The sequence below is a fragment of the Pleurodeles waltl genome, chromosome 4_2 (assembly GCF_031143425.1).
Source record: "Pleurodeles waltl isolate 20211129_DDA chromosome 4_2, aPleWal1.hap1.20221129, whole genome shotgun sequence".
Classification (NCBI taxonomy): Eukaryota; Metazoa; Chordata; class Amphibia; order Caudata; family Salamandridae; genus Pleurodeles; species Pleurodeles waltl.
In genome coordinates, this window is record NC_090443.1 from 292,018,824 (window position 1) to 292,307,181 (window position 288,358).

At 45.0% G+C, this 288,358-nt stretch overlaps 2 protein-coding genes across 10 annotated transcripts; one reads left to right on the forward strand and one right to left on the reverse strand.

The window, feature by feature from the left end:
- Window positions 1–45,104: 45,104 nt before the first annotated feature.
- On the reverse strand, window positions 45,105–214,923 carry TCF20 (transcription factor 20). 8 transcript variants are annotated; one of them, XM_069231214.1, is made up of 6 exons: window positions 212,967–214,923; window positions 121,679–127,512; window positions 117,430–117,523; window positions 117,114–117,163; window positions 80,290–80,376; window positions 45,105–47,029 (listed from the first exon to the last, which is right to left on the reverse strand). In XM_069231214.1, the coding sequence occupies exons 2-5, from the start codon at window positions 127,484–127,486 to the stop codon at window positions 80,329–80,331; spliced, it is 6,000 nt and encodes a 1,999-aa protein (XP_069087315.1). In that variant the 5' UTR covers window positions 127,487–127,512; window positions 212,967–214,923; the 3' UTR covers window positions 45,105–47,029; window positions 80,290–80,328. The 8 variants fall into 8 exon arrangements, with proteins under 8 accessions (XP_069087315.1, XP_069087310.1, XP_069087311.1 ...); XM_069231209.1 differs by having other exon boundaries at window positions 212,520–214,923; XM_069231210.1 differs by lacking the exon at window positions 212,967–214,923 and adding an exon at window positions 133,828–134,047.
- Window positions 134,051–226,559, forward strand: LOC138292544 (BLOC-1-related complex subunit 6-like). 2 transcript variants are annotated; one of them, XM_069231216.1, is made up of 2 exons: window positions 134,051–134,063; window positions 222,333–226,559. In XM_069231216.1, the coding sequence occupies exon 2, from the start codon at window positions 225,248–225,250 to the stop codon at window positions 225,998–226,000; it is 753 nt and encodes a 250-aa protein (XP_069087317.1). In that variant the 5' UTR covers window positions 134,051–134,063; window positions 222,333–225,247; the 3' UTR covers window positions 226,001–226,559. The 2 variants fall into 2 exon arrangements, with proteins under 2 accessions (XP_069087317.1, XP_069087316.1); XM_069231215.1 differs by lacking the exon at window positions 134,051–134,063 and adding an exon at window positions 214,977–217,003.
- Window positions 226,560–288,358: the final 61,799 nt, after the last annotated feature.

The window sequence follows — 288,358 nt, forward strand, 5'->3', positions numbered from 1 at the left end:
GCCATAAAAGTGAATAATTGGACACCATGTCATAATTAAACAACATATCAGTTTGTAAAAAGAAGAATAAACGAAATACCACATTATACGTTTAAAACCCTAAATGAGTTTTAAAATCACATAATTTTAAGACAGTACAATACAAATATTATTATTATTAAAATCTTAAAATCCTATCATATTAAAAAGACTAATGGCTCATTATCTTTTTCCAGTCAAAAAAGAATAACAAGTTATTATATTAAATAACTAAGACCAATATGTTAAAACAAACAATTATAGCAATTCTTTAGTTCTTATAGCCCATGCACTTTGCAGATATCTTGCAACTGGAAAAACTATTTTATCATTTGTATCAGTTATCATTAAGCAAAGTGCTATATTCCATTCCCTTATCCCCAATAATCTGCATAACGGGGCGATCCACTTCTTCCTCGGGCCACATATCTAGGGCAGGAGAACATAAAGTGCGCAAGTGACTCTGTAGCTTTTTTACAAAAATGACAAAATGTTAAATTCCGGTCCTCCGCTCTGCATCTCGCAGTAAATGACTTGAGCGGGAGGATCCCTAACCTGAACTTAATATAGAGTGCTTTGGCATAGGGAGGATTAACATTGTCCATATAGGTCTCAAATTTGGGATTACATTTATGGTCTAGAAACTGGAGGGTCCGACTACCTTTATTATTATACCATGTTTGGACCAAAATATTCTCCCAATAGCACCTATTTATGCGCTCTTTTGATTCCTTGGTCAGATTCTGAGGAGCACTCCACACCTCTTCCATATTAAGAAGTTTACACATGTCTCTAATGTGTCGAAACCAAGGGATCTTTAGTGCACAATCATCTACTAAAAATTCTTCTAATGCTATCTGGAGAGTTGACAAATGCTCAGAAGTCCAAAGCCGAACCCAATACTTGAGTGGTCTTAATGCAATTACGTCATGTATCTCGTTTAGAGCTAAATCAAATCTAAGGGGGATGAAGGGGGTACTCATTGCCAGTTGTAAAAAGTTTCTTAAGTAGCGATTTTCTACTACAGTCAAACACCTTGAATTAGTGTGTCCCCAAAGCTCCGCACCATAGATTGAAGCTGCAACTGCCACTGCTTTATAAACAGTAATAGCAGGTGATATCTCCCCTTCTGAAATATTGGCAATTTTCCTCCCTATCACTGTTGACCTCTGTCTAAGGGCCGTCAAGCTCTTTCCAATCTGCGCCGACCATCCTTGATCATCACTTAGCCTAATCCCCAAATAATAAAATTGACTGACTCTCTCCACTGATTTGCCTGCTATAGTCATTTTCCCCCTAAAAGATTTGTGCGGATTAAAAACCATGAACTTTGACTTGGTTGGATTTATTTCTAGTCCTCTTTTAAAACAGAATTGGTAAAAGGCATCCAATTCATTTTGCAAGCCCATAGGTGTTCTCGAGATTAATAAAGTGTCGTCAGCGAACATTAAAATGGGAACAGGGGATCCAGCTAGCTTTAGGGCATCATGGTTACAGTTTAATAGTTGGTCCGCCGCGCCATTAATGTAGAGGTTAAACAATGTTGGGGCCAGGATGCACCCTTGTCTCACCCCCCTGTTCACAGGTATAGCTTGTGTTAAGTCACCACTTTGGGACCAGCGTACTTTAGCATATGTCCCCTCGTGTAAGTACCTTATCAGACTTAATAGTTCTCCATCAAGTTGATAACTCTCCAGCACATTCCACAATAGGTCCCTTGGGACCATATCAAAAGCAGCTTTTAAGTCGATGAAGGCTACATACAGATGACATTTCTTTATTGACAAGTATTTCCAACAAAGGAGATTGAATCTGAATACCTGATCTATTGTGCTCATACCTTTTCTAAAGCCTGCCTGGAAATCGGAAAGAATATGGGATTCGTCTATCCATACCTGTACTCTATTCAGTACCTGCTTGCTAAATATTTTTTGACTGACATCAAGCAGGCTAATAGGCCTATAGGTAGTAGGTTCATCCCTTAGCCCTTTCTTATAGATAGGGACTATTATTGCTCCTTGCCACGAGGGGGGAAGTCCCCCTCCCCTCAATATCTCGTTGCTAAGCACATTTAGATACAGGGACCAAGTTATAGGTCGGGACAGAAATAAATCTCCAGGGATGCCATCCAGCCCAGGGGCCTTCCCTTTACGGACAGATTGAAGAGCCAGAGTAGTTTCTTTCAGAGTGAAAAGGTCCAGGGCAAATTTAGGATATGGAAGTCCCCCAGAAGAAGATGAATTTAATGATTTAGGGTAAAGATCATTGGGTTTTGATAAAGGTATAGTTGTACTGCTGGTAAGAGGTTTCCTATATACATTTTTAAAATGTGTCACCCAAATTTCTGGCTGAATTCCAGGGTAATTCTCCCTACCGTGAGGGTTACCTTTATCTGCCACTAATTTCCAGAATAGTTTGGAGTCCTTCCCATAAAGTGCCTCTACCAACCTATTCCAGTATTTGGTTTCCCACTCTTTTTTTTGCATTTTTCAGTGCAGCTTTATACGCAGTCCTAAATTCTCTTATCTCTCTGGGCTTCCCTGCCTTCAGTGCTCCCAATAGATGTAATTTGGCCTGGCGACAGGAGTTGGAAAACCAGCTTATCGATCTTGTCCCATTCTGTGTCCGTCTCCTTACTCCCTGAAACTGTGATTTTAACAGGTTGGTCAAGGAACCATGCAAGTTAATCAGGTCCACCAATATAATGTTTGCATGCTTCAGTGGGGACAGTGTTTTTACAACTATTTGGTAAATTGATAATTGGAAATTAACATCACCCTCCACCCATTCCCATTTCACATTTTTTAAATCATTTGTCTTCTCTAGGACATAACCTTCGGCCCATGCTGTCATGGTTTTACAGGTGAATAGAGTAGAAGAAAAGGTGGTACTCAAAGCATAATGATCACTGTCACTGCGAGGGAGAACAACCATATCTATGAGCAATTTCCCAAGAACATCATCTACTAATACATAATCAAGGTGACTAGAGTATGATCCTCTCCTGTATGTGGGCGACGCCGGGGTATCTGATCTGGTGTTCCCATTTACTATTCTTAGCCCCTTTATGGCTATTAGGTCTTCTAATAAGTCTAACGCTCCCCCTTCTTTCTTATTTATAACCTTGACCGGCCCAGATTTATCCCATGCTTCTGCACACTGGATTCCCTTTTGCTGGATATCAACAATACAATTCAAATGCATATTAAAATCTCCCGCAATGATTAAACCCTGCCCACCCGGTAAGGAATTAAGAAAGTCTGTTAGTATATTAATCAATACTGTCTTGGTCCTATGAATGCCCAGTCTGACATAAATGTTTACAATTACTATGCTAAAGGACCCTCTAGCAGTACTAAGTTCAACCTCAACAGCTAGCAAATCCCTAGAGGGGGTTACTAGCTCTCTGACTTTGGGAAACAAATCATGTTTTAACCAAATTATCAGGCCCCCCGCTGCCCTGCCAGGTAATGAAGGAAGCGCGGTCTTCTGGAAGGTCCAATAACCTTCTCTATTAATCACAGATGAAGCCCATGTTTCCTGAAGTAAAATAATATGGTGTTGATCTATAAAACTACACCAGTCAGGGATAATTGTTTTCTGGAGCAGCCCTGCCACATTCCAGGATAAGAACCTAATCGGTGGGTCGAATTCATCCCCCTTAACTATTTGTTTCTCTCCGTTATTATTTGAGCGAGGTGTGGGACCATGCACGATCCCCTCTTCTGGAGCACCACAATATACTTTTGGCTCCCCACTCCAAGGGTACAGTATCTGGTTACTTGCTGTAGTTAAGTCTGGGCGGAGTCTACCCTCTATCCCACCCTTTATCATAAAGGCTTCACGTCAATCTATATCCGAGGTTGAACTACACTTTGAATTCCTTTGAATCCTAGGAGTGTCTGTATGCAGAATTGTTGGGATATTATGTCTCTCTAAAGGGAACTGATTTTCCATTAATTGAGGGATTTTTAGGGTAAGTGACACTTGTGACGAAGCGCCAGGTCTCATCCTTAAATCTAATGCCAGAAGGCCCTTAACTAAGGTGAGGCTCCTCAATTTAAGCCCTATGAGATCTGTTGACGATCCTGCTCTTGAATATCTTTGTGCAGAGACTATGTCGTCCCTTATGATAGATCTACATTTCTTTGTCCCCCTTATCCAATGGATTACTTTGTTTATAAGGGAATCCCCTGGCTCATTATAACCACTGCTTAACTTAGGAACATTTGTCATGTATATATCATGTCCACTATATCTAATCTGAGTTGGGGGAGCATTACTCCAAGGTGCTAATGGCCTTTTATCCAAATGTTGAAGTCTATGTGTCTCACATTTGGCACCTCTATTCCTAGTTATCTCCCAATTATTGAAAGTGTCCACACCAAAAGGAGTGCTTGGGCCCTCAAGAGGATTCTGAATTGCCACTTCGGTCCTTTTCTCCCTTCGCATTTCTTTAATGGATGGTTCGGCTAAGTGAGTTTTCTTCGCCAGAAAGGTAGAGGCAGATTTGGGTATTGATTTCCTTATTTCCCCAACTATAGCAGAGATACCATCCAACTTCTCATATATCATATGGCTAAAGGATGTAAGATATTCTCTGAGACTCAATATTTCAGCTCTTATTTGTACTAGTTGTTGTTCCGCTAGTTGTCCCCTCTGAGTAGATGCAGATGTTAGTGTCTCCTCGTTCTCCTTTAGGCTATTCCTCTCAGAGTCACATGGCGCCAGTGAAGCGAGAGGTGAAAAGCGATTAGTACAATTTAATGGAGGGGATGCAACACCCAACTGAGCAGGCGAACACAGATTAGAATTCTCAGTTAAGTGATTGAAATTTCCTGACCTATTAAGTTCTGAATTAGGTCCCTGTAAGTTAGGTGTCTGTGATGTTCTACCCACGGGGGGGAAGAATGATTTTATATCCTTAGTAGAATCGTTAGGGCCTTTTTTGTGTGATTTTGAAGGCTTGGTAGCTAACAGGCTTTCAACTTCCTCTATAAGATCGTCAATTTGAGATATTGTACAGTTTTCAGCCGAGTGCTGAGGTACTTTCTTTGCCCCCCCCATTCAGTGGGGTTGCCACTAGATTTCCTCTTCCCCATCCTGATTACAGTTAAGAGCTTTCCCAAATCCAATGTCCCAAAAATATGCAGGGACGGAAGGAAAGGTGCAATCACTACGGCAGTATATGGAGATTAGCCTAACCTGATATCAATAATTTAGGAGCTGGTAAATTAAATTCTCAGCTTGGAGTTAGATCCATTAACTAAAGAAGAAAAGATAAAGGTGCCAAACAGTACCTCCAGGCAGTCACACTCCCATATGCTGCCTATCCTGGAATCTTACGGGGGATATTAGGGGGCGGGCCCTGCCCTGCCTCTTCCTGGCAAGGATGGGCCCGCCCTTGGCCCGGGCGCGTCCCGCGAGCGGGAGCGCTGAGGCAAGTTTTAAAGGGCTTCCCAGCCCTGGTGCAGCCCCTCCTCCTTGGGGAAACAAGAGTCCGCTGTTTTCACCTCCACTCGCGTCCCACGAGCGAGCGGGAGCGCTGAGGCAAGTTTTAAAGGGCTTCCCAGCCCTGGTGCAGCCCCTCCTCCTTGGGGAAACAAGAGTCAGCTGTTTTCACCTCCGCTCGCGTGCCCTTTTAGTATTTTGTGGTATTGTGTTCCAAAAATAAAGTACCTTTATTTTTGTACAACTGAGTGTTTTCTTTCATGTGTGTAAGTGCTGTGTGACTACAGTGGTTTTGAATGAGCTTTGCATGTCTCCTAGTTAAGCCTTGACTGCTCATCCACAGCTACCTCTAGAGAGCCTGACTTCTAGACATTGCTTCTAGACATTGTCTACACTCCACTAAGAGGGGACACCTGGACATGGTATAAGGTGTAATTACCTTGGGTAACCACCAAACACCAGGCCAGCTTCCTACATGTGAGATACATTGAGGCACAGCCTAACATGGTGTGCCAGCCTTGCTGGCTGCTCCATCGAATGCCTCAACTGACAGGTACTTCAAGTTCTGGAAGTGTATGTTGTGGGAGGGTATTGGTAGTTTTAGATTAATGTTTTTGATTTTTTATGCCATTATCATGATCACAAGACACAACAAATGACATACATAATAACTAGGACACAACTGCACAGTGCAGATTATGGCTAGTGAGACAGAAACATCTCAACCCTTGAACCTAGGTACTGTCACCTGGAATGTAAATGACCTACTATACCAAATCTGCACACAGGATTTTTTAGAGGATTATGAAGTGTGGTAATATTGATGAGGAAGTCCCCCTCACTTACACAGATCCAAACACAGGCGACCCTAGGGGATGTTATATTGCAGTTTCAGAACCAATACATGGAATGCCTATATGCTTGGAGTTCATTTATACCCCTCCCCCACTGGCCATCTCTTTCCTTTATTATACAGGACAACTAATCACCCACCTTCCCATTGGGAAAGTGATACTAGGGGGTAAACTCAATTGGGTATCAGACGGGTACATGGATAGAACTGGGCAATCACGGGATCAGATGAGCCACAGAAAACGTGCCAAATTCTTAGATATAATAGGAATGTGTGTTATATTCTGGAGGACACAAAATGCTTTTGAAATTAGACTATTTCCTAATGTCTGATACAGACTTAGCTGAAATCAGACTGAGCACATTTTGGCCCCATGGCCTTTCCTAACACTTAATTGTTGAACTTATACTGGACAAGTGGAATGACAGAGGAAGGGCTGGTGCTTAAGTGCATGGAGACTAACTGATCCCTTGTTCATATCTCTCATCATACTGGAAATGGAAGGCTACTTCATATTTAACAGCAACTCAGTGACTTTCTATCCCACTGTCTAAGAAGCCTCTTGGACCTTTTTCCAAGGTAGAGCCATAAGTTACATAGCAGACTTTAATAAGCAGCAGAGGGAGGAAGTGGCACATACATAAATCGTCATACATCTTATAGTTGCCACTAAAGACTCTGAAATACACAGCAATATAGAGCATCACAAAACCAAGCTCACATAGACACTATTAAAGGAGGCAAGAACTGCGTGACTTATGTCCCAGAGTCTCACACAACAATGGGGCAATAAAGCCAGCAAGCTACTATTTATTCATTACAAAATTTAAAGTGCAGCAAATGGCAGGGCCCAGTTATAGAAGAGGGGAGTGAAACCTTCTGGGCCTGGAGACTCTCCAGCCCTCAGTCGAGAGATGACTGAGACCACTTCCTCCACCTGTATGGGTTTATCTAGGGCGAGTGAGTCATCTGGGGGAAGCGTGGCAAAACCACATTTGTGTAGGTAGGGGTCAGTATCGATCGTAGTGTCATCTGCATATAGAGCTTGGTAGAATTTGTGGAACGTAGCCGCCATTTGGGGATCTGTGCATGCTTCTCCGGTAAGGGGGAGCACAACATTTTAATATTATTGGCTTGAGTGTGTGCTCTCAGTTTATGAGCTAGAAGCCTTCCGCAGCGGTTAACCCACGTAGTATTTATGTTTTAATCTGACAATGGCATATTCCGCTCGGTGTAAGTCTAGAAGTCTAGGCGCCTCAATTGAAGGTGGGTCCTCTCTAGCTCTCTCCAAGCTCTGTAGAGGACCAGTACTGTTGAGGAAATCGCGTAGAGCGCATCCGAAAGACATTTTTAGATGAGCGATGTGTTTCCAGTAACAGTCAGATGTGACTCTCAGAGCGCTTAAGTAGGGAGAGGATTGCCAACCTTTTTACGGGGTTGTTGAGGCCTCTGATGTTGAAACTCAGACATTTAGGTGTCAAATGTGTTAAGAGACAGGAGGGGAGAGTGTCGCTTGCATGCTATAGGTAGAGATGCATTGGATGAGGTGCTCAGTATTATACAGGTGTTGGGGGTTCGCCTAACGTGAGGTTCTTTTTATGTGGAGAAAAGAGGTAGAGTAAAGCAAATAATAGTATGGCACAACAGGTGTAAATCCGAACATGACACAAAGGGGGTCATTCTGACCCCGGCCGGCGGCGGAAGCCGCCGGCCTGGCTGGAACCGCCAGAATACCGCTGCGCGGTCAAAAGACCGCCGCGGGTATTCTGGGTTTCCCGCTGGGCTGGCAGGCGACCGCCAGAAGGCCGCCCGCCAGCCCAGCGGGAAACACCCTTCCATGAGGATGCCGGCTCCGAATGGAGCCGGCGGAGTGGAAGGGGTGCGACGGGTGCAGTTGCACCCGTCGCGATTTTCAGTGTCTGCATGGCAGACACTGAAAATCTTGGTGGGGCCCTGTTACGGGGGCCCCTGCAGTGCCCATGCCATTGGCATGGGCACTGCAGGGGCCCCCAGGGGCCCCACGACACCCCATACCGCCATCCTGTGCCTGGCGGCCAAAACCGCCAGGAACAGGATGGCGGTATGGGGGTCGGAATCCCCATGGCGGCGCAGCAAGCTGCGCCGCCATGGAGGATTCCCCAGGGCAGCGGAAAACCGGCGGTACACCGCCGGTTTTCCGTTTCTGACCGCGGCTGTACCGCCGCGGTCAGAATGCCCAAGGGAGCATCGCCAGCCTGTTGGCAGTGCTCCCGCGGTCGTTGGCCTAGGCGGATTTTACCGCCAGGGTCAGAATGACCCCCAAAGTCCCCAATTCGAGGCAATCCATAGTGAGGGGGTCAATTTGGACTCAAGGGCGTCCGGTAGAGTTACTAGAACTGTTCGGGGCCCCACCGGCGCAGGCCCAGTTGTCGCGGCACAGCAGACCAGGATCTAAAAATTCAGGTGCAGGGCATAACCACCATGAAGACCCTTTCTCTCGGTGTCTGTGTTTGGTGCCGGAGGTGATACTATCTAGGACCACTCCTCTCTCCTGTGCTCGCTCCCTGAATGATGGCCTATTATGCTTCCACCTTTGAGCCGCTGGTTTCCATCTAGACCACCCCCCAGGGGGGACTCCCAGCTCTGGGTCCGAGGGGATCCTCTGCCATTTCTGGGGCTCGGCGGGCCTCCCTGAGTGTCTTCACTTAGTGCAGCTGGCCTTCCCAGCGAAATATGAGTCTGAAAGGGTGTCCCCAGCCTTATGAGACATTGTGAGACTGGAGATGGTCTGTAATAGGTTTAAACTCTCTGTTCCTCTGCAGAGTGAGCAGAGATAAATCTTGAAGTATGAGTATGTTGTGGCCTCTGAATAGGATGCGTAGCCGGCTACTTGCCAGCCAGAGAATGTCCTCTTTTAACAGGAAGTTGTAGATGCACGCTAAAATGTCTGGGGGCCTCAATCTAGTACCTCCTGGGCGCCCACCTCTGTGTACACGATCAAGTAGAATCTCTTTGTTGTCCTTGCATCCTAGGATTGAGCGAAACAAGGCTGTGGTGTACTCTCTAATGTCCTCACCTACTACCCCCTTAGGGGCACCTCTGGCTTGGATGTTATGTCGACAAGAGCGGTTTTCAAGATCTTCAGACATTATCTGTAATTGGTCCTGCTGTTCCTGTAGCCGAAAAATCTCCTGCCGTAATTGCTCAATATCCTCATCCCTTGCTATCTCCTTGTCTTCCAGGCCCGAGACCCTTTCCCTGATCGAAGTAAGTATGGAGCGAAGTTCCTGTGAGAGGTCTTTCCACAGATTCTGGAGATCAGTCTTTACAGGGAGGTGAGGAAGCCCCTTGTCACTGGTGCATGTTTACTATCATCCGAGCCCTGCTGTCATTCACCCATGGTGTCTGTGAAGTGCTGTACATAGATTTATTATGTGCAGGTTTGAATCAGGCCAACATCTCACAGACTGACTGTTCCTTTTTGCGTTTCGAGGTAGTCATGATCTAGGAATTGGCCAACACTACCCAGAGTGGGTTGCAGTTCAGGGCGCGTAAGCCCATGGGCCATACTATAGAGGAGAGGAGGTTCCCAAATCTGTCTCTTTCACTCGTGTTCTGGGCTTTGGCAATAGAGCAAGGCGTCCGCTCAAGGAGGTGCATCAGGTCTCCCTCTGGGGGCATCTCACCAGGGTTCAAGCATCACTCTTGCTCTCTCGAAGCACAGGGCAATCTATGGTGGTCTAGGGGAGTTATGTGCTTCTTGCTCCGGTTGCTCTAAGATGATATCTGTAGTATATATGCCCCTGACCCCTCCTACTATCGTGGTTTGGTGAGTCCAGTGCCGCCAGGCTGCCCTCCCGTCCTAAGCCATGCAAGGAGGGTCTGTCAGAGTTCAGAATGCCCTTGGGTAGCCCTGGGGGCGGGTTCAGGGGCTTTCTTCTTCCTCCGTCGCTGGAACAACATCAGCAGAGAGGCCCTCAGGTGCTGCACACGCCGCTGAACCCGGGCCTCCTCCTGTCGAACTCCTATGCTGTCCCGGCTCCTCCCACAGCTCCTCCTTTTACGAGTTCCAGGGCCCGGCCAGCTCCAATCCATGCCACTTCACCGCTAGTCCAGCAGAGGGTGACCTCCAGGGCCCCAGGGCCCCCCCAGCTATGCCCCCGGACTGGGGCAGCCACGTCTTATGCCCGAGCCCTGCTCTGGTCCCAGGCTGCCTCCTTGTCACTGGGGACCGGAGTAGCCCCCCGCAGCAGCAGCTACACGGGAGGGGCAAATTGGCGGGATAGCCCACAAGCCGGACCTGCACCAGCTCCTGCCACATATCAGCCTTCGGGGTGCACCACGGGGCGTGCCCGGCCTGAAGATTCGCCCTCCTGCCTCACCTTTTTCGGCCTAGCTCATGTGGTACTGCCGATCAGACGTCCACCCTGGAGGTCTCCCCAATCACTCACCTCCAGGTGCAGCTGTCTCTCCGTCAGAGGCGTGCCCTTTCCTCCCCCACGGCCCGCTGGACTCCATCGGGGCACACACAGGACCCCCACCAGCAGGCCACCGCTCCCCCTCCTCATGCCCATGTGGCTGCGCGCCCCCCACACTGTGCCCAGTCTGTCATCGGTGTCGCTTCTTCGGCACCGGTCCCGGCGCCCACTATCGGTCATGCCGCGGGAGGGGCACTTGTAGTGGTCTCTAGTGCCGCTGAGTCACACTGTTGTCACCCCTGGGTGGCAGAGAGCCCCAGCAAAACGTCTGCTCACGCTGCCATCTTGGCCAGGCCCCCAATCATCTCTCTTCAAATTAGGCGTTTTTCCAGTCCGAGCCATCAAGTGAATCCTGTAATCGGCGGTCCATTGTACCGCACATAATGAAAATGGGTCATTGTGGAAAGACCGGCTTCCAGGCAAAGGATCTAAAATTAACCACATTTTTAAAACTCCTAATTGAATCTAATCTGATGTTATAGCAGCAGCAGTCTGCTGGTTTATGTATCCTCACAAACTACTCCACAGAAAATGTAAGTCTATAATCCTTCCTGCACTGCTGTTTGTGAAGATAATCTCTTGCCTCAGCTTTTAAGGGTTGCAATAAAATATGTAAGGATATATAGTGCAAGTGTGTGTGTGTCCATGAGTGTGTATCCTTATCTGTATATTACCTTCCCAAAAATAGGTGAAGAGTTACATCAGGCGCACCAGTTCTTCTGCATTCTTAGCCCCTTGCTGATGAACCACAGCTCTGGAACAGACCCCTTTCTCTTCAGCCTTTTCTGCTCTCAAGATTCCCCAGATATACCCTCTTTAACCAATATGAGAGTGTCACAAAAATACAAGAAAAAAATACAAATTGTTAAAATAGTGACATCAGAAAAGCTTCCAATTAGAAAAAGTACGATCCAAAGTCCAGAAGATTGCAGAGAAGTAAAATACCGAAACGATCCAGCATGAGAGATCTGTGAAGAAACACCAAAAGATTTCAACACTGCAGCAATAAAAGCAAGAAACCCAGCTCTCTTCTATTACACAGCCATGCCTGGCATTTGTCTGTCAGAAGAGTTTCTTCAAAAATCAATGTTTCCATCCATTGACTTACTGCTAAGTGATAATTTTAATGCTCATAATAAATATAGAAGACCAGGATTTTGACAGCCTTCGAGAACTATCTTCCAGCTTCTGGTGAAGAGGTCTGATCTTTGGACCAAAACATCCTGGCCAAAAGTTCATCTCTTACTTTCTGCAACAAAACCTAATACTAGTCAATAATGAATAGCTCTCTTAGCTGCTTCATCTTGAGAACACGGATGTGAGTTAAACACTGGTGTCTCAAGGCAAGATGTGGTAGAAAGGTTCATTGAGGAGCAGCATGCTGTTTGAGCTACTTGCTGCGCTTAGAAGAAGATAAGTCAGCCAGGCGAACCTCATGAAATGCAACCAAACAAATCAACACTGAATTCCTCAGTCAAAAAAAAGGTATCCTCATTTTTTTTCCTGGGCCACTAGCTGGAAGACTGTGTTACTGGAGGACCCTGTGGGAGCTTCCCCGATTAATGGCTGCCAGAGACAAGTGGCGGATAAGGCTGAGGTGGAAGGAGATGGAAAACACTGCTCAAACTGCCCCGCCTACAGCGGGTACTGATGAGTCAAACGGTGAGGTATGGAGGGCTGATGGAGGCCCAACTCAGCAGCAAGAAAAAGCAGCTGCTGGGATGACATGCAAAGAGGAGGCTTCAGCAAGCTCCATGGAACAACCATGTAGAACTGATCACCGAGCCTGAGGGAGAAGGTTTGATTTCCATTGCCTACGTTGTTGCTATAAGCAACATCACAAAACAAAATAAAATGATGGACGGAGTGTTGAAACTTTTCAAACACTCACCCCCAGTCCCAGATCTGGGTTTAATCCATTGTTATTTTGCTCGCCACGTCACCCCAGTTTGGACCCAGCCAAATACAAATCAGTCTTGGCCCTGTTCCCCATAGGAACAGTCCAGCCTGAACTGCTAGGCCAGGTCTTCCCTAGACAGGAAACAAGCATCCTGGGACCGGTTTCAGGGTATCACCCTTCATCAGCCAGGCTAGCTTGAATCCAGTGGCGCAGCGAGCAAGGGACCCACGTCTGGGCATATCCCTGCCACTTAGGGGGCAAAAAGCAACATCACAAAACAAAATAAAATGATGGACGGAGTGTTGAAACTTTTCAAACACTCACCCCCAGTCACAGATCTGGGTTTAATCCATCGTTATTTTGCTTGCCACGTCACCCCAGTTTGGACCCAGCCATATACAAATCAGTCTTGACCCTGTTCCCCATAGGAACAGTCCAGCCGGAACTGCTAGGCCAGGGCTTGCCTTGTCAGGAAACAAGCATCCTGGGAACGGTTTAAGGGTATCACCCTTCATCAGCCAGGCTAGCTTGAATCCAGTGGCGCAGCGAGCAAGGGACCCACGTCTGGGCATACCCCTGCCACTTAGGGCGCACAAAGCAACATAAAAAAAAAAAAAATTATGGATGGAGTGTTGAAACAGATCTGGGTTTAATCCATCGTTATTTTGCTCGGCACGTCACCCCAGTTTGGACCCAGCCATATACAAATCAGTCTTGACCCTGTTCCCCATAGGAATAGTCCAGCCCGAACTGCTAGGCCAGGTCTTCCCTGGACAGGAATCAAGCATCCTGGGACTGGTTTCAGGGTATCACCCTTCATCAGCAACTAGGGCAAATCATCCACTTCAGGCTCCAATCGGGGACTCACAGCACAGTTAAAGCCCAGTTTGATTGGGCCCCCCAAACTCATCCTGAAAAATTTACCAATTCAGGAATTACTGATATGCATGAACAAGTTTCTTCTGAGGGTGGCCTGCCTTAATCACTTTGAAAATGGTATAATATAGGCTCAGTAAAAACAGTGAGGCAGAGTTCTCACAGATTAAAAGTAACTCTATTGATGAGTCTCTTACTCAGAATTCATCCTCATACAAGCCACCATATTAGATTCAGGACAAATTGATAGTTGGAGAAAGTAAAGTGGGTGTTAATTCATATTATACTCATCTGCCCCTAAAATTGGTACCCATGTGAATGGCTCAGACTTTAAAAAGGGACCATCAATGGAGCAAGCTCCTATGCTAGAACACCAAGATTCACCCACTGCTTATTCTTGTGCAGGGTGGAGTAATATTTACCGATAAATGTAATAGCGTATTAGTTTTGCCCTGATAAATGGATTTAAGGAGGAAAAGGTTGTTACTTTGAGTGATATTCTCACACCCACTGTCAGTAACATGGTGCGGTTGGATCACCCATCCGCTGAAGTCTTTGAGATCAAGTATTTCCCTATCAGACCTTAGCAAAGAACTAAGGTTATTGACTAGAACGTCTGATCTTGATCAGTAGCACAAGAACAGCTGTGAAAACACCAAGATTTTGTTAAGACACAGTGTATCTCTTTCATGTTCAATTCCACACATTATTGCAGATCCCACAGTAAATATCCTTTGGCATGGTAGGGGGCCGAAAATTCATATCCTCTACACCTCACCCAGAACAAACACAGAGGTAGGCGTATAGTGATCAGTTCACATTAGGGTCGATATCCAATATCCAGAAATAACATCATGAGCATAACTGCGAGGAACCAGGAGTGTTAATGTCAGATTTTGTTGTGTAAGGATGAGGTTCACTATGAGCAGGTCTCTATGAAATGGACCTTATCTTTATTGAGAAATATCTTTCAGGAAGTTAAAAAAAAGCGCAATAGTTCACAGGTCCAACCAATGGAAGGGCCAGAGAGAAATCAGGCAAAACACAATGAATGGGAAAATGTAACACTTTTCAAGCTGCATCTCACCAGTAGATACTAGGTTTAAAAAAAACTGGAATCAGATAAATCAAAGACAAAACTGACGGGGAAAAACTAAAGACTTAGCAAACATATTGCGTAGTTCAATTCTTGGATTTGCTGGGATTCCAGAGGGGACTGAACCTGGGTCAGCCTGGAAAAATGTTTTGTTACATATATGCTCAATGAAACCCTGCCAGCCAGATCTAGATGGTCCAAGGAAAATGTAACCACAGCTCATGCCCATCACATTCCAAACAAGCATTTGCAGTGCATCGGGTCTCGCATTTGCTCGAGTTAGAGCTATTAGCATTGTAAACTCCTAACTAGACTTTTCTTGCCACATGAATTGAAATTTTAAAGTAAAAGTTTCACATAAGCAAGCCGATTCACAGAGCCACGGCCGCCATGAGCGTCAGCGTGAAGAGACACACAAAAGGAAAAAGAACTTTGCTCGCCGTCAAACTTATCAGCAAAAGGGCAATTAGCCATGTAACCGGGCGATGGCCAAGGCAGTAACAAAACCTCCCCAAGGAGGGACAAATGTAAGCCATTTACCAATGTCAAAGGATTTTTGAAGGGCAAGCCCACGAACGAGTTGTAGTGATGGGCGTGATGTGATCGTTGTTAAAAGCCCAGATACATACCAACACATCAGAAAAGCAGTACTTGCGCGCTGCTATGCTCTACCTAAAATGTAAGGATTGGCCAGCCAGTATCATAATTGCTTTCTTCCAAGTCTTTCAGATTAATGAGGATATTTTGGCCTGGGTAATGCAGGCGAGATCAATAAAAGCCCCCATTATGATTATGTTCACATTTCGAGTTTTTGTAGATATAACTTTTGAAACAGTCGAATTGGTGGGGGGGGGGGGTTACCTGAATGAAATGCAAGTGAGGCTCAGGGTCAAACTGTGCAACAATTAAGAATGAAAATTCTATGAAGGGAGACTGCTTAGTTTTGATGAATACCGGAGTATGGACTAATCCAGCAAGTCAAGAAACTTGAATAGCTACCTTTGCTTTGCTCATAGTCTATTCATGTGCATCATCACAATGTTCCAATCACCAGGAAAATGGGAATGTTGCTACAGGAGCATGACCCCAAGTAGGAATCCATACACTAAGCCACCAGAGCTTTCACAGTCTGCCAGGTAGGCAGGGGTGTGGCACCTCCCAATCTGCCCTACCTCAGGGAAGAGCCTGCATGTTTCTTCCCATCTTCGTTTCCCAAGTTTACCCTGAAATGTCCGAGTCTGATTACCAGTGCCTGCTTGTGCTTCTAAATGTCCACATCTGCCAACGTCCTCTCCTAATACTCTAGCTCCCATGTGTAGGTGTCTTCCAGTAACCAGGTCTCCAATACAAGCATTGTGGTATCCAGGTTTCCAGATAAAAGGATTCACCAGGTCAAAGAAAAATGTATCTTGAGGCGGTTAACAGAGCAGCTCTGAACAGTGGCAGCAGACATATTGTTGCTAGACAAAAGTTGTGTTTGGAGTTTTGCCATTTTGTGGCAAAGTCAGTAGGCAGCCTATTTGTTGTCAAATTGTTTTGAAGTAACTTTGTATGCCTTTCATCCATAGTAAGTACCATTGTTTGAAACCAGATAAGGCACTTACAATCTATAAGGTGCAAAGTGTTCACATCCACAACCAGTCCAGAAGAAACTGCATTGGAATGACTTGTATAATGGATGCTGAACTTCATACTGACAAAGGAATTTGCAAAGCAGGAGTGGATGGTTGGTAGGATGCGAGTTGCTGTTTTGCCTAGTAGAAAGGGTTGGGCGCAGTGTATGAGGGGCGGCAACATTCTCCAGTCATAGTCAGGGGCGGCTCCTCCGTTAGGGCGAAGGATCGCTGCCCTCCTCCCTCCAGCAGCAGCAGGAGCTGCAGACCTTTAGAAACAAAACAACAATAAAGGCTGTGTAGTGTTGTATTTCTAAAGGGGTGCGGCCATGGGGATTACGAGCAGTGAGGGGAGTGCATAGCACTCCCCTCAGTGTGCATATAGGTTCGGCCGGCCATCTCGGGCCGGGCAAACACAAGGGCTTTCTCCAACCCGGCACTGTGTAGCCGAGCTAGTGAGAGCCTGCACAGGCACAGAGTCTGCATTGGACCACCCAGCCAGGGCGCTCCAGCCAATCATAACGCTGCTCTGAGCAGCATCATGAATGGCGCAGGGCAGACTGGGAGCCTATGCCTGTAGTGTAGTGGCAGCATTGCGGCAGCAGCGGGTGACTAGGTAAGCGTTATAATGCAAAAAGATCAATGGTTCTTTAGAATCACGCTTTATTTTCATCTCCACTTCTCCTCATCAGCTCTTCACATCTCCTCTTCTCTCAGCTCTCTCTCCCAACATTCTATTGTGAACTCCTGTACCTAACAGTCAGAACATTCCATTCTAAAGGGAAGGTGGGGGGGGAACGTACCACTTATATTTAAATATGTCATAACATCTAATCTAACAAAATCTGCCTATATGTAATTACATGTTGCTACCTTAAAATATTACAACTAAATTACAACACATCTTCCCTTCCACACACAATATATACAAAGTGATCAAAAATATACATTCAATAATAATTTGACATACCTACAATGATGTCTTAAATATATACATTCAATAGATAATTTGACATACACTACATCGATGTTTTAAAAGAAGTTCTATTGGTACTCTCTGTACCGACGTCACGTCTCTGCTGAATCTCCTCACTCTCGCCATTCTCCATGGAATTTCCTTCACTCCTCACGAGGGCTGATGGCTGTTGGACAATCCTGTCCATACTCCAACACTGACCATTTGTTAACGTAACCACATTGTTTTTCACTTTGGCAATATCAAAAGGACCGGAAAATTTAGTGCCTCGCATATTCGGACAAAACAGGATTTTTAACATAAACCTTATCCCCCACTTTCCACTGTTGTTGTTTAGTACCATGTTTAGTATTGTATCTTTTTTTGTAATTGTTTTGATGATTTTCTATTCTAAGTCTGAATTGTGGAGTTATGGCATCACTCTTTCCTCCTCCACCTAACCATGAAGGGAAGAATTTGGTACTTGGTTTCCTGCCCTTTAGAGCAGAAAATGGAGAAATTTTTGTAACTGAATTTGGAGTAGAATGGTACGCCCATAACATGTCTCGAATAGCATTTTCAATGATTATTTGGTTTACACTAGCTAACTGGATGCACTCTTTAATCATGCGGTTGGTCCTTTCGACTAAACCGTTTGCCCTGGGACAATATAGCGCTGTAGTGAGGTGGTGTACGTTTAAAGAGTTAAGAAAATCTTTCATTTTTGATGAAGTTAATTGAACTCCATTGTCAGTGATCAAGGTGGCAGGTATTCCTTCCATAGCAAAAGCATCTTTAAGGAAATTTATAACTGATTCAGTGGTGATTTGGCTTACCATTTTTACATTAATCCAATGCGAGTAATAATCAATCAGTACTAAAGCAAAACGTTTCACAACACCTTTCATGTTGATGGGCCCTATGATGTCTAATGCCAATTTTGTCCAAGGCTTGTCTGGTACAGCCACAGGATATATAGGAGTTTTACGAATAATTTTAGTTTTGTCACTGCACGCACATTTAATGCAATTTTTAACTTCATTTTCTATCATAGAGTCCATATTAGGAAACCAATATCTTTCTCTAACACGAGCTTTTGTGAGGCTCCTGCCTAAATGACCTTCATGAGCCAGATTGATAATTTTGTGTATCAATCCTGCCGGTGGTATTATCTTATCATTTCTTAAAACAAAATTTCCGCTTTCATTTATTTAATGTCTAACCTCCCAATAGTTTTTTACTGTTTCGTCCAGATCCCTCCTAAATTCCGGCCATCCCTCCTTCGCTAATGTTCTCAATAAGGATAGGGATTCATCCTTATGGTCAGCCAACTTCCATTCTTCTTCACTGATAGCCAGAGTACAAACAACCATTACTGGGTATTCCGGGGTCTCATAGTCTTCATTTATAGTCAACGGTACTCTAGATAGAAAATCCGCAGCACAATTATTATTACCCGGTAGGTACTCAATCTTAAAACAAAAGCTCTCCAGGCCTAAAATCCATCTAGCAATTCTAGGTGTGCAGTTGTAGAAACCTTTTGTAGAGAAAACATAAACTAGTGGTTTGTGGTCTGTACGTAAAGTAAATTGTGTACCCCAAAGGAAGAATTTAAAATGTTTTATAGCCCAGAAACAAGCCAGAGCTTCTCTTTCAATTACTGAGTAATTGGATTCTGCCTTATTTAAAGCCCTAGAAGCAAATGCTACAATTCTCTCTTTACCATCAACCACTTGGGATAAAGTGGCTCCCAAACCTTTTTTGCTTGCGTCAGTAGTAAGAATATTCTTCCTTTCATGATTGAAAGTACCCAGGAATGGTGCTGTTACAATGGCTTGTTTAATCCTTTGAAATGCAGATTCATGACATTCTATCCATTTGTAAGGTGTGTGGTTTTTTAGTAACTCTCTTAGGTCATATGATATCTCTGAGAATCCCTTGACATATTTTGTCATATACTCAGCAAGGCCTAGAAAGGATTTTAATTCTTCCTTGTTTTTTGGTGCCTCTGCCTTCTTAACAGCTTCCACTAGTGAAGTTTTAGGTTTGAACCCATCTTTAGAAATAGTGTGCCCTAAATAATCAACTGAATCTACTCTAATTTGACACTTATCCTTTCTCAATGTCAAACCCGCCATTTTTAGTTTACTAAGTACCTTTTTTAAGTTTGTATCATGTTCCTCTACATTTGCTCCATATATTAAAATGTCATCCTGAAAATATAGAGTCTTAGGGGTATCTTCCAAAACACGTTGCATGATTTTTTGAAATACGGCCGCAGCTGATGCAAGCCCGAATGGCATTCTATTGAACATATACGATCCTAGGGGTGTAGTGAAAGCTGTGAGCCATTTGGAATCTGGGTGAAGTTCAACCTGGTGGTATGCGCTGGAGAGATCCAGCACGGAAAAACATGCTGCCTCCCCCATGGTGCTTAATATTTCATGAATAACAGGAAGTGGATGTCTTTCCACCCAAATGTTTCTGTTCAAATCTCTCAAATCAATGCACACCCTAATGTCGTCACAATTATGTTTCTTGGCAATTACGATGGGAGATAACCATTCTGAACTCTCAATTGGTTGAATAATTCCTAGAGATTCTAGTCTCTTAAGTTCCTTTTTAAGAGGGTCTCTAAGTAAGTGTGGAATTTGTCTAGTTTTATGTACTATCGGTTTAGCCTTAGGTTTTAATTTAATTTTATGTTGGAAGCCTGCCAGTAGACCGAACTTTTCAGTAAAAATCTCAGGAAATTCCTGGAAAATCAACTCATTAGAGTTATTTTTGTCCATGAGCAGCACTTGTTCCGGATTATTAGGGTCCAGTTTGATTCCCAACTCCTTCTGATGCTGCCAACCCAGTAAACTGGATCCTTTTTCAACTACATAAACTTTCCCTACAGTGGTACGACCCTTAAATGATATTAAAGCCTTGAACATCCCTTTAAGAGGGATGGGGTCTTTGTTATAACCCTTGGGATTAATGTCTGGTTTTGACAATCTGGAGGACATTTCTTTACCAATACCTTTAAAATCCAGTTCATTTATGATTGTAAAGGGTGAGCAAGAGTCAGCGAAAACTGTTACTGGACTGCCATCAAGGGAAATATTACACTGAGGATATTGAAAAGAATTTTCCTGTTCCTTTTTAACCTGCAGTATTATCTTTTTAACTTCTTGAGAATCATCTACCTTTTTATGCTCATATTGTTTATCAAATTTAGATACCTCTCTACACACTCTGGCAAAATGGCCTTTTTTATTACATTTTCTACATATGGCTGTCCTGGCTTGACAAAAGGTAGAGTTCGCCAAATGAGTGCTGCTCCCACAGCGGTAACATTTTAATCCTGTTGTAGGATTAGTGGTTTTTATAGGTTGTTTACCTCCAGTTTTAATTTTCATAACTTTTTCTTCTTCTGTATTTACCTTAATCTCTGCAACTTGATCAGAAGAAGCAGAAGGAGATCTGATTTCTTGTAAACATAGCTGTGTGTGCTCAATGGATTTTGCTATTTCCACTGCTTCCTGCAGATCAGGTTGTTTTTGTAGTAATTTTTCCTGAATTTTTACATTACTAGTACAACGGACTATTTGGTCTCGAATTAGTGAGTCATTAAGATTCCCAAAGTTACATAATGTACTCAATCCCCTCAGAGCAGCAACGTAATTAGTCACACTCTCTTGTTTGCCTTGGAAACGACAGAAAAATTTATGACGTTCTAAGACCACATTTACTCTGTCTCCAAACTGTTTTTCCAATTTCATATATGTGGTGACATAATCATCCTGTACTTGTCCATTTGGAAAATCAGGTTCAGGTAACGTATCATACATTTTTCTGCCGTGCGTCCCTAAATTGTGTAACAATATGTGTTGTTTCCTGAGTGGGTTGAATTTATCTCCACCAATGGCAATTAAATATGATTCAAAAATTTTGAACCATTCTTTCCATGGGATGTTAGGTTCTCCAGTTTCATTTAAAAATGGAATTGGCTGGGACATGCCCGCTGCAGCCATTTCTAAAGGATAGTGTGATTTAAATAGTTATGTATGTATAAAATATAGCAATTACTATGTACTATCAAGTGTATTCTCAAAGTGCAACTATAAACATTAGAAAGTTAGAAAATAAATATAGCAATCATCACATGTTATTAAATCTAAATAGTAACAGTTGAATGCATATTTATGAAGACATTAAAGAAAATGCACAGTCTAGTGTTGCAGACGATTTAGAGGAAAAGCCCTGAGAACAGTAGGCCAATTTAGAGGAAAAGCCCTGAGAACAGTAGGCTGATTTAGAGGAAAAGCCCTGAGAACAGTAAATTTCCCACAATGCCACAAGCAGGAAAGAGCTGTGCCTGTCAGCGTTACCACCAACAGGCTAATATCATTACCAATGCTTCTTAAACGTTCATGCTGTGCCTGTCAGCGTCACAACAATATGCAGGTCCAATTGCTGGAGTAAGACAATTCAGTGAAACTGCATTTGAAACCGAAGTACAGATGATCCTCAACCGTTTCAAAAACTCCACTAAAGCTGAGGTAATTAGCAAAGTACAACCTCTTGTGGATTAAAAGTTAATGAGATATGCTCTTCAAGTAATTGTGCGCGCTTCCACACAGTTAAATATAATACGAATGTTCTGTTTCAGAGCTGCCTTTCATAAAATGTCTTCAGAAAAAGACCCGTTTATTTTCTTGTGCATTCATTTTGCATTACTGACGATTAACTTGTGTTATTTAAAAATAGATCCTCATAGATGAAATACATGTGTGATAGATTGATTTTCTTGACCTTCCCTCTCAGAATAGGTCGCTGTTCATAACCTGTGCTTGCCTCTCATGAAATAATGCTGGTAAAAGACACGTTTATTTTCCTTTCCTTCCAGGAATATCTGTCATGTGATTGATTGTGTCTTCTTGACCTTTCCTCTCAGAAAAGGTTCATAATGTGTGCTTTATATTTTTTCCTTGTAAAATTATTGTTGAATTGAAAGGCTAACCTTATGAACTCTTCATGCTGGTTTAGCTCTTCTTTCTAAATTAACTTTGCCAATATCAGGTTTCGTTTTGTTTTGTCAACACTATGCTTAATATTTTAAGACTTGAAAAATCAGTAATAGTGCTATCTGCATAGCTGCATTTTGTAGTAAAGTACTTGTTGAATAAACGGGATGATCCTTATGACTCCTAGATTATCCAGTCATTTAATTAAGAATAACAGTACCTTAAGTAAATGGTGGTCACTTTGATGAGGATGCAGCACAAGGGGTAGAGATGAAAGTGCCCCCTTTCGCACTCCAATCGTCGCCAGTGTTATAATGCAAAAAGATCAATGGTTCTTTAGAATCACGCTTTATTTTCATCTCCACTTCTCCTCATCAGCTCTTCACATCTCCTCTTCTCTCAGCTCTCTCTCCCAACATTCTATTGTGAACTCCTGTACCTAACAGTCAGAACATTCCGTTCTAAAGGGAAGGTGGGGGGGGGGAACGTACCACTTATATTTAAATATGTCATAACATCTAATCTAACAAAATCTGCCTATATGTAATTACATGTTGCTACCTTAAAATATTACAACTAAATTACAACAGTAAGTTCAATTTTTTTATATATATATATATATTTTCTTTTTTTGTTTAGCTTGCCCCTGCCCCGCCACTTTGCCGAGTCGAAAGCTGCAACTTGTTATAGTACAGCAAACTGGTAGCTACAGTGAAGCATGAGCTGTTGCAGTAAAGTGTGAGGATATATGCTAAACACAATCAAACATGCAACTATATACCTTTTCCACCCATTTGGGTTTTGAAGCAAAACATTATGGTTATGTTTTAATAAATGACCATGGTGCAGTTCTCGCAATGCGCTAGGTTGACGCACGTGCTGCGAGGTGTGTGACCCTCCTTCTCAGCAAAACCTCCGGAGCACGAGGCAAGGCAGCTCCTCGTGCTATCGGGTTGTCAGGGCGTGATCACAAACCTGCAAGCGGCAATGATACAAGATAGAGGGGGCTCCACAGATGCTGCTCAGGACCTAGCCCTGCCTAACGCTGGGCAAACTGACGTGGGTATACCCAACAAGGCCTGTGGGGTGTGGCAGATGTGTGAAGATATCAGCTGACTTCCTACAAATGACATGGTCATTCCACCAGTTGACGAAGTATTGAAGAACAGTGCTGGTGCTGTTTGTACATGTAGTAGGCTAGGAGGTAGAGGAATCCACTCTCCTATGCCTGCTAGGGGTGGTCTCCAAAAGACAACACCTCAAAAGGCAAATGCCAATGTTGGCATTGGGGAGAATTTGGATGTCTGGGGGGAATGCTAGAGAATGTGCTGGATTCACTGCCTGGAGAGACAGAATGAGATGGGAAGCCGGGCACTGCTATGGCGATGAGTGGAGACGGAGTGAGGCCCATGCTAAAGTGTTTAGGAGCATCCCATCATGTATACTTGTGTTTTTAAGTGATCGTAAGCCTGCTCTCTTTATAATGTGGTATTTGAAAGACTGTATAGTACCAATAAAAACAACTTCCAAAAAAAAAAAAAAACACAGACGACTGTAGCACCTCACCAAGACAAAGTACCTTGTGTGTATACAGATGTAGGAAACTTCCTTTGTTTAGCAAAACGTGTTAAAATAAATACATATATAAAAAATGATCCCCCAGCTGCGACATGTCTCCCACTGGTGAGATGTATTAGAGGCCCTCCTCCCGAGAGTACTCAAGATTAATCGATGGTCTTCTAGTCACCCAAGCACCTGAAAAGGCCACCTCCACCCTCCTGCCACGTAACTTGTAAGTCTTCTCCGCTTGCCCCTTCCAAATCACACAGGCGCTCTTGCTGCAATCACGCACCCAGGACACCCAAGTCACTCAGTGTGCGTGTTAACTGCTGCATTTGAGGCAGGTGTTGCCATCTGCCTCCCCCTCCTCGAGTGGGCTCATATCAGGCAGGTACAGCTAGTCAAATGAGAGAGAAGCAACCTGGAACACAGCACAGTTGGAATGGTGGTAGATGGTAAGAAAAAAATGCTGGAGTTGTGTGTGTTTGAGTGCCCGTACCAAGGGTGTATTGTGATCACTGTCCACTGTAGTGAAATGCCGTCCCTTGCACAATGGTGGGCATCCTTGGCAGCGTACGGGCATCCATGAGCGTAAGCCATTCCCCCCTCTGGTAAAATGTCAGAAGGGCACCTTACTACTAATTCTTGGCAAACTGTGGGCATCCATGGGATGATACCTACCGCAAATCCCTGGCAAAACGCTAGCCACCAAAATGGCGGTGATTCTTGGTAATTTGTGGACATCCCTGAGATGATTAACAAACGCCCAGCCTTGGCAAAATGCCGACTCTTGCATAATGATGTAATTTTGTTATGTTATGTTAAACAGAACCTGGAATAGTGGCAGCATAACAACAGCAGCCATGTAGGACGCATGCATCTTTTCTTCAATAGATCTCATAAACCCACTTTACCTTCCCTGTGTGGCACATTTCACATTTATTGGAAGCTTGTGGGGAAAATGCTGGCCCTTGCATAATGGTGGTATTTCTTGGTAACCATGGCACGATGCCCACTTCTACTAAAAAGCATGCCCTGGCATGACAATTTTAATTCCTGGAACGTTGTGGGAATCCAAAGTATGATGGTGCTTATCCTTGGTATAATGGTGGTCCTCACAAAATGGTAGTTATTCTTGGCACAACTTGTAAATCTACGGCGCAGCAGTACTCATCAAAAGCATAATGGAGGAATATGGCAGTATGGTGGCAGCCACTGCACACTAGCATCCATCAATGGCACGTTCTCCTAGGGTCAATACTGTTAATTTCTGACCTATTTTGGGCATCCTAGGCATAGTGACATTTCTTGCGATATTGTTGGAATCCACTGCACGATGGTGATAAACCCACACATCCTAAATACTGCTCGCCTCTGCATTATAGGGTTAATGACATATTGCCGACATGTATGACACAATGATACCCTCCGTACTATAATGCTGGTCGAGTCCTAATGGTGGTAATTCCTGGTATATCGTAGCCAGCCATGGCATTAAGCTTCCAGGTCATAAATAAGGATTACGACAGGAGCAAAGGACAAGACGAAAATATAATAGGAAGTAAGAAAAAAGAAAGGATACGGAAGCAAGAAACAGGAAAAGGAAGAAAGCAAAAGAAAAAAGTAAGGGATGACCAAAGCAATAGAAGAAAAGGGAAAGAACTCAATAAAGGGAAGGAAGAAAAAGAATAAAGGAAGCAAAAGGAAGCAAAAGGAAATGAAAAATGAAGGCAGGGAGGAGGCTGGATGAAAGGAAGAATGAGAGAGAGAAAGAGAAGGAAAACAAACACAAGGATATAATTAGGAAAGGAATGAAGGGACAGAAGAAGAAATGATTTGGAGAGCAAGGAAGGAAAAGGAAAAACAGATGAAGGGGGATTCAAATTGAAAGGGAAAAACGTATGCTTGCTGGTTGTTTGTCGGTGGTTGGAATTAGCATGTAAAGTAGATTTCTATTCTAATATAGCTAAATTCTCATTCTTAATTTTGATAAATGTTTATATGTCAATCACTGACAAAGCTAAGAAGCAGGACATTTCAACAAAAAGACTTGCATGGTATGAGTTCACATAGCCCTAATGCACTTTTAATTATAGCAGACTTGTTTTACATTTTTTTTTATTACATTGATTGCTTAAAGATAAAAATCAACTAGAGTTGTGACAAAAATTCAGAGTGAGCATTAAGCGTCCCTTTGCCCCCCCCCCACTCAGCCCACGCATACCAGTATGCACTTCACCGAATTCGAATACACAACAGCCACAGATGTAACAGCAAGGGGCCAGTTTAGGTAGGCAAAGCAGATCCAGGGTAGTAGCCATCACGGTAATAGCAATGAGGTTGAGAGGGTGCATCCCTATACACATTCCTCTAGAGTCTAGACAGTGCCACTGTGCGAAGCATCACTGAAGTCCACACTGAGACAGGTATGCAGAGGGAGTCAGATGTCCCTACGCCGTGAAATAGGACAGCGCGCAGGCTGAGTTGCTCATTACAGAGATGAGGTCCGTAATCCTGTCTTTAAACTTAGGCGCCTGTCCCCATCTCTTACCAAGCAGTAGGGTGACCAGACGTCCCGGATTTCCCCAAACAGTCCCGGTTTTTAGAGGACTGTCTCGGTGTCCCGACGCTTCTCTTAATTTTAAATAAATGTCCCGGTTTTTGGGACAAAGGTCAGATTATTAAATGAATGTCCCGGTTTTTGGGACAGAGATCAGATCTTCTACGGAAGCATAAGTTAAAGAGGCCTACAAAGCATGAAATAATTAAAGTATTTTATCTGTTACTGTCAGGCAACACATTCCCCTCTGCTCCCAGCAGAGAGACAAGTGGGGAGCAGGGAGGTGGGTGGGGGCAGGTTGGGGGTGCAGGGTGGGAGGTGAAGCCATTGGGGGGGGGGGGGGGGTATATATATATATATATGTATATATGTGTATATATATATATGTATATATGTGTATATATATACATATATATATATATATATATATATATATATATATATGGAAAATGTCACTTACCCAGTGTACATCTGTTCGTGGCATGAGATGCTGCAGATTCACATGCTGTGCATTATCCTGCCATCTAGTGTTGGGCTCGGAGTTTTCGAGTCACGGGACCGAGTGACTCCTCCCTTTCAGCTCCATTGTGCTTGGGCGTCGACTCCATCTTAGATTGTTTTCCCCGCAGAGGGTGAGGTAGGAGTTGTGAGTATACTAGAGGTGCCCATGCAATGGAGTAGTAATGTATGTATCTAATGTCTATTAAAATATTATTTACATATTTACAATTGTTATGCAACTAAAAACGGCTACCGGGGAGATGGGAGGGCGCATGTGAATCTGCAGCATCTCATGCCACGAACAGATGTACACTGGGTAAGTGACATTTTCCGTTCCATGGCATGTGTAGCTGCAGATACACATGCTGTGCATAGACTACTAAGCAGTTATCTCCCCAAAAAGCAGAGGTTTAGCCCGTAGGAGTTGAAGTTGTCTGAAATAATATTATTAATACAGCCTGTCCTACTGTGGCCTCTTGTGTTGTTAACACATCTACACAGTAATGCTTAGTAAATGTATGTGGCGTAGACCAGGTGGCTGCCTTACAAATTTCTGTCATTGGTATATTCCCAAGAAAAGCCATTGTGGCGCCTTTCTTTGTAGTGGAATGCGCTCTTGGTGTAATAGGTAATTCTCTTCTTGCTTTAATGTGGCAAGTTTGAATACATTTAACAATCCATCTGGCAATGCCTTGTTTGGATATAGGGTTACCTGCATGAGGTTTTTGGAAAGCTACAAACAATGGTTTTGGTTTACGAAATTGTTTTGTTCTGTCAATGTAATACATTAGTGCTCTTTTTATGTCTAATGTATGCAAGGCCCTTTCAGCTACTGAGTCTGGTTGTGGAAAGAAGACTGGGAGTTCCACAGTTTGGTTTAGATGGAATGGTGATATGACCTTTGGTAAGAATTTTGGATTAGTACGGAGAACCACTTTATGTTTATGTATTTGTATAAAGGGTTCTTGAATAGTAAATGCTTGTATTTCACCCACTCTTCTAAGTGATGTGATAGCTATTAGAAAGGCTACTTTCTAAGTCAGATATTGAATTTGACAAGAATGCATGGGTTCAAATGGTGGGCCCATGAGTCGTGTTAATACAATATTAAGGTTCCACCAAGGTACTGGTGGTGTCCTTGGGGGTATGATTCTTTTTAGTCCTTCCATAAATGCTTTAATGACTGGGATTCTAAAAAGTGATGTTGTATGTGTAATATGCAGATAGGCAGATATTGCAGTGAGATGGATCTTAATGGAAGAAAATGCTAGATTAGACTTTTGTAAGTGTAATAAATAGCTTACAATGTCCTTACTGGAGGCATGTAGTGTTTGAATTTGATTAGTATGGCAGTAGCAAACAAATCTCTTCCATTTGTTTGTGTAACAATGTCTTGTTGTAGGTTTTCTGGCTTGTTTAATGACCTCCATACACTCTTGTGTAAGATTTAAATGTCCAAATTCTAAGACTTCAGGAGCCAGATTGCTAGATTGAGCGATGCTGGATTCGGGTGTCTGATCTGTTGTTTCTGTTATGTTAACAGATCTGGTCTGTTTGGTAGTTTGATGTGGGGTACTACTGATAAGTCCAACCGTGTTGTGTACCACAGTTGGCGAGCTCAGGTTGGTGCTATGAGTATTAGTTTGAGTTTGTTTTGAGTTACTTTGTTGACCAGATAAGGAATGAGTGGGAGAGTGGGAAAAGTGTAAGCAAATATCCCTGACCAACTGATCCATAGTGCATTGCCCTTGGACTGAGGGTGTGGGTAACTGGACGCGAAGTTTTGGCATTTTGCGTTTTCTTTTGTTGCGAATAGGTCTATGTTTGGTGTTCCCCAGCGGTGGAAGTGATCCTGTAGGATCTGGGGATGTATTTCCCATTCGTGAGTTTGCTGGTGATCTCGACTGAGATTGTCGGCTAACTGATTCTGAATGCCTGGTATGTATTGTGCTATTAGTGTGAGAATGTAGTTGTGAATTGCCCAATGCCAAATCTTTTGTGCTAAGAAACACAGTTGTGACAAGTGTGTCCCCCCCTTGTTTGTTGAGATAGTACATTGTTGTCATGTTGTCTGACAAGAATGTGTTTGTGGGCTACTAGTGGTTGAAATGCTTTTAATGCTAGAAAAACTGCTAGCAGTTCCAAATGATTTATGTGAAGTTGTTTTTGTTGATTGTCCCATTGACCCTGTATGCTGTGATTGTTGAGGTGTGCTCCCGTGTGCTCACCACCCCACCATGGAAGCATCTGTTGTGATAACAGCTTGAGGCACTGGGTCTTGGAATGGGCGCCCTTTATTTAAATTTATAGGGTTCCACCATTGAAGCGAGGAGTGTGTTTGGCGGTCTATCAACACTAGATCTTGAAGTTGACCCTGTGCTTGTGTCCATTGTTTTGCTAGGCACTGTTGTAAGGGCCGCATGTGTAATCTTGCATTTGGGACAATGGCTATGCATGAGGACATCATGCCTAGAAGTTTCATTACAAACCTTACTGTGTAGTGTTGGTTCGGTTGTATGCTTGATTTTATATTTTGGAACGATTGGACTCTTTGTGGACTTGGACTGGCAATTGTCCTTTGTGTGTTGAGTGTTGCTCCCAAGTATTGTTGTATTTGGGATGGTTGCAGATGTGATTTCTGGTAATTTTTAGAGAGCCCCAGTTTGTGTAGAGTTTCTATGACGTATTGCGTGTGAAGAAGACACTGTTGGTGAGTGTTGGTTTTTATTAGCCAGTCGTCTAAATATGGGAATACGTGCATGTGCTGTCTCCTTATATGATTGGCTACTACTGTTAGGCATTTAGTGAATACCCTTGGGGCTGTTGTTATTCCGAACTGTAGCACTTTGAATTGATAGTGTATGCCGTGCATTACAAACTTGAAGTATTTTCTGTGAGAAGGATGGATGGGTATGTAGAAATACACATCCTTGAGATCCAATGTTGTCATGTATTCCTCCTTTTTTAATAAGGGAACTACATCTTGAAGTGTTACCATGTGGAAGTGGTCTGATTTGATGAAGAGATTCAGTATTCTGAGATCTAAGATAGGTCTTAACGTTTTGTCCTTTTTTGGAATCAGGAAATATAGTGAGTAGACGCCTGTTCCTTTTTGATGATTGGGTACAAGCTCTATTGCTTGTTTTTGTAGTAGTGCTTGGACCTCTATTTGTAATAGGTCTAAGTGTTGTTGGGACAGTCTGTGCGTTTTATGCAATAACCATGTTGGATAATTGATAAGACCTATGCGTCTATGGTAATGTGTGTCCAGTTTTGGTAGTATGTGGTTAGCCTCCCCCCCACTGGTGACAAGTGTTGGGGTGTTGTGACATTGAAGTCACTGCTTGGTCTGGCTTGGTTTGGTTGTTGGGAATTTTCCCCTTCCTCTTGGGAATCGTCCTCTATAGGAACCACAAAACCCTCCCCTTTGGTATTGTGCCTGATAGGTGGGTCTGGTTTGAGAGGTGGAAGGCTCAGATGTTTGTTGACGAAAACCTCCTCTCAATTGTGGTTTTCTAAAGGTGCCCCTGACTTGTGGGGAATAGAGCGCGCCCATGGCTTTGGCCGTGTCCGTGTCTTTTTTCATTTTCTCAATGGCTGTGTCGACTTCTGGCCCAAACAACTGTTGTTGATTAAACGGCATATTTAATACCGCTTGTTGAATCTCTGGCTTGAATCCAGAACTTCTCAGCCATGCATGTCTGCGAATGGTCACAGCTGTGTTGACAGTCCGTGCTGCCATGTCTGCTGAGTCCACTACTTGCTGGGCATGTATTTGGTGTTCTTTGGGCAAGTGTTGTATAATGTCTTGCATCTCGTCCCAGTGTGCCCTGTCGTAGCGTGCAAGTAGGGCTTGTGAATTTGCTATTCGCCATTGATTGGCTGCTTGTGCTGCCACTCGCTTGCCCGCTGCCTCGAATTTTCTACTTTTTGTCCGGTGGTGGAGCGTCTCCTGACGATTGAGAGTTTGCTCTTTTTCTTGCCGCCCCTACAACCACTGAGTCCCGTGTGAGTTGTTGTGTTATGAACACAGGATCTGTTGGGGGAGGCTTGTACTTTTTCTCAACTCTAGGCGTGATAGCTCTTCCCTTTACATGCTCCTGGAAGACCTGTTGCGCGTGCTTGAGCATGCCCGGGAGCATCAGCAGACTCTGATAGGAAGCGTGGGTGGATGCCATAGTGTTTAAAAGGAAATCATCCTCCACTGGCTCTGTGTGCATTGCTACGTTGTGGAACGTAGCTGCCCTGGATAGTACCTGCGTATATGCAGTACTGTCTTTTGGTGGTGACGGCTTTGTTGGATAACATTCTGGACTGTTATCCGATACTGGTGCATAATATAAGTCCCATGCATCAGCATCATCCTGTGTCATACATGTATGTGTGGGTGACTGCATTATAGGTGTTTCCACTGGTGACAGCTGTGGTGAGTGCGGTGGGGACGGTTGGGGTGAGAACATTGGTGGTGGTGATTTGTCTCTAACCATTTTTGCCTTAGGTTGCATTTCTGTCTCCTGAAATGCAAGCTTCCTTTTTTATTTGAGTGGAGGTAAAGTTTGTATTTTTCCAGTCTCTTTTTGGATATGTAACCTCCTTTGTGTAGGGTCAGGTTCTTCCATACCTGACTCTTGCTCGAATCGGTCTTTCCTTGAGTTGGCTGGAAAGTCCTTGCTCTTCTGTTTAAGCGCTTCTTTTTGGCTCCGAGGCCGTTTTTTCGGTACCGAGGTTTCTGTTGTTACAGTCTTTTTCGGTTCTGAGGAGATTTTCTGTGGTTTGGTCAATTTGAACTCTCAGTGTCGAGATCGTTCGGTGCCGGATTCTTGACCGGAGTCGGAAGTCTTCAGCAATTCTTTGGCCTTTTTCGGTGCCGATGTTTGGTCACCTTCCTTTCGGTAGGTTGAGCCATGGCCTGCTGGCGGTGGCGTCCCCATGGCCTTAAATGTTTTGGTGTGACCCTGAGTTTTGGACGGGGCATGTTTACTCACGGTTTGTTGCACCGTCGAGGGTCGTTCACCTTCGGATTCATCCGAGTCCATCTCTTGGATGGAGATGCTTTCCTCCTCTCCGACTTCGAGCTGTTCTTTTGGTTTCGACGCCATTTGTAGTCTTCTTGAGCGTCGATCCCTCAAGGTCTTTTTCGATCGGAACGCTTGGCAAGCTTCGCAAGTATCCTCTTCGTGTTCGGGTGATAAACACAGATTACAGACCCAGTGCTGGTCTGTAGAAGGATACTTTGCGTGACACTTAGGACAGAAACGGAAGGGGGTCCGGTCCATTAGTCTGGGACGACGGGTGTGGTCGGGCCGACCAGGCCTCGGTGAAGAGTGGAAGACCCGAAGGGCCGCCGAAGAGGTCTTGATGTCGATGCCGATACACTAACACTAACCCGGTACCGAGCGATAACAATACTGTCGAATTTTCGATACTTTAGCTAACTTTCCCGGTTTGAAATATGGAGCAGAGAGGAACACGTCTGAACCCGATGGCGGAAAGAAAACAATCTAAGATGGAGTCGACGCCCATGCGCAATGGAGCTGAAAGGGAGGAGTCACTCGGTCCCGTGACTCGAAAAGACTTCTTCGAAGAAAAACAACTTGTAACACTCCGAGCCCAACACTAGATGGCAGGATAACGCACACCATGTGTATCTGCAGCTACACATGCCACCTAACATATATATATATATATATATATACATACACACACACACACACATTCACAAAGCAATGCAAAAAAACAGGCCAGGCCAGATATAAAAGTGACAGTAATGTCTTTAGTCCTTCTTTTATGTTTGACCTGTCCCGGTTTTTGCTCCTCAAAATCTGGTCACCCTAGACTAGCATCACACATCTCCTATATGCTTCGCCCAGGTTTTTGACATGCACATAAAGAGCCAGAGGGGAAGTCAGCGGAAGCTCTTCCTCGGACATTATGGAGAGTGTGGCTCGCACATACTGCCAGTAGGACTGTGCTACAAGACCAGGCCAGATGAAGGAAGTCTGTGTCCACAATCCCGCATCTGGCACAATGATCATCTGGTCTGAGACTAAACTTGTGCAGCTTGACAGGACTGTAGTATGCCCTGTGGATGATCTTATAATGTATAATTCTGAGTCTTCTACTGGATGAAATCTGCACTGTCTGTGTGCAGTATTAATGCCACTGCTTATCAGTGACCACCATGCCTAGTTCCCTATCCCACTGCTGCCACACCTGCCCACGATAGCCTGGAGACTCTGCTTGCGCTGAACGGTACAAGCAAGAGACCACGTGTTTGGTATTGGTGGCTTGAAACATACTGTGGACTGTGAGGAACGTAGGAGCATCAGCTGGAAAGTCTGCTACAGCTGCCTTGGAGTTGCATTTCAAGCGGACACACATGAATCCATCCAGGGGAGGGACTGGCATATCCCCTCCATACTTGGTCTGTGTCATAAAGAGGCCGTCACAATACAGATCCCCCCAATGAATAAAACTACTCCGTTTTGAATTGGAGCCTGCACAGGTTTTCGCGTGTGACCGGTGATATTCCAGTGGTAGCAGAGGAAAGTATAGAAACTTGTTGCCCACTTGGTGGCATTGTCTCTGCCATGCTTCTGAAGCATACTCCACTATGGACAAGGTCGTCGAGGGGTACCCGAAGAGAATGAAGCAGGAGTAATCAGTGCCATGCATCCTCGTTCTACAGCCAGATGAGGGGGGGGGAGACGGTGTGGGGCGATACCACTGAATGGCATGGTGCGCCAGAGCACAGATAGTAAGGCTTTATATCTAGGACTTCAAAACCACCCTGTGGAATGGTAGTGTGAGTCCCACGGTATATAGGGTTGTTTATCCACTTAGGGTAATTGAATCAACTGCGTTGTTAGTCTGTTTTAACGAAAGAGGTATGTTTGGAAAGAAGTACAGTAACTTGGGCAAGAGCACCATCTTCATTAAGGCAAAATGCCCTGCTTGCGACAAAGGAATGGAAATTTAACCGGTAATTTGGTCTAAGTAGAGAGGGCGTTTCCATAATTGGGGAATATTATCTCCCCCCTATCACAGGATATCACTATCATCATGTACTTGAGTTTCAGAGTGGGAAATTCGGAGTGAAAGTGTAGTGGATCCAGGAATTCAGCTTGGCCTTCTGGCTTGCAGGCCTGTGTCCCCGTCACCTAGTGACTTTTACCCTACTTAGCCTGCTCTGTTTAAGCACATTTTAAAAAAACTATTTCTTCTAAGATGGCTGCTATGTTTATAGTTAGGAAGTTCTCTTTTGATTTCACATTATTAGTGCCACTCTGTTAAGGAGTCACTATCAGCGTCAGACAAGTGCTATACATAGGTATTCACATCATGTCCCTTTCCCACTTACGTGTGACAGTAAAATAATGTAGTTTTGGAGGGAATTGTTTATGTAATTGCCGCCCCAAGCATGCCTTCTTATCTATTGTTTGGGAACATGCCTGCGTCAGTGGTGCAACAAGATCTGTATCTCATACAGAGAAGGTTATCAAAGGGATTCCTACCAGATGCCATCAACACTATCTATGCTTCACGTCTCCTTGATGCAGACCCAGGCTTCGTGTCGCCACAGAGTCTGATCCAGAGACCTCATTCCAAGGTAATGAGGGTTGGGGGGCTCTTCTCATGGACATGTTACTTGCAGATAAGGTTTAACACAGCTAGCTCTCTTTAGGTTTGAGATTAGGTTCATCATGCTAGGGTATTAGGGCCCATTTCACATCTCATGTTGTTGCAAGATGGTGGGGATCTTTATATTCAGGACTAGTTTTTACAATTCCGTTTCTTGCACGGTTCATTGTCCTAATCTTGCAGCCCATGAAATTTACAGTAGATTGCAGTCTTGTTATTAAAACCTATTGAAAACTTTACTGCACCTCCTTCATTGCCTGTGTGTGACTGAGACTTGCTGCTCATGTGAGAAAAGGGTAATTTAACCATGACTCCCCTGGGATGTCACATTCTATAGTCCATGCGGAAAGGCTGCCACAAACCTTTTAACTGTTTGGGTTTTTAGTGAGGTACTGCTTGTGAGCTGGGAGGCTTTGGCAGATAGTTGCGACTTGTTGTTGGATTGGCCTAGTCACCTACAAATAAAAGTGCTGTCATCCCTAAACTAGCAGTCTTGCCTGGAGCAAAAGTCCAACTACGACATGATGCCACCAACAGTGTTGTTTTGGCACTAATTTACGGATACTTTGAGTATCACTGTCTCACACACAGCAGGTACCCTAAGTGCCATTACACAGAGACAGCCATGGTCTTTGGGAAGATCCTCCTCAGCTGAACAGGGAATACCTAATTAGGCTGTAAGTTGTTCGAGCTCAAACTCTTAAAAGGACTTTCTCCCATTTGGTGTTCCATCTCCTTACCCATTTCATAATATGGCTAATGCCATAGACATTCCTGAGAATGTCAGACATGCATTAATACCTAACCTAGTAGCACATGGCTTGTCAGATGAGGGAGGGGATGTTACATTCACTGTAGAAGTTAATGAAGCTTAGCAAACATTTTATTCCTGGGTTACCTTTCCTGAGGAAGATAACACTACTTTCACATTCCACACATATAGAACTACAAATGTACCACAGCGGTACCAAACAGACCATTATCTTGAAATACCAATCACTAATCAAGAACATAAGAACTGGTTTAATGGCGCCCTACCACACGTAATACAACATAAAAGATTAAATCCTTTAGGTAAAGACGGACCAACATGGCCAATGTTTGCCACATATATACCTCACCCTGGTGTACAAAATATGCAGGCAGCCGATCTGCGCAAGCTTCACAATGAGCTAGCAACACTACATAGACGACTTGTTCAGTTCATAATGCGAAATTTGAACACAACACCAGCGCATTAAGCACCTGCTGGATAACAATTGGCCACCACTGGGATAAACCCACAAACAGTGCATTCTATCATGGGCAAAGGGCCCACAGAACAAGAGAAAATCCCATTCTGGATAGCCCAGAAAACTAATCAGCTGGTAGCTATGTTTCCCCATACGGGGCCACAGTAAAACATATAATTCTCACAATGTGCTTGCCATTCGGAATGGTCCCCTCAGTGGATGACTGCCTCACATGGGGTACAGTCTTCGCTGCGATTTATACTACCACACATGGTGCCCCGACATTTGACAATTTACAGGAAATGTTAAAACAAATTCAGAATGAACACTGGGCTGCTCCAGCCTTAAATTTGGTGATGAAACTGATGCGTCACTTCAACACAGTCTCATCAATAATACTCAGTAATATTAAAGGGGAAGCAGTTTCATTAGCTATATGCCAACAGCTCTGTGAGATTCCACACTTGGAACAAGAGAAACAGCTACAGAATATTGTTTCTGATACCTATACTAGTATAGGACAGGATTGTTTGGGAGCAAAGCTAAAAAAAAACTTACATACAGAGTACCACCCTTGTGGAAGGTACCAAACAAGCACAGTAGGGTTCTAAAACAAATGCTGGCATAAAGAAAAGCAAACTAAAGACAAAGTCAGAGAGCAGACTCTCCACACTCTGAGAACTCTGAAAGGAGATATAATCTCAGAAATAGAGAAAATATAAAAGCTCCTGACCGATATACTAATTCACGTCACTCTTGTTCCTTTCAGGACGAACCGGATAGATGTAGCGAGAGAGTCGGCCGTCAGAGCAACCTCTTGAATACATGAAACAGAAGAACGACTCACTGCAGTATTCAGGCAAAAAAAAAGACAAGTCCCCAAAACAAAAAAGACAGTTTAAAAAGAAAAAGGTGGCAGCACTTTCAATTAAAAATGGCAGTAACCTTGAGAACATTGCTGAAGAACAAGACTTGTGCTGTGACACTGCTGGACAGTGCAGCAGAAGTCAGGATATGTCGCCAGAGTCTGAAAGATCATCTGGATGTGACAGCAACTAGAGACTTTATAGCAGTCAAGTCTGCGGATGTGTGTGTTCTCCAACCCAACAGGGTTTATGATTTAAATATCCAAATTGAGGAAGACAGAGTGCATTATTAATGTAATATTCTGGGATGAACTTAGTTGTGATCTCCTATTGGCCGAAAGAGACTGGCCACCTGAACATGTCCGTAAGCTTCCACATGGGGAAGATGTCATTTTGCCTTCTTTCTCTGACCTTGTTCCAGAGGCAGTAAAAGCGCAGGCACCTCCGCTATACTGCAACCATCTAGGTTTGGATAAGTAATCTCTTTACCATGTATTACTGATTACAGCCTCAGCCACAGTATCCTGTTAAACACAAAGCTAAAGCTCCGGTGAAGAATATCCTCGCTCAGCTTGAGTAATTGAGCCCTGTGTCTCTGCAATGAATTACCCATTATTCCCTGATGCAAAACCCAACCATTCATACAGAATAGTGTTAGATTACAGACACTTAAACCGTCATACTTGCACATATGCAATACAGAATTCACACAGCACTAATTAACATGATAGTGCATAAGAAATATAAAACAACCTTGGATATCTCCAAGGTTTTTTCTGCCAAACTTAGCACATGAAAGTTGGGACCTGAGTAAATTCCCATTTGGCTCACAAAAACGCTTCTGTTGTTTGTCCCAAGACTACAAGAACAGCCCAGGGCTGTTCTCAGCCCGTGTAACATCGATACTGCATGATATTGATCCTGAGGCGTTGTCCTATGTCGATGACATCTCACAGATGACAACTTCATCATTCATCTTGCCAGGGTTGATCAGATCGTTCTTGGATTTGCAACCGTTGGTTACAAATTTATTTTTAGGAAAACTAAAATAGCCTTTCTCAGTGTACTGCTCCTGGGATATGAGCTATCAAATGAAGGCAAGAGCATGGCCCGCACTTTTTAGAGAAGTGTGCTCAACTCCGGCCACCAAATACTATCAAGAAATTACAGTCTGTACTTGGCTTCTTCAACTATGGCAGGACATATATTCCTATTATGCACAATGCATCAAGCCACCTTATGATTTAAGACACCCAGATTTTTCTACCAGACACTGGACAGTAGAACACACACGCATTCTTAGAGGATTGCAACTGGACATGCTAGAAGCAAAACACTTACACACCTGTGACAACAAAACAAATTTGGTCATCAAAATAATTGCTGGTGCCACTGGGTTCCCTTATGTCACCTTTAGCTAAGGCGACACAGCACCCATAGCATATGTCACATTTATATTCCAATGCAGAACAACGCTTTGCACCTACAGAAACAATTTGGACTGCAGTGCAGATGGCTGTCATCAAGGAGAGGCCACTTGCCCAGGGGAAACGCATTATTAACGTTATCCAGGTGCCAGTCTTAGAGGCCGTCACCAAAGCAAGCGTTCCTAATGCTAAAGCATTACATCCACGCTGGATTCAATCAGCACCCTCCCTGACTGCCACCGATGTTGATTACATCTTTGATCCAAAACTTCAAACACAAGAATTCCTCCAATACAAACAGGAGTACCCCGCACCGCTAGACATCTTGCCGCTTGACAGATACTATACTGTCATTTACACTGATGGTACAGCACAACCAGCTGTAGGTGCTAAACATTAGTATTCAGCCGCTTGCGCAGCCATGAGGATGGTATATTCCAACCTCACAAAACCTACATGCAGACCCTGGGGGACTGGACAGCTCAGCTGGGTGAACTTGAAGCCCCTATCCTAGCGCTAGAACATATGGATCCAGGACAAATTGATTGTCTGTGATTCATGCTACTATGTCCAGTCCTACAATGATTATCTTAATCATTGGTGAATTAATGGGTTCAGAGACTCAAAGGGGAACATCATAAAACACAGAACTCTGTGGGAAGAGAGTAGCTGATCTTAAAGATAAGCTACCTAATGCTCATGTAGTCCATACACTGGGTCACCAGGAGTACACATTAATGGCAACACTTTGGCTGATGAAGTGACCAAATCCACAGTAGCTACGGCTTCTGTGGCTGCAGTGACTCATTCCCAGACAAGAGGGGATAATGAAATTTTGGCTGCTGTGAAAGCTTCGGCTGAAGGCAAGCCTCTCCCAAAAGCATACCCTGCAATATTCATACCACATCAGTGGACAGAATGTTGCCTTTGCAATAATTACTGGGGTTGGTGTTTGAGTGATCCCCAACCAAGACCAGAAATTAGATCTAATCAAAGCAGTGCATGAGTGTTATCTCTGCACATGGTGGTGTTGCGGCCACAATAACACTCTTACAGAAACGCTTCTGGTGGCTGGGTCTATACAAACAGACCAAGTAATATGTTCTTTGCTGTGACATTTGCCAGCAGATAAAGGGCTCAAACATCAAACGTCTACCGTGGACATCCGTCTTAGTGTCCAATAGGCCACTACAATGTGCGTACCTGGACCACTGTGGTCCCCTTTAACCTGATGGTGCATAGAAATACATTTTAGTCGCTGTAGATTCTTGTTCTAGATTCCTGTGGGTGTGACCGCATTGGTCGGCTGACGCTCAAACTGTTATAAAAGACTTTCTGATCTTTATCGGTACATATGGGATTGCAGCATTCCATTAGGACTAGGGCCCTGCCTTTGCCTCTAAGGCATTCAGGGACACCATGCGGACGATGGGTGTTGAACTCCAAAACTCCTCACCCTACTGAGGGTAATTTGGTTGTGGAGAGGAAGAATCCAGATCAAACAGTCCTTTACAGCTAGAGTACTAGGTTCTGGCCGCAGTTGGCTTCATCACCTATATGGGGTCCAGAGAGCACTGAATAATCTGCCAAGATGATCCTTGGGAGGACACACTCCTTATGCAGTTCTCTTTGGGATACCTATGTATGTCCCAAATCCAGATGGCCCTGGCTTGGTGGCAGCAGATACACCCTTTGACATAAATGAACTTCTCACTGTCTTACAGGAGCTTCAGCAATTTCGTGAAGAAAATTCATCTGCCAGTGCTGTCACCTTAGGAACAAGGGATTTGCCAACAACTTCTACAGGATGGGTTCCTAAAGTCGGGGATCTGGTTCGTGAGAAGATTGCCGTGAAGTAGGAATTTGGCCCATCCTACAGAGTACCAGTCGAAGCCCTGGCAATACAAGGTACCAGAACTGTCATCCTACCACCACTGCCTGGTTGCAAAGCAAACAGATTTGTCTCCATTGACATCAAACTACACCATGTGGTCGATCCTGCACAGAAGACCCAGAGGTCCCTTGGGTAGTTCCTGGTTCCCTCTCACTACCCAACAGGACATACCTCTTCAAAGAAAAAACAACACCACTTCTCACTACAACAGCATGTACAACTATGCTACTAATGCCTCCTCAAGCATGGGGAGGGCAGAAAATGAGCTTTTGCTGATTCCTGTTATCACTTCGCCGACAACAACTGACCAAGATGTGGCTGTTTCTTGACCAAATCAACACAGACAACATTGTCTACTATGAGCCTGCACGCAAAGTGGATCCATCCACTAGTAATGCACCCGCTCCTGTGTATGCAGAGACTGCTTCTGGTTATTTCATTGACCTTGATGACTTTTCTTCGACTTCATCTGCACCGGCAAGTGAAACTGTTTCAAAGACATGTAAGATGTGTATAGGGCTTAAAAATAACTATTTAATTTATCCATGGAATTATCTGTGGATATTTCTGACATTACTTGCCTTTCTATTGTGGATTGGTTTTGTGACTGATTTCTTTCTCCTTATAAATTGTCATTTTTCTTCCTGAACACTCTTCTGTTGAGCCTGTGGATGGTTTTTTAACTCCATATCTTTCCTCACATAAGGTCTGAAGAGACTTGTCCCTTGTGAGCAGTACCAACTCCTGTGGGGATCGTGAGGGATTAAAGTTCAATTTGATATATACGGACCTACTGAGGTCATTCAAATTCCATATGTTTTCAAAATTTCAATGACTGATGTAATTACACCTGGTGGTGTTTCTGATGACTGGAATGTTCAAACAGTTGATTCCATGCTTTCTGAAATGAAGGATTATACTGTATTTGAAAGTGAAGATGTGTACACTAACAAATAAATATGGGGCGATGTTCTGTTATAATAACTGGGGACATTACTATCTGCACCGATCAACTAGAAACAGATCAGTATTTAATTACACACAGTGGGAACACTGTTGAACTCGGCCTGTGGGGAGCCCAAATCATTATTCAGTTACATTCACATATTTTTCTGGATATGACATTAAGAATGCAGAATCATACTACTTCAAGTTACTATCTTCTAAAATTAGGAAGATTTTGCTAACAAACATTAAATTGATCTATTCAGATTCCTTTGTTTCCCGACTTGCAGTTGAAGGATATGAATACTGGAAGAACACTATTGATGTAAAAAGTGTATGGGGAACAGAAGATTAGCAAACTGAGGGTAGGAAAGCTCTATTTAAAGTGTGCCTTATTCTGGTCCAAATGATCTTTCTAAACAACACAGTTCAACAGATATCCTGCATAGGGTTAGCAAAAATAAAGGAAATGGACGTGCCCAGTATCCCCACACCGGCTAAATTTAATAATTGGCAGTCCTTCCTGAACGTCACAGAGGAAGGAAAACTGGTTTTGCGACAGCTACGGGAGAGGGGTTCAGGGTTGGATAGGACACTGCCCTTCAGGGCTTGGACGCTGCCAGCTGGATCCTCAGCATCTGCCCTGAAAGGACTAGGAGGCCTGTTGCTGTTAAGAGGCGTATGGATACTGCCTCTGCTATCTCCTGCCAAAACGTCGAAAGGGGCAGTGTTGCTCTGTGGTCTGCTGAACAGGAGGAGCTATGCCCATACATTGAGTAGTGACTTTGCTCTTCAAGTCGTTCCAGAGTGGAGCCCACTTTTGCTCTGAACAGCCTAGAGCCATCAAAGGACATCTATGAGGGTTTGTTGGATGTCTGATGAAGTCTGTGGAGCGAATCTAGACATGGCATCAAAGCACCGTTCTGGTTCTGACTGCCCTAGCTGGGCAGTCACCATGTCCAAGCCATCTGTGATTCAGTGTTGTAGGGTTGGTGGGATGTCCTCTAGGACAGCTGGCAAGATGTCTGACACTCTGTCCGTTAATGAATTTGAATATCTGCCCAGGAGGCAAGATGTGTTGACAGACTTGAGGGCAAGGCTGGTAGAGGAGAACACACGTTTAGCAAACATTTCCATTTGCTTAGATTTAGCATCAGTGGTGGGAAAAGCACTGAAGTTCAGGGAACTGGTGCATGTGTGTCCCACTAGGCTCTCCACTCTGGGGCAGTGTGCTGAAGTTGGAATCCCAAAGAGCTGATCTATGCATCTAGCCACCTGTGGGTTTACTTGGGTGCAAGATCTTGGATTTGTCTAAGTGCCCACCAGCACATCTGTTAGGGCCCTACTGAAGGGCAACAGAGGTTTCCTGTTTGATTTGCCCTAACTTAAGAACCTCAGTGAGGACATTTGTCTTTACTTCTGACGTGGTTAGAGTGAGGTATAAAACCTCTGCTGCCCCTCTAACAACTGTTACATAGGAGGCGGACTTCTCTGTGGCCACGGTTGGCTGTGGTAAGGCAAGACAAATGTCTGAATAAGTGTCCAGACTTCTGGCATCTTCCGTGTTATCAAAAAGATTGGCATCATCATCAGGATCTCTATACATGTTGTCATCTGCATCCTCCTTATCATGGAGAGAAGTGTATATCTCTGAGTTTTAATGAGCATACTAGTGCTGTGTCAGTGGTGGGAAATAGGTTTTAGGGTCCAATAAGATTATGGGCTCCGCTTGCGGCATCTGTGATGCCAGTGCTGGCGTCCGAGCTGGAAGTTTCAATTACAGCACTGTAGACACTGCGCTAGAGCTGGGGGCACCATGGTTGAGGGAGGGATTGGACTCAAATTGAGACAGAGTGGTGCAGTTGTGTTTAAAGCCTGTTTAACTCTCAAAGCTGTTGCACATTGCCAACCATCTGGTAATGTTAGGGAACATTGGGATCAACTTGGTAATAGGCTCTGAAATTAGGAAATTACTACAATCTTGAGGTGCCTAGGGTATCATGTGATTCAGAATGGTAGGAGTGGTGGGACGATAGAGAGCCATGCTTGGACTTCTTGTGCTCTTTTGACCTACCTGAACTCCGAGTTCAGTGACGACTGGTCACGGAAACGGACTTGAGCGTGTCTGCGGCTTCGACTAGGACTGCGTTGTCAACTTCTTGTGGAGTTGGGTGATAGCAAGTTACACAATCTCATATGGTCTTGCAATTTATGTTCGTGCAGCAATCACACAATGCCGAGTCACGTTTGGATCAGAGACACTACAGCTGACACTACAGGTGACAATCTCAACACGGCTTAAACCTTGTAGTGTTAGGGGGAGACATGTCTGCACACTAGAAATTTGAGGGTGGAAATTCTGTCAGAGTGACAGGATTAAAGAAGCTTCTGAAAAAAGCTTTGTTGGAAAAAGTAACTGTCTTTCGCAAACAGAGGCGGAGCACATATGGGGGCCCAACATCACATCTGGGGTGAGACAAATTGGACGCAGAGCCACACAACACCATCTGAAAACCTGCAAATGTGATGCCTTGAATTCCAAGGACAACCAAAGGCAGATGGTAATTTGACATGGCATGGTGCTTTGGGTCCATTTCAAATTCCATAGTCTAGGTGACAAATCCCAGAAACTTCACTGGGTAACAGACACACCTATAAAGACACTCTTCTTTGCACTTTTCTTCTTTTCACATGTTTCTTTTCAATTGTGTAAATATCTTGTTCATAAACAAGCCATTAGTTTAGAAAACTGAGGGCACTCCACAGCCCTAATTCTGCTAGACTTCTCTGCTCCTTTCAACACCATATCCCACTACACATTCATCACAAGACTCCAGAGCGCGCAAGTTTAAGGACCAGCCCTCTAATAGATGCGTTCCTTCCTGACTGGAAGAATGCAATGAGTCAGGCTGTTGCCTTTCACCTCCAAACATAAAGACTTCATCCCCGGAGTCCCACAGGGGTCATCCTTCAGCCCCACCCTCTTCAACATTTACGTGGAGCCCCTTGCGAAGATCACCCGCTCCCACAGACTCAGCGCCATCTTGTAAGCCAATGACACACAAGTCATCATGTCCCTCTCAGAATACACCATCATCACAAAAAATAACTTTAAATGCTGCATGACAGAAGCTGCCACCTAGATGTGCATCAACTGCCTGAAACAATGCCAAGAAAACAGAAGTCCTGATATTAAGACCCCAACAATGATCCCTGTGAAGTCACCTGGTGGCCCACTGAATTGGGACCCATGCCGACACCCAGTCAGTGGTCATAAAATCTGGGCATAATCAAGGACAACGAACTCTCCATGAGACCCCAAATCAACACATCACATCCGTCTGCTTTAACATCCTCCTCGTGCTCAGAAAAAAAGTACATCAGTAAAACCCAGGCTTTGATCATGAACAGGTTAGATTATGGCAACACCCTCTATCACAGAATACCAGCCCACCTCACACAAGCTCAAAACCATCCAAAACATCACTGCAAGACTGGTTCTTAATTTACCCCTCCGCACCCAAAACACATCTCACCGCCGGGAACTCCACTAGCTCCCCGTTCAGAAACGCTGTACTCCCTTGACTACAAAAGTGCTGCATCAGAATGGACCCGCCTATCTCAACTGCCATTTGCACTTTCACAAGTCAACCGCAAACCTCCAATCTGCCTCATTATTACTCACACACATTCCCCGCATTCGCAAAAGCAGGTCAAGAGGCTGCTCATTCACCCATCTAGCAGCAAAGATCAGGAATGTCCTCCTCCAGGACATCAGAACAGCCACCACTCACACAATATTCCTGAATAAACTGAAGACCTAGCTCTCTGACTGATCCTCCTGACCTTTGGCACCTATCTTCACAAGTGATTAGTACGTATTCTACAAATCCTTTTACATTACATATAAATCAAACACAATGCCTCCCCTTTGCATGGCTTTAGATTTTTTAGGAATCATCCTTTTCAGACTACTTTCCTGATAAAGTGTGGTTAGACGAGAATTGTGTGGGTGTCCTATCTAGCAGTGTCTTCTTTGTCTGGAGATTTAAATAATTTTTTTTTTTTTTTAAATAAAATAAAATCACACTGCTACGTTTCACTTGCATGCCCTGGGAGAAAGGACTCTCTCTCTTCATCCCTATCCCATCAACACTAGTCTCAACAATGAATGAACCGTGCTCTCACATGGTTAGAGTAGAAAACAATTCAAAATGGGCAACGCAAATGTAGACATCAGAATAACAGAAGGTTAAAAGGAACTTTATTAGCTTTTTTTATTGATATCTTTTTTTTCTTTCTTTTTTTAGAAAACTGGATTCTCCTGTTTTTGTCTTTATGTGAAAACACCCTCACCTATTTGATTTTGTACATTTTCTTTCAACAGCCGATGTGTTTAACACTTAAGAACGGCGCGCGGTCACCAGAGTACCTCCTCCATCCCTTCACTTCACCTGTTCCCCCAGAACTTCAACTGTACGAATTATTTTCTTAAAAACACATCCAAAACTTTTTTATAGCTTTTTTCTTTTTTAAATAAAACACGTTCTACAAAACGTAAGGGTTGCCCATTAATTTCCATGCTATCATAAATTAAAAAGATGGGCGGGTGAGGGCATGGGGCAACTTACGAGATGTCCTTTTACATTCAAGATAGAAAATCTCTCCAATTTTGGTCCCCACAACTTGAATGACAGGTTAATTGTGGAGCTGCCACATGACAGAAGTCAGACTCTCCATCACAGCCATCAGAAAAAAAGGTTTTGAGGAGGAGAGGTCGGGTGGGTTGTGATGCAGGAGAATGTTACCTGCAACCAGACTATGTGTCCGGCTGCCCCACACAAATCTTCTGTCATGCTTGTAATAAGCCTGCAACTGCAAGTCAGGAAGTGATGTGACCGTGGCAGCAACCTCACCACCTGAGTGGTTCAGAAAGTGGCTACAATTTGCAACAGTAAACGTTGACTAATTCCATGGGGAGGCAAAAATTGCAGGAGGTGCACCAAACCACCTTTAGGGAAAAAAACACACACACACAAACAGTACAGACTGACTGCTAAGGAGGCCCACACAATCCAGATGAAATCGGTTTAAGAAAATGTCAGGACATTGTTCACCCATCCTTAAATCAACTCACGTCAAGGACACCACCTTGACTACAATGCGTGCCAAAGTCTGTCAAATAACATGTGAGAGCACTCAAAAAATAATGATCACGTATGAGCAAAATATATATGCACACATTTGCACATATACACAGAAGTGGTCAGAGAGGAACCAAAGCAGGAGATTTGATTAAAAACATGAGATTTAATCTCTTTCAAGAAACAGCCTCCAGCAATCTGTTACCAAAAGCCTATCGTCTATCTGGCTTTCCCCTGGTCTCCACATCACAGGAACAGCAACATATACAGTCCCTGGGAGCAGTCATATGTTCAGCAACCTTTAGAATGACCATTTAAAATATAATTTCGCCTGAAATTATAGATGTTTTCTTAGAAAGAAAAGAAAAATAAGCCCAAGACAGTGCACCGTTCCACTGAAACAAAATGTCTTGCCAAACTAAAAAATATATATATTTTTTGTCTTTTCATTTGCCCTTTGACAAACCCCCTTGCCGTCCCCATTATACCCCACCCCCACTCTTCCCGCCTTGTGGCTATGAAAAGGAGGCTCCACGGAAACAACCAGTTCTGTGCACCTAAGTCAATTCCATGGGATGCCGGTTGCTTTCTGAGAGAACGCTGTTTATTTCTTGTGACGTCATGGATGGTTAAAGACTGCATCTCTGATTGCACATGCTGCATCATACAGTTCGGCGCATATGCACGCTGGCAGTCCTACTAAATTTGCAAACTTGCTGGTCTTGCCATTTAACGTTGCCAGTCCACTTGCATGATTGCGCCTGGCATTGCAAGCTTTGCGGGCTAGAGCTACTCTTGTGATTGACAGGTCTCCAATAATGTATGTGTGTCTGTGAAGCTGCAGTAGTTGATGTTAATCTTGAATCACGATGCTGCTGGTTCTGCATGTGATGTCGTCAGTCGCGGGTGTGATGCGATGAATGCTGGTATCGGGGCAGGCCCACAGAGTGGGCATGGCTGAGAAGGGGGTAGGGGCAGAGTTTTTCATTGATCCCAGAGGTGCCTCCACTTTAACTCTTTTTCTTGGCCTGAGAAAAACATAGTGTTGCATTAGAAACGTATACACTTAACATATCACCTTTTCACCATCACATCAATGTTCCACAACCCCTTTCTGCCAAAATCTGAATTATTACAAGTCCATGAGATTTTGGGACTTTTTGCAAAAAACAACTTAGTTAGCTTTTATAAGTCAAACATTTTCAGAGCTGATCAGCATAGTAGAGGGCTAAGGAAGTGTACGAAGAGGGTAACACAATATAATTGAAAAAACAAAGATAATGCCAAAATGTCTTTTTTTCCCAAAATGGATTTTGTTTACAATTTTGATGACAAAACACTGCCACATACAATTACGGGGAGGAAATGAGACAGACAGAAGGTTCAAAAAAGGGAGTGTATCAGAATTTGGAAATACTAAATGGTTAGTGCCATTAAGATGGTAGATTTCAGTACTCCAACTTGATGGCATTAACAATCAGTGGGTCTAGAAAGCCACCAAATATAAATCCCCTGATTTTATAGGAAGTCAAGTTATTTTGAGAGAGTTTGCTTCCTTCAACGGTGTGTCCAACTTCAAAAAGACAATTACGTGGTGGACGCAGTCTGGCATCAGGGAGGTCGACTTTCTCTACAGTCGGGCTCCACTCACCAAATGAGCTATAGGAGCAGGCTGAGGTAGTGTGGGTGGACTAACACCATCAGTGCTGTTCCCAGACTAAGGGGGTCATTCTGACCCCGACGGGCGGCGGGAGCCGCCCGCCTGGAGGGAACCGCCAGAAGACCGTACCGCGGTCAAAAGACCGCGGCGGTCATTCTGGGTTTCCCACTGGGCTAGCTGGCGACCGCCAAAAGGCCGCCCGCCAGCCCAGTGGGAAACAGCCATCCATGAGGATGCCGGCTCCGAATGGAGCCGGCGGAGTGGAGGATGTGCGACGGGTGCAGTGGCACCCGTCGCGTATTTCAGTGTCTGCAATGCAGACACTGAAATACAAAGTGGGGCCCTCTTACGGGGGCCCCTGCAGTGCCCATGCCATTGGCATGGGCACTGCAGGGGCCCCCAGGGGCCCCACGACACCCCTCACCGCCATCCTGTTCCTGGCGGGCGGAACCGCCAGGAACAGGATGGCGGTGAGGGGGTCGGAATCCCCCATGGCGGCGCAGCAAGCTGCGCCGCCATGGGGGATTCCCAGGGCAGCGGAAAACCGTCGGGAGACCGGCGGTTTTCCTGTTCTGACCGCGGCCGAACCGCCGCGGTCAGAATGCCCAAGGGAGCACCGCCAGCCTGTTGGCGGTGCTCCCGCGGTCCCCGGCCCTGGCGGTATTTACCGCCAGGGTCGGAATGACCCCCTAAGTTTTTTTGGGTGTGAACTTCATTACTTGAACTCATGACCGGTAAAATATTGCGCAATAGGATTTTTCACACACAAAGCTTATAAATTCAAGCTCCAAAAATGATTTAACATATAAGAATCTATTTCCTTTTACAAAAGGAAGTGAAAACAGATCACGTGATGTGCCCCAAATAGAATGCAGCAGTCTTGCTTAAATTGTCAGGTCTGAGATGAGGTCACTAGTTCTGAACATTCTTCAGCAGTGCTTACCTTAACGTCATTCTTGCTGCGCCTCTGCTCACACAATCGCATATGTGCTCGTTTACCAGAACATTTATAACAAAGCGTTTATAAAAAAGTTGTGTGCAAGCAACAATTAACATTTCCAGACCAGTCTTGGTGAATGGCCTTGTTGATTCTACGGAAAGATACAAGTGTGTTTCGTCTACAGATAGTTATGTTGCGTGAACAAAAACTAACCCTGCTGTGCATTAATTCAACATCTACAGCTTGGGTCTAGAAATGTTCTAAGTAAAAAAAATAAAGTTTTACTCTGGGTGCTGACCATAGAAAAAGGATGTGAATCATGGTGACATTGACTAAGTTTAACAGTAACCCAGTATGTGATCACCAACTTCAGATTTTATTTCGCAGTCTGGTTTGGAGGTGTTAATGAACATAGGTATCTAAAATTATATTTCTGGTGGCACACTTAAGGGTTACCCGTAATCGCCAGGCCACGACAACAATGAAACAAGACTATGCTGAAGGAAATGAACTGCTAGCAGAGGTGAAGCATGTTTCCGAATGCTTTCGACCATACAAGCTTCATGTCTCATATAATGATTGTTTCAGGATAGCAGTTTTTAACCTGTCGTCCACAGGAACTGGGAGTCTGCAATGCCTACTCAAGGTTTGCAACTGTTTAGAAATGTAAATATTAACAGATTAATTGACTAAATACACACATAATAGAGCAAAATTCAAAATGTTCTAACACTTTGTAAATGTACAAGACTTGGAAATCGGGGGGGGTGTCTAAAAATTAAGTTGGTATCCTTCTCCTGGTTTGTGGGAGGAGCACAACTACAGCACATAGAAATCTAGTATGGACGACTGGTGGCCTAATTTGAAGTACTGGTGTGTGCTGACAAGAAGACAATGCAATAGGGGCAAAAACAAATAAAGTGATATGCTAGAGTCTAGAATATCAGTTTACCTTTAAGAAGTGAAAGTAGATTTTGAAGCGCTTCAGAATTCCAATCAAAATTGTGATTTTTGCATACTATTTGTGAATACAAAAATATTCTTATTTGTGTGTTGTAGGAAAGTGGATTATTATGTGGTATGGTTGTGAGACCTCACCATGTAATGTCGCAATCTTTATCAGATCCAGTTAGTAGAACCCTTAGTTCTTTCTTTAATAAAACCCTTAGCTCAGTCCCGGGAGGCTGCAGGTCCAGTCAATAAGAAATACAACATAATAAAAATCCATACGTAAGTGTGTCTTTATCATAAAATACACTCCAATGTAACAAAATCTATCAAGGGAAACAGGAGATATGGCTAATCACAGGGACCTGTCACAGTCGTTTTAGGGCCCTTAGTGTGTTTTTCTCATTTAACGCAGTTCAGTCAAGAAGTAGTCCTCATGCTGGGGCTGCAGAATGGTGAGATGCTGAAGACACAGAAGAGATGAGGTATGTTTTCCAGGGGCCATCCTTGGGTCCACAAATTTTAGGGGTCAATTGCAGCCACAGGACTCAATCTCCCATTATGAACCCAGGGAGTCCACTACAAGTCCAGTTGCCACTGGTCAAGTGGTCACCTGGTTACAGCAGGTCCAGTGGTTGCCTTTAGGTAAGCAGTTCTTTTCTTTCTAGGGGCCAGAATCCACTTCGACATTGGTCCCAAAAACTTGGGGACTCCTCAGGAAGGGCAGGCTATGTGGCCCAGTAGGCATTTTGGCACCCATCAGCAGTCAGGCATTCCTGGGCAGCTGTGCTCTCAGGGAGTGTAGAGTTCTTTAGCTTTTGCCGGTTCTGCAGCTTAACAGGGTCTACCCCACTAGCTCTTGGAGTTGCTTCTTTCATCCTGGCATAAGTGGAGCTCTTTTTTCATGAGTGGGCAAAGCATGCACAATCCTCCGAGTTCCCCTCTGGTTCAGCAAGGTTAGTCTAGTCTTTCATGCCGTCTCTTTGGAGAGTCCAGGGAGCAGCAAGGTAGTTCTTATTCTGTCTTTTTTCCAGTCCAGTAGGGATCTGAGGACTGTGGGTCCAGAGTGCCATTTCTATGCCACCTTCACATTTGTGAGAGTGGAGGACTCTTTAGCCAATGGTAAGAGTTCCATGAGGCAACCCTTCCCACTTTACATCACTTCCTGGAGGTTAACCACCACAAAACATGTATAACCTCCTCTATTCAACTTCTAGATGGGGCAAGTCTTCTTCCCCTGTGAGGAGCCATGAGCACACTGCCAGGATGTACCCAGCATAATGAGCCACTTTCCCTGGCTAACTGGTTCGGCAATGGATTTTCCCGCTCTGGAGGAGATGCCTTCCTATCTGCGTAAAGGAGTGGCCAAGCTAAGGGTTAATCACTGTTTGCTCCACTGGGGTGGTAGCCTCTGAACCTGGGCCATCACCCGGTAGTCATCCTGCTGGAGGAGTTTACACCGCTTCCCTTCAGCAATTGGCTTTGGTCCTGATTCACATTTCTTAGCAGGGGCAGCATTCTGTTGTGGGTGGCAACTCCTGCAGAAAGGCTATCGGAAATTTAGGCAAAAAGCAGTGACTTTCTAAAGTCACCTTTCCATTGAAAGTTACCTTAGATCCTTCGATGAATACTTAGCGCAGTTGCTAGTGAAACTCCTTGTTAGAAAATGGGAACACCCGCTTTCCTACAGTGAAAATGGCAATTTCTTGTTTTCAATATCAAGGCATATTTACCTGTTTAGAGTGTGCGACAACCAATGCCCGTCACATGCACACTCTCCCTGGTGCGAGTCACGACCATTGGCTGTCACCAGGGAGGGCTTTTCAAAATCCTTCGGAGCTTTGCAACGGAGGATTTAAAAAAATAATAATAATAATAATAACAACACCCTGGGGAGACACAGAAGAGCCTCCGTGTCTCTCCCTGTGTCCCCACTCACTCATCTGTGACATCATCGCGCCCCAAGACACGCTGAGGTCACATTTGTTTTCCCCACTGGAGCAGAGACAGCAGGTAATGCCGTTCTCTACTCCGGTGGGGAAAACAGGCCTAAAAGGGCAGCCTTCCCTTTCAAAAGAGGCCTTCCCAACCGTGGATCATGGCCGCACTCCAATCCACGGGCAGGAAACCCCACTAGACGCTGGATGTAAAGTATATGTATAGCAAACAAATCTGTGTGCTGAACAATTTCTGAGGGAGCACGGAGTCACTCTAGGGACCCGTTTTAGGGCAAGCCAGTGAACTCCTACTTTGATGGAAGAATTGAACATATTTGTGGGCTTTATGCACAAAATGCGGTTAGTGCAGAAAACAAATTTGCGCTTCCCCCAAGTCTCTTGAGAAAACCAGTGCTTCACTTGTGTGGGCAGGCCAAGTCCCCACGACAAGGGAGGGACCAAAATCAAGATAGAGGCTGAAAGATCTAAATCATAGCCTTAATATCCTGGCCTTCGCTTTTCAGGAGGATAGGCCCGAAACTGCACTGTGTCCAGAACAGCTCAGATGAAAAGGAGCGTCTGAGAGGGAGTCCGGTGTGACTTTGGCACGTTTATAGTGAACCCAAGCGTGTGCAGCAGGTTCACCGTAGTCTAAGGGTGGGAGCCGACTTTCTGGGGTGAGTCTGCCTTTAACAGCCAGCCGTCGAGGTAGGGGAAGAATGAAAACCCCCCAACCTGCGCAAATGAGCTGCAACCATCGCCATCACTTTTGTGAACACCCCAGGGGCACTGGTAAGGCCGAAGGGGTAAATTGAAAGTGCTTGTGACCTACCACGAATCGTAGGTAACATCTGTGGGCAGGCAGGATGGGAATATGGAAATAAGCATCCTGCAAGTTCAACACTACCATCCAGTGTTCTGGGTCTAAGGCAGACAGGACCTGAGCCAGGATGAGCATTTTGAATTTCTCCTTCTTGCAGGAGATATTGAGGTTCTGAAAGTGTAGGATAGGACATAACCCCTTGTCTTTTTTTGGGCACCAGAAATAACAAACACCACCTACTTCTGGCGCAGGGACCCTCTCTATGGCTCCCTTAGCCAAGAGAGCTGCGACTTACTGGTGGAGAAGTGCCAAATGATCCTGTGGTAAATGGCTGAATGATGGAGGCATGTTTGTGGGGCAGATTTGAAGGGGAGGGAGTAGCCCCTTCGAACGATCTTAAAAACCCACCTGTCCATAGTGATGGATTCCCAGTGGGTAGGGTGATGGCGAATCCTGCTGCCAACTGGACCAGAATGAGGGGACAGACTAGGAGGGTGTGGAGGCTGTAGCAGGGGCAGGCGTGGAATAGGCAGACCTTTCGTTCCCTGTCCCACGACCACGTGGGATTCCGCATCCTGGCCACGCAGCGGCTGAACAGCATGGGTGGCACAGTGGCCGAGAAAGGGACGCAACAGGGAGCCTCTTCCATGGCCACAAAAGGGGCGAAAGGCAGACTGTTGGGGACAAGGGGAAGTGGAAAGGCCGAGGGACTGAGACGTAGTCCGGGAGTCCTTGAACCTCTCCAGTGCTGAGACCGTCTGGTCTCCAAAGAGATAGGAGTCAAAGGGCATGTCCATAAGAGTCTGTTGGACATTCCCTGAGAAACCAGGTGTACGTAACCAGGCGTGGTGCCTCAAGGCCACCATCATCGCAACTGATTTACCTAGAGAGTCAGTCGTGTCCAGCCAACATCTGATAGTGAACTTTGCAGCGTCTCTCCCATCGGTGACGGCTTGGGAGACAATAGCACAGGCCTATCCTCCAGTATCCGCGACAGATCTTGCGCATCCGTATCCCACAGAGAGTGAGCATAACAGCCCAAAAGACATGCAGTGTTCACTGACTGCAGCTCGAGAGTGGAGGAAGAAAACATCTTCTTCCCAAATTGTTCCAGACTATTTGATTCCCTATCCGGAGGTAGGGAAGGGAATGCGACAGAGGATGCCTGGATGACAAGGCTCTCAGGCGTGGGGACAGGCATTTAGGGTCGTCGGGGCGGGCCAATGGCGCGTGCGATAGTCCTATTCACAGGAGCCCCGGTGTTGGGTCCAGACCAAATACCCAAAAGGACATCGGTGAGGGCTTCATTGAATGGAAGAAGAGGCTCAGATGTGGAAGCCCTAGGTTGAAGTACCTCAGTCAGGAGATTAGACCGGACCTGAACAGTAGGCAGCTCCATGCTGAGGACCTCAGCTGCCCTACTGACCACCAGGGAATAAGTTGCTCACTCCACCGTAGCCACGGTAGGAAGAGACAGCACGCTAGTGTCTGGAGGGGTATCCAGACCACTGGCCTCGCTCCTCCTGTGTCACATAAGCCGAGTGACTGGGTGAAGTCAAAGGATGACTGGATTTCTTTGACGACTTCTTACCTTGACCCGAAGCCTTCGAAGAAGACAAGTGGTGGTGGCTCTGCGACCGGTCTTGAGACCTTTACCTCGAGCGAGACCAGCACCTATGCGGAGTCAAGCGCCGGGCTGCCATAAGCTTGAGGGATCGCTCCCTCATGGCCTTCGGGTGCATGGCCCGGCACTCAGAGCATGACTTCGGTTCGTGGTCATGCTCCAGGCACTACAAACAGACCCGATGCCGATCAGTCACTGACATCAAGCGTGACAGTCCTCGCACTCATGCCCTACGGTAACTATAACTCACGTCCCTGCCATACACAGTTTTTTCGTACATTTTTTTACTGAAAGTATCACATTGATATTCTTAAAGATATTAAAGATATCATGAGTGCCGTAATTTGGGGGGTAATTAGCAGTGCATGGCGAGGGCATGAGTTATAGTTACCCTTAGGCACGAGTTATATTTACTTGAGATAACTAATTATAAAAGGTGAATTTCTATGGTTTTGTGTGTTTAAAACGCAAGCCTAAATATAACGTCCTTGTAACCTTTTTTAAAGTGAATTTATGTTTTTTTAAATTCTATTTCTGAACTATAACGCCCCTGTAACCTTTGTTTTTTCAGTGAATTTCTAAGTTTTTTTGTTTTTTTTAAAGTAATTTTCATTACTATACCTTAATACAACCACTGTCTCGCCCTGCCAACCCCTACAACGATCCAACCCCACGATGAGCACGGCCTTGGCCGCAGTACAATATTACAGGTCCACAAAAGAGTGTTGCAACACTTAAGGGAAATTATCAACAAGGACTGGTCATATCCTGTAGCCCACCATTTTTCTGAAAAACATGGCAATGACACAAATCATTTGAAATACTTTGTTATAGATGCAGTGCTATTAACACCCTAGGGGAGGGGCAAGGAACATATTCTAAGACAGAAGGAGAGCATATACATCACCAGACTTGACAGCAAAACACGAATGGGGTGAATATAGAGGAGGAATTGGATATTTTTTTGCGATGCTGAATCAGGGATATTAAGAAAAGTAAACAACACAAGGAAGTTTAACACATTGTAAATCTCTCAGCATGGTTTTTTCAGACAGTTAAATTCTATAACCTCGATATAGAGGCTTGTATGCCTCCTTAACAAGGTAATATTAAGCTACCATGATTACAGGGCAGGATTTTGTGAACTCAAAAAACAGTGTAGAAAGCGGCACGTGCTGAAACAATTCTGGGGAAGGTTGCGGTAAGCCAGCAATAGACAAGGGAATAATTTCAAGGATATTGAAATGTATTAAATTGATCACATACATTTTGTTGAGGGACTGGAATGAATCATACTTGAAAAGTCTAACTAAGTCAAAGGACTATACAAACAAAATAATAGCGTTCTCACTGGTAGAGGTGGTTTTAATGGATCTTGTATACCCAACTTGGGTTCGATAGGTGTTAATATTTTTTAATAATGCATTGAAAACATCTTTGGATATTGTGGCATAATCATGATCCAAACCGTGAGTATGTATGCAACAGTACATGTGTAATTGGACAGCCAGTACAGAAAGTGAAAATTTGGTTGTGTATATTGTTAGCATTATGCCAGATATGGTATTGGTTGATCAATGATGAAAATTGAGGGTTTGGTAAATTTAACCTACTGGGGTTTGAATTTAATCTTAACCCGCAGGTTAGAATCAAATGCAGTATTGCACAGTGTGCTCCCAAAACATGCAATTCAGTATAGAGGCATGTCGCAATTGTTAGATTTTTATGCAAACGAAAATGGGAAATGCATAAAGAATATTATAATGTTACAAATTTTTCAATCATGGATGGAGAAGTAATTTAATGTTAGTACGATGAACTCAATTTCTTTGTTGATCATTTGTATTTGGAAACAGAGACTTATGTTCTTATGATCACATGGTGTGTTAAAAATGAGCGGTCATGCCACTGCGCGCATTATAACAAGGTCATTTGTTTGGCCGAAATGCATAAGGAGGGGAGACCATCAGCACAAATAAAACATTTTAATTAAGCAGTCTGTGCCTGGATATTTGGGGGAGAAGGAGTGTGTGTTTTCCTTCTTTCTTTTGAATATATTCCAGTGTATCTGTAATTTACTTCTCTCACACTAGTGGGTCTGTCCCCATTCCAGTACACTGTTAGTCATCGAGACACCTTTCTAAGATAGAGGCCGAAAGTAGTAGAATCGGGAACATGGCCCTTTTCTATTCCCACCTAAAGGGGGGGTGGCAGGGTCTGCTCACCCGAGCAGGCTTACTCCTGCCTAGCCCTTTTTTCATTACACTGTTCCTTACAGACCTAATAAGAGTCCTCTCTCAGAGACACCATTCACAAGTTAGCATAAGCTGCAGATTCTTCTTGCTTCACAGTATTCCCATGAGGTTTTTCCTCTGAGACCTTGGCTCAAGTGAGACATGGTGTGCATCCTTTTCCTGCCTAGAATTACCCATATGGATTGCTTCTTAACCAGTAGTTGACTATATTTAAGGGCACAGAATAGTCCTAAGCGCAGGTATGAAGTACACAGCCACAACCTTTTAAAAATATCAGCAGCAGTTACATATCTCTTTTGCCTCTCTGGGAAGGGGCACACCCTTATGTTTCACTTTCTCACCACTTCAGGACATGTAACATACACTGTTATTTGATGTGCCGGATGCAGGAAGTTGCCTGGTGAGTGATCACCTACAGTTTTATCACCTTTTACCAGGTATCCTCTATTAGTGAAGTGTAGGCCTTGTCTAGGAAGCCAGAGCTCTCTAAAGATAGCTGTGGATGAGCAGTCAAGATTTATCTAGGAGACATGCAATTCTTATGCAATACCACTATAGTCACACAGCACTTACACACATAAAAGAACCACACACTGTTACAAAAAGAAAGGTACTTTATTATAGTAACACAAATACTAAAATACTCTATAAGCAATCCCCCAACTGGAGGTGAGTAAACACACTATTATATAACCCATTAGCAATCAGTAAGTAGCATAGAAAGCAATATGCATTGGTAAAAGCAATAGCAAATAGTGAGGGCTCTAGGGGAGGGCCAAACCATATACTAAAAAGTGGAATGTGAAAGGCAGTCCCCCACCCAAGGAAGTGGAATCAGTAGCAGGGAGCTGGAGGAACTAGGAACCCCAAGAGGTGAGCACCAGAGACCAGGAGAGCAGAGTTAAGTACTTGGTGTGCCCCAAAACCAACAGGAGGACTTTGAAAAATGACTATGCAAGACCCAACCAAGATAGGATCCTCCTTTGGGTTCTTCCAGACAGAACATGACTTGCAAAGGAAGGAGACCAAGTCCAGTTCGAGTTGGAGTTTTCGGTTGTGGCAGGAGCCACTACCCACCCTCTACCCTTCTGTGGATGCAGGACCTGGCCAACGGTGGATAAAGAAGGTCAGCAGTGCAGCACAGGAGCCCAAGAGGAGTCCCAGGAGTGATGCAAGTGATGTTCCACATCAGCAGTCAAGATGCAGTTGGTCAGTGGTGCTGGAAAACCACCAACAAGCCTTGACAAATGCAAGAGTCGGAGAAGAAGGTTTTACCAGGTTGAAGAGGACCAGCAAGGTCCAGGGGGGAGTCCAGGGTGACCATCAGCAGCTGGAAGAGTCACAAGAAAGGGAGGCAGCCCCTACAGGCAACCCACTGGCAGCAGGCACAAGTGTCGCACTGAGGCCCACTCAGCACACCAGAAGAGGAGTCCCTCGTTGCTGGAGGCTGGGGCTACACTGAGCCTGAAGATCCCTTCGAGGAGAAACAAACAAGCCTTGGTAGATGCAACATTTGTGGTGCACAGGGGTACTGTTCTGCAAGGAGAGGCAAGGGCTTACTGTCTCCCAAGTTGGACAGCTGGTCGAGAGGACCAAGGGGGTCACTTCTGACCGCCACCTGTGAAGCAGAATCCACGCAGTTCTGGAGGAGAGAGGATCCACGCAGTCGGTCGTCGTTGCAGTTGGTGCCCGCGTGTGCAGGGGAGTGACTCCTTCACTCCAAGGGAGATTCCTTCTTACTTCTTGTGCAGGCTGAAGACTCCTCACCCTCACAGCCGGGGAAATGTTGCAGTTGTTAGAAGGAGCTGGAGATACAATGCTGCAGAGCTGAGTCATCGCTGGAGTTGCAGATTGTCGGTTCCTGCAGGGTCCAGATGAAGTCCCATTGGCCAGAAGATGAAGTAAACGATGCAGAGAAGTCCTGCTGGAATCTTGCACATCGAATCTGATGACCCACCCAAGAGGGAGACACTAACTAGGCCCAGTAAGGGGGATTGGTCACCTAGCAGAGTGACCACCTATCAGAAGGGTGACGTCACCTACTTGACTTGGCCACTCAGATGCTTCTAGGGGCCTCTGCCCACCTTGGATTCAAGATGGCAGAATCAAGTGGCCACCTGGAGGAGCTCTGGGCACTAATCCTAGGGTGGTGATGGACAGGGGAGCAGTTACTCTCTTTTCCATTGTACAGTTTCGCACCAGAGCAGGGACCGGTGGTCCCTGGACTGGTGCAAACCAGTTTATGCAATGAGGGCACCAAACGTGCCCTTCAAAGCATACCTGTGGCTTGGGGAGGCTACCCCTCCCAAGCCATGTAACACCTATTTCCAAGGAAGAGGGTTTTACCTCCCTCTCCCCCAGGCAATCTAAGAGGGGTGGCAGTAGCGCAGGCTGCCCTGAAAACCTCAGAAGGCGGTAGGAGCAATGCTGGAGGTCCTCTAAGGAGCCTGCAGAGTGCCTGAAATTATACAAGCAATACTGACGACAGTATTGGGGTATGATTCCGACATGTTTGATACCAAACATGCATAGGTTCGGAGTTACCATTATATAGCCGGACACAGGTAGTGCCATTTGTCCAGTACACAGGTAAAATGGCTTCCTAACACTTACAAAGTCCAGTGTAATGGAGATGGAGTTCGTAGGGGCACCACTGCTCATGCAGGGGTGCCCTCACACACAGGTACCTGCTCCCTGCCCTCTGGTCTAGGAGGACCTACCATAGGGGTGACTTACAGTGACCTGGTGCTGTGACCTAGAGTGAAAGGATGCATGTACCTTTCCACGCAGGCTGCAATAGCAGGCCTGCAGACACATTTTACATGGGCTCCCCATGGGGGCACAATATATGCTGCAGCCCAAGGGGAACCCCTGGTGCCCCAGTGCCCTGGGTACCTAGGTACCATCTAGTAGGAACTTATAAGGAGGCACCAGTATGCCAACTGTGGGGTGTGCAAAGCTGTAAGCAACCAAATTCAGAGGGAACGAGCACAATCACTGCGGTCCTGGTTAGCATGATCCCAGTGAAAACACTCCAAAGACACTGACAGCAAGCAAAAAGTGGGGGTAACCATGCCAAAGAAAGGGTACTTTCCTACAATGGATGCTTCGGGTTCTCAATTAACCTGTTCCCATCAATGTCAGTCTTCTGAGATAAATAATGGTTCCTCTTTACTCTGTCCATTTCTGAGCACAAATGTCTGGTGGCTCTAATATTTATCATTAATTTCAGGTGTGTCCTGCTCATCTTTTTTTCAGGAGTCTACCGGGTTCTCGTCCTACAGTAACTCTAAAGTCTGTACTTCACACTACAGCTGTACTGTATCACCATACTAACTAGGTATATGTTATCTGTTTCTCTCATTCAGTCCATTCTCTGGCTCAATTAAGAGACCTGACCAGGATTCTTATATCCCCTCAAGGGGATGGAAACATCAAGCACTATCATGGACCCTATCTAGGCTGTTTATGAATACGAAACCGGTTGTGTTGTTCCTGTAGTTTAATATGCAGTTGTGATTGCTATTTTTCACGTATTTATCACATGAATAAGGGCCCCAAACATGTTTTTGACTTCACACCTGCTGTGCTGTTACTGATGTTCCCATGCAAACATTTTCCAAATGTAACAAATAAAAGTAAAAATTTGGTTAGTTAATTTAATTTGGATATCACTAGTCCAGGGACAACTGTGTGTTCAGATAAAAGCTTTCCCAAGGTCCCAGATGACTCTTGGGTTCCCTTGTTATTTATAACACTGCAGTTGTGGCACAATTAAGTGCTGCAGTTAACTAGTGACATTTAACTTACTAGCCCTGGGTACATCTTGTACCATGTACTAAGGACTTATTAGTAAGGTAATTTAGCAACTCAGGTATAAGCCAACTAGACACATGTTTTGGTGGTCAGAGCACATGCGTTGGGGACATTAAAGCAGGGCCCGGTGCACTAAAGAGTAAAGAAAAACGAAGAAAAAAAAACAGTAGCATCTTTTCAAAAACCTGGGGGTGGGGCAGAGGGATCCCTCCAAACAGGTCCTTTCCTACATATATCGGTCTGATGTATAATTGTTTAATTTTGTGTGCATTGTTCTGAAATTCAAGTCATAGAAATTGCTCAGGTGGAGATTCGCTACTTCCAGGAGAGATTCAGTGGGGGTCTACCAAAGTCAACATGTTAAGAAACTATGCTTAGGATGTTTCATATTTTTCTTTGTGGTTCTTACTTTTTCCCTGTTTTCAGATATGAACATTAAGTTCCAAACTTTGTGCCATCAGAAGTACCCATGGGTAGATGAGCAGGAGAAAAAAGTGTTTAAAAAATCCAAACTGACACCAAAAAAGAAAAACGGAAAAGCAAAAGACCATGGCACAGATTCAGGTAAAACATGAATTCCCTAAATACATTTAAAGTTTATATTTTATTTTCTGTATTAGTTGGAGACCTTTGGGGTAAAAAAGGTAGACCATTAGATGTACAACTGTTGGCTTAACATAAAAAAACACAAACGTAATTTATTGGGAGTGTCTGCACTATGTGACTCATATTAAAGTGTTGGAAATTACCTTTCATAGGCAATGTGTGAACATCATCATATCTTCTAAATGGCGTAACAGCTAAAAGGAAGGACACTTTTAATGCCAAAACGTTGCCTTAACTTTTGTGCTTATTCATAAATGGTGGGCTTAAATGATGAACCATACTGAAGTTGCAGTCAGGTTCTCAGCTCTACTGGTATGGACTGAGGTTTGGGTCAATAACTCAGGTTCAGGGCCTTTAAGAACAGGTATAGCCCTTGGTAGCTGGCTACAAAGCTACAATCTGATTATTTAAAGTTGTCCTTTACAAGATTTAAATAACCGGATTAAAAACAGATTCCTTAAGCTCAGAGTTCTTGTAAGTAGTGACAGCCGCAGTATAAACTCTTACTGATGCAGATGACCACACTGTGGAAGGTGCAGTAAATAAGTCACAATGCCTAATCTTGCAAATTCAAATGCTTCCGAACTGAGGGCTTGTCTACTTATGAAGCATTAGGGGTTGAGTCTTTGTAGGTTGAAGGCCATCCTGCCCACTCGCACAATCTCCTCCTTTGTCCTAATGCATGTTTTCCTCAGGAGACCTTGACAGGCAAACAAGTTACAGGATGGTGAACCTCATCTAGTGTATCGTCTCAGTGTATTTTAGGTCATTTATTTAATATTTATTCATTATTGCTTATTTTGTTTTTTGTCACCCCAAGTAACTTTCTGTGACCTGTATTCTAAGTTTAGCCAACGGATCTAATAGCACAGGTGAGGGAACAGAATGATGAAGTATTTCCGATAACCAGTTGTGAGATCCTTGACATTATTAAAAATCCGCAAAGCCAATAATTCTGGCGTTGGCGGCCTTTCATGACCAATGACCTCAGCCAGAAAACAGTGAAGATGTTTGGTAGGTATGAGCTGGGATGTCAGCTGAATTTGCCAGTTACTGTGTCACTTGGCAAACAGAAGGCAAAACCTCACCTTCCACAATGCCAGTATGCACCTCCTCGGCTCCTGTTAGCTACTGGTTCTTTACTAGCAAGCTGTAAATGTAGCACTTAGAATCTAGCTTCAAGTGTTGGCTTGGTACAGTGCAAATTGTAAGGCTAATTTTAGCTATCAAGAATTTTCGGTTGGCCCTGCAGTACCCAAATGGATAGATACATTTGGATTCCAGAAATGTCAAATCTGAATGTTGTAGTTAAGCTTCAGCAACCTCTGGGTTTCTGCCTGAACATCAATTGACTCCTACAACTCAATGCTCATTTAAACTTGTGTTTAGTAAGGAAGTTCTCACTTGGATTCTGTGAGTTTCTATTGGTTTAATATTTGGCCCAGTCTCCCTCTAGTATTCAGGCTACTGTGCCCTTAACAGTGGCCTTTCTATGTAATGATACTCAAAGTGGCTGGTTAAGTTAGGCTTCTTTCTTCACTGTTGTGTCATTTTTCTATCCATTTGCTATGCTCTTTTGTAGCTTGTAACTGCTCAGGCTCCACTTCGGCATAGGACATCACTCTAGAACACAACTTTAACAATCCGTTTGTAGTTGTGGTGCTGTAGATTCATCTGTGCGCACTCCTGCACCCAGTATTGAGCTCTGAATTTTACAAGTTATTCTTGTTTCAAAAAGTTTACGTTTGTCAAGGAGATTGAGATATTTCTTCTCTACCTCTAATGCACCGACTCCACCTCAAACTGTTTTGCCCCAGTGGGTAGGTATATGTGTGGAAAAGTAAAACCATATAATATTTGTGTACTAAAACATGCAATTATTAAAATACACATAAATTATTACCAGGATACCTGGGACTGCTTTTGGTGAAATCGGTACGTGCATATGAATCTACAGCACTATAGGTTTGAAACGGATTGTCACAGGTAAATACCATTTCCAAAATGAGCAGCTCCTGATCACAAGCTGTGCAAGGACTAAAGAGCAGTACCCAGATCCCTAGTGCAGAGGCTTGCTGGCAGTAGAAGAAAAGTTTTGAACAATGATTTGAATAGTCTGCCATACAGGCACTTCTTGTGGCGTGTCAAGGTCGACATACTAATACTTAGTAAATGTGTAGATAACTGTCTGCGAATAGTGGCATATTACCAAAGAAAAACCATGTGGCTCCTTTCTTGTCAGTGGAATGTTCTCTGGGTATGTCAGGTGATGTGCAGTTGGCTTGGGCATAGTTTAAACCATCTAAAAGCCCATGTCAATGAATCTTTGAGGTGGAGTTGGCAAAATGCGGCTGTGTGAAATCAGTAAACGCTTGTTTGGTTTTCCTAACAAAATGAGGGCGATCAATACAGTACGCAACAACCTTTCTTACATCTAACGTGTCTAGTGCCTTTTTCTGCTGGTGATTGAGGCTACCGGAAAAAGCAAGGTAATGCTGCAGACTGGTTGACATTAAATGGCGATATACCTTTTGGCAAAAAACAAGGGTGTGATTGTAGTACAATTCTGTGTTGGTGTACATGCATACAGGGTTTCTGAGCTTGAAGTTGAGTAACTCTATGGAGAGAAGTGACATACAGTAGGTAAATTACCTTCCACAAGAGAAAATGTGGTGAGTACTAGTGAACAAGTGGAATGCCTTGAATGATGTACCCCATAAGCCTAGTGAGGGCAATAAAAAGGTCCCAAGAATGAACTGGGGCTAGCCACTGATGGATTATCCTTTTGAAACCTTCCATGAAGGCCTTAATGACAGGAACTTTAAAGATTGAATTATGTTCTCTAGTTGGAAGGTACACAGCTATTGAGAGAGAGAGAGAGAGAGAGAGAGTATACATATGTGGTATGTTCCGCTGCAGATTCACATACTGTGCACTGTACCTGTCATCTAGTGTTGGGCTCAGAGTGTTACAAGTTGTTTTTCTTCGAAGAAGTCTTTTCGAGTCACGGGACCGAGTGACTCCTCCCTTTCGGCTCCATTGCACATGGGCATCGACTCCATTTTAGATTGTTTTCCCGCATAGGGTGAGGTAGGTAGGAGTGGTAGAATGAGAATAGTAAAGATGTCCATGCAATGGAATAGATATGTATGTACATAGTTTGTGCTAAAGTAATGTTTATTTACATATTTACAATTTCTAATTACAAGTTAAACGGCTACAGGCTCCCGGGGAGGTGGAAGGGCGCATGTGAATCTGCAGCGGAACATGCCACGAACAGATGTACACTGGGTAAGTGACATTTTCCGTTCGATGGCATGTGTAGCTGCAGATACACATGCTGTGCATAGACTACAAAGCAGTAATCCTCCCAAAAGCAGTGGTCAGCCCGTAGGAGTTGAAGCTGTTTGAAATAATGTTCTTAGTACAGCCTGTCCTACTGTGGCTTGTTGTGTTGCTAACACATCTACACAGTAGTGTTTAGTAAACGTCTGTGGTGTAGACCAAGTGGCTGCCTTACAAATTTCTGTCATTGGTATGTTACCTAGAAAGGCCATTGTTGCTCCTTTCTTCCTAGTGGAGTGTGCCTTTAGTGTAATGAGTAGCTCTCTTTTAGCTTTTAGGTAACAAGTTTGTATGCATTTGACTATCCATCTGGCTATGCCCTGTTTGGATATAGGGTTACCAGTGTGGGGTTTCTGGAAAGCGACGAACAATTGCTTAGTTTTACGAAATGGTTTTGTTCTGTCTATATAATACATTAGTGCTCTTTTTATGTCTAATGTATGAGGTGCTCTTTCTGCTACGGAGTCTGGCTGTGGGAAGAAGACTGGGAGCTCCACAGTTTGGTTTAAATGAAACGGTGAAATGACTTTTGGCAGAAATGTTGGATTTGTGCGGAGAACCACTTTATGTTTGTGCACTTGTATAAAGGGTTCTTCGATAGTGAACGCCTGTATTTCGCTAACTCTTCGTAGTGAAGTGATGGCTGTTAGAAATGCTACCTTCCAAGTTAAGAATTGGATTTGGCAAGAATGCATGGGTTCAAAAGGTGGACCCATGAGTCGTGTAAGTACAATATTAAGATTCCACGAGGGCACCAGTGGGGTTCTTGGAGGTATGATCCTTTTTAGTCCTTCCATAAATGCTTTAATAACTGGTATTCTAAATAATGATTTTGTGTGTTTAATCTGCAAGTAAGCAGAGATTACAGTGAGATGAATTTTGATGGAAGAAAAAGCGAGATTTGCTTTTTGTAGGTGTAGTAAATAACTCACAATGTCTTGTATGGAGGCATCTATCGGTGGGATTTGGTTTGCTTGGCAGTAGAAAACAAACCTTTTCCATTTATTAGCATAACAATGCCTTGTGGTAGGTTTTCTTGTCTGTTTAATGATTTAGATAGCCAAACTCTAAGACTTCAAGAGCCAGATTGCTAGATTTGAGCGTTGCTGGATTGGGGTGTCTGATCTGTTGTTTGTGTTGTGTTAACAGATCTGGTCTGTTTGGGAGTTTGATGTGAGGTACTACTGAGAGGTCCAACAGTGTGGTGTACCACGGTTGGCGTGCCCACGTTGGCGCTATGAGTATTAGTTTGAGTTTGTTTTGACTCAGTTTGTTGACTAGGAAAGGAATGAGTGGGAGAGGGGGAAAAGCGTAAGCAAATATCCCTGACCAATTGATCCATAGTGCATTGCCCTTGGACTGAGGGTATGGGTACCTGGATGCGAAGTTTTGGCATTTTTCGTTTTATTTTGTTGCGAACAGATCTATGTGTGGTGTCCCCCAGTGGTGAAAGTATTCTTGTAGTATCTGGGGATTCATTTCCCACTCGTGAGTTTGCTGGTGATCTCGATGAGATTGTCGGCTAATTGATTTTGAATGCCTGGAATATATTGCGCTATTAGGTGAATGTTGTTGTGAATTGCCCAATGCCAAATCTTTTGTGCTAGGAGGCATAGTTGTGATGAGTGTGTTCCCCCCTGTTTGATTAGGTAGTACATTGTTGTCATATTGTCTGTTTTGACAAGAACGTGTTTGTGAACGAGAAGAGGTTGAAAAGCTTTTAGTGCTAGGAAGACCGCTATCAGTTCCAAGTGATTTATGTGTAGTTGTCTTTGTTGCTTGTCCCATTGACCTTGTATATTGTGATTGTTGAGGTGTGCTCCCCACCCAATCATTGACGCATCTGTTGTGAGAATGGCGTGAGGCATAGGGTCTTGAAAAGTCCGCCCTTTGTTTAAATTTATAGGGTTCCACCATTGAAGCGAATAGTGTGTTTGGTGGTCTATCAACACTAGATCTTGGAGTTGACCCTGTGCCTGCGTCCATTGTTCTGCAAGGCACTGCTGTAGGGGCTGCATGTGTAGCCGCGTGTTTGGGACAATTGAGATGCATGATGCCATCATGCCTAGGAGTTTCATGAGAAATCTGACTGTGTAGTGCCGATTTGGCTGTATGTTTGATACCATGGTTTGGAATGATTGAACTCTTTGTGGGCTTGGAGTGGCAATTGCTTTTTGAGTGTTGAGTGTTGCTTCCAAGTATTGTTGTAGTTGGGATGGTTGTAGGTGAGATTTTTGGTAATTTATGGAGAACCCTAGTTTGTGTAGGGTATCTATTACGTACTGTGTGTGATTGTGACACCGATGTTGAGTGTTGGCTTTTATTAGCCAATCGTCTAGATATGGGAATACGTGCATGTTATGTCTCCTTAAATGAGCTGCTACTACAGCAAGGCATTTTGTAAATACTCTGGGTGCTGTTGTTATCCCAAAGGGCAATACCTTGAATTGGTAATGTTTGCCCTTTATGACAAATCTGAGGTATTTTATGTGAGATGGATGGATTGGTATCTGGAAATACGCATCTTTTAGATCCAGCGTTGACATGTATTCTCCGTGTTTTAGTACGAGCACTACATCTTGTAGTGTGACCATGTGGAAGTGTTCTGATTTGATGAACAGGTTTAGAGTTCTGAGGTCTAAAATTGGTCTTAGTATTTTGTCCTTTTTGGGAATAAGGAAAAATAGGGAATAAACCCCTGTTCCTTTTTGTTGGTGAGGTACTGGTTCTATGGCTTGTTTTGTTAATAGTGCTTGCACCTCTATTTGTAACATGTCTAGATGTTGCAACAACAGTTTGTGCGCTCTTGGTGGAATATCTGGAGGGAAATGTGTGAATTCTATACAGTAGCCATGTTGGATAATTGATAGGACCCATGTGTCCGTGGTTATGTCTGACCAATGTTTGTGGTAAAATGTAAGTCTCCCCCCCAACCCCCCACCCCCCACTGGCGATGTGTGTTGGGGAAGGTGACAGTCAAGTCACTGTTTGTTACTAGTAGCCTGCTTGGTGGGCTGAAACTTTCCCCTTGATCTTGGGAATTCTCCCCTGAAGGAGCTGCAAACCCCCCCCCCTCCACCCCCTCCCCCCCCATGATATTGGGATTGGTAGGTGGGTTTTGCTTGAGAGGTGGATGCCTCTGAAGGCTGTTGTCTGAAACCTCCCCCGAATTGAGGTTTCCTGAATGCTCCTCTATATTGAGAGGAGTAGAGCACGCCCATGGCTTTGGCCGTGTCAGTGTCTTTCTTCATCTTTTCAATGGCTGTATCAACTTGTGGCCCAAACAGTTGTTAGTGGTTAAATGGCATGTTCAGTACTGCCTGCTGTATCTCAGGTTTGAACCCTGAGGACCTTAGCCAAGCGTGCCGTCTAATTGGGACTGCTGTGTTCACAATTCTTGCGGCAGTATCAGTGGAGTCCAATGCCGAACGGATTTGATTGTTGGATATCGCTTGCCCTTCCTTTACCACCTGTTGAGCTTGTTTTTGAAGTTCCTTGGGGAGATGTTGGATGATATCACTCATCTCATCCCAGTGAGCCCGGTCATAACGTGCGAGGAGGGCTTGTGAATTTGCAATACACCACTGGTTGGCAGCCTGTGACGCCACACTCTTTCCCGCAGCGTCAAATTTGCGACTCTCTTTATCTGGGGGTGGTGCATCTCCTGATGATTGTGAGTTGGCTCTTTTCCTTGCGGCACCAACCACTACAGAGTCCGGTTGGAGCTGTTGCGTGATGAACACTGGGTCCGACGGGGGTGGTTTGTACTTTTTCTCCACCCGCGGTGTGATGGCTCTTCCTTTTACCGGCTCTTGAAAAACTTGTTGAGCATGTTTAAGCATGCCTGGTAACATAAGCAGGCTCTGGTATGAGGCATGCGTGGAGGCCAGGGTATTAAAGAGGAAGTCATCCTCCAATGGCTCAGAATGCATACTAACATTATGGAATACAGCTGCCCTGGCCAAGACTTGGGTGTACGAGGTGCTATCCTCTGGTGGAGAAGGTTTTGAGGGGTAGCACTTAGGGCTATTGTCCGAGACAGGGGGATCGTAGAGGTCCCAGGGGTCTACATCATCTTGCGTTTGCACAGTATGTGTGGGTGACTGTGCAGTGGGCGTACCAATTGGTGACCCTGTCCTTTGTGGCGAAAGCGGGGGAGAAAGTTCTGGCGAAAAATGGCGAGTTGGTGATTTTTCTCTAGCCACTTTAGCTCTTGGCTGATCAGTATCAGTCTCTGATTGTGGTTGGAAAGCCAGCTTTCTCTTGAATTTGAGAGGAGGGGCAGTTTAGATTTTTCCAGTATCCTTATGGATCTGTATCAGTGCCTGCCTTTGGTCAATTTCTTCAATTTGAAGCTCCTCTTCAAATCTGTGCCTCTCCTTTAGCTGTTTAGAGAGCCCATGTTCCTCTGTGTAAAAGGTCTTTTTCGGCTCTGAAGCCGGTTTCCTCGGCACCGAAATGCCCATGGTGATGGATGGCCTCGGCTCCGAAAGGCTCTTTCGAGGCTTAGTCAAATCGACAAGGCGATGTCGAGATTTTTCGACGCCGGGTTCTCGGCTCGAGTCGAAAGACTTCGGCACGATTTTGGCCTTTTTCGGTGCCGAAGGTGTTGCTTGGTCACCGCTTTGTTTTTTCTGGGTCGAGCCATGGCCTTCAGGCAGTGGTGTCCCGAGGCCTTATGTTTCTTTGGTTGACTGTGGGGTTGGGTCGGGCAGGAGTACTCAGTTTTTGGCCTGCTGTAGGCGATCGGTCTCCGTCGGAGTCGTTGGGTCCGATCCCTGGATGGAGATAGCCATCTCCTCCTCTTCGACACCATCTGCATTCACCTCGCCCTCCGATCCCTCAAGGTCTTTTTAGATCGAAAGGACTTGCAGGCCTCGCAAGTATCTTCTCTGTGCTCAGGTGACAGACACAGATTACAGATCCGATGCTGGTCTGTATATGGATACTTAGCGTGACACTTCGGACAGAAACGGAAAGGGGTCCGGTCCATTAGGCTTCGACGACGACTGTGGTCGGGCCGACCAGACCCCGGCTGGGCGCGAAAGCCCCAAAGGGCCACCGAAACGGTTGTCTCGTTGGTGTCGATGGAAGATGTTTTCCAATCGCAAACAATACCGATGCGTTTCGAGGATTTTTATTATTTTCCCCGATTCGAATCACGGAGCGAAGAGGAACACGTCCGAACCCGATGGCAGATAGAAAACAATCTAAGATGGAGTTGATGCTCATGCGCGATGGAGTCGATGCCCATGCGCAATGGAGCCGAAAGGGAGGAGCCACCCATCGAACATATACATATATATGGAAAATGTCACTTACCCAGTGTACATCTGTTCGTGGCATGAGTCGCTGCAGATTCACATGCTGTGCACAGTCCGCCGTCTGGTGTTGGGCTCGGAGTGTTACAAGTTGTTTTTCTTCGAAGAAGTATTTTCGAGTCACGAGACCGAGGGACTCCTCCCCTTTCGGTTCCATTGCGCATGGGCGTCGACTCCATCTTAGATTGTTTTCCCCGCAGAGGGTGAGGTAGGAGTTGTGTATGTTAGTCATAGTGCCCATGCAATGGAATGAATACGTATGTACATAATAAAGGTTAAAGTAATATATTTACAAATGTACAATTGTTCAAGATCTACTTCTAAACGGCTACAGGCTCCCGGGGAGGCGGGTGGGCGCATGTGAATCTGCAGCGACTCATGCCACGAACAGGTGTACACTGGGTAAGTGACATTTTCCGTTCGATGGCATGTGTAGCTGCAGATACACATGCTGTGCATAGACTAGTAAGCAGTTATCTCCCCAAAAGCGGTGGTTCAGCCTGTAGGAGTTGAAGTAGTTTGAAAAAATGTTCTTAGTACAGCCTGACCTACTGTGGCTTGTTGTGCAGTTAACACATCTACAAAGTAGTGCTTGGTAAATGTATGAGGCGTAGACCATGTTGCTGCCTTACATATTTCGTTCATTGGAATATTTCCTAGAAAGGCCATGGTAGCCCCTTTCTTTCTGGTTGAGTGTGCCTTTGGTGTAGTAGGCAGCTCTCTCTTTGCTTTAAGATAGCAGGTTTGAATACACTTAACTATCCACCTGGCAATGCCTTGTTTTGAAATTGGATTTCCTGTATGAGGTTTTTGAAAGGCAATAAATAGTTGTTTTGTTTTTCTAATTAGTTTTATTCTGTCAATGTAGTACATTAGTGCTCTCTTGATGTCTAATGTATGTAGTGCTCTTTCAGCTACAGAATCTGGTTGTGGGAAGAACACTGGTAATTCTACCGTTTGATTTAAGTGGAACGGTGAGACAACTTTTGGTAAAAATCTAGGATTTGTTCTTAGAACCACTTTATTTTTATGTATCTGAATAAATGGTTCTTGTATGGTAAATGCCTGAATCTCACTCACTCTTCTTAGAGATGTGATGGCAATCAAAAATGCAACTTTCCACGTTAAGTATTGCATTTCACAAGAATGCATGGGCTCGAAAGGTGGACCCATGAGTCTTGTTAAGACAATGTTGAGGTTCCATGAAGGAACAGGTGGTGTCCTTGGTGGTATGATCCTTTTTAAGCCTTCCATAAACGCTTTAATGACTGGTATTTTAAATAGTGAAGTTGAATGAGTAATTTGCAGGTAAGCTGATATTGCTGTGAGATGTATCTTTATGGAAGAGAAGGCTAGATTTGATTTTTGCAAATGTAGTAAATATCCTACTATATCTTTTGGAGATGCGTGTAATGGCTGAATTTGATTATTCTGGCAGTAATACACGAATCTTTTCCACTTGTTTGCATAGCAGTGTCTAGTGGTAGGTTTTCTAGCTTGTTTTATGACCTCCATACATTCTTGTGTGAGGTGCAAGTGTCCGAATTCTAGGATTTCAGGAGCCAAATTGCTAGATTCAAGGATGCTGGATTTGGATGTCTGATCTGTTGTTTGTGTTGCGTCAACAGATCTGGTTTGTTGGGTAGTTTGACATGAGGTACTACTGACAGGTCTAGTAGTGTCGTGTACCAAGGTTGCCTTGCCCATGTTGGTGCTATTAGTATGAGTTTGAGTTTGTTTTGACTCAACCTGTTTACTACATATGGAAGGAGAGGGAGAGGGGGAAAAGCGTATGCAAAGATCCCTGACCAGTTCATCCATAGAGCATTCCCTTGGGATTGATCTTGTGGGTACCTGGATGCAAAGTTTTGGCATTTTGAGTTTTCCTTTGTTGCAAATAGATCTATTTGAGGTGTCCCCCAAATCTGAAAGTAATTGTTTATTATTTGGGGGTGAATTTCCCATTCGTGGGTTTGTTGGTGATCTCGAGAGAGATTGTCTGCCAACTGGTTCTGAATCCCTGGAATAAATTGTGCTATTAGGCGAATGTGGTTGTGAATCGCCCAATGCCATATTTTCTGTGTTAGGAGGCACAACTGTGTCGAGTGTGTCCCTCCTTGTTTGTTTAGATAATACATTGTTGTCATGTTGTCTGTTTTGACAAGAATGTATTTTTGGGTTATTATGGGTTGAAATGCTTTCAGCGCTATAAATACTGCTAACATTTCCAAGTGATTTATGTGAAACTGTCTCTGATGTATGTCCCATTGTCCTTGGATGCTGTGTTGATTGAGGTGTGCTCCCCACCCTGTCATGGAAGCATCTGTTGTTATGACGTATTGTGGCACTGGGTCTTGGAAAGGCCGCCCTTGGTTTAAATTTGTACTGTTCCACCATAGAAGCGAGATGTATGTTTGGCGGTCTATCAACACCAGATCTAGAAGTTGACCCTGTGCTTGTGACCATTGTGATGCTAGGCACTGTTGTAAGGGTCGCATGTGTAACCTTGCGTTTGGGACAATGGCTATGCATGAAGACATCATGCCTAGTAGTTTCATTACCATTCTGACTTGTATCTTCTGTGTTGGATACATGGCCTGTATTACTTTGTGAAATGTTTGAACCCGTTGTGGACTTGGAGTGGCAATCCCTTTTGCTGTGTTGATTGTCGCTCCTAAGTATTGCTGCGTTTGACACGGCAGAAGGTGTGACTTCGCGTAGTTGATGGAGAAACCTAGCCTGTGAAGGGTTTGTATGACATATTTTGTGTGCTGTGAACACTGTTTTAGCGTGTTGGTTTTGATTAGCCAGTCGTCTAAGTACGGGAAAACATGTATTTGCTGCCTTCTGATATGCGCAGCTACTACTGCCAGGCATTTTGTAAAAACTCTTGGCGCAGTTGTTATTCCGAATGGTAACACTTTGAATTGGTAATGTATTCCTTGAAATACAAACCTTAGGTATTTCCTGTGTGAAGGATGTATTGGTATATGGAAATACGCATCCTTTAGATCTAATGTTGTCATGTAGTCTTGCTGTTTGAGCAGTGGGATTACGTCTTGTAGCGTGACTATGTGAAAGTGGTCTGATTTTATGTAGGTATTTAGTGTTCTGAGATCTAGTATTGGTCTCAGAGTTTTGTCCTTTTTGGGTATTAGAAAGTACAGTGAGTAACCTCCTGTGTTCTTTTCTTGAATTGGTACTAATTCTATTGCGTCCTTTTGTAGCAGTGCTTGAACTTCTAGTCCTAGAAGATCTATATGTTGTTTTGACATCTTGTGTGTTTTCGGTGGGACGTTTGGAGGGAATTGGTGAAATTCTATGCAATAACCATGCTGGATAATTGCTAGTACCCAAGTATCTGTTGTTATTTCCTCCCAAAGTTTGTAAAACTGGCTTAGTCTTCCCCCCACAGGTGTTATGTGATGGGGGTGTGTGACTTGTGAGTCACTGTTTAGTTTGAGGGGTTTTGGCGCCTTGAAATTTTCCTCTATTTTTTGGGAATTGGCCCCCTCTAAATTGTCCGCGAAAACCTCCTCTCTGATATTGCCCCTGGTGGGTAGGTCTTGTTTGAGAGGTTGTGGCTTCTGTGGGTTGACCTCGAAACCCTCCCCTAAAAGGTGTTTTCCTAAATGTGCCTCTGCTCTGCGGGGAGTAGAGTGCGCCCATGGCTTTGGCTGTATCGGTGTCCTTTTTGAGTTTCTCAATGGCAGTGTCTACCTCCGGCCCAAACATTTGCTGTTCATTAAACGGCATATTGAGCACAGCCTGTTGGATTTCCGGTTTGAACCCAGAAGTGCACAGCCATGCGTGCCTTCTTATTGTAACTGCGTTGTTTATTGTCCTTGCAGCTGTGTCTGCTGCATCCATGGAAGACCGTATCTGATTGTTGGGAGATACTTTGCCCCTCTTCCACCACTTGTTGCGCTCTTTTTTGGAACTCCTTGGGTAAGTGTTCGATGAAATGTTGCATTTCATCCCAATGAGCCCTGTCGTAACTTGCCAAAAGTGCCTGAGAGTTGGCAATACGCCACTGATTTGCTGCTTGTGCTGCAACCCTTTTACCCGCAGCATCAAACTTGCGGCTCTCTTTGTCCGGAGGTGGTGCGTCGCCTGAGGTATGAGAGTTGGCTCTCTTACGAGCTGCCCCCACAACTACTGAGTCCGGTGTCAGTTGTGTTGTAATATATATAGGATCCGTGGGTGGTGGCTTATATTTTTTCTCCACCCTTGGAGTTATGGCCCTGCCTTTAACAGGATCCTGAAATATTTGTTTCGAATGTCTTAGCATTCCTGGGAGCATGGGAAGACTTTGGTACTGGCTATGGGTTGCGGATAGGGTATTAAAGAGAAAGTCATCCTCAATTGGTTCCGAATGTAATGATACATTGTGAAACTCGGCTGCTCTTGCGACCACCTGTGTATAAGATGTACTGTCCTCAGGTGGCGAAGGCTTTGTGGGATAAGAGTCTGGGCTGTTGTCAGACACTGGAGCGTCGTAGAGATCCCATGCATCGGGGTCATCCTGACTCATTGTATGAGCTGGTGAGTGCATTAGTGGTGGAGTGGTTGCTGGTGATGCATGTGTTGATGGTGGTGGAGAAGGTGGTGGGGTTGTTCTCCTTGCCACCTTTGCCTGTGGTTGCTTGTCTCCTTGTTGAAAGGTAAGTTTCCTTTTGATCTTGATTGGGGGGAAGAGTGGTTATCTTCCCTGTATCTTCATGGATATGAAGCCTTCTCTGTGTGTGGTCATGTTCCACAGTTTGAAGGTCCTCTCCAAAGCTATGTAATTGGGTGGTTAGCCCTTGTTCCTCTGTATAGGAACCACTTTTCGTCTCCGAGGCTGTGTGTTTTGGGACCGAAATCTTTTCGGAAGTTCTTTTCGGCTCCGAAGAAATTTTCTTTTGCTTCGGCTCGGTGTCTCTGTGCCGAACCTTTTCGGCGCCGTCTTTGTGCCGAGGTTTTTCGGAGCCGCTGTCTCGGCTCGGAGGTTGCTGTGTGGCGGTATCACGACCGGAGTCGGATGACTTCGACACCAGCATGCCCGTTTTTGGTGCCTTGGCTCGGTCACCTTGTTTTTGGGTTAAGCCATGGCCTGTCGGCGGTGGCGTCCTCTGGGCTTTTATGGACTTTTCGTGAGTCCTAATTTTCGACGTCTTACTCACGGTTGACGTTTCTTCGGCGTCGAGTTCTTCGGAATCCGACTCGTGGATGGAGAAAGTTTCTTCTTCTTCCTCCTCGAACCGATGTGGACCTGTGGGCGTGGACGCCATTTGTAGTCTTCTGGCTCTTCGGTCTCTCAGCGTCTTCCGGGACCGAAACGCTCGACAGGCCTCACACGTATCCTCCTTGTGCTCGGGGGACAAGCACAAGTTACAGACCAAATGCTGATCCGTATACGGATATTTGTTATGGCATTTTGGACAGAATCGGAACGGGGTCCGTTCCATCAGTGTCGAAGTCGCACGCGGTCGGGCCGACCAGGCCCCGACGGGGGATCGAAATTACCCCGAAGGGCCACCGGAGCTCTTCAAAATTCGGTGTCGATTTGTTCTAACTAACCCGATACCAAACGCAACAATACCGACGTTTTTTTCCGAGATTCTAACTAACTTTCCGACACGGAGCGAAAAGGAACACGTCCAAACCCGATGGCGGAAAAAAAAACAATCTAAGATGGAGTCGACGCCCATGCGCAATGGAACCGAAAGGGGAGGAGTCCCTCGGTCTCGTGACTCGAAAAGACTTCTTCAAAGAAAAACAACTTGTAACACTCCGAGCCCAACACCAGACGGCGGACTGTGCACAGCATGTGTATCTGCAGCTACACATGCCATCGAACATATATATATATATATACATACATACACACACATACACAGGCTAGATCTGCTTTCTACTGGCATAGTATAGTAAACAACAAAGTGTTTCCAATTAGCAGAAAAGCATTCACGCGAAGTAGGTTTTCTTGATTTTGATGAGATTTGCATGCATTCTTTTGATTGCTACAGATAACCAAATTCTAAGATCTCAGGTGCCAAATCACAAAATTAAGGGACTCGAGTTTAGGATGCAGTAACGGACTAGATGCATATTCAACAGATTGGTACAAGGGTGCAGGTTTTCATGTGGATGAATGGATATCTTTAAAAGCAGTTGGTACTGTGGTTTTACGGGCCAACGGTATCGGTATGACGATTAGTTTATCAGGTGCCTGGTGCATTTTTCACACTACAAAGGGAATCACTGGCCTAGAGGGAAAGCATAGTCTAATTTACCTGACCAGATCATCCATAGGACATAGCTTCGAGGCCATAGGTGAAGGATACCTGAAGAAGAAGCATTTGTACTTGCATTTGATTGACAAAATCACTGTTAACTCCTGAGGTATGCTCCGCCAGCACGTTTATAGGATGATGTAGCACTCAATCTCAAATTGCTTAGGCTATCTTGGACAATGTGTGCTTTGAATGTGCTTTGTTATTCCGGCATGTAATAAAAAGCGGTCATATGTTCTGGTGAAATCAGGATCACTTTTGAGATTTTCAAATCAGTCTTTGAAATAAAGAACTAGTTGTACTGTAAGTGAAACAGAGGATGTTGCAGCGACCAATGACTCTGAATGATGAGGTCGCCCACATAAGCTTTCCAACCTGTATACGTTGAATGATTTACATAATAGCTGGCCAGGGCCACATTCAATGTCGCTTCCTATACCTTCACCACTATTTTAAAGAAACACAACTGGGTGCAATCTGGAGGCTAACCAACATCTGCCCATCGACAAGTGTTTCTTGTTCCACCACTGTTGTTTGTGCTGAACACAAGGCACCACCAACACTATGGCCCTCATTCCGACTTAGGCGGGCGGCGGAGACCGCCATTTGGCCGCTCCGCGGTCAAAAGACCGCAGAGGCCATTCTGGCTTTCCCGCTGGGCCGGCGGGCGCCCGCCAAAGAAGCGCCCGCCGGCCCAGCGGGAAAGGCCCTGCAACAATGAAGCCGGCTCCGAATGGAGCCGGCGGAGTTGCAGGGGTGCGACGGGTGCAGTTGCACCCGTCGCGATTTTCACTGTCTGCAATGCAGACAGTGAAAATCATTATGGGGCCCTGTTAGGGGGCCCCTGCACTGCCCATGCCAGTGGCATGGACAGTGCAGGGGCCCCCAGGGGCCCCACGACACCCGTTCCCGCCATCCTGTTCCTGGCGGTAAAAACCGCCAGGAACAGGATGGCGGGAAGGGGGTCGGAATCTCCATGCAGCGCCGCCATGGAGATTCAGCCCATGCAGGGGAAATCCGGCGGGAAACCGCCGGATTCCCTTTTCTGACCGCGGCAATGGGCTGGGAAGCACTGCCAGCCTGTTGGCGGTGCTTCTGTGGTCGGGTCAGAATGACCCCCTATATCCTTTCAGTCCCCAGTTAATCTTGACCATTGTATAACAAGACCTAACTGTAAGGACACAAGTGTAACCTGGCATTCAGGAGTACCACAATGCATGAGGACTTAATTCCTACCGGTTTCATTATCATTCTCACAGGATGTGACATCTGGTAAAAGGGAAGCAGCCTCTGAAATGCCATCATTCTCTCGTTGGGGTATGCTTTCCCTGTGACTGCCTCGAGTGTGACTTCCAGAAAAAAAAACCTGCACCGACACTATTTAGGACCTATAATTTGCGGAGTAGTAGTATGACTTGTTGACTGTGTACAAACAATGGGCATGACTGGTATCGTTTACCAGCTAGTCATCCAAATAAGTGCACAACCACTGCAGCCAGATATTTGGTAAAGGCTCTTGAGACTTCCATAACTCCAAATAATAAAACCTTCAATTGGCAATGTGTTCCACTTATTACAAATATCAGATACGGGTGATGGGCCTTGGGTAGGGGTATGTGGAAGTAGGCTTTCCTGAAATCAGGCGCAGTCATGTAGTCAATGGTGAAGTAATGGTGCAAAGGGCCATGGTTCAAACCAGGAATATTTGAGGTTTGACAGTAAATTACAGTCATAATTTGGGTGCACTGGGTCCCTAAAATGTATGGGCCCTAATGTTACTACACTAGTGACAGCTGTGCTCCTGTACATAGTCCTGTGATTTAAGAAGCTGGATGAAATATTGCAGGCTGTCATCTTGAAGTGTTGGATACAATGTATCAGTTGAGTGCTCTGAAATCCAGGACTGGTTGCATGGTTTTGTCCTTTTTAGGGATCAAACAGTACAGTGACTATCCTCCTTATACCATCTGATGCGCGGGCACTACGTCCATTATACATTTTAGAAGGAGCACCTGAACCTCACCAGCAATAGCTTGTGGTGATCCTGGATTATGTGATGTGAGGTGAGGTGAATGATTGAGGGTTGGTGTGAAACTGCAGGCAGTAACTACATGCAATGGTGGATAGCACCCACTGATCTGACGTTATGGCATCCTAATGCGGAAGGTATAACCCCAAACTTTCCCTGATAGGCATTGGGTGGCTGGCAGAATAAGAGAAAGGCGACTGCTTGGTCAGAGAGGTATCTCTACCGTGGGCACCTCTGGCCGTGATGCTGCTGTTACCATCAAAAACTTCTCAGGACTAATGTGCATGCTCGCCTTACTGTTATCCTTTTGGAAATGACCGTTGCTACTGGCAGGGTTGAACTGAATAACAAAGTAAAAGCTTTAACGTTGGACGCATTTGCAGATTTTGAAAACCTGTCTTTTGTTGTTGTTACTGGAGGATTTGCATGGGTTTAGAAATGTCTGTCTTTTTTAATCTCTTCTAGCATCTCATCTATCTGCGGTCCAAAAAGGTACTGACCATCAAAAGGTAGACCTGTGAGGTGTTGCTTAACTTGTGATCAGAAGCCTAAAATCGTAGGCCAAACGTGCTATTGCACAAGATACTTGTGTTGATTTGTCTTGTGGCTGTATGCACCGCATCTAAGCCATACCTTGTGCTGGTGCTGAAGATAACCCTGCCTTCTTCAACCATCTTCTTTGCCCTCTTCATGTACACCTCAGGAAGATGTTGCTTTATGTTCCCATTGATGCCTTTCGTAATGTGCAATAAGGGCCAGGGAAATCACAATGCACCATTAAGTTACTACCATCATTGAAATATTTTCCCAGTGCCATCAATTTTCTTGCTTTCTTTTCTAGTGGGTGGGTGTCCTATATGAGTTATCTTTTACAGGCTTTGTGGACCACTGTGGAGTCCATAGAGACATGAGTGCGCAAGAAGAGATACCAATAGTCACCTTGAAACGGAAACAACTCCTTTGAAAAGAAACAATGATAATGCTTCAAGCTGTACACTAGACAGCAGAAGACAGTAAACATATTCTACTGCCAAACGTGCTGCAAACAGATACTTTAGCATTGCCCCGGCCCCTTTTCCTACATAGGCACACAGGCAGTGAACAGACAGCGACCAGACTAACGGACAGTGAAGAACCATCCTCTAATCTTGAAACATATTCTTCTTGTGTGGCTGGTCAACTTGGAATGAAATAAATCTTTTGTGTTACTTTGGGTGTACTCAACAGCTTTTCTGCCCTTCAATAGGCACTGACAGAAATGCAGACAGCGAGCTTTGGAACAGTGGGCTGCTCTGCCCCTTGCCAGTGAATAAATGGGTGGAAAGGTCTGCTGGGAACTCACAATGAATTTCCTGGCTAAAGTTGACATAAGCACCTCTTTCTCGTGCATGTGGAGAAGCTGGCAACCTCATACTTTGGAGCTCTGGCGATAGCTGAGTCAGCATAATTACCCATATGCGCTTCGTCACTATATATCAGGCAGATAATTGTTCAATGGTAAGATGCTTCAATCAGCCCATTTTGGAGGCCAGACCTGCCACTGGGTGTTAATCTGTAAACACTTAATGTAGGTACAGATCTATTAAACACCTTGTTTCCAATGTGTCTGATGAAGCAAACAAAACCTTGTTTGAAGCCTGCCTGTAGAGTCAATATGTCAATCTGCTTTAAATTCTAGCTGGTGCATCTCATCTGAAATGTGACAAATCTCTAGGATACCAGCCAGCTGGAAGAGAGTGGAAGGAATCCGTGGATTCTACTAGAATGACGTGCATGCTGAAATTTACAGTTATTCCTAATTTCCTTTACTGGGTGAGAAAGAGAGTGAAAAAGTATGCATTTGTGTCTAGTTCTCTGTGGTCACGTGTTGTGTCAAGTTTGTGGCCATCAGTAATCGCCTTTAAAAGATTTTTTACCTAAAATGGCACCAGGTAACAGCTCCAATGCAATGGCTGCTCATAAATGTTTGCATATATGCAGAACTTTTGCAGCTTTAGAGCTTAAAGGGGGCACATGATACGTATTTCTCTTATCAAGTGGTTGGTCTGGACAACTATTAAAATATTTTCAAAAATTAAATTTGTGTTTGTTAACTATTGAATGGGAGTCAATCATCAGATACTCTCTGTGATGTTGGATGGAACTTATAAAATTAATTAGGTCACAACTATACTCAAGACTGTGGAGCCACTGCTTGAAATCAGCTCAACCCTTCTAGTACTTCCCCCCCCCCATCTTGTGAGGTTCCCAGACCGTGCGACCATGTTGACTCATTCTTCCTGCTGATGCCTGCATTTTTGACAGTCTTGTTAAGTCTGGCCTTAGCATTTTTACTCTCATTGCTTGTGCTCTGCTTACAGGAGAACACGCCTCTAGGCTACCTAGTGTAACAAGCCTCCACAGCAGTCATATAGCAGGGTGCTGATAAAAGAGATGTTACCACTATTTTTTCTAGTAAAAAATAAAATAAAACAATGCTAGGTCCAACCACAAAATGGCAGGATAATGTAAAACATGTGAATCTACAGCAGCTGAATATCCTATGATTTGATTAAAATGGTCCTGTTGCACGTCAGATGTGGATCCAACCTGTTAATTCCATTTAACGAAGAAGGACTGGAGCCCAAAAACTCCATAACTCTCTGCGAGCAGACCGCATTTCCACTGGAAAAAAAAAGGTCTGAAAGAACCGCCCATGTCACTCACCTGTGCTCGCATGAAACATCCGTTGACCCGACTCCCCCCTCACCCCTCTTCCGATTGCTCTGCCGCCACACCCATAACTGTCTGGGTCTGCAGGGGAAGAGAAAGGAAAAAAGGAAAGAGAGAGAGAGAGAGAGTAAGGTGAAGTACCAGAAGGGAAAAGACAAGTGAGAAACAGTGGATGTGGGAAAAGCCCGAGACAAGGTGCGCACACACAAACAAAAGGAGTGAGCCAACTGGAGCAACAAAAAAGAAACAAGGTAAGGCAGATCAGGAAAAAAAACAAAAAAAAGGGACAGCTACGAACAGAGAAAGGAGGCATTGGGAGCTATAAGGAAGAAAAAAAGGGCATAAAAGAAATGGAGAAAAGGCACTGGAAGCCAGGTACAGATGAAGACACATACACAAATCAAGGAATGGGATTATACGTCATTGGTAGTTACGTATCACTTTTCATACTACTGATATGCAGAGAGCTAAGAGAAGAGGGAGGAGTAGGAGAAGTCAAGGACCCCCGTGCATGGATGCAGTGATACAAATGGTAGTAAACAAAAAAAAAAAGGCACTGAGTACAGATGTGCAAGGCAATAAAATGCATGAGTAGATGGACAAAGAGGGGCATGCGGAGGCATACATGTGCAGCAAACACATTATAGCCAGTATTTCAGTGGCAAAAGTGGAACCTATTACAAATTAATATTCAAAACCTTCAAGCAACAGCCAAGAAAGAGGGTCTCCCCAGTGCAGATTGCTCAGCCTGAATTATTTTATTAAGTGTTGTAATGAGTGATCAAGCATAAGTAAGATGTTTTAACAGAGTGTAGTGAGGTATATGCCAAAAACAATTCTGGCCCCTTTCAGTCATCCCAAAGGCTCCATTGCTTGCCCTGAAGTTCAAAAAAGCTGGTAAACATATCTACATCAAATCTGTTATATCACAGCTTACGCCCATGGATTATCTTTCTAAAAGAAAGCAAAATTTCCTTCATTATTTTGCAATATTCAGTATAAAGCAATTCTTCACATGAACTATCTGCTTATGGAATGTAAACCACAGGAGTCAACATTAAAGGCTAATGTAGGTTACAATTAAGTAACTATCTTCTGGAAAAGTTTAAAGACCTAGACCTATAGTCTCTTTCCACAAACTTGCATTAATTTTTTCAAAACATTATCAGTGTTGAATGTGGCGCTGGAGTAATATTCAGGTGTTAATAGGCTTTGATAATGCGCTTACCTACAGGCTGAGGTGGCCTATTGAACCCGGGGTGGGATGGAAAAGAGTATGGGTTTGAAGAGTGAAGTCATTTTTGTATGTTAAAAGTCCAATGGCATTACCTTTGGAGATTTATGTAACAATAAAATTTCTCTTTCTAAAGTTTTTGGGAATTCTTACTCTATTTAGTGATAGACCCTTCAGTTCAATTATATGGCAAGCAAAGAGGTGCTGAAAAAGATATCTGATGGGGACACAAATCCAGAATATGTTTTGCTGCAGAACAGAATTTCACCGTTAAAAAACATACATGATCTTGCAGTAAGATCAGAGTGAATGGCCAATTTGACAACATCACACTGTAGTAATTTTAAAGCTGCATGTAAGGACCCGAGAGTCTGCAGGAAGAATGAAATTGTCAGTTTGAGTACTCATCCCCACCTCTGCTCATAAACACACTAATTTTATATACATGACACGAATCCACATATATGTACTAGAAATGTCACATTCACGTTGTAATATATTACAGTCATTTTCTTTGTTAGTGGCGAAGTGAAATGCACAAGTTTGGACATTTATCCAGAGCCAAAATATGAACTGAATATTGCCAAGTTTTTATAGCTGAACACATTGAAGCCTGGGATGCGTTCTGACACGAAAACCAATCATGAATCCTGGGCTGGTAGACAGACCAAACTTTCTCTGATAAATCAAGCACCAAATTTGGAGAGGCATTTGGGCTGATTTAAAAATTGCTAAGAGGAAACAAGCCAAAAACAGAGGCGCAATGAAGTTGATTCAGGTTTGTCTATTCCCAGTTTATAAATTATCCACTACTAGCGTTTCTCATCTCTGATTTGTGTACAGGAGAGTGGGGGGTGGGGTGTGAGGAAAGGAGCTAGGTGGGATGGGCAGGGAAGACTGGTTTACACTAGGAACGATGGATTAAACCCAGATCTATGACTGGGGGTGAGTGTTTGACAATGTTCAGCATTCCGTCCATCACTTGTTGTTTTTGCTTTGTCGCCCTAAGTGGGAAGGGTATGCCCAGACGTGGGTCCCGTGCTTCCCATGCCACTGGATTCAAGCTAGCCTGGCTGATGAGGGGTGAAACCCCGAAACCGGTCCCAGGATGCTTGTTTCCGGTCCAGTGAGGACCTGGCTTGGCAGTTCGGTCTGGACTGTTCCCATGAGGAACAGGGTCAAGACTGATTTGCATATGGCTGGGTCCAAACTGGGGTGGCATGGTGAGCAAAAGAACGATGGATTACACCCAGATCTATGACTGGGGGTGAGTGTTTGACAATGTTCAGCATTCCGTCCATCACTTGTTGTTTTTGCTTTGTCGCCCTAAGTGGGAAGGGTATGCCCAGACGTGGGTCCTGTGCTTCCCATGCCACTGGATTCAAGCTAGCCTGGCTGATGAGGGGTGAAACCCCGAAACCGGTCCCAGGATGCTTGTTTCCGGTCCAGTGAGGACCTGGCTTGGCAGTTCGGTCTGGACTGTTCCCATGAGGAACAGGGTCAAGACTGATTTGCATATGGCTGGGTCCAAACTGGGGTGGCATGGTGAGCAAAAGAACGATGGATTAAACCCAGATCTATGACTGGGGGTGAGTGTTTGACAATGTTCAGCATTCCGTCCATCACTTGTTGTTTTTGCTTACACTAGGAACACCAACACTAGTCCATGAGGGCCTTAACGTATTCCAGAGCTTCCAGATAGCTGCAGCATATATATACACATACAACTAATTTATGTTCAAATGTGTTTATTTGGCAGATACAAGGTGATATGACAGTAAACACAACCAAGCAGCCTGAAGCCCAGAGTAAAAAAGAAAAGTTAATATCACACAAGGTGTAATAGTTCTGAAGTCATGAGTTAATTCTAAAAGACATTACGACTGATGCCACGGATTCTGGAAATGCATTTTCCCCAAACAAGAACAAAGTTAATAACAAAGCAGCTCAAGAGCACCCAGAGAGACGGGCGGGGACAGGGAGTGGAAACAGGAAACAAAAGAGTGCCATTCTCCCCTCACTACTCATTTCAAGAAGATATCTGCACAAGACTGCATCAGCAAAGAGGACTAAAATATGTCAGGCTCTCAGGTCAATATCGGGCAGATACAGAGACATAAGCTTCAATCCCCTTGGATCTCATTCCAGGCTCCACAGAAAGGTTCTGGCTGAGTCAACCTGTGAAAATAAATACCTTTTCCCTCTATGCAACACCCGTAAATGTACCCCCAAAAGCTAGACAACTCTTTTCCAGCACAATGGCTGCTTGATGGTCAAAAGCTTTTTTTTGGGCCAGAGTGGAGGGGATTCAAATCTGGAAAGAACAGAAGACTAGTCTCACCCATCATTTCTTTTTCACCACTGCCACGGGGTTATGACTCCAATCAGCAGAACATACCAAACCATCAGTGTGCCGCCTGATTTTGTTCCAGTTGGCGTTAATCACTGGGAAACATTGTAAGCTTGCAAAATCACCCATGGATCTTCATGTTGGCTGTACAGAATTCCACACATCTATATGATACTCCTCATGAAGTCACACTTTGAGACGCCTGCTGTGAGCCACAAGACTCGAAAATGGGCACTTTCCTCATGATGTTAAACATTTCATACCTATCCTCCAGTGTTACAAAGGCATCCAAAGCATTCTTCTTAAAAGCTTCCGGTACCAGTATGCTACCTGCTGTTTACACTCTGCAACAAAGACCCTACTTCCTCCTGAACTGTGCCCACTTGTGGCACTCAGCTGCTTAGCGCCGCTAGCTTCTGCTCCATTCCAGCAATTGTGTTTCCTCTCATTGCCTTGCCTCTCATGTACATCTGTCATAACTCACGGATGAATTTTAGGAGGGTCCTCCTTCCCATGTTGGGTCCTTCAGAGGCCTTCTGATTGCTCTTTGAAGCCTCCTCCTGTGATGCAAAAAGGTCTTCTCTCGTTTTTTTCCTCCCTTTTATGATGGCAGAGAGACAATTAACTGTTAGTCGAGGTTTGGAAGTGGGTGGCACGGGGGTAATGGGGACAGCGGTGTAATTCTATGGGGCCTCAGTGTCCACTCAAAAATCCATGTAGCAAAGTTAGTATCTATTGAGGCCAGGCCCAATGTTCTAGTAAACTTCAGAGCCTTCTCTGCATGCTCCACTTACCCCTCAGTGCCCTGTGGTTCGTTCATACCAGCTGGAGTCCTAGTTTCCCCACGACTTACAAATGTTGAACATGTCAGCACAAACCTTCAACACAAGTGAAGGCAGATGTATCCGGGGCACTCTTGCATCAGCCTCAGGCTGCCACTAATGGAACCAAGACAGCAACTCTGCGCAACACTACAGATAGGCCAACTGCCACACGGAGTCACTAAACTTGGCAAAAGTCACATTTCAGGTTCCGTCCTAGTGCTCTATACAAGGCATGTCACCCATGCCTGGAAGACAAGGGTAGAGCTAGTGGGGTGGTTTGAGGAGCACATGAAGGGCTCATCTGGAGCAGGCACAGGATGCAACCATCCAGTAGCTTACATGCCGCCCCCTTAATTGAAAATTAAAACCTCTGCAGGGGATCATTGCATCCTCATATCAACTGGACATCTTGGGCACCAAGAATCTGTAATAATCTACCTAATAAGAGAGATTGCTTCCATTAACAGCGATGAAAAGTAGAATATGCAAATATATTAAAGTCTTTGTCGGAGACATACCTGTGCTGTATGATTTATTGCCCCAAATGAACAAATATCAGTGCAGTGGCCAGCCTTATTGTTAGCTGCTGACACCTTTTGCTACGTGCTCAGATAATCTCCACGGCGAGAAATAGTCTTACCCTGTATTGCATCCTTTTTAAGCATGACCTCATCATATGCTCGAGGAGTGTCAGAGTGGGGTGAGTTACGCTGAGAGTGTTCTAACTGCAATGGGGACATAAGGTGGGAAGAGCACATCCAATGGAGAGTGCTGAAGTGATGTTTGTGTATGGATGGGAGTTGGTGGTTTGGTGATTAGCCAGATATCACAAAAGACTTATGGCCTACCAACACCATTTTTTAGGAGAAAAGACTAATAGTTATCTGGACATACTGTCTGATGTGTTTGATGGACGTAGGTGTTTGAGAAGTAGCCAGAGGACAGTACAGTGTCTGTTTACTCAGTGTGATCAGCTACAGAGAACGAGTGCGGCTGTGTTCAGGTTAGCATTGGTTTGTGCATGTGGCTTTGCCTCCTTGCTCAGATGACTCAGATACTCGTTCAGGTACCCATGTCTGCAAGAGGGGGTCCATGAGAAAGGCTGGGAGAGATCCTTAAGTGGGTTTGTTTGTTACTTGACCTCAATGTTAGCGAAAGGGCAGACTGCAGAGCTCCCAGTGCCTTCCTAAGTTTCCACGAAGTACAAAGCTACAATAATGTGCTTTCTCGTCATCTGCTGCTGGTGGCAAAAAGCCCACTCACAGATCAGAAAGGTGCAGATGTGCATTGTGTACTGCAACTGTCCCATAGCCTAAATTGATATTCTATATAGTTGGCTAGCACCATGCAAACAAAAGTATTTGCCACCATGACATACAATGCAACAATATAAACAAAGCGCATTGTACAGAACTTCTAAAACAAACCCAACATGGCACAGAGAAGCCATGAAGTTAGCTACTGTAGTACACAACAGCACTCCCCACTTCAAGCTACCTTTACATCCCTGAACCTAGTCAATACTTCATGAGTGTTATTCCCACTCCAGAGACAGCTTATGGGATTATTCCAACACAAGTTCCGGCCACCCCGGTCTTGGGCATCATAAAAGGATGCCATTCTCCATCATATACGATTTTCCTGTCTCTGCTGAGAGAAGGAATTAGCAAATTAAAGGTCCCCTCGGGGAGGGAATCTTCTGTAGGCGCCCTCCCTGCCGGGCTGGGGTGGTGGTGGTGGGATGGGTGTTTTGAGGAGGAGGATGGGGCAAAAGTACAATGTGGAAGCTCCAGGTAAGGGACAGAATGAAACAGATCCAGGGTTTGGTTTCACCACCACTCAGAGACATGCCTTACTTGTTTGCATTAGCGGCCCAAATACTCTCCTGGTACACAATTTGCCCAACTCATGATGGTAACACCCTTATAACAACTCTCCTTTTCACCAGACAATACTGAAGCAGTTTGGTTACATTTACAGGGTTATTACACAGTGTTGTATGGTACAGATACATGCTTAAGACCACTGCTGGCTCCGTTCTACTGGTGCCGGATGTAATAATACCTTTTTCTCTAACAAGTGGCAAGCATGACAGAAAGAGGCAGCGTACATACTGTTTCACCGATTCATCCAGATCTCCTTCACCTAAAAGGCCTACATATTGTGGCGAAAAGCATGATGAAGAAAGAATTAGGAGATTTGTCATTGAGACTGGTTGCCTTGCATAACATAAGATCAGGATGTTTCCTCAAAGAAACACTCAGCACTTGTTGGAGATGTTTTGGTTTCCAGGCAGGTGGACTCCAGTGATTTTGATGATGGTAAGCATCCTATGATCAAACAGGGAAATACATTGGCACAGATTTATCCCATGCTATTAAGGCTCATGTAAGAGAAAATATGGGGTTCTCAATATAGGCAATGCCGGGGACTTCTGAGGAGATCTTGCTTCACCAGTTCCAAAGATACCTATGTTGGAAGCCCCTATTCATCTGCATGTGCTTGATGTCATCATGAAATGACTAGTAATCTCCTGAGATGATTAACATCTTGAAATGTATTTCCAGCTTGCTGCCACTGAAGGAAATGGAGTTAACATTTCAGGACTCTGTTACAGTCGACTCTTTTGAGGCCCGTTTTGTAAGGAGAACACATTCTTATACGATCAGATGACAGGAAAGTGAATTCAACTATGAAGAAGATTTATCAAGGCTCATATTGGACTTTATGGGCTGGTGTTAAAGGGCAGATACTTCTCGATCTCATCATAGATTTTAAGAGGCTATTCAAGGCAGCTTAAGTGGGAATGTTCAGCCTTACTGGAAGGAACGTAACATCAAGTCAAATTTTTTTCAGGTGTTTCATTTGTCATAAAAAGAACTTCATCCTTGGCTAGTGGAGCCTCTATTGCTGTTCAGTGCAATTTGTTAGTGTAAGGCTTGAAGACTAATGTAGCTCACAATCAAGTACTAAATGTGCTAGTTTTGAAGAAAGGATCATCTTTTCATCAGCTATGGAGAAGGCAACAATCTAGAGAGAACTTTAATAAAGATAGAAGGAAACGCTGTTCTGGCAAACATACTCTAAATCAGAAACAGAGTTCACAAAGAACAAATCCTCACTACTGACTGGCACTAGGTTTCCAGTCGAAGAGTGCATTCAACACTTCTTGAAAGAAGTGGCAAGGTCTACTTGAGATGCATGGATGATGGATGTTAAGGACAGCCCAAAGAAGTTAAATTCTTCTCTTGTGCCAGATTCTGAGATCACACCTAGTCATTGGCCGAAATGTCATATCAAGAACAACACGATTCAACGGGGGCAATCTGCTCTGGTGGAGAAACATGTAATGATTCTGGTTCTTTTTTTCCCCCCCAGAGTGTGTTAGGAGTTTATTTAATTACCTTCTTGGTTACCGAACTGACAGGAGTATTTTGGACTGACATAGATCTGAAGAACGTCGACAAATGGGTAAAGAACATTTGCTTCAAAATAGAGACATTACAGAGGATCATTCCTATGGTCGCGGCATGCCAATTCCTAGCAACAATAGACTTGATGGATGCAACTTTTAATATTATCATTGCATAGCTGCATCTGGAATTCCTACAGTTCTGTGTACAGGGCCATTATTTCCAATTTGGAGTTGTACTATTCGATTTCTGTTCAGCTACAAGAGTATTCACCGCAAGATGTGACAAGGATAGAGGCTCTGTTACAGCAATCAAGAAATGATAAAGAACTGTCTAGCCTAGTGCTTCTCTACCTTTTTAGAAACATGACCCAATTTTAGAATGACGAACTGTCTCGACCCACCTACCCTTTATTGACATTATACGGGCATTTATTTTTTATTTTTTAAATATAACTAAAATATTGTGCAGTAGCGTACTGTCATTTACAGACAGCATATTTTCCACTGAAATGGCTAATACATTTGCAGACATACATTTGTACTAATAAACCTATATAATACATAATGATATTGTGTGAAAATAGGGTTTCTGTGAATATTTATCATTTGAGCGATAAGATAAGGTCTGCAAGAGGTAGGTAGATCCAGATCTCTGTTCAAAGGCTTTGAAATGCATTCAAGTACCCTATTCATTTTAACAACAGAAGCCAGCTTCAAGAGCTGGGGAGCTATTCTAGGGACTAAGACAGTCCAAACTCACTGATCTCTCTTACTGAATCGGAAATCATTGAACTGCAGGGAATTGTCAGTTCTTCAGGTTGTTTGACAGTATCAGTCTCATGTTCGATTCACAGTGTAGCTAAAGTTACTAACATTCAATAACGCTCTTTCTGGTGGATACATAAATGTTCTGACTCACAAAACTGCACAAATCTGTCGCAGAGTCCTATATATATGGTGGCAGGCAGGCTTCAAGGAGGCGTAGGTGAATTCCCCCATCTCAGATGGAAAGCAAAGGGGTTCTAACTGATACTACTTAATCTACATATGCTGCTTAAGAGGTTAAAAAAAAGGGGGGGGGGGGGGGGAACAGGTCAGCTGTGTACAGGAGAGAAAGCTGTGTGCCCCCCCCCCCCAAAAAAAAAAAAAAAAAAAAATCAGTATATTGGATCCTCCTCATCTAGCGTGAGGAGATCAAACAAAGCAGTGTGCAATCCTCCAGCACTCAGTACTTGACAGAAACAGGATAGGCAAAAATGCGCACAATAGATCCTGTGACCAGTCGAACCTGGAGACACCCACATGGATTCTGAGTTAAGTATATGGCGCAAGCTTCCTTTATTGGGCTAGGACAAATAGAAAACCACCTCAATGACTTCTGGGAGTAGATCCTACTTGTGGTCCTCCAGAAAGAAACGACTGAACATCAGCACACTAGATGAGCCACCACTAGGAACAATTTCTGTCGCTGCTCCCACTTTTCGACATAGGGTCCACAACCTCACGTCCATTCTCTTCGTTTTCCTGCAACATTACACTTTATGTAAAGGTCTGCAGTGGAGGTGTCCAACAAAATTGAACATTGCCAACCGAGATGGAAGGAATAAATGCCATCAGGGCAGGGTGGACCACTTGCAACTAGAGCACATTTATGTGCAGGAGTAGTTCCAACCCGAAACAAAGACCCCATAGCAATGAGATGAGAACTCCAGTTCCGTGAGGAGACACTCAGGATTACTGTAGCCTGAGCAGGCAGGGCGAAAGGGCAACCCCTGAGGAAGGTAAATGGATTAATCTACCAGTGCAGGTCTTGTTACATGGACTGGAAGATCTGTCCCCTAACCACAAGGCTTACTCAAGATTATAACCATTGCCTTCTCAGCCTCAAAAGGAAGGACCTTCGTCCACCATCTGGTGTGAGGCATTAACAGGATGAAAGAGGTTATGAGCCTTAACAAGTGCAATTCTCATCCAGGACCAGGATCCACGCTTGACATGGTGTCTGATTCATTGCCCGCATATTCACATCCTCTGGGAGGGAGCTAATGCAATCATATGAATAGTGTTGATCACTGCCCTAATGAAATGTAGGCGGTGAAGTGCAGGGCATGAAGAAGAGTCAATGTCTGCTGGAGATGATTTTTGACCAGTAACGGGGACTCCACCTTCTATGGTTAGTAATCCAAGGATGAAAATACATTGTCTCCCGAACGTTGAAAGGAAGCTGCCACAACAGCCAGCACTTTGGTAAAGATGTGTGAGGCTGTATTTGAGCAGGAAAAGAGGACCATAAACTGTAAGTCAAGGGACGCCATAGTGAACCTCAAGTACCTCAGTGGCGAGTTATGAATGGAGGATGAAAACGGGTGTCCTGGAGACCAATCTCCCAAGTTCAAATCCAAGAGGAAAATGCTCTGAAAACACACAGGAGTGGGAGGTGTTGTGAGAAAAATAGGATGGGGAGGTTTGAAAGGGAAGGGTGCAGCTTTAGCATATCTGCTGGTTGCCCCAACGACCAGCTGTGACTGCTTCCAACTGGTGACAAAATGGGAGACCCTCCAACCAAGAAGATGAGGACGACAGTCAGACATATTTGGACGCTGCTGAGGTTTCTAAACAGGCGGAGGTGGTTGTCAAGGCTGCATAGCTCTAGTGTAACCACAGAACATCCAATATTGTTGGTGGAATTTATGTGCAGTAGAGGCCAGGCCAAATGTGTTGTCCGTTATGCTACTAATATTGTAGGGTCCAAGAAAATAAACTCTTTCCCTCCAAATAGTCATGTTCCATCAAAAGGATGTCCCCCAAAAGCCTGTGAAAGGCATCCAAGAGTGTCGCTGTGGTATGACAGCCACACTGACAGACCAGGTGTTGGGGCGGAAAAGTGCTCTGCATGGTTAAATACATGTACCCCTTGCTCTGAGTGCCTACCTTTACTGTTGTCTATATCCCAGATGATTATCTTTTGTCATAGGCTAACAGGGATTATGCATGTCCACCATGACAGATGCCTGTCTCACGGACTGCAGCCTTGCTGGACTGAGAGGGGTGCCCAAGCGCTACCCTAATAGCGGTGGAAGGATATCGCCTTCACCAAGAGTTAAGCAGCATGAGCACATGGTGGTGGCTGCATATCATGTAGTGATTACTAGTAGTGAATAGGTCCTTTTTACCCTAAGTCACTGGAGTGAGGCTAACAGGCTCACTCACCTTTTTAAAAGTTCTGCTGCTGTGGGCTTAACTCACCTTTGGCCTACACCAGGCAGATGTAGATTGCAGCACGACTGCTCTGCATGTATGTGTGCCTTGCAAGGGTACAGAGCAGCACTGTATGGTATATCTAGGATTAGTTCATGTGCTGAGTGTATGTATGCCTGCCAGGAATACAGGACATGAAAGATGTAGTGCTATGCAGTGCATGCGCAAGGAAAGCATTTGCTAGGTGTACATGTGCTTGTGCACAAAACATGAAGGGTGAAGTGTTGTGCAGCGTGAACATGAGTGTGTGTGTGTGTGTTTGCAAATAGCACACTCTGGTAGAACACAGAAAAGCTTCAGTACTGATCAGTGTGTGCAGGCGGATTGTGTGTGGGTCTGTAATGGCACAATGCATGGAGTTAGCAACGCTGTGCAATACGTGTGCTGTGAATGTACACCAAGTGCAAGCATGCCTGCAATTGTACATTACAAGGAGGACCTTGGATTGCATTTTGGAATGTTCAGGCCTGCCCGATGAAAACATAAGGAGAAGAGGAATCCCCCAGACAGATATGTGTATTGCTGTATTCCAGAGAGCTGGAAGGGACACACTGGAGGAAGGGACACTTTCACACTTCAAAAGGTAGCTCTTTAATTCAGTGACAGAGTGTGAAGAAGGGTCCTGGATACATAGAGTAGGGCTCTAAGCTCAAGTTTAACCTTCTGATGCACATATCACAGTAGCTAACATCCAGGTGTTAACTTGGGTCACTCCCAAATCAGCTTCAGATTCTATCCGGCTGAAGCAGACATCCTTTCAAGGAGAAAAAAATAAGAAAAGCATACACTTCAAAAAAAGCAGAACCCCAACATAAATGTTCAAAGATTCAGTCCTTAAATCACATTTTGGTGTCTGGAAAGGGATTATATGAAGGGGAAGTTACGTGTGTCTATTCATTAACTCTCCATATGCCATGAGGGGGGCACCATGGACTGAGCAGTGAGATAGCGCCATGGGGGGCTTACCAAACATGCACCGCTGCACTGTGTTGACTCGGTATGCCAGAACGGGCCACCAAAAAAGACTACTGTGAGAGCACTGAGACTTGTAATTGCAGTGGTGGAGGCATTTGCACCAGAGGCGTCTGCACGCATGTTGTAAAGTGCCACAGCTATTTGTGCCAGGAGGGGCTGGCAATACCAACCAAGAGGTTTTAGGCCGTAGGCCAAAAAAAAAAAAAACACGGAGGCTATTTTTAGAGGGCAGAGCAGAAGAACTGCCCTGACAGGCCCCCAAGGACAGCAGGGGAAGCCACGGACAACATCGCACCCTCACTGGGCTCCAGTAGGGAGCTGAAGAAAGCCTCTCCCATCAAGGGGTAGGACAATTACAAACAGGCCAACTGAAGAGGTTGTTTACTTTCATGGTATAAAGTAATAATATAGACGGTGTGCATGATCATTTCTAGAATTCTATGCTTCTAAGAGTCATGCTCAGCTTTGTGCCTGCAAACAAGAGAAGAAAGTCTTGCAGGAGTGGATGCTCTTTTGGTAAAATAGCCCAACAACTTACTGAACACGCCCCTGCCATCCCCACAAAGTTCAGGTGAAGGAAGATGAGATTAAGTTGGTTCCATTTTGACCTTAGAAAATGTGATTTACCCTCTTGTTCTTCGTCCTTTAGTCCTTCCTCTATACCACCTCCTCTGCATCCTTCTCTCCCCCAACCCTAAGGAGCTGAGTATCGCTGGCGGTGTGAAGAATGAAGGAAACAACTTGCAGTGCAAAGGTCTCTGTCTCCACTTAGCTTAACGTAAGCAATTCAGTATTTTAGGAGGCTTTCTACACTGAAAGCATGTAATAGGTATTAGGTCTCGCCTAATCCATCTTTTTTTGCCTAAAAGCTTTTCTAATTTTAATAGGTCTCTATCCTGACTGGTCCAGAGCCTTTAGAAAATCAGATAATTTGTCTTTCACTGTTGGATTGTCTCGTCATGGTAAGAAACCACCACCTATGATAAGTAGATGTAATAAATCTACCATTTTGTTTGCGCACCGAGTGCAGATGTAAAGATAATATCCCAATTACTGACCGGTAATCATTACTATGTCCTGCTCAACCCAATCTGTACGCACTACTCTACTTCAAAATCTTGGCCTTCAAAAATCTCTTAGTAGTGAGAAGAGGATGCTGAAAATGCCCTTTTATGGTATGCCTAGGTAATGGTGGGCCAGGCTTGAATTGGAAGCATTTCCCGACGTTTTCCTGCCTTTGGGGGTGGAATACACCTCATAAAACGATGACTGTAGCAAGGATGAACACAACTAAGTGTAATAAAGATTAGCAGTAAGCAATCGGGACAATTCTCACTATAATCACTACACGTCACCTTTTAATGGCGTTTATAATTGCCTTTCTCAAACAGAAAAGGTTACAGAGAAAATCCCTGTGCCCTCATACAAACACTGCACCAAAGCCATATATCTGGCAAGTAACCAGATACAGCTGAACCATCAAGTTCATATTGCAAGTTGGAAACTGAAACAAGCAGCTGTGCCAATGTATTTTTCATACAGATTTAGGAGTATGCTAACTATGTGATATTTACTGGAGGTCAATTAATTCACCCTGGTCTACACAGAAATGGTAATGCATTCAAGCATACACAAGAGTATTTAATTTTATCCCTAACCTACAGCAGAAATCATCAGTGGCCAAGATTATTTCTAGAAATCCATTAATCACCCATTTGCTCTTCTATTGCAATATTCAGCCACAGAGGACGTCCACAACCATCTCATAATTTGGGTAGGGCTCACTACAAAAATCTCTCGCCTAGTGCCCTGCATGACCTCAGACTTATTGCTGATGCGGACAACAGTTTTTCTCCTTAGGTCTTGTGTCTGTCAGTGATCAAGTGCACATTGGGGAGATTAAAAATGGACAGAACTCCGCCCTCTTCTACAGTAGAAAGCAAGAGGGCACTCAATGCCCACAAATTAGCTGAGCAGTTGTAGAAACGATGGAGTGGATCATCACTCATGGCATGCTTCTTCTAGCCTGATGTTTTTGCGATGTACCACAATGCCAGTCTCAAGCTGTTATGACTTCTGGATGGGCAGGGATACCAGGTCCTGGGGAACGTTATATAAACAATTTATTCAGACCTTTTGATTCCAAGAATACACCATACAATCATTGATGCATCATTGTTCTGTTGGCCTCACCAAGTATGGTTACAGGCTCTCCTACGCTTTCAGATGGAGCATATTTTTCAACCCCAGAGGAGGGCACTCTGACCCACATATGGAGTAACAAGTCTAAGTACCGTCAAACTTTGCTCAACCAAACTGCCAGGTTCTGAGAAGCCAACCAGACACTGACACTGGGACATAAACTAACTTAGTAGGATAACCTGTGTCTCCAGGAGACATGGACTTGGTCCAATACTTAGATACCAGGAGATATTCACCCCAACAACAAAGAACGTTATTTTTGGCAGAGCATATAGTGGGCTTTCAATATACGTCTCAGATTTCAAATAAAAGTCCTCATACAGTTATGTGGTTAAATACTGACCATCACACGGGAACAAAAACAAGTTGTCAATTATTCTAAAAGTTCATATTAATATTTATAATGGCGGCCATTAGCAAAGATTCTTAGTAATAATCGCAGGTGATTTCAATCTGTTAAATTGGTTCTGTATCGAAGCATTTACATAGCGTTTACTAACCCTACTTTGGGCGCTGAAGCTCTTGCCTACATGGGTAGCACTCTACAGCACGTAGGGTGTGTGGTTGGAAGGGTGTTGCTTGTGTTGTCATCCTATGTGCGAAGTGTTTCCATGTCATGTAGCTGTTCACTTACTCAGAAATGAGCAGACACTAGAATAAAGAAAAACCTCCAAAGTAAAATGTCATGTTTTATGCCTGAACAAAAAACATTAAAAGTCAGGCGTGAAAAAAGGAAATTTAATGAAGATCAGTGGCAGCAAATTTACAATCTGTCTAGAGAAAAGAACTATGCGAAATTTTGGCAGTTTGTATAGATTAGACTACAATCAAATCAATAGCATGAGAAATTAAGTAGGTCTAGTACACAGATTAGGAGACATACAGAACCTTTACTGTACACATCACAAGTCAACTGACTAGGATCACTAACTACCAGCCTATTGCTTTTAACCAAGGCCACTGGAATTATGCAGCAGAGGAGGGGCAAATTATGCAGCAGGGAAGACTAAATTATGCGTCAAGAAAGGGAAATTATGCAGCATAATGCAGCAAATTGTACTAAAGTATTCCTTTATTATTTTATGATTTTTACACTTGTTAATGTCTTGTTAATGTCTGTGTCTTGCCATTTTAGTAACTTTTTAACTGTGTGAGCAAGGAACAAAATCCTCTTTTGTTACAATCTGCATATTAAGCAGCAGATGATGGATTATGTGTCAATGCAGCAACTCCATAATTATGCGAAAAATGCTGCAGCAACACAATAATTGCATAATTTCAGTGACCCTGCTTATAACCCAATATCAAGTCAAAGTAAACACATTGTAATTAAGTCAATCAGAATGAATGGAGCACCATGTGCAAATGGTATGAAGTACATAGATCCCTTTTCTATGGTGAGAGTGATTATCAGCGTGAATGACTATCTGATATACTATTGGGACATAACCATGGAGTAGAATGTTATGTTACCATGGTTAAGTAATGTTATTATTATCTTTGGGCTGCCACTGCCATGGAATGGACAATTTGGCCAAATCAACTTTTGGAAGATAACGTTTCGTGCATTTAAGTATGACCGCTGCATGGAATAGATGACAGTTTTGGAATTCAAGTTGCAATCTCAGATTGTATTTGCTATTAAAAGCAAGAATAAGAAGCGAAGGAAAAAAGATGAGGTGGAAACATTGTTTAACAAGCCTAACAAAAATCAAAAAGCATACAAAAAACAACCACAAACATTTAGAGTGTTACAGTTTGTAGAAGCACATCTCACTTAGGAAATGCTAGTTTATGTCCAGCCTTAGATTGTTCATGTGCCAAATGGATGAAAAAGTGGCATTCTGCAAGAGTATGCAGGTCGATACATGTAACACAATCTAGCAAAATACACAGGGTTGAGCCTGGTAAAGTGAGTGAAAATTATCTCACCTCTAGTGATGAAGTTGAGTGTCAAAGAAGCAATGTTTGATTAACATAATCAGAACAAAGATAAACATGAAGTGTGTGGGGTAGCTTCAAGATTAATTAAGACATCCTTGTGTACATTAATGATAAATGGGGTGAAAGTGAAAGTGATGGAAGATTCTGGATCTCAATTCACTTTGTTGAGGGAAAGGAATTGGAAAAAAGCTTTTAGTGAATGTGGAATTCAATTGACGAAGTCAGTTATCCGGCCTGAGGGATATGGCAGCAAACCCATTGTAGTAGTGGGGGAGTTTAATGCTGAACTTCATTTAAAAACTACAAGGCATGTGGCATTGTTTATGTGGCTAAAGACGATTCTTGTGTATCGGGATGGCACAATCAAAATAATTTGTGGATAGTGCTAGATCCCAACAATCCTGCTCAAGTAATACTTCGGAAGGATTATGTTCAACTTCTAGCAATAAAGAAAAAAAGTTGGACGACTATTATCCAGAGGTTTTCCAAGAAAATCTAGGTTTATTTAAGGGCTTCATACATAAAGTAAGAATAATGGACAGAACACATCCAGTGGTACATAAAGTACAGAGGGTATCTTTAGCTGTACGACCAGAATTGAGGAGAGAATTAAATTAAGTAGTCAGGGTGTCATAGAGCCCATAGAAAGGTCTGACTGGGTAGTTCCAATTGTTTCAGCTTAAAAGGCCAATGGATTCATGTGTAGGTGTGTGGATGTGCGAAAGTTAAATGACCGGATTTGGATTGACCGTCACCCTCTTCCAAACATAACCGAGATACTATCCACACTTAAGGTTGGTAAGGTGTTCAGTTTGCTTGACATAGCTTTGGCATACCAACAAATCAATCTGCATCCTAAATCACAACATTATATTGCCTTTATAACCCCAGAAGATTTAGACCAAATTCAAGTGCATGCCCTTTGGGTTAGCATCAGCATCATCTGCATTTCAAAGGGTCGTAGAGAGCTTGTTTAAGGATATGGAAGGTGTAATTGCGTTCCAAGACAATGTGTCAGTCTTCGGAAAGGACAAAGTGCAACATCATGAAAGAGTACAAGTACTATCTATTTGAAAATTCAGAGGGGTGACACTCAGTGGACAAAATTGTAAATTCAACACACCAGTCATTGACTACTTGGGTTATCAGTTAACGGTCAAAGGGGTCTACCAAAAGCAAGTTTAGTTAAGGCTATTAAGCATTTAAATCCACCAGAAAATAAAGATCAAATGTGATCTCTCATGGGGCTAGTTGAACTTTATACAAGATTTATTCCCAAATGTGCAGAAAAGACATAATGTGAGTAGTCTTTTAAAGAAGAATGTCAAGTTTGAATGGGGTGTGGAGTGTGATCAGGAGTTCAAATTGGTTAAGAGTGAAGTAGTGCATGCTATTCCATTAAAACCTTTTGATACGCAAGATGAAAGTATATTAATGACAGATGCCAGTCAAAAGGGATTGGGAGCAGTTCTTATGCAATGCAGAGGAGGCACAGACAAAGTTTGAGAGAAGCAGAATTATCATATCCAGAAAAAGAAAGAGGAGTGCTACCATGCTGGTGGGGTATCACACATATCAAACATTACCAATGGGGTATGCACCTCACAGGATGAGTTGATCATAAACTGCTGGTACAACTGTTTACAACAAAAAGAGGGGAGAAAGCTACCCAGAAAATTGCAAACAGCAGTACAGGCTTCACAAATACAATTATTATGTGGAATATTGTCCAGGAGCCAAAAATGCTTTGGCTGATTATCTTTCCTGGATGCGAATTAGTAAGCAAAATATGATGGAAGAAGAATTGTGGGATGATGAAGGGGACATAGTGCATGGAGTTGGAAAACACATGGTGGGTGCCATGGCATAGGAGGAATAGATGGAAGTGTATGATGCAGAGAATGGCACAATAATCATAAATTATTATAGCCATTGGCCGGAAGCGCAATTTGTGATGGTACCCAAAACTCAAAAAGTTATAGAATGTTTAGAATCTATTTTTGTAAAGGAGGGGATTCCAGACAAAATCCAATTTACCTCTGGACAATTTAGAGAGTTTTTAGAGTTCTTAGGAGTTCATCCCACTAAAACTTCCTTTTAACATACCAGGAGTAATGGTCTTGTTGAGAGATTTAATCAAGTTAATAAATACCGTGGGCAGGGTGAACTAATCCAAATGCAGATACTAATGTGTCACCATTTGTGTTACTAAGAGAAAGAGTGCCTGCATCTAAGATGTTAAGCTCATGGATGGGAGAATTTCCTGTATCCAAAAATAAGGTAGAAGAAGTAGGAAGGAAAAGGTTGAAGACACAAAATAAATATGTGAACAAATGTAAGAGAAGCGTAAAAGTGTAAGTGGGAGATTATATGAGAATTAATATTTCCAGAATAATACCGAAGGGAGATGCTAAATTGTCTGTGCCTAAAAAAGTGGTAGATGCAAGGGAAAGTGTGGTGAATTTGGAAGGTGTATAATAGTTGAATAAGGACAAAATAGTAATAGACCAGATGCAGGGTTAAGAAGGATTTGCCCTTCAGTAAAAATAAAAAAACAAAGAAGAGGAGAAGTGGTGTACAATGGTAAGGATGACACGGGTTACATTCCGAGGTTTAAGAAATATGAAGGGAACAAAAACAAAAAATAAATGATAAGGAGCACTAACGATGGTTAAGAGTGAGAAAAATGCCATACCATTTTCAGGATTGCATTCTTAAATAAGATTAGTTGAAATACAGTAAAGTTTGTTCTCATTTGTAAATATGTGGAACTCTGTATGAAAGGTATTTCTGTATATGTAGCCTCGTTCCATGTTAATTTCTTTAGTTTTTATTTAACAGCATTTTAATAAGGGTGATGACTTTTAAATAACATGTATCTAAGTTATAATTTATATTACACATCATATCTTTTTGTTCTATATTTTAAGGAGAAGGATGTGTTGTTGAGACATGCCCATGGTGTGAATATTATGTTACCATGGTTAAGAAATGTTATTATGTAGTAAGGGAACATAGACTGTGAAGGGCAATTGGACTGGGAGGTGGAGGTGGCGACAAGAATCAACAGGTTCTGCTGTAAATTATTGCGAATCTTAGTAGAGTCTTACTTGCATATGACGACTTTCTATATATAATGCCACTTTTCAACAGACTCAAGTCATAAAGCTTTGGAAGGGGTCTAATTTGCACCCGTATTTTTAAGAAGGGGAACAGAAGTGACCCCTTACCTCTTACTGCCTAGTAGCATTAATGGTTGCACAAGCAAAAGTGTATAATAAAATCTTAGTCTGAGAATTAGAGAACTGGGCAGAAGAAAAATACTTACTCCCCTTCTACTGCACAAGCTTAAGGTCTAACTGCAGCACCACATATAACATCCTAGCTCTGTCATACTTAGCACAGGAATCTACTCTCTCCCATACCTGACCCTTGTATGCCTGCTTTACAGATTATAGAGCAGTGCTTGACTGACATTTTGCGGGCCAAACTTACTAAGTGGGACACTCACTCATTACTGCTGAAAGCCATAATCTCTTTACATTCTGAAAAATGAGTAGGAATCAAGGGTTGGAATGTTTATAAGATATCCAAACATATCCACATAAGCACAAACCTAAAATAGGGATATGCACTTACACCACTACATTTAACCTGTGCATATTGGACAAACCATGTTTGTTTCCAGCTCTTTCCAACCACAGGATAGGTACTAATAAAATCCACTTCCTACAATATGTTGATGACCTGGTCCTTCTCAACCAAACAACTGTTGGTTTAGAACATGCACTAAACACCCTAAATATTTACAATAAGGTCAATAACTTGATCATCAATAAGAGTAAAACCAAGGTCATGAACTTAGGAACGGAAAAAAAAAACAAAGCCAAGGGAATTGGATTTTAGGTCTGCATAAAATAGGCTATACAAACATTTATATCTATGTAGGGGTTTGGTTTAATGAAAGACTTTCTTCAAACCCCCAGTTACTAAAAATGAAAGCCAAAGCTGCATCACTTATCCCTGGAATTTCCAGAATAAATGCCAAGCTAATGAGCTACTCTGCAAAAGGAATTTTAAACAAAAAAGTACAACATATGTTCCAGCCTTGTTTTACAGGCAATTTGCATACCTCGTAAGACTAACTCACCAATTAATTAATTGCAGAACAAAGCTTATTGGAGAATTCTCCAACTTTCTCAATATAATTAGTGCTCACATCTAGCTGGACTCTGGCCTTTTGAATCAGGACCTAGTTTATAAGGCATTTTTTGTTATGATATTAGTTGTGCAAAAAAGAGCGGATTAAAAAATATAGTGCAACACAGTAGAAGAAAAAGGTTCTGCAATTAATCCATGACCTCAATATCTCAGAACTTCATTAGCGCATTTAGACATGTTGCTTTGTATCCTCTCAAAACTTGCACTGAAACACATCATAAGAGCACAATTGAATTCACAAGGAAGAGTTTTAACTGCAATCCCCAAACTGAGGTACACTAATTGGTGATTCCTGTAACACCCTATTAGTGCAACTCTATTTAAAATTGCCATGAAATAAGGAATGTGGACATCAAACAATGAGACTGTGCCTTCTGATTTTCCCCAGCAATAGCATCTAAAGCAAAAAGACCTAAATACCGGAACTAGCCTCAACAATGCAGAATTTGTTAATACCACCAAGAAACTAATGAGCAAATTGTGTGCTACTGCCTAAGACTGAAGGATTGACAACCATTGTTAAAGTCAATATTACTGGTATAAACATTGCACAGATGCTGTAAAATTGTGTTTAACTATGATGAATGTTTCCCAACTTGCATGTTCCATAATAATATTAAATAATACTTTTAAAAAAATTGACAAAGCTCTTTAAAGAGGAAATAATATGTAACATTGGTGTATTTAGGCACTGCAAAAATGTTACTTTTCTTTCTTTTTTTTTTATCCGACAAATGTCCTTTTGACCGATGTAATGTGCAGTTTTAGCTGATGTGATGTAGCCTGCTTGGGAACTGGTCTGCAGCCCCATTCTTTTTTGCATTTGGAACTATTTTAATCACTACAATACATTTATGATAATCACTTGAGCGCAGTACAGAAGTAACAGTTTTGGGTTTTCTAACTGGGACTTGTTATAGACCAAGTATCTGCTTACTGGATCAACAGACCTGTATTTTGACAAATCCATTGTGCAAGTGGACACCATCAAGTTTTACCTACCACCCGCTTGGACCTATAGATCACTGGCAAGGTAATTCTTCTGCAACACCACCAAGGTTGTGAAATACTATCCAATGTTCCTGATGAACTGTGCTGTGTGATAAGGCAGCTCATCATCTCCTGAGATTAGAACCCGGTCGGGCCAACCTGATGCACAAATAATCTGAGTTTATGGTCTTCAATGTAACCCTTCCTTTTCAGATGCCCTAACTTTGATCATGCGTCTTAAGTAGCTTTAATAGCTATGTACCTATAAATCGTGTTCCTTAGGGGCTGTGATGCCAAGGACTCATCCCAACTATTTTTCAAAAGGTGTTGACAAATTTGTACAAATACAAGCAGATTTTTCTTAAATGTTTTCCTTGGCCCTTCTCCTTGGCTACAGATGTGCTGCGAAGGTCTCAGAGTGAGTCATGCGTTTAGTTATTACCTAGAAACAGCCAGGTTGAGTGCTAAGGACCAGGCTTATGTGTTACACAGGGTATAGGTGGTCTTTGGAGGCCGCAATGCCACCACAACCCCAACGAAGGTCACAGCTGCCAGGTGCATATCTTCCTGCATCTCCCATTGTCTTATGTGACAGACTGAACTTCCATTCTGTGTGAGGGCATACTCCATTAGAGCTCTCTAGACATGCAGATGTCAGGTAAGTATGTAGGCAGGCTATGTGAGGTACAGTACAGTTGATACACAGTCTCAATGCCTTTACGTCTTCCGCCTGAAGCAAAGCACAATTTGGAGAGTAAGTTCTAAGTAACCCGCTAGCTAGACCTCAGCTGTCTGAAGCTGCTCTCCCGTATTCTCTACACCATAAAATTTACATACAATCAGAATAGGAAGAAACCCACAAGATAGAAGTAAACACGCTTTTATCGATCCCTGAGCAACTGCATAAAGCAAAAACAAAGAATGGTTCATGGGGATGGCTGGTGAAGGTGTGCAAACCCGAAGAGAAAGGGTCCAAGCCATTACGTAACTTACACCAACATGTATAGCACATAGTGCACAGTTATAATAAACAGCTATTGAAACTGTTTCCAGTCAACCCACTAGGTGGCGCCGGTAGCCAGCGTTTCACGTCAGGAGACAGGCTGCATTCTGTGAGCCTCAGAACGTGTTGTAATTGTATTTATATTGCGCTTACTACCCCTAATGAGGCGTCAAAGCACTTTTCGGCAAGTAACGCGCTACTCCGGAACCCAAAAGGATTAGTTTTGGATTAGTATAGGGAAATATGAGATCATTTGACCGATTTACATGTGAGCCTGATAGCTGAATTGAATAGAACAATGGAGGGATAGAAGAGGGAAGAATTCATAAAGTGTTAATTGGGAGATCATAGTATGAGGAGGCTTGGGATGATGCTGGTAAATGCTGCAAATTTAATTTATGCGTCCGTTAAAATCCAAACTAATTTGTCAAATGTGCTAAACACTCCCCCAATCACTAACTTTTTCAAAATATTAGATACCCACCTGGGGCTTTAAGTCCTTTCAGCAGGTTTTGTTTTTTCTCACCTATACATTTCGGCGTTTGCTCAGCCGAAATGTATCTAGGGGATGCAATTTTTATCGTAACAACAGACTTCACACCTATATACGCTATGCCCACATAAAATACTCAGAGGAACATTATATGCTTCAAGGTCGAGTAAGGGGCCTGAGCTAAGATGGAAAATGTTACTTACCCAGTAAGCATCTGCTTGTGATATGTAGCGTTGTGGATCCAAGTGCTTTATGTACTTTTACCATCTAGTGTTGGGTCCAGAGGGTTGCAAGGTTAGTGCTTGGAGCTCACTTACATGTCTAAGGAAAGTGACTGCAGCTAAAAAGCCACTTTCCATGATAGAGTTGGTTCAAAAGGTGGGCCCATAAATCTAGTAAGCACCACATCAAGGTTCCAAAAAGGCACTCCTGGCGGTATCACTATTTTAAGCCCTTCCACAAAAGCTTTAATGACAGGGATTTTCAAAAGAGTAGAATGCTGTCTTTAAGGGTAGCAGCTATAGCTGCTAGGTGTAACTTTATGGAAGTGTATGCTAAGTTTGAATTTTGCAAATTATGGAGGTACAAAATGATATTTTGTACTGACACTTTGAAGGGGTCCCAGTTTTTAGAAATGCAATAGTGGACAAAGCGCTTCTTCTTTGCTGCATAACATGCTGTAGTAGTTGGTTTACGTGCCTCCTTAAGAATACCCAGACATTCTTGCGGTAAGTTTAAGTATCCAAACTCTGACTTCAGGAGCCAAATTGCAAGATTCAACTCCTTAGGATATGGGTGCCTGATCGGACCATGGTTCTGAGTGAGAAGGTCCGGGTGGAGGGGGAAGCTTCTTGTGAGGAACCACCAACAGTTCTAACAGAGTGGTGAACCATGGTTGTTTGGCCCATGTGGGTGCCACTAGAATCAACGTGAGAGGCGTTTGGCTGAGTTTCCGGACTAGATACAGAAGGGGGAGGTGGAAAAGCATAAGCAGATATCCCTGACCAATTCATCCATAGAGCACTGCCTTTGGACTAAGGGTGTGGAAACCTGGAGGCAAAGTGTGGGTATTTTGTGTTTTCTTCTGTTGCAAGTAGGTCTATATTTGGGAACCCCAACTTTTGAAAGTAGCATAGTAGGACTCAAGGGCAGAGTTCCCACTCGTGGGCTTGTTACAGCATCCTGCCGGTGAAAAATTAGACAACTGTAGAGAATGTGTCCCCGCCATTTATGCACATAATACAAAGTTGTCATGTTGTCTGTGCATATGAGAACTACTTTGCTGATCAGATGAATTACAAATGCTTTGAGTGCTAGTTGAACAGCCAGTAACTCTAGACAGCTGATGTGTAAGTTTCGATGTGTGTGATCCCAAAGACCCTGGATTGTGAGGTTCTGGAGAGGAGCACCGCACCTATCTGGGAGGTGTTTGTTGTCAGTAAGATCTGTGGAACAAGGTCCAGAAAAGGCAGCCCCTACAGAAGATTGTTTTTGTTCCACCACTGCAGAAAGCAATAGGTGCAACTGTCTACCAACGCTAGATCCTCTAGACGACCCTGGGCCTGAGACTATTGGTGCGAAAGACATTTCTGGAACGGGTACATGTGAAGACAGGAATGTGGTAAAATGGCAATGCAGGAAGCCATCATTCCAAGAAGTCTCATGACAGATTTACTGTGACTGGGTGACTGGGATGCAAATAAGAGTAGCGCCTGAAAATATTGTATTCTTGTTGCATTAGGGTAGGCTATTCCTGACTGTGTGTTGAGAATGGCTCCTAGATGTCGTTGTATTATAAGTGGATTTAGATGTGACTTTTGGAGACTGATTGTGAAACCTAGTTGATGAATCAAGTCTATTGTGACTTGAGTATGATGCAAGCATTGATTGAGGGTACTGGCTTTGTTGAGTCAGTCGTCTCGTTATGGTAAAACATGAATTTTCTGCCTGTGCAACTGAGCAGCAACGACTGCAAGGTATTTTGTGAACACCCTTGGTACTGTTGTGACCCCGAACAGGAGCACTTTGAATTGATAGTGTTGTCCTGCTGTCACAAATCTGAGGTATTTGCGATTTCCTGAGTGTATACAGGTGTGAAGGTAGGTGTCCTTTAAATCCAGTGTTGATAAAAACTCACTTTGATGAAGCAGTGGGATCACATCTTTAAGTGAGACCATGTGAAAATGTTCTGATATGATGGAATGATTTAAAGGTCTGAGATCTAAGCTAGGTCTTGGGTAGCTTTCCTTTTTTGGGTATGAGAACATTATAGTGAATATATAACTGTTCCTTGGTGGTGTAGGGGAACAGCTCCATCAACTCCTTTGCCTAGTAAAGCCTGCACTTCCTGTTTGAGTGTGATATGTTCCTGTGAAGGTCTGTGAGTGTGAGGGGGAATGTTTGGATGTGTGGAATTGAGCTCCAGACAGCAGCCCTGTTGGATAACATCAACACCCATTGGTCTGTTTTGATATTTTGCTAGTGTTTGAGAAAGAGTTGAAGTCATCCTAATACAGGTGGTTCATAATCTGAAGGAAGGTAAAGTGAGTCGCTGCTTGGGGGCAGTGGAATAGGTTCTAGGGGAGGGTGTTTTTCCCCTACCTCGATAGTGGTTTCCTTGATAAGAACCTTTGTAAAATCTTATCTGGGAGGATGTATGGGGTTGACCTTTGAGATATGATAATGTTTCTGGTGCAAAAGGTTTGGAGGCTGTTTTATATTGAGGCCTACGAAAAGTACCACACAAGACAGAGGTTTGGAGCGCTCCAGTGGACTTTTGTTATCCTTTTCCATCTTTTCAAGCCCCTGTTCTACTTCAGGGCTGAAAAAATGTTCCTTGTTGAATGGTACATTTAAAATTGCCTGCTGTACCTCTAATTTAAACCCAGAAATGCTTAGCCACACATGAGGGCGTAAGAGGATACTGATGTTTATCCCTTTTGCTGCTGTATAAGCCGCGTCTAACAGAAAGCAAATTGAATTGTTGAATACTATTGGGCCCTCAGTAACAATTTTTTGTCCTATTTTCCTGTGCTTGCTTCTCTGGGAGGTAATGGAGGAGCCCCTCCATTTCATCCCAGTGGGCATGATCGTATCTGGCAAGCAATCCTTGTATATTGGCAATATGACAGTGATTGGCTGCCTGAGCAGCAACGCACTTGCCAGAAGCATCAATGATCTTGCTCTCCTTGTCAGGAGGCGGAGCATTATGAGAGAGTTGGCTCTTTTTTTGGCAGTATAGACCACTAAAGTCTGACCTTTGATAAAAACAGGATCAGATGGGGAAGTCTTATATTGTTTTTTGTCCACACGCAGAGCGATTATGCGTGCCCCAGCAGGGTCCTGAAAAATATAATCCAATTGCCTCATCATGCCTTTAAGCATGGGCAAATATTCTGTGGCTTTATGAGAGGTTATCAGTATCTCAAAAAGGAAGTCATCTTCAATGGGTTTTCTTTGTGAAGGGGTACTTAATGTTAAGTGGCGGCCCTCCCAGTAAGTTCCTGAATTGTCCAGTGGGGATGGTCTACATAGGTACACATCCATGTCAGTGTCTACATGTGGGGCAGTATCGTATTGAGACCAAGGGTCTGTGTCTGTATGAAAAGGCACATTATCATCCCCTGTGTCCTGGATATCATGGAATAAATGACGTGATCCCTGTGGAGTGATGTCAAGAGGGTCGCCGTGAGATGGAGGTGTTGGTGGAGTGGCGGGTGGAGGGGATGTGGGTGAATCTCAACAGAGTCTCTATCCATTCTTTTTTGCTTGGCTGTAGACATAGATGTATCAAGGGCCGCATCAAAAGAAAGTGGTTGTTTGGAAGGAATAGTGATGACAGATTTAACCAAAACATGCCCCATTTGGGGTTGAATATGAAGCTGAGATTTTTTAGCATGGTGCTGTTGCTTCACTTCATATAGGATAGGCTCGAGGTAGGTTGTTGACTTTGAGGCTGTAGGTATTTTTAGTTATTTCAGAGCTGAAGTTGTCGGTGACGAGGAAGGCACCAATTTTTTCCAGTGCCGAAACAGCCAGTGCAGAGTGGGATGTTGAAGCTTTCGGTGCAGAGGCTGGTAGTGGTCGGCATGAAAGTGGAAGGCCTCTGTCTGCGTTTTGGAGCCGAGCTCAAGTAGCAGGCGTCCGAGCAAGTTTTTTGGTGCCTGCCATGGACTGAAGGCAGTGGCATACTGATAGCCTTCACTTCTATGATGGTGGATTTACTCATTATTGGTTGTGCTTGAGGAATCTGCTGCATTTCGAGGACAGTGTGGACCTCCGAGTTCAAATCTTCGCTTGCATGAGACTCTTCCTTAACAGAAGAGGCCTACTGAAGTTCCTGCTCTTGTTCCGGTTCAGACATGATGTCTTGGAGTCTGAAAATTTCTGGTGTGTCCTTAATTTCATGCCTCTGCATTTTGCGACGGCGGACTCTCTGATCTTGCAGAGTCTTTTTCAAGCGGAAAGACCGGCAAACCTCACAATCTTCCTCTTTATGTTCCGGCAACAGGTAGAGGTTGAAGACCTGGCGCTGGTCAGTCTGCGGAACTTGGAATGGAATGGCACTTGGACAAAAATGGAAAGGAATACGTTTAATTAGGATTTAATTCTAGAGGAGATAGAGTTGAGAAAATGGCGGCCCGGAGAGCCTCAATAGAAACTTGTCATTCCGACTGAAAGTTTCTTCGGTCCCAGAATGCAAATGAATAAAAATACACATTCAGTGGACAATACCAATGAACTGGAAAGGTTTCCCGAACAAAAGAGGTCTAAAAGACTGTCTCGAACCGGAGATAGGTGAAAGCATGACTGGACAAAGAAGAAAAACAATTTGAAACCTTCCATACCAAACGCTAGATGGCAGAAGTATGCAGAGCCCATGTATCTACAGCAGCCACACATGCCATCAAACATGGGTTTTTCCACATTCCCTGCAGAACAAATGGAGTGGAGTTCTCCCAGTCATTAAACCCAAATTCTCTTAAAAATACTTAGAAAGATAAACTGGACAAAGAGGAAGAAAGTACCCAAAAGATGTGTATGCACAACAAGTTTATAATGTCTTCGGGGTGTGCTTTCCCAATTGTCGAGTGTACCAATGGCAGATGCGCAGGTTGGACAGGCCTTGCTTAAGAATTTATTTGCATGACTTGTTTTTTGGTCAGTATTATTCTGTCTACTCCACCGCGGTTATGGGGATGGGCTTGCTAGTCTATTCAGTGCTTATGACTATACATGGAAATCCCCTACGAGAGAAGGAATGGTTTCTTACCTGTAACTCCAGTTCTCTCGTAGGGGTATTTCCATGATAGTCATAAGCAACCCTCCCTCCTCCCCGGTGGAGTTGACATGGGAAAAGTTGCCATAATAGTATCGATGTTGGTTCTACAATTAATGTTTTTGTTCCTTCATGTCAGGTTACAAGCCTTCAAAAAGAACTGAGGCAACTGCCTTTTGCTGTGCATGATGGGATACAGGAAGACTTTACTTTCTTAAAGGCACAGCTCTATTTACATTCTGTATAATGGCAGCCTATGGGCTACACTGACCTGCATTGTTTTATTCTCATGAGAGGTGTAAATAAAGTATGAGAATGTATTTTTTATTACATTTCTAGAATAAATAGGTATTTGAACATGAATTTACACTACAGCTGATTTCCTTTCAACAATTTGGCCTGTGTAGCTGTTCACATAGGCTCCACAGTGTTATTCTTAAGTGGTTTTTGACAGACCTTTTTTCAAAGGGCTGGTATTTGCACTTAAGAATATACTTCACATCAGTGCTCCGGGGTCCCCGCAGACGCGCGGAACTATTCAGTGCTTATGACTATACATGGAAATCCCCTACGAGAGAAAGTAGGTTATTTTCTTAGAGTAAATAGTGATACAGGACACTATCTTGCAGTTGTGTGTTTTGTAGAAGGCATGACTGTGTGAGCAGACATAGTTGACATAAGCTGTTTGAGATGTTGTTTTTGATGTCTAAGGACATCAGAGTCCTTTTTCCCTATTCAGGAAGAGCCCTTTCAGCTACAGTAAATTTCCAGGGATAAGGTCAGATAGGAAATTGTTTGACTGATATGAAAATGTAAGATCACTTTTGGAAGAAAAGAAGGATGAGTTCATAAAGATGTTTTGCTGAGATGGAACATCATATAAAGTTCTTTCATGCAGAGAGATTAAATCCCACTCATATATCTGGCTCCAGGGATCGAAAAGGTGAGAAACTTTTAACGACACTAATTGTAAAGTAAAATTAAATGTAGATCCCCAAAAAATGGGAAGGTAGATTACAAGAAAGCAAAATTTCCAAAAAGGCAATAATAAGTTCCAGAAAAAAAGCATGGGTGCAAGGGCAAGGATGCGAGTCAGGGATGGGTTTGGGCCCAAGTTAGGTAAACTTTAGGGTTTCAGTTAAACCTAGGATTACTTTACAAACTGGCACAAGGGAAGGTGTATTAGTCAGGGCGTGAGTAAGGTTAAGTGTCAGGTACAGGTAAAGGTTAAGATTGGGGTTAATGTTAAGTTTTATTTAGGGGTTGTGTTACAGTACGGACAATTGTACAGGATAGTGCAAGTGGGTGTGGGAGAAGGGTGGTATGGGAGGTGGAATAGAAGTATCTAACATCAAATGGCAGAGAAATAATGGTGGGGGGATTTTTAATGTTAAGGAGGGGGTAACGGTCAGGGCTTATTTAAGGGTTGATACGTGGCTATGTGTAGTTCACAAATGTGGTGGTGAGAACAGAAAAAATAAAATAAAATTTTCACCTTTTTAGTTTGTCATATTAATAAATGTTAGCCATAATTTTTTACCTATAGTTTTGCAGCCATATTTTTGTATTTTTTAATCTAGAATTTCTTTTATCACGCAAATAGTAAAAAAAGATGCAGGGGCAGACTTTTTACATGAACAGTGATGCCAGCTAAATGTACTTTTATAGACGATAACTGAAGACTAGATTTGGCCAAATAAACAAAACATGGCTATACTGTGTCTTCCTTACAAGTTATCAGGCTCACCTGTTTCTGGAGAACAGATGTGAATATATTACACTTAAAGGCATATGATGATTTGGTGGAAAGATGTTTGGACACTCAGAGTGCTCATGCGGTCGCTGAAAGGTTCAATGCTGCTATACTGCAACTACACAGGAGCCAGGTGGTCAAGCTTTGAAATCATATGTTGGCAAGAACGTTCCACCTGCACTGAAGCCTCCTGGAGTGGCTAGGATGGAGAGTGAAGCAGTTCTCAGTATAACCATTATTCCGGATAGTCTGCAGACAAAAAGGTAATTGCCACCTTACATTACCTCATCTTGGCAATGAAAAAGGGGAGCAGGTTGACTGAAGGACATGTATAGGTGATATCTTAGACCACTGTCTGAAAAAAGAATTTTATATAATCAGTTTTTTCTCAAAGATGAGGTGCTAAAGTTGCTGCTTTATGGTTTGTTTGTTTGTTTTTTGCAGTTGCAAACATGTAGATGTGGAGAGCTCCTACGGCCTTGACGATGTCTGATAGAAAATTATTGAGTAACTATCTGTAATCTTCCATGAGGTCTCTGCCACACTAGTTACTGACATGAGTGATGCACATTCCTGTTTCCCACCAAAGACCAGTACTACATCATCACCGCTTCCCTTGAGAAGATTCTTGATCTGATTACTCCATGCTTACAGAGGTAGTACATTGCTGTACTTCTGTCATTCTGCAGCAAAAAGGATGCTGCAGATGGCAACAGCAGGATTTTAGAGCAAGGTAAAGTCATTCTAACATGTTGTTATGGTATGGTTGTTCCAATGGAGATCGCTAGCGTGGAGGAGAAAGTTTGCTCCCTTTGAGACCAAGATCTCTCTATGGAGGTATTCGTCATTATGCTTCCCTGAGAAGCAGTTTTCTGAAATGGGACTCCCTGGAGCACAAAGCACGAAGGGTAGGGGAGGGAGTGTGGTTTTACTGTTAGTCAACTGAATCTTCTGTTCCCATTACCTGTAGTTTGAGACCCAGTCATCTAGCTATTCCTGAAGATGCATGAACAGTCTGGCACTGGGAACAATGAAAACGCACACCGCACAATGCCCAAGAGAGATTAGACTTCTTTGACTGCTCAGGATTGATTATTCATCAGGAGCCAAATTTTTAATAACCTTTCCTCTGAAGGAAACATTTTTGCAAGCGTTGTGCCCAGTTCTCAGGGAAGCATTTTGCAAGTGCTGTTCCCAGTGCTGTTCTCAGGCAGTGGCTAACCCGAACAGCCTGTGGGGTAAATGCAGAAGAATTGATCTACAGGCTCTGGTCTGTCATCAGGCCCAGAATTAATTGGAGGTAATACTTAAATTATTAGATAGAGCAAGCGTTCACTACGCAGTGGCCCAGGTGAGGATTCTCAAAGATGCCAGTTCACTTCAGAGCTGCACTGCCACAGTCATAAACTTTCAGAAAACTATAGAATTTAATTTTAAGTTGAAAGCAAAAGCTTTGTATTGATAGTGTGAACTCCCTATTTGAGACCTTAGGAACATCCTGTTATCTCTGCATACTGTGATGTGAAATAATGTAACTCTAATGGGATTAGGTAAGATCTGATTGAGAGCCACCATCCATAACATCCCCCCACCCCGCCAACTTGTTGGATTAAAGACTGGGGAATACTCTTAAAGAGGAATTTTCTTTCTCACAGGATCAGCTGGAATAAGTGCCTTTTTACTTTTGGTGTTTGAGCACCCATTCCACCTTGTTATTCTGACTGATCTTACACTGTGCCAGGGAATGACTGGCAGACTGAGGAATTCATAAATGTACAATGTTAGATGTTTGGTGGCGATGTTGGCCAGTGTGCGCTTTATATGGAGCATGTTTTCTCTTTTTGTTGCATTTTTAAAAAAATGCTAAAAATAGCCATGTTTTCAATTAAATGAACCCTACCACACTATTGGGCTACGTTAAAAAAAAAAAAAGTTTGAAAACTGCCTCTGTCAGCATGTTTTCTTTAATGCATTTTTTCACATGATACAGATAGTTCAATACGCGTTTCAGGAATCCCACATAACATATTTGTTCAACTGTTTATGTACAATGAAGACAATTCCTTGACAGAAACACTACTTTACAACAAAAATCACGTTTTTAAAGAAAATACCATTTTCAATTTCAAGCAAAAAAAAGGTTGCAAGTTTTCCCACGTGATCACTCATTATTCAAACAAAATATATAATTTGTCCCCATACACCAATAAAGATGTACAGTACTTTGCCTACATTCCTGCCTTTTGAAAATGCCATAAAAGACACAAACCACTTGGCACTGAGATGTATGAGAAGTGTGTTTCAATTTCCTTCAATTTTGAGGTTGGACTTATCAATATCCATGAACTTTCCTTCTTTTTATATGCCACGTTAGGATGTGTTTTTTGTGTCTACTGGAATACCGTTTTTTGCTAGTCCTGGTTGCACAAACGCGTTCATTATGACATTCTTTCTTAGATTAAGGGCCTGATTGCGACCTTGGCGGATGGGATACTCCATCACAAATGTGACCTATTTCTCGCCTGCCCTTTTACAAGTTTCATAGGATATAATGGTACTTGTAATACGAAGGATGGGATATCCGTCACGTTTGTGACAGAGTAAACCATCCACCAAGGTCGTAATCAGACCCTAAATGGGTATTCCTAAATACGTGCATAAAAATCTGTTCTGCATTTAATAAGTGAATTGGTGAAGCAACATTTGATTGAAGTGCATCGAAAGATTAGGGTTTCACCAATGAAGTACTGCAAAGATATGTATACTGTGCATTTGTTATATCTCTTAGTAACAATTTAAATTTACTGTCTGTACATCTGATGGGTATAGTCAACAGTATTAATTTTAGTAGAGTTTGTTGAATTCAGCTTGCCAAAGATTATATACTACACCATTTCTCATGTAACAAAAGCCAAAACAATAAAATGTTTGACTGCAGTGTGTGAATACCTTCATATTGACCATTTGCATAAATGTACTAGACACTTTTGTAATTTATGAATTGCAAGATTACATGTTATCCACAGATCATTCACAAAAGTGGTGTCCCAAGTTACATCTGACATTTCTTTGAACCAGACAAGGTGTTGTATAGCTGTTTTAGCCATGTTTTAGACTTGTTGTTTAGCTAACTGGGCCTGCCGCTGTGCACTTTAATTTGGCTGAATTTTAATCAGCATTGCTTTATTTTTCTAGCAATGGCCACATTTGCAGTGCTGTTTTATTTTCTTCATCTAATTTTACTTTTACCTAAGAAAGCATCATGTTCTTAGTAGGACATTCATTTTACTTTGTGCTTTCTCCAAGGCTACAGTCAGATAGTGTTGCCGACAAACGTGGTATGCTGGGTCTCCAACGTTCACAGAACTCATACGTGGGGACAATTTCTTAGAATGTTAGCTGTTTTATTATACAACAACCCTTTGTCCCAGACAAGTTAGAGGGAGATTCCACCCAGATGACCACAACTGTATGCTGATTGCTTCGCTGCAGCTATTTGCTTAGACGGCCGGAACCCTGATCCACATGGGGACGATGTCTTTCTAGGCTACAGGTTTCTTCCTCCAGGTATGAGGGATGATGTACCCCAAGGGGGGAAACCCAAAGGGCAGATTAGGCTTATTACACTGTGCTCAAACACAGTGTAGGTAGGAGAACTATATACATCACTCCTAGTTGACAATATGGTAGGACTGTTCTTGCGTTTTACTCTGTTAGTCACCAGCTTGCTTTTAGTGTGTTTTACCATCCTAGTTATTGCAATACATGCCTTTTTATCTAAGATGCAGTTAACTTCAATAAATCCTTATTGAACTATATTCTGCCTCTGTTGTCTTTACCTATATGAGACTTTTGGTAACTGAGAGAAAGGGATGAGATCTGATCGACCACGATTTCCCTGAGGAGTCTTTCTTGTCATGTGCCCGGCTGCCATAATCATCTCGGCCAGAGATGGGGCGCTGCTAGTTCGCCGGAAAACCCAGATTAGGCTGACAGGCGTCATGTGATGTGGAATCATACTTTGTACCCGCAATCCATGTGATCCTGTCTCCCAAATCCTGTAGCCTCATTAACATAATGAAAACCTATGCGACAAAGGTACCTTTGATACCAATACACACACACACTTTGGCACTAGAAAGAGAAAAAGCAGCCACAATAACAGTGTCTTGCCTCTATGCCTAATTTATTTGTTAAATGAGGTTCTTAGGTTAACATATTTTGTCGAATGAGAGAATGTTCTAAAGAAAAAAAACTAATAATACTCAGGAGCATGGCACTATTTGTTCTGTAACTGGCCAAATGTGTATTCAGAAACTAGCCCAACTCCTAAATTTCACTTGCATTCAAGTATACATTTTTTAATGTCTGGCATCACCAAGTAATGGACAAGGGAATGGGCCGAGTTATTTTGCCAAAGCGCACATTGCCAAAATTCCAAATCAAAGACATTTTGTTAATTGAAAACTGCTTGAATCAAAATTTCACATCCTTTGCATTTAAATAGGCATTTTATTGAAAACGTTTTGGTTCTTAATTTTCTCTTTCAAAATGGTAATAACGGTCAATTAAATTTCCCACTGTTTTTTGCAATGCTTTTTAATTATATTGAAAATGTTTTGATTAAGCTAACGTAAGTCAATATCAACATTTCAGCTTTAACTTTAACCTCAATTGTCTGTCTCATCTTAAACCCTACCGTTATCCTCCACAAGTAATCTGTCTGGGTGCTAACCATCGTCCCGCCCCAGAATTGAAGCCAGACCACAATCTTGTCCCTACCTCTAATTGTGGCTCTTCCTTGGACAACTTCTGGGTCAGAGTACAAACGACTGATGCAAAAGCAATTGTTTTTAGACAATGGGGGTGGAACACCGGAAAGCCCAGACAAGGAGCACCATGCAGCGTCAACTCAGAGCTTCAGCAACGCCCGTCCGAACCAGACAGCTGAGAAAAACAATCTAACAATGGAGCCAATGGACATTTGCATTATCAGTCATAGAAGGAGTTACTTTACTTCTTGACTAAAGACTTCTCTGAAGAAAAACAAGTTGTACACGTACAAACCCAACACTAAATGGCAGGAGTATGGAAAGCATGTGTATCACCAGCTGCACGAGCCACAAACACATTTTCTGTGGATTTCATTTTCAAAAAAACTGAACTTAAACTCTCCAAAAAGTACAGTAAGATATGGCAGGGTTTAAGAAATGTCACAAACCACATAAGAAAATCCCAAGTATTAGGACAAGCAGCCATGAGGCAAGTAAAAAAGTATAAAATAAACAAATATGTCCTTCTTTTCCTTAAAGTGTCAAATCACACCAAATACTGTACTACCAAGGAAATGCCTACACCCTTCTGATTTTAGGCAGCAGATAAATACTAAGCATGATCAGGCACCACAGGTCTAAATATTTATATATTCATTTAAATTGGTGAGGAATATTGTTGATAATGGTTTGAAAAAAAATGTGAATTACATGAAAATCACTATAAATGAGGACAGAATAGTGGTTACGTATGTGTAGAGCAATCATCTGCCTGGATAAATTGTTCAACGCTTTGTGAAATAAAGCCTTGACAATGACTCATTTTAAGCGAGAAACATGCATTAGTGCACTTGTTTGTGTTTACAGGTGAAGTTTAAAACATCTTTGCACACTACAACATAACTAAATTTGGATTACGAAATTGGATATCACTGATCAGTGATAAAGTGGCGCAATAAGTCTACACAACAAGCATAAGCTTCTCCAATCCCAGGTTTCAATAGGGAAAAATATGCTGGGTTCTCTACCTACACCTTTTATGATGTGTCAAAACAAAAAAAAAACACAAAGAAAAGAAGCTTTTTGAAATGGTCATCTTAAAAACAAAATCCCAACTAGAAATGCCTGAAAGTATGTGGTTAGTTTTAAAACACTTCGCAGTGAAAAGGAAAAAGCTAAAACAATTTCTGGGTGATTAGTCCGTCCAGACAAAAACACAGGAAACTATGCCTTTTAGTGCATTAAAAAACAGAGGGTCCTACTGGCCATGCCAGAGGAGCCTGTCCTGTGCAGCACTGAAGCAGGTCAGTAGATCATTCCCTAACTTTGTAGCTAGATGTCTGAAAGAGGTACAGTTTTCATCTAGTGACTAACCCTGCAAGCTACCACAAAGAGCAGAGCTTGCAAGGAGCAGACATAAGTAGTACTCAAGGGCAAAGATGAAAATTATCTGAAATTGACATGAATAATATGAAGGGGGTTACGATTGGGGTCCCACAGGCTGTACAAGTGATCAGAAATGGGCTTTAGTGCAGAATATTAACTGGGATTGAGAGAGACGTAACCAGGTTGGCAGAGATGATCTAGCAGGTGAAGTTTGGTTTTCACAAGTGGCCCTGACTGGGCTTAACCAGGAATTCCGATCTAGGCTTTACATGCGCAAATCAAGGTGCAAAATGGACCCTATAGGAGTCAGCAGGGGGAGCGGAGTAGGCAGGTATTTGATCTGAGAGTATGATAAAGTGAGAAAATACTGGCCTACATTGGAACCAGAGCAATGGAGAAGCTGTCACTGCCAGTACCAGTGAAAGATATGGGCAGTCCTAAGGGGACAACTTGGCAGGTCCAGAAGCAGACGGCAGAGCTGGGCAACATCAATGAAAAGAGGTAGGCCTGGGAAGCGTAGAGCAGTACAAAGAGCTGTGCATTCCAAGGACAGAGGAAGAACTATGCAGCTTTGGGAACAGAGAACCAGGTGAGGGACAGTGCTGGCAACAAGGTGAAAAGCCGGTCTGAACCACTTTAACAACATGCAATGACAGGTTGCAGACACAGCAGCACCTCAGTGCTCAGAAAACACAGGAACTACACAAGCACACCCCTTACCTTGTGCTTTGGGCATCGCACAGAGAAATCTTGCTCGTTCAGTAAACAATCTACAGAGGAAGAGAGATGAGAAGTTAGCTATGCTGCAACAGGCTTCTGAGTGTCACTACTGCTCCTTAAGTCTTATCTACTTCAAAACTGTGACCAGACATTATGTGCCACTATGACCTCATTAAGTGCCTGGCCAGTACTAGTTTCCTTCACACCACTAAATACTGTATTTTATGAATCCCCAATACACCTAGACTCCTCATATGTTCGCACTTCCTCCACTCTACCACAAGAGACATCCACAGCATCTCTAGTCTGGACTCACCAGACTCCATGGCACAGAGATGGTGATACTGGGAAGAGCACCCTCTGTTGTAGCAGCCGAGTGATGCTCCTGGCTCCTGGCAGTGCGAACATTTCTGTCAGGAAGAGAAAGCTGTTAGTATAATTACCAGGATTGCGGCCTCCAAATACTTACACATTTCTTCCCCTTTGTGCCATGGTCACTCAACCTTCAGTCATAACCAGCAATAAAAGAAGGTCAGCGACAAAAGGTACTACAGTATAAGCTAACACTTCATGCTCATTCATTCACTCCAACCTAGGAGACAGAGGTGTTGGGTGGAGGGGTCAGACTTTCATTCAATATTATCACATACAAGCCTCTGCTCCTGTTTGACTGCAATAAACCACATTTTGATGCTCAGTGTACCAAACTTAAGACTATTAAGTTCTGCAACAGAAATTGCATTTCCGAGTGTTGTGTTATCAAAAAAGGAAGAAGAGAGGTGAAACAAGCATTTTCAATGCAACGGGTCTTGCATTTGTTCGAGTTAGAGCTATTAGCGTTGCAAAGCAAAAGAAAACGCAACATGATTGCGCTGTGTAAAATCACCTTCTCATTCAGCACGCTGAGTCAAATAGACGTCAGCACTCACCAGTCCAGTCACTCTGACTAAACGCACGTGCACCCAACACCTTGTACTAGCCTACTTCATACATGCCCCAGACATGATGAATGCAAAGGCCCCTATTTATAGGGGTACAGAACATGGGGGAAACCAGTGGGAAGCAGGTGTATTGGTAAAAAATAATTGTGCCCCTATTTAGAATACACGTTTCCACCACGGTCAATTGCTCATATTTTGGGTAGAGTGGGCAAACCGTTCTCTGAACAAGAGATGTGCACTTTAGGTGGCCCTTAATATCACAGCTCAAGAACCAACTAGTAACTCCACAGGGCTCATGCAGTGGTCATACTCACTGGGACAAACATACACAGGTCTCTTGAGAAACATACACTGACCGGTGGGCACAGGTTTACAAACGACAAACAAACAATGAAGAGAAGTAAAATAGTGGAAAATATATGCTGGAATCTGTGCTCAAATATATCAGCAGTTCGGCCATATTGATCCACAGACCTAGTTCTCAAGCCCCAATGTTATCAACTCTCCAGTACGTCTGATGACTCATTCAGCTAACTTTGATTTGCCATCCTATATCACTGGTCAGTTTGCCATTTACTCTACCCCCTCATGCTAATGACATTCTTGTGCAGAAAGTGCATGCCTTATAGGCTGCTCCTGAAACACCTAAGCTCTATACCAAGAAACTAGATAATGAAGGACAATGGCAGCCCCGCAAGAAGGTGTGCCAGAATACTCCCAATTTTTTGTGAAGTAGCGATGATCGGGGCTTCGCTTGTGTGCCTGGGTATCGCTAAGCGTTTGTATTCACTAATTATTCTTACATTTTGGGGTTCTTTGTGTGTGTGAAATTAAATATAGAGCATGTCTCCCTTTCCTCCTTAAATTGCCAGAAGTGAAGAAGGGAGCAGGGTGCATGGTATGAAAGTGCGCTTTAGGGAACGTATGAGCATATACCTCTCTCTTGTAAGTAGAGTACCTATGAAGATCAGGTCTGGCTTACACTCAAAACCCTCCACTATTTTCCCAGGCTGGTTTCCAGGACAGGAGTGTCCAACGAAGGTTCTGTAGGGCCTAGTCCATGTCACGTTTTAAAGATACCCAATCGTTATGTGAAGGGGTTTATTTCAGATTCCTTATAGGCTAACGCACCTCTTGTCAATTTCTCAAATATCTGGCATTGGTCCTGCTTTCCTGGACACAAGTTTACCATATAAGCAGAATGGCTGAATGGTTACCACTCTTCATTGAGACAGGGTCTATGTTCACAGCCTTTCTGCCAGATCTGGTGAAGCGAGGAAGCTATCTTGCTGAGCTGGAGCTGTATTGTGCCTGACAGGAGAAATGAACTCATCACAGGAGAGCTAAGGCCCAACTGGCTGGAAAGACTTGAATTCAAGACATCTCAGTCTATGGAGACTACCCATCTTGTTATAAGGGATAACAGCCACCTGCATTTGCAGGCATATGTTCTATTCATTGTATTTTGTACATAGCCTGAACTTTGCCTCTTTCCCCAAGTTTCCTAAATTTATCCAAATAGCACTGGGTATCATATGTAGAGGACATGTAAATGGAAACCCACGCCATTCTCATTTTCTCATTTTTGCTGTCCACACCTGCATGACTCCTGCCTGATGTCCAAGGGAGGATATAAGTAGGACACATGAGGAACATTTGGGAGCAGGGGAGGACTATGCTCATGTTGACAGCTATGGGTTCTCCAATTCTGGCGACAGACTTGAAACGATGCTCCATTTAGGATGTAGTCACTTTGAATTGAGAGAGACCTTTTGGAACGGCCTGCAGCTGTAAGTACAGCCTGCCTAGAAGGCAGCCCTCTATACTATAGTCTTTCTCTGCCCATTTCAGGTCTCTGTATGCTGCTGTTCACTTGTAGCTGGTGCATCAATAAAAACTTTATAGAATAGAAAAAATAAGCTGCTGGTAGCATGCAGGCAGGTGTCTGTATTAACACTCATAATCAAGTTGAAAGTGGGTAGTGAGTCACCGGCTCCGAATAAGTGTTTAATCCTATGCATCTGTGTGAAAAGTGCAACCAAGGGCAAATTCCCACCACTCTCTTAGAGGTTTTTAATGGCATCATTCCTCTGGGCGAGATGGGTGCCCTGCTGTGAGAGTACAACCTAGCACCTCTAAAAGAGAGACAACCAACCCTAGGGAGATCTGTGCACTAAATGGAAGAGAGTACACTACAGGAGATACGGGATCAACAGGTGAGACAGACAATGTGCCTCTTTGAGAGAGATGAGCCACAAAGCGGGGAAGGGGGGAACTTTGGAGGGAACCAGGGGAGACAAGCAGAATAACACAGAACTTCAGCTCTAAAGGTGGCTTAGTTCAGGATGGAATGATAGGCTTCTAATGCAAATATAATTGCTGAGACAGACGCATGTCAGGAGCTCTAACCTCTGAAGGAGAGTCATCCCACCAAGGGACAATCTGATTTCAAATGAAATACAGTTCACTGTGTGATGATTTAATTTAAGGGAACAATGTCATACTATATAGAGATCATTATTATAAAGGAGGAACAGAACAAGCTTCTAAAAGTGGAAGGCAACACAATATCGTCTAGGGAAAACGACACACAAATGGAAGAGCACTGTACTGTGGCACATCCAAGCTACAAGGGAACTGGAGAGAACTGCAGGAACTTTACACTTCTACGGGGGAGAGAGAGAGTGCACAATATGGGGGGTTTCTATCTGACAGACTGATACCCCATGTGGAAGAGAGACTACACTTAATGGAGAGATCCATACTTATAAGAGAGATAGTGATGTGAACTGAGATTGTCCTTCTTAGGGAGCAATTGCTCGCAGCTGGGATATCAAGCTCGTAAGGCAGAGATTGAACACTGTGGGGGATGTATAAAATCCAAAGGTGAAACTGCACACTGTTGGGTGATTAAAGATGTGAAAGGATACATGGTCCAAATGCCTCTAACGGGGTGAATGCAATACTGGGTGCTGGCTTTTGAGGCAGAGACTACAGACTGCGGGAAGTTCGAATTTTAAGAGGACAAAAGTCCACCTGCTGCTAAAGCAACAACATCCTTTACAAGATAACTGAATCACGAATGCATTAATAGCACACTACTGTAACATCAAATCTCTGAAGCAGACAAAGGCTGTTTTGCGGAGATTGGGCTTTTGAGGGAAAGCCAGAGCACTACGAAAAAAATCAAGCTTAAAAGGAAAGCTAGTTTATCTGCTTCTAAAGAAGAGATTGCCCAATGTAGGACGATCTGGATTCTAAAGGAGATAATCCATGCTGTGAGGAGACCAGTGTTCCAAAATTCAGCCTACTCTGGGCAGATCAAGTTATAAAGCAAAGTAGTTCTCTTTGGAGAGATTAGATTTTAATGGAGAGGCAGCACACCATGGAGCAATCCAAGCTTAACTGGAGATAAAGTTATGTTTTAGACAAAATCCAGGAGAAGACCCAATTTACTATTCCCTCATTCTCAGGTAACTAGATTTTACTACGTGTAGTATAAACCTCTTAAGGAAATAGAATGTAGAAGCTGTAGTAAATATGTAAAACAGGGAGACAGTTCACATTTAGCTAACACTGTAAGACACCATTTACACTCTTGCTGATTCGGTACAGATTTCTTACCATCTCTTGCGCAATCTCCATAGCTTCCTGCAGGCCGTAGAGCCGGCCACATACGTAGTACACTCCACTGGCCCAGAGGGCGCAACCCTCGTGGACCCAGTATTCATTGCTGTCGAGAGGTAGTTCAGGGATCTGTACCTCAGGTTCAGGCACAAACTCCAGTGGGGCCTTCATGTCCGCATGGCCCGTCTGGGAAGAGTCAGTGTTTCTAGCAGCAGCCTCAGCGCGGTTCCGTCGCTTGAAGCGCGGATGGGTGGTCAGGCTGCGTTGCTCCTTGGTCTTCTCCTCGATCTCCTCTTCCTCCTCATCAGATTCAGATTTGGAGCCATCTGAGGCGCTTTTGTGCCTGACCTTCAACTTAATGCGAACTTCTGAAGATCGTTTTGTTGGTGCGCTTTTGGGCAGACCAGCTGCATATTCTTGGGTGTAGAACGGCCCAAACAGGTCACCCAAATACTTGTAGTTTGCCCACTTCCTGCACAGGCAGCAAACCAAGCGACCTATGATGGAAGATTCGGTTACCACAGGGCCTTGCTGCAAAAAGTTGGCGCTAGGTAGTGCCTTGCCTTCCACGGCCTCAGGCTGAGGGGATGTTGGCCTCTGCACCTTCCGTACCTGTTGCGCCAGTTTGCTCTGCTCCTCCTCCTCAGCGTTGATGATGGTGCAGGAGGCGCCAATTTCACTTTGGCTCTCCACATGAATATAAGGGATGAAGGTCTTGCTACGTACCTCCACCTTTTCTGGCAGTTGGCTTGCATACTTCAACTTGATTTCAGGCTCTTCTGGCTCAACTATGGGAACCATCTGCTTGGTTCTCCGGCGCCTTGGTGGTCCGGCAGGCTTTCTCCGTTCTCGGCGCTGCCGCTTGGGCTTGGGCTCACCTTCAACAACTTCGGCCGGTGGGAGTTGTTCGGTCTGCAAGGCAGCTGAGAGCAGCTGCTGAGAAGCAGCTTGCTGCTTCCGTGGCTGCTTCTGCTGCTGCTGCTGCTTCTTCTGCTTGTTCACACTCCCAATTGGGCGCCCTTTCTTCTTGCCTGATGGAAAGTAACCCTTTGGTGGAAAAGGATCCGGTTTGGGGGGGACGCAAGGAACCACTCTCTCTTTCTCCAGAACTTCGATGACAGGTTCTGGGGCTGGCACTCTGGCAGGAGAGACACTCTTTAGGTCAAGGTATGTCCGTGGCTCAGATCCATTTGGAGATGCATCAGGCCGGTCAAGATTACTTTCCAGTGTTTGTAAAGTTGGGGCAGCCATAGGCCCAATCGGCTCTATCCCAATGCTTGGCAGCTCTAAAGTCTCTTCCTTGACCTCATCCTCAGCTGGACTGCGCCAAACGTCCAATGGCTTCATCAGTGGAAGGTCACATTTCACCACCAAGTCCTCCGGCTCCTCCATTCGAGTCATGGCTTGCGCCATGGCATCAACTTTCCTCACCTCTGGGACCTCCCCTGGTACAGCCTCTGGAAGACGGTTCTTCAGGGACAAGATATCATCCAGGGTGACTGTGTCAGCCACAGTCTCTGTACTATTCGGTGCACCTGTACTTTTCCGGATGCTGGGAGAGGTGATCTTCTGGACAATAGCTTCTAGCTTCAACCCCCGCCCCTTGCGTGGGGGCAATATTTTGGTCTTGGCTTGGCTGCTCAGCGAGAGAGGCTGGGATCCCCTCATCTCACAGCCAACTGCATTCCTGGCTTGTTCCCCCCTGGCCGGGGAGATATCCCCCTCCCGACTCGGAGGGAAGCGACTATAAGAGTTGAATGGTTGCTCTGCACTGTGCCTTGCCGGAGCACCTGTCGGGCGTGCCTTGTCGTCTGCAGGCTTGCCGTCCTGTGGGTGCCGCTTACTAGGAATGGGAGAGATGAATGATCGCACACGCCTCCGCATGATCAGAGGATTTTGATGGGACTCCTCTTGGCCAGGTAGCCGCAGCATCGCACCCCCCAACTTTGGTGACACTGTTGACTCCTCTGGCCTTGCCACATGACCATCAGTCTCCCACTGAGGGCTAAACCGTTTCTGATTGCCAGCCACTGGTAAACTAGCCTTTTTGGCGGGGGAACCTTGCTGGGATAGGTTCCAACCAGCCTCAACTGGCTGTGGCCTTTGGCTGCTCTGCTTCATCTCAAGTGCTACACCAGCAGGTACACCTTCAGCCATCTTATGTGACCTACTATGCTCCTGCACCCCACTGATATCATGATATGGCATTGGGTGGCCGTAAGGGGAAACCTCCTTCTCACTGCGGTATGGGCTCCTCACCCGACCATGAATTGGCTCCTGTCTGGGGCTCTTGCGCTGTGTCTGCTCTTGTCTATGCTGAGCTGAAAGTAGCGCTTGGGCAGAGTTTGCCCAGTCCTTGAACTCTTCCTGCTGCTGGTACATTTGACGCTTGTAGTGAAGTGGGGCAGTCAGACCCTGGTGGGGCTCACCATAGTTGCTGGACCGTGCATTGGCATGGTAGGCCGAAGCCAAGGCTTGTGTCTCTGAGTTCTGGAAAAAGGCAGAATAAAAAGCCTCACGGCTAGCACGGTCAGACAAGCTCATCTGAGGTCCCACATGGTGGGGATCTAATGGCCCTCGGCTACGGCCAGGAGACTGTCTCATTTTTTCACCAAACTCATGTGTCTGGGAAGCTGACTTCCCTCTGCCTCCCATGCGGCCTCCACCTCTCCTACTGTGGGTTGGGCGACTTTCCTGGTGGGCATAGTCAGTGGGACCGTGTGATGGGGCTCTGGCATTGACTCTGGGCACATCGTGTTTGGCACCAAATGGATGGCTGCTCTCAGCAGATTTGCGGTGGTTGAGGCCAGTGGGTGCTTTGCTGGGCTCAAATTCATTTTCCTTCAGCAATTTAGGGTCATGTCCTCCAGGAAGAATGACTGACTGGCCAATGCCTGGTGGTGCTCGCTCTCCTCGTACCATCCTAACGTCTGCTATCCTCTCCTGTGCTGAGGAGCTTACATGGCCAATCGGGGGGTGGTGGTGCAAGTGACTTGCAGGGTCACGCATAAGCTGCCTCAGGGGAGAAATATCGCAGATAACGGACCGTCTCTCTGACATGCCAGAATCGTGTCCTTGGGCTTGAGACTCCATCTCAAATTTTCTGGCCATGGAGTACTCAGCCAAGTTGATCTGCTTAGGTTCAGGGGGTGGCCCAGTGGATTTCCTATCCCATGACCCCCAGTGAGGATTGTCCAACATCGAACCCACATTCTTTCCCAGGTTTCCACGGCTGGGCGGCTCACTTGCTTGAGCCATGAGAAGATTAGATCTCATAGCCCCCTCCAATATTCCTGCCAAGGCTGGATTGTCCTGTGCGTTCCTGGCATAGCGTCGTTCTTGGTGATGGTATCCCTGGAGGACCTCCTGAAGAAGGCTAGGGAACTTCTCATTCCTTGCATGGCTACCCCCAGCTTTCTTTTCAGCTGGCCCAGGGGAGTCCACTTTTTCCTGGCTCTTGGGATACTGCGGAAAGACCCCAACATTCCTGGGAACAGGGGCAGTGACTGTCAAGTTGTCTTTGTAAGGGTATCCCAAATTTCCAGGAGATCTTGAAGCTTCTGTCTTTTCCCCAACAGCAGAGCCAGGAATGGTGGGACCAGGTAGGTCATTGTCCTCTCCGTTGTGATGGGAGGATATCTCAACACCCTTGGTCCCCTTAGTTGCACCTTGTGTTCCATCAGAATAGGGGGTTTGTGGAAGGTTAGACTCCTTAGAAACCTCAGCAGAGACCGGGGGTGTCTGAGGCCTTGGTGGATCTTCAGTGGTTTCAGGAGAGGTCCCTCCATCCTCCTCTTCTTCCTCTGCCTCCTCTTCTTCTTCCTCTTCGTCATCGTCCTCCTTTTCAGTCCGGCTAGCTACAGCTTCACGGGAGACAATCACACCAACAACCTTCTCACTTGGTTTTGGGGGCTCATCAGCATCCACTGTCTCTTCAATCTCAGCGGGCCCAGGGTCCTCTTTCGGGGCCTCACTTTGGGGTTCTTTTGTCAGATGTGGCTGAGGTGAGCTGGGCTTCTCTTGGATGGGGTCCTTGTACGGGGTCTCCCTGTATGCAACGTCCTTGTATGCAGCCTCCTTGTAGGAGGGTTCTTTATAGGAAGGCTCTTTGTAGGGAGGCTCCTTGTATGGAGCTTCTTTGTAGGCCGAATCGGAGCCTGTGCTCTGGCCGCTTAGTTGACGGACTCGCTCTTCCTGGTCTTCAGAACTACTTGAGCTCCCACCATCAGGAGACCCTGCCAAAGGGGACTTTGCTTGCTGCTCTCCAGCCTGAGATGAGGTCTCTGAGTTGGAACCACTGTCAGTCTTCTTGGCAGAGCGCTTGCCACGGTTCTTGTGTGGTGCAAGGGCATCAGAGAGCAGCATGTGCTGAACGGTGTTCGGCAGGTTGGCCACTTGGCTGCTCAGGGCATTAAGGCTGCTGAGCCCTGGATCTGTCATACGCTTCTCTTGCATGCCTTCCAAGCCGAAACTCTTGTAGCCGCTGCTGCCACCACTGTGTGCACTGGGGCTGGTGATCATGGAGGGCGTTGGGCTAAGTTGTGGCATCATCTGCAGAATGCGGTTCCTTCCGGCTAGTGGCATGGAGCTGCCACCACCGCTGCCACCTTGGGGGCCATCTCCACTCCCAGGCATGAGCGGTGAGGGTGTGGAACTGCAGCTGGGGGACTGGGTGACTGATGGAGCAGGAGAAGGGTTAGAGATTGGGCTGAAATTCTGCTGGAACTGCATAGGGGAGCGAACGGGAGCCTCTGCCTGTCCGTATTGTGCTGACTGGCCTTGAATGGTTATTTTGGTGGAGTTTGAATACTGCATGTGATGCTGGGGTGCCGGTGGCTGAGCTGGTGGTGTCAGCTGCTGTCCTCCTCCACCGTTGTTTCCTCCACCACCCCCTCCTCCGGCCTGGGCCAACTTGGACTGATCAAAACCTTTCATCTGCTGACTTTGATAAGTGTAGCCTGGCTGGGTACTGGAATAGCCTTGGGCATTGGTACCAACCATGTGGCCATCATACTGAGATCCAGCATTTACTGAGCTGTAGCCATCATAGCTCTGCCCTGATTGTCCAAAGCGCTGTGATGTAGGGAATGAGGAAGAGGAGGAAGATGAAGGTGCAGCAGTTTGATAATGTTGGGAAAACTGTCCTACCCGGAGAGGATACCCAGCTGAAGAGGCAGCCAAAGCCCGCTGCATCTGTTGTTGGTGGGCTGCAGCACTTGTGGCTGACTGGCCAGTGGTATGTTGCAACGGCTGATGTGACTGATAGAGCTGCTGACGGTGCTGCTGGCCAGCAACTGGTGGCTGGTACTGTGTCCCTCCGGGCGAGAAGGAACCAGCATAATCTTGAGGGTACTGTGCTACTCCACTCAGGGCAGAATGTTGTGCTGGAAAGGGTCCGTGGTGAGCAGAGTCCGTTCCATACTGGCTACTAAAACCTGCACTACCCTGTGGTGGCCCATAGCTCTGCACAGGTCCAGACGGCCGACGGCCTCCTGGGCCAGCCCTGGATGAGGGAGTGGAGCGCTGTCCCGGTGAAGCCTCTTTGTTGGCCAAGCAGTAAAGTTCACTGGCTTCCTTACGGTACGCCTGGTAGGCTGGGTGGCCAGGGCTTTCACCGGCCATGGTAGATGATGGTGGTACTGGCGAGCCACTCGATGTCCCTCCCCGGCGGTTGGCAAAGCTGCTCTGGAACATGGGCGCCTGCTGCCGCGGACTGAACTCTTCCAGCCGAGAGGAACCATGCACGTCTTGTGAATAGTTCTGTGGGGTTCCGTGGTAGTTATTCTGCTCGCGGAAGGACTGCATGCTGCTAGGCCAAGGGCAGAGCAAGTCTGTGGAGGGCAAAGAGAAAAAGTTAGTATTTCTGGGGGTGAGGTTAGAAAGCAGGCAGTGAAAACCCACCATAACCCCACACAAGCAAGGAGACTTCCTATCCAAGAAGGGCACAACTCCCATACCCAAAAAGACAACAACCCCCCTGGTTCCATATTACCCCAGTTTTTTCCCTAATGCCAGGTGGAAACCTGGAATCCAAATTTGAGAGTTTCACTCTTCCCTCAACCATGAAACAATTCTCTTGTGTGGATGGTGGCAATGCTCTGTTCACTAGTCTGCCAATGTCATCAGTGCCCCTCTAAATGAGCTTTACATCCACCTGCCCACACCAGTTGAAGCCTTTACATGCTAATTCGGACTCCACCAATAGAGCTTTGTTTTGAGTGAGGCCAGGTATCTCTCACCTCCCCCCCTCCAAAGCTCAATTTTTGTCCCTTTGTTATCTACAAATATGTTTCTATTTCACAGACGGATTCATTTTATTTCATATAAAAATAATCCTAACTTCTGATTCCTTTCTGTCATCAACATATCTCTCTTCCATTCAGTCTCTGGCTTAATGACTTCATCCCAAGAGTCACCCATAATGATCATTCAAGTCATAATGTGTGTGTAAAACAAGTATGGAACTTCTCTCCGAGCAGACTGCCTTAAAGTCTAACACAGGCTCTCAAAGAACTTGAAACAAATTCAGACTCTCAGCTGGTACCCAAAGGAACTTGTAACATGTCCCAGGATAGCTTTCAACAAACCTCGTGTGGCCTTCAACTCCCTCCATATACAAACCAGACTCTTGCAAAACCACTAACAGAGGTGGGAGGCTCTGCAGGGATCATATGACCCCAGCATAGCCTCCAAAAAGCCCTGAGCATAGTTCCCCTACAGTCACAAAGGCCTAAAAACTATATATTGTGGCCCCCAAGAGAACTTCTAACATAATTTTGGGTAGGTTCCAAAAGTCCCGACAACCCCCAACCCCACCCGAAAAACCATGGATCGGCCGAATCAGGTACCAACAGACCCCAGCACAGCCTCCAAGAGGTTGCGCAACAAGACCACAGACACTTAAAAAGTCCAGAACAGACCCTGTGTACGGCTTAAAGACTTTTGCACAGCATCATAAAGATCCTTGCTGGCCCCCAACAAACCCTTGAATATTTGCTAGCAAGCCCTTGCATAACACCAGCACACTTCCACTCAAACCTTAACTCTTGCAAACATATATACAACTTCCTTAAAGCTTGTGCAAAGCCAACAACCAATCCCATACGGTTGGTACAGATAAATAATGCATAAAAGAAAGTGTGCGGGCTACGGTATGAAAAAACAACTGTTCTTAATTTGAGTCCCAAATGTTAAGAGACAACTCCTTCCCAAACAGACAGTCCAAGTCGAAGAAGTAGAAAGATGCGGTCGGAATTCCACTACTAAAAACTAGGTGTCATCCAGAGGCCTCGGACAGTACTGGCCTTGGAACTGATATTCTGTCTCATTCAGATGACTACGTGACCATGGAGCTTAAGAACACCCATGCCCAGCTCTCCTGATTAGGCTGTACCAATAAGCAAATGATAGTAAGTTAATAATTGAAATAACCATAAAAAAGAAGGTTTTCAACCACTTCAATCCATTTTGTTCAGATGTTCAGAGAAGATACATGTTTGTGTGTTTTTGCTGAAATGTAAGTGAAATAAAACAATTGCAGAAATAAATGATACTGAAATTAAAAAATTAAAGTGCGATATGGATTAGCAATGAACTTAAAACCCAGCCTCTGATTATTGTTGGCTTATGGGTTAGCATTTAAGTTAAGGGTAGGTCAGGGTCAACTTGAGCATCAAGGTTGGGTGTGAGGTTAGAATTAAATCAGACTCTGAATAAGAGTCAGTAACCAGATGTGGGTACTCAGTATGTTTTCTAGTGCAAAAGATCCATGTTAAAATTATCTTGATCATTGTGCTATGTGTAATTTGTCTTGTAGGGAGCTACCATTCCATTATTAATTCTAATAATCATGCATTTCTCATGAACCATTTTTCATGAGAACTGCATGATTATTTGAATTAGAAATGTAATAATATAGCACAGAAGCTGCAGCACTCAAAACAATGTTCTTAATAAAGATGTCCTCCAGTTGAGTTGGTTGTAGTGGATTCCTTTAATTAGTAGTCAAGGGCATCAACAGAGATCGGTTGAGCATTGATCCATATACACAGCCAACACGTGTTTCGGCACAATAGGTGACTTTTTCAAGGCTATGAGACAACACAGTGGAGTCCATTTCCTGCATAGATGTGGTCGACATAGACCAGGAACAAGACTTACCACGATCCTGGTCAACAGGGTTTACCCTTCACCCTGTTCATTTTACTAGTGAATTACCTTACTTACTTCCCTACTTACTGTGTCGTCTCATAGCCTTGAAAAAGTCACCTGTTGTGACGAAACATGTGTTGGCTGTGTATATGGAACTGTGCTCAACTGACTACTTGGCTGTATTCATGGATCAATGCTCACCCAATCTCTTTTGAGGCTCTTGGCTACTAATTAAAGGAATCCACTACAACCAAGTCAACTGGAGGACATCTTTATTATGAACATTGTTTTGAGTGCTGCGGCTTCTGTGCTAAATTTCAAGTTTAGTGTTTCTTTGAAGCACTACCATATGCTATTGGGTAGTGGAGCATCTTACCGCATAGCACCATAACCCACCCCATGTTTGCACGATTTTCGACATGAACTATTGACTATATTTGCTCAACGTGTGGGAAGTGCACCCCTTTCTACCACCACGACCCACCCCCTTTCTAGAAATGGAATAATAGTGGCTCCCTACGAGACAAATTAAATAAAGGTTTCAATTACAGACTAGGTTGGGCATGGGTCAAGTAGGTGGTAGCTTAGCGCAGGGCCATCATTATCTATCCCAAAACTGAGGGAACAGTTTGCTATGTGGTTATGGTATCTTGCTCAACAACAAAGTGACAGGTTTTTTTGGGGGTACTGGGGAGAACCAAAATAGGAGTACTTTTATTGTGGGTGACTACCGTGCCCATGCCCAGGACAGGACCATGATGCTATTAACTGTTGGTGGCTGCGGAATTATGGTAGTGGAGTACATGCTTCTTTATCTGAACCACAATGGAAAGACTGCCTGTTGAACATCCATGGTAAATCCACATAGTATGATATGGCTGGACCCCTCAATTTTACTAAGTCAGTGTGTCTGGTCTGTGCTTGTGTATGCTGGACATATGCCCCACAGAAAGATTGGTGTGGGTGTCACATCCCTCCCGTGTCTTCTGTGCTTTCATCAGAGAACAGTAACTGTCGACCTGCAATTCCTACAGGGAAGGTCGCAATGTTACCTCCAAATGCCTGTTGTGGAGCACAGGGTAACCAAAAGGAATGTAGGCTTAGTTGTGATTTACACCCACCAGAAGCTAGGTGTGAACATTGAACTAGACTGGACACTCAAAGGCAAACTGTTTTATGGAGCAGAAATGTACCTGCCCTAGAAATCACGTTTTCATTCACTAATCCCTGTTCACCGGTATAGAAGAAGGCAAGGATCAGAAACACTCACAGTGGCTGTCTCCCTTTCAAGAGGCAAGGGAGAGAATCCTCCTACTGAGAAGAAATTCTTATGCTGAAGAAACCTGGAGGAAAACTGCCTAGCACGGAAAGAACATTCCTGTTCAGCCAGAGAGAGTTCAATGTGAACATTACCAGAACTGATCAATAAGTTGAGACAGACAAACTCGGAAACTGTCAACTGCTTCTCATCTGACCTGTGCACTCCATGCACGCAGTCCCATATTACCAGCATACTTCATCCTTTTTGAGTGTGGGAGTCCCATTTACCTGAATCCTGCACTGATGCCTCACTTTCTTAAAGCAGCTGGCGACTGCTTGTTGCCCACATGTTCCCACCTTTGTTCAATGCATATTTCTTTAAGTAACTGATGACCATCCCAGACCTGGATCTGCAACCACTGTATAATGCATCCATTTCTTTGGTTAACAGCCAGTGCGGCTCACCCCATCCCACGGCCACTCATTCTTCCATCGAGGATCAAACTGTTCTACGGGAGGACGAATGCACCAGCAATATCTGCCCCTGTATAACCCAGACTAAACCCCCACTACCTGTGATCCCAAGTGACTGGGTGAACACTACTTGGGAAGGCAATAACCATGCACTCCCCTCTGCCTACCCTTGCAAACACAGACAAACAATGTCAAATATCGAACTAGGGGCCAGATGTACCAAAGGATTTTACCCATTCTGTGTCTACGGGAAAAAGCTTTCGTACATATGGCCCCAAGGCTCTTGATTCTAACCATACTCCGCGCTTGGCTATAATATGGGAGATAGTCACCTCATGAAAACCTTACTCTGTGTGTGAAGCCTATTTTTTACGCCATATGCCTTATAAAATGTACTAGACATTTTTGCTTCATAAGCATTTTTTCTATTAAAAAAAATAAAAATAGCATTAATTAATGAAAGAAGCACTGCTGGGACAATCTATTTATTGTGAATGATACATAGAGAGCCAGGACTACACGTGATATGGGTGTGCTATTAAGTGAACTTGTGTAGCATTCAATCTTGTAGCTTGTACTGTCAAGTGGTAAAGAACGGGGCTGCCACATCTAGAGGAACTGAAGTCGACAGACAGTTGTAGGAAATGGTGGGAGGTGTGCAGCGATGAGTGAGATGAGAGAAGGCTGAATAAACGGGGATGGGGTAGGAGAGGGAAGAAGTAGGGGGGCGGGGTGAAAGGGTGAAGAAACAAAAGGTTTGTTTTAGTTCATGTCGGAGAAGTATAGTCAGAGCTGCTGCAGCGCACCTATAGCACATATCCTGGGTGTATATATTTTGAAGAGTGCAAATGAGGGAGTATAAGCAAGAGAGTGAAACAAAGAGTGAGGAGAGGAGACCATGGGACGAGATAACAGAGAGGGAAGGACGAAGGGTGGAACAACGAAGAGAAGGAGGAGTGAGAAGTGTACAAATGGTGAGAAAATATGAATACTACAAGAATAAAAAATGATCTAAAAAGAGGACAGATTAAAGAATAGGACATGGGGTGCAAGGAAGTGGTAGGAAAGGGATAGAAGGGCATGTTGGAAGAGGACACTAAAGAAAAGTGAGAAGAGAGTAAACTTCGGGGAAGGGGAGGAGAAAAGTAGCAAAGACGAGCTGAAGGTATGACATGGGGACGGGAGATGAAGAGGGAGGGGGAGATGGGAAGAAAGAAAACCGAAAGAAGGCAGATGGGTAGAAGAGAGATTTCGCGAGGATATAGGAACGTGTCAGAAAATAGAGTGGGTAGTGCCTATTGTACAGAAGAAGACAGCCGGGGAAAGAATAAATTAATAAAGACGAGGGACAAAAACGGGAAACAGACGGTCGAACGCAAGAAAATTCAAGAAATGGTGCACAAGTACTGAAGAAGGAAGCACAGAGAAAGGGAGGGTGCGATAAAGGAAAGGTGCAAGAAAGCGCGGGCTAGAAAGAAGATGGAACAGAAAGAGGGAAGAAGCCAAGAAAGAGGAAGGTGCAGAAAAGAGGAGGGAGAAGCAGCAGTAAGCAGTGAAAAGAGAGAAAGGACGGAGCGGAGAGAGAAGGAAAAAGCGGATTCAGGTTAAGGGAAGACAACACAACAAAGCCAACATCCCAAACAGCCGCAATAATAAATATGTTAATTTATATCGCAAGTTTATATTAAGAGAAATGAAAGTAAAATGTAAAAAGTAATTTTAAAAAATGGTTCAAATGTTCCAGATTACATAAATCAAGGCAGTGAAATAGAAAAACGTAACTAAAGCAGCTGTATTAAATGTTTCTGCTCTAAAAAAATCTACATAAACCAAATACGATCACTTGCATGAAAGACACATTAACTAAGAATGAAAAGGGCAGCGCGGAGGGGTACGCTAGTGAGGTCAAAGGCATGGCGGAGTGATGCGCCAAAAGGTCCAGCCCTCACCTCTCAGGACATACCAAGATGGCAGCCCTGACCCCCTGACGTAATTGGATGGCGCCGGAAGCCCCATTCGAGCAACGGAAACGAGTGGAATAAAAATCTGAAAATGTCAGTCAAATATGGTATTTAAAAAACGTTTTGACAGAAAAACTATCAAGTGGTATTACCACCCCCTAATATACGTGGCTGGTGCGTCCAGATGCACACCCCAAAATAAAGACTGAGACGACACAGCTCTACCAACCGAAAAAATGCAAACGCGCAGTCTAACCTTTACGGCTTCAATGCATTTAACTGTATTGCTAAGTCGCTGACCTGTGCCCCAGAAAGGGGTCGGTCTTAAAGGGAGTCCAGACGTCCTCGTTGCTTCTAGCGCCCCGAAGCGGCAGGAGACAGCGCTGCATCAGCGGTTCGTCACCAGCTACAGCACTAACATCGTCGAATACGTGATTAGAGCCACGCCCACTGGTCCCGCTAGAGGAGGGGGAATCCCCCAAACCCGTGGGAGGGACGGATACCGGAGCAGAGTGGGGGGCGGCGGCGGAGTAATGGTAGGTGAGAAAGGGGGCAACGCCGGTCACGTGAGGCCGGCAAAAGAATGAAGAAAGGGGGAAGGGATGAGTGGCATATGTGCCAACATTTGACAACACCCAGGGTAATTTAGAGAAATATTAGCTTAAAAAGCAGGAGTCCCCACTCAAAAAGAGTGTAATGGCGAATATGGCGTGGAAAATGGGAAGGGGGGCGGTGGTCTGGGACACGAAGTTGCAGGGAGGAGTAAGGGAAGGAGGTGGGTGGAATAAAGAAGGCACACACGCCAACGCTCGAGCATTAGGCAAAAGACTCTCGACTTTATTACCACAGAGATTGCTTTATTTTTGCTGTCGCCAGTTTAAACCTCCTCCACTTAAGCGCAAGTTAATGACCAAATTAAACGTATATTATTTTTTCGCGAAAAATCCCTAATTTCCATCTCCAAATGTTAGCACATTTTGGAATGGTGGCAGGTGAAGAGACGTAAGGACTGGAGGAGGAGGATGGGGGGATGGTGCTGAGTGAGTTTGGGGTAACGGGTGAAGGAATACTGAAGAGGGTAGTGGAGAGGGAAGAGGTCAAAGAGGTGGTAAGACAAGTCTGTCGGGAAAATAGAAGTTGGAAATGGAAGAGGAGAGGGAAATGAAAAGAAGTGGGGGAATGGAATGCGGAGTGGGAGAGGTTGGTAAGGGGAAAGAAGGGTTTCAAGGAAATGTAGATGAGGGGAAAGAGGTGGGATAGGAAGTAAATGGTGGGTAGATATGGGTGGGGCGAAGAGGGGTGAGTGGGGAAATGATTCGAAGAGAATACAAAATGTTTCAAACCCGTCTCAACAAACCTCTCCCACCCCGGGCCAAGACAGGGGATACTAAATACCTCAACTCACCTTGGGAAAGGTGGGGTAAACAAAATGCCCATCTGCTCTCGGACCAGCTGGGTTGCACATCATACATCATCCCTGCTTCGGCATCGGAGCGTGAACAGTCTTTACAAAATAGTCAACCCACCTCTTTTACAGACTAATCGAAAACTAGAAGTCAAAATCCCGTGTTGTGCAATAGTTGCCAAACTACAGCATTATAGTAACAGTTGGCAAAGCCAAAAGGCTTCGTCTTAGAGATCTCTAATAGCTTTCTGAATGTTTTTTTTTCTTCTTCTTGTTAGACATGCCTGCGGAGCAGCATGGCTTAAAGTAAACAAAAAAGCGCTAAGACGCGGCCAGCACTGGCTGCCTCAACGCGCTATTTTCGTTACTTTCAGCCATGTTGCACAGCAACCCACGCTACTGTGCAACGTAGCTGTAAAATATTGACAAGACCTATTGGCTTTTGGCCATGCTCTGAAACAGCGGAGATGAAAGTAAAAACAAAACAAACAAACAAAAAGCGCTTTGACGTGTGAAACTAAAACAAAGCGCTATGGCATTGTTGCTAGTTTTTTTTTTGCATCTTTCTTTACTTCTGCATTTCCATAAATCACTTATTTCTTTTACAGCTTTGTTTGTAGAATGAGAAGTATTTGGTAAATGATAGGATGCATTCCTCTACTCACTACTGAGGGGTTTTTACCGCACAGTCAAACCCTTACAAAAGAATGAAAGTGATTGTTTATAGAACATACAGTCAAATACAAAGCGCAATTTGACTGAAAAAATACACAACATTCAAGGAGTAACGGGCAGTTGCCACGCTGACAACTGAATTAATTAATTCGTTTAGCGCAAACAGCTGCCCCTATGGGCGTTCTGGTGCTGGAAAGGAAGGCATAATTGTATAGCAACCGAAATCAATCTAAACAGATCGAAAATACACGTTTTCAACTCTGTAACAAAGAAAACTAGTATTGTTACAGTTAAATACCTTTCACAAAAGGGCAGGTAAAGTCTCAGACGTCAGAAAATTTCGAAGTTAAGATAGAAATGCAACCTGTTTGGAGCACGAGGAAGGTTTTGCCGAAGGTAGTAGGGTGAAGAGTTGCTTTTATTGCTTTGGCAGATTTATTTAGTGTGTGTAGTGGGGGTGAGGTAGGGACAGGAAAGCAGGATTTACCAATTTTTAGGGGCCGAAATACATCTAGTAACCTAGATTATATTTTTATCTCGCATTATCTAAGAGATGTCTTGCAGCTGGGCGAAAACAGTCCCTACCGATTACGGGGACCATATTCCAAATATTATTATTTTAGATGTCCTGTGTAAGGGGCTTTACCATGAGGTTAGTAACTCGGTAAATCTATGACCCTCAAATGTCAATTTAAGTTTGTGCTGGAAATTACAGGGCCCTGGAAACTTTTGAAAAGAGGTAGTCATAAACATTTTTCAACTTTTTATGCAGAGTCTACAAAAGGGTGGGAGGAAAACTTTTAGTGTTAAGGCATTTTAAAGTTTGTGTGGGCAGATTAGATACTCCCTATCAAAGCCGTCGAAAGTTGATTCAGGTTGCTCCAGATGTTCTGACCAGGAATGCTCGAGAGCAAATAGAGTGCTGGGCAGGGCTTTAACGGCTAGCCCTCGGCATCGTACTTTAGTTCAGTTCACTGGAAAATATATAAGGCCACAACATGAAGGAGAAGGAAGGAGGTCATTCTGGAGCTGTGGGACATTATAACTAAAGCGTACTGTACTAAGGGTAGGGCCTCATTCTGGAGGGCTGCCCCTTGTTTGCGTCAAGTGGATGTTAAAGTGGCGTCGACTAGCTGCCACATAATGGGGGAAGAATGGGTGGCGCATTCTTGTAGGATACATTTAGCAGGTAATGGTAGTAACAAACAGTTGTGGCCAGGGGATGTCCCCTCCTTTCCCGCAGTTCACCATACCAGAGGTGATCCAGGCTATCCAGAAGAGTGCGGGCCGTAAACGGGCCGGATGGGTTCCCAATAGATGTGATTAAAAGTAATGTGGACCTCTGGGCCAGATGTTAACCAATGTGTATAATTGTTTGGGGGAATCTTGGACGCCAGACTCTTGGATGTGCTGGACTATTGTGCCGATTTTTAAAAAGGGAAATAGGGTGGAGCCAAATAACTCTAGGCCTATTTCCCTAATTGATATACTAGCTAAAATCCAGGGCAGAATATTGTATAGCAGGATTGTCGATTGGGTCAATGAAAATAATGTGCTAGTAAGCTGTCGGTATGGTTTTCGTAGTGGACTTGTGACAACTGAGCAATGTCTCAATTTAAATTTGTTACTCGGAAAATATACGGTGGCAAAAAAAAACACATTTAGCTTTCATGGCCCTATCAATGATCTTTGATTGTGTGGATCGAGGTAAATTATGTCAGACCCTAATTAGGGTACAAATGGATCCTTATTTTGTGCATATGTTGGTCTCGTTGTATTTCAGTACAAAGGCCAGAGTAAGAGTTGGAAGAAGTGTGGAGGTCACACAGGAGTTTGCGACAGGTCAAGGTTGTATTCTTTCCCCACTCCTTTTTATTATATATCAATGAGTTGAGCTCAGTATAGAGCAAGTGTACCCCGAATGTACCAAGGATTAGGAGGGGTCCCTCGACCTGTATTGTTGTACGTAGATGAAGCAGTGTTAATTGCACGTACCCCTAGGGATTTGCATCTTTTAGTTAGTTCATTTGTTGTTTTTATGGGGAAATTACATTTAAATACAAATTTTACTACATTTTTTTAATGACGTGCGGATCAAGTTGTCCAAAGCATTTAACTATTAGAGAGGGGGGACAGCGTATTAGTAAGCACCTGCACTTTCTCCTATTTTGGGGTAACAGTCGGGCTCAGCATATTAAGCAATGTAAAAATAAGTTTACAAGGTCCATTGATTTGTTGTTAAGTTTCCCCTCCCCTCCTGTGGAACTGCTTAAATCAGTTAAACAAATATACTCTACTCGGTGCATGCAAATTGCAATTTATTGGGCAGGAATTTGGGGTGTGGGAAATACACTAAACCTGCTAACGGAGGAAAATCGTTTCTGCTGGAAGGTGTTATTGACTCCCCTAATACCTCTAGTTATATATGCCACAGGAACTGGATCTAGGATACTTGAGTGATCTAGTGAGTTGTAGTCCAGTTCTGTTGTGGCTGTCTGTATGGTGATCTGATGAGGCAGTTTTAACAAATGATATCATTTTAGATTGCTTGGAGTGTGACCAGGGGTTAGCTACACCTTGGCTAGCATATGTAAGGAAAACATTGGAGGCTCTAGGTCTTCCTAACATTTTCTTAGAAGGTACACACGGGGTGCGGATTAGTAAACTGCAGGTGTGTGATTTATTGTTGGAGTGAGAAACGGTGGAGGGGATGCAGGTTGAATGACAAACGATTTGGGTAAGGGATTATTGTTACATGTTGGCCGTGTGTCTGTCAATACCATCTTTGTGGAACAGTAATTAAAGTTGGCACTGCTCCTTATTGTTTAGGTTCAGAGCAGGTACCTTGAAATATTCTTTGTTTTCCAAAAGGCTTTCAACCTAAGTTGGATTCCTTAATATGTAATTGCTGTAATTTGCACAAACAATAAATGATGCACTTTCCCTTTTTGTGTAAATTTTACTTGATGTATACAAAGAAATGTTTAGACCCTTTGCTGAAACGTCTGTAGCCTATCACTGCTTATGGGGACTAGGGGACAATGATATTTGTAATCATGTGTTTCTTTTTTTGCAAGCTTCGGTTCGAGTTAGGGATTCAATGTCTCCTGATTAAGCCAGAAAGTTGCGGTAAAGATTAACATGTATTTTAGCGTTTTGTTGATTTGAAGATCATGTACCTTTAATGTATGCATTAAATCTTATCTATGTGGATTTTATTGTATTGCATTTTATTCATTTCCTTTTATGGCTATATTTAGCAGAATAAATATGTTTTGAATTGACTTGCAACCTGTTGTCACAAAAAAAAATCTGATAAAATAGGAATTGTCTTAAAAGGCTGAAGTTACACTACCACAGCAATCCTGAGTCACCATCAGTCATGTCAATGTACTAATGTTTAATACATTATTCGGTATTTAGACAATTAACATCGGAAAACTCCTTCATGACAAGATATGTTTTAGCCTTGCGAGGGACCTCTGTATATTTTGACAAACATTTCACGATTGAACCTGAATTGTAATCATTACCTCTGACTGTTGAGGAACTTTTGTTCTCTATGAGGCGATCGGAGCTCAGCAACAAATACATTTGTCCACGGACCTATACCACTGAGAATAGAAACTGTGATTGCAGGCGACAAGCCTCTGTAGCAGATGATTGAACCTGCTCAGCAATGAAATGTCACCCCCACCCCCGATGCCCACAGACCTTTGCTGCAGGTGTCTTATCACACATGATAATCCAATTGGGTTTGGAACTCGTGCATTGTATACGAAAATCAAAATGCTTCAAGGGATGCACTTTCCTACTTCATTGTGCCAATGAGACTGGAAAATGCAACATACAGAATTCAGAGAGATCTCTGCAGAAGATGCAATCTCCCACTGTGCGAAGATTCTGGTACTGGAACTGCTGATTACCGCAAACTTTGTAACCCAGAGGTTTCACACTCATTTCTGTAGCCGATGCATTACACTGCCGCTCCTCCTCACCCGCAAGAAGCGATAACGTTCCTCGCTCTACAGATTCAGAGGAAGGCTGCCCCGGATCTAAAGCAAAGTACCTTAATTCACCACTTCATGGGAAGACATAAAAAAAGAGTTGTGATGCGGTCAAGGATGGTCACGTCACAATGATTTTTTTTTTTTGGCTTTAAGCCATGTTGAACAGCAGCCCGAACTGCAGTACATTATGACGAAAAACAGCACGGGGTTTGGGTAGTCAAGCAACGCAACAGGGAGGGTGGTGAGAAACGGCAATGGACTGCGGAGCACAGGACGGGGTGGTGAGAAATGTGACAAGGAAAAGCGTGGCAAGAGGGGGTGGAGGAAACACAACCCAGAGCAGGGCGGGGTTGAAAGAGAGGGACTGCAAAGAGACACACCCTATGGGAGTGCATATAGAAAAGTGCCTGGAGGAGCCTGCAGCCAGTGGAACTGCACTGGGAAAGGGATGGAGTACTTTTGTCCATTCTCCACGGCAAGGACCCACGGCAAAGCCCCAGGAGTAGGGTGACCAGATTTTGATATGCTAAAACCAGAACAGGGCAGACATAAAAGAATGACTAAAGACTTTAGTATCACTTTTATATCTGGCTTGTCCCGTTTTTTTTGCGTAGCTTTGTGAATGTGTGCCAATACGTGTGTAGTTATATATATATATATATATATATATATATATAACATTTGCATGACTACATATATAAAATTAGCTATGGCTTGACATCACAGGACCCCCAACCCGCCCCCATCAACCTCTCGCTCTGCTCTGCTCCCATTCTGTCTCTCTGCTGGGAACAACAGGGAGCTGTGTTGCCTGACAGTAACAGATAAATTACTTTATTTCATATTTTATAGGCGTCTTTAACTTATGCTTCTCTAGATGATCTGACCTTTGTCCCAAAAACCTGGAAATGTATTTAATAAACTGACCTTTGTCCCAAAAACCGGGACATTTATTTGAAATTAACAGAAGAGTCGGGACACAGGGACAGTCCTCTAAAAATCGGGACTGTCCGTTCACCTACCCAGGAGGAAGGTGGCGCTGACCAACAGAAAGCAAGGAAATGAGGGAGTCTGGAGCAACCAGTGGTAAGAAATGGATGAGCTCTGAGCCCGTTGTAACTTTTCTCAAAATTATTATTATTACAAGACATTTTAAAAGCACAGTTTAAGGGCTGTGCAGGCAAACCCTAAAAAGTGTAGTAACTGGGCGACATGTGTGAACTTCTTCCTGTGTTTGTAAACACTAGCAGTTATTTGTAAACAATTTGTTTTGTGCGGGTCATCTAACAGCTGCCCTTAAACCCAGTTTAGAGCTTCGAAGAGGTAAATGATTAGGTATCTGCTCTTTTACTTTTTCCTTCATCCCGAAAAAAGGAAGAACAAAAAGATAAAGAAGGAAGCCTTTGGAACGGACAGCTAACGTGTGCCCAATCACATTTGCAGGCAGCCCACTGGGTCAGCGGACCCATCATTCTTTTATCTGGGATAAGCCTCGTGGGTAATAGCGGGGCACTATCTAATTCCACAACTACCATGAGTAAGATGGGGAGAGGGAGAGGTTTTTAAATGTTCCCCCATTCTTGCACAAGGTGGGAGTTACAAAATACACCCCATACCCCTGAGAAAGGCAGATGGGAGATGCTTTATTTTCTCTGCATCCTTGGGCAAGGCGGGGCATTAAAATGCTACAAGCCCATCGGCAATATGGAAGGGTGCATTCAAATGGCCGGAATGAGTTTCCAAAAAAAAAAAAGAAATACGCTGGAAAATTAAAGTTCAGAGGAAGGTGAGGATGATGGGGTGTCAATAGTTAAAGTACTACCATAACTTCCACCACTGACATGCACATTACCCATTATTTCACGCAGATCTAAGCTGTAGTATCACTCAACCATTACCCATGGGTGGAATCACACTTGTAAATGCTGAAAACGTGGCAATCGCAACAGCACTCAAAGTATATTCACACAACGGCATTTAAGGTATGTTTAATAACATAGGGCGACAAGTCAAGGATACTGCGAGAAACCTACAAACCGTCCTTAAAGTCAGACACTTTCGAGAAATACCAATACGTACTGGTACAAAGAATCAACAGCACAATTATAATTTAAATAAATTCACTTCTCCATCAGTTCAGCTGAATAATCCTACAAAATCTTACAAGATTCCTCACAACTCATTTCCAAAGTAACAAAGGACGGCATGGGTGGGAGTTAAGGTATTATATTTTGAGTTTCGCATGTTTTAGGTTCAGTGTTGAAGTCAATATCGACAATTCCACCAGACTTAACTTTGCTATTTCCCCTTAACTGTAGCTTTTTTGATGTGTATGTATGGGTGTATGTGTGTGTGTGTTTATAGTTACGTTTATTGTGCCAGATAAGAAGTCATACAATGCTGTTTAAAAGTAAATGTGAAAAATAAATATAAATATATTACTTAAGGTCGAACGAAGACATTGACTGTTATTATGAATGAATAAAAAGAGCAGTGTTTCTTCAGTAAAATGATAACCATAGTAATATAGATTATTTGAGTTAAACGCTATGATTCACTTTTTCAGGGCGGTGCTTGTAAGTCTCAATGCTGATGTAAAATAGGCAGCAACCACAAGGAAAATATTAATTAGGTCTATCACTTCTGAGCAAGTCACCATTTCTTTTTTGGTGGTCGTTACATAATACTTCCTGAAGAAGAGGATCAGAGTAGAATAGTGGGGCGGTAAATTCAGTGCAAAAGAAAGAGAAATTAATCATAGTTCCAAGGCCTCCTAATTTACAGTGCTATACACTAGTGGCCAGGTTTCTGACAAACCATTTTTGCAGTGTATGATATGAGGGGCAGGATTCTCAATCAGAATTTTATGTACATGGCACGTTATTTCTGGTGCAATGACGTCAAAGAAGGGGTTGCGTCCTATGCTGAATTTTAATATCAGGTAAGATTCCAGAACCCTCTCTGGCGCTAACAGTCTCATAGATTTTCCTGTCCAAGTACCTTGACTTTCTTTCTGCCAGACAAATTGAGCTTAAGTTTGTGGGATTTTCCAGAGATCACTGTATTTCATTTTTTTTTTGTAGATTATTTTGTACATGGGTAATCCGCAGGGCTATTGCCTAGATGGCCGATAGGAATTACTTCATGAATAGCCTTTATATATATATATATATATACACACACGCATCAGCATGGGAATGTACGCAAATCCTTGTCCACAAAACGACCAATCTAAATTCTGTTCTTTGTTCAATGGGTTTGTGACCATGACCATCTTTAAAGATTTCAACATGGGACTCTAGCCAAGAAGCAGGGTTTTCCTCAGGAAGTAATTCTCCAATTTCTGCATTTCGGTATCCTTTTGTAAACCCCGATTCAGCTCCATATTCTATTGCTGCGGGTGCCTCCTTATATACTTCTAGAATACTTAACATTCAGAGTTTCGAAGGGGTCTCTCGCAGCACAAGGCTGCTCCCACATTTTGTTTCATTGTGTGCATTGCCTTTTCCTTCTGATGGGTCCAAGCAAGTTTGGTATTGAGTCAAATTCTTAGGTAGTCGAAATATGTGACTTTTTATTAGTACACCATTCACAGAAAGTGTTCCCTCCAAAGGGATCATTAACCTAGGATATATAGTAGAAATGCCTAGAGTATAATCTGCTATTACCATTAAAGACTTGAGTGGATCATTCTGCCCTGCCATCCCACATCACTGGTACTCATCAATGGATGCAAGAGCCTGTTAAAGCGCTTACACCGAAAAGGAAAATGAAAAGCACTCCATATAGATTTTGGTTACTGCATTCATTATAGACGGCTGTATTCCATGCATTCCGACTCCAACTTGGAGCCGATCAAGACATAATGGCCATAGTAAATTGATCCAGAGTTGAATGCATGCTCCAGTTGCAGTATATTCCATTTACTAATAAAGATCCCATGACTGTCCACACATATTAGTGCCTTCCACCTAAGACACATGTTCACATTTTCCTGAGTAAGTAATGATGAAAAGGTTTGTAGAGGTATTGTGTCTACATTAGTCAGATTATCTGAAGCACAGCCTAAGAAGGGCAAGATGAATATTGCAACTTACATGAATGTGGCCCCCTTTGGTTTCTAAACCTTGTCTTTAGAATGTCGTTATTTTTTCCATGTAAACAGGTAGGCTTCAAAGAGGTGATGGACTTTACGGTCCACTGGCCCTCCCACCCCACAATTATGCACCTGAGCATTAGACTGACAGGACATAAGATCAGATGTTGGTATAAATGTAGATGTGCATAATGTGATAAGCTATTTATTACCATTTCTGAGTGTGGAGAGGGGCGTTGGCTCACGAGAGACAAAGCCTCAGTGAGTCATGATGTGTCACCTTTACAGCATGGTATGTTATAATTTGTTTTAACAAAATGAGTTAAAAAAAAAAAAGAAACAGGATGCAGAGGTTACATTTGAGCAGTAAGGTAAAACTACACCGAAGAGGCCTTGTGAAAATGAGGGGGTGGCACTTCCCTGTGTTAAAGCAAGTCTTACATGCAAACTTTGAGGCAGTAAACAGTGTTTTTCTTGGGTGTTTTGCTGTATTGTGGTAATAAACTGGAATTTGACCATTACACTTCAGTAATAGAAATGTGTTTATTAGTACAGTAAAGAAATAACATGTTATTTGGGCATTTACATTTTTATATCCTCACTGTCATTACATATGTATTATTTATATATATATATATATATATATATATATACATTGTGTGTGTGTGTGTGTGTGTGTATATATATATATATATATATACATACATACATACACACACACACAATGGTTAAAGTTAGGTGAATTTGTCAGAGACAATATTAATGTTCTGAACAAAAAGACATAAAAAATCCACAGAAATTCACCAGTTATAGTCAGCATAGCTAACTATAACGTGCGCCCCTACCATGCACTGCTTATGACCTCTCATGACATGCTATGAAATAATGTATGACATCACTCATGACATCATCCAAGCTGCTTTTCTACACGTTACTGTATAAACTAGTATGGCATTAGAGGCCTGAAAGTACAAAATAGCTCATAAGAATATGAAGTGCCTTTACTGCTTTCATCCATACAACTCCCATAGGTAAAGCAAGCGTGTGTTATTTGCAACATTGGCACTATAGCATACATTTCATGGGTAGCCGAGTTCATGATGACTATGAACTACAGATGAAAGGGTACCCTATCTTGCACACAGTGTTGAATCTGTATAAAACCTCTCAGGGAAAACCAAGTTTCTACAGGTACTCAAGCACTGTTAAATAACTATTGCCCTATTACAGGCAATATTTACCTGTATAAAAACCCTGACAGTCACTGAACCTAAATGGAGAAAAAAAAGTGGGCATAACTACAACAGTGGGTACTGCTGACATGGTTTACTCTATGGACAGAGTTTACTCTATACCACTTTGTTTGTAGACAGTGGAACTCTCATGAGAAATACACCACAGAGTATTAAAGAGTATCTACTGAGAACAGTGTACACTCTATGCAAACATGTCCAAAGGGTGACTATTCACTTAAAATAACCAAGGTCTGGAGGTGCTAAAGATGCTATACTCCCTGCAGCCTTCATACTGTGGTGAAAACTTTTCAGATGACCCATCTTCTGAAGCAAAACAAGCAAGGTCTTCTATATTAAGTATAAATTGTCAAGCTGAGACAATTCTGTCTAATAACTTAAGGCTGCTTCCAATAATTAGTATATAACACATTGAGTATTTGCCCTGCTGGGAAATTTCTGCAGTACCAAAAAAACTTGTGTGTAGCATAAAGAACACAAGTCTACTATTACCTGCATAAGGGGTACTCTTCAATACAAAGATTTATAACATGTTCAATACCCTCACACACCTATGGCACATTAGGAGCACATGCGTTCTGTCAACGCTTATACGAATGAGCTGGACACAGGCTGTACAAAATTAGGTAGAAAACTAAAATGGTTGTTACCTGCCACTATGTAAACTATAAAACAAACTACTACACTCATTGGATAATGTAAACAGTAAAGTTTTAAATTATGTCATAGAGCATGTCATGAGTAATGTTGTATATGAGGTCCTAGCAGTGCATGGCGAGGGCACAAGCTCTGCTAACTATAACTGGTGAATTTCTGTTGTGTTTTTTTAGTTCAAAACATTAATGTTGTCACTGACAAATTTATGTAACTATAGTGTTACTTTAACTTGTTTTTTCCAGTGAATTTCTAAGTTTTTTTTAATTAAACCAAAACCAGTCTTTTTACCACAGTTATCTATAATGTTACTTTAACCTTTGTTTTTTCAGTGAATTCTCAGAGGAGTTTGACTCTAACATGAGGGAGATGGCCCAATGGGAATAAGGCTCCCTGGGCCAATCACAACTGTCTTTGAAACAGTGCTCCTGCGAGAGTCATTGGAGACACTTGTGGATCCAACCATCCAGATATACAATTATTTTTGTCCCATAATTTCTCAAAAACTACTGAACAGATGTACATTAAGTAACAAAATGCAAAATCTGTGGACCAACATCTAGCTTCCTGCTGAATTTGGTGTTAAATCAGTTCAGCAATTTTTGCTGTAGCCCTGCCTAAATAAGTCTATGGAAAATGCATGGGGATTTACATTTTGGGACCACGCTTTTTTTTTCTTTTTCCCCTCAGCCCCCGGGTGACAGGTCACCCAAAAACTTTGCAGGAAGGATCTGAGGTGGAGGAACTGATTTTTTTTTGTTTTTTTAAGTTTTGTGAAAATTTGTCAAACAAGACCAAAGTTATTAGCAAACCAAAAAATGCTTTTTCTACAGACACACATTGTGTTTACTTGTGAACGAAACCTTTGCGCCCTCAAGTTGTGCTACCTCTCAAAACTGTTGCCAGTGACGGAGTGGGCACTCTCTCATCCCATGTATATAGTCCAAACCCTCTTGTCAAGAGGAAAAGAAAATCCATTGCTTCCTTTGACACAGGATCCAAGCTATTCTTCATCGACAAAGCCTAATAAAGTTAAAATGAACATGTTGCTGCTTGTGGTCCATTCTGGGAGGGGGCTCGACTGGAAGGTTGGATTGGACTATTGCCATGAGTATGGTCAGTGCTGTTCCGCTTAAGACAGTCTATCTATGGACTTGTAAAATGAATTGCATTACAATGGATTGTAATGCTACCCAGAGCTACTACCAGTGGTTAAACTATATACAAGCACCCCTTCCATCACCATTTGTGCATTCTTATGAATAGCCTGGTAAGTAAGTTCCCTGTCCTTTTATCATGCTAAGTATTACCGCCAGGATCATGTGCCCAGTGCTGTCACAGCAAAACCCCAGAAGGGGACACAGTCCAAACATGGGCAAGCATGTACAAAAAGGCATGCTGCATATACAGAACTTCAAGGCCACAGAGCAACATTATACATATCACAGTGCGAGCAGAGACAAGTGAACACACAACAGGTGGACTGTAAGAAAAAGGGGGCTGGGTTGCCGATTGGCTGAATTTACAGTGTGAGACCAAGCTAAACTTAACAACGTGGTTTGGAGAGGTTTGTTAGCACAGCTAGCATAGGTGTCAGATGTCAGCAGGGAAGTCTTACTGGGATTCAGATAATGGAGGAGAGAATTGGACCTAAAGTATCATATCTATAGGTACATACATGTGAATATATATTTTTCTCAACACCCCTGCCCTCTCTTTGTGATAAACAGACCACTTCCTCCACTCCACTCACCATGCTCTGCCCCACAGTCACGGCAGTAATGCTTGCAGAATTTGTCAATGGACAGACCAAGTGGCTACAGTTCAAATATCTTCTCTAGGCATGAAGGATTGGAGAACTTCTCGGTGTAGTGGAGGAAAACAAACTTCAGTGTAAATCTTAAAATGAAATGACTGGAAAAGCCAAGTATTGATCTTACAGTGACCGCTGCTGGTCAGAGCTGATGATGTTACTCAAGTACTCACCCCTGGGGAAGGAAATTCATGATTTCTTTGACATCTGCTTGTAGGGCTTTGAGATCTGATAAAGTACCACCTTCCAGAGAGGAGACTACTGCTGTTTGATTGACACATGCTGAAAGGGTGAGCATTTTTTTAATGTAACACTCACTGTAGGAAGAGGCAAGTACTGCTCTTCGGCTAGCACTTGCTGCAGGGCCGGGAGAGCTCCTGAAATAGCACAGACTTGGGAAGACTAGACATGAACTGATCTTAGTGACACCGGACTGAGGGAGCTGGGGATGCTTCCCAAGTAGTACAGCCCCTGTGAGGGAGAGCCAAACACTAATCAAAGTGACACTTGCTCGAGGTGCAGGCAGTTCTGCCAAAGTAACACCGCTCCCTTTGAGGGAAAACAGTATTGCTCCTACAGTGACACCTGCTGGCCAAGGCCGGAAGTAAGGATCAGATTCTCTCGTTAGCTGTTTTAGGCTCTTTTACCTGCACACCACCTGCTCACGTCATATCACTGCCTATTCACCGAGTTGCCATGGAAACTGCAGATGCCGTGGCGCGAAGCGGGCTGTGGAGACGGAGGCACATAGCAACCGTCGTGGAGATCAGAGAAAATCCGCTATTTGAACGAACCTAATTTTTAGAGGAGAAAAATAACTTGCGCAATAGTCTGTTAAAAGCACCTTCCTTCGATTAAAAAACAAACGTCCAGAGCCCTCTCAGTGAGATTCACGCAGAGGCATGGCAATGCACCCCAATCTTGGTACAGTCCGGCAGGTGAAAGAGTTTTGACTGGGGTTGTAAACATCTCAGAGGCTCACACTACGGAGGTACTGCCCGATTACATTTCTCAGATAGCAACAACCCCTGGGGACCCACAGATGTTAAGGGCCGAGGCCTCATGACGCAGACCTAGGTTTAAACTGGCACAGGCCCGCGAGGTTCCAGCAGCAGTACTGCCCCTTCGGTCACACGGATCTTACAGCTTCCGGGCTCAGGCAGCACCGCTGCCCCTCAGGGTATGTAGACACTGTCTTCCAGGCGGCGCAGATTACAGAGGCTCAGACAGCAGTGAGGATCTTCAGGTTATACAAATCTTCTGACGTCGCACGGCAGAGCTATCCCTAGTGTTACATCGGGGTTAAGGGCCCCAGAAGCCGAGCTGTCTGCGAGGTACCTCGAGTCTGAAAAGGTTAGACAGCAGAATCAGGTGCTAAACTATCCCCGTCTCAGAATATCATACCGGAGAGCGGTAGAATCGTAAATCACAGGTTACCTCGGGTGAGACAGAGCTCACCCTTAGACAGGACCGCTAGACGGTAAAGCTGCCTCTCAGGTTACACAGATACTAAAGGCTCAAACAGGAGACCCATCTCTCATAGGCCTCGTTGGTTCAATGCCACCCAATAATCACTTGTTTCTGTTATCACAAAAAGAGCATACAATACTTGCATTCGAAATGAGCTCCCCTCCCCTATCAAAGGATTCCTTCCCCTCCCCCACCCAGGATACAGCTCAGTAGCTGCAGATTAAGAGGGAGACAGCACGAGCTGCGGGGCAGAGATATTAATGCGAAATAAAGTGGGGGTATGGGGTGGGGGATGCACAGAAAGCGAGTGGGGGCGGCGAGAGGAGCGATGAAGAGCGTGATGGAGAAGAGGAACGAAGAGGTGGGGATGGTACAAGTGAGGAGTAGGAGAGATGAATGCAGTAGAGGGTGTGGTAGTGTAGAGGGCTCTAGGAGAGGGCACACATGCAAGACAGAGTGCTACTAGCAGTGAGAAAGGAGAGTTGGCCGTGAAGAGGAAGGAAGGCGAGTGGGGAGGGAGCGAGACTATCCAGGGGTAGAAGGGAGACTGGGGAAGCGATCGAGGATGGAAAAGATAGTTGGCTTGGAAGGGGGAAGGAAGGTTGTCAGCCGCTCCACGGTCGCAGGACACCACGTTTCCAGTCCAGATCCTGCCTTAAAAAGCCATTCACATTTATTCAACCAATGACAATCAATACTGCAACTCAGAGAATGTATTTGCCTGCTAACTGAAAGCCCATTACTGTAAACCTAATGTCGCCTGTAACATGGACCGGAGTAAATAAATATAGGAGGGAGTGGGAAAGATAGTGTGGTAGGGGATCTGGGACTGAGGAAGCAGGGTCACAAACTGACAATTTCAATAAGGGACTAAAGAAGACCACAGATCAAGGGCAAGAGAAACATTTAACAAGCATTTGCAATGCAATATGTCTCACATATTCTTGAGTTAGAGCTATTGGCATTGTAAATTCATAACTGGACTTTTCTTGCCACATAATGTGGTAAACCCTGCCTCATAATTTCGTCTTTTCCTGCCACATAATTCCAGTGGCCCTGCATATAACTTAAGCACTTCTATTTACCTTCTTCCTCTATCTGCAGGCAAAAATGAAAATGTTGCCATTTAGCATCCTACTTTAAATCTGCCCCTAGAGGGCATAGTGCATTACACATTTTCAAGGCTAATAGGTCTATTGCAATGAAATTACAAACTAGGCCCATAAAACATAATTTCTCTCAGCTGTAAAACAAAAGTTCCAACCATGAGAAAGCATAAAAAGATAATAAATGGTGGTAGGGGTTATTATTTTGGAGTCCACACTAAGTGTGGGAACCCAGAGATGATGCAGACAGAAAGGGCATGTTGAGCTGAACGTTCTGGTGGTGGGTCACATTGTCCTAGGACAACCACAAGCTGAGTTATGAGCAAATATGTTTTGTAAAAGTAATTGCTTTAAGGGGTAAGTTTCCATGTCCCACAAATATTTTAGTATGTTGATACAACTGTAATTCTGCGAACAATCGCTAAAGGACACCACAATGAAAATAGCATTTGTAAGAAACATGGTCACCTAGAGGGCATAAACACACAAAATGAAAATGGCATTAAATAATGAACCACAACCATGTATTTAGCCCCTAAAGGGCACAGTACATTACTTTTCTTCCCCAGGGATAGCAGGCCTATAGCAATGATTTTACAAACTACTCTCAGCTGTAAAATAAAAGGTGCAGCCATGAGAGCACTTAAAAATACAGTGAATGGTGGGAGGGGTTATTATTTTAGGGTCCCCACTAACCTAGTGTGGGGACCCAGGGATGATGCAGGTAGAAAGAGCATGTTGTGCTGAACATTTTGGTGGTGGTCCCATTGTCCTAGGACCACCACAGGCTGAGTTATGGGCAAAAATGTTTTGTAAAAGTAAGGTCCTGCAAAGCACTATGGAGCAAGTTTCCCGAGTACAGTGACTATTGTAGTATCGGCTCTCCCACTGTGCTGAGAGCCACTTTTGCTTTGAGGATTTCTATTTAACCAATTTCAGGTGTTTTAAGGGAGAGCCACAAGAAATGACTCTGATTAGGTAACTGTGAACAATACGACCAGCACTTCAATATCGCCGATCAAGTCCACTATTGTACCTGTTCACGTTGTAAAAAGCAACGGCTGCCATGCAGCAGGAAGGGGAGAGACAAGAGAAAAAAATAAAAGTTTGCCCACGCTGAAGTATATGGGCAATCGTGCAATAATCCATGTAACAGGGCAGTCTGCAAGGCGTGACAAAAACAGCCGCAAGGTGTGACAAAAACGGCCTCAAGGCAGGACAACTGTAAACATTTACCAATGACGTCAAGTGATTTTTGAAAGGCAAGCCCACAAACAAGTATAAGTGATGGGTGTGAGATGGGCATGGTTAAAAGCCCCCAATACTTACAACAGGCCAAAGCACTTGCACGTGCAATCTAAAGAGGGTACCCGGAACCTAAAAGCAAAAAAAACAGTGAGGATCCGAAAAAATAACCGAGAGATGCAAAGACCACTTAAAGTAAATTTGACAAGAAATAACCAAGTCAATTGTTCAGCCTTTTCTGAAGTGAAAGGTGTCAAGCAGAATATGCTCAGCATAAACAGCAGCAGGGAAGTCTTTATTCACACATACAACAGGTACAGCACAGCACACACAACGCTAGAATACATGGGATTCTGTAGTTCCTGTATAAAAGCCAGTCTCTAATTTCTTTATAATCAGCGACTTGTGACACACCCAGTCGCTGAATATAAACAAAAGACATCAGACCTCAACTATTATGAGGTTATTACATTTGAGTTCTGACCTCTCAATGCCTGCTGCCAGAGGCAGCAGATGAGGTGAAAAGCACATCACGTCACAGAGCTTAATTGAAGCAGCTGTTTAAAAGCAATAAGGCTGTTTTTCTTCTGCTGTATTTTTAGCTTATAATGACAAGCAGTGAACTTTTTTTGTGGTGGTTTCTATCCAAACTTCAGCCAACTCTAAGCAGTCCCATATTTTATGGATAACTAAATACCTCAAAAATAGTCTTATACGTATGAAAGACCATTGCATCGAGATCCTGATGTGTTGGATTGAGTGCTCTATTTTCGGCCAGGTTTTCCAGCTAGCTGAGTTTAGAGAATCTAAAATGTTATTGTACCCACTGGACTCCCACGTAGCCAAAATATAGTTATTTAATAAGTGCTATTCCCAACCTGCATATCTGCCAAGCCGGTGGTACCAATAATGACTGGAATATTGTAATGCTTAAACATTTGATGTTTATGTTTAAAAAGCAACCCTAAAGCCTTATATCTGACTTTTTTGGAGATCTTGTCAGGCAGAGAAAGTCGACAATCTTCTACTCCTGAAAAATCTGATTAATAAAGAAATTATGTACACTCATCCTACCTTGCATTTTTTTTTTTAAAAAGAATCTATATGAGCAGTGTGCAAAATTAGCAAAATAGTATAATTTCAAGTCGGGCAAAGCAAGACCACAACCTTTGACAGGTCTATAAAGCACCTCAATAGCCAATCTAGGCGTCTTATTCGCCCATGTAAAGGCAAGAACATACCCTCTAACTCCTTGAAAAACTTCATCTGAAGGGCACACGGAGCTGCGGAAAATAAGAAATACATGACAGCAACACCGACATTTGAAACAAAGCTACCCAAAACATTATGGAAAGTGGAAAATCAATCCACCTACTAAGAAGTGCTTTAATCTTGTGGTTCGGGGGACATAATTCAGTGCAAATAGGTCATCCACATTTTCAGAGACATATATCTCTAAGTATTTTTTAGGACGGTGATTTGGAAGCGGGGGGAATTCTATTGGTAAAGTGTGTCTAGTGCGCACTTAATCAAATTTCTGTTTTCAGTTTATTAATTTTATATCCACCCAACTCTTGAAAGTCTTGGAATACTTTAAAAACCTGACCTGAAATTGCCTTATCTGGTTTTAAGAATAATGCTATATCATCTGCATACAATTTAATAGGGGTCATTATGATCATCAGGGATTTAATAGTTTCACCCGTTCGTATGGATAAAGGTTTTATAAATAGTGCCCCTAGCAATCGCGCAGGTCCCTTTATTATGAGAGTTAATAACAACCTGAGCTATGGCCACTACGTATAGATGTGATATGCTCTGAATCAGCCTCTTGGCAAAATCAAACTTGCATAAAATAGTAAGAAGACTGACCCAGGACATGAGGTCAAATGCCTTTTTGGCGTCCAACAGGAAAACCTGGGCAAGCAGTAAGAATATGTTTATTTTTTGTGCACTCTTTAGAGAAAAGCTAGACTATTTCTGCAAGTTTATATTGTTCGCTAGTGCAGCTTTTTCCTTTTTAAAACTGACTTCTTTCTAATATCTGTTTGCAACAAATAACAGGTTTTTGATATATTTAACTTTGTACTACAGGTTTCATTTTTATCCCTCATGTTTGCAAATACGTTTGCTCTTTTATATGAAAGAGCAACACTCTAGGTTTTCAGGAGTTTGTGGGAAAGATGAATGTGACCATGTATTATATGGGATAAAGTACTTCCTGACATACATAAGGATATTACATGTCACCTTGGAGTTCCATAACCTTTTAAAGGAACTCAGCCTTGTTCTTCTATTTAAGGCTTCTCCAATGAGTACCTCTCCAGCTACCTGGAAACAGCACTTCAATATACAACCCATCTTACTAAACTAGACTTATGTGCCTATATATAAAAAATTCTCACTAAAACAGTTTACACAGACGTTAGTTAGGTTCAGATTTTATACATACAAAACCATAGAAAATCAGTTGTTCTAGTTATTTCAAGTAACTATAACTCGTGCCCTATGGTAACTATAACTCGTGCCCTATGGTAACTATAACTCGCACCCTCGCCATGCACAGTTTCTCATAAATAATTTCACTGCAAATATTACAGTGATATTATTAATGATGTCATAGAGGATGTCATGAGCGATGTAATATCTGGGGTAATTAACAGTGTTTGGCAAGGACACACGTTACAGATATCTTAGGGCAAGAATTATAGTTACTTGAAATAACTAACTACAACAGCTGAATTTCTGTGGTTTTGTGTGTGTAAAGTGTGAACCTAACTATATCGGCCCTTTTTTTATTTTATTTTTGTGAATTTTTAATAAAAAATAAAAAAATCTATTTCCTAACTATAACGCCCCTGTAACCTTTGTTTTTTGTCACATGAATTTCTAGGTTTTATTTTTTAATGTTAAAATATGCCCATCGCAATGCATGTGGTTGGGGGGGGTGAAGGTTTGGGAGGAGGGGGTGGACGCAGTATCTGGCATTGTGCTGCCCCCACCCAAGCTTGCTGCTCCTGCCCCCGTCCTCCTTGCCATCCACTGTCCAAGTCTAGGCCCCTGCTCCCTCATTACAGCCCTAGGTTGCCGTTGTTTTGCCACTGCCCTTCCCACCTGCCCTAAACAGTTAGCTTGCTGCCACATCAACCTCCTCCCTACCCTCTGTTGTCAAAGTCCATGCACCAGCTCCCTTGTGCCCTCCCTCCCTCCTGCCCCACATGGTCCAATGTGCTGCCATTGCCCCCTCCCTTAATGGACTGTTATGCTGTACATTTCCCTCCTGTCTTTTCACATAGTCAGCTTGTTGCCCTTGCCTCTTTCCTCTCTGCTCTCTGTCCCCTTCATATTGCTTTCCATGGTTGATTGTGCTGCACTGCCGTCCTGCTTGCCCTGTGTGGTGTATTGTGCTGCTGCAAACCTGACACTTGCCTCAATTTGGTGCCCTGCCCATCTGTCTCATTCCCTCTGTTATCGGACTCCATGTTCCTACCCCACTCCTCCTGCCCTCCGTGATCCAATGTACCATAACTGACAACACTTTTAACTTGGTAAGAGGGAGATTTTGAGAAAAGAAAACTTGGGAATTGATTTTCTCCATTGCCTTACATTGCAAAAGAGGATATTTTAGACAGGGGGCAGAAAAAATAAAGCCCATTTGGGCTTAAAAACACCAGGCATCTCCTTCCTAAATTGGGTCTGTTGGCATGTATGGTTGTACTGCCCCTTCTGCCCTCAATGGTCTGTTATTGCCACAGCCTCTCATGCCTGTCCTGCATGGTTGGTTTGTTGCCCCTCCCGCCTGCCCAGCATGGTCAATTTGTTGCCTCTACACCCTCCTCGCTGCCCTCAATCATCCAAGTCTGTGCCCATGACCTCTACCTCCCCACAGTATTCTCATGAAAAACTAGATTGCTAACATTCTATATTTATTACATAAGCGTGCATGCCTGACGTCATCTTGAGGCAACCAAAGCTGTACTACCTAAAGCATTTACTTTAGAAATTATAAAAATGAAAGTGTCTTATTCCCATAGAAATTATGGTTAATGCTGTTAAAAAAAAAAAAAAAAAAAACTAACAAGAGGACATATTTTCTGAGTTCTCAAATAGCAACAGAGCTCTTTTAATTTATATGCCACCTTTATGTTTTTTTTAATCCAGTTGATTACACTTAGGAGAGAGGATGTGGCATTACGGCCAGAGCTGCAGACTTTGCAACTGGGGAACCAGGTTTGAGTTTCAGAGTCAGCTCTACATCCTGTGATTTTGGGCAAATCACTTAATCTCCCCATGTCTAAAACGAAAATGAAAGTTTCCTTGTGTAATGTAACTGATGGTCATGTAAAGCACCCCAATACCTTCGGGTCAAGTCTGCGCTATATAAAACTGCAACCAAAAAAAAAAAAATGTGTTTTGCACACTTCTGTCATTGGGCTAATGTATTTACAAAACTGTGTTTCTCAGGTCTGTATCTCTACCTGCCTGGAACTATCCAAGTCATGGACCATGAGGTTGTTGAAGACAACTGACATTCCAGGAAAAAAAAACCAGAAAATTATGCGTCACTCAGGGGGATAGGGGGGCTGATTAAAGTTATCACCCCATTGATACATGGAGACCAGTCCGGCTTTATGCCTGGTAGATCCACCTACCTCAACTTGCGCTGATTATGTCACTGGCTGGAGGAGGTACATGGTTGGAAGATGCCCCATGTCTTTCTCTCAGACACGGGGAAAGCTTTTGGTGCTATACATTGGCCTCACTTACAACAAACGCTGATGAAATTTGGTTTTGGTGGATGGCACTATTATGTCAAGTTCCAACAGCCACAGTTGGAGTGAATTGCATCCTCTCAAATGCGTTCCAGATTGTGCGGGGGACAAGGCAGGGGTGCCACTTGTCCACTCTCTTTTATGCTCTCACGCTGGAACCGCTGGCATGCATGATCCCCACACATCCTGATATTCAGAGATTCCAGGTCTCGGAATTCAGCCTGCTGGAAGAGGAAATCTCTCTCTACACAAACAATATCTTCCTTTATGTAATGGAATCCCATGCCACAAACACGGGAATTTTTTTTTAGACTATAGGGTTGTTTGGTGGATTCTCAGGGTACACAATAAATTGAGGGAAATCCATGCTATTTACACAAAATAGCCTTTCTGAGGTAGCTGCCCTTCTGGGTAGTCTACGTGTTGAAATAGCAAGTTTTTAATATCTAGGCATTCAGGTTATGCCTGACAGAGATCTGTTTGGCTGCTAATCTTGGGAGGGTGTATACTACTTTCAGGGGAAATGCAGAGCATTGGTGTGGGCTATGCCTGACTATAATAGGGAGAGACGCCATTTTTAAGATGATTACACTCCCCAAGCTACAGAATAGCCTCCATACTATGTACTAAACTACCCCAGAGGAGATGTTTAATAAAATAGGCAGGGAGGTGAAGATATTACACTGGAGTGGGGACACACTAGGGTGGCATTGCAGACACTACTGCGGAACTCCTCTAGTAGAGATATATCCCTTCAGGATGTCCAGGCCTACTACTGGGCTGTGCACCTAACACCCATCAATGACTGGATGTTTGCACAACAGGATCACCCAACTTACATGTTAGAGAGAGCCCAGCTACCGCCACGCTCCCCTCTACATTATTTCTATGAAGGTGCTGGCTCGTGCAGATTGCTGCTGGTGACGCAGGTGACACTGAGAAAGTGGCACAAAGTCTCCAAGTCTATAGAATGGGCATCCAATGTTACCAGGGAAACACCACTGTGGGAAAGGGGGGGGGGGAATAAGGGAATTGGGGAAATTGTGAGGATTTGAGGCCTAAGACATGATTGGTATCTCCAAGATTGGTGATATATTAGAAGATGGGGCCCCATGCTCTTTTCCTCTTTGAGGCTGGAATACCACCTCTACCAGACTCCGTACTTGAAGTTCGTGCAGCTCCATCATCCCTGGATGACCAAGGAGCTAGAGGCGGTCGACATACCTGAATACGCCCCTCTTGAGGTTAGGCTGCTCATGGAGGAGCTTGGGAGTAGGGCCGTCTCCCATACTTACAAAACCATGAACAACAATATTCCAAACACTTTGGGTAAACTTCAAGAGAGATGGGTGGCTGATGTTGGGGAGAATGACTGATTGGGTGGCGGCCTGGATGTACCCCCAGGAAGCTGCATTAAAGTCAAGGCTCCCACTCATACAGTTTAAGGTGCTCCATCGGGTTTATTACAACCGTGGCAGGCTGCATGGAATGGGGAGGGTGGCCTGCCGGAGTGTTTGAGATGTATGGGGACCAGAGGAGATTTTTGCACACACTTTGGAGTTGTCCCATCCTTCAGATGTATTGGACTGGGGTTGTCCATGAACTCCAGGCTATATTGGAGGTAGATGCCCCCACGTGACCCGAAATACGTCCTTCTGTGTATCCCAACGGAGACTGATGTCATGAGGGCTCAACTCCTGTTCTTTAATTTGGGCAAAAAGATATGTAGCCAAATACTGGGAGGTGCGGGGAGGTCCCCCCACTGCGTGAATGGAAGACAGGTGTGGACATGTACATGGACGCTGAACAAGTCACATATAAGATGGGGTTGCTCCTGTAATTTTAGCAAAGTATCTAGCTACGCTATTATGACCTGGAGCCTAAGGCGAACGTGAATGACAATTTGGATCTTGGCGATACAGATGCTGTGTTCAGGGTCTCTCGCCGACTGCCCTGTGGTGCTTTCTTTGCCTTGTGGTCAGGTGCTCTATGTTACGGTTGCTGGTGATGGCTGTACCTGGAGGCTTGCCTCCATCTTTCTTCTGTTTTATTGTATTTGATGTCATGGATATTGTATGCTCGCTGCTGTGGATTTATGCAACCTTTTGGAACCGATGCTCTAATGACGTTTTATTATTGTGTTTATGAAAATCTACTAAACCTATTAAAAAACCAGGACAATGCAGTTCGTTATAAGCCTACATACTTTGGTATCTAATTATTCACAGCTCTAACTCACAGGGGAGGTGGGAGGGTAGCGAGTAATCTACCAAAATGAAAATGTCACTTACCCAGTGTACATCTGTTCGTGGCATCAGTCGCTGAGATTCACATGGTATGCATGAGCTCGCCATCTGGTGTTGGGTCGGAGTGTTACAAGTTGTTTTTCTTCGAAGAAGTGTTTTCGAGTCACGGGGCCGAGTGACTCCACCTTCTGTGCTCATTGCGCATGGGCGTCGACTCCATCTTCGATTGTTTTCCCCGCAGAGGGTGAGGTAGGAGTTGTACTATAGTAATAGTGCCCGCGCAATGAAAAATGTAAGTATGTACCTATTAAAGGATTAAGTAATATATATACAAATGTACAAAATTGAAGGTAACTTCTGAACTGCTACAGGCTTCCGGGGAGGTGGGTGGGTCCATGTGAATCTCAGCGACTGATGCCACGAACAGATGTACACTGGGTAAGTGACATTTTCAGTTCGATGGCATCTGTCGCTGTAGATACACATGGTATGCATAGACTAGTAAGCAGTTAGTTCCCCATAAGCGGTGGTTTAGCCTGTAGGAGTAGAAGTTGTCTGAAATAGAGTTCTTAATACAGCTTGACCTACTGTAGCTTGTTGTGCGGATAGCACATCTATACAGTAGTGTTTGGTGAATGTGTGAGGCGTAGACCAAGTGGCTGCCTTACATATTTCTTGCATTGGGATGTTTCCTAAAAAGGCCATTGAAGCACCTTTTTTCCTTGTTGAATGTGCCCTGGGAGTAATGGGCAGTTGTCTTTTTGCTTTAAGGTAGCAGATTTGGATGCATTTAACTATCCATCTGGCTATACCTTGTTTTGATATTGGGTTACCTGCATGAGGTTTTTGGAATGCAATAAATAGCTGTTTAGTTTTTCTGATGTTCTTCGTTCTGTCAATGTAGTACATTAATGCTCTTTTGACATCTAATGTATGTAGTGCTCTTTCAGCCACAGAATCTGGCTGTGGGAAGAATACTGGTAGTTCTACCGTTTGATTTAGATGGAATGGAGAAATAACTTTTGGTAAAAATTTTGGATTAGGTCGTAGGACGACCTTATTTTTATGTATTTGTATAAAAGGCTCTTGTGTTGTGAACGCTTGAATTTCACTTACTCTTCTTAGAGATGTAATGGCGATGAGAAAGGCAACTTTCCAGGTGAGGAATTGTATTCCGCAAGAGTGCATGGGTTCGAAAGGTGGGCCCATGAGTCTTGTTAGAACCACGTTTAGGTTCCATGAAGGAACAGGTGGTGTTCTTGGTGGTATAATTCTTTTAAGCCCTTCTATGAATGCTTTGATAACTGGTATCCTATACAAGGAAGTTGAATATGTAGTTTGCAGGTATGCAGATATTGCTGCAAGATGTATTTTAATAGAAGAGAAGGCTAGCTTTGCTTTTTGTAAATGGAGCAAGTAATTTACTATATGTTTTGGAGTTGCCTCTAGTGGTTGTATCTGATTATGATGGCAGTACCAAACAAATCTTTTCCACTTACTTGCGTAGCAGTGTCTAGTGGATGGCCTTCTGGCCTGCTTTATGACTTCCATACACTCTTGGCTAAGTTGTAAGTGTCCGAATTCTAGGATTTCAGGAGCCAGATTGCTAGATTCAGCGATGCTGGGTCCGGGTGTCTGATCTGTTGGTTGTGTTGCGTTAACAGATCTGGTTTGTTGGGCAGTTTGATGTGTGGTACTACAGACAGATCTAGCAGTGTTGTGTACCAGGGTTGTCTTGCCCACGTTGGTGCTATTAAAATGAGTTTGAGTTTGTTTTGACTCAATTTGTTTACTAGGTAAGGAAGGAGAGGGAGAGGAGGAAAAGCGTAAGCAAATATTCCTGACCAGTTCATCCATAGGGCATTGCCTTGGGATTGCTTGTGTGGGTATCTGGACGCGAAGTTTTGGCATTTTGCGTTCTCTTTTGTTGCAAATAAGTCTATTTGTGGTGTTCCCCAGAGTGTGAAGTAGGTGTTCAGAATTTGTGGGTGGATTTCCCATTCGTGGACTTGCTGGTGATCTCGAGAGAGATTGTCTGCCAGCTGATTCTGGATCCCCGGAATAAACTGTGCTATTAGACCAATTTGATGGTGGATTGCCCACTTCCATATTTGTTGAGCTAACAAGCTTAACTGCGTTGAATGTGTTCCTCCTTGTTTGTTTAGATAATACATCGTTGTTATGTTGTCTGTTTTGACAAGGATGTATTTGTGGGTTATGATTGGTTGGAAAGCTTTTAGTGCTTGAAAAACTGCTAATAATTCTAGATGATTTATATGCAGTTTTGTTTGATGTATGTTCCATTGTCCTCTTATGTTGTGTTGATTGAGATGTGCTCCCCACCCTGTCATGGAAGCATCTGTTGTTATTACGTACTGTGGCACTGGGTCTTGGAAAGGCCGCCCTATGTTTAAATTTATACTGTTCCACCATAGAAGCGATAGGTAAGTTTGGCGGTCTAGCAACACCAGATCTAGAAGGTGACCCTGTGCTTGAGACCACTGTGAGGCTAGGCACTGTTGTAAGGGCCTCATGTGCAGTCTTGCGTTTGGGACAATGGCTATGCATGAGGACATCATGCCTAGGAGCTGTAGTATTGTTCTTGCTTGTATTGTTTGGTTTGGAGACATGTGTTGAATGACCCTGTTGAAATTGTGGATCCTTTGTGGAGTTGGCGTTGCTACTCCTTTTGTCGTGTCTATTATGGCTCCTAGATATTGCTGTACTTTGCTTGGCAGAATGTTTGATTTTGCAAAGTTGACGGTGAACCCTAGATTGTAGAGGGTTTGTATGACTTGATTTGTGTGGTTTGAGCATTGTGTGAGCGAACTGGTTTTGATTAGCCAGTCGTCTAGATACGGGAACACATGTATTTGCTGCCTTCTGATGTGTGCAGCGACTACTGCTAGGCATTTTGTGAATACTCTTGGAGCGGTTGTTAAACCAAAAGGCAATACTTTGAATTGGTAATGTATTCCTTTGAATACAAACCTTAGATATTTCCTGTGTGATTGATGTATTGGTATATGGAAATATGCGTCCTTGAGGTCTAGGGTTGTCATGTAGTCGTGTTTTCTGAGCAATGGTAACACTTCTTGTAGTGTGACCATGTGAAAGTGGTCTGATTTGATGAATGTGTTTACTACCCTGAGGTCTAGAATTGGTCTCAGTGTTTCGTCCTTTTTTGGTATCAAGAAGTACAGTGAATAAACTCCTGTGTTTATTTGTGTGCTTGGTACTAATTCTATTGCATTTTTTTGCAGTAGTGCTTGAACTTCTATCTCTAGAAGCTGTGAATGGTATTTTGATAAATTTTGTGATTTTGGTGGTATGTCTGGAGGGAATTGCATGAATTCTATGCAATAACCATGTTGGATAATTGCTAGGACCCATGTGTCTGTAGTTATTTTGTCCCATGCTTCGTAATATTGATGTATCCTCCCCCCCACTGGTGTTGTGTGGGAGGGGTGAGTGACGTGTGAGTCACTGCTTGTTGGTAGTGGTTTTGGGGCTTTGAAATCTTCCTCTATTCCTAGGAAATTGCCCCCCTCTATACTGGCCCCGAAAACCTCCCCTGTACTGTCCCTGGTAGGTGGGCGGTGCGGACTGTGAGGTGCTAGCTTGTGTGGCCTGACCCCGAAACCCTCCTCTAAAAGGTGTTTTGCGGAAGGTGTTATAAGATCCTCTGCTCTGCGGGGAGTAGAGTGCGCCCATGGCCTTGGCAGTGTCAGTGTCCTTCTTGAGCTTTTCTATGGCTGTGTCGACCTCCGGACCGAACAGAAGTTTCTCGTTTACTGGCATGTTAAGCACTGCCTGCTGAATTTCTGGCTTGAATCCAGACGTTCTGAGCCATGCGTGCCTACGGATGGTAACCGACGTATTAATGGTTCTTGCGGCCGTGTCTGCTGCATCCATGGAGGAGCGTATTTGATTGTTGGAAATGTTTTGACCCTCCTCAACAACCTGTTTTGCTCTTTTTTGCAGATCTTTTGGGAGATGTTCAATGAGATGCTGCATCTCATCCCAGTGGGCTCTGTCGTATCGCGCTAGCAGCGCTTGTGAATTTGCGATGCGCCACTGGTTTGCTGCTTGGACAGCAACCCTCTTCCCGGCTGCATCGAACTTCCTACTTTCTTTATCTGGGGGAGGTGCATCCCCAGAAGTGTGTGAGTTTGCCCGTTTTCTGGCAGCCCCTACCACCACAGAGTCTGGTGGCAGCTGAGAGGTGATGAATACGGGGTCCGTAGGAGGCGCCTTATACTTTTTGTCCACCCTAGGCGTCACTGCCCTACTTTTAACTGGCTCCTTGAAAATGTCCTTTGCATGGCGTAGCATGCCTGGGAGCATCGGCAGGCTTTGGTAGGAGCTGTGGGTTGAGGAGAGGGTGTTAAATAAAAAATCATCCTCTACTTGTTCCGAGTGTAGTTCCACATTATGGAATAGTGCTGCTCTAGCCACCACTTGTGAGTAGGCTGTGCTGTCTTCCGGTGGTGATGGCCTAGTTGGGTATGTGTCTGGGCTGTTATCAGACACTGGTGCGTCGTACAAGTCCCACGCATCCTGATCTTGGTCATCGTGGCTCATGGCGGTGTGAGCTGGCGAATGTGACGGGGTGTAAGTTGGCGAAGCCGGAGTTACAGGTGGAGGCGAGGGAGGAGGTGTTACCTTTTGTGCTGTTTGTTGCTGAGGAGTAAACTGAAGCGTTCTCTTTCGTTTGACAGGTGGAAGGGTACTGATCTTCCCAGTCCCCTGCTGAATAAAGATACGCTTTTGCGTGTGATCCACGTCAGTGGATTGCAGTTCTTGTTCAAATCTATGTTTCTTCATTTGAGAAGACATAGAATGCTCTTCAGTGTAGGAGCCAGAAACAGGGTCTGATGTCGCTTTTTTCGGCTCCGAAAACCCTGTCGATTGTTTTTTCGGCTCCGAGGTAACCTTCCTCTTTTTCTGTGCCGAAAATTCTGGGCCTCTATGGTCTTCGGCGCCACTGTCTCGGCGTCGATCCGTGTCGACACCGAACTCTCGGTGTCGATGCTTCTGTTTAGCACTCTCTCGGTCTCGAGGAGGCTGCGTGCCGGTGTCTCGACCGGAGTCGGACGATCTCGACACTGAATGGGCCTTTTTCGGTGCCGATTGTTGGTCACCGAGAATTTGGGTGGAGCCATGGCCGGTTGGCAGTGGCGTCCCCTGGGCCTTCTTTCCTTTTTTAAGGTTTGATCTCGACGTCTTACTCACAGTTCTTGTAGAGTGTAGCTCGTCGGAGTCTGAATCCTGGATGGAAAAGGATTCCTCCTGTTCCTCTTCTGTCTCGAACTGTCGACGCTCTTTTGGCGTGGACGCCATCTGCAGTCTTCTCGCTCGACGGTCGCGCAGAGTTTTTCGGGACCGGAACGCCCGACAGGCCTCACAGGATTCTTCGCTGTGCTCGGGTGACAGGCACAGATTACAGACCGAGTGTAGGTCCATATAAGGATATTTGTTGTGGCATTCGGGGCAGAATCGAAACGGGGTCCGTTCCATCGGCGTTGTCCTCCACGCGGTCGGGCCGACTAGGCCCCGACGGGGTGCCGAAATCTACCCCGAAGGGCACCGAAGCGCTTCGATGTTCAACGCGTCGTCGTATGTGTCTATCTCTAACCGGATCGCAACGATACCGTCGAAAATCTTCCGTCTTCAGCTATCTTTCCGTTCCGAAACTCGGAGCGACAGGAACACGTCCGAACCCGATGGCGGAAAGAAAACAATCGAAGATGGAGTCGACGCCCATGCGCAATGAGCACAGAAGGTGGAGTCACTCGGCCCGTGACTCGAAAACACTTCTTCGAAGAAAAACAACTTGTAACACTCCGACCCAACACCAGATGGCGAGCTCATGCATACCATGTGTATCTACAGCGACAGATGCCATCGAACATATAGTTACTAAAGATAATAACTTTTTCTTCCCATCCTCACCTGATGAATGCTTTATATAGCAATACCATAGCAATACCTTCCAGGAAAAGGACCGAGTAGTGTTGGTTAATCACAGAAATCATACAGCACAGCCCTAGCAAAGCATGCTTCACTGTGTGCCTCGGCCATGAAGCGGTACATTTTAGCAAATGTGTGCAGGGATATGCATAGTCACCCAGGACATGTTAGCCACTGGGATGCCTTTGCTGAAAGCCTTGGTCCTGGCTGAGCTGGTACAAATATTCTACCAAATGTTTTAATTGGCCAAGGCATAGTAGATCTTGATACAGAGGATAATCCAATGCAAAATTGTGGGGTTAGTCACCACCTTGCCCTTCTTGCATCTGACAAAGCGCACTAAGAGCAGATTACCCACTCTTTCCTGTCGGGTGTAGTCCAGGTAATAGGATACCTCAAGTCTAGCTTCCAGCCTATGCAGCCACTCCTCCTCTTTGATGGTATGAAGAGCAGGGAAGAGAAAGATGGTAGGGAGTTTGGCTGGCTCAAGTGAAAAGAAGATACCACTTTTAGTAGAAATGTTGGCAGGTGAAGAGAACTAATTCATTGGGGTATAACATAGTGAATAGTGGCTGAATTGAAAGGGCCTGAAGATTGCCAACCCTTTGGGCCGCACTTATTACCACCAAGAAGAGACGTCAGAATGAGAAATCAAATTGTTTAACTTTGACTCGGCTCTAAAGGATTCAAATTCCAGCGAGGAACAATGAGTGGACTGGGTAAATAACTGTAATAAATATAACAGAAAGTTCAGAAACCACACCACTGGAGGAGACAGAGATGGCTGCTCTAAGAGGCCTGTGTAGGCAAACAGGATAGTCAAGTTTTAACAGCAACCACTACTAGACCTTGCTGGGCAACTAGCAGTGGAAAATACTATATTTCAGCCTTTGGTTTAGGATGATGTGTAAGACCTTAAAACTCGCACCACAGAACAAACTTGTTCCAGCAAAGCTTGTAAATGGATTTTGTGGTGTGTTTCCCATCAGCCAAGATTTCATCCAGAAATCAAGATGACTGGCAGAAATTGGCACAACTCAATCTCTACATTCGCAGCTACCACGTTTGAGGACCAAGGCAAAGACATGAACATCCTGCTGCAACAGCAGGTCCACCATGTGCAAAGGAGGGGCCCAAATGCTCAGTGGCAACAGATCAATGTATCAAATCTTCCTTGTCTGGTCTGGGGCAATCAGAATCAATTGTACTTCACCTGACTGACTGCACTTTCCATAGCACCTTCGATAGAGGTGAAATCAGTGGAAACGGGTCTAGTAAGTCCAGTGAGCAAGATAACCTGAATAAAATGAAAACACTGGCCCTGTGGGACAGCTTTTCTGATTATCATATAAAACTGACCATCCATAATCCAAATCAATCTACTTTGCATTCAATGAGGTACGTAAATTCATTGATGTAAACAGAAAAAAAATGGTTCCACTGTCTTTCTCAAGTATTGCTTATTAATGCACAGTTCAAAAGAGTGCTGTACAAGTAATTGTGATCAGTGCAGACAAAACCGTGCTCAATAATGTGTGTGTGTATATCATCATCAGAAATACATAAAACACTGGTTGTACTCAATGGTTTTAGTATAGTCTGTAAACAATTGGAATCCCTATAAATTTCTTTCCTTGGTATTCAAATAGATTTCATCACAATCATCCATGGGTCGACAGGTGGACGTTTCAACCCGATCATTACTTTGCAGGTGTCATCAGGACTAAAAGTCATCCAACTATGCACTTGAAAAGATAAAGTGACAGTCCTCATTCAGAACATGTGTATATCATAAAGGTAAGTATACGGTTTCTTAACTTTCAAATGATGGCAAGACCAAAAGAAAGGCCTACCCGTGTCATCTATTAAAGGGAGGGCAGTGTCCACCTCTATATACTAAAGAGTAGTGGGTTGCCCACTTACAGCTTAAGGGTCTATGCCAAGAGTACCCCTATGATATATCACAAATTATGTGACCATGCCTTACACTGGAAGGGAAAGATGTACCATAAGGTACATCCCAATGGACGTGTTACCTTCAAATTAAACAATCTACGTAAACTCTGGTGCCCGACTACACCATCTGATTCTTGCTCAGGTGCCTGAGGTTTGCTTTGAGTAAGGCGTGATCACTATAAGCACACCGATGCAGGAAGTCTGAAACTGTAAATCCACGCTCTATGTCGTGACACAGTATAGCCAACACTTTCCATCTATTCACCACTATCCAGTATGGTGGAACCTGAGTGGCTCACTACTAACAGTTTTCAATGTGCTAACACTATGTATGTTGTGATCGGCTATTGTTACTAACTCACAGGCAGGAATCATTTAAAGCGAATGTAATATCATTTATGTGGCTCCCTCAGAACTTATTCTACTGGGTGTAAAAATATTAAGCATAGATGAGCATGCGTGTTGAAACTACAATTATAAGGATACGCCTACCATAAACAAACAAAGCAGGTAACTTACTTAAACCGAGTGGCATTGTGGGGGACCACGCAACCTATCCTGCTGGATCCTGCATCAAAATCGAAGACATGCAGGAACGGGGGTCCAACGTGATACAACGGTAGTCTTTAAAGACTAGACCGATTCGACCACAAAACGGTTGTCATTTTGCGGTGAGGTATCACCTAGAAAACAAACGTCTGAGAAAAAAATCACTTATGAACAGAAGCAGCTGCCTCTGCCAATTTAGACTTGAGAACTGACTTTATTGCCAATTCATATAAATGGATGAGCAAAGCAAGGCTCAAGATAATGTCTGCTCGACCCGGGCTGGCACTGTACCTGACCCTCAGGGACTGGCTCGTCAAAATGGAGTCCGGCTAGTATCCCCGGCTCTGCCATCAGTCCCCAACCAATGCAGTTTTTTAAGTACAAAAAAAAAAAATGCTAAGGTAAGGGCAGGTGATTTCATACATAAACACTGAAAAGGGGCTTTTCTGCTAAACTGTTTTTTTTTTTTTTTTTTTTTTAACCAAACGTACATGTACACTGAAGCATGCCTGCAGCTGAGCTTTCAACTTAAATTATGTGTCACTGAAGACCTGTAATTCTGTGGTACCCCCAAGACCTCTTTGTTTTGTTGTATGTGTAATGGTCGACCTAAGTGTGTAGCCTCTCCTGAAATTACCCTTTTTTTCCCGAGGGGGAAGTCAGTGATACCAACATAAAAGCTAGAAAGGCCACTTGTCTCAACCTGATATAATGTGCGATGTGTGTGCTTATTTAAGACAAGGTACAAGTTTAACTCCTCAAAGATGTAAACACAAAGCATCTTCCTTTTATGTTAAATGAAAAAGAGAAGATATCCATGTAGTGCCTGCATTGAACAGTGTGTAACCAAGTATTCCAGGCTCAAAACTCACCTCCTTCACCTGACCGAAGTGTGTGATTGTTTACAATTACTTTACTGCACTCTGCCTCCTTTTCCCTATTCATCCTATCTGATAGCATCTTAAACGAATTTAGCACAAGGCATGCTAAATAAAACCTGATTTAACATACTACTGTAACAATATAGGCCATACAAATAAGTGATAGTCAAAGGTGAATCCTGATTGAATATAGTGTTGTAAGCTCCACTGTTGAGGCATGCAATTTCCCTGGTGTACAGAACCCGGATAACGTATTCCTTAAATACCTAAACTGCGCCAAATCCTGAAGGGAAACAGGCACTGCCGCTCAGTGAATGAGATTTGGATGAAGCTTCCAAGCAGGAACCCAAGAGAGGCGTTATCATGGCTCAGTTAGTTAAAGTTGGTGTAATGGTTAGTAACATGTCAGAGAGGCTGTGAAACTGTGGGCTCATTCCTCCATATAATCTGGGAGTGTCCTCAGATCCAGCTATTCTGGATAAAGCGTAGTAAACACATATCTAGGGTGCTAGGGCCCCTTTGGTTCCAACTGTGAAGCTAAACCTGATAGGCCTCTGAGGTGCACAAATGATTTTCAAAGTCATAAGTCTTTTTTGTAATATAGCCCTGGTGGTTGAAGAATGAAACTTCGCTTAGCTGTGGGGAAATCAGGCTGCCCTAACTTTTGATAACTGGAATAAGATGAGGGTGGACAGGGTTAAATATAAAAGAGTCTGGGATGCCCTAACATGTTTGATGAAGTGTGCTCTAGCTGAGTTTTGACTCCACTCATTTCAAAATTACCTGGAGCGGCAGTCTTCCGTCACTGATCTGGTACAATGCGTAACATGGTGTAGGTAATTTACCCTTTCTGCAGGTTCACCCCAGATTTTTAACCTTTTGCTGGACCCCATATTTAAGCTGGCTACAGAACTATGTGGACTTTACCCCTACTGACCAGTGATAATTTTCTAATCATTCTGTATATTAAAGTTTACTTTATTTTCTAATTCAGCTTGGGATTTGTATGGGTTTGCATTTCAGCTTTATTACTGTTTTGGTGTTGCATAAATACTTTGTACACTGCACTAAGTTAAGCCTATCTGCTCTGTGCCTTAGATACCTGGGGGCTGAGCTCAGGTTAATTTTGTGACTGAGAGTTCACCCTGACATGGGTTGGGATTATTTCTTGAGGTAAGTAGTCACCAATCCCAAATAATAATCTAATTTCTTACATATGGGGCGGCAGTGGGCCAGTAAATTGGTCACATCATAATGGTACTTAATTCTTATAGTGGGGTAAGGCTTCTCTCTCTCAATTTTAGCAAAACAATAATAATGGATGCATCGTTTTAGTTAAGGTTCCTACTTCTTTTTCTACTGACTTTTGCATATTAAATACAAACAGTATGTCTGTATTTAATTTAAAAACTGAAAAATATCGAAAGTAAATCTTTTGAATGTCTTCCTCTGCTGTCATTTTTTACCACCAGGCCAATGACTCTGAAAACAAACAGCATGAAGTGTTAAAATAAAGGAGCTAATATTTCTTTAAAAGCTTAACTAGCTGCAGACCTGCTCATGTGCTAGTACTATCAAAATGAAGTTTTCATATGAATGTGTAGTTCTATTGTACAAGGCTACTTACAGCACTAACCTCTACAGACAAGTGTAAGTGTAGGGTGTGTGGCCAACCATCATGACCACTCAGACGTGATCCAAAGAGGCTCTGCATCATTCACTTTAGAAGAAGTATTATTGGGTGCTTACACTCACTAAACCTGACCCATTTTAGGTGAAGAAGATGCAGGACATTGGGGAGACAGACGGGGAAGCCAACTAAATTCTGTTTCTAACACAGACATGCGAGGACGAACCGGAGGCCTCTACCACGATAGCGGCTGCCGCAAACAAGAAGGCTTGAGGGAGACTCGTATGCCGAGCTTCTGACGGCATTCCCAGCACTCCACACCAATGAGTGGGAAATGATGGCGAGCACCAAACTGTAAGCATAATTACTCCGGGGTCCCCCCCCCTGCAGTAGCAAATTAAGGAACAACAGTGCCCTGGGTCCGCAGTGCTCCCTGCTAACCAACATGAACTTTAGTGGCCCTAATTGCAATGCCACTTCTTACTTGCAGGCACCCTGATTACACCGCTGCATGTCAAACACCGGTGCCCCACATACCGGCACCCCAATCTCAGACACTGTGCTCAACGAGTGGTAGAGGCAAACCAAGCCAGGTAGCCGTGCACTGTCTCCCCTCCCTGACTCCAAGATGGCCGACACATCACACTGCAGTCTCAGTGAGATAGACCTATGCCGCCATTCCTGCACTGGAGCCCTGGGGAAAAACACCAAATGTTCTATGAAGAGAGCTGACAACAGGTGAGACAGTAGTACGGATTGGGACACATTGCAAAATCAGGAGTGTACACAATCGTTTTACCCCAACCCGTCCACTCAACACTCCTTTCAGTGGTGAACATAGAAATCCTTCCCAACAGTGTAGCTTGGGGGCAGCACCAACTTTTAAAGTGAAGATCTGTGACAATACAGGGAACAGGAGAACTGAATGGAGCTGAAACCCTCATATGGCCATTGCCAACAGCAACATCCCTGCCATCAATAGCCACTAGTGTCTCCAAACAGGTAGCACCTGGCCCAAGGATCTCTCACTAAAGTGAAACTGTCAAGCCCAGGAAGGGACTGGTGAGGACTAGATTCACCTGCACAGCACAATTGAAGGAACTCTCTCCCCACTGAAGGAGACACACCTACAGCCAGCCCCTTTCAGAGAAATCTTCACGCAGGATCCCTTCTATCTTACTCTTGCGGTCCAGTTCAGTGAGCCATTTGATAACGACATCCCTCAGAATTTGCCATGGACACATCACTTAAACCCCCCCCCAACCCTTCCTCTTCGAGTAGAGTCAGAACTGTCATTCTCTAATGTATAACCCCAACTGTCTCACACATTCCACTGGGGAAAAATAAATAAAAATCACAGCTATATAGTGTCGAGCTACTTCCAGCCAGCTGAAGCACTAAACTTACACGCGACTACAACCACAAAGAGAAATGGCCCTAACAAAGAAGGACTTACTCTCCTCTCTACAAGATTTCAAAAAAAGAGTTATGCAAAGAACTTAAAACAAATCTCACCGCCTCCCTGACCTCAACTCCAAGCTTATTACACTGCAACAGGATGTAGACTCGTGCACTTGATCTTGAAGCTAAATGCCAAATCCTTGAACACCGGGTGCCCAAACTGCAGAGCCCCTCTGATCACCTCAAAATCACCCTTGAAACCAAGATGCTTAAATGTGAATACCTGGAAAATCGCTCACAACGCAATAATATTCCTTTAATTGTGAATTAACTTTTATCTGTTAAATGAATGTGGAAGTATAATATTTTCAACATCATTTACTTGTGGAACAAAAGACATAGATAATTACCAAATAAATTAGAAAAAATATGGATGAATACAAATTGCAATGTCAACAATAAATACCACAAAACCACGAGATATACTATATTATAATAAATAATGGTCTAGTACTATGGTTCGCTGGTAGTCCCAGTAGGATGTGAAATTTCGGGTACCAGTGTCTGAGACAAGCAGTGGCAAATGTTTTTTTTTTTTTCCTTTCACTTCTTTATATTGCATATAACTCTTGCTCAGCATACAGGAAATGCAAAAGTGTGAGAATCACAAAATACATACGTAAGAAGTCACAGGGTCAATCTCAAGCACATAAATATCACTTGTTGGACAAAGAACAAAGGCATAATATAGGAGGTCCATCCAAAATCCTCAAGAGTCCATCCATCCTCCCCAGGCACACCCCCACCATTAATAAATTCTGGTAACTGTGCCAGATGCCCCAACCCTTATCCCATTTTTTTGGGGCAACCCCTACTTTGGTAGACTGCTTGTTTCACCCTCTGACACCAGTCCATATCAGACTCCCATGCTTCAATTGGGGGGGGGGGGGGGGGGGGTAATTGCTGCAGCACCCGAGGCCCTCGCCTATTACGACATTACTTTCGGCCATAAAAGCTGCCACAGCCAACTAAAGCCGTTGATACCTTTGCCAGGGTTCTTCTCCTGTGATATTCAATATAAGTAGTTCAGCCTCCAGGAGGACTGTTTGCCCATCTTTAACACCCCAGTTCAGTAAAGCGTATAGCAGGAAAGAGACACAAAATATGGTAGAAGGTAGGCAGAGCGACGAGTTCCCCCGCCCATTCTACGTAGGAGCACCCTGGAATAATAGGCCCTGTGTAGAATCCATAATTGGAATAGCTTGAAGCAGGCTCGGATCACCAACTCTCTTGGGCTTTGTAGAGCCTCCATCCAGTCAGTCATCATCTTCTAAGGTTCCAACATACCTCTCCCAGGACTCTCTCAAGGCGGTGAGGGGGTCTGGGGCATTATTCATTATTTTCTTATAGGTCATTGAGATGGCCTGTTCCCCCGTAATGGGGCCAACAAGAGACAATCCTCTAAGGCCGCGTGCTCCGGCAGTTGTTCCCCCACCAGTATGTAGCAACAGAGAGCATGTCTGAAATGCAAGTATCTGTAGCGTTCAGTCTCTGCCATGTCATACTCTTGGTATAGGACCTCAAAAGTCACCAGTGCCTACCCTCTACAAACCTATTTAATGATATTTAAGAATGTCTAGGACCACCAACCCCCATCATGCAAGCCCCTTTGTTAAGGGACAGTGGAGCGTCTAGAATCGCGCTACGTAAATTACAATGTCCTAATCTCATGGTCAAACTTTCTAAAAAATAATCTGGGGCTACCTTGTAGGGTGTGTTTTGGAGAACATATTGTAGCCGGGGTAGTGATCTCATTTTAAAAAGGGCGGCCCGGCCCGTTAGTGACACTGGGAGTGTGCGCCGGTGTGCCACATCCTTGTGAAGTCTGTCCATTAATGGGGTCAAGTTATTGCGGAAAAAGTCACCCGAGTCTCTGGTTACGTAGATACCGAGCTATTTAAACCAAGCATATAACGGTGATGCAGCACACTTCTGTGGAAGCCTCGGAGCCTCCCCCGCCACTAGGAATATCAAGGACTTTTCCCAATAAATGCAGTATCCTGAATGGTATCCAAAGAGCCGAAAAGTTTGTAATATCCTGGGTATGGAAAGAGCTGGCTTGGTGACAGAGTAGTATATCATCAGCTTAGAGGGAAATTCATTCTTCCCAACTCCTATTTACATTCACCACCCAGATGAGAGGTTCTTGATGCACCCATGCCGTCAGGGGCTTGAGCGCCAATACGAATAGTGTGGATGAGAGGGTGCACCCCGTCTCATGCTCTTCTGCAGGGAAAAAACTCCGGACAACGTGAACTAACATTCTATCCTGCAAATTACTTATAGCAGGGCCACTGGAACTATGTGGCAGGGTTGAACCAAAGTATGTGGCATTGTTGACTAAATTATGCAACAGACTATGTATTTGTGGAATCAATATATATCCAAAATTCAACAAAGAAAAGGCCCAACAGGGCATCACTAAAATATATTATCCCTGTCATTCCTCTCTCCAAAAAAGTAAGTAGTTTTATAAATTGCCAGCGGTTGATCTGTAGAAATAATAAACAAACACTTCATTAACATTTTCAATCCATGCATCGGGCCGGCAGCTGCTGCAGTCCGTTCGGTCCATATACAATATTGTGAAATGTTTACACATCTCTAGTAGAAAGGCACAGCACGCTATGTTTTAATGTTTTTAAATTGGAAAAAACAGATCCACTTTATAACAGATGCTTACAACTCCGAGCAACATAGGACACATATATTCCCTTTACTGTCATTCACGTAATACAACGTTTCCAAAGGAAGTTAAGGTTAGTGAGTGCCATCATTTACGGTGCAAAGAATACGGGTTCTACATGCAAAAATGACATATTTGCAGGTCCTAAAAAGCACTGTACATGTGTCTCTATACACACAGGCATACCATACCTTGTGTCCTAAGAAGACGATTGGATAGAAAAGTGAGTTCAAAGCTTGTTGCTGAAAATGACAAGATCTACAGCCTACAAATATGAATCCTGGCAAGGCAGACCCCTTCTATCCTTCCTAAGATAGGAAAGCGGACGCTCGGGACCCAGTCAGGTGTATGAAGTGCTAAAGAAATGGTACAATGCAGTCAAAGTTATCGTAACACCTGTCGTTTATAGTGCTTAAAAACGGCAGATGTGTGGCCAGAAGGGCTACAGAAAAAACAAGCATGTATTTAGCGAAATGTTAGAATGTAATATTACATTTGTTTAGGGTACATTTTAAATACTGCTTCATATTCTGAAAGGCTTTTGAACCCTAATGAAATAAAGTACTACCAAGAATAAAGCTCAAATTTCATAAATATTTTGTGTGCATATTTTGGGAAGGCAAAATCCTTCCAAGACTAGGGGTACCCAGAAAAGGGGATAGTCCCTGTGAATTCCCCCTTAGGTTTTTTGGGTGAGCGGCACAGCCCAGTTCAGGCTAGCCAGGAACAAAGCAGTTTGAGATCTGAGGTGGGGTTTGAGTTAAGGACACATCAAGAGTGTTTTTACTTCTTCCCTGGTGAGCATGGATCCTATTGAGTGGACTAGTCAGTCGACTTCTCTTTTCAGGCAGGACAGTCTCAGGCTATTGTGTGGTTATATGCTTTCGTGATGGCCACAGTACACAAAGCCTTGCTCATTCTGCATGATGCAGGAAGTGAAGATTTAATAATGGCTGGCATGTTGGCCAAGGTATGGGTAGGCCTGGCGAGGCCCAACAGGGAGTTGTCCGCAGTGCTGGCCTTTCTCTGCCCTGCGGTAGTAACAAATTGAGAGGAAATATGCAGAACCAGGTGCAGGTAATTCAGAATGTGGCCACCAGGACAAAGTAGTACTCTTACTCTGTCTGAGCATGGGAGGGAAAAGGCCAGTGTAACAGCGAGGCAGCCGAGTCTTTCCAATGCAGTGGCCGGTATGGAAGTGGCCATTCGGTCTGCGTTGCCTGTTGCATTGGGCAGAGTTATTGCCCGCGTAGATGAAGCTTCGGGGGAAGGGTTGGGGAGGCACTGGAGTCATGTAAGTGTAGGCCATCTCATCACCTCCCCTCGTGAGTGCAGTACGGCAGCTATTCCAGCAGCTGGTGCCAGAGTTGCTGAAGATCTAACATATAACTGAAGGAAGATTAGAGTTTGGACCTGGATGCTCCACCCAATAAAGGGAAGGGGTAGTATTTCTAAAACAATGGCTGCTAAAGAAGTGGTATAACTGCACTTTACTTATTAGTGCTAAGGTTTGGGGAACTTGACGGACGATTCTACCTATAGACTGGGACGCAGTATATAAGTAAGTGATAATGGAGGAATGGTGGGGCTTAGAAGGGCAAGGTCACTCATTTGTTAAATAATACCAGGGGAAGGGAAAGGTCATAAGTCAGGCAAAAAAGAAGGTTCCAGCAAAGGGAAACATAGTATGGGGCCAAGGCTAGGATGCCTGGGGTGACAGACAGGATCACAGTACCCTTAAGCTAGTGAGAATTAGGAGACTGCACACCCACAATTCTGACATAAGAGGTTAGAGATGGCTTCCACCATCCAGTAAAGTACAGTGTTGCTCAGGGACGCAAGAACGAAAAGAAGCAGTATAGGGCAGACATCTAGCTGCTTTACAAGGAGATACCAGCCAGTGAGGGGTCCAAGGAAGAAGAAAGGAAGTTAGCTTAGAGGCCAAGACTTCCTATTAACATAAAAACTGGGACATTGTCCTGTCTCATTTATGCTAGTGTCTTTTGTGAAAAGCACCCAGATAGGTCATTAGCTATATTTACGTGCAGTCTGGGTATGGTACAATGAGTTTAGAGTAAGGATGGGGTTTACTGATAAACTGTGGGGTGAGGTATGTAATGAACTGTGGTTGCTATGGATGGCCCCACTAGACTTGTGCTAGACTGGACTTGCGAGTAATTTACCCATGTTCTTTATGGGGCATTTCACTTTGGAGGTGGAGGAGTTGGTTTTTGGGTTAAGGGACAAATCGTTAATGCTGGAGCTTGCAGGAATTTAACAGGAGTTTCTGCAGCAAGACCCTGTGTAATATAAGAATGAGTGATAAAAAAAAGTGGGGGCAAACATCCAGTTTCACAATCTTTGGGACAAATTTCCATGTCAGGGCAATAGCAGCAATAAACACAATTTAAGGATAGCAACAACATCTTGAGAGAAAGGGCCTGTACACTAGTTAGATTGGAGTGTTTAGATTATTTGCTGCATTTTTTTATCCTGACAGAGGTGCAGCTTTGTTATTAGAATGGACTTTTAAAGGGTTCAGAATAGGATAGCATGGTCCAAGTGGGAGAAGATCTGCTGAATATTTTACGTCAGCCAAGGGCATGCCAATGGCTGTGCGGCAGACTGTTCAAGAAGTGTTACAGGGAACGATAGCAGGCCCATTTAACTACTGTCCTTTGGAAGACAATGGCTTTTTCTTTAGGTGTGCGGACAAAGAAGCCTGTTGGAGAGTTTGCATGGTTCACCATTGCCAGAATGACAGTTGGTAACTGATTTTATCACTAAGAAGGACACAGGGATACAATTTGTACCGGTTGATGAAGTTAAAAGTTTGATGAGGTTATGTGGTGCAGACGTAGAACTAGCAAAGTGTGTCATTTAGTCCAGTTTTAGGTTGCTGCCATTTTTGGGAATACATTTTGAAGGACAGATTTTACTTGACAAAGTGGTTCCAATGGACTGTGCAGTGTTGTGTTAATTGTTTAAGGCCGTCAGTACTTTTTTGCAGCAGCATTTTATAGCAAGTTCTGATTACAAGTTTGTGACTATTTTAATGCTTTCCGGTTTGCGGAAAAAGGGTGTCTCTGAGAAGGCTTTGGTACCTTTTCAGACACTGTTGCAACTAAGAGGCACTCGTCTAGATCATACGCTTATATAACTAAACAATATTGGAATATTAGTTAAGGAGATTCTAATTAAACCAATGTTTCATTTAAAAAGGTGTCCAATAACACGAGTGACGTGAGAAATTATCCAAAATAGAAGAGGCGTCAATATTCTTCAACACTGTTCAACATTCCTGGAATTTTAATGTCTTTGTCCCATGTTCTATGCCTCCTTCACATAGGTACATTCAAACTTCGGTCCAACAGATCAATCAGTAGTAGTAGGTACAATCCAACTTCGGTCCAATAGATCAATCAGTAGTACTGCCATCCATCTGGTCAAGACGATTCTTGGCTCTGAGTTATTCTAAGACTGTGTTAGTATCAGTGTGCCGCCTTGCCGTCACTAGGATCCCAGCGTGCGCGTCGGTCACAAGACCAAGTCTGTGTACTTGCAACCGACGCGCACGCTGGGATCCTAGTGCCGGCAAGGCGGCACGCTGATACTAACACCGTTTTAGAATAACTCAGAGCCAAAAATCGTCTTGACCAGATGGATGGCAGTACTACTGATTGATCTATTGGACCGAAGTTGGATTGTACCTAGTACTACTGATTGATCTATTGGACCGAAAATTTTATGTACCCATGTGAAGGAGGCATAGAACATGGGACAAAGACATTAAAATTCAAGGAATGTTGAACAGTGTTGAAGAATATTGACGCCTCTTCTATTTTGGATCATTTCTCACGTCACTCGTGTTATTGGACACCTTTTTAAATGAAACATTGGTTTAATTAGAATCTCCTCAACTAATATTCCGATATTGTTTAGTTATATAAGCGTATGATATAGACGAGTGCCTCTTAGTTGCATTTTTGTTAACGATTGGCTTGACAATCAGTTGGGGGTCTGAGGGTGTAGTCCCCATAGAGTGCACCGTATAAGATTCATGTGGAGTTGTTGGATATACCTCAATGCTGTGAGCGCCATTGCTTCCTCAACCAAACACCCTCTTTCGGAAGGTATAACCTTTTCAGACACTGGCAGATGACTTGGATTTCCCACTTGCTTCTGAAAAACAAACACAATGACCGTGGAGGCAAGACTGCCACTAGAGAAAATTCAAGAGTTGATTGTATTGTTGGAAGATGCTTTGGTGGAGAGTTCCCGAGAGAGCAGCAAATTTCTTTGGAGAGTAATAACACTGGAAAGCACCATTTGCGGAAAACTTAGTTTTGCCACGTCAGGTGCACAATTGCCACATCACAGGGTGAGGTTTTCCCCATTCACGAGGGAAGACTTGAAAGTCTGGCAGCGCTTTATGAGACATTTTAATGATGCGACTACGTGGTCCTTGGCGCAAAGGTGAAACGGAAGGGTAAAGCATTGCTTTTCTGGAGTTTTCTCCCTTACTGGTAACCCTAATTTTGTAGTAGCTACAGATGGTGAATAGAAAAATACATTTAATATGAACAACCAAACAATGGTCACACTAATAAATGGTCAGAAACTGAGGGACCTGAGACTGCTGAAGCTTCTAAAACGTTTTATGATCGGATGGTAGCAATACAATATTGTCTTTATGGTCAGACGTGTGCCAGGAGTAGACAATAACACTGCTGATGCTTTATCTTGTTCACACAAGCAGATTCAGTGAGGTGGCAGTGGATGACTGTTGCATCAACATTGTTCACTTCTGATAACACCGCAGTGCGCGATGCTCCACAATCCACTTCTAACAGCATAACATACACATACTACTTCTGATGAAATCATAGGGCACTTTCTACTGCCTATGAAATCACAGTGCACATTCTTCACTGTTTATGGCATCACACCACATATTTTCCACTGCTAATGACATTATACAACTTTCCACTGCTTATGACAACACATAGCTCATACCACCCACTGTAGATATCGCACTGTTGACGACATCACAGAAACTGTTGATAACATCACAGCACACCATGACCTGCTGGTCAGCCATCGCAGCACATACGACTGCTCTTCCACTGCTGATGACAGCATAGCATACTACATCCCACGTGAATGACACTACAGTTGTGGTATCATGTCAAGTAGATTTTATTAGGCAAGAAACAAAGCAGTGTTTAATCCACTTCCGGAGAGAGTTCTTATCACATGGGTGTGCAATGCTAACCGTACATCTTAAGTGGCGACCACTGTCAATGACCCCAACAAGCACAAACGTCACTGCTGGCCACGCAGTCTCTCCTGCTTTAACACTAGTAACATCTTGCTTGATCTATCAGCAGCCTTTTACACAGTCAACCACGAGCTGCTGATGGACTGCTTAACCAACACTGGGGTCACAGATAAAGCCTGTAAAAGGCTGAACTCTTTTCTCCTTGGAAGAGAACAGACCGTCCGCTTGGGTGAATTTGTCACTCACCCTTTTCCCTCCCCTGCGCGGTCCCCCAAGTGTCCTCACTTAGCCCAACACTATTTAATGCGTATTCACCCCTTTAGCTAAACTAACAATATCCTTCAGCTTCTCACTGACATCCTACCCCGACGACACACAAATAGTCGTCTCACTTGTTAAAGGCGACACAGAAAAGAGATTCCGTGTCTGCCTGCATGCTGTCAACTTAGGAATGAGTGGAAATTGATTGCAACTCTATGCAGGGAAGACCAAAGTAATACTATTTGGTACCCATCTCCTTCTGGAAACCCACTGGTTGGCCTAAAGAGATGGTTCCTCTTCCCATGACAATTAAAAAAAAAAAAAAAAAAAAAAAAAAAAAAAAGGAATTTGGGAGTACTACTTGATGACAAACTAAGTTATAAACAGCACGTCAACTTGATAAATTCTCGCGCCTTCTTTATGCTGAGGTCTATAAAAAAAGATCCTCCTATTTATCCAGGTCAATCTTCACAAAACGGTGGTCACGTCACTGCTCACGGTTAAACTCGATTATTGTAACAGCCTACTTCTCACTGCTCATCAACATCTACTGATCAAGCTCCAAACCCTGCAAACTGCAGCTGTCAGGCTCTTATTTGGGATTCCAAAACTTCAATCCGTGTCTGAATCCATAAAAATACGCCACTGGCTCCCCATAAGGCAGAGAATTACCTTTAATGTACTTTGTATTGCATATAAGGTGTTAAATGACTCTGCCCCGATTTTCTATAACACGGTTACAAATGGTATACTCCTACCAGACACCTTCACTCAACATCAGTCAAACTTGCTGTCGTCCCCAGGTTCAAAATGGTGGCCTGTGGTGGCAGAAGTGCTGTATTGGGGACAGCCAAAGCCTGAAATGCTTTACCTTGGCATATTAAAGAGTCTTCTAACCAGCTAGCTTTCCGAAAGGCTCTGAAAACATGGCTTTTTAACACCACCTAATATTGCTCCAGTTCCCACAAAGCAAGCACCAAGACACCTTCGGGTATTCGAGCACTCTACACAACCTAATAACATACCATTACATTACACCATATTGCGTCCTAATGCCATCAAAGGACACTTTGTTATGCAATCACCGTACATACAGCCCCTCCTGATAATATCATGCACATCGACCACTTTTAATGACATTCTAGTTCCCGCATATATTTGTTCATGACTTAATGCGACCCATCAACTGCTATTGGCATCACATTGCATAATTTCCGTCGAGAAAATTATAGCGCACACTCCTGATGACATCACAGAACGTATATCATCCACTGTCAAAGACATCACAGAGTCATTCATCCACTGCAGTTAGAAGCTGATAATGTTACAACCGCAGCCATTCTCTGTGGACACCAAAAGCCATCACAATACACATGCACAGCCCTGCTGATACTACCAAATACACTTCACTGGCGTCACTGCGCACACACAGACCAACTACTGCTACTATTATCCGACACTGTCCACTTCTGATGGTATGACAGAATGCCATACAACTGGGATTAATCTGGTATAATGTTTTGAATAAGTTTGTTTTTTGTTAAACTACAGCAAGTGGGGTCCCCCCCCCAATTAATTTCTCGGTGAAGTTTTTGATAGTTATTTTCTTGTTTTTTGGTTGTATGGACTAAATTGCTTATTATAATGTTCGAGTGGGTGTTGCCTTTTAGATGCATGGTCGCTGTTATTTCGTTTTCTTTTGCTCATTTAAGTGTTTTTATGATAAAGGTGATTAGTGGTCAATCAATCACTTTATTTCTCTATGAATGGCACTTGCTCTCAGTACCCGCTGATGTCTAAGATGAGTTTCAAAGCTGGTCCCGCGCTCCACAGGCTCGCGCTGGCAGTAGTCGGCCCTTGCGCGTCGCACTGCTGCAGGCCTCCGTCTTTGTCGGCAACATGGTTCATGCCAAAGTAAAAGCACATCTCCGGCTCTCTAGCCATCAGTTTTCCACCTACAAACCTTTCAAAGGGAGGCAGTTTTTTCTTTGCAGGGTATTATTCTTGACATAAGGCTTCGCTGACAAACATTTCACGTTCATCTTCTGCCTAGACCAGTACTGCAAGATTTGGGGAGCTCAAAAGCTCATAAGGATGTAAAACAAATTCTTGACACGGATGGAACGGCAGCAACCATTCTCCTTGATCTGAGTGTAGCGTTCAACACGGTCGACCATGACACCTTAGCACTCAGGTTGAGGGAAATATTCCTTTTGAAAAGGATAAGAGCAGTTTTAGGGCATCATTCTGTACTAGATCTGGGATCCCCCGTGCTCTTCGGAGATGTTCCTTTTAAAATATGGGATCCCACAAGGGTCTGCACTCAACCCCACTCTCTAATATTAATGTGCAACCGCTGGCTTCTCTTGTAAAGGAATTTGGGTTGTCCATTATATCCTATGCTGACAATACACAGCTGGTTGTCTCTTTAGCCCCCTGTGATGGCACCCATCATCAGCTGGGCCTCTGTTTAGACAACGTGACTCAATGGATGGCAAGCTGCTCACTGAAACCCAGTAGAGATAAAACAGAGCTGTGGCTAGTGGGGAACAATGGAACTCCACTTACTACACTAGGCTGGCCAAACAGTCTAGGGACCACACCAGCACCATTGAACCCTATAAAGAGTCTAGTAATATGGCTGGACAGCTCCGTGTCAATGGAAGCATAAGTTTGAGAGAGAAAAAAAAAGGACATGTACTTGCTTTGACTTGCTGAGTACCATGCGTACATTTCTGGACTTACTTCCTAATCCTTCCAGAAGAATTGTAGTCCAGGCACTTATCTTGCCACGCTGGATTACGGAAAATCCTTGTATCTGGGCTCACCTAAGTCACACTTAGAGACTTTTGGTAGTCCAAAATGCCACAGCCAGAACAATTTTCAAGCACCCAAATTCATCTCAGCCAAAGATGCCTTGGCCTCTCTGCACTGGTTACTTGAAAATAAAATTCAAGACACTTTGCATAACTCACAGGGCAATCAATCACAGGGGGCATAACATGATCAGGGCTCTTCTCACTTCTTAAACCTCCCAATAGGACTTGAAGGTCCTCTAACATTGGTCTGCTGAAGATCCCTCACATTCAAAAGTCCATATGGGGAGGAAGGTCCTTCTCTTACAATACTCCCAAATTGTGCAATTTAATACCTATTGGCATGAGAACATAGACGGATGAACTTAAATTTAGGAAGCGTCTTAAAACCTGGCTTTATGCCAACTATACACATTAAGAGGCCACAACAATGCTTACTCTCACAGCACTGGGAAGCCTTGGGGTAGCTAAATGCTTTAGAAATCCGAATCAAGATAAGGAGTTTGCATTTTTTTTTCTTTCTAGATTCTTTGTGATGGAATACTTACAGAAGTTCCATATATTAGTAGAGCCACTACCAGCTTATTTACGAGACCGGTTTGTTTTTAAATGTTATTTATATTTAGGAGTAAGTCACAGAGAGTTTCCCCTCCCATGAAAGGTTTAGCACAGACTACTCAGTCTCAAAAAATTTGCAAATCAGATTTTACAAAACTGATTGATATTTCTGACAGAAATTTGAGGAAAGCTTATTCAAAGGGTATTCCTACTAATAGGAATAAGAGAAAGGGTTATTTTTCAACTGATTTAATTTGGAGGAAGGCAAGACTGTTTGCTCAGTTACACATTTTTGTGGCAGATCTGATTGAATTTGGGTTCCAGGCCTGTTGGCATGGGCCCTTTTAGGAGAAAAGCTATTGTTAAAAATAAGCGTTTGGTCCAACCCATAAATAAAATTAGCTGTTCCTAAAAATGGGATGTGCATTCCTTAAATAAAAGTGCCTTCTGAGGAACATAAAACCTGTCACGCTGGAAGAAATTTGAACTGGGGTAAAAAAAAAAAAAAGGGATTTTCTGATCCAGCTTTGACTGAGAAGATCAGTTTTATAACACAAAGATATCACGAGTGATAATAGTTTACAGGTCTAAAGAGATGCCTTAGAACTGTAATGTTACTTTATTGTTTGTGCCATTTAAGGATCCTCAAGGTGCTGAAGGTTCTTCATCAACTAAGATCCAGAGATTTGCAGCTCTTTAGCCATGTAACATATTAGACAGCTGTATTTGAGAACTTTCCTTGCTAGATAAACTAGCTAGTTGAAAACAAACAACTTTCATTTCAGAATTGATTCACTGGGCAAAATATCTGTAACTCATGATGTTGATGCCAATATGTTGAATCAGGGGGTGACCAAAGGCCTGATTAGGTAACTGAAATGTTGTTGGGACAAATGAACGAGGTACCTACCTTCATTAATGTTCTTTCTGGTAGAGACTAATCGCACACTCCTCACCTTTTGAATATAACCCAGGTGTCAGACTGGGGCTGGAATCTTTTGAGCAGTAGCTCTGTGCTACGGTAGGTGTCGCTGTGCTGCTCCGGAAATGGCATATAGGCACCACCTCAACATGCTCATATCAGCTGTTTTCAAGGCTGTCTACAGACCCAGATGCAGAGCCCCAACAGAAAATTGCCTTTGACCAGTGTCCATAATCCAATACAGAATAAAGCTCAAGTCACAGCCTTGCCTTTCTTGGCTCCAGCGAACCCTGCAAAGAGCCTCCTCCCCGCTGTTCTCTGGTAGTCCAAGCGGATAAGTTTGTCCTCCTGCTTAGAGGGGTGAGGCAGTACCTAGAATGCCAGCAGAGTGATAGTCTGGCCGGCATGGAACGGCATCACAACTTTTGACAACAAGAATGCTCATGTCCACAGAACCAGTTTGTTTAGGAAGAAAGTGGTGTAGGGCGTACTGACCCAGAGAGCCTGAAGCTCACTCACTCGCCGTGCCGATGTCATGGCAACGAGGAACACTCTCTTGAGGATAAGAAGCTGCAAATGGCAACTTTGAAGCAGCTTGAAGGGAGTACAAATCAAATATGTGAGGACCAAGTTTAGGACCCACTGTAGCAAGACAGAGAGAGGAAACAGGAGTTGTACGCCTTCCATTCCTGGAAGTACCTCTGGGCACAAGGCCAACTCCGCTCTGCTTGTTGCAATTCCAAATGGTGGTGTTGTCTGTGAGCACCTGTACCAGCCTTCGCTTGATGGGAGGAAGGAAGTATTTCAACACCAAGCCAAAAGCCACAGCTCCACAAACTTGATATGGAAATGGGACTGTGCTGGAGACTAGATTCCTCTGATTTCCACTTCTCCTAAGTGGCTGCCCCAACCCAGAAGTGATGCACTAGTCACGACGGTAAGTTCTGTGTGGGAGAGGGGTCTGCCACTGATCCAGAGTCTAATATCCACTGCAGATATTTTGAAGTGTGCTCTCAAATCTATACGTGGTCAGAGAGGTTCCCTTGATGTTGGATCTACTGAGACTTTCGATCCCACTGCAGAGCCCACATATGCCACCTGGCGTGCTTGATCAGTTCCAGGAATGGAAGAATCAGCCTCATGAAATCCAGGACAAAGGCTGGGAGATCGGGATCATAGCCTGACTGCACTGGACTCTCCTTTCCAGGGAAGAGGCACGAAACCAAACAATGTCCAGAATGGCTCAGATGAAGGGGAGCCTCTGAGAAGGAGTAAGGTGTGCCTTTGGCATGTTATTAGAGAACTCCAAAGATGACAGGAGGTTCTCTGTAGTCTGGATGTGGTTGACTACTGCCTGGGGAAAGCCCGCATTCAACATCAGTTGTCGAGGTAGGGGAAGACTAGGCCTCTGACTTCCGAAGATGTGCTGCCACGACCAACATGATTTTTGTGAACACCTGAGGGGCACTGGTGAGACCAAAGGGGTGCAATGCAAACTGAAAGTACTCCTAGCCCCCCCACAAACCACAGATAGCACAAATGGACCTGAAGTACGGGTATATGGAAAGAGGTGTCCTACAGATTCAATGTCACAATTCAATCTCTAGGGTCGAGAGCAGACAAGCACTGGCTAGGGTGAGCATCTGGAATTTATCCTCCCCGAGAAAGGTGTTGAGAGGGCACACGTCTAAAATATTACGAACGCCTCTATCCTTCTTTGCCACTAGGTGGTAGCAGGAGTAACACCGTGACCCCCTTCCGATACAGGCAGCATTTGGCCAAATTGGCTTGCACGTCCTGACGTAAAATGGACAGATGGTTCTCAACCAGTCATTCTGGACCAGGTGGAAAGTACAGCGGAGCGAGTAGGAAGAATACGACATACCCATTCTGGATTATCTGCAGGACCCACATGTCCGTTGATATGGCCTTCCAGCCCAGCAAGAATAACTGAATCCTGCCTCTAACAGGTGGCTATGCTGCTCCATGAAGGACACCCTAAAGGTGTTTGACAGGTGGCACTGCAAGGGGGGAGGGGCAGCAATCTGACTGGCTCATTGAACCTGACCATGGGGTCAGTGGGTGCCGGGGCCCCAAAACGGCAGAGCACCTTTTTGAGCCTGAAGTGGCTGCCAGTATGTGGTACCTCTGCCGCATCTGCGAAAGGAACAGTAGCGTTGATGCAGCTAGCAAGGCTGGGCAGATAAGCTCAGACAGAGTGCTGTGACTCTGCTTTTTGTGGACAAGGCAGGTTGTGCTCTGGAGTAGTTAAAAAAGCAGTGTCCATCAAAGGGAGTGTCCAAAAGGGACGATTGGACATCACCCGCCAACCCAATCGGCCACAGCCAGGCATGGCGACAAATGGAGACACTGGCACAAATGGCTTACCTAATGGAATCAGTGGTGTCCATGTCACAATAAATTATGAACTTGTCTGCGTCATGATGGTCGTCTAGAAGTTGGATTAGGTTAGGGCAGGTCTCAGGTCTTCTGGGACACCTCAGAAGACCTGAGCCACTGAATCCCAATGAGCGTGGGAATGGCAGCCTAGCAGGCAGCTGGCATTGATAGATCGGAGGGCCAAACTGGTAGAAGAAAATACTCTCTTCACAATGGTCTCCACTTTCTTGTACTCCTTATCGCAGGGAGTAGTCAGAAACGTATTTGTATTAGTCTGACTAGAAGATGCCTGCACCACTAAGCTCTTGAGAGAGAAAGGGTGCTGAAACAAAGAAGCAGGATCACTCAGGGAAGATTGGTGGAGTCCTGCCATTTGGCAGTTACCTGGGAGGGTCACAGAAAGGATTGGCCTAGGCCCCCAAGAAGGTATCAGTGAGTGGCTTATTAAAGGACATAAGTGATTTGGCTGGAGAACTTCGGTCAAGATGAGGAGCTAGAAGTTGAGAACTTCAACCTCGGATGCCCCGGGCGGCCAGCCCCGAAGGTTAGGAAGTGGAGTGGAGCAGAAAAAAAAAAACACTGGCTTCGAACAGCATCTGGGTGTCTCTTCTGAACACAGTGCAGTTGTCTGTGGGGCTGCGCAAGATAAATCAAACAAAATGGACATTCAGCTTTCACTCCTCAATAGCTTGGCCATCTTCGTTGCAGGTATTGATGATGAGTTAGGGTAGCTGAACTCCCTTATCAAACGAGCACAGATGTCATAGCAGTTATCAGAATCTGTTCCAAACAAGAAATGTAATGTGTAGGTTGGCTGGACAGAAAAAGAAACAAGCTAAATCATAATATAAGTCACAGTCTATAATCAAGCCTCTGATAACTATTACCGGCAGGGCCCCTGAGGAAAACTCTGAAAGTCGTTTGGCCAAAACCTACAATTTTACCATGGGCACTATCCCTGTCAAGACTTCTGCCTGCACATATCATCCAAAAATGAACACCAAGGTCAGCTTCTTGAAGGATGCAGGCTTGATTCTATTCTCGAGTAATGAAGGGCTCACAGGGCTGCAGACTCCTCTGCTACCCAAAGCGCCCACCAGCCTCTCCGAAGGGTCCCTTGCACAGTCACCTTCAGCATGTCCCAAAGGGGCGGATAAGGACGTGCTGGGGACAGGGTGCCAGCAGAAAAGAGGTCTGCTCTACGCACTCAAGATCTGAACTCTCCTGGGAATGGGCAGGAAGGGTCCACTGCCCAGGAAGAAGGGCCTATCAATCTAGACGGTGGGCACGAGCTAGGAGACAACTGCACGAGTCACCTCTTGCCAGTCTCAGCATCACCTGGGTGCACACTCTACTGCATCCTAGATTCCAAAGGAGAGCTTTGGGGAGCACTACCTGTCCACAAAGATCCTTCGTGGTGTCCTGCACACCATGGTCTAAAGAATCCCCAATCTTGACCCAGGAGGATTCCCAGAGGCCCACAGGACCAGCTAATCCAGCTAATTCCGCTAACAATCAGAATATCGCCCATCTCTCCAGGGACATAAGGTACCTGGGTGCGGAAGACCAGGAGAAGGAGTGGGTAAATGGGCTCAGAACACCAGAATAGGAGGAAATGCTAGCATCCTACCCATAGGATTCGCAGCAACAACCTCAGGTGTCCCAAGCAGCCAACCCCGATGGTCAGGAAGTGGAGCGAAGCAGGAAAAAAAATAAAAAAAATAAACACTGGCTTCGGAAAGCGTCTGGGTGTCTCTGCTGAACACAGTGCAGTTGTCTGTGGAGGCAATGCAAGATAAATCAAACAAAATGGAAATTCAGCTTTAACTCCTCAGTAGCTTGGCCATCTTCGTTGCAGGTATTGATGATGAGTTAGGGTAGCGTAACTCCCTTATTAAGCGAGCACAGACAGAACGCATTGGCACAATCAAACTGTTCTTTCACCCCATTCATAGACAATCTATTGTCTCTTCCCACGATGATCAATGATTTCATCACCGATTTCAAACAGCACTTGAAGCTTCAAATGTCTTGACCAAAGCACACAGTCTCTCCAAAACCCCGACCCTTCAACAACTGTGGACGGCAGTAGCGTAAATGTAACTGCTAACATCACTGACGCAGTGAGTACAGCAACATCTGCGAATAAGTGCAGCCCAAACATGATCCTTAACACCAGCCAGGTACTGAGAATAGCACCTGCTCCTCCTGCATCAGAGCAGTCGGCAGCCACGGTCAAGCAGGCTCTTAGACTGAACATGGCCTCAAACACCAAAAACAATGCTAAACCCAGATGGTCCCAAAGGAGGAAAGGTCAAAATAAAAAAAACACGCCACCCAAAACCAGATAGGAGTCTACCCTTTATTCAGTGCAGCTGCAAGACAAATAGGGAGGGCTCACCAAGAAAAAGGCTTTTCAGCGATCAATGGTCAGCCTACATCAGCGGAAGGCCCCCCAGCCCTAATCTCTCGGCAGGTCAAATTCACCCAAATCCGCCGGAAGGCGACCTAACTGAAGATAGAAGGGGTTCATCCTGGGAGTCGGAAGAATGTAAACACTGATTCCACAGAGCCTGCATCGCAACATCACAGGTGCACTCTTGGCAATACAAATGAAGCAGTAACTCACTACAATGTCCCTTTGAGAGGCGCTCAGCAAAACATTTCAGGCACCAAGCCTAACCTGGCAACAAGGCATACTGTGCCTGGGCCTGAAACAGGCGCAGGGCTAGTACACGCAAGAACAGCCCTTACCAGCCCAATTACCGCAATTGCTGCTCACTTCGGTCTGGAGGCAAATAATCAGACCTGGTCAGAGAACAGAATATCACAAAGTCAACGAACCCGGGGCCTCGGAAATCTCACCAACGCTCAGTCAGATCTGGTAATCTATAGGAAACTGAGATGTCCTAAACAGGTGAAATATTCTTTGGCCGTTCTCAATTCCGAATTTATCTGTTCAAAGATCGATGGACCTCAGAGCAATTGAATATATGTGGACTGATGACACCCTTTGTGGTGAAGCAACCAAGACCATTTGGAGTAAAAGTCCAACTGCCCAGAGAGTGCTGTCTGAATTACCTACTTTTAAAAAGGCGGGGCATAAAGCTCATCCCACATCATGAACCAGGTTACCCTTTACCCTTGCTCCCTCATGGCCAACTGTGTTCTTGTATCATTAATGGCCTTGCTACTAAATTATCAAATCCAGACTTCCTATAGTATGTGCAAACCGTTGACATCATCCTTCTGCAGGAGACATTGCATGCTGAACCAGCTCACATACAAGGGTTAATGAACTTTTCCGTTCCAGTTGCTAAAGAGGCCAAATATGGTCACCTCCTGGGCGGCCTGGTAATATATGTGTCCACAACATGCATAGCCTCAGCTAAAGTTCTGAACTCCAAGTCTTCTGCACTTAACACAATCAAGACCCCTATAGAAAACAATGATGCAAAAACTGAGGTGGTAATTAACAAAGCTTAGATCCATCCCAAAAGCAAGGGCTCAACACTACTGGTAGAGGAGCTTGTGAGCATCACAGAGGAGGAAGAACCCTCATACTCAGTCCTCTCTGGGGACTTCAATCTGTGCCTCCTAGGTTCCTCCTCGTACGTCACTGTGTTGGCCCAATCTTCATAGTGGGAGTTACCAGAGCAAGTCAGAAACAAACATGGGTCCCTAAACAGAGTCAGCAAGCAACTGCTGGAGGACCTTGAACACCTTAGCTAACAGGTAAATGGTAGGTTCACAGAGGACAACACACTGGTAGCCACATTTCATTCCTGTGGAACCAGTTCAACAGTGGATTACCCCTTTGTGACCCTTCCTCCATTTCACCATGTCCATTTGTACAATCTTGGCAACAAAGCAGACAGCGATCATCTCCTGCAAGAGGTGTCTTTCCAAGTAAACCTGCCCACACTGAGTTGTGCAGTGAAAGCACCAGACACCGTATCTACCATCAACTATAAGCAAATTAAGTTTTCACAGTCTACTATAGGGGGACTTTGTTAACATCTTCTGTTGATTAGATACATTGTTCAGGGGCATCATCAAGTAATGCTCTATAAATGTGGGAGTGTTTTACCAAAGCGCTAGGGGCTACATTTGCAACCCCAGTTTAATTAAAGCCTGCTCAAGTATACACAGGACAAGTGGGCTCTAAATCTAAGGCGTAATTAGCACAACTTAAGCCACTTAAAAAGGTAGTGAACAAAACTTTAAGAATTGTGTGCAGCAGACCAGTTGGACGCCAACATTTATGTAATGCTGAGACAACAGACTGCTTTGCTTAAGAAACAGAAGTGGGGCATTAAAAAGGCTCTGGAAGACCATCTCTGGGTCAAGTTGTTCTCAGACACAAAACACAACGATAGTGTGAGGTTCTAAGCTACCATCAATAAATCACTAGATCCTTGGCCACAGAGGAATCACCTCCCATATTCTGGAGGCAACATGTGCAAACGTTTTAGTGAACCATTTTAACCAGCATCCGAACGAAAGTACCTTGCAAGATATTCCAAAGGCCAACAACACCACCTCAGACAGCCCTGCACCTGTTTTGTTTCAGCCTTTCATAAGATAACACTCAGCTTATACAGCCACTATAAGAGGCAGTTAGCAAAAGGAAGAAGGAAAGGAGCCCCCGGGCCCTAATAGCATCCCCCCCGGCTGTTTTTTGCACAGGACCCCACTTTTTGGGCAGAGACACTGGAACCTGTCTTTTCACAATTCAGTTTTCTGTGTGTACTGGCAGCCTCATGGAGGTGCTTCATAAACTCACCCATTTTTAAGAGCCCAGACCAGTCTTTGGCGAAAAAGTACTGTTTTGTGGACTCATTGATAACGAGGCAAAATATTTTGTCGGGACTCTGTTTGAAGAACTCACACTTTGGGCCACCAGCAACCCCATCATCCCGCTCAATCAGACAAAATTTTCCAAAATGTCAGGTACAACAACCAACATGCCAGGATGCCCCTTCATTTCTACTTTACTGATTATAAGGAAGCCTTTGACCACATTGATAGGGGCAAGCTTTGGAGCAAGCTGGCGAACTGGAATATACCTCAGGCCCTTTTGGACATGCTTATCTTGTTCCACACTGACACCTGGGTGCAGGTCAAGCTAGGAGCAAGAACCCACCTTTCCAGGAAAACACCATCAACTCAAGGGCTGAAGCAGGGGTGTGTTTCTGCGATCACTCTTTTTAACCATCTTCTTGCTGACCTTAAGGGATAGTTAAACATCTGTGATGATTTTGGTGAGTCACACTCATGTAAGATTGCAATGGCTACTCAATACCACACAAGAATACTCTACAGAAAACGGGCTGACCATTAACCTTGGGAAAACTAAGACCATGACAAGTAACAAAAATAAAAAGAAAGTCCCGCCATGGTACTGAGGAGATTCACGGATTGAAACAGATGATTATAAATATCTGGGCAATAGTATCAATAATCAATACTTAATCTGCTGCCGAGAAAGAAGCCATCAAAAGAATGGGGTTGTCATTGGCCGTAACACCCTAAAAACCTCAAAAGGACATTGGATGGGCCATCATTGGCGCCCCTTTCCCGAGTTATAAAAGTTAAGCTACCAAAGACTGTATTGTATGGGAGCGAATTACTGAGAGGAAGAGATGCCAAAGTTTTAGGAAGCATAATGGCGAGATCCTACAGAACAATCCTCAATCTTCTGCATTTTACCTCCCCAACACAGATCCGGTTGGAGTTTTGTCTGCTAAAGTAGACCCTGCCAGGCAAGGGGCCTACATAAACTGCTGGAATAAAATCAGTAAGGCGGAGCCTAACACATTAAACCATCTTCTATGGCAGGAGCTGCAAAACAGATTTTTTGCCAGCAAGCGCCTACCTCCAGGAATCACACACAAACAGCCACTAGGCTCACCCAGCTTTGGGACACTACAATCAGCCACATGGCCTTCAAAAAAGTAGTCTGGAAAACAATAAACACTCACTCACTGAAGACAAGACCGTCCTGGGACACAGCTCAAAGCTGGATGACACTAAATAATTACAAGATCCTCGCACCGCAAAAGTACTTCAACACTGGGTACGCTATTACAGTTGAGAAGTTTTTAAGGTATCGTCTAGGGCTTTTGCCCTAGCTATTCCATTTCCCCTTTGGCAGTGGGAAGGCTTCCAGAAAGTTTGTCGCACATGTGGCTCTGGAAAGGAAGACTTGCTGCACCTATTATGCTCTTGTTAGGCACTGCTAGGAGAAAGGAGACAGCTACTAAGAATCCGCCATATCCAAAGAGATATATACAAGGAGAGGCAGGCTGTGTTGGCCTGCTTAGAACCAGAGAATCCACAACTGAACCGCCTACTGGTAAAATGTTTGTTAAAGGTGGAATAGAAGATGGCCATATAGCAAGGCTTGCTACCCCTCTCCTTGGCCGTCAGTAACGGCATAACCCAGACTGGAACGAGTCAGCTCCCAGGGTGCAAAGACCTAATGAGACTAACAGTCAATCAGCTACTTGCAATGTTTCTGCTGGGAAGAAGTGGAGGAGATCGGCCCCTGTGAAATGGACTGGCTGTATCCTGCGAATTGCCCGCTTTCTGCTTGCACTTTCTAGGCACTTTCTCATACTGCTCTCTCACTTAGTCAACACAGCCTTATAGTGAACAGGGCAGCAGGGTTCGGACACCTCACTTTTTTGCTAGTTTGCACTTGACTGACCTGCTTGGATCTTGCACTTTACTACACGGATGCACCCGGCTGGATGTCCTGTCCCTTGATCTTCCACTTCTTGAACAGGTGTGCTCTGCAACTTGGTTGCACCCTTTTTGGCCGCTCTGCATCAATCTGTTTGGCACATTAGGAAGGGCTGCACCTTGGTTAGTAATCTCATTTTTTAAACTTCCACCTTTTGGACCTGTAGAAAAAGTCCAGTCCGCTTTTATGAACAACCTATACCGAAGCTGGGGTAGTAGTTGCCCCAGTCCATTTCAATCTGTATTTTACTAAGGCACATCAGACTAATTGTCATGACTACTGTCTCTTTTATTACCTAGTGGTTTTAATGAAAAGAAATGTAATTTTAGCTTAATTTTAGTAGAACTGCAGGCAGCTGCCACAATCCCGGTTATACTGTGTTAGAATTTAAATTATCAGTTTAATTATGTATTTATTGCAAGGGTTTTCGGTAACTATGCAATTAATTAAATAAACTGAAACTAAACATAAAGCACCCCCACTGACATATAGATGTCAGTTCCCTTTCCAGAGATTAATTCTATTCAGGGAAATCTCTACAAGTGCAACAACGTTGCCCCCTGGTAAGAGAACAGGGCTTAAACATTGTGATAAATGTGGGTCAAATGTTTTTACAAACCCCCAAAACATCTTTCTGTGGTGCTCAGGCTCTCACCAGGGCTCCAAATTTTATGGGTCAGGTAGGAGCATTGTAAGGAAATGACTCTCTTTGTATGGTCAGCACCCAGTTTTGGGACTGATTCTGCTGGTTTTTCAGAGTGCACTGAGGCCTGCTAAACAGACCTCCATGCCTGTACCCTTACTCTTAACCTGGTTTGTCAAATTGGCTCTTACCCAGTTGACTAAACAAACTTACCTGTAAGTCCCTAGTAAATGGTTCCCAGGGCCGGTGCGTTAGAGGGTCCAGGCATTGCTGCACGGGTTATGCCACCCTGGGTGTGACACAAGTAAAACAAAGCTCCCGGCCCTCCACTTGCAGGTTGCAAGAGCAGTTTAAACTGCTTGCCCCAAAACTTTACCATTTAACGTAATGGCAAAGCCCAACTTCCCCCGATATATGTATAAGTCACCCCTATGGCAGACCTATTGAAACCTAAGGCAGGGTCCATGTAATCTTAAATGTCATCATTTTTTACTGTGAAGAAGCTTGGTCGCCCAGCTGCAGAGTACAGAGTAACTCTCAGCTCTGCTAACTCTGAAACGGTGCAACCAAAGTGGATCATCCAAGGTATCAAACAATTAGTTACGTTAAGCCAAACTTGATTCTTAAGTCGAAATGAATGTAACAAACTGCAGTATGCACATTTAACAAAGTTGGCACTTTGTTGCCTCTAGTCCCCTGTGCCAAAGCTGATAGCACCGGGGGTCCCGTCGAGGCAGCATTCTGACCTCCTGGGGAGACATGCCAATGACAACCAGGAAAGGATACTATATGGGCCTGCTCTAGAAGGAGGTGTCATCTCTCTCTCCGGCAGAAAGCCACACGGGTGTTGGCCCAAAAGCCGAGCCTCAAAGGCGAAGCTGCTTTTGAAGGGAAAATTGGTAACAATTGCGAGAGGGGCTGCTGCATTGTTGAGGCAGACTGACTGGGACTAGGGACAGAAAGGGGAAACCAATTGGCAAACCAGTTTTCCAGGGGCATGGAGCCCCCTTGGTAGCCACACCTCTGGGTTGGGCTAGGATGCAGGAAATGCCAGGAAAGGGGTCCTGACATATTGTAAGTGGGCAGAATTGTGCATCCTGGGATGCCCAAATGATATGCATCGCAAGAAGTGGTCATCAGGTAGTAAGGTACCTGGTAGCCCATGGGCCACCAACCATATCCTGCCCTGGGGGCATGTTCTGATTTTCACACCTGGCACCCCAAACTCAGATCTTGACTGGACTGGGAGAAGGACTGAGGAAGGATTGCCCTGCTTTACAGTGGAAAAGGCGAAGAGAGGTTGCACCATCATGGACTGCAAATGGTGGCGAGCAAAGGAGAGAAATTGTGCCCTGCCATGTCCTGCTCTAGGAAAAGTTGTCTCCAGAGTCCAGCCAAAGCCCAAAGACTCCAAGGGCCAGCTGACGGGCCTCTTGTTCGCAGCACAGGGACACAAAAGCTGAAGAGCCTTGTGGAGCAGGCTGGTAGCCCAAAGTCTTCTACCCGCTGCCAACGCCACTGTGCAGTACCATCAAACCAGGCCAGGCCCACGAAGTTGCACCAGAGTTTGCTGAACCCAGGAGTGCCACTGGAGTGCAGCTGGGACCTCCATAGTATGAGTTATCGACTCAGGAAGGGTTGGCCTGTGACTGCAATACTGGGCAACCAGTAGTCCAGTGGCGAGTGAACTTTTGCCAACACCGAGAGGACTTTGAGGGACGTGGACCCTGTGACCAGGACCTTTTCACCCCTTCATGGACGAAGGAGTAGTTGCAACAAGGCCCTGTTCGACTGCACCATATCTACAACACTCTTTGAGCACCTTCAGCATCCTTCATCCCTTGAATCAGGACCACTTCAATAAGAATGCCCTGCAAAGGATAGAAGTGTGTAGAACGGAATGAAGACTGCTTAACCTGCTGGGGTAACTGTTTCTGAGGTCCTTGCAGGTCCTCCTAAGTGGGTCCCCACTGGAGTTGGTCACCTAAAGTGACTCCAAGTGACCGCATTAGAGTTATTCCAACTATTTGTTGAAAACGTTCCTAAGTGTCTAATTTGTTAAATTTGCCAAAGTTTGCTTGTGGTCAAGTGAAATGCTTTGCTTTATTATATCTTGTAATTTCTTTATCTTCACCCTCCAGTGGATCTTTTTCACAGTGGTGTCTAAAAATACATAAAAATGTAGTCTGTTTTTATAAATTGGTGTCAGATTTCTTTGGTGTCTTGTTGATTTTTTTCTTCAAATGTTTTTGTGTCATGTAAATGCCTTTCACTTGTTCTTTTGTGTAAGCCTTGCGGTTCAGTGCCACAGCTACCCAGGGTTGAGCTGAAGGTTTGACAAATGAAACCTAGGGTTCTTAAAGGGGTTGTAAGTATATTACAATGTGAGGTCACACAACCACAGCATACATTACACACCATTTCCTCACAGGAATACACTCAAAGTCCTTTATAGAGGATGAGACTAAACTCTTTGTGGCCAGTGCGAAGGAAATAAAGGCAGTCAGAAGTCCAGAAACAGTTTGAAGTCCCCGGAGTAGAGATCCTCCCACCAAAAGCATAAGCTGAAGAGGAGACATGGGGGCAAACCTAAGTGAGGTAAAGTCCCACCAGGGCTCTAACTGAGTCCTCCTCAGAGCTGAAATAGGTTGAGTCATGAATAGGTGCCACCTGAGGTCCCAGCAGAAGTGCTGCAGCCCCCTGTTCCAACCCAGCTCTTTCCAGCACCTGGGGCTAATCTGACGCCTTATCTCAAAGGCCAGTTTGATGTTTAGGGTCTGTCGTGGTCCCCTCTGGAGCGCCTTCAGGCCCTATGAGACCTATAGGGATGGCATACGGGTTCCTGCCAGCAAGCCTTCCCTCTACACCATTCACTCCCCTTTTGCCACTCCAAACAGCATCAACGGGCCCGATTCAGCCAAGGCCCTCACCACTGCTGACACCGACTCCAGTCACACTCCCAAAGACATTGGTGCCAGTGCTGACTTGGGAGTCCGTCACTTCAGTGTCCCAGCCTCTGGTGCCAATACATTAAGTTCGGAAGAAAAGCACAACGACAGATGGAAGAGAGACAGTTTCAAGTACATCACACCCCTTATGAGCTGTTTGCAATAGACTCAGAGCAGAAGGACCTTTAAGAGCCCCTACAGGAATTTCAAGATTGCAGAGGCTAGCAGCATTATTTCCCTTGAGTTGGAGTTTCTGGACCCATCTGGGCCCCTTCCCCCTGGTGCTACATCATGCCATTCCAGCATTAGAAAAGCAGCAGAGATTCGAGTTGCTCTTGCCCACCATTTAAAGTAAGGCCAATATTCTGACAAAAGCCCTTCAGCCCAAACTTTGAAGCCAATGCAGCCATTCAACAAGGACTTCTAAAGCAAACGATCCTCCACTCCCTTCGGTAAACGGGTACATTTTCCTACTGCACCGGCTGATAGGGAATCTAAAAAGACCAAGTCTTTGCCTCTGGCCCATATCTAAGAATCACCTGTATAATACTGCTTGGCCATCTGATCAGGGATAGCCAAGCAGTATTATACAGGTGATTCTTTCTGGCCTAAATACCCCGGTTTAACTCGCCAGGACAATAACAACATCCACAACCGTCAGGAGAGAGGTCTGGCTTAGAACCTCTGTTTTCACAGATTTGCAGTTAACACTGCTGGACCTTCCCTTTAAAGTTATCAAACTGTTTAGGGAAAAGGCCCACCCAGCCTTGGAACGCTTCAAAGCAAGTTCCACAATGAGCTGCTCTCTCGGTCACCAGTCTCAGAAATTGTGTAGCTATGGGAAAGGCAACAGCTTTTGCAAACGTCACATGGCCAATGCTCAGCAGCAATCTCAGAAACCCATTCTGGGACAAAGCAGGGTCGATGAGAAGGGTAGAGAATGTACAACAATTCAGGCACTCACTCCTTTTTCCATCTCCTCCCCACTCACCACAGGGAAGCAGCTCTAGTTCTCCTGTGTATAGCCACTGGAGGCCAGCTGGAGGTCCGGTGACCCTTTTTCCATAGGCCATGAGGGCCATCTCCTCATACCAGTTGGTCATACAGAATGTGAAAAAGGGGTATGCCCTACCGTTCATGCAGTCTCTTCCCCAAAATCACAATTCCTGCTTGGTCCTCTCGCAGTAACATCTTCCCTGCTCCACCAAGAGGTAGCAGCCTTTCTTCAGAATGGAATTGTTGGTGCCAGAGCAGGAGATTAGACAAGAATGCTAGCCACTGTATTTTCATGTTCTAAAGAAGGATGCCAGTCCTCAGGGTATTGAATTTCTTCCTGCACCAGAAAAGCTCACAATACCGTCCCCTGCTCAAGCTCTTTTGGCGCTAGAGATTGGAACCTAGATGGTGTCACCAGGCTTACAGGAGGTGTGTTTCCATATACTGATCCTGAAGTCCCACAGGAAATAGCTATGTTTTGTAGTGGGTAGGACTCACTATCAGTCTGTGTTTTTTCCCTTTGGCCTGACATCAACACCACAAGTCTTCACAAAGGTAATGGCATTGGTGGCAGCCCATCTCGAGTATAGAGTTTCCAGTTTTTCCCCTACCTGGATGACTAGCACCTGAAGTTCAGGACTAAGGTGATGTTAAGGTCACACCTGCAGACAACTGCATCCTTGCCGCAAGACCTGCGCTTTTCTATGAACGTGCTCCTGTTCATAGGGACAGAACTGTATACAACTTTAAGCTGAGCCTTTCCTTCTGCACAAAGGATACAGGGCCTTCATGTATTGCTCCCACACTTCACAGATTTCCAGCATGTGTTTATTTGCCTGCCTGGTCTGCTAGCTTCCTTCATCCTCTTAGTCATGCACACCTGCTAACCTATGGGAACTCTCCAGTGGTCGCCTCTGGCAGTAGTTCCAGCATGAGGAAGACCTAGAGAACTTCATTGGGGTCTCAGGGGATACTGCAGCATAGCTTGTCTGGTGGGGATGGAGGAGAACCTTTCAAAAGAGATGTCCTTTCAACCGCCTCAAGCGATGGCCACAGTATACATGGAAATCTCCACTCAAGGGTGGGGGCTCAATTGCTGGAGATCTAAGGCCCCTACTTCCCAAAAGAGAAGTGTTTCCACATCAATCTGCTCCACCTGAGGACGATTCTCCTAGCATTCAAGGTATTCCTCACTTTCTGTTCACAACTGATCAGTCTAGGTTTTGACCATAAATACGACTGCGATCTGATAGGTCAACAAGTGGGGGTGAGGGGTATGTGTGGTAAGGGTCTGGCGCACAAGCATGGAATGTGTTTGGTGGAGAATCATCTGGCGTGCTCGTTTAACAGCAGAGCTGATTGAGTCTGTGTCATCTTGCGGACCGGACCACAAGTGGTGTCTCGTTTAGAGGAGCATCTTCAATCAATGGGGCATGCCCCACGTAGATCTCTTTGCCACTCATCACCACTCACATTGACTGATGTGCTTGGCCGTCCAGGATCCAGTGCAAGAAGCACTGGGAGATGTGTATTGGTTTAAATGGAACTTCCTCTTCACTACTTATTTCCTCCCATTCTCTTGCTTGCTCAGGTTCTGAGGAAGACCCATCAAGACCAGGCCCAAGTGATCTACTAAGATCAGGACCAAATGATCTTCACAGTCAAGAAACGTGTGTCACGCACACCTTCTGCACCTCTCCCTGTGTGCCCTCCTCCATCTTCCTTTCCGTGTGGCTCTTCTCTCTCAATAGAAGGGACAGGTCTTCAATACAAATCTCCAGAGCCTACACCTTCATACTTAAAGATTGAGAGGGGACACATGACTGCCTTCCAGCTGCCTGATGACGTGGTGGATGTGATCTTATCTGCCTGTCATTCCTCCATCAAATTTGTTTACACCGGGAGGTGGCACAGGTTTGTTATATTTACCTCTTTAAAGCGCAGCTATGAGACATTTTCAAGTTTGTGCATTTGTTGGCTTACAATGACTGTGCTGTGGGTTCAGCAATGGGGTATCCAGCACCCTTTACATCTTTTCTTTGCCTCCCGGATCAACTGTCCCTTTTCAACTCTCCAATTGTAATAGCTATCTTTAAAGGCATGGCTGATAGGTTTCCTACCACTCTTTTTGTGATGCCAGAGTTGGATTTAAATCTGGTTCTTAGTGTTTTTGATGGGATATCCGTTTTGAGTCCCTTCACAGTTGTTCTTTAAGACTTTTAAACCTTAAGACAGTTTTCTTAGTGGTCATTACTTCACGCAGGCATGTCACTGAGATGTATACACTAATCGTCCAGCTTCCTTTCACCACTTTTTATTCAGGCAAATTGTTTCTGAGAACCAGAGCTGCTTTCTTCCCAAAGGTGGTGACCCCTTTCCATCTGGGTCAGTCAATCACTCTTCCTTCTTTCACCCACCACACCCTACCTCATCCTATAAAGGAAGAGACAATGCTAAGGCTGGATCCGTAAATATCGTTGAACTTTTATATTGACCACACAAAATACTCCAGTGAGGAAGACCAGCTCTTCACAGGCTTTGACAGGCATTATTTTCTAGATTCGGAGGTGAGGAAGGTTGGGCTTTTTTTGCTTGGCAGTCTATTCAAAAGGTGAGAAATCTGCACGCAGAAGTATCCATCAGAAGAGAAAGTTACTTACCTTTGGTAGTGATATTTCTGGTGGATACTGTATCTACCTGCAAATTCCTCACTGATCCCTCCCACACACACACACACACACACACACACACACACACACACACACACACCCTGTTTGATGGATGTTTAAGGCCCAACATAATAAGGTTTTAACCTTATTGTGGTGATGCATACATATCCTATTTGATGGTATACAGACATGAGAGCGAGAGTGGACGCTTTATAGGGTCAGCAACGTCACAGGGAGGTCACTTCCAGTGTCAAATGGATCCAACGCCCCCTACTGTTGAGGTAGAGCTACGGAGAAAGGTTTTCTGAACCATTGTGCCACCTTCAGGAGTATTCAAGAGGTGAACAACAAGTTCTTGTGTGAGCTTCCAAAAACATCCTTACTAACAAGGAAGAAGTGTTTTTTTTTCCCACCTGCACTTCCAAGCAGCAAAGTATTAATGCATTAAAAGGGAAGAAGAACTAGCAGTCACGCCTATTTTAGACAAGAAACCACTGAGGGCTTCTGCTTCTTTGCACTCTATCCAAATTAATGCTTCAGGAAGGATTCTACTATCCATACATGAATGGCAGCATGTAACACTGCACCCCTGAGTTGCACAGACAGTTCAGGAGTTGCATTTGGAGTTTTTGACCAGCCGAGTTTTAACTACTTAAGCCAGGCTTCCCCAAACTTTTCTGTTATGAGAGCTACTTATGATCAATTAAAATCATCCCAAGCTACTGCAATCATTAGTGTTGTACTAGTGACCACATCAGACAAGATTATGTTAGTGGCTACCTTATGTAATATTTTCTGCAGTGATCACCTCTGCATCAGGCAGTATTGTCAGTTCTAAAGTAAAAAAGCCTTTGTCAATTTGGAATGTCTTTAAGTGGATAATACATAACAGCCCTAGCTTAAATGTCACTGACACAAAGGTAATAATACGAGTAGTTAGCATCCCCAACACTACATGATTTCTCTCTCAATTATCAGTTTTAAATATATATTGGAAATTCAACCATCAGGTTATCAGTACATACATTTTCGTTTTGAATACATATTTTTTCAATCTTGGTGTACATATAATAATTCAAGTCAAGCAAAAGCTTCTAATTTAGTAGGCTGGCCTGGACACAGGAGAATTACTTTCAGATAGCTGGAGAGCTACTCGTTGGAGAAGCCCGACTTAAGCCCATCTACTGTAGTATCCAACCTCAGAGGGAGTAAGTAGATTTAGAGCAGGAGATGACTCAAGAAAATAATAACATGTATTTTAAAAAACAATCTGAGTGTTTTGTAGCAATGACTTTCCTGTCAGAAGGAAAGCACTCACTAATAAATCTGAGAAGGCTGAATTTCTTGTTTCGTCACAGACATTTCCCCCCAAAAAAAAATAGGTTAATTTTTTTCAGAGAAGAATCTGATGATTGCAGGCATCTAGAACTCTACTTCTCGATATGGGATTCATAAAAACCTATGACTTGTCATGTTCATTCCATCAATTGAGATGTACTTGAGATCTCCATTTTTTTCTTTTGCTTACAGATGTAAAGATTTGCCAAATTAAATGCCCCTGATGAAGATTTGTCCTGAAATGTATTGGGGGGGTTAAGCAAACTCAATGGGATATGTTGCAACCAAACTAAAGACCGGAAAAATTGTAATGCACTCGGATAAAATATTTTCAAAAATACAAAAAGGTACATTTTTTGTCAAGAGCTGTTATACTGGTGCCACCAGAGGATTAGAGGTCAGTTTGGCACTTCAGCAGTGCTGTTGTATACCCTTGAACCACTTCCACTAAGCAATTTCTCCAGGACCCTGTAAGAGAACTTCAAATATTGAAGCACCTCAAGGGAGGTGTCGAATTTCTTTGGTGAATATAATCGTCTAAGGAGCTGTCTGGGGATTCTCCTGTACACTTTCTGAAGACCACACTCTTCTACTAAATCCAGAAGGGATGTGTCACAGTCTGATGACAATACTTCTACATGTTAATGGTTGGGGGAACTTCAGAAGGGAGCGGGGGAGAGAACATTTGGATTTCTTGGTTTCGTCACAGAGAGCTTCGTACCAGGGCTTTTCTTCAACCTCAAGTTGAAGTAGTTAACTTTTTATGTTCTTGGTTTAAAAGGTGTTTTGTTAGTAACACGACAATCAATACAAGATAGGCCATAATTGAGGGAATTCTCTTCATTAGGTGCCTCCCTAGCAAAGGATAATTTGAGAGTAGATATGGGGTGTTAATAAATTCACATCTTTATTTTTTAGTTGGCCTTTAAATTATTTCTTTAAGCAAATTTCTGTGAAACTGACTATGCTCTTAAGTCCGATATTGCTTCCAGCGCTGTATCTTTTATCTGAAACTATAACTCCACACTTCTTCCAAGGTGGTCCAATTTTTCATAACTTGCAAATAAAATTACCCTACGAATGTCTTAAAATTGTGATTTTACCAACCACCATGACTGAAAAAAAATCAAAAGAGAAACGGTGGTCCACATTGTTCCTGCCAGGTGTTATTCTATTTCTCCTCCCTATTTATGATATACTGCAATTAGGAAAATGGAAAGTATGAAAAGGAATATTAAGTGCTACTTTGGTTTATGTTTTTATTTGATGTTTTGTAACAGTTAATACATCCCTGTCAAGTTTCCATTTTGGGTATTTAAAAGTAATATATCTGTTTATTTACAGCCAAGTAAATACAGATTTTTGAAGAATCTTCGCAAGATCAGCGTTTTGCTTATATTCACCAACTGAGGGATGTTCTTTTGTTGTCTTGGAGCAGTCAATGTGTGAAATCTTACTGTTGTATTCTGAAGATCTTTTTTCCTTTATCTGTTGCACATGTTATTGAGAAACCTACTTTTTGTTCACAGAGGACTCTAACACTGAAAAAACAAAGCTCGGGATGTAAGGGGTATTGTGTTCTAACAGTTCTTGTTCACCTCTTTCTTGGTTATTTTAAGTTAGACATTCTGCTGTGAGTTACAAAAGAAAAGTTTTCTAAAATAATGAGCCTTGGCGTTTTTTTTATAACATTGTGGCTTTGCAGTCACCAATACAAGTTGAAAATCACCACTCTCAATGTTAGGCCATCTGTATTCTATTATGCTAAGACTTTCAGTGCTTCATGGTAACAAGTGCAGAGGGATCACTTAGCTCCTTCATGTGAGGCGTTACCCATAGCACTTAGGAAACTTCTTCTGGAAGCACTGCCCACCACTAAAGGCTGTCAATATTTTCCATTGCTGATGGGATCTCAGGACATAGCATCTTCTATTGACTTCACAGTGCACACTGTCCACTGTCAAAGAGATCAATAGCGTACACCAGCCTCTGTTGATAAAGTCACAGTGCAAAATGGCCACTGATGAAGGTGCTAAAGCACTCACTGGCAACTCCTGATGACGTAACATTTCACTTTTTGATATGCCAATGTCAGCCGATGACAAACGCTCCACTGCTGCCATCCGCACACAGATGCTACTGCTGAATTCATGTGAAACAGTCTACTGTTGATATAATAGGACACTGTGCACATCACAGTGCATACGGCCACTTAGAATAACATCACAGCACACATTTGGCCACTGCCGTCAACAACACAGGGCACTACTTACAAGATACAATACTGCTGAATTCATCCCGGAACACTGTCCGTTGCCATCAAAGCACACACTGTCTGTTGTCAACAACGCATCATGCTCTGCCCACTATGATAAACGGTAATACACACAATTCCGACTACTACCATCACCACATACAATTGACTTCGGATTTCAATTCCCCTTAAACCGAAAAATTACCATGTAGAAAAAAAAGTTCACATTTTAAAAAAGGTAACAATTTATGTTTGAAACAAAAGTAGTTGTATTTAAAAAAAACAATTCCTACTGAGTGCACAGAATGCATGGTTAAAACCCAGGGTTCATACTGGAAGCATAGTTATATCAGTCCGAAGCACAGAATATTAATTGAAAGTGCAATTGCCTACCTTTTAAAACACAAAAAAAAAAAAAGAGAGACAATTTCCTCTGAATCAGAGCCTACCTTCTAAATCGGAAATATCCCATTAGCATGATTGTGTCTTAGCGAGCAGGTGTCTAGGAGACAGAGGTCAGGGAAACAACCCCTAGGAAGCCACGCACAACAGTACCATACTGGAGGAGAAAAGTAGTGAACACTAATGACCTATAGGAAGTCATTAAAGAAGCCAAACACTGAGTTATTCCACTGAAAGAGTAGACTACAACTTTACGTCCCTATCTCACACAATGTCATCCCATGCGGTACACTTGCAGGCTCACACGTCACACATGCAGACCAGTATTTAAGGCACACAGATCCTTTTGTACTGCATTTTTCCCCATCCCGAGAAACCTAACCTGTGTGCAGGGCCACGTCCTTCCAACATTAAACCTACATATCCAGTGCAGAGACCTAATGATCTCACATGAGGGTGAACATGACCACCAGGAAGACCCCCCCACGATACACACACACACACACACAGTCAAGTGTCACATAGGCAGAACACACAAAGGCTTATCAAACATGCAGACACATTTGCCACACACAGAGCTAAGACCCACCAGCAAGGACCCATGTACTCTACACTTGGAAACCACAAACCAGAAGTAAAGCCATATGATGTGTGCTCCCAGGACTATGAAACATATCAGCATCATGTACCATACAGTTGTGTTTCACAAACTCCATCCCAAATATTAAAATGCCACATGTGATCAGACTCGCAGGCCACATGCTCACAGATCCATGGGCCTTTTCAAGCAGGCCACATATTACAGCCTAAAGGTCCTGCAAACATCCCGGTTCCAAGTGCCCCACACAACCAAACACACACATAATCATGTGACACAAGAATAGTAACCCATGTGTCACCTAAACGGAGACTCCCAGGCCACACAGAAGCAGTGCCACACACTCTAAGACCTCGGGGTAACAGAGACACATACAGACCCATGTGCCACTTATATGTAACTCTTGCATTACACACAATCAGAGCGACTTGCTCCACAAACAATGATACCTCTGTCCTACGGACAGAAGCAAAAATGCACTGCCCCTTCTGTTTCATGGGCATACCTATCTTATACATGAGCAGACCATGTGTTTCTCACTCACATTCAAGTACCACAGGCATTGCCCTACATCACAAGATATGTATAGACACCCATGTCACAGATTTGTATCTCAAACAGTCACAGACCTATTACAGAATCACATATTGCAGAGATATTAGTCTCATTAACCCAAATCTCAGACTAGTTAATCAACATTCTGCACTCTCAAAGACCCATACGCCACACACAAACAGAGCCACATATCACACATGTAACAATGTGGTACATTGGTCTCATGTCACTCACACTCATATCCACAAGTAGTTACGTACATCTTGGATGTTATATTGCTGGATTTTCTCAGTTCTGTAATACTTAATGCCTGTAAGGCTTACACAAGAGCTAGTTGGGGTGGTGGGGATTGTTCAAGTTGTTAAGACTATCTGCTTGATAAGTATGGAAATTCATATGTATTTATGATCATTTTCCGACACTTGCTCTGCTCTTAAATGAAAATTCAAGAACGATTGAAAATATATATCACATGTAACAATAACACAGTCGCCATGTTTCATACACAGGCCAACGCTACATTTCATACAAAGACAGGCGTCACATTCAATACACAGGCCGACATCAAATGTAATACACCAGCAGACCCCACATTTCATAAACAAGCAGACACCACATTTTGCACCGACAGACCTGTAAGAGAAACTCAGAACAAGGTGTCACCTGCTTATAGATCCACATGCTACAATTGCACATTTCAGTGCCACAGATTTGCTTACAACCGACAGTCAGACACTAAAACCCCATGTCAGGAAATCATGCAGCCCCACAGGCATGCTACAAATCCGAGAACCACTTGCCACATGCTGAAAAACACCTGTAGTACACACCTGTCGCTTTCAAGTCAATCAGCTGCAGATAGGTGCAAAACATGTGCCCTTTATTTGCCACATACAAACCGGACTGTCACCTATGCCACACACACAGATCCATGTGTCATTTGCAACATATAAACATAGACTCATGTTCCACAACACCCTAATCCTTGAACCCCACATACACACAAAGGTTAATGTACCAAGCACCCATCTAAACATCACATACGCAGGCTTGTGTTCCCCACAGACCCATATGCCACACACACCCAGGACTGCATGCTGGACACACAACGTCTCTCTATTGAACATGTAGATTCATGTACCATACACACAATATACAACGAAGTCCATGTATCAAACAAATTTAGGCCTGTATTCTGCACATATGCAGGCCCACATGCCCCACTCACAGCCGGATCTCTGTCCTGCACCCACAACTAGACCCTTGTGCCAAATATGCAGTCCTACATGCCACACAAGAGACAGTACAAATGTATGCCAACCAGGTGCCTTACACATACTGACCCACGTGATTCTTGCACAAGCAATGGTCCTGTATTATAATCCATGCTTCACATTGTGCAACGCATACCAATCTCCATGAAGACCCAAATGCCTCACTAACAGACCTGCGTATAAAAGATGGGTATATGTCAAACTCACAAACCAACACGGTTGCCACACAGTGATTTCTCTATCTTAGGCACACACATAGGTCATACATAATAAGAGCTGTCATACACAGACCGATTTATTACCTCACACGCACAAAATGGTGTCCACAGGCAGACAGGCACATATTTCACACAAACCTACACCCTTCTACCACACAAATGCAAACCCACATGTTCTATGTCACACACCGACTAACAAATCTTACAGATGTGCACATCACAAACCGACCCACGTTTCACACAAAAGGTCCACAAGCCACACTTAAAAAATACACATCACATTACGTAACACCCATGTTGCACCTACACTGAGCCATACTTTACACATACAAGCCCACACCTCCCACCCAACACTTGAACTTCATACATCGACTGGACCACAGAATCATGTCAAAATGCGTGCCTCAGACCGAAATCTCACAGAGGCGCACATCACAGACTAGCCCACCCATGCCCAGCACTTGTAAAGACCCACATGCCACACATGCAGACCAACGTGTCACACATATACATGTAAAAACCCTCATACCCCGAATTTCACACCCACGCAGACCCACCATTTCATACACAACCAGAAGACGCATTTTATACACAGGCTTGCCAGACATACGATGCACAAATAGATTGATCACAGAACGATGTCACATGCATGTATACCCACTTGCAACACATGCACAATCCAGTACCAGCTTTGCAGATCAAATTGTCATTCCACAGCTAGAACTACATCACTCACATAGGCCTAACATCCCTGCATGTAAAGACTCAAAAGTCTGGCTCAAACTCAGAGACACACACAAAAGCCTAAAGTGGGCAAAGTATGCAGACCCACATGTCGCTTATCAGATCTAAATACAGTACATCTGAGAACTGAACTATATATCCAACAAGACAAACTCAGGTAACACAAACCAGCAGGTTTTCAAGCCAGACGTCAGTAAACATGACATGTCCTGTTTCATGAGCCAAACACTTCCAGATCTTTATGTCTCACTAGAAGACTACTGTTACACATGCAGTCACATCCATGTGTCATTTGCACAGACCACACTGCAACACGAACATACCCACGTTCCACAACATATACATCAAGATCCATGTACCAAACACACACACACAAAATGCCCATGTGCCACACACACTCGAACCCATGTGCCTCAAACACACCAAAACCAAGCTGCTAAACATGTAGATTCAAATACCACACACATATATATATACACACACACACACACATATATACACACACACGTTTTAAAACAAGATTCCTGTTACCATTTACTCACAAGAACAAACTTATCCATACCCAAGTGCCGGACACACACACAATACTGCATGCAATATAAACTGTACAAACGCACACCAACCCAGGGTCTGGCATATGCGATCCTTGTACAGGCATAGACTTTCAAGTCAAACATCCACAATGTCACTGACCTTTTTTCTTGCATATCCTGCAAGTAGATCCATGTTTCGCACTGCGCAGTCCCATGCTGACAAAGATGCCTTGTGAACAGACCCACATACACACACAGAGCTAGATGTCAAACTTCAAACCAATCGATATGGTACATACAGATTCCTCTGTTTTGGGAGACTCACATGTCACATCTAGCGAGCAATACCATACAAAAATGTTTTTGTGCCTCGTATACACAAACGTGTTCCATAAACGGGTAGACACGTATTTCCCACATACATACAAGCCCAATGACAGATTACATCACACTGGACTGATGATTCACGCACATAGGACGTTTCAGATACTGATCCACGTTTCACACATAGGGTCAACAAATGCACATCACAATCACACCCATATTTCTCAAACACCGACCCACACTTTACACACAGAGACCCATAAATTTCAACACAACAGACCTACCTTCCACTTACAAAGGCTCACATGCCCATCCACACAGAACCATGCTCCACAAACCCATTTGTTTCTCTCACACACGTTATGTTCCACAGATTTGCATTGCACAAACCCATGCATATCTAGGGGGCGCGGGAACACAGCCCCGCAATAAACAGGTAGCCACACAAGTACTACACATGGACCCACTGATACCTTGATGTATCACAGAACTCCCCGAGATACTTAGTGTCCAAACACCGAAATGCACCACACTTCAGTCTGAAGCTTAAGTCTACCTTACTGATTCACCAGTTCTAAACCCAACCACATGCATTGAGTACCCTGTTTTCATAACCTGTCTCTCCTCAGTGCCACCAAGTTGTTACCTTTCTCTACCTGCCTTTTTAGATCCCACAAACTCTGAAACATCTTTCTCTACATGTTGCACACACTCAGAGCAATGTGGCAAACTATACAGATCTTTAAATTCAATACACATACAGGCACCCACACAGATCCATGTTCCCATCACAAGTTGCAGACAAGCATGTAACTACAAATACTCAAACGTTCCTCAGAAACACATAAACCCAAGTATCTCACACACACAGACCTTTGTTCCAAATATATGCTGAGACACAAATTCCACACAGAAAATTAAACCCATTCTCCACATAAACAGCCGCACCCAATACCAGATTCGTTAGTGAGCTTCTAAAGCACAGTGCTATCCTAGGGTATCCTGCCATTGACATGATGCAATGAGAGCTGCATGTCACACATGCCTAAATAACATGATGCTGATGCATCCAAATTCACAAGCAACAGAGAATTTAGTATCACATGTGCCTGAACACGATACACATGTGCCAGTCCGTGTCATACAGAACCCATGTTCTGCAAACATGTTGAGCCATATACATTCTGACTGATGAACCGCACATACTTGCCAATCACAGATGGGCCTGCATTACACCAGTATGTAGCCCATGCGTCTCAGTCACCTAGAGACCACTGTGTGCTATATATGCAGACCATGTGCCACACACAAACATGCATGCAACACAATAGGCATAGTCCCATATGTCGAATATAAACACTATACCAAGATACAACACACCTGGCCTGCACATTATACATAAATACTCATGACAAACACAAACATGGACAAGAGCCACACATACACATCCTGTGTTGAAAATGTATCGCCCCACAAGTCTTAGTGCAGACCCACATTTCCACAAACACACATCTAGCTGCCAAAAAGGCAGACCCACGTGACACGTGCAAATCATGCCCCTGGAAAAGAGCCACCTGTCCCAAGAGCAGACGCATATTTAATGTACCCTGCAGAGACTCTAATGTGCGTGGGAACAACCAATACATGCTAAACCACGTGTCACAGACACAGAACCACGACATAGTTGGAACCACTGGTCAGAATGCAATGTCACAGTACCTGAAAACCTGTGTCCTCCACACACTTAGGCCCAACTGCCACACACAATTCACACAAACATGAATCCCCAACCAGGTGTCTCAGAATGGCAGGCAATAAAAAAAATACACATAGACAGGTGTCTCTCTCAAACACAGAGCCCTTAATGTCAAACACAATGACCAACGTCCGATACTCAGCAGCACCACATGTCAAGCGCAGACAATACTAGCCCAATCCACACTCACCTTCCCACATGTACAAATCATGAGTCCGAAACGCAGATATCTGCCCTTACTAGCACACACCAAATAGTAGCATGCACAGACACAAAACGCCCAAGCATGTAAACCAACTAGTCCCGCATACAAACTCACAAGCATGTCTGATACTGATGGACTACGTGTCATTTGTAGAGACCTGAGTGTCCCCCATATCTCGCATTCAAACCCATCTGATTCATATGTCCTATATGCAGAGCCATGTGTTGACAATATGCTATGCATAGATCACATGTCCCACACGATGATCCATCTCCCTAATGTAGCTCCACTTATCACACAGACATACTACCTACAAAAAAAATGTACACCACATAAAGAACTAATTCACACTTACAGAGACATGTGTCACACATACCAAAAGGCCTCCGCACACACCCACAAGCCAGAAACCAAGACCTCTAATACCGACCTGCTAGACAGACACACACAGGTGGTACATATACATAAAAATCACTGACCCAAGTCTTACACACACACAAACACCCAGACCATAGGCCCACGTCTCTCACTGATCCAGTTCTCACAAGCAAACTGCCATGTGCCACAAAACAGGCCCGTGTCAAACATGCAGCCAGGTAACTCAGACTGAAATAAAGGTTTCACAAATGCACGCAGACCCACGTCTCCTACACACAAATCCATAGGTCAGTGAACTAGACTCAGCACCTACATATACCTATATATATTAGACACAGTGCAAAGTGTTACAAAGAAATCACGATCTCCCACACCTATATTACAAACAGACTCAGAAATTGAAAGCACACACGCAGGCCATTGTAAACCACTGATTCATGCTGGGCATAAAGGCTTTATCAGACTCAAACAACCTACCCACAAGCACACTTATTTCACAGAAGCATGCAGATCAAAGTGTCAGACTTACGGGCCATTGTAAACCAATGACTCAAGCCTCACACTCAGACACACTACTTAAAAATCACTGACCCGTGTTTCTCACTCATGCTACGGAACATCAGCTCTCAACTCAATTTTCACAAACCCTTGTCTCACATACGAGACTTTCATCAAACATACCACAATTCCTGTGCATCAGATACCTATACAAAACCAGAACATCGCTAGGCACACGCCACCATCTATGTTTCGTATATGAAATGCAAACCTTTTACATTGTTTGACAGATAAGCACACAACATACAACACATACACAAGTCCTGCTTTCTACGCAGATCTTTTTGCACATATGGGCTCACATTTCAGACAGACACACATCCATGCAGTGATATAAAGTGGCAGTTAAAAAAGTGTATAAATGTATTAAACTTTGCAAAGGGAGAGAATCAGCACTTCTCAGAATAGCTGCAATTCTTTTAACAGGAGATCACCAGGACTTCCCTCTAACAAATAAGTACTTTGAGATAGAGAGTATTTGCACGTATATTTCAGTGGCAAGCTCCGTTCAAACAGGCCGATGTCGTGTGTACATGCCCACATATCACCAGGGTCTGACTGGCCTGGAGGGCAATCAGGCAGCCGATGGGCAAGTCTGATAGGTGAGTGTGTGGGCTAGAGTTTTGGCTGTTTGGGAGTCTGTTTTATGGTCTGCTGGGACGGTTTTTATTGTTGATTTCCCGGATATTAAAAACAAACATTGCCTCCAGCAAGCTCAAACCCATGCTGTCTTCCACATCGCAAGAAACGTATACAGTGTGTCTTTACAAGTTCAAAACTGCCTCAATTTGCAAACATGGGCTACTTTTTTTAGATTTATAAATCACTATAGGGGCCGCTTTTATTTTGTTGCCAGGGCCTATTTTCTGTCCCAGTCCGACCGTGCGTGTGCCCAGAGCGGCTTCTTCCTTTAAGACTAATCTCCTACGCGGTCCTATTTCGAACACACACACACGTCTCTCGAAAGAACAGGCACGCGTCTAAAAGTACCCGCTAACAAAATAGCATCATGCAAAGGAAGCCACTGAGGTCGACGATCCGGGCCCAACTCACAAACATGTAGATATAATAGAAGTGCCCTACGCACAGCCCAAGATACATACAAGGGTCCACGAGCACCTAATGCGCACATTTAGAACACTTAAATCCATGTCACCCAGAGCCTAGTCTAAAACACACAAATAGCCCCTAGATGTCCCCAATTCCTCACACAGACTCACTTATCAAAAACAATCCCAAATCCATGCACAGCCGCCCACACAACCATAAAGCCCATCAACATAATTTTCATACAGACCGCCTTCTCACATGCAAGGTATATAGTTAAGTAACTAAATTGGTAATTGTTTCCAAAAATAAATAAATAAATAAATAAAAAACAGTGTAATCCTGGATTTCCCGTTAGACGATTTGTGATCCTGGCGAAATGCGTTGACCTCCCTGTGCCTTATGTCTCCTGAAAACCACGAGCGCTTAGAAACAGGCCAAATGCGTCTACCGCGCGCTCTATAAATAACCGGACACTTGGAGTCACAGTTCACGCACAAACACGTGACACACAAAGTCTCCCACACACATACTGACGGGTGAGCAAACACGCCTACGGCAGAAGAGACCCCTGTAACACACCCAAGCAGGCTCCCCCCAGACGCCTCAGAAGCATGCATGCTCTTAGAGGCGCACCCTCGGCCCCACAACGAACGTCGCCACAATCCCGGGCTCCGATACTCACCGCTCCCCTCCGGCAGCCCTCAGCCAGCTCGGCGCCCCGCCATCGTCTCGGGCTCCCTTCAAAGCAGACCGATGGGGAGACGCGCCGGCGGGAGGGCGCCCCCTGCCGCCCCCTGCCGCCGCCGGTGCCCCCGGCCCCTCCGACCAGTGCGCGGTGGCCCTCCGCCGCCGCTCACTCCATTCCTCGGTGCGGGGTGCAGCCCAAGGCAGTGTTTACCCGCGCGTCCCGATGCCGACAGAGCTTAATCCATGTCAGGGGGCGCGGACCGTGCCCGGGTGCAATGGAGGCGTCGAGGGGGAGGGGAGCGCGGCCCGGGGCTCCCCGGTGAAGATTCGGCGCTGGCGCCTGCTTTTCCAATCGCTGGGTTTGGCGGGGTTGGTTCTGGTGCCAGAAGGGGTGGGATTTGGGGAAACGCACACACCCAGAGGCCGGCCCAGTGTGTTTTACCGGTGGGGGCTTTTCTTGCAACCGGCTCCGTCTTCTGACGCGGACAGATTGTGCGGCTGGGTCCTGTCGACGGGTTTCCTCTGCGTCTCGTCGATCGGGTTAGCTGAAGCGTCAGTTGGATGTCACGGGTTCACTGGCAGACTGGAGGAGGTCTGTTGGATAGGTATTCTCGATCGGTCTCATTGAGAGATTGATTGGAGGAGTCTGATTAATATTGTGACAAAATAGTTCTGTGGGAAATCTATTGAGAGGTCAACTGGGGAGATCTTGTTAAAGGGTCTCTTTAGTCTGATGAAAGAGTCTTGTATAGTCTTGTCAATGTCCTCCGATAAGGGGTCGTGTAGGTCTGCACTGGCAGAGTTTTGTGCCAGGGATCTGCATAAACCTAGCAGATCAAATGGTTGTCGGGGGTTATTGGAGGAGTCTTATCAATAAGTCTTGGAAGGGCTCTATTTGTCCATTGGCCTTTAAGGTTCGCAGGAGAGGGCCTTATCTCTCAAATGTTCCAGTCGTTAGTGGGGAGGGGGTACATTTGAGGATATGTTCTCGATCAGTATTGTCAAGGAATGTCTTGATAACTGATAATGCCAGTCAGGCTTGTTAGGCATCTATTCCTTTGTAACACGTTCATCAGTCTTTGTCAAGAGACTACGACTGGGGGGTTGTGGAAAAGGCTGTCACCATTTTGTTGGGAGGGGGGCGCTCTGGACTTCTTTTTGACCAATCTTGCTGGTTCCTTCTTAAGAGGTCCTCCTGCTCAACGTTGCTAACCAGTCTACTGACGCATCCACCTAGTGGTCTTGTTAGGGGTCCACAGTAGAAGGGCCTGATGATTAATTTGTCAAGGATCTAATGGATGAAATGCTGTTGGGCAGTCGTATCCATCAGTCTAGTCAATTGTCTATTTGGAGACTTGTTGGTCATCATTTCACCAGGAATGTCTACTGTAGGGAGTGTTGTTGGACAGTCTTGTAATGGGCTGTTGTGATGGGCTAGTGCTGGCGTCTTGTCATAGGTCTACTGATAGGATCGTGCCAGGGCGTCCATCTGAGAGGTCTTGTTGAACAGACCTGTTGAGGTGTTAGAGGGGTGTTGTATATTGGCTCCAATAGGAGAAGATGGGATGGATCACGTTGAATGATATAATGAAGGCAATCTCTGGAAATGTCTGAGTGACTTTCTGGAGGGCTGTTACCGGCTGGTCCTAATTGGGGCCTGTTGGATGAATCTTTCAAAAGCCTACTAAAGGGAATTCGTGGCTCTGTCTTGTTCAGTGATGCTGAAAAGTTATAGAGTGGAATGGTGTTGTGTGTAGGCCCTAACGAGGATCTCTTGGGGTCATCGAGTAGAATGGGGTGTGGAAGGGAATATGCACTGTCTTGTTGGATGGTCCTGAGGAATGATTTATTGGTGATGTGTTATTAATAGACCATAGCGTGGCACCACTGGCAGGTCTTATGGAAGGATCTTGTCAAGGGAAATATGCGAGCCTGTCTTGTGAACTCTTGTTGATTGAGAAGGCAAGTATTTTTTTTTTTTTTTTGGAAAGGATCCTCACAGGGCCCTACGGGGCCCAGTGTTTACCTGCAGGGGTGGAGTCGGCGGCTGTCAGACAGGCATTGAGGAGAAGGAGGTGGGGGGGTCTGAGGCGTGTTCGTGTGCCAGAAGATGGGGTGGGGTTTACAGTAGGGGGACTCAGTCTGCCTCAGGCCCTGTGTTTACCAGCGGCTGGTGGTCCGGTGCGGCGGGCTCGTATCGCAATTCTCGAGATCCATGGAATAAGGGATGGATCTTTGGATTCAGGGTCCCCTCCGCAGGCCCTGTTGAGTGCTGGGACAGGGAGGGCGATTAAGGAATGGAAAAGGCGCCGTGCAGATCCTTGGCGTGTTTTCCAATGTGGAGGCTGGTCTCTCGCTCGCTCGCTCTCTGAGCTTCCTCCCACTTCCCTTCCTTGCCTCCTCCTCTTCCTCTCCGCCCCCTCCTCCCTCCGGGCGCGGAGAATCACAGATCGGGGGCATCTGAGGGGCTGAGGGTGGAGGTAGAGGTTCGGAGGGGTCCGAGGCGGGTGGCGGTAAGGGGGCTAGACGGTCAAGAGTAGCCGGGCGGGGGCAGCGAGGCGCATTTAGCGACAGGACAGGGTGGAAGTAGTTAGAGGGGCGGGTGGGCGAAGATCGATTTACGAATGAAAGAAGGGAGGATTTTAGATAAGGGGTGCGGAATCAACAGCAGGGGAGCAACACCCTCTCCCCCATTCCCAACAGCTTCAGATGAAACAAATTACTCCAGGTGTCACGTGCAGTGAGATAGATGACAGGCACGCGCCTGCCGCATATGAATGAGCAAGCACCACCGGCGCGTCACTGAGGGGTGACAACGCGCCCACCAGCATCACTCCGGCCAGCCGTCAGCATATATGAGACGACCCGATAAAGCCCTTCACTCCGGGCTGCTAAGACTTGTCCGGTTCACTGTTAAAGATGCAATAACCGCCTCAGATAGCCCTCTCCGGCACACCACTGAGAGGCGACAGCCACTACGTCACACCGACCAGCATGTTACTGACAAGTGACAAACACCCCGGCTTGCCGCCTCTAGCACACCGCTAAGGAGTGACGACCATTACAACCAACCATCCAGTGCATCATTTGTAAAGAAAAACGTGCCGGTGCCCAAAGCGCTCCTCTGGAACGCGGCTTCTGCAATTAACTATGCGAACACAGAATACTGAGGGTAGTGTAATCCTGAAACCATGCCGGGCCTCTTCAATCAATTTACAGCCACTCCCTGCCCCTTCAGCTCGCTCTTGCAGCTTTCTCTCTTTGTGCCGCCTTTTCTTTTTTCTCTTCCTCCATCTTTCCCACATGTGTCTTTGGCTCGCAGTAAATGCTTGAGGTAGACCAATAAGTGCCGGCTCTCAAAAATAAGGGCCGGTGTCCCGCACCGGAAACCCCCTGCTCAAAGTAAGCACTGCAACTATCCCTAGAACACTGTTAAGAGGTGACGAGCACTTCGCCACCGTCCTAAGTACATCAATAAGAGGTGACAACCGCCCCCCTCCCCCTTCTTTATCACATGATGGGTGACAACCACCATGCCAACCCTCCCGAGCACCACTACAGCCAGCCAAAGCAAGCAATCAGCTAACTTTCAATAACCACTCGTCCGGCCCTCCCAGCACATCACTAAGAAGTGAAAACAACCACACTGCCATTCCCAGCGCATGACCAAAAACCGGCAAAGCCCCTCGCCATACCTCTAAAGGAGACCCCTAATATGACAACGACCCCATCAGCTCTAGCACCGCCAAAATGTGGACCTTCCCCAAAGCCACCTTCTGTACAGCGCTAAAAGACAACAATTACTCCACCACCCCTGTTCAGCACATGACAGAGGTGTCTGACAGCAAGCCCGCCAGTGCCCCAATGAGGACCACCCACCAGCTGCCCAAGCACACTGCTAAGAAGTGATAACCAGGCTAACTAACCCGCTACAGCACATCCAAGAGCGGTAATAACTAACCCACAAGGCCACTCAAGCATGCTGCTAAAACGAGACAACCTCCCCAGAAGGCGACTGGCAAAAGGTGGCAACCACCCCATAAGCAGCCCCAAACAGTCATCTATGAGAAGATAACCACCGCACTCTTCCTCCCACCACCAGTAATAGTCCCCCTCGGTCCCAGCGCATCGTTATAGCGCCAATGAGTTCAGCATTTATACCAGAAACGGTAAAGACTAGAAGGAACTGTGTAACGGGACAAAGAAAACGAAACGTTTTATGAGGTCTAAATGTGGGAAATTAACCTCGCTCCCCTGTACTCGCCTATATCCAGACTAAAAGTGGTATTCGTCGGATTCAAATGGAATTAACCACCCAGTCGTAATGATAAATGGACTCATCCAGATTACAACTAGGAATTGCAAGTCTCTAAAATAGAAGAAATACGGCTTCACTGTTCCCAAGACAAAACACGAGGCTCACCGGATCCAACAGAAACACGAGACTCTTCTTCCAAAAAGAGTACTTATTTTTTCAAGGTAAGAATATGACTTAACTGTTTCCAAAATAAAAACGTGTCTCGTCTGCTTCCAAAGTAAAAGTAAGACACGCTGCTTCCAAATTAAAAGCTTGTCTCAACAGCTTCTTACATTTAAAATGAACCCATAATAATCTGAAAAACCAACAGATTGGTCAGGCTGGCGTTTTAAATAAATGAATCAACCTTGAATAATAATAATGCCCATAGAAAAAAAATAAGACTCATCCACCGCCCAGAATAATACATAGGATTCTGTGTCAGGACCGGAGCCGATTATGCTTCCCAATCTTTACTACTCATAAACAGTAGCCAATGAAACAACTGTAAAACAGTAAACACACTATAAACACGGAGGCTTTGAACCACACCTCTACATAATCCACCAATGGTAGTCCCGTAAAGCCTACAAAATAGACTGGCACCATTTTGACTTCCTGTTTCTTTGCTGCTCCACAGTCAAGATAAGTGCCTCCCTATTTTGTTTTTTGAAACCCTATTATATAACGTTATTGGCAGTGTATATAGTTGCTTTTACCATAAAGGTTTTTTTATTTGGCGAGTCCCCGCACTTCTTTTGCAACCTCTTTGTTTGGCTTTGTGCTCTCCCTAAGGTGCGTGTTGCGTCTTCTTAAATTGCCATTTAATTTGTTTTCTTTACTTTAAGTTTTCTTTTCCTTTTTCAAGTATAAGCAGGCTCCTCCCACTTCTCTTGTTCGTTCCGATCCGCCTTGCTCCTCTGGGTCCGAACGCGGCCCGGCAGAGCCTGGCCTGTCCCTGTCCCGCCCCTAATAGAGTGAGGCCACGCAACGTAGCCCAATTGGACTATGTGCGCTGGTTCTGGGAGGGCCAGCCGGGCCGCTTTCTCCCACTCGGCTGCTCATCCCTGTGTGCACGCGGATCAATGCCTCACCCCAGGCTGCAATAACGGGGGTTGCCATCAACCAACATGCCGATTGACCGGATCAGCGTTCCAACGATTAAAGGGAAAACGTTTTTTTTTTTTTTTTATCTGTACTTTATCTGATAGATTTTATTAATTTTTGGAACTTTTCAATTCTGCCTGTGTTCGACGCCCCAGGCCAAAGGAAGGCTAACGCTGTAATAGTTAGAGGTGGGTCTAAGTGAAGTTATTGCTTTCCCTTATGCCTTTTCTATTCAAGTTCACATACCCTTGATTCCTTTTGGGATTTTTATTTGTGGTAGAGCGCGACTATCATGTCTGATTACAAGGCATATGAGAAAGGTCTGGAGTATTATGGCCCTTATGAGGATGAAGATTATTATTTCAAAACATGTATTGAACAAGTGATTGACTCCTCTGTCCAAAAGTCTGTGAACAAAGCACTTTCATCAGCTCTTCATACCCTTCCCAAACGTCTAGACGAACTGACCCGTCCCCTAGCTCCTCGCCACACCCTGGGGATTTAACCACCCCACCTCCTCCCCCTTCTCCTGACCAACATTGGCCCCACTCCAGTACTCTGGCCAAATTGTCCCTATCAACCGTTCCTGAACACACTTACACAGCAGTTGCTGCTTCCAAGCCATCTAGTTCTCTTTCACCCTCTCTTCCTCAGATTCAGACTCTGAATCTTCTTCTTCCAAAGAATCCTGGAAAACCTGTAAACGCACTAAGAAAGGCAAGCGCTCCTCCTCCCCCCTCCACTCCTTCCCCTTTCACTTTTGAACCTTCTGAAATAGTGCACCCCAGATCCTCTGATTGGTCTCTGACCCCAGCAGTGGCTGAGTACATGCAAGCCCTTCTCAGAAAGGGCTTTTAAAAAGAAGTGAGATCCAGACTGAAATCTGAATGCCCCCGTCCAGATCTAAAACTGCTGTCACCCCTGAGATTGATGCCACCATGGTGACCTTTCTAAAAAGTATAATAAAGATTCTAAGAAAGGCATAGATAGAGCCCTTAAAGCATGTCAGGACAAGCTTCTGGATGTGTCAGGTCCTCTGGAAAAAAATATGGAATTAACTCTTCAGACTAAGGAATCAGGGGCTGCCATTCACCCAGATGTGCTTGCCGGATGGACCCAAAGAGTCAATTTGTTTCTTAGGCAATGTAAACTGTGCCCTAGCTTCTGAACGTCGCAAATCTGTTTTGTTGCGCATTGACTCACAACTTGTTGATCTAGCATCTGCTGAAGAAGGCCCTCTTGCCGAGGGGCAGTTGTTTGGGAATCGCTTTGTAAAAGACATTGCGAAGTTTGTGAATACGTTCACCTCTTTGGATAGATCGCAAACTTCCCTTAAGAGGATGTTCAACACTCTTTTTGGAAGTAACAGTCGTTTTCGAGGACGACCGGCCGGCCAGGGTTATCAACAAAGTCCTACAAGAGGAGCTGGCCCCAGACGCAGAGGCTTTACTCAAGACCCAAATCAAGCAGGCTTCTACCCTTGCAGAGGTGCCCGTGGGTTCTGTGGCTCCAACAGAGGTTATAAAGCCATTGACTACACTCTCTCTATCCATTCTCTTCCCTTGGGGGGCAGAATAAAACATTTTGTTCACAATTGGGTCAAACTTTCCTGAGATGCCTGGGTGTTAAATACAGTTCAAGGTTATCCTATGGAGCTAACTGCTATTCCCTTTCAACCAAATTTCCTTCCTCCTCTCCTTTTTTCCCAACAAGACAAGTCTTTTATCGACTCTGAAATTCAAGAACTTTTAAAAAGCAGGCTATCGCCATCACTTCTCACCATCCAAAAGGCTTCAGCAGCAATGTTTTCCTAGTACAAAAGAAGGGTGGCGGCCAGAGAATAGTCCTCAGCCTCAGGGATTTCATTACTTTTGTGCTTTACTGCCATTTCTAGATGGAAGGCATCCACCTTTAGAGAGATCTCCTGCAAGAGAGGGATTGGATGCTCCATCTAGATCTAAAGGACGCTTTTTTAACAGTACCCATTTCTCCCTCTCACAGGAAATTTCTTCAATTCCGCTGGAGAGACAAATGGTACGAGTATTTGATGCTCCTGTTTGTCCTGTCATCAGCCTGTGGCTAGTCACCAAACTTCTAAAACCTGTGGTGGAACACCTTCGCGAGAATGGAATTTGCTTGAACATTTACCTAGAACATATTATTCTCTTAGCCAAGGATCAAGCTTCTTCTGCCATCACAGAAAATGATGTAGATCAAGAGAGAGCCAAGACCAACCTAGATGGTTTCTTTGAGGTCCCTGGCCTGGAATGTGGGGTTACTCGCTTCCTCGATACAAGCGGTCTTTCTTGGTCCCTTGCATTACAGTGCCCTTCAGAGACTAAAGATCCAATATCTGCAACAGGCCTTTTGTACGATCATCTGATCCCTTTATCGGTCAAAGCAGAGTAGGAAATCCACTGGTGGCTCTCTCACATGGGGGCCTGGAATGGCAGAGCCATCTTCAGTGCCTCTCCGGAGGTAGTGATAGAATCCAATGCCACCTGTTAGGGCTGGGGAGCGAGATGCAGACCCTTTTCGACAAGTGGTCGGTGGTCCTCAGAGGAGTCAGATCTCAACATAAAGTGCCTGGAACTTCTAGCGTGTTCCTTGGCCATCAGGTCTCTATCACCAGCCAGAAGCAACTGTTGCATCCTCTTGAAGATGGTCAATGTATCAACAGTCCGGTATTTCAACCGATTGGGAGGGACCAGATTCCACCTATTGGTGAACATTGCCAGGGAATTTTTGCATCTTTGCCTGTCACAGAAGATCATGGTAGTGGCAGAGTTCCTTCCAGGGAAGGGGAATCTGGTTGGAGATTGGAACTAGTGTTTTCTGAGGGATTCCAGCGATTAGAAACTTCACTCAAAGATCTTCCAGAAGATCATGTCTTTGTTAGGTCCTTGTCACATAGATCTGTTTGCATCCCGCCTCAACTTTCAACTACCAAAATCTTTCAGTTGTAGACCGGATCCGTTAGCCCTGACAACAGATGCTTTCCTGCAGAACTGGGCAGGTCAGATGAATTACGCTTTTCCACCTTTTGCCATGATTCCGAGACGCCAGTCGGCATTATTGATTCTCATCACTCCTGTGTGGAGTCAGCCTTGGTTTCCATCTCTTCTGGAGTTGTCCATTGCTCCTCCTTTCCTTCTTCCAGTCTTTCCCTCGCTCCTTCAGGAGCCAGTAGGGTCCTCTCATCCCCTCCTATTATCGGGTCAATTGGCCATCATGGCTTGGAGGATATCAGTAGACATAGAAAAGTGCAAGGAATTGCATCTGCAGCTTTTATACAAGTTTGGTCGCCATCCACTCGCAAGAGATATCCTTTGGCATGGAGGAAATGGGTGGGTTGGTGCCTTCGAGGAGAGATGGATCCCGTGGGATCCAAATTCAAAGATATTCTAAATTGTTTGTCTGAGTGTGCTGAATCTGGTCTATGTTACAGGTCGGTAAATAATTTCAGGTCAGCCATCTCGGCGGGACATGAATGGATTGATGGTACACCGATTGGTCAACATCCGTTGGTATGTAAATTGCTCAAAGGCATCAGGGTGTCCAATCCTCCTAAACCACAATATTCGCAATTGTGGGACGTGAATGTAGTATTATCCTTTTTGAATTCTTGACCGGACAATTAGTTCTTATTTATGAAACAATTATCGGCAAAATTGACCATGTTATTATGTCTAATTTCATGTCCCAGAGCCTCTGATGTGAGAGCATTAGATCTAGCAGGTAGGTTGTTTTCTCCTACAGGAGTTTCTTTTCTTCTTTCCAGGCGAACTAAATGCATGTCTACATTTGTTGATTATCCATCTTTAACACACACTAAGCTTTGTGTGGTCAAGTGTTTAAAAGTGTATGAAGAATGTACCTCTGATCATAGGAATTATCCTTTGGGTCCTCTTCTGATTGCGATTCAAAAACCTTTTCGTCCTATGTCAGCTGCTACTTTAGCCCATTGGATTTGTTGGGTGATGTCTGAGGCAGGTATTGACATTTCTCTATGTGGTGCACATTCTACCAGAGGAGTCATGGCTTCAAAAGCTTTTTCTTGGGGCTCTAGGTTGGAAGATATTGTTCGTGCAGCTGATTGGTTGAATGATTCCATGTTTAAAATGTTTTACTGTAAACCTATTGTGCATGTTTCATCTTTAGTTGTGGATCAGCTTTGAACCAGCATAATCTGAGCCTCTGGTCCTGACATAGAATACAACATTTTCTAGCTTTGCGACAAGAATTTTAGATTCTATTAAAGATACGGAGGCGAGGATTATCCCACCCGGGATGATTGATGTATTAGAATTTGATTGTTCAAATACATGAAACTGTAGTTGTATTTCACCCTCCCTTGTTTTAGTCTGTTGATGCTGAACTGATTCATATTTTCTTTTATTTTAGATTCAGGTGCTAAGCAGACGTGAACTTCATGGACTTGATGCTCCACAGTGGAAGGAACAGATTATGTTCAGACGAGAAGTCTTCTGAGTCTGTTGTCAATGGAGCTGGAAACCTGAATTTGTTTGGTTTGAACTGATTAAAAGAGTTTTTATGGAATACCTTACAAAGAAAGAGGAAGTCAAGATGGTGCTTGTCTATTTTGTAGGCTTTAATGGACTACTATTGGTGGGTTATGATAGAGGCGTGGTTCAACGCCTCAGTGTTTATAGTGTGTTTACTGTTTTTACAGTTTTTTCATTGTCTGTTGTTTATGAGTAGTAAGGATTGAGAAGCATAATCCTCACTTTTTGTGTCCTTAATAGAACCTAAAATTCTTGTTGCAAAGCTGTAAAATTTTGTATTCTTTAGTCGTCAAATAAGTGTTTCATCAGCCCCAGAAGACATATGAGACGCATCGGTCTAGAAATTAAAAAAAAAAAAAAAAAGTTTATTCGGCATGCAGAATAACAAATGGGGCTCTGTATCTGTTTCTGAAATCTATGTGTTGCCTGAAGGTTACAGGTTCGATCCCAGTAACACACTACAGACTGTTAATCTGCCTTCTGAAGGGATGTGTATATAACCAGCGGGTTCCGACCCGAGGAATGTAGCTCAGGCGGTTAAGGCATCTGTGGCAGATGTGTATGTGCGTGCACCTGTAAGTCACAGATTCCAATCCACGTAATTAAGGTCAGCTGTTTATTGTGTCTGCAGCTGAACCAGTTTATAACCTGCAGATCAGAAGCTTCATTCTCTGTTACACAGCTAAGCAGCTCTGTGCTTCTGTCTCAAAGCTCTGTATGTAGCCTGCACTTCACAGGTTCCAGTGCCAGTAAGACTGTTTGGTGGGTTAACGCACCACCTGATTGCAATGAATCGTACTTTATACAAAGCAACTTATCTGGCCCTGTACAAAGCTCCCATAGAAATCATTCATGCATGTTTATAGTTTTTAGAGCACAGAATCGTACCCATCTTTGGTAAAATAAGGCCCACTAAACTGTTTAATGACAACACCTATTTTTACTGACCAAACTGCAATTCAGTGTTTGGTGTGCTACTAAACAGTGAATACAATTTTTAGGTCTAACCTCTAGACAGCTTCAGTTGTCCCGGCAGCCCCATGTTCTCCCAAAATTCATAATATACATACATATGTAAATTCTATTACTGTTAAATTAAAGCCAAATGCATTAAAACAGTTATATAAAATCAAAGCAGACTGACAGATTTATGCCCTGTAGTTAGTTAAAGCTTCATACAAACTAGAAAATGTATCACATAATATCTTAGAACGTCTAAAATGCAAAATATCTAAAATAAATTACAAAAACCTAAATTTTATTATTAAGCAGCAGTTCTGGCAACTAAATATTTCATGCATTTTAAGGTTATTTAAGGTGCTAGAAGAAAAGTTTAATTCATAATTGAAGAACAGTTCCCGCCAGTGTATATTCCGACCTTCAACTGAGAGGATAGCAAAGGACAAGCTATAGATATGATGTGATGGCTGCTGCCAGTTATCCTTGAGGATAGTGAGTCTTTTGGATCAGTTCCTCGCTAGCAGCCTGTCTGCGACAGCCATATATTTGACAAATCTGGTTACTGCCTGTGGATGCTTTCCTCGCAGGCAAAAGATGATGGCATGTGTGGATACCATATTGAATGAAAATGCGCTGTAATAGATGTCTGTGCTCTGTATATTAATATGGACCGGTGCATAAGAGGTGCACCAGAATGTTCCAGTGGTATGAGCGAAGCAGGCCTCTGAACCCATTTGGGCTCAAAGTCAGGAGAAGGCAAATAGTCTAGATGAAGCTGCTTTAGTCTGTTTTCTAATACGCTTTGAAGGGTTCAGCCAGGTATCTCTGCACTTGACATCGTGTGTACATGTTCATAATAGGCCATGCATGGCTTCTTTTGCTGAAGTTATGTTTGTCCCTACCAAAACATATTTCTTTTATCACTTTAATGAGCTGCTTCTTGAAGAGTGTATGTGGCATACATACATATTTTAAATACATGTCAGAGCCTTGCATCAACCCCCTTCAGCCATTGGTCTGTTCTAGTGTCACTCATGTTTTGATTCTGCCCACCACAGCATACAGTGTGGGTGTAATGCTGTTGGTTTTTAACGACCAGCTCCATCATGACCACTGACTCCATTTTGTGATTAGCTTAGCTTCACACACCGTCAAGTATTTTTCCGCGCACAACTTATGCATCATGTTTTTCGCTCCTCTCTTTCTCACCAAGGGCAGGGACATAACATGTGGGAGTGAGGGAGAGATAAGGATGTACTAGAAAATGTTTATGGTATGGCAGGGAACAGTTTGGTCTTGGGAGCGCACCTTTGGATGTGGCCAATCTCTACGCGTGCTCTTTCAACACTGACCTAGTACGGCCAGCGTTTGAACAACAATTTAGCGAATGGGAAGGGAAGTTTCTAGAATTCTCATCTCCAGTTTGTTTAAAGTACATAAGGTACTGGGAGCTTCACAGCTGAATGGACAGAGCTCATGTGAGGAGGGACGCCTTGCTCAGAACTTAGGTTGTCAGAAACAGGTCTGATGATGGCAAACAGAGGGATGATGTCGCTGTCAAGCCCCACGGTGACGCATTTTTAATTCTTATTTATAGCTTTGCATTGTGCATGAATATATAGTCACTATATGTGTGTGTATATATATATATATAATCCATGGTTCAGGTAGTGTATTTTCTTTGTTTCTATAATCATTATTATTCTACTGCTGGGATTATTTTCAGAAGTGCACTTGTGTTGCTGCATTTGGCATAAACGTTCACTTTATTCTTTCCCTCTGAGGCCTCGCCAGCGTAGCTTGGCAGGAAGCGCTGCTCCGCCGGGTCGGTCCATGGGGAGGCGCCGCGGCCTCTCTGCTTTCCTGGCCGGGGGCGGCAGTGACCCCATGGAGCCCTCTGGGCCCCCGCAGCACGTCATGGCCGAGGTGCGCATCTGCAGCGGGAGCGGCGGCTCCAGGGGGCCCGAGGTGAACGGGGTCCCTGCAGGCCCGCGCCTTGGCCTGGGGAGGCTGCAGGACAGCCAGAGCCTGGACGGCATCAGCCGGGCCTGCGCCGCCGGCCAGGGCAAGGCCGAGCCCGGCCGCAGGGCCACCATCTCCAGCGCCCTGGAGCTGGAGGGCACCGTCAGCCAGGAGGGGCCGCTCACCCATTTCACGGCCAACAACCTGCAGCTGCGGATCCGGCTGAGCGTGCTGCACGGGGTGCTGCGGGGGCTGGACGCTGACAACTCCATCCGAAGCCCAGGCCTACAGAGGCACAAAGCAGATATCCCTTCCATTGACCCGGACGTGCTGAAGGACCTGGAAAGGCTCACGCAAGATGTCTCTCACAAAGTGGATCAAATGATGAAGAGCTTAAATTGTACCATTCAGAATATGACTGCTCTGAGTGTTGGCTATATCCAGACATACAGAGATTCAGTGGACAGTCTTGGCGAGTCGGTGGACATGAGCATTAAAGGCATGTATACCCTGATGGCTCGTTGTGAGGAGTTGGATCGGTCCATGCAGCCAATTCATTCTTTGGCAAAACAAATTCGGGAGATCAAACGAACCCTGGATGTATTTGAGTCGTTATGCAAATAATACCTAGCCATTTCAGCATCTGAAAGTCTCTGCTTCCCTGTTTGAAGTTGGCCTCTTATAGCATATTGCCGGTGATACTGCATCGATTTGTGCGCAGCATGAATCGAGAATGCTCCTTTACAAGGAGGCTGTGGGTACATGTGGTCAGGTCACACGTACTTTCGCAAGCATCGTGTTGGAATTAATTGGCCTCTGCCAGCTAGCTTGGTGAAGGATTTGTTAGAGAACTGTGCAGGGCCAACCAAAGAGCTTCTAGCACAAACTGTAGATAATGTATATAATTTATATGAATGACTAGTCTTTCGGCCCGCTTAAAGAATCCAAGATGTTAACATATTTTTTAACACAGAATGACTTGTTAATCGGATGAAAACGGTTTCAACAAGGGATTTTGCCAGCCCATTTCTTTGTGTTTTGATTTTATTAAGTAATATCACAAACTGCTTCTGTCAATTAAAATGTTCAGCCTTTTTTGCTTAACCCAAGTAAAATACTTGAATATTAAAATGGCACTTTATTCTTTCCCTGTACGAACCTCAGGAAGCGCCTTAATAAATCTACTACTAAGAGTTCTGCATTCTTGGCATTCCTTTAATTTTGTCTCCTCTCAGTCTGAAGCAGGCATAACACTGGGTAAGTCCTCTTGATCTATGGGCGATCTTGCACAATGAGTGACAGCACTGTACCTGATCACATTTGCACAGCCGCCTGAAAAAACGGATGTCACTGATAGGACTGGTGTGCCTAGGCCACTCCCATATTTTTATATTTTTCACTTTTTGCACATTGAAAAGCTTTACAAGAAACGAAAATTAACAAAAAAGCTTAACGTTTACTAAAGGCCAACCTGTTGGCTTTGCTAGTGCTTGGTATTTGCATTATCTTTACTGTTCTCATAGTTAGTATTTTTGTAGGTCTTAAGGGCAATCTGATGATCACTATTACTACATGATCAGCTGTTCTACACACCCACTACAGGGAATGAAAACCACCAAGGCGCAGCTGGAGAGTCGAGAGAACATCAACTGGATACCTATCCTCTCAAACAGTAGAAAACCCAGGGGCCTTTGTATGCCATCTGGACTTGCACTCTTTTGAAAAGTCGGGCACGACATACAGATGTTACAGTTTCACACATACCGCAGACCATCTGAAAGGAGCAAACAGAAACTCCGTGGTCTGCTTGATCCGACGTGCCCTACTAATATAACCTCCACGGGTAGTGTTATGATGGTCTGGTGGCCATGAAGGATGAGCATCCTCTCCCAGGCTCCAGGTTCCTCATTAGATGCCTCGCAGTACAGCTGCCCGTTCTTCAACTTGTATTTCGTACATCCTGTTTTCAGACCATAGTTGTGCAGGGGCCCACCCAAATCTGACACCATATACAAGCTTTTACAAATTCAGCAGTTCGGAGACTCCTGTAAGCTTACAACTCTTCTTGCTCTGACAGGCACTCGAGGTCCAAAATCTGCTCTATAGGCAAGCCACACTTCCCCTGCAACACAGCAGGCCGATGGACTTCAATCTAAAGGGTCGCATACCAACAGACAGTCATTGTTAAGGATTACCCATGACCTCATCTGGGCTTTCCGGGATCTGCTGCCCACAGATATTTATATATATATATATATATATACACACACACACACACACATCTGCAACATGGTACTTAAAATGTGGGCCTTTTGTGAGGAACTGAACTTCATGGGCCACTGGAAAAATGTTTGGTGGATCAATTGATCTAATTGGCTACCACATCTCCAAGGCATGTTAGGTATGCATCATCTACATACTGTCTCTTCAGGAAATCTGAGGTCCTGGAAAGGATCTTTGGGCACAGACTTCGATGTGTCTACCAGACACATTTAAATGCCAGCACTCCCTCAAGGGTTGGGTGATCAAGTCATCCTACACCTAAAATTGCTTCTCTTCATGAGGCACTTCTGTCCACAAAAGTAGCAACCAACTCTTGGTTTGGGAGACTTTCTGGCCTTGACCAGGCTAAGAGCCTTTCTGACAAAAACATATTCCCCTTTGGATTCTCAGCTTGCAAGGGATCCTGTGAATTGCTGTGGGGTGTCTTCTGGTTGTTGTTGGCCTTTGTCTCCATGGACTTTCACTTGCTGAGATCCCTCTGTTGCACGTCTGTTCTACGATGTCTAGCTATCCACGTGCCAGTGTTCACAGTGATGGCTCACTGTCCTGGCAGTCCAAAAGAGATGTCAACTCCACAGGGCCAACACCCAAATATTACTCCACTGATTAAAATATTAAATATTTCGGATACCCTCTCAGCAGATCTTTCCTTTCCTTTCACTGAGTCATTCAAAACCTTTTCGAATACAGTGCTTATATGTTTTTTCACAAAGCATTCTGCAACCTTCATATTATCAAAGTAGTGGTTTGGACGTGGCACAGCTCTATGGCCAGTGCTTAATTTGTGCTGGTGGTTGCCAGTGTGGGCCACCAACACTTATTGTAGGGGACCAGCACCATCAGATATTTACTGAGCACAAGAAAAGAAAAAACAAACAGCAAAGACAGAGCAGAGAAAGATGACAAAGCCACCAGGAAGGGAGAAAGCAGGAACCTTTGAGATAAAGGGGCAGATAGTGTTTAGTAGTAGATGAAAGAATGGCCACAGTATCACAAATTCAAGAATACATTTTATATTTTCTTTGATGATTGCCTTGTTATTACTAAAAGGCAGGCTGTTCAGTTAAGGAGCTGCTTTTCAGCATTAATTTCTGCATATTACAGGCCAAATCAAACAAGCAAATCCATACCTACATGTTCAACTTAAGAGCACTGGTAGTACGTTGCTTTGAAAGATGGGGGTTGCTATTCTTTGGTGTGGGGTTTATTACTGCTGCAGGGGTGATTTTAGTAGTCTTAAAATTCAGCATCTTAAGCTGTAGATTATTAGCTGAGCATTACTCCTCTAACTCCCACTTGAAATCAAGCGTCATCTTTCCTTGGTCAAGCCTCTTTTGTTCGGGCTCCCTGTCATGTTCCTCCCATCTCAATCACTGTTTTTTTTTTTTCCTGGATCACATTCAGCTTCTTCTCAAGCCAGTATTTCTCCCTCTCAAACACCCTCTGCTAAGCACTCTCTGAAGCCTTTGTCTGACATGTATCAGAATGGAGTGTTATGAGCTCCAGAGCATCAGTTCCCTCCCTCACCTCAGTCAGCTGCAAGGATGGATGTCAAGGTTCTGTCCATCACCAGAGAGGTCAGATCTGGGTGATGGTTGAGCCATCAGACGAGACACTGGCTAAAAGCTCTCTCTGCTATCTAAAGATATTCTGCTGCGGTCGACCATGGCTGTCTAACATTCCAAACTCCTACAGTTCTTGGTTCCACACTGCCACTCTTTCAGATGTTGGGTTGTTTAAGGTTTACTGACCTCTACTGTCTAATAGTTGGACGGTTTGCTGGCTATGTATCTCCTTAAGTCTGAAACGTTCAGCCAAACCGCTTGAGAGGAAGAGTTTAGCTTCCAGGTTCTGGGACAGTCGGTGGTTACTGGGCAGTTCTCAAGAGTGGCTAGAAAGCAAGACTGAGTATGAGGGATGAGTAACTCAAACATATGACATAAGCCAATAACGTGGCCAAAAGATCAATATCGAGTCAGGGTTTTTTTTTAATTTAGAAAAATGTAGAGCTAATTATTTACACATTAGATAACGTGAACAACCAGTAAAAATGAGAATCACTAAAGAAAACCAAAGGTCACTGTCGCCTTCCACTGCGGACATACAAATACTAATGTTATTCTTGCGCACGTTGGCACTACAGATGTGTTAACATGAATTACGATAGAAAATTTTAAGTGCACTGAAATGCTGAGCAGGGACATAGTCCTCTCTGTAATGCTCCAGGTGCAGCGGGAGGGGCTGCAGTTTAGGCAAACAGTCATTAAAACAACAATGTACTTGCCTCTCTGATGTGTTTCAAAGACACGAGCCTCAGGATGTAACGATTGTGATGGATAACCCTTTGGTCACGAGTGTACTGCAAGGGGCAGATTCCTCGGCGAGTGTCCTTTCAAACGAAACTGTTACAAAAGTGTCTGTTTTTTCTGCTACATAGCTCGGCTTTCAGGGTCAGTGCTGTCCAGTTGAACGACTGCAGACATTCAGATTCCGCCAATAAACCCGTCACGAAAAAGGAGATGTAGTGCCTGAGGCCGCGTTAGCTGTGGCTAGTGGTAGGCCACGGGGATTGGGGTCCAAAGGCCTCCTTTCCGTCTCGATCTGCAGCAGTCAGCGCTGAGGGGCAGCATGCGTTGGGGTTGCTTTCGGATACCACTGGTGTCCAGAGGCCACCAGTGCTATGGCGCTCTGATCCGTAGCCCTCACTTTTAGGTGTTTGGCTCTTTCTGGGTAGCAAGGCCGAGCAGTCAGCGCTTAAACTTGGAGGTGGCAGGGGTTAGAGACTCATATTTAGTATGAAAAAGTAAACACTACACAAACTCATGCCCGATTAGAGATAACTCTTTCAAATGGGAAAAGGCTTCTATTTACAGACTGGAAAGAATAGCAGATAAAATAAGCAGCAACACACAACAAGCATTGGCAAGGCTAATAGGTCCAGCGTTGGGGAGGCTGGCCGGACTTTATCAATCTTAAAAAAAAATGACTAACATTAAAGCTATTCTTTGGTCTCAAAATGCACAACTTGCCTTAGTAGTCCCTGGCACTGAAGATTACTACTTCATGTGTGGATGTGCTCCTTACAAAGCGAAAGAATGCCATCACTCACAGTGGAGTTAGCCAGTGGCCTAAGTGGGCTAGCCTTCTGCCTCGTGCAGTATCATGTAGTGGGCAGAAGAAAACTGTGAATGACACAAGAGTCCAATAGATGAAGAGGGCTGGCTCAAAACCCCTATAAGTAAGTATATTATAGATTTCATTTTTGTGAAATCAAAAGGTCTGGACTATTATCACACCTAAAAAAGCAGGCCATAGCACCTGCTGGAGCATCAATATAAGCCCAAGCAAGCACTGACCAATAAGTACTTTGCTGATGAACTGAAATTTCATATTCATTTATTTTAAGGGATATTTAAGATAAAATGTAACTCTAAAGAGAAATTAAAACTTCAATGTTATTAAAAACAGACATAACACTGTCAATACATTTTAGAAAACGATTATTTACTTTAACATCAATGCACTAAAGACTAGTTAAATGGCTTCCCAAAATTGTCTAACGTGTCTTGCATTAAAATCACTGCCCAACCATCTGTGGTTGGCTGGTAACAGGTACGAAAAGAAACCCATAATATGCTTCTTGTTTTTTTTCCTTAATTTTGCATAGTGTGCAGTGGTAATTTGATTATTTAAGGATGTCCAAGAAGCCTTAAGTTCATCTAAACCAATTAGCAAGAAACGCAGATAAACATAAGAGTCTTTTTGCTTAATGATGCAGACAAAGGAGAAGACAGGCAAAAAGGAAGGATACATATTGTATAGGTATCCCTTACAAATCTTGAAAACACCTTATTTTTAAATTATGCCAAATATTGTGTTTTCATGGACCATCAGTATTGCTAGGTTTCTAAATGCTTGTTCTGATGTCCATGTCCAATGAAGTCGGAGGCAAAGTTAACTCAGCGAGTCATGAAGCTGAATAGCCATTGGTCTAAAGCAGAGGTCTTCAATCTGGGGGTCGGACCCCCAGGGGGGCCGTGGAAACCTGGAAAGGGGGTCGCACATTCCCCCAGCTGATCCTTAAAATGCCTCAGCTGAACTTTAATTTGAGTCTCCTGTGCTGTGAAAGCCGCACAGACAGCTAAGGAGACTTTCAGCCCAGGGCTTCTGCTTCCTGAATGAAAAGCAAATGTGCTCTATGAGCTGATCTGCAAATGTAAAGGGTGCTTGAGAGCAGCTTTAAATGATCAAAGCTTTGTGAGGACAAACATTTTTTTTTTTGAGGGGTAGTGCGAAGAGTTAACAACTGAGCTGTAAAGTGCATACTTTTAATTGTAATTGTATTTACACAGTGCTTACTTCACCTGGAGGTGTTGAAGGGACAGCTATTAAAAAAAAAAGGTATTGCATATGCTCTGATATTACTTAAATACACATTCTGGAAGCACAGTTTTATAATAAACCTTTTTGTAGTGGCCTATATTATACTTCGTTCAATGCAAGTATAAAATAATGCCTTTTTATATATTCACAGTGCTTTCTGTCACAGGCTGTGACCTCATGGCACTAAAAATACACGTCACTATTCTCAACTGTACTGACAAAGATTTAGTTCTGTTGCTCTCCGGTTAAACACAGACCTCTGCAGTGCATTAACTAGTAGAGGTTTCATAATGCACTACAGTGCATTTCCCAATGAGTAACAACTTTATTTTATTTATTTTTCATTTCAGCTGGCTTTTATTTTATATGTAGCTACCTGGCTGTGAAAGTCTTAAAAAAAAAAATTATAGAATATTTTGTGTTTATTTATGAGAGGCTTGCGCTGCTGGAGCATCACTTTTTTTGATGCTCCAGCATCACAAGCCTCTCAATCGTACCTATGCGCTGACTCAAAGCCAGCCTGAGTGGATTGAATGGCCTTGTAGACATGGAGTAAGGCAAGGCAGTGCAAGTCGCTGCATTGCCTTACTTTGCGTCAAGGCGGTGTTCCACGGGCGTAGTGGTGGGTGTTCCTATGCAACACAGATGGATTTTGATGCTGCCCCAGATTTACAAAATCACGTAAACTGGAGCAGTACCAAAACCTTACGTCTCCCCAGAGCACGCATAATGAGGAGAAATGTTTTCATTTCTCATTGTTTTTTCCTCTTTCCATGTGTGTTGCTATCTGCCACACATGTAGAAAGAGGTACAATGCCTTTCTGGATTGTTTTTGTGCAGGAAGGTGCCCCTTCCTGCACAAATACAATCCTGCCCATGTTGGCACTAGGCAGCAATTGTGCGCCAGCGCAGGGGAAAAGGACAGAAATGTACTGTATTTCATAAATACTGTCCATTCCTGCCCTTTTGTATTGGAGTGTGGCAGTGTAGCAAGAAGACTTGCAGCTCTGCCCCATGTCAATTCCTAATAAATGAGGACCTTTGTTTTTATCCACACCCTTGACCACGCCCCCACACTCACTGATATTTGATTTGCTAAACACAGTTTAATATTATTTCCTCACAGTAAAAATGATTTGCTGTGTGAAATGGGGATGTTTATTATTGTTGATGATGAGGAGTACCAGGTTCTAGAAATGTTTATCAGGAGGGGGTCCTTACACCTAAATTTTTTTAAGAGGGGGTCCAGGCATCAAAAAGTTTGAAGACCTCTGGTCTAAAGGAATCGATTGTCGACTGCTTTCTTAATTTTAGCTTTCAGGTTGTCAGTATTGGCCACCTGATAGTGAATAAAGTTTGTAAGAAATGTATTTATTTCATTCTGCTTGCATAAATTAAATTCCAGTCTCACTTTGCTCTGACTTTGCATTGATGTGGAAAAAAAACTATGAAAAACCAAGTACTGTGCCACCTCTACCCTGTTAATAAACTTCACAAAAAAGGCATCTGACCCCTATGTTTGCGAGGTCATTAGGTTAGCCAATACAACTAGCAACAAAAGACAGAGAGAAGCAGAGCCAACATTATTGGACATACATTGCAAAACATAATGTAACAAATGTACCTTGGTCTTTAATGTGGCACGATGTACCTCATACCACCCACAACCCTTAAACCAAATGTATGTAACTACGAGAGATCCCGAATTTAACATCTCTCTTTCATGCAGGGTGGGTGCCAAACACCTGGACTACTGAGTATTGGCATTACCTGTTACAGGATTACATTCATTATATTTATGAAGCCTGGCAAGTAAACATTGAAGACCTATGGTGGTCCAGTTGAGCAAGATGGTACCATCAGCACCCTGCAAAATATAGAAATGATGAGAGTCTTGATGGCTGTAAGCATGCCTCTACCATCATTGCTACCTCCGGTATCATCAGTACATACATAGGTTGACCCACAGGGGTGCTAAAACACCCCGCTGCTATAAACCACTAAGAGTAAATAGACTGTTGGAAAGCAGCTAATTCCATCCCAGTTGGATCCAGACCCAAGTACTCCACTGCAATGATTAAACAGGTCTTATAGTAAGGGTTGAATACCCCAATGTTTCAGTTTGTACCACGTAGCACTCTGCCTTCTTTATCAAATGCCAATTGGTCATTAATGAAGCAAGAATCTAAGCAATTTCTGCTCGTTTTAAGTTGCATCATAAATCCTTAGTGAAAGTGCAGTAGCATTGTCCATAATACTAGTTTTTGATCTAAAACTGGTCTTGTGTTTAGCAGTCAAATTAATGATACACACCCAAACTTCTAGTAAGCAAGCAAAGTGTTTAGGGTTAACATTCATAAAGGAATCTTTCTGTTGGATTTACTACTACACCCCAGTGATGGCAGATTGAGTACCTAATTATGCAGAAAACCACCTGCTAGGAATTTTCTTCTATTCTTCAACAGCTTCCGTGCTAGCGCCCTTAAAGATAACTTACAAGTCGGACAGTTTCTCCATCTCAGAAGAAATACTTCCAACTTGTATACCTTCAATTACGCCACAGTACTGAGTGAACAACTGGTGCCAAGTGCTCACCCCCGTAAACTGGTGAATAAAGTGATGAAACAAGCCAAAAATAACAACAGACTAGCATTGCAGGATACACTTGCAGAGCCCAGTGTCCTTTGTTCAGATGATTCTGTTTGGATTTAGCAGACCATCTGATAATTTCTTCATTTATCGTTGGACAATACACCTATCTTGCTAACTTGCTCTAGTGACGGGGACTATATCACTATTTTCATAATAACCATATCGTTTTGTTGACAGTACCATTTTAAGAATTTCCTTCATTAAGCAAAACAATCCTATATAGCAATAAAACCCGATTGTCCAGCCTATTAACCATTTCATCTTCTGTACTTTGAAGATATTCTTTAGGGTGCTCAGGGCTTGTCTAGAAGTTCACTGGAGACAAGATCTTAACAACGGGTGTACAAAGCTTTTTTCTTCAAATATGGGTTTCTGTGCCTACTTGTCACCTGCACCACGTTGTACACCACTGAGTCCAGGCCCCACTACTGGCCTAAGAGACCCATCTCTTCCGTCACTGTTTTATGTTAAGTCATGTAATGTGCGTGTGTGTTTAGTTTTTGTTTCTTGATGAACAGAGGTTCAGAACAGATGGATTCAAGTGAGTAGCCTTCTGCCACTTGTGTAATTTTCTTTATTTTTGATCTATTCCCGTCTTACGAGTTACACATGCACAGAGGGGTATTGTCCTGAACAGCAAGTTACTTAGTTTCGGTAACACTTTATCTGGTGAATGCAGTATCTACCTAAAGATTCCTCACCTTTTGAATATCTCCCATGTGACAGCTTGGACCGGAAACATTTCAGTAGCTCTCCCACATCGATAAGGGACGTTTTACTACATGGCTTGCAAGCAGCATCGCATGATGTCCCTGGAGCCATAGGAAGCCCCCGTCAGTGTCAGTTTCCACCCATGTTTTATGTGCCTTCGAGACCAGCGGATGGAACTAACATCAAAATTGCAAGTTCAGTTTCTAAACTCAAAATCAAAGATTCTTCGTATATAAAAAATGCATATAAATACTAATTATACATAAATAAATACATTCCTTTGGTGTATATACAGACAAGCCACAGGGAGGAAGGTGGGTCGGTGAGGAATCCGCAGGTAGATACTGTGTCCACCTGAAAAAGAGTTACCAAAGCTAAGTAACTTGTTTTTCTGATGGATACATCTACCTGCGGATTCCTCACCTTTTGAATAGAGTATCCATGCAGTCCCACAATCGAAGGAGGGCGCATGTCTGTCTATACCAAAAATGTTGCAAAACAGAACGAGCAAAATGAACACTCTTCCTCACTTCAGAATCTAAACAGTAGTGTTTTGTAAAAGTGTGAAGGGAGGCCCAAGTCACTGCTTTACACATATCTGCTACAGGGGCTCTTCTAGCTAAAGCAGAAGTAGAAGATTAAGCTTTAGTAGAATGAGCATGAATTACTTTTCAGTAGGATCTTTGTGAAGCATTGCATAGCCGATCTTAATACAAAGGATGATCCAAAAGTTAGTCATACAAATTAACTTTGTGTGTTCTGTCCATGTAGAAACAAACAGCTCTTTTAAGGTCTAAATAGTGAAGTCTTTCCTCCTCCTTGGATGCATGAGAAGGATAGAGTATGGAAAGGGTGACGGACTGACCCAAATGGAAGGGAGTAACCACTTTTGTCAGGAAACAGCCCTGGTTCTCGATACCGACTGATCAGAAAAAAAAATCGTAAAATGAGGTTTAACACAAGGCTTGTCGCTAACTAGCCTTGCAGAAGTTATGTTAAGGAGAATAATTACCTAAAATATTAGAACTTTCAAGGGACAACTATGACAAGGTTCAAAAGGAGAAAACATCAGATATTCAAGAACTAAATTGAGATCCCATTGAGACACAATAAAAAGAGTGAGAATGTATTTATTTGTAAGTCCCCTAATGAACCTTAAAACTATAGGAACTTAGACAGATAAGGTTCATGTGGTAAACGGAGAAACGCTGTAAAGGCAGACAAATAACCATTAACTGTGGCAAATGCACAGCCTTGCTGAGCCAAAGAAAGGGCAAAACATAAAATAATGGGCCTTTAAAGGATTATCTGCACACCACCTAACAAATCTATCCCATTTGCCAGCTTAAACCAATTTGGTGGTGTGTCTTCTGGATGGTAAAATAACATCCACCTTAGCAAGGGGAAGTGAAAAAGAACTCAGGTTGAACCCGTTCAATCGTCAGGCATGTGGTTGCAGGCTCTGAAGGTGGAACTGTAAAACCTGCCCCTGTGACTGGGAGAGGAGGTCTGCCCTGAGAGGGAGACAAGTGGAGCACACAGGGAGAGATGTAGGTCTGATATTCGTGGCCAGTCTGGGGCTATTAAGATTACTTGGCCCTGGTCGAAGCAAATCTTCATCAGCACTTGAAAAATCAAGGGTAATGGGAGGAATTACGTAAAGAATCTGGGAGCTCAAGCTCAATTGAAATGCACCCCCCAATGCTCCCAGCATGGATACTGGAGGCTGCAGAACGGAAGGTAGTGTGTGTTCTCTTGAGAGGTCTATCTGAGTAGCCCCCCACAACTGGAAAATGTATACAACTGCTTCCACTTGTGGTCGGTTGAAAAATGTTGAACGAGAAAGTCCCCACGAACATTGAGAACTCTGGCCAAGTGATTTGCTATTCAAAAATCCAATAATACTGAGACCAGGACAAGAGTTGTGGAGCTTCTCTGCAGCGAAGAGACAGCCTAGTCCCCCTTACTTGTTGATGTACCACTTCGTGGTCGTGTTTAATGTCAAGGCTTGCACTGACTGACCACAAATGGAAGGGAGAAAGGTCTTCACAGCCAGACGTATCGCCTGCAATTCCAATAGATTGATATGAAACAACTGTTCTTCTGGAGATCCAGAGTCCTCAGCTATTCAGATCCCCAAGATGAGTTCCCACCCTAGGGTAGAAGCAACCTTATGATTGTGGCCATTGGAGGAAAAGGGTGAAATGACTCCCCTTGAGATAGATTGCCAGACACACTCCACCATCGAAGATCCACCACTGTGTCTCTGGAGATCTTGACAGAAGCCTGGAAATCCCTGTTGTGTTGAAACCACCACCAGTGGAGGCCCTCAGGTCCCAGCATGCATGGGTGACCAAGAGTCTACAGAAGCATAGTAGAACCAACAGGCCCAAGGCCTTCAGGACTGGAACCGTTGCTTCATTCTGAAACACTAGAATCAAAGCCTGAATATCCTGAATCCTCTCAGGAGGAGGAAAGGTTCAACTCACCGTAGTGTCCAGTACTGGCCCTATAAACTACATGTGCTGTGAAGGTTCCAGCTGAAACATGGGCTTGTGATGGAAAAACCCAGGTTGAGCAACAACTGAGTTGTTACCTGCAAGTGGTGCAATACCAACTCCAGAGACTTGGCTTTGATGAGCCAATTGTCTAGGTAAGGGAATAGTGGTATTCTCAACCTTCTGAGATGAGCTGCAACACTGCTGTCACAGTTGTGAAGATTTGTGGTGCACAAGTAAAGCTAAATGTTAAGACCACAAACTGATAATGTTGAGACCCCACCGTGAAGTGGAGAATACTTCATGTGCAACTGCAGAATAGGGATGTGAAAGTAAGCATCCTGCAAGTCAATTGAAACCATCTAATCTTCTTTCTCCAGTGCAAGAAGCACCTGAGTTAAGGGCATCATCTTGAACTTTTCCTGCTTGAGAGACCAGTTCAAAATCCTGAGGTCTAGGATCGGACACAAGCAGCTGTCCTTTTTGAGAATCAGGAAATAACATAAGAAGCATCCCTGACCACTTTCCTGCTCTGGAACCAACTCCACTGCACCCCTTTTGACATAAGGGCTGGATCTCCTGTTGGAGGAGCTGAACATGGTCTGTGGAATGCAAATTCAGATGGAGCAGAAAGGGTGGGGGAAATTTCAGTATAGGAAATGATACGTAAGACAGAGTGGTATAGGAGTCACAGGTCATCCATATTGGTAGGCAGTGTAGTTTAAAAGTGCTTTATGATAATGAAAGACTGGGGAAAAAACCTTAACGCTCTAATCTATACCTTGCTGTTTGCATGCAGCTCTTTGATGACAGTTCATAGCTTACTATTCTATATTAGGATTTTAACTTATAAACTGCAAGTAACAAAAGAATCTCTCTGACAACAGCAGTAACAGTCTGACCCTTTTACATTACATGCACTTTGTGATCTCAATAGTACATGTTCTTTACAGCAGGCATAGCAACCCTCTGCATTACCTTACGATGAGTCAAAACGTCCACTAGACAGACCTCTGATCTCTCTCCAGAAAGAACATTGATCACTGAGGTATCTTGACTTTTTTATTGTTGCCTGAAAATAGCTAGAGGCAAGGAACGCCAGCAGCAGGTGCCTTTGAAATTGTAATACACTTGCAAACACTACGCCCCCACCTGAAGTCAGCACCTGGTGCAGTGGCACCGGTCACAGCGCCCTAGAGCCGGCCCTCCAACTATCCCTTCAGCACTTGACTTTCAGTGGTATCGTGGGTCGAACAGTCCAAGACTTCTCGGGGGTGGGGGAAAGGGGGAGTAGGTAGACACAAGAGGCATGCACACAGGGTCACAACTCAAAATATTTTCAATGCTCATAACTCAAAATACGTTCAGAAGCAGCAATAACTGATACTTTCTTTTATGAAAAATGAGTATTGATATACCAACACAAAGTAAAATAGGGCAATTCCAAACAATATAGCCAGTGTCCTGAGGTCACAGCTCTAGTGTTTTAATAAGCAGGTTCCTGAGTCCCATTTCCCTCTTGCTAGCAGTACTGGTTATTCCCCATTCACTGAAGGTGATATTCAAGTTAAGCCCAACTAGTAGTCGGACTCTCGGGAATGCTGCTGTGATTTCAATTAAAGTTAAAAGTCTTCCAGCGCTGAAAGGCTATATGGCAGGCAAGTTCCCCTGGGGCCTTCCAGCTTGTCAATCAGTCTGACCTGCACCAGCAAGACCTGCACAACTGGAGTTTCCGAGAGCTCTCCCTTCACTGGTGCTGAAGCTGTAGTGGCTGTCTCTGGTGAGTACCACACACACTGCCCTGCAGGGGCATCGGTCGGTGTCCTCGAGTTCCTCAACTGCTGTCCTGTGGGGACAGTGGCCAGGTGTCCTCGATGCTCCTCCGATGATGGTAAATTTCCTTAGATCCTCCCCACAGGTGGACGGGGGATTAGACGGTCCTGGTGCAGATTCTTAGTTTGGGTTTGGGCTTGCACAGCTTACCATGGCAGCCTCTTCCTCTCAACAACAGTATCAGAACACACTCCTTCACCTCACTTCAGAGATCCAATCTCCAAATCTCCCTCTGGAACTCACTCTCTCCAGTGCTCTCTCATATTCCTCACAGGGTTCACTGTCCTTGGCAAGCAAGCAGACACTGGGCCTCCAGGCTTCAGGGGCAGCTGGTCTTGGGTTTCCTGGGTGATGTCCAGTCTCTCAGCTGGGAGACTGCCAGGCCTTAGCCTCCAGCCCTGGTCATAGGCAGAAGTCTTGCAGAGCTTCTACTCCTCGTGCAGCCCAACTGGCTGTTCGAGAGATAACAACTTTGGGGGCCTAGAGCCCTCATTCCTATAGTTCTTTTCCAGAAACCAAATGTAATTTAGGGTCTGAGTCTTTGAAGTGTATGTGGGGGATCTTCTTCCAGAAATCAGTCTGTCACAGCAGGAGCGGCCCCACAACACAGGCCATGGGTGTGACTAGAGTCACACCTGGATGTCAGCCATAGTGATATCTATATCAAAAGGTTATCCCAGGACCTCAGCCCTACTCTTTCTGACTCTCTAATTAGCTCCATCTCCTTCCTGAGCTCTGCCCAGATCCCTTGCCAGTGACCTCTCTCTGAATCAAAGGGCACTCTTTAAAGTATACTGAAGAATCTGACTCAACCTTCCTCCCAGAATCTTTCATGTATTGTACACACAGTGCACAGCTCTGCATTGCCCATTTATTGTAACATTCGCAGGTGCATACACATACAGCACATGCATATAACATAAACTGCACAACACAACATTTTCCCATGTATTGTACTATTCAAAGGCACACATACATCCAGCACATGCATATAACACACACACACACACACACACACTCACTGCACAGCACTGCATGCTAACCTGATGTTTGTTAGCAGTGAGTTAAGCACACAACAGCAGAACTTTACGAGTGAGCCTGTAGATCTCACTCCAGTGACACAGGTAAAAAGGCCTGTTCAGTTTTACTGATCACTACACGAAATGCTGTCACCACTGCACTTTTGCTGCTTAACACCTGACAAAGGCAGTAGCGTTTCACCACTGTGAGCGTAGTACGGTGGGTGCCCTTCCCAGTCCAAAAAGACCGCAATCTATGAGACAGGCTATGTTATATTGCACACAAATGATCGATGTTAGCCAATGACAACAAAAATCACCACCAGGGAATCCAGACATCATTGCTTTTAGGAGGACTGAAGGCCGGGGTACATATCCATTACCATGCGAGGGACTTTTCCACCCAAACCCCATTCCAACAATTGATGCTGCAGCTCTTCTTCGGAATATAAAGTAAATCATGATGAAATAACAGCTGGTCTTTCACACTTCGTTGTTGAGGAACTTGAAATATTGATTTGTCCCTCAGCCCTAGTCTCTGTTTCTCCTGTACTGTTTTCGTAAATCAAGCTCTTTTATTCTTGGGAATTACTTTAACAAATTGAATGAAAGATAATCTAGATGAGCTAGAAGTCAAGGAATCCCCAGCATGTTGTTAATGAGAAAATAGAGCAGGTTTTCCATGTCTTTGCTGTTGTCTGGATATAATTTCAGGAACAATGCAAGAAGAGACTCTGTCCAGCATGATGGAGGTTTGTACATTTTATTGTTTTAATGTAGTCTACAATTTTGTGATCAGTCCAAACTATTATTTATGTTGGCCTCCTTACAAACAGTGTCTCCGCTGAGGAAACGTTTCTTTGATTACAAAAAGTTCCCTATCATAGATTGTGTAATTTCTCTATGCTGCACTTAATGTTCAGGAATAATAAGATACCGGATTCAACTTTCTTGTAGAGGGATGCCACTGAGAAAGTATATATCACACTGCCAGCATAGAAGCATTGGTTTCCACAGTGAAGAATAAAATGTAGTAAGGATGCAGAAGTGTGGGAACTGACAACAATACCCATTTCAAAGTTTCAAAAGCTTTTTCATCTTAAGACTCCCTCACCATCAGCCCAGTTGGGAAGGAACCTCCTTCTTAGGCAATTGCCTTCAGAAAATGACAAATCCCAGAAATCTTGAATGCCTATTGTTTGTGGATTTGACCATTGTCATACTGCAGTGACAATTATGTTCCATCTCAGTGCATGTACTGAAATGCTAACAGCCAAAAAGGAAATTGTAGACATCTATAAATAGCATTTGTCCAGTTCAGCATATAGAGCGTTCTTCCCTAATTTCTGCAGTACTTCAGCAACATTGCAAATGAAGCTCCAGTGCTCCTGAGAATACCAGGATGTCATTCAAATACTAAGGTGGTCATTATGAACATGGCGGTAAACACTGCACCACCAGAGGTGGGAGTAACTACCGCCAACAGGCTAGCGGTCCAGTCTGCCAAATAATGAAGCACAAGAGAAATAAGCAGCGGGCCATCCACCTACCGCCATTTTGGTAGTCCCGCTGACGATGGGGGAGGTCACCCTCAGCCTGGCGGAAAGGCCCTACCCGGCCACAAAACTATGAAACACCACATGGCCATCAGTTCCGGGGCGGGAACCACCGCCAGGCAGAGCATGCCGGAAATGACTCATATAAGGGAAACACTCACCATAGGCACACAGAGCACGCCGACGCGGACATGGAGAGAGAATTGGAAATAATCCTAGTGCTTCTCCTTGCCATATTTCTCCAGGACCGTGACCGACGACGAAGACGACTAGAGTAAGTACTGCAGTCTAGTACACATAGGAGGAACGGGCACAGTTACACACCCACCCTCACCGCAACGCTCTACCAACCCCTCCCACCATCCAGAGCCATACATACCATAACAAGATGTACTTACCAGACACAAGCCAACAAATACTTGCACCAATGCACACGACTGCGCACACCACACCCCCACAGTGAAACACTGCACAATGTCTCAATTTAGCTCCAACAGTTCTGCAGGGCACTCAAATGTAATAATAAATATAAAATGTCCAAACAAGGTTATAGGCCAGTCCATAAACAAGTCCCGTAAGGGCAAAGATAGGCTACACTTCCTACGATGGAAAAGGAAACTCCACTGAGAAGGTGCATCAATTGGGCAGCCAGGCACCTCAGGGAACAGGGGCAGGGCGTGGCAGGGGTGGTGAGTCAGGTCTTGAGGGGGGGGGGGTTTGGGCTTAGGTTTAGGAGGTGGAGGTGGAGAGGGCTTGGGCTTGCCCTTGGAAGGAGGGGGAGTGGGCCTGGCCCGGGTGGTGGCAGAGGGGCCTGGGGCAACGCAGGGATTCTTCCTCCCTGGGAAAGGGGCACAGGAATGGGAAGGGCAGACTGGGGAGGACTTTGACGAAGAAGGAGTGGACTGGGCTAGGGCATGGGAACGTTTAGGTACAAGACAGGGTGGGCCAGTGGGTTCAAACAGGCCAACACGGGAGAGGAAAAGCTTCTTAGGTGCAGTTGGAGGGGATTTGGAGCCAGGTCTGGGAGTGGAGGTTGAGGGAGTGGTGGTACGAGGTGTGGGTGTGCTGGACGTGGATGCAGGTGCACGTTTAGTCTGCTTATGTATGGTGGATGTGTGTGGTGTGGATGAGTGTGAGCGTTTGAGTGTTTTGGGAGGGAGGGTGGACACAGTGGGAGAAGACAGGCTGCCAGTATATGGATGTTGTGTGGGTGTCTGCAGGTCTGGTGAGTGTGCTGCAAGTTTATGTGAATGTAGTCATGGTGAGTGCAGGTGTGGTGTCTGGGGTGCATGCCTGGATGTCAGCTGCTTTGGTGACTGCAAGAATGGGGGCAGCAGCAGTGACTGAGGGTGCAACGATGTGGGTGTGCATGGTGAGGTGACACACAGGGAGGCGGGGGGAGGCTGACAAAGTGGGGGAGGTGGTATGTTGTTGTGTGTGCTTTGGTATGTTGGGTGTGTGTCTGCCTGTGGTGGGAAGTGTGGTGTTTGCGTTTCTCAGCGTGTTTCTTGTGTGTTGATCTGTGTGCATAGCTGTCTGTATGTGTGCTTGGGATGGGTGAAGGGAGTAGGGTGCTGGAAGGGGTAGAGGTGGTGGGAGTGGGGACAGAAAGACCAGGGACACTGGCTGCCGTCAAACAGGGGGCCAGATCCTGAAAAGATCTCTGTAGGCCAGACATGGCAACGAGAATGCCTTCCACGTATGCATTGCATTGCTGCATCTGGGATGCTAGCCCCTGGGTGGCATTCATGATGGTTGTCTGCCCTACAGAGATGGTTCTCAGGAGGTCAATAGCCTCCTCCGTGAGGGCAGCAGGGCTGACTGGGGCAGGGGATGAGGTGTCTGGGGCGAAGGAGACGCCCACCCTCCTGGGTGAGTGGGAACGGGCAACTCGATGGGGAGCAACTGGGAGGCCGCTGATGGTATGGGGGTGGCAGAAAATGACAAAGAATGGGTGGGCCCAGAAGGGTCCGCCACCACCAGGGAGCTGCCATCGGAGGAGGTATCGGAGTCACTACCTCCAGTGGGAGTTCCCCCCCGTGGTACTCCCCTCGCCCTCCAACCCACTGGTCCCCTTGGCGCCAGTGGAGTCTGCCTCCCGGGAACCGTGGGCTGCAGCATCCCCACTCGCCAGTGCCACAGTTCCCTTGCTAGACGATACTAATGTACACAGGGACACAAGAGCACAGGGGTGGGGAAACAAAACAAGAAAGAAGTATGTCAATTCCAGGAAATATGTACATGTTGGGACACATACACTCCCACCCAGCTCAGGCACAAACCCTCACACATGTTATGAAGGTGCCCCTGACTGGTAGGCATGACCCCACAATACACTACATTCCCATCCTGACCCACTACTCTGATACACTTTGTGAAGTGAACCAATGAGAGACGATGCCAAGCCAACACATCTGCAAGTTCATGATGCAACATTGAATACAATGGGCCAAATAGGGGACCCCTCACAGGCCTACAGACCCTGACAAAACTAGCTATGACACTATCCCACGGACGTGGAGTGGGGCAGGACTGCGGGGACACACCTGTCTATGTGCCTGGCACTACTATGCATGCACCCCTTGGCATCTAACATCACTCATCACTAGTGGCATGTGAGAAAGTAGCCTCTTTCTAGCCTTGTTACCCCCACTTTTGGCCTGTTTGTGAGTATATGTCAGGGTGTTTTCACTGTCTCACTGGAATCCTGCTAGCCAGGGCCCAGTGTTCCTAGTGAAAACCCTATGTTTTCAGTATGTTTGTTATGTGTCACTGGGACCCTGCTAGCCAGGACCCCAGTGCTCATAAGTTTGTGGCCTATATGTATGTGTTCCCTGTGTGATGCCTAACTGTCTCACTGAGGCTCTGCTAACCAGAACCTGGTGGTTATGCTCTCTCTGCTTTCCAAATTGTCACTAACAGGCTAGTGACCAATTTCACCAATTCATATTGGCATACTGGAACACCCTTACAATTCCCTAGTATATGGTACTGAGGTACCCAGGGTATTGGGGTTCCAGGAGATCCCTATGGGCTGCAGCATTTATTTTGCCACCCATAGGGAGCTCTGACCATTCTTACACAGGCCTGCCACTGCAGCCTGAGTGAAATAATGTCCACGTTATTTCACAGCCATTTACCACTGCACTTAAGTAACTTATAAGTCACCTATATGTCTAACCTTTACCTGGTAAAGGTTGGGTGCTAAGTTACTTAGTGTGTGGGCACCCTGGCACTAGCCAAGGTGCCCCCACATTGTTCAGGGCAAATTCCCAGGACTTTGTGAGTGCGGGGACACCATTACACGCGTGCACTATACATGGGTCACTACCTATGTATAGCGTCACAATGGTAACTCCGAACATGGCCATGTAACATGTCTAAGATCATGGAATTGTCACCCCAATGCCATCCTGGCATTGGGGAGACAATTCCATGATCCCCCAGATCTCTAGCACAGACCCGGGTACTGCCAAACTGCCTTTCCCGGGGTTTCACTGCAGCTGCTGCTGCTGCCAACCCCTCAGACAGGTTTCTGCCCTCCTGGGGTCCAGCCAGGCTTGGCCCAGGATGGCAGAACAAAGGACTTCCTCAGAGAGAGGGTGTTAAACCCTCTCCCTTTGGAAAAAGGTGTCAGGGCTGGGGAGGAGTAGCCTCCCCCAGCCTCTGGAAATGCTTTGATGGGCACAGATGGTGCCCATCTCTGCATAAGCCAGTCTACATCGGTTCAGGGATCCCCCAGCCCTGCTCTGGCGCGAAACTGGACAAAGGAAAGGGGAGTGACCACTCCCCTGACCTGCACCTCCCAGGGGAGGTGCCCAGGGCTCCTCCAGTGTGCTCCAGACCTCTGCCATCTTGGAAACAGAGGTGCTGCTGGCACACTGGACTGCTCTGAGTGGCCAGTGCCAGCAGGTGACGTCAGAGACTCCTCCGGATAGGCTCTTACCTGTGTTGCTAGCCTATCCTCCTTCCTAGGTAGCCAAACCTCCTTTTCTGGCTATTTAGGGTCTCTGCTTTGGGGAATTCTTTAGATAACGAATGCAAGAGCTCATCAGAGTTCCTCTGCATCTCTCTCTTCACCTTCTGCCAAGGAATCGACCGCTGACTGCTCAGGACTCCTGCAAAACCGCAACAAAGTAGCAAAGACGACTACTGCAACCTTGTATCGCTGATCCTGCCGCCTACTCGACTGTTTTCCTGGTGGTGCATGCTGTGGGGGTAGTCAGCCTCCTCTCTGCACTAGAAGCTCTGAAGAAATCTCCTGTGGGTCGACGGAATCTTCCCCCTGCAACCGCAGGCAACAAAAGACGGCATCACCGGTCCTCTGGGTCCCCTCTCAGCACGACGAGCGTGGTCCCTGGAACTCAGCAACTCTGTCCAAGTGACTCCCACAGTCCAGTGACTCTTCAGTCCAAGTTTGGTGGAGGTAAGTCCTTGCCTCCCCACGCTAGACTGCATTGCTGAGTGCCGCGTGATTTGCAGCTGCTCCGGCTCCTGTGCACTCTTCCAGGATTTCCTTTGTGCACAGCCAAGCCTGGGTCCCCGACACTCTAACCTGCAGTGCACAACCTCCTGAGTTGTCCTCCGGCGTCGTGGGACCTTCTTTTGTGACTTCGGGTGAGCTCCGGTTCACTCCTCTTCGTAGTGCCTGTTCCGGCACTTCTGCTGGTGCTGCCTGCTTCTGTTAGGGCTCCCTATCTTGCTGGGCGCCCCCCCCCCCTGTCTCCTCACGCAATTGGCGACATCCTGGTCCCTCCTGGGCCACAGCAGCATCCAAAAACCCTAACCGCGACCCTTGCAGCTAGCAAGGCTTGTTTGCAGTCTTTCTGCGTGGGAACACCTCTGCAAGCTTCTACACGACGTGGGAAATCCATCCTCCAAAGGGGAAGTTTCTAGCCCTCTTCGTTCTTGCAGAATCCACAGCTTCTACCAACCGGTGGCAGCTTCTTTGCACTCTCAGCTGGCATTTCCTGGGCATCTGCCCAATCTCGACTTTGTCGCGACTCTTGGACTTGGTCCCCTTGTTCCACAGGTACTCTCGTCCGGAAATCCACTTTGGTTGCATTTGCTGGTGTTGTTCTTTCTTGCAGAATTCCCCTATCACGACTTCTGTGCTCTCTGGGGAATATAGGTGCCCTTTACACCTACTTTTCAGGGTCTTGGGGTGGGCTATTTTTCTAACCCTCACTGTTTTCTTACAGCCCCAGTGACCCTCTACAAGCTCACATAGGCTTGGGGTCCATACGTTATTCGCATTCCACTTTTGGAGTATATGGTTTGTGTTGCCCTTGTACCTATGTGCTCCTATTGCAATACATTGTAATTTTACACTGCTTGCATTACTTCCTTTTGCTATTACTGCATATTTTTGGTATTGTGTACATATATCTTGTGTATATTTGCTATTCTCATACTGAGGGTACTCACTGAGATACTTTTGGTATATTGTCATAAAAATAAAGTACCTTTATTTTTAGTATATCTGTGTATTGTGTTTTCTTATGATATTGTGCATATGACACCAGTGGTATAATAGGAGCTTTGCATGTCTCCTAGTTCAGCCTAAGCTGCTCTGCTAAGCTACCTTTTCTATCAGCCTAAGCTGCTAGACACCTCTTCTACACTAATAAGGGATAACTGGACCTGGTACAGAGTGTAAGTACCCCTTGGTACCCACTACAAGCCAGGCCAGCCTCCTACATTGGTTGTGCAGTGGTGGGATAAGTACTTGTAACTGCTTACCACTTTGTCATATTGTACTTTTCATAAGAGAAAAATATACAAAACAAGTTCAGTGTATGTACACCTAACCCAAAAGTTTTGCTTTTCTTCTCTTACTCTATTTGCTAAGTGCTGAAAAGTACCTCTAAACTTTCAAAAAGGTTCTAAAAAGTTGAAAAAGTTTTTTTTCTGTGTCCTTAAAAAGTCCTGAAACTTTTTCATTCTTTTATCTGTCCCTAAACCTTTTCTATCATGTCTGGCACAGGTCCTACTCCTGATCTGGTCAGCACAGCTTATGATACCTTAGCTGGAAAGGTTTGAGGAGTCTCTGCATTGATAGAGGTTTAGGGGTAGGGAAGAATCCCTCTAGAGAATTGTTAAATAACATACTCATTGAAAATGATAAGGCCTTAGCTGGCACATCTGTTGAGAAGTTAGGAGATGGTTCACACTCTGACTCTGGGGCACCCCTAGGGAGAGTGTTAGATGTGATCCTTCCTAACCTGCCCCTTAGCAGACCACCTAGCATAACTGGTACTAATGTGAGCTCTCATCACAGTAGGGATGTCATTCCTGCAGGCCAGGTTGTTAGAGTGCCAACTGTTAGGGACAATTCACCCTCTGTTCATTCACATCATTCTTCTGTGTCAAAGCATGCCCAACCCACCCACCCTGATGACAGAATGTTAGAAAGGGAGCTCAATGAATTGAGAGTGGAAGAGACCAGGCTGAAGCTTAAACAGCAACAGCTGGCTCTAGACAGGGAATCTTTAGACATAGAAAAAGAAAGACAGAGGTTGGGGTTAGGACCCCATGGTGGCAGCAGCAGTATTACAGATAGTAATCCTGTGAAAGAGCATGATTCTAGGAATCTGCATAAGATAGTTCCCCCTTACAAGGAGGGGGATGACATTAACAAGTGGTGTGCTGCACTTGAGAGGGCCTGTGTTGTACAGGGGGTCCCTCAAAGGCAGTGGGCTGCTATCCTATGGCTATCTTTCAGTGGAAAGGGTAGGGATAGGCTCCTTACTGTGAAGGAAAGTGATGCCAATAATTTAACAGTTTTGAAGAATGCACTCTTGGATGGATTTGGCTTAACCACTGAACAATACAGGATTAAGTTCAGAGAAACCAGAAAAGAGTCCTCACAAGACTGGGTAGACTTTGTTGACTATTCAGTGAAGGCCTTGGAGGGGTGGTTACATGGCAGTAAAGTTTCTGACTATGAAAGCCTGTACAATCTGATCCTGAGAGAGCATATTCTGAATAACTGTGTGTCTGATTTGTTACACCAATATCTAGTGGACTCAGATCTGACCTCTCCCCAAGAATTGGGAAAGAAGGCAGACAAATGGGTCAGAACAAGAGTGAACAGAAAAGTTCATACAGGTGGTGACAAGGATGGCAAGAAGAAAGATGGGGAGAAATCTCAGGATAAGCATGGGGATAAGGGTAAAACCAAAGATCCTTCTTCAAATCCTAAACACTCTTCAGGGGGTGGGGATAAAACAAATTCTTCCTCTTCTTCACAACCTGCACACATTAAAAAGCCTTGGTGCTTTGTATGTAAAAACAGAGGCCATAAGCCAGGGGATAAGTCCTGTCCAGGTAAACCCCCTGAGCCTACCACCACTAATACATCAAGCTCTAGTGCCCCTAGCAGTAGTGGTAATAGTGGTGGGACTGCTGGCAACAGTCAAACTAAGGGTGTAGTTGGGTTCACTTATGGGTCCATCATAGAAACTGGGGTAGTCAGTCCCAAGACAGTTTCTGTCACACCTAGTGGCATTGGCCTTGCCACACTGGCTGCTTGTCCCCTTACAATGGATAAGTCCAGGCAGACAGTTTCAATAAATGGTGTTGAGGCCCAGGCCTACAGGGACACAGGAGCCAGTATCACTTTGGTGACTGAAAACCTAGTGGCTCCTGAACAACACATCATTGGACAACAGTATAAGATTATTGATGTCCATAACTCCACTAAGTTTCTTCCCTTAGCTATAGTTCAGCTTAGTTGGGGTGGAGTTACTGGCCCTAAGCAGGTGGTAGTGTCACCTAGCTTACCTGTAGACTGTCTCTTAGGTAATGACCTAGAGACCTCAGGTTGGGCTGAGGTAGAGTTTTATACCCATGCAGCCATGCTGGGTATCCCTGAGGAATTGTTCCCTCTCATTTCTACTGAAATGAAAAAGCAAAGGAGAGAAGAAGGCCTGAAAACTCAGGATCCCTCTCCATCAACAGGTAAAAAGGGTATCACAGTATCCCCTAACCACCCTACCATTCAGGATTCCATTCCTGTGGTGGGAGAAACCTCTCCTGGGGTGGCACCTGTTCCAAGGGAATCATCAGCTGGCATAGCTGTACTCCCTGAGGTGGAAGTACCTCTCTGTGGGATAACTAATATTGGTGAGAAAAAGAGCACCATTTTAGTTAACATGGAGCATCCCTCCAACCCTCCCAGAGAAACTTTAGTGCAGAAACCTTGCACTACCTCACAACACTTAGGACAGCAGCCCTGCCCTAGTGTGGAGCTCATAGGACAGCATCCTTGCCCTGCTCCAACTCAAGAGAAACAGCATCCCTGTTCTCTCTTCCAGCCATATGGACAAAGTTTTTGCCCAGCTATGCCTTTACTGAGACAGCATCCCTGTCTGGCATTCTCATCACTAGAAATAGGTCCAGTGGACAATTCCTACTGCTCTAAACTAAAACTTACTGATAGAAACTCTGAAAATATATCTTCACATTGTTGCTTAGCTAAAAAACTTCAAACAGGGTGGTTTACATCCCCACAGGGAAGTAACCATATAGTGGATGATAAAGGGAGTAACCAGTCTATTGCAGAGCTACTCTCTACTTATCACCACTTAGACAATAAAGTCTCAACTGGCCAAGGTTAGCCTTATTGTCCTTCGTTTGGGGGGGGGGTGTTGTGTGAGAAAGTAGCCTCTTTCTAGCCTTGTTACCCCCACCTTTGGCCTGTTTGTGAGTATATGTCAGAGTGTTTTCACTGTCTCACTGGGATCCTGCTAGCCAGGGCCCAGTGTTCCTAGTGAAAACCCTATGTTTTCAGTATGTTTGTTATGTGTCACTGGGGCCCTGCTAGCCAGGACCCCAGTGCTCATAAGTTTGTGGCCTATATGTATGTGTTCCCTGTGTGATGCCTAACTGTCTCACTGAGGCTCTGCTAACCAGAACCTCAGTGGTTATGCTCTCTCTGCTTTCCAAATTGTCACTAACAGGCTAGTGACCAATTTCACCAATTCATATTGGCATACTGGAACACCCTTATAATTCCCTAGTATATGGTACTGAGGTACCCAGGGTATTGGGGTTCCAGGAGATCCCTATGGGCTGCAGCATTTATTTTGCCACCCATAGGGAGCTCTGACAATTCTTACACAGGCCTGCCACTGCAGCCTGAGTGAAATAACATCCACGTTATTTCACAGCCATTTACCACTGCACTTAAGTAACTTATAAGTCACCTATATGTCTAACCTTTACCTAGTAACGGTTGGGTGCTAAGTTACTTAGTGTGTGGGCACCCTGGCACTAGCCAAGGTGCCCCCACATTGTTCAGGGCAAATTCCCCGGACTTTGTGAGTGCGGGGTCACTAATCTATGTATAGCGTCACAATGGTAACTCCGAACATGGCCATGTAACATGTCTAAGATCATGGAATTGTCACCCCAATGCCATCCTGGCATTGGGGAGACAATTCCGTGATCCCCCGGATCTCTAGCACAGACCCGGGTACTGCTAAACTGCCTTTCCCGGGGTTTCACTGCAGCTGCTGCTGCTGCCAACCCCTCAGACAGGTTTCTGCCCTCCTGGGGTCCAGCCAGGCTTGGCCCAGGATGGCAGAACAAAGGACTTCCTCAGAGAGAGGGTGTTACACCCTCTCACTTTGGAAAAAGGTGTCAGGGCTGGGGAGGAGTAGCCTCCCCCAGCCTCTGGAAATGCTTTGATGGGCACAGATGGTGCCCATCTCTGCATAAGCCAGTCTACACCGGTTCTGGGATCCCCCAGCCCTGCTCTGGCGCGAAACTGGACAAAGGAAAGGGGAGTGACCACTCCCCTGACCTGCACCTCCCAAGGGAGGTGCCCAGGGCTCCTCCAGTGTGCTCCAGACCTCTGCCATCTTGGAAACAGAGGTGCTGCTGGCACACTGGACTGCTCTGAGTGGCCAGTGCCAGCAGGTGACGTCAGAGACTCCTCCGGATAGGCTCTTACCTGTGTTGCTAGTCTATCCTCCTTCCTAGGTAGCCAAACCTTCTTTTCTGGCTATTTAGGGTCTCTGCTTTGGGGAATTCTTTAGATAACGAATGCAAGAGCTCATCAGAGTTTCTCTGCATCTCCCTCTTCACCTTCTACCAAGGGATCGACCGCTGACTGCTCAGGACTCCTGCAAAACCGCAACAAAGTAGCAAAGACGACTACTGCAACCTTGTATCGCTGATCCTGTCGCCTTCTCGACTGTTTTCCTGGTGGTGCATGCTGTGGGGGAAGTCTGCCTCCTCTTTGCACTAGAAGCTCCGAAGAAATCTCCCGTGGGTCGACGGAATCTTCCCCCTGCAACCGCAGGCAACAAAAGACTGCATCACCGGTCCTCTGGGTCCCCTCTCAGCACGACGAGCGTGGTCCCTGGAACTCAGCAACTCTGTCCAAGTGACTCCCACAGTCCAGTGACTCTTCAGTCCAAGTTTGGTGGAGGTAAGTCCTTGCCTCCCCATGCTAGACTGCATTGCTGGGTACCACGTGATTTGCAGCTGCTCCGGCTCCTGTGCACTCTTCCAGGATTTCCTTTGTGCACAGCCAAGCCTGGGTCCCCGACACTCTAACCTGCAGTGCACAACCTCCTGAGTTGTCCTCCGGCGTCGTGGGACCTTCTTTTGTGACTTCGGGTGAGCTCCGGTTCACTCCTCTTCATAGTGCCTGTTCCGGCACTTCTGCGGGTGCTGCCTGCTTCTGTGAGGGCTCCCTATCTTGCTGGGCGCCTCCCCTGTCTCCTCACGCAATTGGCGACATCCTGGTCCCTCCTGGGCCACAGCAGCATCCAAAAACCCTAACCGCGACCCTTGCAACTAGCAAGGCTTGTTTGCGGTCTTTCTGCGTGGGAACACCTCTGCAAGCTTCTACACGACGTGGGACATCCATCCTCCAAAGGGGAAGTTTCTAGCCCTCTTCGTTCTTGCAGAATCCACAGCTTCTACCAACCGGTGGCAGCTTCTTTGCACCCTCAGCTGGCATTTCCTGGGCATCTGCCCAATTTCGACTTTGTCGCGACTCTTGGACTTGGTCCCCTTGATCCACAGGTACTCTCATCTGGAAATCCACTTTGGTTGCATTGCTGGTGTTGTTCTTTCTTGCAGAATTCCCCTATCACGACTTCTGTGCTCTCTGGGGAATATAGGTGCCCTTTACACCTACTTTTCAGGGTCTTGGGGTGTCTATTTTTCTAACCCTCACTGTTTTCTTACAGTCCCAGCGACCCTCTACAAGCTCACATAGGTTTGAGGTCCATACGTTATTCGCATTCCACTTTTGGAGTATATGGTTTGTGTTGCCCCTGTACCTATGTGCTCCTATTGCAATACATTGTAATTTTACACTGCTTGCATTACTTCCTTTTGCTATTACTGCATATTTTTGGTATTGTGTACATATATCTTGTGTATATTTGCTATCCTCGTACTGAGGGTACTCACTGAGATACTTTTGGCATATTGTCATAAAAATAAAGTACCTTTATTTTTAGAATATCTGTGTATTGTGTTTTCTTATGATATTGTGCATATGACACCAGTGGTATAGTAGGACCTTTGCATGTCTCCTAGTTCAGCCTAAGCTGCTCTGCTAAGCTACCTTTTCTATCAGCCTAAGCTGCTAGACACCTCTTCGACACTAATAAGGGATAACTGGACCTGGTACAGAGTGTAAGTACCCCTTGGTACCCACTACAAGCCAGGCCAGCCTCCTACATGGCATCACAACAGTGTTGGTACTCACCCCCTTGCGGCTGCTGTGCTGGCTTCAAGCACCCATCCAAATCCAGATAGGCCACCACCAGAATGCAGCCATTAGGGGGGGTCAGGGTCTGACGGGCACCCCTCCCTCATTGGGAGGCCTTCCCCAGCTGGGCCTCTCCGGTCTTCCTGGCCCAGCACCTCAATTCCTCCCACCGCCTCCTGCAGTGGGTGCTCTGCTGCTTGAAGACCCCCAGGGTCCGCACTTCCTTGGCGATGGCTTGTCACAGTCCCCTCTTCTGATGGGCGCTGACCTGCATGGGACACACAGAGTAAAGAAACAGACATCCGTGTGGTTGCCCCATACACAAATGCCATGCCCGTTCAAACTGACATGGCTCAAGGAGACATATATATGGATATATTTCAAGCCAAAAACTGCCAGACACACTACGGGTGAGCATGCACACAGTGAACAGAAACGCATACAGGCATCCAACACATTCACACACATCTAAGCAGGACAATTAGCAACTCACCTACTCTTCTGGTTGCCCATACATCTTGGCATACAGGGGTAGGACCCTGTCCACCAGTTTCTCCAGCTCCTCCGCAGGGAAGGCCGAGGCCCGTTCCCATGTGACACGTGCCATCTCAGGGACCAGAGTCAGGACACAGCAGCACACGAAGTGGAGTTCTTCCCTTTCCGTAGTGCAGGAATTAAGTGTCAAGGGCCTGTCAAAATGGCAATAGATACCGCAGCGGTGTGCACCATCACCGCCGGCGGGGATCATGATTGGCCCAGGTTCCCCATTGACAACCATGTTATCCAATGATCAGGTGCACGGCGGTGAACACCGCCTACCGCCATGACGAGTTACGCCAGCGGAATGAAGTCACTTCCACACTACACTATCTGGATGGCAGTAGGCTGCCATTTTGCATCCACGTCTCCATAGTCTGGCCCGAGGCCTCATCCATGGCTCCCATTCCCTCTCCCCTTCTTCAAGTGCTGACATGAGAACTGGTCCCCCACATGTAATCACGGTGGGAAATGTGTCTACACTGTGATGCAATTATGACTGAGACACCTCACCACACATTAGCCTGACAGGATTACCTCATTCTTTGTGTTTGTGTGCGTTACATATGTGTCGCAATGAAAACATGAATTGTGTCACCATGTGATGCAAGTGCATGTCCAACCTCAAGATGTGTTCCTTCATCACCCATAGGTACAGACCAATGTGGCGAGGGAGGGCCCCATCTGATAACAGACCCCTGGTAGATCTGGCCATCATGGAGGAATGTCACATCATCATAACTTACCGACTTAACCGAGCTACAATCCTTGACCTCTGTGCAGAAATGGATCCTGTTCTGAAGCTGGCTAATAGGAATCACCATGCCTTACCTACGACTGTGCACGTACTATCCGTGCTCCATTTTTTGGCCACAGGCTCATTTCAAGTGACAGTGGGCATGGCAGTTGGGGTATCTCATCCAATGTTCAGCCACATCCTGTCCAATCTCCTGAATGCATTTGTTCAACACTTGCAAAGTTATGTCCAGTTTCCCCAAAGGGCTGATCTCACCGCCATCAAATCTGGATTCTATGCTTTTACAAATATCCTCATGTGATAGGTGCCATTGATGGTACCCACATAGCCCTCATACACCCAAGAGTAAATGAACAGGTGTATCGGAATCGTAAAAACTATCACTCCATGAATGTCCATTTGGTGTGTACTGCTGATCAGTACATTTCAAATGTCAATGCAAGGTTCCCAGGATCAGTCCATGATTCCTTTGTCCTGAGAAACAGCAGTGTGCCACACATGATGGGACAACTACAGGGGGACAGAGCTTGGCTCATATGTGAGTGTGTATAACACTGGATCAGTTACAAAGCTGACAGCTAGGCTTTATGAAGGTAAATTGTTTGTGTTTCAACCCTCTTTCGCCCACTTTTGCAGGGGAATCCCAGGACAGATGCAGAAAGGAATTATAATGAGGCCGTACTAGGAGGGTGATTGAGCGGACCACAGGACTCCTCAAAGCAAGATTTTGTTGCCTCCATCTCTCTGGAGGATCCCTGTGCTATGTCCTTGACAAGGTGTGTAAGATACTGGTGGCCTGCTGCATGCTGCACAACGTGGCTGTGAGAAAAGCTATCCCACTTCGGGAAGAGGAGGATGCTGTCCAACGAGCCCTGCCACCTCAGAGGAGGGATGAGAGTGATGGTAAAGAAGAGGGGGAAGACAAAACCTCCAGGACCCAGCTAATCTGGCTATACTTCCAGTGAATTTTGGTACATTTCCTATGATGCTGATGGCTTCACTGCATTGTTTCAGGCTGACTCATGTAGTAAGTACTGTGGTGTCCTTTACCAGTGATAAGGCCAAATCATGACTGAAGTGGCAGATGCAAGTTAACACAATGGAATGTACAGTGTGACATACTTCAGACACTGCAGTCTGTTAGACCCCCTCCTGCAATAAAAGCGGCATTATGATGGTAACTGGCTAATGCATTCACATTCACAATTGATACCTCATATTGATTAAGGACAGATATTTTGAGTGCACAGGTGTATTCCAAGTCAAAACATCCATGAGTGTTGGGACAGTGGAAGGGAGTGGGCACATGGTGAACAACATACTAATGTACATATGCTCAGCTGTTGGTTGCACAGGGGTATCGTCCATGGGGCCATTGGAAGATGGTGAGATGGCAGTGGCATGTCAACGAGGTAGCTCAGTGGCAGACAAGGGAGACAGTTCAGGGCAGAGTCACTTCCTGGTGCTGGCTTGATCTTGGCTGGTGTTTCAGTGGGATGTCTGGGTCTGGGGGCATGTTTGCGAGGGTGAAGCTGGGCAGCAGGGGTAGGGGTGCTGGTGTCCTGTGAGTCCTCTGGTAATGCCACCAGTCCAATAGCTGCTGCAAATGTAGATGACAGGACAGTGTCCTGTCTAGAGTAAGAGGCCTGCAGTTGGTTGGAGGACTCAGGCTGGATGTTTGTCTCGTGCTGCAGCACCCCTGCAATGGAGGCCATGGAAGCATGGAGCTGTTTCCATTGCTCTATGGCCACCTGGTGGTGTGCTACCTGCAGCTTCTGATTCTGCTCCAAGATGGCCAGGATCTGGCCCATCCTGTCCTGGGAATGGTGGTATGCTTCCAGGACCTCAGATATCACCTCCTGGGCAGCAGCATCCCTCCTTGGGCTACCCCCCCATGGCTACTGATGCCCCTCCCCCCCCCACTGACCCTAGCCCCCTGTGCCTGTGTCCCATGCACAGGTCTGGTAGTCCCACTTGCAGTTGGCCCTTCATCATCCTACCTGGTGGTGGGTGGAGACTCGGGCCTCTGTACATGTTGGCAGCTAGACCGTGGCCTGGTGGCACTGGTATGGGGTCTTTTGGCCAGAGCTGATGGTGGTGGCTGAGTGGTAGGGCTGTCAGTGGTGTCCTGGGTGGGGCTTATGGAGGGTGGCTGTCCAGGGCTGTGGGATGGGCCTGGGATTTGCTCTGTGTCCAGACATCCCTCTGCACTCTCCTGAGTGGGGCCTTCGGGGGTCATTCTGACCCTGGCGGCCGGTGGCCGCCAGGGCCACCGACCACGGGAGCACCGCCAACAGGCTGGCGGTGCTCCAACAGCATTCTGACCGCGGCGGTTCAGCCGCGGTCAGAAGCGGAAAGTCAGCGGTCTCCCACTGACTTTCCGCTGCTCGTTTGAATCCTCCATGGCTGCGGAGCGCGCTCCGCAGCCATGAGGATTCTGACCCCCCCTACCGCCATCCTGTTCATGGCGGGAAAGCCGCCATGAACAGGATGGCGGTAGGGGGGGTCGCGGGGCCCCTGGGGGCCCCTGCCGTGCCCATGCCAGTGGCATGGGCACGGCAGGGGCCCCCGTAAGAGGGCCCCGCAAAGTATTTCAGTGTCTGCCTTGCAGACACTGAAATACGCGACGGGTGCCACTGCACCCGTCGCACCTTCCCACTCCGCCGGCTCGATTACGAGCTGGCATCCTCGTGGGAAGGGAGTTTTTCCCTGGGCTGGCGGGCGGTCTTTTGGAGACCGCCCGCCAGCCCAGGGAAAAACTCATAATACCCTCCGCGGTCTTCTGACCGCGGAGCGGTATAATGGGGGCGGAATTCTGGCGGGCGGCCTCCGCCGCCCGCCAGAATCAGAATCACCCCCTTCGTCTTCAGGGGGAGGACTGGCACTCCTTGACGTCTCCGTCCAGGTGGCATGGGTGGTGGTGCCTGTGTGTGAGAGAATAGAGATGTGGGTGTCTTGCACTTTCTTGTCAATTGCAGCACTGGTCAGCAGTAATTGGTGGTGAGATTCCCATGTAGTGGCATGCAAGGTCCCTGCATTTATTGAGGGGGTGGTGGTGCATTGTGGGTGTTGTAGGGCTACTGGGATTACATGCATGGGTTGGTGACTGTGCACAGGGGGCTGGATGGTGCTTTGTATGGGGGATTGTGGGCATGCAGGTGACTTGGATGTGAGTGTGTGGGTGTTGGGGACTTGGTAGGGCATGGGGTCCTGGTGGTAGTGAGAATGATTGGGTGATATATGCATTATAGGTGTGTGTTAAGGTATTGTAGTTGACTTAGCCGAGTCCAATCCTCCAGTGAGTCCAGTGAGGCCCTTTGGGTGCAGGGTAGCCAGGACCTTCTCCTCCCAGTTGGTGTATTCGGGTGGAGGAGGTGGGGGACCACCACCAGTCTTCTGTACGGTGATGTTGCTCCTGGATGCCATGGAACAAACCTTCCCGTGCAGGTTGTTCCAGCTCTTCTTGATGCCATCCCTTGTGCGTGGATGGTTTTCCACGGCATTGACCTTGTTGGCTATCCTCTGCCATAGCTCCATCTTCCTGGCCAAGGGTGTTTGCTGCACCTGTGCCACGAATAGCTGTGGCTCGACCCTGAGTATTTTGTCCACAAGGTCCTTAGCTCCCTGTCTGTGAAGCAGGGTGCTTAGGGTGTTCCATGGTGTGTGGTGTGTTGTAGTTGTATTGGTGAGGGTGCTGTTGTGTGGTTGGGTTTGTGGCTTGTGATGGTGGGTGAGCAATGTATGAGTTTTGGTGGTATTTTTGTGTGATGGTGGGTTCAGTGTATGCGTGTTGTGTTGTCAATATCTATTGTGCTATTCACGTTGCAAAGGATTGTGGAGTGTGTATGTGTGTGTTTTAAAGTGTTGTGGATGTGTGTCAGATGTGTGCTTTTCGAACTTGGCAATGTGTGCATTTGTTGTTGGCGGGTTCCATTGCTGGCTGTGGCGGTCCGTACCGCAAATGGTTGTTTGACATTCAATGTCCGCCGAGCTGATCTGTGCATCATTATTTGGTGGGTGGGGGTTTGTCTGCATGGCAGTGGCTGGGTGAGGTGTACTGGCCTCCCACCATCGTTGGCTCTGGCGGTGGGTGGAGGTTGCAAGATATTTGGAGGTTTGTCTTTTTGGCATCATTATACAGCAGTATGCAGTTCACTGCCACTGGCGGTCTTTTGTTCACCATCAGCACGGCGGTCGGCGGTGATTGCCGCCGAGTTCATAATGAGGGCCTAAATCACTAAATAAATGTCTGAGAAGTCTTGAACATGCCACTAATAAGGTGCTGAAATGCTGCTGGAGCACTACAAAGAACAATCAGCATCGCTAAATACTCAAAGTTAAAGTACTGAAAGCAGTCCTTTACTCTTCACTTTCTCACAGCAACTTATAGGCAGCCCTGAGATCCCGTTTTAGAAATATTTTAGTTGTCTTACTCTGATTCACCAAAAGTGATATCAAAGGTAATAGGTTCTAGTTCCTCATGGTGAAAGGGCATACCTCTCTATAATCCACGTAGCATCTACATTCTTAATCTGATTCTATAACTAAGAAAATAAGTGTCCTCAGCGGACAAGTGGAATGATGTGTAAACTCCTTTGGCAAGCAGTCACTGTAGGAAAGTACCCTCTTTGTTGGCATGGTACCCGTTTTCTGCCTGATGTCAGTGTGCTTGACTGTGTTCACTAGGATCCTGCTAACCAGGACACCAGTGATTATGCTCTCTCTCCCAAAACTCTGTATTTCACCCGCAATTGGTAAACTGGTAGCCTCTCATAAGTCCCTAGTATATGGTACCTAGGTACCAAGGGCATTGGGGTTCCAGGGGATCCCTGTGGGCTGCAGCATATATTTTATGCCCATGCAAAGGCTTCTGCAGGACTGCCATTGCAGCCTGCGTGAAAAGGTGCAAGCACCCTTTCACTGCCATTTTCACTGCACCAGGTCATTTATAAGTCACCCCTATAGCAGGCCCTCCAGCCCTGAGGGTGGGGTGCAAAGTACCTGTATGTGAGGGCACCCCTACACTAGCAGAGGTGCCCCCACGAACTCCAGGACCATTTTCACAGACTTCATGAGTTTTTGATGCCATTTTACACGTGTACTGGGCATAGGTCCTATGTCCAGCTACATAATGATAACTCCAAACATAGGCATGTTTGGTATCAAACATGTTGGAATCATACCCCAAGGCTTTTTGCAAGCATTGGTTGGATGATTCCATGCACTCTGGGGGCTCCTTAGATGACCCCCAATATTGCCATTTCAGCTTTCTGAGGTTTTCGAGGCAGCCCCAATTGCTGCCACCTCACAGACAGATTTCTGTCCTGTTGCTTGAAAAGCTTGAGCCCACGAAGGCAGAACAAATAATTTCCTTTGGGAGAAGGGTGTTACACCCTCTCCCTTTGGAAATAGGCGTTACATGCTTGGGAGGGGTAGCCTCCCCAAGCCACTGGAAAAGCTTTGAAGGGCACATTTGGTGCCCTCCTTGCATAAACCAGTCTACACCGGTTCAGGGACTCCCAGCCCCTGCTCTGGCACAAAACTGAACAAAGGAAAGGGAAGTGACCACTCCCCTGTCCATCACCACCCCAGGGGTGGTGCTCACAGCTCCTCCAGAGGGTCGCTGGGTTTTGCCATCTTTGATTCAAGGTTGGCAGGGAACTCTGGGAGCATCTGAGTGGCCAGTGCCAGCAGGTGACGTCAGAGCCCTCCCTGATAGGTGCTTACCTGGTTAGGTGACCAATCCCTCTTTCAGGGCTATTTAGGGTCTCTCCTTTGGGTGGTTCCTCAGATTCGGATTGCAAGACTCCAGCAGGAATCCTCTGTATCCTCCACTTTGACTTCTCACTAAAGAAACTGCATCTGGACCCTCCAGGAACTCTGCAAGCTGCAACAAAGAAGCAAGACGCCTTCTGCAACATTGTATGTCCGGCTCCTGCCAGCAACTGCAACTGTTTCCGGGTTGTGCATCCTCTGAAGACAGCCCGTCTTCAGCCTGCATCAGAAGAGCAAAGGAATCTCCCTTGGGGTGAAAGAGTCACTCCCCTGCTTCTGCAGACACCAACTGCGACAACAACTGGCTGCGTGGATCCTCTCTCCTGCTGAGCTGCGTGGATCCTGCATCACGAGTGGTGGACTGAAGTGGTCCTGACGGTCCTCACTTCCAGCTGTCCCACTTTAGTGGAGGTAAGACCTTGCCTCCCATGCAAGACAGTACCCCCATGCACTGCATCTTTTGCAGCTGCCAAGGCTTGTTGGCATCCTTCCTTCAAGTCTTTCGTGCATCTTGTAACTCGGGCCCCCAGCATTCTATCCTGCGACGCACAGCTTCCTGAGTGGTTCTCCAGCGGCGTGGGAGGCTTTGTCGTAGTGCTGCATGGGCCTCTTCTGTAACTTTCTTGTCCCCGTGCTGTGGGACTCCTGTGTGCACTGCCTGGTCTTCTGTGGGCTCTCTGAGTTGCTAAGAGCCCCCTCTGACTCTCCTTCCTGGGTAGAGTCCACCTGGTCCTTCCTGGTCCCAGGCAGCGCCATTTTCCGCTAACAGCGAGCTTTGCATGTGCCAAGGCTTCGTTGGTGGACTCCGATGACGCAAACCCAGCTGCAATCCTCCATCTGGCGTGGGACATCACTTGCACCCTCCAGGAACCGGAGTTTGTCTTCTTGGATGTAGTGCTGACTTTTCTTCTTCACCGGTGGTTCTACTTTTGCACCTTCATCCGGGTTAGCAGGGACTCCTATTCTTCCTGGACTCTTCTGTGCTTCTTGGACCTGGTCCCCTTCTTCCACAGGTCTTCTTGTCCTGGAATCCACTGTTGACGTCTTGCAGTCTTTTCTGGGTTTTGCATAATTCTTCTTCTCGTTTCTGTGTGTGTTCTGGGAAAGTTACTGTGAGTCACGCCTGCTTTCCTGGTCACTGGGGTGGATTTTTGTACTTACCTTTGGGGTTTTCTAGTACTCCCAGCTCCCGTCTACACACTACACTTGCCTAGGTGAGGGACCAACTTTCGCATTCCACTTTTTTAGTATATGGTTGTGCTCCCCCTAGGCCCATTTCTAACTATTGTGATTTTCACTAATTGCATTTTTTTCTAACTGTTTTTATGCCTGTTTCTGCAAACTAGTGTATATAATTTGTGTATAGTCTCTATGGTATTTTTGGCATTTGTGTCACCAAAATAAAGTACCTTTATTTTTGTAACACTGAGGATTTTCTTTCATGTGTGTGAATACTGTATACTACAATGGTATTGGATACGCTTTGCATGTATCCTAGATGAACTATGGCTGCTCATCCACAGCTACCTCTAGAGAGCCTGGCTTCTAGACATGGCAGCTGGTTGTTGAAACTAAGGTCGGTGAGGTGAGAGAAGACGTGGGCTTGCTGCGACAAGACCTCCAGAAGGCAGTGGCCCGCATCAAAGAGGTTGAGGACCGGGTCTCCCAGGCGGAGGATGAAATTGCTGGGCTTAAAATGACAGTTGCCCAGCTGCAAACATGCACGGGTGAGTTGCACCACAGGGTGGAGGATGCCAAAAACCGCTCCAGGTGCAACAATCTGCGCTTTGTGGGATTCCCAGAGGGTGTAGAGGCAAGCTCAGCAGTCGACTTTCTGGAGCATTGGATTCGGAAGTTGGTCCTTGACTAGCGGCTGTCCCCCGGGTTCGCTATTGAGCGTGCCCACAAGGCCCTGGTGCCCGACCACTGCCTGGTGGGCCTCGGCGGCCGATGATCGCAAGATTCCTTAGCTTCAGAGACCGGGATGCTGTTCTTCTGGAGGCTAGGACCCATCCGGACCTCTGCTGGGACAACCACAGGATCCTGGTGTTCCCAGACTACACCAGGGAGGTGCAGGCCAGGCGGCGTTCGTATGAAGGAGTCAAGCAGAAGCTGCGGGCGCTACAGTTGACATATATGCTCCTCTTTCCCGTGCGCCTCAAGGTACTGATGGCTGGGAAATCCTTCTTCTTTGACTCGCCAGAGGCGGCGTGGGAGTGGCTCACAGAGGAGCACTGCGTGAACCGGGGGAGCTCCCCCCGGCCCGGGGGTGGATCGACTGGCTCCTTGGGGGCACGGAGGGGTCGCAGGCGCACCCGGTCCCATCGGAGGCGAAGGAGCGGCCTTCGCAGCGGTTCATTGGAGGACACATGACTGGACCTGACTCCTTCTGGTGGAGAGACTGCGCTAGATGGCCCGGTGGAAAAACGATCGGCTCCAGATGTTGGGGGGGAGCGCCTGAGCCAGTCTCCCTTGCTCCCCTAATGCTGACCTATATACTCTCTGTATACTCGAGGGAGCTGAAGTGGTGCCTCCCTTCGGTGCCGGGAGGATGGAAGACTGTACCACGAATCTGTGACTTAATGTCAGTGACGGGCCGGGGGGGTGCCCCGGAGACGTGGGGGTGCCTCAGACGTGCCTGGTCCCATTGGAGGGGGAGGAGTGGTCCCTTCTGAGGCTCAGTGGAGGATGTCGGACTGGGCCTGGCTCCCTCTGGATGCGGGACCGCGCTGGGGGGCCCTGAGGGGTAGAGGCCGACCTGAGATGCTAAGGGGGAGCGTCCAAGCCAATCTCCCTTGCTCTCCTGATTCTGATCCTTTGTACTGTGTATTCTTGGGAGGGTGTAGACAGGTGCCCCCTCCGAAGATGAGGCGAAGGATGGCGGTTGGCCACATTGCAGAACTCCGACCTAAATGGAGGGGTCCACCACTCCACAACTACTGTAGACACTTTGGTGGTCATTCCAACCTCGGCGGTAAAAGGCGCTTACCGCCGTGCAGAAGACCGCCATAACACCGCCGCGGTAAACCGCCACGGTCATTCTGATCCACAACAGGCAAACCGCCAAAATACAGACATCCACAAAAGTCCGCCACACCAAAGGCCAGCGAGAAACTGGCGATGACCAGACCTCCACCGTCACGCCAACAGAAATACGCCCACACTATCACGACACACAAATCCACGCGGCAGTCTTTCAAACGCGGTATTCCATTGGCGGTACACACCGCTGCGCTCAAAATACACACACATATACAAAACACAGCCACATTGGACAATTCGAAATACACACACCTGATACACATACAAACAACACTCCCACACACCCAACACAATATAAAACACACACCCACATCACCCACAAACCCCCACTCCTAGAGATTCGTGAACACGCACAGAGATAAGAGACCCGAGCACCCTGACGCGCAATTCACTGTCACCCAGCAATATTACCACGCACTTCAAACTACACACCAATACACATCACCACACTTAGCACCACACAATCCACCCCACACATCACCCAAACCACCCCATGGCACCGCAAAGACACCCCAGGTTTTCTGAGGCTGAACTCAGGGTCATGGTGGAGGAAATTGTACAGGTAGAGCCACAGCTCTTCGGGACACAGGTGCAGCACACCACCATTGCCAGGAAGATGGAGCTATGGAGCAGAATAGTGGACAGGGTCAACGCTGTGGGACAGCACCCAAGAAATAGGGACGACATCAGGAAGCGGTGGAACGACCTACGGGGGAAAGTGCGTTCCATGGTATCCAGGCACAACATCGCGGTGCAGCGGACTGGCGGCGGACCCCCACCTCCTCCCCCAGAATTTACAACATGGGAGGAGCAGGTCTTGGCGATCCTGCATCCTGACGGCCTCGCAGGAGTAGGCGGAGGAATGGACTCTGGTAAGTAAAATCTTAACTACTTCATCCCCCCCACCCCACCAGCATGCCAACTCATACCCCCACCCTCACCCCCACCCCCATCACACCTACTCCTTGCAAATGTCTCACCCTCACAACCCACCCATCCCAACACCAAGCCCTGCATGCGACCACAAAGCATGGACACCCATCACCTAAGCATGCCCACTGCAAATACCCATCCCCCCCGGCCAAACCACCGTCACAAAAGCCCCCACACAGGAATGCAAGCACAGGGGTACACGGGCACCCACCCATTGCACGCTATGGCACACACAGAAGCAATAACCATACTGTTATACCCCTGCAGGACCCGAACACCAAGTCACCGCGCAGGAGGGTCCACAAATGTCCACTCCACCCCCAGAAGAGGCCCACAGTGATGACAGCAGCTCTGTCTCAATGGATCTAGATGACCAGCCCGGCCCATCGGGGACCTCTGGACAGTTGGTTCCCCTCAGACAGCCACAGGCCACAGCAGACCTTCCCCCCTCTGGGAACACCAGCACAGCACCCACACAGCGGGCCCATATCTCTGTCCCCAGGACACGTCAATCAGCGGTGTGTCCACCACTACAGGGCACCCAGGTTAACCCACCACCCCAACAACAACAGAGCCCTGGGGGCAGTGGTAGTGGGCACACGGTCCAGGGGACAGAGGCCCAGGGAAACAGGGGAACTGGGAGGGCTGCTGTGCGACAGGGGGGGGGACAGGCCCAGGGAACCCACTCTCCACAAGGCCCTCTCCAACATCATGGGAGCATACCACCACTCCCAGGAGACGATGGCCACGGTCCTGGCCAGGTTTCAGGGGATCCAGCTTCTGCAGGAGCAACAGTATATGGGGTTCAGGGAAGAACTAAGGGCCAGATGTAGGAAAAAGGCAATTTGCGACTTGCAAATTGCGAGTCCCTGCGACTCGCAATTTGCAAGTCGCAAATTGCTATGCAGTACGGTGTCTCAGACACCGACTGCAACTCGCAATGGGGTCGCAATGACCCACCTCATGAATATTCATGAGGTGGGTCGCAAATTGCGGCCCCATTGCGAGTATAGGCACTCGCTAACATGGAGGCCTGCTGACGTCAGCAGACCTCCATGTTAGCGACCTGCTTTTAAATAAAGCAGTTATTTTTTTTTTGAAGTGTAGCCCGTTTTCCCTAAGGGAAAACGAGCTGCACTTAAAAAAAAAACGAAACCTTTAGTTTCGGTTTTTTTTCAGGGCAGGGAGTGGTCCCTTGGACCACTCCCTGCCCTGAAAAAATATTTTGGGCTCCAATCACAAACTGGAAGGGGTCCCATGGGGACCCCTTCCAATTTGCGATTGGGTTACCATCCACTTGAAGTTGATGGTAACTGTGATGCCATTTGCGACTGCATATGCGGTCGCAAATGGTATTGCATCCCAATGCGACTCGCAAATAGGAAGGGAACACCCCTTCCTATTTGCGAGTCTGAAATGCATACCGACTCGCAAAATGCATTTCTGCATTGGGATACGCGTTTTGCGACTCGCAAACGGCAAATTTTGCCGTTTGCGAGTCGCAAAACGTTTGCTACATCTGGCCCTAAGAAACATCAGTTCCGCCATGGGCACCATCGTAGTGGCTCTGAATCAGGTAGTCACCACATTGCGGGACACTGTTGCACCACAAAGGGCCCCTGACACTAGCATGGACCAAGAACTGCCTACCACCTCCGCCGGCGCTAGTGGACAGGAGGCCCCGACACAAGACCAACAGGCCACCAGAACCCCACCCCCTGCAGAAGGAGAACCACCCCGCAAGCGGGCCCTGAGATGCAGGAAGAAGACAGAGTAAGATGCCAAGACCCCAGCCAGGAAAGGATACCTCCCTGATTGTCATCCCACTGTCCCACATTGACACCCTGTCCAACCTTACACTGCCCCTGCTCCACTTTCCACAGGCATCTGGACAATGCACCTGTGATACTGATAGTCTGGACTCTGCCATGGACAATCCTCCACCATCAGACCTCAACGATTTACAACCACCCACCAATTTTGAGCACTGTAATAAACACACTTATTGCATAAAACAATCTGGAGTCTGGCTGAGATTTTGTACAAATGTATTAGACATTACCGTGCCAAATGGCATATTCACATTGTGATGCCAACATACCAATGTCACACAGCTGTAGTCCATGGGGAATTTTCGCAGATGTCACGCAGTGGGGCCCATATCTCTGAAATCGGAAGGGAAAGTCACAACTCAGTTACCATACACTGGGGGAAAAGGTCAGACGGTAGAGAGGTAGTAGGGGTTAAGTATATGTAAAATGCCGTTGTGGATTCTTACCTGTGTGTCATTGAAAATACTGCTGTATTACTGTGTTCCTGTTCTCTATGTCGTCCTCTTCGCCTTCCTCCTCTTCACTCTCCACAGGCTCCACAGCTGCTACAACACCACCATCTTGACCATCCTCCTGCAGAAAAGGCACCTGGCGTCGCAAAGCCAGGTTGGTAAGCATACAGCAGGCCACGATCATCTGGCACACCTTCTTTGGTGAGTAAAATAGGGATCCACCAGTCATATGGAGGCACCTAAACCTGGCCTTCAGGAGGCCGAAGGTCCGCTCGATCACCCTCCTAGTTCGCCCAAGGGCCTCATTGTACCGTTCCTCTGCCCTTGTCCTGGGATTCCTCACTGGGGTCAGTAGCCATGACAGGTTGGGGTAACCAGAGTCTCCTAATAGCCACACACGGTGCCTCTGGAGTTGACCCATCACGTAAGGGATGCTGCTATTCCGCATGATGTACGCGTCATGCACTGACCCAGGGAACTTGGCATTAACATGGGAGATGTAGTGGTCAGCCAAACACACCATCTGGACATTCATGGAATGATAACTCTTCCTGTTCCTGTACACCTGTTCACTCCTGCTGGGGGGGACCAAAGCAACATGTGTCCCATCAATGGCACCAATGATGTTGGGTATATGTCCAAGGGCATAGAAATCAGCCTTCACTGTAGCCAAATCCCCCACCTCAGGGTAGACGATGTAGCTCTGCATGTGTTTGAGCAGGGCAGACAACACTCTGGACAACACCTTGGAAAACATGGGCTGGGACATCCCTGATGATATGGCCACTGTTGTTTGAAATTACCCACTTGCTAGGAAATGGATTACTGACAGCACCTGCACTAGAGGGAGGATCCCTGTGGGTTGGCGGATTGGTGACATCAGGTCTGGCTCCAGCTGGGCACACAGTTCCTGTATAGTGTCTCGGTCATGCCTGTATGTCAGTATGACATGTCTTTCCTCCATTGTCGACAGGTCCACCAGCGGTCTGTACACGGGAAGATTTCTCCATCTCCTCGCATGTCCCAGCGGACCGTGCCTATGAAGGACAACAGCGAGCACAGAGTCAATCTACCCACAGGTACGTAACCACAGCTTGCACATAACATGATTCCCAATGCATTGAATGGCTTGTATGAGTGTCGATGCAAGGCCTAGGTATGTGTGACGCAGTAGAAAATAAGGCATGTGGGCCCTTGAAATGGCGGCTGCCTGACCTGTGAAGTGCGACAATGGGATGTGAGGTCAATGCGCTGGCGTGGCACACCGTAGCGGTAGGCGGTCGAAGACCGAGGCGCAAAGCAGCATTGGTTAACATTGAACCCTATGGGTCTCAGGAGCCAATGACGATGTGCGCCGGCGGTCGCGGTACACACCGCCGCAGGCGTGACCGCCATTTTCTATCTGCTTAATCACTCGATACCTGATCTTCGACAGGAGAGGACCTACACTGCAAGTGCTGCTGTGACCACGGTCTGGAAGAGACAATGGCTCATGCGACTGGGGAAAGGGCCCCTGCCTTCACTGCTCAGGAGTTGGAGAAACTCATGGATGGGGTCCTCCCCCAGTATGCGCTACTCTACGGTCCTCCAGACCAACAGGTAAGTACACTGGGACCATGCTTTGTGGCCAATGCCTGTGTTGAGTGGGGTGGATGTAAGATGGTGGGGAGGGGAGCGACTGAGGCATGCATCAAACGACAGATGAGAGCATGTGCCACATGGCAAGGGTGGGGATGGGGGGGCCACTCACATCGAGCATGCAGAAGGTGATGATTATTCTTCTCTCCCTGTACATGTCACATAGGTCAGCGCCCACCAGAAAATCGATATTTGGCGTGCCATCGCCAAGGACGTCCGGACCCTGGGGGTCCACCAGAGACGGGGCACCCACTGCCGGAAGAGATGGGAGGACATCCGACGCTGGAGCAGGAAGACGGCGGAGGCTCAGCTGGGGATGGCCTCCCAACGTGAGAGGGGTTCCCGTCGTACTTTGACCCCCCTGATGTCCCGGATCCTGGCGGTGGCCTACCCCGATTTGGATGGGCGCGTGAGGACATCACAGCAGACACAAGGGGGTGAGTACACTCAAATCCTGGTGACTTTGCGCGCAGTGGAGGGGTCTGGGTGGGGGAGGAGGTCTGTGGGTATCCCTAGGCCAGGGCGATATCTGTAGGCTAGGCCCCTCCGTAAGGCATGGCCCTGTGCCCCCGCCCCCCACCTCTGTAGGGTGCCAAGTACAGCTATTCATTGCCCTGTGTCATGTATGTGAGCAGAGGTCGCCCATAGGCTTGTAGGCCATGTCCCACGGGTTGCGTAGTCGACCCCAAGTGCGCGTCTGTGGTCCTGCTGCAGGAGACCCATCTGCTTGGTACTCAATGCCCCATGCTGCTGAGGGAAGGGCACGATAGGGTCTACCATACGGGCTTCTCCAGAGGCTCAAGAGGAATGGCCATTTTACTGCACCGTTCACTACCCATGGCGGAGAGGAACAACCCCCTTTTATATGAGGTATCCTTCCTGAAGATTTCGGTGATGGACAGGCAGGAGTTGGATGAGCCTATTGGGGTGGAGAATGTCGGAGCAGCCATATCGGAGCAGCCATATCGGAGCTTGAGGCGGGTAAAACTCCAGGCCCGGACGGGTTTCCGGCTGAGCTCTATAGCGGGTTCCGGGATGTACTTGCCCCTCATTTACTAGCCATGTTTGAGGAGGCAGAGAGGACCAGGGGATTCCCGTCGGGACTCGACCAGGCAACTATTGTAGTTATTCCTAAGACGAAGCCCCCCTCGCGGAGCAACGCGGAGTACCACCCCATCTCACTCCTTAACACGGAGGTTAAGATTTTCTCCACGATTCTGGCCACCAGGCTGAGAAAGGTTGTTGTCCTCACTAATACATCCGGACCAATGTGGCTTCATGCCGAATATAAGTACTAGGCATTGTATAAGACGACTGCACATAGCCTTCGGTAACAGAGCTGTATTGGCCCCTCCACTGGCACCCCTTCTTGTGGATTTTGACAAAGCGTTTGATACGGTGGATTGGTCTTACCTCCGTGGGCTGCTGGAGAGGGCCAGGTTTGGCCCGCGGTTTCGGGCATTGGTGAAACTCCTCTACTTTAACCCCACGGCCCGAGTGCAGGTGAATGGGGTGGTATCGGATCCGTTTCCCATCCGGAGGGGGACTCGTCAGGGCTGCCATCTCTCACCGCTTTTGTTTGCGTTGGCGATGGAGTTGCAGGTGAAGCTGATAAGGGAAGATCCTTTGATTGAGGGATGGGCCTGTTCCACGGGGCAGGAGGACCGCATAGCATTGTATGCGGACGATGTGTTTGTGTTCTTGGCAAATCCAACTAGTAGCGGGTCTCGGGTGTTGCAGCTTTTAGCCCTGTTTGCGGAGGTGTCGGGACTGGTAGTAAACCCTGGTAAATCTCTCCTGGTCCCACTGAGTCTGACCAGGGACCGCTATGATTGGCAGCATGATATTCCCCTTCGCCGTAATAGTTTTCTAGCGATTCCTGTGGCACTGGCACTCTGCACCTGTCCGGGAGATGTCTACGAAGGGGGTTTGGGGATGTCCAACTTCCGCCTTTATCACCTAGTTATGCCCCTATTGGTTATCCATGACTGGTTGGGGGGGGCTGGTCGGACACCGCGTACCAGTTGGAGCTCTCGAGGATGGGCTTTTCTGACCTGTTGGGGATGTTGTATGGTGACTCCATACCCGGTAATGTTCCGGAAGTGACTCGGGTAGTGTTGGCGGGGTGGAGGGCTGTGCTGCGGACGACGGGGTGGTGGCGCCGTCTCACCCAGCAGACACCGATGTGGCAGGGACTGTGGCTGGGAGAGGTCTCAGCACTTCAGGGGCTCCGCAAATGGGACCTCATAGGTATCTCCCAGTTGGGGGATGTTTGAACTGGCTCCCATATGAGGTCTTTCAGGAGCTCCAGGAACAGTTTGAGCTTAATAAATCCCAATTTCACAAATACCTGCAGCTCAGACATGCGTTGCGGATACATATTCAGGCAGGAACTGATCTCCCACAATTCAGCCCCATAGAGGCCAAGGTCATGATGGGTGTTCTGGGTAAGGGGTGGTGTCGCGCATTTACTGCTCACTGGTCGCTAATACCACCCAATCGCTTGATAAGCTCCGGGAGCGTTGGGAGCAATCGGTGGGCCCGATTGATGATGGCGAGTGGAGAGAGGCATTGATGGCCCCGTGATCCCTGACCATGACCTCCCGGCTCCAAGTGGAGCAGACTTAATTTCTGCATGCGGCATACATCACACCCTACAAGTTACATAATGCAGGTCTATGGCCTCAGGCAGATTGTCCCCGTTGTGCAGGCCCCCATGCAGACTTCTTTCACATGGTGTGGTCCTGTCCGCAGATAGCCAGTTACTGGGGAGCAGTGCTCAGAGAGATCTCGGAAGTGATACGAATGTAGGTTGAACTAGGTTGAACTTGCTCTGTTACCAGTTCTTCTGGGGGTGCTTGATGGGGTGCGTCCCAACAGAGCACTCCGGACATTTGTGGGAGTGGCCTGCCTGGTGGCCAAGAGGGACATTGCAGCGAACTGGAAGGCCAAGACTGCCCCTGCGATAACCAAGTGGCGTCGTGGGGTGGACTGGTGTGCGCAGCAGGAGAAACTGGTCTTTGAAGCGTGGGGGCGACCAGCCAAATATACAAAAGTGTGGGGCAGTTGGGACGGGGCAAAGAATTTAGTCTTATCATAGGGGAGGGATGTGTAGCCCAGTGTGTGGGGCGGTGGCTCCAATGTGTGTATCAACCTGTTCTGCCTTGGACCTGCCTGATGTGTTATCGTAATTGTGCCAATTGTACCAGTGACCTGTTGGGTTCTGTTTGCTGTTCTACAGAATACTAATAAAAAAAAAAAACGTTTTATAAAAAAATTAAAAAAAGTGAAAGACACCACAAAAAGGACTCAACACAAGGTTAGAAAAACAGAGAATATTTATCTTATTAAAATGGGACCAAACAACATAAATTAAAAAAAACAATCAGGAGCTATGCCACTGAGAATAAATTAGATCACAGGAGAATTGAGTCACAAGTTCATTAAATCATTTCTGAAAAACTCCTTGCAATGTCAGAGGAGTGCTTATAATCTTGCAATTCCCAATTTGCAGTGCTGAAATGAGAGAAAAGCATCTCTTGTGGGCTTTACACTGTCTCAGAGTATCAGGAACAATATTCAGGCGCTTCCTTTATGGGAGTTATGGTAATGAGTGCGAAGTGCTCACCAACTGGTCTGCAGGCACAGAGAGAAGTTATGGGTGCCTCGCCCAGTAGGGTTACATTGTTGCTCTTTCAGTGGCTGTCGCTGGTCCTGGAGGCAGGGAGACTCTGACCCGTCCTAGAAGCTATACAGGAACGCAGGTGAGTTGTCCCTCCTAGAGTGAGGAGTTGGGCTACAGCATGGCCGACAAGAACTAGGTGACCCTTGTGGCCCCCACCCAGAGCCTGAGTAAAAGAAGTGCGACTTGGGCTACAGCAGAGCTCAGTGGAAGTGTAGACGAGGCAGGATCATGGTGCAGTTCAACCCGCGAAGCAGTTTTCTCACTGCAGTTACTCAGGATTTGCCTGGTTTAGTAGTACGGCCCGGCGTCCAAAAGGGGCACACCTTACAGATGTAGTTACAGTGCCAGCAGGGTGATGAGGCTGTACTAGTGGTTTTTGTTGGGATGCTTGAGCGGCAGGGTCAGAATGCAAATTAGGGATCCGGGGCCAGGGGAAGCACCGCAACCAGTCTCTAAAAGTGCAGTCCATTGCGTTGTTACTGCAGATCAGTTTGGAGAGGAGGTCTTTGATGACCCAGGGTCCTCTGGAGAACTGGGGGGAAGCCAACAAGCCCTTGGAGACTCTGGTGGCAGGAACAGAAAGGAGAGTTCAATCCTTCTCCTGCAGTATAGGTGTAGCAGGCAGCAGGCTAACAGTGCAACAGCAAGGTGGCAGTCCCTCCTACAAATCAGCACACAGCAGCTGTAGGCCAACACAGCAATGCCGTGCAGAGTGAGAGTCGGTCCTGGCAGCACATCAGTCCTTCTTCCTGACAGGGTGTCCTTGTCCCAGTAGAGTTCTGGTTTTGTAAGGTTTGGAGTTCAGCATTTATACTTTGGTGTCCAGGTTCTGGAAGGGTAGAGAAACTTCCAGACCTTCCTTTGAAGTCCAGAAGATCCACCCCCCAGCTCCAGACACACAACAGGGGGTATGCAGCTCTTTGTGTGAGGGGATTCACAGCCCTATTCAGAAGTAAGTCTCAGGTTCTGCCTCCCATCTAGCGCAGGTAGACCCATCAGCCTGGTGATGGGTCTTCAATATGCAAATGCCACACCCAGCCTCCCTTTGTGTGTGACTGTCTAGTGAGAGTGCACAAAGCCCAGGTGCCATCTACCCCAGACTTGTATTCAGAGACAGACAGTGGTACAGGAGGTTAAAGTAAGAAAATGCCAACTTTTCAGACTTACAATTTAAAATCCGACTTCCCCATGAGTTGTGATCTTAAAGTGTGAGCCCAGGGAGACCAATCTCCATATTTCTATCTTTTCCCATTTGGAAGTTACACTTAAAAGATGTTTTAAGGCAACCTCAATGCTGTCCTTTGGGAGAGATGGGCCTTGCAATAGTGAAAGATGAATGTAGCAGTTTGTCAATACCTGGACATGTTAAACTTAAAAGTACATGTCCAACTTTTTGAATACGCTGCACTTTACCCTTGCAGCTAACTAGGGTCTACTGTAGAGGTGACTTACATGCAATAAAAGGGAAAAGTTGGGCCTGGCAAGTAGGTACACTTTCCAGGATGAAATGGCAGTTTAAAACTGCACACACAGGCTCTACAGAGGCAGGCCTGAGACATGTTTGAGAGGCTACTGTAGTGGGTGGTACAGTCAGTGCTGCAGGCCCACTAGTAGCATTTAATTTACAGGCCCTGGCACCCATATTGCACTTAGCTAGGGACGTACAAGTAAATTAAATATGCCAATTAAGGAGAAGCCAATGTAACCATGTTTTAGAGGACCAAGTCCTTCACTTTAGCACTGGTCAGCAGTGGTAAAGTGCACAGATTCCTAAAGGCCAGCAAAAATAGGTCAGAAGAAAAGGCGGTCAGAGGGCAAAATGTTAGGGAAGACCACACCAAGGATGCCAGATCTAACACATATCCCTCCCACCAGCTTAAAGTGGGGAGAGCTACCCAAATCCTTGGGCATTGTCTTCTCTAAGACGGAAGAACCAGCAGAGATCATCAGCGTTGGTGTGGTCAGTTCCAGGATGGTGCTCAACCATAAAGTCTACTCCCTGTAGGGGGTTGGACCACCTTAACAGTTTGGGATTCTCACCCTTCATCTGCATTAACAATCCGAGGGGCCTGTAGTCTGTCTGAACCTGGAAGTGAGTACTAAACAGGTATGGCCTTAGCTTCTTCAGTGCCCAGACCACAGCAAAGGCTTCCCTTTTAACTGACGTCCTCCTCTGTTTCCTGGGAGGTATTCTCCTACTGATGAAGGGTACAGATTGATCCAGGCTTTCTTCATTTGGCTTTGGGTGCACAGCCCCTATGCCATGCTTTGAGGCACCTGTTTGGACAACAAATTATTTTGAGAAATCTGGGGCCTTGGGCACAGGTGCCATGCACATGGCTTCTTTGAGGGTGTTGAAGGCTTTCTGGCATGCCTCTGTCTAGATCACCTGACCTGGCTGCTTCTTGGAAGTCAGTGTGGCAACAATGGTGCTGTATCCCTTGATAAATCTTGATAAGTCTGGGTTTTAGGAGGTTTCTAAGCCAGAATAGTGTCAATCTTGGGTTGCAAGGGCCACACCTTCCCACCCTCTACTTGGTGTCCTACGTAGACCACAGACCCCTGCCTTATTTGGCACTTACTGTCCTTGATAGTCAAGCCTGCTCTCTGCAGAGCCTGAAGAACTTCCCGCAGGTGGCCCAGGTGGTCCTCTCAGCTGGAACTGAAGATTGCAATGTCATCCAGATAAGCGGCACTGAAGCTCTCTAGTCCAGCCAGGTCCTGCTTTAAAAACTTCAGGAAGGTGGCAGGGGCATTCTTTAACCCAAAGGGCGTGACCTGAAATTGGTAGTGCCCTTCTGAGATGGAGAAACAGATTTCTCTTTTGCGCCATTGGTCAACGCAATTTGCCAGTACCCTGATGTTAGGTCAAACGTGCTGAGGAACTTGGTAGCTCCAATACGATCTATAAGCTCATCAGCTCTGGGGATGTGGTGCACATCGGTCTTGGTGACCACATTGAGCCCTCAGTAGTCCACACAAAACCGGAGTTCAGATGTGGCACCTGGTGGGGCAGCCTTGGGTATCCTGGGTATTGGGCTGGACCAAGGGCTTTGGAGTGCTCAATAACCCCCAGCGCCAACACCTTGGAGACCTCTTCCTAGTTGTTAGCCATCACCTTATAAGACAACAACCTGTACATTTTATTCTTTACAGATGGACAGTCCCAGTGTCCATGTAGTGAGCCCTGGGGTAAGGGAGAACAGCAAGCCGAACTGCTTCAACAACTGGTAGCAGTCCTTCTGTTGGTCAAGGGTCAGTGTAGGGGAGAGATTGACACCCTCCATTGGCCGATCTTGCTCCTTCACAGACAGGTCACGGAGAGGTTCACCCTTCTCTTCCACACCATCTTCATGCACCAAGAGCATGGTCACTTCAGACCTCTCGTAGAAGGGCTTTAGACGGTTCACATGTAGAACCCGCAAGGGGTTTCTTGGAGTTCAGAGGTCTACCATATAGGTGGCGTCATCCTTCCGCTCCTTAACCTCATAGGGCCCAGACCAGCAGTGTTGTAGAGCACGGGGCTCCACAGGCTTCATGACCCACACCTTTTGGCCAGGCTGAAACTCCGTCAAAGTGGCATGCTGGTCATACCAGCATATCATGGCCTCCTGGCTAGCCTCCAGGTTCTGGTTCTCTTGTGCGAGCTTCCTGAAGTGCACAGTCTGGTTGCAAAGGTCCAGCATGTAGCTGACCACATTCCGGTGCTCCCAGCCCTCCTTCAGCAGAGTGAGAGGCCCTCTAACAGGGTGCCCACACAGAATTTCAAAGTGGCTATAACCGACCCTCTTCTGAGGTACCGCCAGGTAGATAAACAACAGGCATGGTAGGAGGATGTCCCACTTACGCCTCATGCCCTTCAGGGTTCGGTTGAACCTTTCAACCTACCCATTCGTTTTGTGGTGGTAAAGGATGGTGAACTTATAGGTCACCTCACACTCCTTCCAGATGACCTTTATGTAGTTAGACATGAAGTTGGTAGCCCAGTCAGATACCACCTCTTTGGGGACCCCCACACAGGTAAATATCCCCATCAGTGCCCTGGCCACCACAGGTGCAGTCACTGTCCTCAGAGGGATAACCTCTGTGTACCGGGTGCCATGGTTCACCAAGCCCAGAACAAATCTGTTGCCCATGGCTGTCTTGGGAAATAGAAGCCCCACAACATCGATGCCCAGCGACTCAAAAGGGATGGCAACAACAGGTAAAGGTTCCAGCGGGGCCTTGCACTTCCCCCTTGACTTGCCACTCACCTGGCAGGCCTGACAGGACCTACAGTAGGCAGCAGTGCCTTGTCTCATTTGTGTACAGTAAAAGTGGGTGACAAGCCTGTCAAAGGTCTTGTCCGGCCCCAAATTACCTACCAGTGGCACATCATGAGCCAGACCCAGTAGGAAGGATCTATACCACTGGGGGACCACCAACAAACATGTTGCACCAGGCTCAGGATCCATATGCTCACTATACAGGAGACCATTCTCCCAATAGATCAGGCCCTCCCTGGTAGGAGCCCCTTCCTGCTGCCAGTTGGACAACTCAGGCAAGTTCCCCAGTTTGACTTTATCCTCCTGTGTAGGCACTAGGGTGTCTCCCTCAAGGTCAGCCTCCTCCCGGACCATGGGAATCTCTGGGGCGGTTTCCCACACCCCTTGCCCTTCCTCTTTTTGGCAGTACCCTGGGCCATAGTTTGAGGTTCCAGTTCCCTCTGACCACCCTCTTGGGCTGCTATGGACTGTGGGGTCAGGCACACCCACTCAGGTAACCCTATCATCCCCAAGTGGGACCAGAGCTCCAATTCTCTTTCCAGATAGTGTGCTGACTCACAGTTACCTTCAGCAGACCTGAGACCCCCCCCACCACTCAAAGGAAACCTGAGCCACAAAGTAGTGGCTCTCACGGTCATCAGCAGCCGCACCTTGGTGTAACATGTTAGGGACTACCTGCTTGAGGACACCAGATGACACCTAACTGGTTCCTGTGTCCCTCAGAGCCTCCTGCTTCTGCCCATTGATGATCGCCCAATGCCTGTACTTTTTAGTATTATCAGACATGCTGGCCCTCTGGACCTTCTCCCCAGCATCATTTAGGGACATCTCCTCCCCAAGCACTACACTAGCCAACCCCGTAGTTGCCTACCAGTGGGGGGGCTGTGCCTACTTGGGATCTCCCTGGTAGTGCCCTTCTGCTGACACTCAAAGCACTTCATGCAAGCCTTCCCTGCAGACTTGTTCTCAGGGGACCACTTTTTCTTCTTCTCAGAAGGGGGAGATGAACCCTGTCCCACAAAACTATTTTGGGGCACTTTTGAGAACTCCCGACTCTCTTTGTCCCCCCTCCTTCTTCTGGTGAGGACCCTGTCCACTCATGGTGTAATCCCCCAGTTACCTTCTTATGGGCCCAGATGTTAACCCAGCTGTGGGCCTCCTTGCAAGCAATCTGGGGTAGGTGAGCTCCTATCCACAAGATGTTGGCACAGATATGTAAAGCAATGATTGGACAGGTGCTCTGTTGCAAATAAATTGTACAACCCCTGGTGATCTGTTACTACACTGCCCGTCACTCAACCATCCAGTGCAGTGCAAGAAGTATCCACACAATCTACCCAGTTCTGATGTGAAAGCTTTTGACTATTCCTGGATTTTTGCCTGTATGTTTCTGGGATCAGACATAACTTTCTAATCAAAGCCTCGTTCCTGAGGGCATACCTTTCCCTGTCACTCCCTACTAGGGCCAATAGAGCATCCCTCCCCTCACTAGGGATGAGTACCCACAAACCAGTAACCCAATCTACCTCAGGAATCTTGTGCATTTGTAGGGCAATCTCATATGCCTCCAACCATCTGTCAATGTCACCCCCACCTCAAAATCAGACACTAGAGTCTTGGGTATGTGTACCTTGGAAGACACAGTAGTATTGCTGTCACCATCCTTGCTGGACTTCACCTGTCTGGCCTTGATGTCCAGCTCCTTCAGGCTCAGCTCCTGAGTCAGCATCATCTTTTTTCCTCCATGACCAATCTCCTCTAGCTCTCCTCCATTTCCATGGCTAGTTTCTTTTGATTTGCCTCCATCTCCATGCTCAATCATTTCTCCTCCAAGGCCCTCTCCTTCTCCAATTGGAGCTTAGTTAGCTCTAATTTTAAGTTTCTTTCCTCCCACCTGTCCTCCAGCTCCTCTGGGGTTAGGCCCTTGGATGACACACTGCTCCCTGCCCTTGAAGGGGCCTTCAGTCCTGGGAGTAAGTTGCTCGCCTCCCCTACAGACAACAGCTTAAGGCCTCCAGCCAGATCCTGGTCCAGGTCATCCTCCACATCCACCTCCTCCTCCTCAGTCTCCTCTGAGGTCTCATTTGCAAAAGCATGGGCCTCAGAATTGGCTCTCAGTGCCTTTTGTAATTCTGCCTTTTTGCTCCTTGAGGCCACCCCAAATCCCTACAGAATTACCTGAGCTGGGCCGCAGTGTATTCCTCAAGCTTGGCCAGCTCAATCTCCATCCCTGCAGATCTAGTTACAGAACCTCCAACCAGAGAAATAATTTAGGGCAAAAATAAAAATGCAAGTCAGGTAAATTTTATTATGACATGGAACTCCTAAGAAAGTCCATATAACGAAATACAATAATGGACAAAATACACACTACATATTTAAATTCAACAAGAGACAATAATAATCCTGTAATTTAAGAACATACAAAACACCACAGAAAAATAAAAAAGATAACTGCAGCTATGTACATGGAATCACTAAAATATATCATCAAGCAACACAATAAAAAATGTAAATACAAAATTACACTTAACACAGCACAAAAAGCTTCAAGCATATGCTTATTGCCGACCACAGAAGGGAAGGGCGGAAGCTATATCCTACAAAAAGGCTAAACAATAACTTCTTTTTACAAGCCTCTATAAAGTGCAACATGCATAGTGCAAATAGTGGCAGATACATACTTATATGGGCAACCTCCATGTACCATCTTAACATAGCAGCATGTTTAACCAAAAATAAAAAACACATAACTATATAATTATTACATGATTTCATCCCTAAATTGAATTATTTCAGAAAGACATTACATAAGCTATAAGCACCATGTCTACTACACCAATGCCCTAAAAAGAAAAGAAAAAACATGCGCCCTATAAAAATATTCTAAAAGAATCTAAAAACTAAATAAAGCTTATTACATATCATTTCATTTGGGGGAGATAATAGAAACTTGTGAGCCTCCAAAGGAGAATGTACATTACATTTAATAAATATGGGCCTTAAAAATTGATGGCAAGCATCCAACAGCCCAGGGCACATAAATAATATATGGTTGAGGTCTTGGATAAACGACTGGCACAGCTCACATATTCTATCCTTTTTGGGAACTTTGTCCCAAATGCTGGTAAGAACCCATAAGGGGATCAGATCCAATCTCAGGAGAAGGATCGTTCTCCGGATCCCATGGGGCATATTTCATGTTAAGTAGGGCTGGTGTTTGTTCCCTAGCGTACTCTCAAACACCACCTGATTACACATATTTACCTGGCTTGAGGCAATGTCTCTGGCCAAACTTATTGTGCGCAAGGAGCCCTTTAATAAGTTCTTCAGGGTGGCCTTGTCCATATAGGAATCTATTTTCAAATTTCTCTTAAAAATGTCATTAGCCCACTTAAAGATTTGGGAAAACGCACTGTGCTCTTTCAACCGGAAAAATATTTCAACCCTCAGGGCTGCCCATAGGGCTCGCTCCTCGCCACTCAGAAGGGAATTACACCACCTCAAGACAGCTGCCAGAGACAATGCAAAGGAGGATAGTAAGCCAAATTCCAAGTGCATGACGTGAGGGGCCATGAGATATTCAAATTACACAGCTGATGGAAAATTTGAACCTCAATCCCCTCAAAGGAATGCCAATACCTCATGTCAACTAGTTCACATGCATAACACAGGGAGGGAGGGATTTTAGCCCTATACACTGACAAGACATGTCCAAAGTGGCGACTTCCACACGTTTTATATTGTCTGAGCAAGGCATTAACCTGGGAGTGGGCCCTGTTTGTACAAACCTTCATATGATCCAGATCCTGTCCACTCTTGGAGAAAACCTTCCCAAGGTAGATGTACAAGTCCACTATTTCCAGCTTGTCAGAACCCACATACCAGTTAAAAGTCCTTTTAGATCTAAAATCATTCTTTCTAAAGGACAGTACTTTGCTTTTAGAAATATTGATCTTCCAGAAATTGGGATCAGCATACACTGCCAATGCAGCAAGCCAGCTTTGCCGACCAATGGGAGTAAGGTCCATAATGGCTACATCATCAGCATGAAGTAGGGAACCAATGGACATTTCACCAGTTTTAGGAGGGTCACCCCTCACTTGATTAAGGGTACCTGGAAGATCAAAAATATATAAAGAAAACAAAAGGGGGGCCAACAGACAGTTTTGCTTAAGACCTTTGTGTGTTTTGCCCTTACAGGATGAACCCTGCGTTCATCCCATCAGACCCTGACACCAAGTTTCTGTATGTAACTCCATTATAAGTCTCAAAAGTTGATGCGGAGCGCCCAACAATAACAGCTTCCTCCACAGTGTTTGACGATCAACTCTATCAAATGCAGTGAAGAAATCAATGAACACTGTGTAAGCCAGTGAACCCCTGGAAAAAAACATATTTTTCCACTACCGTTTGGAGGACCGCAATATTATCCACAGTGCTATGATTCCTCCTAAAATTAGCTTGTTCTGGGGGTTTGATATTCTGATCATTGGCCTACTGTTGAACATGACACAGTACACTCTTGGCAAATAATTTGCCAGAGGCATCCGATAGAGCTATCTATCTAAAGTTTACTGGGGAGGTTTTGGGGCCCTTCTTATACAACGGGACAAAACGCCAATACTTCCGGAAATCAATAGCCCTAGCCACTTCTCTTAAATGAATCCATTTTTTATCACAGACTCTTCTATTTTCTAAACATTTACATCGGGTTCGTAACTATTTGAATCTGTCGATTTCATGCTGTCGGCCCAAAGAGAACAGCACATGCTGTTTCTGTATCAATACATTTATTTCCCGGTTAAACTACATTTCTTCAACACCTGAGCACCATTAGGAATGGAATTTAATTAATGGCACTCTTCCATATGGGATTCAAAAAACACAATGGGGTCACCAATGACATATCCTGCCAGATCCTCACGAACACCTAGGATCTTAACATTAGCGGCAACTATTCTTGGTTGTCCAAAAGGAGCAACCGTTTGACTTGTTTAAACAACTCATACTCAAACAGGGTTTCCCACAGTCCAAATCCTCTAAATTAACCCCTTCACTGCCAGGCCTTTTCCCGCTGAGGTTCCAGGCCTTTCTTTGGCTATTTGGGGCAGTTCGCGCTTAGGCCCTCATAACTTTTTGTCCACATAAGCTACCCATGCCAAATTTGTGTCCTTTTTTTCCAACTGCCTCAGGATTCTAGAGGTACTCAGAGTTTGTGGGTTCCCCTGCAGGACACCAAGAAATTAGCCAATATACAGCAAACATTTCATTTTTGTAACAAAAATGGGAAAAAAGGGCTGCAGAAGAAGGGTTGTGGTTTTTCCCCTGAAAATAGCATGAACAAGGGGTTTGTGGTGCTACAATCACCATCTTCCCAGCTTTCAGGTCAACACAATTTTGGCTTTTTACTGGGACATAACCCATTTTCACTATTTTTTGTGCTTTTAGCCTCCTTCCCGTTAGTGACAGAAATGGGTGTGAAACCAATGCTGGATCCCGGACAGCTAAACATTTCTGTAAAGTAGACAAAATTCTGAATTCAGCAAGGGGTCATTTGTGTAGATCCTACAAGGGTTTCCTACAGAAAATAACAGCTGAAATAAAACATATTGAAATTGAGGTAAAAAACAACCATTTCTCTCCACGTTTTACTCTGTAACTTTTTCCTGCAATGTCAGATTTTCAGAAGCAATATACTGTTACATCTGCTGGACTCTTCTGGTTGCGGGGATATATAGGGCTTGTACGTTCATCATGAACCCTAGGTACCCAGAGCCAATTAAGAAGCTGCACCTTGCAATGGGTTTTCATTGTATACTGGGTATACAGCAATTAATTTGCTGAAATATAAAGAGTGAAAAATAGGTATCAAGGAAAGCTTTGTATTTCCAAAATGGGCACAAGATAAAGTGTTGTGAAGCAGTAGTTATTTGCACATCACTGAATTCCAGGGTCCCCATACTAACATGTGAATTACAGGGCATTTCTCAAAGATATGTCTTTTTCACACACTGTCTTACATTGGGAAGGAAAAAATGTAGAAAAAGACAAGGGCAATAACACTTGTTCTTCTATTCTGTGTTCCCCCAATTCTCCTGATACAAATGGTACCTCACGTGCATGGCTAGGCCTAATGCCTGCGACAGGAAATGCAACATGGACACATCACATTGTTACATTGAAATCTGATGTGCCTAGCTGTGGATTTTGGCCTCTATCTCAGCCTGCACCTAGGGAAACCTAGCAAACCTGTGCATTTTTTAAATCTAGACACCTAGGGGAATCCAGAATGGGCTGACTTGTGGGGCTCTCACCAGGTTCTGTTACCCAGAATCCTTTGCAAACCTCAAGATTTGTAAAAAAAACACTTTTTCCTCATATTACAGTGATAGGAATCTGAGGGGAGCCACAAACTTCCTTCTACCCAGTGTTCCCCCAGGTCCCCCAATAAAAATGGTACTTCACTTGTGTGGGAAGGCCTAGTGCCCGCAGCAGGAAATGCCCTAAAACACTATGTGGACACATCAAAATGATCAAATACAAAACAACCTGTTTTTTTTTTGGGGGGGGCACATGCGTTTTTGGTCCTGGGCTCAGCAGCCATCTAGGGAAACCTACCAAACCCAAACATTTCTGAAAACTAGACACCCGAGGGAGTCCAGGGAGGTGTGACTTGAGTGGATCCCCCATGTTTTCTTACCCAGAATCCTCAGCAAACCTCAAATTTAGCTAAAAAATCTAATTTTCCCCACATTTTTGTGTGGGATCAACGGCACAAATTTTCTACCACCCAACGTTCCCCTCAGTCTCCCGGTAAAAATGATACCTCACTTGTGTAGGTGGGCTAAGTGCCTGTGACAGGGAAGAGCCAAAAACATGTTGAAAATGAGGGGAAACCAAAGCGGGTCCAAAAGGGCAGTTTGAAAAAAAAAAAAAAATTTAGGCTGAGAAGTGGGGCAGAATTTTTATCATTATAGATGCAACAATGCTGGATGGTAGGAATTTTGTGGATTCCTGCAGATTCCAGAACGTTCCATCACAAAAATGTTGGAAAAATGTTTGATTTCAAGCAAAGTTGGAGGTTTGCAGGGCATTGTGGGTAAAAAAATGGTGTGGGGTGTATGTGAAGCACACCACCCTGGACTCACCCAGATGTATAGTTTTCAGATGTGCTAGGTCTCGTAGATTTTTTCTACATGGCAGCGTCCCAAAGTCCAAAAAGTGTAGCCCTCACCATTCCAAGTGGGAAAATTTTGAGATTTAGACAAGCTCTCATGGCCCAAATGTAAAACCAAAACCCAAAATAATCAAATGTCCTCTTGCTTGCCGTGGGATAAAATGTTTTAGTGTGTGGGGGAGAGTTGAAAGGCTGTTACCCTCTTCACTGGTTGGTAGCCACCACCCCACTATTTTTTTTAATTCCTTGACATCTAGTAGGCTTTCTGCCCCTGTGGGGAGTGGATCGGGGGTAATTGCCCTATCTGCTCACCGGTGGGCAGAACAACTTTGTCCCCATTTATGTGGGGTAGGGCTACCCCCACCCTCTTTTTTTTGAAAAAAAAATCTTCCATGATCTCTGGTGGGCTTTCTGTTCCCCTTGGGGGCAGATGGGCCTTACAAAAATAGGCCGATCTGCGCCCAAGGGGGTGGGGGGCAGAAATGGCCAACGGTAATGTGCCCCCATGGGGAGCAACCCTTGCCCAATGGGCTGCCCCCTCCAAACAAAACACACACACACCAATCCCTGGTGCCTAAGTGGTTTCTGAAATAGAAATAGGCCAATCTGCCCCCCAAAGGGGGGGGGCAGAAATGGCCTAAAATAAATTCCCCCCCCCAGGGGTGCAACCCTTACCTAAGGGGTCACTCCCCACCTGTAAAGAATTAAAAACAAAATCCTGGTGCCTAGTGGTTTCTGCCTCCCTGGGGGGCAGATTGGTCTAATAAAAATAAATAGGCTGATTTGCCCCCAAGGGGGGGGGCAGAAATGGCCTAAAATAAATTTGCCCCCCAGGGGAGCGACCCTTGCCTAAGGGGTTGCTCCCCTTGCATGAAATTGGAGCAAAAAAAATGTCCTTGTTGTCTAGTGGTTTCTGGGCAGATTGGCCTAAGAAAAATATGCTGATCTGCCCCCAAGGTGGTCAGAAATGGCCTAAAATAAAATTAGCCCCCAGGGGAGTGACCCTTGCCTAAGGGGTTGCTCCCCTTGCAAGAAATTGGAGCAAAAAAAATGTCCTTGTTGTCTAGTGGTTTCTGCCCCTCTTGTGGGCAGATTGGCCTAAGAGAAATAGGCCGATCTGCCCCCAAGGTGGGCAGAAATGGCCTAAAATAAAATTAGCCCCCAGGGGAGCGACCCTTGCCTAAGGGGTCGCTCCGCATCTGTAAAAAAAAAATTTAAAAAAAAATCCCTGGTGCATAGTGGTTTCTGCCCCCTTTGGGGGCAGATTGGTCTAATAAAAATAGGCTGATCTGCCCCCAAGCTTGGGGGGCAGAAATGGCCTAAAGAGAATTCACCCCCCCCCAGAGGAGCGACCCTTGCCTAAGGGGCCGCTCCCCAAGTGTAAACAAAAAAAAAAAAATCACTGGTGTCTAGAGGTTTCCGCCCCCGGGGTCAGATGGGCCTAATTACAATAGGCCAATCTGCCCCCAGGGGTGCAGAAAAGGCCTTAAAAAATGGCACCAGGCGAGCGACCCTTGCCAAAGGGGTAGCTCCCCTTTATTGTAAATATTTTTTTTAAAAACTCCCTGGTGTCTAGGTTTCTCTTTGGTGTCAGAAAGACATCAAAGGAAAGGAAAGGTCTTTCCTTTCCTTTCCTTTGATGTCTCCCTTCCTGCCCCCACCCCCCGATCGGAAGAGAAATATTTGCTTGGGGACGGCCTCTGATGAGATCAGCGCGTAATTGCGTGCTGATGCCATCAGACATCACAGGGGCAGAGGTGGAAGGGGAAGCGATTCCCCTTCCATCCCTGCCAATGGGAGCGCTCCCCCCATGAGCCTAGTCCAGGACGAGGTGGTAACATTCCTGACGCCTGAGCGCCACGGCAGCGGACGTAAACTCCTCATCCTCGACACCCCAGGGGGTTAAATATCACAGAAATACCAACTATACAATGATCACTCATATCAAAAGGAAAAACAGCAAGTTCTCACTAATCCCAAACATTTGAAAGGAGGCAACAACATAGTCTAGTAGGCTCTGAGCAGAGGAAGAATGGAAAGTAAATGAAGCTACTCCACCAGCAGGAGATCTCCCATTCAATATGATCAAATCAAATTTGCTATCAGTCTCAAGTAAAAGAAATCCACGCTTATCAGTTCTGATTTTGTTAGGTAACAAAATCTCTGGGATAGATCAAATATCCTCTTTTCAATATTGTCAAAAGTTGGAATAGCGGACACCTTTTCATTAAGATCTCCCATGATGATTACCCGAGGGCAATCTTCCATTATGGAAATATCATGTACAAAGGTGAAAAGAGAACTCACCAGGCAATCACACGATTTCCCAAGTGGAATGTACATGTCTGCTACTAGAAAGAAGGAAGCACCACAATCATCGCCCAGAAAAGCCAGCTTCAAACATATACGCAAACTTGAAGGGTGAATGTAAACTACATACTTCCAGTTGATCGTATTCTTGAGCAAAATCCCCACCCCCGCAGGCGTGGCCCCTTTCAGACTGAATTGCCTTACAGGAAAATACAAAATAGCCACTGCAATCTAACTCTGTGCGTAACCAAGATTCTTTTAGGCACATAATAAGGGGATTAATGATTTAAGGGAATTAAGTTTAACCTCATTTTGCCCCAGCCCGACCACACTCCAAGACAAGAGAAGCCCACCCACACTCCCTCAAGGGCTCATTAATCCAAATGGAGGGGCCAGTGTTATTCAGAACACCTACCACCCTGATCCAGTGAGAGCGGTCATCTTTTAAAGAAGGAACTTGAGAATGACATTTAGGGCCCGCCACCACATTAATTACTTGTCCCTCTTGCCCCAGGGAAATGAATACATCTCTGGGGTTCCCATGTTTAAGTCCAAAATCATACCCCACTGAGTGTGGGCAAACCTTGGACTATTTGAATGTTGTACCGGGGATTCCCAGCACTCGGCAACCAAAACAATGTTAATCCTTCGCTTTACAAAATGCTCATAGTTCTGAACCACCAAATGTGCAATAGCTAAGGAGCCAAAGGTGAATCTGGAAAAAGGGAATTGGGTTAGTCGAATGGATGGTAACATTGGTAATATGACCACTTTTTACCAACTTTAAGGCATCAATCTTGGAAAAAGAGTTAAGGATAAAACTTCTATTTACCAAATGAGACTCATTGTCGAATAGCAAAATAATATCCAAAATGGAAGACGATGCTCCCTGTTCCACCCCGGACCTTTGAAACGAGGCAGAAGAAGAAAACCCTAAAGGTTCCTTGGCCTGAGGATGACAAATTTCTGCCCCCTGATTAGCCCAGGTTTGAGGGGTTGAGGGGTAACCTCAGTGGGTCCATGATCTACATTACTCCTACACAATTAAACCCAGCCTGGCCCTCTTTTATTCCTCCTAAATGTGAACATTCCACCTGGGGCCACCTATCTGATGTACTGGCTTCACTGTGACCTGACTGCAGAGGGGAACCTCACTACCCTATCCCACCTTCACACCAAGAGATTCATTTGTAACATTGGGTACAAGTAACGAAGCCCCCTGGGGGGAAGAACGGGAAGAATAGCAGTGGCCAGGACTATTCCAAAACTTGCCTCTGCCCCAGCGGAATCCACAAACTGGGTATTCTGCATACTCAGTGGACCTTCCGGGAAAAGATTAGACAACCCCCCCACGCTCGGCCTTCCCTTATCAATATCGATATCCAGTGGAAAAAGCAATTTATTTGGTTTCTGTTTAGGGAATCTTCTAGTACTTTTATTTTCCCTTCTCTTGGGCAAGTCCTTCAAACACCTTACAGAGGACTGTGCCTTACCTAACTCTGGACCCCAGTAGACTCAGCACTGGACACAAGCACAATCTGATTTTCTACAGATGATGTACCAATAATTACAGACTTCCCTTCTGACCCCACACTGGACTACTGGGCAGCTCCATTTGCTTTCCCAGTTTTCTTAGTACCCTTTTGTCCCTTTTTTAAACATTGGGAATTCTCTGCATTACCCAAAAGAGAGCACTGCCTCACGCCCCAAACAACCTGTGTAAATAAAGCTCTTCATTACCTAAATAGATAGCCTGTTTAGAGGGCAACATCAGGCATAATGGTTAACCAGCTTGGACAGAGGCATCCTTTAACCCTCCCAAGGGCCCAACCATGTTAGACTTTTGATTTACATAGTTATCCTTACAAAGAACCTTGATAGACGGTACTACTGGTTTTGGCTTA

Coding starts and splice junctions, on each gene's coding strand:
- LOC138292544 (XM_069231216.1), top strand. CDS start 225,248: ATGGGGAGGCGCCGCGGCCTCTCTGCTTTCCTGGCCGGGGGCGGCAGT.
- TCF20 (XM_069231207.1), bottom strand. CDS start 132,466: ATGGTCTCCTCTCCTCACTCTTTGTTTCACTCTCTTGCTTATACTCCC. Junction 127,513..132,372: donor ACCCAGGATATGTGCTATAG/GTGCGCTGCAGC, acceptor TGCCCTCCACAG/ACTTGCTCTGCCCTTGGCCT. Junction 117,164..117,429: donor TCTCTGTGCCATGGAGTCTG/GTGAGTCCAGAC, acceptor CTTCCTCTGTAG/ATTGTTTACTGAACGAGCAA.